The sequence below is a fragment of the Siniperca chuatsi genome, linkage group LG17, assembly GCF_020085105.1.
Source record: "Siniperca chuatsi isolate FFG_IHB_CAS linkage group LG17, ASM2008510v1, whole genome shotgun sequence".
NCBI lineage: Eukaryota > Metazoa > Chordata > Actinopteri > Centrarchiformes > Sinipercidae > Siniperca > Siniperca chuatsi.
Genome location: NC_058058.1, coordinates 13,342,753 through 13,628,833, shown reverse-complemented (window position 1 = coordinate 13,628,833; position 286,081 = coordinate 13,342,753). Strand labels below are relative to the sequence as shown.

The following is a 286,081-nucleotide window of genomic DNA, read 5'->3' as shown; positions in this document are numbered from 1 at the left end:
ATGCTAACGTTAGCTAAACTGTGAAAATCAGGCTAATGTTGGTGCTACACTGAGTGACTAGCAAACATCGCTAACGGTTATCTAAGACACTGAGTTGATTATCAAAATGGTCAAAAACACTATATACAAAAACAAAGGGTAAATACTATAACAATATGTACAAAGCTAACTGTGAAATGTCAACTAACTTAAAGATGAAAAAGCACTGTAAGGTGATCACTAAGGTTGGAGGCAAAGGTAATGTTAGAGTTGACAGGATATCAGATATACGTCACACTGCTCACACTACATTGTGCAAGTGGAGAATAATGGATTTACTTAAGAGTGAACAGGAGGCAACATGGTAGGGAACCTGTGTGAATTAATAAGTGTCAAACAACTAGTTATTTAGTTATGAGCAAGACCTCACTTTATAATGGGGAACATATTCTGAGTTAGAAAGACTTAATTTAGTTATTTGGACACTAATAACACTTGTAGTTTTGTGTTGTGTTACATAACAATAGACCATAGTTATTATGTGTTATTAAGGGAAAACATTAAGTAATTCATGTACAACAACTTCCATACTTACTATCAAAAAGAAGTAATTAGGAGGTTATTGAGGGAAAACTCTTAGTTAATAGCCTAGTAGTTGTAGAATATGGTAATGCAGAATAAGGCATTAATAAGTGCTTTATAATGACTAATAAAGAGCCAATATGCTAGTAATATGCATGCTAATAAGCAACTAATTAATGGTGAATGTGTGTACCTTAATATGAAGTCTTACCATATGTTCTATTCTATTGATAAATTGACAATTCACTGAAAATTAAAAGATATAAAACAACTATAAAAAAAGTGAGAGACCAGAAATATAACAAGTTTGTCTTCAGAAAGTTAGAAGTACCCTGATGAGACCTAGTGCAAAGCAGATGGCCATAGTATATCATCTGCTTGTTGTCCCAAGGAGCAAGTGCTGGCAAGATCATTGTTCTACTTACTTAAAACACCTCCTGATTATTAAAAGGAGATACAAAAAGACCTTGTCTGTGTTCTGCCAAGTACGTCCACATTTTTGATTAACAGTTATAGAATGAAGATGATTACAGTTTAAAGGAGCAAAAAAGAAAGCAGGTAACAAAAGCAGGTAACAAAATCATGACCATGAGATATCACAAACTGATTTCTAATTCTGGAGGATATTTAAACTTAGTTGCAGTAACCTCTCCCTTGGTTGACAGGTAATTTTTCATTGTGGGGATTAAAACATTTCCATACAGATTTGTTAGTGTTGCTTGCATTCAAATCAGGGCCATATTCTAATTACACTCTTGAGAGAAAAATCACTGTATTTCCTAATGATCCTCTAATCTATTCCCCACTTTCCAAACTTGCAAATGACACTTTGCCTGCAAACTTTTGTAGATGTTGTATCATTACTCACACGCTAGTGTGACTTTCCAACATTTAGCACTCAGGAGGAAGTCTGAGGAGTGTTTATACATCTGCTATGGCTATCATAGCAGCCTGATGGCCAACAGGCTTTTTGAAAACTGCCTTTGTTTTTAGGACTCCCTCGACATGCCACTCACTGATACATAAACTGAGGGAAAGTGTTGTGCTAGACATGACTGAAATACATACAATGACAGTCACATACACAAATATGTCCTTTTATGCACATACATACAAACACATTTTGTTTGATGCGCCCTGTGAGTTTCATCATATGATATGATATCATAAAATATCATTGTTCTAAGGAATTAATTTTGATGAGGTTGAATTTCTATGACTGACTGATATATATATGTGTCTGTGTGTGTGTGTGTGTGTGTATAGACTATGAATTATGGCCTAGACATTATGGCCCACTGTACTACTGAACTATAAACGCTCATGCTCACTCACACACAAATACACACACATCACATACAAACCCTCACACACATCCACATTGGAGCCTTTCACAGCAGCGTGCATGAGACAGAAGCCTGAGAGTTGGCGGATTTTCCCAGCATGCACTGAGAGAAGAGGCAGAGTAGACTCTGATGGAGCAAACAGATGCTTCAAACCTATCAATCTATCTATGGCTAATCTGACATATTATCCATTTTATTTGGTTCGTACATAAGTGATGACCATAATAATAAATTCAATTTTAAGCGCCTTTTATGTCACCCAAGGACATTTTAAGGAATTACAATTTAAAGTTCAGTAATTACATTACAGTTACTAATCCCAGTAACTCTGTTATGCCATCTTACTGGTAGTTTGATGAAGTTGATATCAGTTTGTCAGTCTGTGCGCTCAGTGAACAGACTGGTCTGGTAGCTAGCGTGGTGCGGGGGCTGGAGGTGTGGGGATGCAGTTAGCTGCCACCAACCAAAAGAGGAGAAATGCGCTTCCCGGTAACTGTAAAATTGTCTTATTTACATGTTGTGTTTTCATAGCTGATTTGCTAACGTTACCCACTGGTGATGCTACATTTAGGACTAACCTGGTTTAGTTCACAGTTGGACGGAGAGGGACAGGCCTTCATGCAGTCACTGGGGCTAACGTTAAGCTAGCTGTTGATGGTCAGTAAATACCTCCAAACCATTGGCTGGCTGCTTTTTAAACCACAACATCTCATTTTCTAATTCTACATATGTTAAATACAGATGATGTAACATTTGGGTGTGAAGGCGTTAAAGTTGTTGCACCTTTGATGGAGCTGGGCTGAGTAATGGAAGTAAAGTAATGAGTAATGTAAATTTTTTAATGAGTAGCCTAATATGTAATGTGTAAATCATTACATTTTTCAAGTAACTTGCCTAACACAGGTCTCAATATAAGAAGACATTGCACTACTACTGTCAGAGAAAGGATCTTCCGTATTTTAGAGAAATTGAATGATGGACCTAAAATTAATATTACAGAACTTTATGCTTCACATTAGAGGCATTTATCAAGACACAAGCTGAAATAGTCAGCAGTCAGGTTGTTTTAACGTATCTGTATGTAATATTATAGCCACTCTTATGTTTATTTTATGCTCTATGTACGCTTTTTGATTTGTTCACTTCAGAAGCTTCAATAAATAATTTGACCTTTTGCATTCAAGGAGTTTGTTTTTACTGTATATTGGACAATGTGCTTATTGTAAATACCTTAACTAAGGGAGGAATATGTGAGGAGCAGGTAGGCTATGAGTAAAGTAACAAATGTTGTGAGGTCTATTTTAATTAAAATAACCTGGATTTAATTAACAATGTCCTAGATCTTGATCTCTCCAATTAGACACCTGCAGCAAACAACATACAGAATATTTGTCTTACAACTGATGTCAACTGTGTTTGTGTTTGACCTTTCCAGTACACCTGTCTTTAATGAGGCGCTAATTAAGAGTCCCATTAGGATCAGAGAGCTTGCAATTAATAGGTCCTTAAATACAAAGATTTAGGTCTCTGGTGGAACACCAAAACACTCAGCAGTTGTCGTTGAAGGCAAAATGTCAGCTCATAATAACAGAGAAAAGGCTCTGCCTACCAGAGAAATTGGAATGAAGACTATATCAGTATCTTTGAGCAATTTTTCACAGTAGACACTTGATTTGTCATATTAGGAAAAGCACAGGTTACTAATAACGGTAATAATGTCTATTTTAGTTTTACAGCATGCACAATACCGCAATCCTGAAACTGAAGCTGCTAAATGGAATTCAGTCATCATTAATTTTAGTATCTACATCTGTGCTTTTACCATTGTGACACCTGAGAAGAGCCCATATGTTAAAAAATGTAGACTGTGGTTGAATATATAATTTCATCTACAGGGTCTTGTGATCAAGATCTAAGCTATTTCCATTTAAATTTAGGCCTAAAACCTCCTTAAACCTACAATTACTGATTTTTTTTTTTTTTTTTGGCCACAAGTTGTGCAACCCAACATTGACACATCATCACCTTTTAAGTTGATATGTTGAACTTGTTAGCAAACAGCTGCATATTTACACATCCAGCAGTTATAGAGCAACATTACCAGTCATTTGAGTTGTGTTTCTGGCCACCTAGTAAATGTAAGTCCAATATTCACTCTTTTAGCTCTGTTTTTGGTCTCTTCCAACCCCTGAGGGAAATATCTGGCTCTTTAGCTGCTAAATGCTCAACTATGTTCTCCAGCTACAAACTGTGTCTGTCTGCCATTTGGTGCTGAGTAGGTAGTGTACAGTGGGTTTCTAGAGCTTTTTCGCTGAAAAGAGCTGCCTGCTGAAAACATTACTATGAGAGTGATCCAAAACAGCAGAGGGGAGCAGCAGATTCGGATGAAAGTTCTCTGTAGGTGCATCACCACGAGCAACTTCTTTCGCTGCTTTAAAAGTAGGATGTTTAAAAGTTGTGACCATTTCTTTGAAATTGTTGTTCAGTTAAAACTGGGATAAAGACAAAGATCAAGTCAAATATATACATGAGGGATAAAGAGGAATTTGGTGTAGTGATGGGAATAAAAAGCCTCATGTCACCATGCTGTTCTGTCTGGAGTGCTGATACCATGTGATAACTTTAACATCATTAAGGGTGTAAACTTTATGTAGTGGTCTAAATAGTTGAGATGGTAAAAGTAAGGGGGAGGAAGAGGAAGTGTGCTTGGAGGGGTTTGTGTGTGTATATGAACAGTTATGTGTTTGTGTGTATTGTGTCTGCACTAGCATGTTTCCTTAAGCCTGAATGCCTGAATACATCTCCGTATCTGATATTGACTTTTCTTGGGCTCACTGACCTCTGCCTGGATAAGCCACGGTATCCTTCCACCCAAACATTGGGTCAAACATTGACATTTTCTTCTTATGCATGAAAAATCTGCACAGAAAAGTCCTCCCAGCCATACCAGTCGAAAACAGAATAAGTTTTGTTCTCCCCCAAATCATTAGCAGATAAAGCCCCTCTTTCTTGCCATTTAATCAAACAGGCAATGGCTTGACATGGCTGGTTAGCTCCTCGATAGAGTGCTCATTGTGCCTGCGCTTATGAGCTATAGAGGGCTCGTCTATGAGCAAATCATGGGATCACATGGGATCATTCCTCCTTCCCTCCCCCATCCCTGCCTCTCTCTCCATCTCTCATCCCCTTTGAAAATCCTCATGTTGAAGAGTCGCATATTTATTGCTAATTTGCGTTCAGGTACAGGCTAAGTGAGAACAAACATTGCTAAAAACAGGCAAGTTGAAAGAAAAGGTTTATGATTGTGGACATTCTTTTGAGACTAACCCAGTTTGTACACCTTCACAAAGGTCAAACAAGTCTGATTTGCCTCCTTTAAAGGTAATGTGCCCCCATAAAAACTTTCGTCTTTCAGCCTCAGGTACATGGCAAGGCTGCCCTATTCTCTCCACACACTATTTCCCCCAAACAGGGTCGAGAACAATAGGTTTCAAGGCGATGCTCCTTCGTGCTTGCTGTCTAGTTTGTGATGAACCCTCAGGGGCCGCTGCTCATGAGAATTGTACTTTGTCGTTTTTTCCCCTGTTTTTTAAGGCTGCTCCTGAGGCAGATGTGCTCAGCTCAATTCAGACGCAGCTGCAGATGAAGAGGAAGAATATCGGGGGGGCATAGCCTGGTGAGATGGAGGGAAGAATGAGAACCTAAGGGGAGGAAAGACAGCTTGTGAAGGAAATAAAAAAAGCAGACAAGAGAAACAATGAAAACAAAGCTAGTGAGAGACAAAAATAACAAAGATGTGAGATACAGAACATATAGAGTCAAGTGAGGGAGTGTTTAAAGGTGAGAGAACAAAAGAGGTGGAATGTGTGAGAAGGAAAAAGACAAACAGAGAGGGAGGGACTGAGGCAGACAGAGATAAAGAGTGCTGTGATGGATCGAACTGCACACTTCTTTCCATGTTGCATGTGAGAGAACAAGAGACGGTTGAGAAACTAGACATTGTGGTTTCCCTGATCTAAATATAAGTCTGTGGTTGGACCCACTAACTGCTGTGTGTCTCTATCAAGTGTGTTTTTTTCTGTGTCTCAAAAGTAGCCAAAATGCCACATTTACTTACAAACCATGAAAATTTAGTACAACTGTTTTTCTACCTGCCAATATCTACTCCTAAATTCTGTCTAATATTATGGCTTAATACTATGGATGAACTCAGATGTTTGTTTAAAATTCTTTGTTCATTAATCTTGGCATGGGCAAAGATAAAATAATGACTTGTTTTCAAAGAGCAAAGAATTATATTCCAAATATAAGCGTGCAACAAATTTGAATTCATTATGTGGATAAAAAACTCAAAGGATTTCTAGTGAGGGCAAAAACAAACATTTACATATTCTCATCTCCAGGATATCCTGCTCTGCTTCCTTATTAATCGTCATTTGTATGTTTTGTTGATTAAATTATCCTGCTCATAAATTCTTCATTGTTCTCTGTAAACAACATAGCAATAAAGCTAATGATGTATTATCTATTTTTGGCTGATGTTTTAAGAGTGCTCTAAATGTCCTTGATGTCATTTGCAATACTTTTTGTGAAATCCCATTATTTTACCATAAAACGTGACAATAAGAGCCACATTTTTATACAGACTAGGCTATGACAGTGGATTAAAAAGTCTTGGGCATGTGAGCATCTGTGCGTTTTTCCCCTAAACCCATAAATAGAAGGGGGCAGAAACACAACTTCCTCGCAGGCGTTTTATCAATTTGTTGTAAGGCCTCATCCGCCCCAGTCTTCACTCTCTGCAACAGTACAGCAAGTGTTTCCCCTCATAAACATCACAAATCTCATACTTACTGTGATACTTTGAAGTAAGTGAACAGTTCTCAAGTGAACAGTTTCAGATTGCTATCTCTCTCAGGCAGTGAAAAACAAGTTTTGAAGTAGAAGTGGATATCCGGCTGTAACTGTCCCAACCCACATGCCAGACAAACAAGAGCATTTTGGAATATGTGCAGGTTCATCATACTGGCATGAATATGGAGTTTATCATCTCATCACTCCCTTTATCTCTCTCTACCTGTATTTCTCCCTCGGTTTCTTCCGACCTTTCGATCTGTAAGTCACGTAGGGGAAACGTTCAAAAGCTCAGTGTGTGTGTGTGTGTGTAATGGTTAAGAGGTTAATTGTTGTCTTATCAAAAGGCAACAATTAACCCCTAACCATTACACATGCAGTTTCAGTGCAACCACTGATATCATCATTTCCAGATGGATCGTCTCTGGATGTAGACAAAAAAGAGAGGAAAGAATTGGTTGGCAGAATTTCTGTTACTTGTCATAACAGCAAGAACACTTACACACAGGAGCAACAACAGCACACACATACACAGTGCCATTCACCTAGAAAGCCACAAGACTCTGAAAGGAAGTTATTAGCCAACATTCCTCACGTGTTTTTTAATAAAATGTGTAGTTAGGAAAGGAAAGGAGTGGAAGTGGCAACCCAAGCTTATTTAAGGGCAACCCCATTTAACAGAAAACATCTGCCACTGTTTCTGCAAGTCATTTGTGCGGCTTTTAGTCATGAAGTTCAAGGGGGACTACATTTTGGAAAAATCATCTCAAACAGCAAGAAGTTAACTACGACTAAATTCATTGATTTCCTTTGTTTAAGATTATTTGATTTATTCTTATTAACCACCTGGGAGATTAATGGTTTTTTCTTAGTTAGTAGTTTTCTTAGTTAGTGATTTGTCAAAAGTTTTACACAAACATGTAAGCAATGAACTAACACCATACTTTTTTTTGGCATATGAATAAATGGCACAATTTCATCTGCAGGCTACAGCCTATGATGCACATGCACTTTGCTCAGTCAAGTTGATTGAGAGTTTCTACAGTTCAAACTGCACTCCTGTTATTTTTTCCCAATTGAAAAGAAAACACGATAAAGCGCATCCTATAAAATGAGATTTATGAATAAGTGAATACATGCTGTGTATACATAACAGCTGTTGCTGTCAAGCTGTGCTGATTATTTAATTGTTATGTACACTGTGGCAAAGATAACGCAACGACAAGGTAATTGAAATGTTATCCCAATCTTATCTGAGATGATTACTTAAACACTACATTTCTAATGCATGTTGAATTAGGCAATTACATGCATTTAACGAGAGCTGGTGAGTGAGAGAGAGAGAGAGTGAGGGGGGAGAAGAATTAGCAGACAATGGAATGGGAATATTAAGTGTTTCAGCCAGTGAGTGTGGGGTCAAAGATCACAGAGCGCTTATAGGCATATTAGCCACTTGGTTATGATAAATTATGACTATGTTGCTATGGCGACCAGTACACTCATACCCTGCATCCAGCAGGGGAAAAAACAGGGCCTTAATGAAGCAGGGCAGAGAGACTAATGCAATAGTCTAATGTCAGTTATGTTCTTGAATTAGGTTAAAAATGAATAAACTATATTTAATAATGTTTTATTTCAGACACTCACACAAGACCCAGTTACCCAGAAGCCTTGTAGAAGCATGAAGATAGTGATTGTCCACTGTGATATAATTGTAAAAAGATGCTCTGTATCCAAATTGGCTGTAGTTTTAACTTGCACTCATTTTGTAGAAAAAATGTTCTTATAGCTTTATCTGATGATAAAATTTGATTTACTGGAAACAAGGACTTTTGTCTTTTTTTTAAGAGAGTGTGTGTGTGTGTGTGTGTTTCTGTGTGAGTGCCTGTAAAAATCTGGATTCCCCACTGTCTGCCATATTACTATGATTTGCCACTTACTTGACAATTAGACGCTAGCAGCTGGATGTTGATTTTTTGGGAAGCGGTGGGCGCTTGTCGCCATAGTCAAGTCACATCCCCGGTGAGCTCATTAAGGATGTGTGGAACGCCTGGCTGATTGGCTTAAAATACTGGAGATGGACAGCCAGTTCTGTGCTGAAGAGGAAAGCAGAGAGACAGACAGAGAACGAGGGGGAGGTAGACATACAAGTAGAGAGAAAAAAGGGATTGGTGGATGGATATACAGTGAAAGCAGTGAGGAGAGAGGGAGAGCAGACGTGACATTCAGCACTGCCCCTAAAGCAATTTTTTTTAGCCACTATCATGTTACCTCTGAACCTTTTTATGTTTACATGCAGGTGTGTACACGTCTAAGCATACATGTGTATACCAACATGTCTGCATATGTAATGTTTGCTTATATCCTCCCATCTGTGTGCATTTGTGTAAACATATACACACATACACGCGCACACACACATATGTCACATGCTTTATAATTAGCTGATTGAGCTCTAACTTCATTACCATGGGCGAGTCTTCTGCACACTAATCAATTTCCACCATCTAGTAACGGCTTAGCGCGCAGCACTGGCTGTCAATGGCAGAATTAACCACAATGCTGTGGGGACGAAGCACGTGGCCAGCCTGCTGTGGGAGAGAGGGAGTGTAAAGTCTGATTAGAAAGTGTGATGCGTCGGCCCATTTGCATGCAATCTGCGTTTTCAGTGTGTATTGGTACATGTGTGTGGGTGTGTGTTCTGCTTTGCATGTGTGTACCTGGCTGTTCTCTTTTAATAGCTACACATCCTGCTGCTGCCTGTTAAGACTGGCATTTTTACAATCTCGTTTGACTCTAACACTCCCTAATACAAGCAGGCCAACATACGCCCAGCCATTTCCTCTGTCTGGCTCCCCAGAGCCCCACCCTTTGTAGTCGACATTTATGTTTCACGTATTTTTTAGTCATGCTAGTGGCCTGGCTCTAGGGAAGGCATTGTGTGTCTGTCGGTCCACCACTTGGGTCCAGATTAAAGTATTTCAACAACTATTGCCATGAGATTTTGTACCCACAATTATAGTTCCCTAAGGATGAGTCCTACAGACTTTGGTGATTCCTTGACCTTTCCTGTAGATCAGCAGATTGACATTTATTTTTTTAGTAAAATGTGTCTACAACCACTGGACGGATTGCCATGAAATTTGGTACAGGTATCCCAATCCAAAGCGTTGGTATTTGACAAACTGGGAATGAGAACGGGTTGGGTATCCATATTCCCCAGAGGATGAATCCTAATGATATTGGATTCATCCTCAGAGGATGAATCCTAATGACATTGTTGGTCCCCTGACTTTACTTCTGACACCATCAACAGGTCAAAGTTTTCATTTATGCAAAAAAATAGACATGGACTGACATGTGTGCACACATTCATAGTTCTCCGATGATGAATCCTAACCTCTCAATAACTTTTGGATAGATTGCCATTAAATTTGGTACAGACATTCATGTCCCCCTCAGGATGAATTGCAATAACTTTGGTGATCCCATAACTTTTCATCTAGCACCATCATCAGGTTAAAATTTAAATTTGCTGAGCTATTTGTGTTTAGCTCTAATTACCTAATGCTATCATGTTAACACGCTAAAATAAGATAGTGAATGTGGTAAATATTATATCTATAATATTCTCTATTATATGCTGATAACATCAGTATATTAGCATTGTCATTGTGAGCATGTTAGAACACTGACGTTAGCAGTACAGCCTCAAAGCTAGCATGGATGTAGACTTCCTGTTTTCTTTGCATTACCCGGATCAATATGATTCTGCTGAGGGCTGCAACAAGAGACTGTTACTGAGTTGTATAGTATGTAGTCATTTCAGTACGATGCCATGGTGTCATTACCATTGTCTAATGTTCATTACAGACTCCATTTAAGCTTCTAGTGTAAGATTATGTCAAATTCACTTTTTACCAGGAGCTGTTTTTCAGAGAATTAAAGTCCCTGTTTCACTTAGTCATGTTTGGCAGGTTTAACCCTGAGTAGAAACACAGCAGGAAGCCCTGTGAGTGGATGGTCACCCTTGTAGCCCTCAGGCTATTATGTCACACAAATACACATACAAACTTGATGCACACCAGGGAACCTGTAGAGACTAGAGATGGTGAATGGAACAGAAGCAGAGTAATGATTGGACATCCATTTGATTTGTTTTAACATAGTACATTACAGTCAGTAAGGAGGTGTTTCACTTGCAGGTAGAGTTTTGTTGTAAGTGTGTAAGAGGGGTAACTAGGCTACATCCACACTACTACGTTTTTGTTTTAAAACGCATACATTTTGCTACGTTTACACCTAGCGTCCACACTACTCAGGCGTTTTGGAGCCCCTAAAATGTTTGGATATGTTTGGAAACGCTGTTGGCCCCGTTTTCATTTGATAACTTCGGGGTTGCGTTTTAGTCTGGACGGGCAAAAACGGAGGCTTTTGGAAACGATGACACAGACACCCATGTTTGCTTCTTGAATGGGTCTCATCAGTAACGACTTGTCCAACCAAAACTAGCACATGTGTATGTATTTACAAAGGTATCTTCCCATTGACTATCCCAACAAGTTGTTTCAGTCATCATCCGACAAGTCTGTAAGACCATCACAATCTTCCTGGGTCCAGACTACATCAAAACACCAAGTACAGAGCCCAAAGTAAAGGATCTTGTCATCAACTCCTAGCAAACACACTGTAAAGTCATGCCACAATGTTAATCCACAGACTACATCAACAGAAATGGGAAACAATCTTGCGTTGTGACTACAACGTGTAACGTTATGTAGGTTATAAGCATCATTGGCTAATGTGAACTCGGAGTATGTGTTGCAATATTGTGGAGTATTTCAGTTTGTACATTGACAGAATGGATATTATATTTTCTATATTTAGAAAGACACAAAAAGACTTTGAAAATACAATGATCGAAAAGAGACAAACAAAATGCTATTGACATTGTTTAGTAAAAGCAGCATTATCACGTTAGTCACGTTTCACTGCCTTATTATTTTTGTCCTGTTCCTGTTTACACCGGCACGCGCATGCTCAATGTACGTCAATGGTCATGTGATATGCATTTTCAGGCGTGTTAGTATGGACGGAGATTAGTTCTGAAACGGAGCTGAAACGCTTGTCTGGACAGAGATCATTTTCATTTTAAAACACCGTTTTAAGCGAACACATAGTAGTGGATGTAGTGTAAAGAGGGAAGTGGGAACCCCTACATAAACAAGGGAGGGGGGGGGTTGGAACATGGGAGTAGGTAAAGCCCGAGAGGAAGAGGGAACAGCACATGGGTTTATTGACAGATGTTACGACTGGCAGGCCTCAAGATGAAAAGAGCATGTTCCTCAAGTGTTGATTGCACATTTGAAGGAGGTGAGGGCAGTACTAGGAAGCATCCTCCAGCCATTTTATAGCACAGTCCAGCAACTGGGCCCCAACACCACCACCACTACCTCCATCCCCTTGCCCCAAATCCCCCTTCACTGACGAGCTCCTCTGCCACTGGACAAAAGCTGCTGCAAGTCAAGCATGAAAGCAGGGGAGGGGGAGCAGAAAAGAAATTAGGGGTGTGTTGGAGAGAAAATAGCAGGGGGCATGAACTGCCAGCTGTTGTGTTCAACACTGAACTTCTCCAGGAATAAAGAGTGCTAAAAAATTCATCTTGGACTGGATCACAAGCCCGAGATTTACTTCAAGTGTTGTTCATAAATGATGCATTAACACTGACACCTGACCATGTTCTTGTTTGTGCATATCTATCACAATAAAACTGAATTTCAACATGTTTTCATGAGCTTCACTGATAGTAAATTGATGCCCCGAAGAGAAATTTTGCCCTTTAGTTCCGATTGAGGGAGATCAGAGTAAAGAGCAGTGACCCTGGAGCCAGCTGGGATTTATTGTCACTTTCAAGGACACATCAGCAGGGTGGAGGCATTTTGTCACTGTTGTTTGAACCCAAGCCTTAAGAGAAAGTAAAGTGTTCCTCGAAAGCAGCCTTCAGTATTACACTGAAAGTAATCAGCTTTTTGTTGTTGGACCTGTAGCACTATACTGGCAAGTATTCTGTTTACTTGAAAAGAAGCTTTATTAAGTCAACACAAAGTCCTTGGCATCTTAAAAATGTTGCTTACCATGTTGCTTTGAGCAGGGGCGGGTCCTAAAAACTCATCAACTCTGTTGTTTAGGCCTGCCCTCTTTCTCACACTACTGACTTTTGTTGTTTGCTTTCCCTGCATGAAAATTACTCCTGGTGTATAACGCTATCTGTCGATTTCAGCTCTCCAGATAGTCCTCTGAAACAGTTTCAACAAGTTTGTTGGCTCATTGGGATGCATTTTGGAATCAAATCTAAACCCCTTCCCCTCAAAAGTTCTGACTCTACTTATTATGTTTATGTATGATTATGTTTCATTGGGTTATTTTTCTTTTCTCCACAATGACAGCATGTCTGATTACAACATGAGAAGGAGTGAAAAAGCAACAAACCAAATCAGCCCCCTGAAGTGATATGTATTGGCTGGGGAGATGTATTTTTCCATCGTTCTCTTGTGCTGTAATCAAAGGGAGTGGCGTTCTGACTGCGTCTCCCATCACCAGAGGCTAATGGCTAATCAAATAGGAGGGCTGCCAACCCTCAATGGCTTTCTGTAGCTGTCCTGCACTCTCTCATTTTCTCTTCTTTATTTATTCAAGAGATTTAAGCTTTACAATTAACATGCATGCTATTTCCAAATTGGGTATGTTTTAATTGTCCCTACCAATTAGCAATATGCTCCCCTCAAAGTACAAATGTCAGAGTCATAACTTTATCTTTCTGACCTTATAACACTGCAGAACTCTAGATTGCTAACTTTCTACCTCTTTTAGTTATTTTTTTCCTCAAATGTCTCCACAAATGTCAGATTTCTTGTATTCCACGATGCACATGCTGTGCAGCTCAGGAGGTGCAACTTTTGCTCACCCGCTTTGTCTCCAGCCTTTGTGAAGAGCCACAGTTCAAGGGTCAAAGTTCAAAGGCTTTGTGACCCACAGACCTTTTGAAACGCCACATCCCATCAGTTCTCTGGAGCATTCTGCAGAGGATTTATATGATTAATCAAAAGGCTCTTCCCCCTCCCAGTGTCCCAAACTAGGCACTGTCCCACCGTGAGCCCTTACCAAGGCACAGAGTCAACACAGCAAATCAACTTCATGCCGCCATGACACTTGTGGATAAATTTGTGGCATTATTTGGAATTGTAATAATGTAGGTAGTGAAAGAGACACAATTACAGGAATCACAATCGATGACCTGTGTTGCGCACAAACCTTTTTCCTATGGACAGACAGTAGCATTTACATGTGCTGCTGTTATTGGGTGATAATAGTACTTTCTATATGTATTTTGAATAGTATAATATCACTAGAAATAATTGGAAATAAACAGATTTTTCTTCTTGTGGTTATTTTTTCCCTACAGGCTGGTGGGGATTCATTTTAGCACACAAAAAATAATAGAGGGTCTTAGTGTACGGTTTTCTTAAACTACTGCTGCTTACCAAATACACCCAAAAACCTAGCAATGTTGATTGTAACAGCATCACTAATGAGTTATATTGCTGTTAAAGTAAGTCCATAGCAAGTACATTCAGCATGATAGAAGGAAAAAAATAATTCAAGAAGTGATAATCACACTTGAACAAATTATACTAACAGAAAGCCTGCTAAAAATGACAAAAGCTCTTTAAAAGACTCATGATACTACATGCAGTATGTGCTGCTTATATGACATTTATCAAAATCTAACCAAAGTGTTCACAGTCTGGCTAATCTCAAACTAACTTCTTGGAGTTATAGGTTAATAATTAGGGAGTGTTCTGCTGCTGGAACTCTGGATTCAAGTTAAATTGGCTCTTTTACTTTCAAGTTGTTTGTATTTAATGCCTTCCACCTAACAGATGCTTCTGTTGCAATATATTTTAATGGTCTAGCCTTGCTCCAGGCCATGGACATTGTATGAAATTGGAGAGAGTCTGGTGAAGACTAGAGTTACATTTAATGAGAGGGGGGAAAGTATTTTCTGAGAGTTTTATCCGTTACAAATCTACAAAACCAAAAAACTAATTGATATGGTTGCAAATTATCAAATATCAAAAACAAAGCTCATCATTTAACATGTTTCTGTGCCACCATATGACATTTTGTACAGATAAAGAACATTGATCCATGTAGTGTGTCACTGGAATTGTTTTCTTTAATTCAGGTTTTTGACCGAGTAGAAGTCTCTCTCTCTCTCTGTCTCTTAATATCCCAAACACACACACATAACACACCCTGACACACTCAGTGGCCCCAGGCATGGCATGTGGGGCACAGTAATGTGGTGAACAAGTTTCAGGACACTCCCCGCTGGTCTCAGTCTGCAGTGCCGACCGCCTGTCGGCCAACCTCTGGCCACCATCTGTATCCCATTAGAGCCACAAGAGGGCCGCGGTGCAGAACGCATGAAAAAAAAATCCACTGTGTTCCCCTCAAAGTCATCCTGCATTATTTAATTACTGAGCACACTCCATAAACTTCATGTTATTAACACAGTGGGAGCACATAAAAGTATATTGGATAAAGCGACACAGAGGCTCAATCAGTTATTGGCTGGTGCAAACAGGGAATTCAGGCCAATGATGGTCGATCGTTGTCTGTAAATTCTCATTGGTTTGTTTGGGTAATTAGTGCATCTTTTCCATCTCAAAATGTATGCCTTACAAAATGCATGTAAGGTATGTTTATTTATGCTATAACATAAGGATGTGTAGAATAGTAATCTGCCGTTTCTTTGCATCATTTTGTTGCTGTATAGATAACCCATAAGTCAACGTGTGTTACTTTGATTCTTGTGAGTATGAAATGTTTTTTGCTATTCAAAGTGCATTTACTGAAACAGTCAGATGTTTCACAATGGAAATGAACTATTTCCCTGAAGATTTTCTTTCTATGGTCTTTATGGACAGTGAAAATAAATGTCACGCTACATCTTTATCCAATAAAGAAAAACATCAAAATTACTTGGTTATTTGCATTGTCAAAAGACTTATCGCCTGTGCATGGAAACTCTATGTCAGCAGCCAGATGAGAGACCCTGTTTACACGTAGCATTAACATGCGTCTTGGATGATCCGATCACAAGTGGACAGTTCTAAGTACAGGTGTGAATACACCCAAGACGTATTGAGGATGACATTTGAAGGTGGTCTGGGCTGCATAGGGCCACATTCTTTTAGCAGTGTGTACGCAAATGTGTCCTGGGCAAGCCATACCTCCAGGGCTGAAAAATGAAGCCAACGCAGAAGTTCCTAAAACTGCAGTTCATCAAATGGCTACTTGAGGCTGGCTCCAAAAGCGAGTCAATCCCCATGGAGCCCCATGTACAGATGTCCTGATGTACAGATAGCTTTACTTGTTGCTAAAGTAACCATTAACTGCTACTAACTGTAGCTCAGTTAGCTGTGCAGCTAGTGCTCCTATTAATGCTAGCTGACTCGGAGCACCGGGGGAATGTTGGCGTTTACACTGCTAGCACAGGAGCTTTGGACCGCCGGGAGGAGGAGGTTTAATAAAGCTAATAAAGCTTTATTTCAGTTTGAAAGCTAATAGGACCACCAATCTGATCACAAGCATGTTAATGCTATGTGTAAACCGGGCCAGAGAGGGGATGCAGAGGGGATTAGGGGTCACAGGTTTTGAGGCCACACTGCATGACCTCAATCAGCGCTAAAGGGAACGTTCCTAAATAGCTAAAACTATCCAGACGATGACCTTTGACCTCAGCTCTGCACCCAGCAATCTCTGAGTGACTGGACGTTGCCTCTGGCTTTGGAAGACCAAACACCTCTATTATGGCCTGAGATTGGAGCGAGGATTAGACTTGGGGACCAACCACAAACACAGTCTATTTTCATCTCTCAGTCTCTCACTTATTTCACCCCCCACCCCCTTCCTAACAAGCAATAAAGCTTTTGTGGTTCTCTGACTCCTGCAGGCTGCTCAATTGGGGAAGTTGCCTGTCTCCAACACTTTATGTTGTTTAGATTTGCAAAAAATAAAACATAACCTGCCACCTGGCTGCTCATACTCTGAGAAGCGAGCCAAACAACAATTAGCCAGCACAGAACTGCTATAAAACGCCATTATGGTGTGTCTGTGAGTGTGTGTTAGGGAGACAGAGAAAATACCACACACTATATATATATATATATATATATATATATATATATATATATATATATATATATATATATATATATATATATATATAAGCACATTTCCTCTCCAAATGAATTCGTAGCATGTGGGAAAACACGATAGCCTGACCTGAATAAAATATTGGACGGGCTGTGTTCCTGTCCAAAAATGGAAATCAGACGATTGATTTCAGGATAGTAGCATGCATATATTCAGAAATGGCTTTCATCACTGTCACTGAAAGTCATATAAGGAAATCTAATGTCTCTGTAATGTAAATATAATGCCGCTAATCCGAAGGTGTAAGGCAGCTTGAAATCTCCTCAAGCAGGCGTGCAGGGACTCCTAAATATGTAATACCGTTAAATCAAATTAGAATACCACTCTCTGACCAGAACAGAAACCAATGTGCACCTCACATTGGAAGATAATTCAACAAGCACAGTGAGAGGAAAGCAGATTAATTTGCACCAAAATTATCTAGTAGATTGTTTCGGCGAACATTTCCATTTTTCAGTGAATTATTCTCTTACTGCAAGCTTGGCAGCAGAGCGGCGCAGAGTGTGTCACACCTCTTTTGTCAAACTAAATGCATTTTTGTCATTTGCCTTGGCAGAGGAGGCCTTGTATACATGACATTTCAACATCGATGCCAACCCCTGCAGCAGGCAATACAGTGGCTTCTTATTTTAACCCAAACCATGATGGTTCCCTAAACCTAATCAATCCTTAACCATAGCATTGTCACATCATAAAACTACTAATAACTATGTTATTTTATAACAGTGATTTGTAACAGTTTTGGCACAGACAAATGATGTCGTGCTGCTGATAAGGGCGTCAGATCAGAAAACACTTCTATGTGTCGTATTAGACGGCATGGATAAACAATGCATTTTGTCATTTATTTTGAAGGACAAAATTACCAGCATGCCACAATTTACAGCAACATTATGTGGCTGCAGTAATAAGCAATTCAAAATAAATCAAGCTACTCAAGATTCAAATATAATTCAACCCTACTGCAGACAAGAACGTCAATATTGGATAATTCTTCAAAACCCCAGATTACATTCAATGATATTTTTTTTACGTCCAATGCCAACGTTTTTAAATTCTTGCTATCTGCATTATCTTGGCAGGCAACTACTATATATAAACTATATTTAAGGTGTTGTTAAGGTTAAGCAACTAAAATACTCGTTAAAGGTAAGGAAGTGACTGTGGTTACCGTTAAAAGGCAATCATTGACGCAAAGTGAAATCCAGTCTCCTGCAAGAAAGTCAGAAGTGCTTTCTTCCACCCTGCTACATATGTATAGAGCACATTACTTCCTGCATTGGTACTGAACTTTTGAGCTGGATGTAAATTGTGAGGTGTGGAATTGTAAAATCTGAAGGTAATTCATAGGATACTGGATGGACAAAATTACTGATCACTCACAACGAATCACAACAACAAAGAAAAGAAATACAAAAGGAAACAGGAGTTTATAGAATATTTCGTAGGGTGTCCATGGAAAATTAAATATTTTTTTAGGAGACAACAAAATTGACAAATGTTCTCAGACGATACAATAACAAAAAGCTGACCTCCCCCAGGGCACAAATTCTGTCCAGAGCATTACTACACATGTAAAACTGATTTTAGGTCTAATCTTAGAAAAAAAACATGCTAAATTATTTTAAGCTACATCAAATTTGCTTTGTATTTTTTGAGGACAGTAGTTTGCCTTGGTACCACAGGTGCTAAACTGGTTTAAAATCAATTTTCAGTCCACACTGAACACGTGGTAAATGACATTATTATTCTATTCACCATTAATTGATTTCCAGAAGTACACTGTGATGCATATTTTTTTGTGTTGTCCAGCTTTGCAGCCTGTTTTGCTGCTCATCTTTTTTGGCTGCAGAGGTTTAAAAGCAGTAGCTAAAAAGTTTTGTACAAATTGATGTGAAACACCAGACAGGTGCACACAAACACACACACACACACACACACACACACACACACACACACACACACACATACTTCCTCAGGGCTGGTCACATGCTTTGTGCTCTCTGTTCAATTGAATGTCTTTTGTGGTGAACTGGCTGCTTCACCATCACTGGCCACGCACACTCCCACACACATACAGTCATTCACACATATGCATAAAGCCGCACATACTCACTTCAAGTGCACATGCAAATACATTCACAAATAGTCTGTCGTGACTGCATGTCTGATGCATCCTTTTTGTGAGTGTTTGTGTGGAACAGATGGGAGTTAATGGTGCTGCCAAGCTGAATCATCCAGAGAAATTTGTCAGATTAAAATGTCACTTCAGAGCAGCTTCTAAACCACCAATGTGCAGCTGTGACAAGTGCTGTTCTCACATTCAGCAGATGTGTCATAAGAAACATAAATATGGGTCTGAACTGCTGACCTAACACAGTGGACAATTGCTAACCAATATCAGTGACAATAGAGTCTCTTATCATGATGTTAAAGTAAAAAAAAAAAAGCTTAATTTTGCTGAGACTGAGAGAAACTTTCTGCAAGGACTTTAAGCTGAATAACTGTGATCGACAACTGTAAACCATCTGTCCAGCAGACATTTTATGTAACTTGTTGGTCTGTTTCTGTGCCATCAAATCATTCAAACTGTCATTTTTACATTTGCATTTTTGCATGGATCAAAAAAGATGTGACGTGTTAATTTGCGAGCTTTAGAGGTGCTAATAATCGAAATTTGTTACCTTCAGACAGGTTAGTTTTATCCCACTGTTTTCAGTCTTTATGCAAAGCTAAGCTAACTGGCTGCTGTCTGTACCTTTATATTTAGCAAACAGAAAACTAAACTTCCTTTAACACGAGATCTGCTTACTGGCTTTTTCCGCAGCTCTCATCCATATCTTGTGGTCTTCATCAGTGGATGTAGTTTGCTCAGTTGTCATCACGTGACCTAAGTATACCATGTATACTTGTTGACAGGTAAGCTAACTGGTAGGCTGTGGTGTGGTGAATTTCAGTGCCTGATCCGTTCTGCCCATGTGCCAAATAGTTCCTGGCAGTCAAAGAAGGTTTCTGCAAAAGTGCCTGTTCAAAATTACTCATGATGTAAAACAATCCTACTCACACTCAAGATAACAAAATGGTTTTTAATCATTGGAAATATAATAGTTCGGTCCATGTATCATCAGATAATCTGTACTTAATTTGTAATTAAAACAAAAAAATTCATTCAATACAATTCATTCAATATATGAAAAATACATGTTCCAGATAGTATGTCATTATGAACGTTGTTGTAAAAGATTTAGTTTTAGTATTTTGAACAGCCACATTTGTGGTACCTTCTTTGACTTCCAGGACCTATATACTGTATTATATATTAGATTATTAGAATAGAATAGATTAGCCAAAATCATTTGTATTATTATTATTATAATTTATGTTTAAATGGGCCCTGGCCCGTTACAAGAATGAACTGAAGTAGAAAAGGTAGAGAACACCTGGTTTAGGGTCCTTTGCTCCACAGCTGCCGGCTCTTTTATCTGTGCTGGGTGGTCACACACAGCTGGCAGTCAGCTGAGGTGTCACCACAGTGTCCTCATGTGCACTCAATGCTAAAGATATAATATAGGAGAAACCATGTCATCTTTGCCAATATACAGTAGTAGGTACTTTTGATACTTTTACAACATTTCCATGACTCTGGTGTATCATGTTGTCAATCAGAAGCTGTTCCATTATGAAACTATACTATACTTTGTCAATGCTTGTAGGCCACCAAATAGTCAGGACCAGATTCAGGTTTATGCAGGATATACAACACTTTTGGTGTATGTCTTGTGTGCCCTAACACGTGTGCCCTCTCCACAGGCATGATTGTCTATAAATGCTCTCAAAAGTCTTTCCCTCACTTTCTTCACTGTGGGCAGGAGCCGGCGTCTCTGATATTTTTATGACATATAGGGGTGGAGTGTGGAAGGGAGTGGGGGTGTTTCCGGGGATTCAGTCAGCCCTTGTTTTTCAAAGCATAGTGTTAAACCGCAGGAATGCTCAGGCAGATTCTTTGCAGCACTTGACAGCCGCCATCAGCCGCTCGGCCCTTTGAAGGAAGTTCTCATCTGAATTCCACGATTCTCGATCTACTGTGTGTGTGTGGGTGGGTGTCTGACTATGTTTTCAAGACTGACCTGCATATATGGTAACTGTACTTTCCAACTGTTTAAGCACGTTGTTGATGTATAGTAAATTTGATATGTATTGTGATGACATCAATGCCTTTACCTTGATACTAAAGCTAGGGTAGGTATAATCTCTATAAACAGATATCTGAATAAGAATGCAGAATCTGTAGGCAAGGGACAATATTTTGGAATCGGAAGCATTCTGGTTTTTGTTTGTAGTCCGAGTAGTATTGACCAATCACGTTTGAGCGGGCTTAGGTTGCATGCAGGCAAACAGTCTTGCAATCTTGGAGCCCATCAGCTATTTTTTCAGTTGATCGATTAATCATTTAGTCTACAAAATGTAAGAAAATAGGGAAAAATACCCTCAGAGTACAAGGTGATGTCTTCAAATTGCTTGCTTTGTTCCACAACAGTTCAAAACATGAAGATGTTTTTAATTATAAGAAAAAAGCAGAACATTCTCACATTTGAGAAGCTGAAACCAGTGAATGTCATTTTTTGCTTGATAAAAAACTTTTTTACATTGATTAACCTAACTGTTGCCGATTCTATCGACAAATTGATTAATCAAACAATCGTTTCACCTCTAATTTTATTTTACTTTTTGTATTGTGAAGTATTTTTTTCTCTCTCTCTTTCATTTTATCTATTTATTTCATGGGATGGACTGAAGCTGTAATAACGGTCTGGCAGCAGGTGAGTATTTCAAAATTCTGATTTGTTTTAAAATATCCTGATTTTCTGCTGTAGTTTTGCTCTTCACACTTACAAACCTCACTGAACAGTCCAAAATTCCAACAAACAAATAAGTATAATTCAAAACAACTGTTGAAATACATTTTGTTTGTACTTTAAGTTATTTATATGCGCAATTTTATTAGCTATTTAACATTAAATAAAGTTTAAATTCTAAATTCTAGGTTTATCCTGTGCTGCAAAAAATCCATTGCATGCATGCAGCTCTACAGGTTAAAACAGTTTTCCATAATTCTACACACACATCTGCAACATGAAATCCAATTCCCTCCCTCTAGCCCCTGAATTCCAAGTTAGTACATCATTAATACCAACATAAACATTCGTAATTACATGCATTTGTGGTTCTACAGGCTCCCACCTGTGTCAATAGACTGTCCGTTTATTTAGCTTTAGCTTTGGGCTAAAGGTTTAGCTGTTTCCATGTCTGCAACAAAGCTGTACGTCTCGAGGGTGCAAGTTGAATAAAGATTACATGTGTCATTATATCAAGTAGCAGCAGCTCTTGTTCTGCACACGGTAATATAGGGTGACATACATTTTACATGAGTTCTACTGACTGGCTACTGCTCCAAGGTTGTTCACTTCATTTAAAGCACGGACAGAATTAATTAGGTAAATGTCTCAGAGGTTAATCATTTTCCCCCTTCTCTTTTTTCAGGAACGTTTTTTTTTCTTTTCTCCGTGCTGTGCTCACAGGCTTTTTCTCAACATACTTGTATATGTGCTGATTCTTTTCCTCTCCTAATTTGTCCTGTGTTTAATCATTTCTTTCTTGCGCTTTCACTTAAATTACATTTATCTATTTAAAAGTCAAACTAGGTATTTGTTTGATTTCTTACAGTATTACATGTGCATACTCTAACACACACTCTCTCTCTCACACACACACACACACACACACACCGATTAGAGGGTGGTCTGTAAAGCCCGAGGTTAAGTTGATTAATTAACATCGATATAATTAATTAGCTGTAGCGACACTTTGATCTATGAAATCACCTCCATATGTGTAGCCAGCTATGTATTTAGCACTGGGGTGGTTGGTATATGTAGGCAGGCGACTGCATGTTGGATTTTGGCTGCATTCATGTGGTTGAATATGGGCCTCCCAAACTCTTTTGACCCAGCATTAAGAAAGACAAAGCGGAGGAATAAACAAATAAAAAGTTGATGTATAGATGATGGCAAGGATCTGAAGGCATATTGCATATTGGTTTGAGCATGCTAATGTGCATTTAATTTGATGTAATTGACTGTGAATTGTGTGTGATTTGACATAAAAAAAACTGCAAAATAATTTACAGAAGAGAACTGTTGTTAAATCTATGTATGGTTTTGAAATGTAAAGAAAAGAATCAAATCATGAGTTAACTGACCAGTTCTATATATTAAAAAAAAGACTTAATAAGCGTTAACAAACAAATTTTCTAAATAAATGACTTCTTCTAGAAAACACAACTGTAACAGCTGAGAACAGAAGGCGGCATCGCAGTGACTCAGGCAGCTAATGCATATGCTTTATATTTAAGACTGGATGGACTCAAATTCCAGATGTCGTCATACTGCCCCTGTTGCTGATCTCTGTATGTTCATGTATGTAACTTGAATAACTGTGCCATGAGAAGTCTTATTTTACTGGAAATATTCACCTTACATGAAATTAACAAAAAGTACTAGAGGAGAACTTTCTTTTCTTCCTCAGAAAACAAAAAAGTTTTGCTGTGAAAAAATCTAGGAAAAAAGCACTTCTAAATAATAATAATAATAAAGCACCAGATGGAGGAAAAGTGACCCAGCTCCATTCCTCTTGACTTCCTTCCTTCCATCGCTCTCTCCATCTCCACAGCAGAGAGGGTCTTCCACTGGCTGACATCATTAAAAATCAATATGGCTGCTTATTTAAAGTTTGAACTGTGTGTGAATTGGAGAGGGGGAACTCTGACAATTCCCTGGTGCTAAGCCCTCCAAGTCACATGCGGTTTGTCAAGCTTTGTCAGAGGACAAAAAGGGAGAGCGAGGCAGGGAGGGAAGGTGTGTGTGTGTGTGTGTGTGTGTGTGTGTGTGTGTGTGTCTCCCTCCCTGCCTTGCCTGTGTGTGTGTGTGTGTGTGTGTGTGTGTGTGTGTGTGTGTGTGTGTGTGTGTGTGTGTACACAGTATAAGGGTGAGAGAGCTGAGGATGAGTGGGGAGGCATAGCTGCCGTGGTCTCCATGGCAATGATGCTAGTTAGCTAGCTAGCGCTCGGGGGCCCTGGAGAAAAGTGACAATACAAGGGACTTAGCAGCAGCCGCAGCTCAGCAGCCGCACTGCATTAATGAGATTTTTCACACTTATTATACACACACTCCCAGCTAACAGCATAGCAGGAGCGGTCGAGTGGTGTGTGCTCATTGTGCGCACAGGCAGGCACCGTTTCCATGAGCGTGTGTGTTTGACAACAACATTAGGAGCGGCCCGTGATTGTTTACGAGCAGTCACACAAATAAACACATACAAACACATATGATGTTTTCTCTCTCAGTCAATGTCTCTATCAAACACTGCTCCCCATTCACAAACGCACACATAATCTACAACACGGAAGTAAACAAACAAGCAAAGGCAAAAATTATAGAGCTACACTCCAGGCTGTTATTGCAAACCATTATGCTCCTTTATTATATTGTATTGCTTCATCTCCAGTGTAATGTTGCTTGGAAAAATGCTCCTGTCATTCTCCTCCTTCTGTATCTCTGAGTTTTCTTTTCCAAGTGATAGAAAAGGAGATGTGCAGTGGCAATGCTTCAGTAGATATAAAAACCTCTCTCATGGTCAAATACTGAAGGATATTTTACAAATATGTGCAGAAACAGATAGACATGTTTGTGTTCATTACAAAAGAAGCATAAATTTGCCTCTCTACAAAGGCAATTAAACATAATAACTCATGTTAACTTTTATTAGAAGACTTTTTTTTATCAAAGCTCTTTTATGTTTTCTTTTGTTGTACATTTTACCTATATTTCTTTTGTGCAAGTCTGTTTTATCAGTTGTTATTTTATGCTTTCTGTGACTGTTCCTTATTGCTTGTCTTTTAATATCTGATTTTATCGCTTTGTTGTAAAATACAATGACTTTGAAAAATGCAACATGAAGTCGTTATATAAGAAGAGGAGGAATGTGCTCAAGTTGCATGTGGAAAGCAAAATAAATACAAAAAAATGTTTGATGATGCTATTTGGAATAGTAAAAAATATAAATACACATATCAGAAGCTGTGGTGAACCAAGTTGTTATTATTTATTGTGCTATCTGTCATTTGAAATGACAGATAGCAATACATTTAAATGATCTGTTTCGCTTGTATTTATATGGTTGTGGAATTGTCTGTGAGTTTTCAGTGGTGAGGGATAGAGATATAATATTGACATGTTCCTGTTGTTATTTTTAAGAATGAAACATCTGGACTTTGTTTTGCTGTATGTTGTCTAGTTTGGATTATTATGTATTTTGATACTGAGAGGATCTCAAAGTTCTGCTCAACTCCTGGCATTATGTTTGATTGTGTTTGGCACTGAATCAATCTAAGTGGGTAAAGCAAAATTATAATAATGTTTCATAACCATGATGAATGATCGTGTACATGTTGTACAGAATTTCTTTCTTACATGAAAGCACTTTTTCTGAATGACAATGTCTTTCCTAGTGGAATTACTTAAAGTAAATGTAAATGCTTGCGTTTCTTGTGATTTATGTTAAAAGTGCCTACAGTATGAGCTGTAAGTAGAAAGAGTTTATATATGAAGCCCTGCCCTGCTTGACAGAAAGACGATGAGAGGAACACACCAAGAGGAAAAACAATTGCGTGCAAAGGAAATGAGAATCTCATTCTACAAAGTGTTCCTCTGCTGCCTGGCTGCTGGCTCACAGATTAAAGCAGCTGTCAATTGATCAAATATTTGCATTTTCCTTCTCTTTTTTTATTGTGTGCATTTGCAATCCTGTGTGAAAAGGATGCATACACACATAGACACCTACATTCACACAAGCACACACACACACACATTCAAACACAAACACTCTCAACACCATCATTTTCATCGGGGGATCTCTCTTGACGCTGTGAGCGCGGGGGGGGGGGCTTTTTTACAGCACTGATGGCACATGCCCCTTCAAGGGTAGCAAAGGGCAGGGGCCAGAGTGCAAAGGGCGTGCCCTTGTCTCCGTGGTAACATCATTCTCAGGGGGAACATTCCCACCAGTGTGAGGTTACTAAATCCAACTAGTGATGTGTTTTCACTTATGAAGTTACATTTCAAAAATGTGTACAGCAAGTCGCGCCTGCTCAATGCAATGAGAATACTGAATGCACGTCCTCCATTTGCCTGTTTCATTGAGTCATTTTGCAGCCAGCCCTCTCAAAATTTTATAATGATTTTCTATAAGTCCATCAATGTCTTTTAAAGTCATGTAGTGAGTTCTTTTCTTGATATCTGTCGTCAATTTTCTGTCTTTTGTCTTTAATTTATGCTGTGTGGTGATGCCAATTCCATGTTTCCACTTTGGAGACAATAAAGTTTCAAACTAAGTAACTAATCAAAAGGAAAATGTGAAAATTAAATAACTTCCTATGAACTGTCAGAGATTTATGTTAGTGGGTATGTTCGGGCTCTCCAGACATCCATCCCATGGTGTTTAAAGGATGGTACTGAAGTATTTCATCCTTGTTAATTACTAATTAGCCAGCCAAGAAATGGACTGAGAAGCTTAAATGAAAAAGATGTTGACGTTTGCTGATTTCAGATATTTGTGGGCACCAACTGCCACTGAGTTTAGTTTATGTAAGCAAACAAAAGAAAAAAACAGATGTTTTAGTCATCATATGGCATCATCCGTTATGAGTAACATTATAGATCGAACTCCATGTGTATATGCCAAAACTTTAAAAACAGGAATAATTGTGTTAAAACATTCAGTTTTTACAAAATATTATAGTATATTATAGACTATTATATAAAATAACTGTCAAAAACTATATTAGATTCTAAACTGATGAAAGATGAAAACTGACATGTGTTGTTACTGACAGTGAAATTTCAAGAGGACAGAATGGACTGAAAATTTATTATAATCATTTTTATATTGACAATGTAATGCTGATTGCTGGATTATTACTGTAGCCTCTTTGTGTGTGTGCGTGCGTGCCAGCAGAGAGTACGTGTTTACAGCCCATGTAAGTGTTTGCGTGCCTGCGACTGCATGTCTCACCTTCCCCTCACCCTGCTCCGCTGAGAGATGAACAGATGGACACAGTGGGGGGGGGGTCTGGAGCACACAGAGTCTAGCGAGGCGCAGAGAAACAAAAGGAAGGAGGAAGGAGTTTTCTATCTCGTCTCCTCCTTTCCACAGTAACACAAGACACCAAGCTGTGCCACAGACGTGTCAGACTAACAGGTGATACAAAGGTGTCTTTCGAGGGAGCATTTGGGTGACAGTGGGACGATGCGGATAGCAACCTTGGTGACAAAGGTGACATTGTGTTAGAGAAATTACATTGGAAATGCGTACAGGTGGCACTAACGTGATTTGCAAGGTGCTCGGAACTGACACTACAAGGAGGCAACAAAGAGATATAAATAAGGAAAATATAGCTGAAAGAAATTACATGTTTACATTACAGTATATGCTATGTTTATGAGTAATTAAATTTACCTTGTTACGCATGCATCGCTGTGCTGCACTTTATGTTCAGGTTGTAAATGCAGCTCTTGCTTGAATTTAGTAACAAGTGAACTTTTGATGTCAAAACTATAAATATATAATATAAATATAAATATATAGATATCGGCCGGTTGAAAAAACTCTAGATACACTAGGTGACATGTAGAAAAGACTCCATACATGTGATAAAACTTCTACAGCAAATGACTTAAAAGTGAAAGATCAGAGAGCAATGCATACGATAGGGCAGGCTGACACACAGCAAAGATAAAGCCTGCAGAATGATAAACAGATATGTTGCTAGGACACTTTAAGGTGAATCAACTCCTCTTTTTTCTTGGAAATGTTAGCAAAAGCTTGCCAAAAAACATACCTGAGAAAAAAGGTCCTGACTATTCCAAGTAGTAGGCGATTTGAGGCAATTTGTGTATGTACCTCACTCACGGACTCGACTCGCAGGCTGCAAAACCAGTGCTGTAAAGGCTAGAAAAGCTGCGCCAGTTAAAATAGAAACACTCCGTCAAAATGTAATGATTCTCAACAATTTATCTATATTCTCTACAGCAGATGGTGGGAAAGACGCTCCCATTGAGACGTCCCCCCTGTTAAAATTTGACAAATCACCTTCTAATTCCAAGTGAAACTTTGAGTTGTTTGTTTGAAGTGAGAATGCTGCCTTCATGAAAAGCAGGAAAATTACTTGCACATCATTTTGGGATAATTTTGCTTGACAGTTCCCATATTATCCATTATCCCTGGTTAAATTTAAATTACAGTAGTGTCCTTTTACTTTGGTTTGATTGGACTGAATCAGTGTTTATAAAACTGACTTACATGACCACATGGCTTTGCAAATGAAATATGTTTTACTGGCCGACTGGCAACATGAAACTTAACCAAGCCAACGAAAAACTGAAAAAAAGCAGCCACTTAAGTTAAGATCAAACCAAACTGAACAAACCAAAACAGGGTAAGAGCATGTGTTCAAGCCTGCGGACAACTTTGTATGGTCTAAGAAAACCAACAGAAGACTGGAAATGTAAAAACATGTCAGACAGGATTTTTTGTCTTGTCTTCTTATTGCTGATTATATGGGAAACCCAAACACATCTGTCACAGGTCTATCCATCTATACCCAGGGATATCAGTAAGCTGTGTGTTTACATTCAAATGTTCTTGTCCATGAGTGTACAGTTTCTAACAAATGGATGCTTTTTTTTTTTTTTTTTACAAGTATCAGCATGAGTTGAATCACTACAAAATAGTGTTGCAACACAGTGGAGGTACCTTTATATTCTCGGATTAACATACAACTACAGTTTCTGTAACACCTTGTGTAAACACTTAGACTGGTCTTTCACATGAATGTGCCAATGGAAGACATTGTGTCTTTTATGCATTTTCGCTGCATTAAGTCCAAGTTATTTTGCGTGAAAGCATGGTGAATCTGTTACATGGTCTCCTTGTAGCTGTTAGTTTCATTTTGTATTTTGTTGAACAAAATCTTTGTCAAACAATCCTTTAAAAAGGATGAAATGTGCAGACCTCACAGAGGCCCACTGGAGCAGAGCAGGGGTTTTTTTTGGGGGGGGGTTATAGGCATAGATTAACAAATCAGCCACAACAAAGAGTGCAGACCCAGGAAAAAGGACAATCCCAATAATATAGAATCAATAATAATACAAAGGAAGTAATGGGCAGAATATAACATCACTATCAGAGGGGTCATAACTCTGAGTGGCCCTGTTTCCTGGCCTGAATCATTAAAGTCTCCGAGCACCGGCAGCGGCAGATGGCTGCCCACCCTGAGTCTGGTTCTGCCCGAGGTTTCTGCCTCTTAAAAAGTTTTTCCTTGCCATTTTCGCCAAGTGTTTGCTCATGGTGGGATTTGTTGGGTCTCTGTAAATAATATTATAAAGATTATGGTCTAGACCTGCTCTATAGGAAAAGCGCAATGAGATAACTTCTGTTATGAATTGGCACTATGTAAATAAAAATAAAATTGAATTGAGCATTACAGAGTCAGGAAGAAAAAAATAAATACAGACAAAGCACAAGAAATCAAAACATCTTCCCCCCTCTCCCCAAAAAATAATTAATCCCACACGAGTGCGACAGAGTCAGCTACTCCAACTACATAACAATAACACTAAATAGTTAGGTCTTTCTAAAGCCGTTTGATGTAATAATTTAATAGATGTATTAACTTAATTGGAGCTGGGCCGTTGACTGCTTTTTGTAAACCAGACGAGGGCAATAACAATTATACAATTTGATTATTTAGGTCAAAATTTAGAAACTTGTTGTTTATTGACTGCAAACCCAAATACTCCCTAACGCTCTTTCCTTCTCTTTCTTTCTCTCTCTCTCAAGGGCAGAGTAGTGGAGGAGTGTCAGATTCAGCTGTGCTCTCCAGGTCTTTTGCGCAGCAGTGCTCTGCAGACCAAGCAAATTGAATAATTGCATGGAGCATGTGCCATCAGGGACGGTAATATTTTCCTGTAATTGACAGTTTGTGTGTGTGTGTGTGTGTGTGTGTGTGTGTGTGTGTGTGTGTGTGTGTGTGTGTGTCTTTTAAATCTGTGCAGCATTAGATTTCAAACCGTTTTATGATGGGGATACTTGTATCTTCCATGTTGAACCTCTGCAATTTGTTTCAAAATTCTTATTTAATGTTGCAGATTGAAAAATTTCATGTCAAACAAAGAATTTGTATCAGTAAAGATTTTCTGACGAATAAAAGTATTTAAAAGTCTGCTATGTTTGCTAAAACATACAAGCTGATGTAGCTTTATGTGTCTGTATAAACTTGTTTACATGCTTGTTTAAATGCCTGTTTGGCTTGTGTGGTTGTCTGTCAGCTTTGTTAAATGGACAGACATATCCGGCGTGCTCTTTTTCTGCCTGGAAGTGGATCTGATGGGTTTTCCCTGTGACTGTGTCAGCTCCGATTTGCTCTGACAATCTCCTCAATTTGAGCAGGAATTAGATTTACTTCCAACCGCGAGGGTCGGCCTTTCATCAACAAATACAGGGCAGCGAGATCACATTTGACAAGTGCAGCATAGGTAATGTATGACCAGATCCATCATTTTAAACTTTTTATGTCTGGCAATGACAAGGCATAAATCCTGAGGAAACAGCAAGTGTTGGAAGGATGTCAGTAAGCTGGGAGATGTCTGAGGGACACTGAAGGACGAGAGCAGTAAGTAACAGCAGTAAACTGTTCCTTCCTCACCCTCCAGAGTTTGGAAAGAATAAAGTTATTTCAGCACTAGCACTTTTAAATATTGTCTATGTGTGTAGGAATAAATGTTACGACAATGAATTATAGTAAGAAGCATAAGTATAGTATAAGTGTAAGTATAGTAAGAAGTATAAGTAATGAGCAAGTTGTTGGTTGAATTTCTTACTGAAATTATACTGATGGTTTGCTTTATATGATTTACAAGCTATAATAGCAGAATTTAAGAGAAAAGAAGGCATTTTGAGCAATGCCCTGCAAAAAAGCTTTTTTTTATATAGTGTCAGATGATATTACATAAGCTAGTTGGGTGTCTGTGCAGTTGTCATACAATCAGTATTGTTTCACTACTTTTAGTTTGCATTACAGTGTTTTTTTAAAGGTGCTGCTGAAATTCCAGACAGGTCAGGACATCAAGTTGATCCTTGATTACTTTTGCTAGTATTAGACAATCACTAGGTCTTGTACTACTTGATATGCAACAACAAACTTAACAACATTGTGAAGTGAAACAACACAGCATTAGCTAACGCTGGTCACTCACCAAGCACCTTTCCAGCTCTCCGCTGGTTCTCCTCAACCACAACTTAAAGGTTATATTGATAACATTTTTATGTGACTTTTTTTTTTTAATATTACAATTGTGAATTAATCATTGTAAAAAAAAATTATAAACCAATGGCCCGGGGCCAGTACAAGTTTATGTAGGGCAACTTGATTGTGGCGGTCTGGTCCGCTTATGAAAAGATGGTCGCTCTTCTTTAAGAACGGAATGGACGTGGGATCCCAATATATTACCAATGTGTCATGTTGAAGGTAAATTAAAGTTCAGAACTACTGTAAATCTGCTCATTATTCTGTTAGGACCCAAAACGTGACTATTATTGAGGGTGTCATCTCATATAGCAGTCTAACGTTAGCCCTATTATGAGACACTAGCTGAAGTACTTGTGGCTAGCTAGCCTTGTAGCCAGCCGCTTTGAGCTCAACAGCTACGGTACTCACGTTAATATAAACATCTGAAAATACTTATATGATCATACAGTCGTCCTTTCTCCCTGTAGCCATTGTTGCTGGTACTCAGCTGTTTTTTCTAATCTAATGAGATTAGTTTTCAGCAAGAAAACACTTCAACTAATGTTAGGTCAACACTACTCTAACACTAGCTAACGTCAACTTTTACTGTAGCTGTCTGTCTAATGTCAAGCGCTGTGGGATTTAATAGCATCCCTACAATGTACTGTACTCTTTGATTGGATTAAAATATAAATATTTACCTAATGTCTTATAGTGTAATGATGATTGAAATGTCATTTTACGGTAAGTGTTGCAATATAGGCCCCTATTATTATTAAATGATGGGGGGGAAAGGGTTACCTAAAGTTAGCTAGCCATATTCTAAGATTACCATAGATAATGTTACATGAAACACCACCGCACAAAGAAACTGAAATCTATAGCTAATGTGTAGCTATATGTTGCAAAATTAATTCATTACTAATCACGAAAAATTCATCACTTGATATAACTGAGTCACACACACTCCACTTGACCATGAGATAGGCAGGTTGTGCAACAAACTGGCAACCACTGCAATGCAATGGGATGGGGGAGGGGGAGTACGTCATCTAGTGGCTGGATGTTATCAATGTTATCAATAGCACCTATAATTTGTTGTTACTGGTCATTATTTCTCCTCATTCTTGCCTGTTCCTGGTTCCTCTGACACCTAGCAGGCTCAGAATAATAGGACTGTGGACCATCATGTGCATGTAAATATGTAATTTCAACCTCATCAGTGTCAAATCTACAGACCGTCCTCGCCAAAAATACAGCCGTATAGGTCGTCTGTGCAAGCAGCCTATTACAACCCATATTTATGTTTATTGTTAAGTGGCGACCTCTAGTGACCGTAGTAATTATGACAGGAGCAAAGGAGGAAGTCAGTGGCATGTTCAGTCTGAAAAAGGTGTGCACCATTTTGCCACGGTTTCCAGGTTTAATGACATGTTTCCTCGAAACGGAAACGCGAAACAGTGTGCAACAGGCTTTGAGGTACATTTTCTCTCGTTTAGTGGGTGTGTCCCAGGTGTTACCCAATCAGCAGCAACGATTATATAAACCCAAAAACCAAAAGTCAACGTTGACTTATTTTTTAGTTACTTACGTATTAAGTTGTGTCACGTGACTTACTGTGACTTATTAATGTAACTTACTTATTTTAACCCAAACCATGATCTTTTCCTAAACCTAACCTAACCTGTTTCACAATGTTAACCGCGTGTTTATTGTTAACGTGACGCCTGTCGCTGGTACTCTCCAACAGTCATATATGTCATTTTGGGAGTCATTGGCAACTGACCTATTCTGTCGTTTAGGTATGAGGACGTGTTGCATATCTAGCAATGAGATCCATATTTTCGACTGTTAAACTCTGCCTTATGTGACATCATGTCCACTTTGTCTGTTGTGAGGTGGACATAAAAACTGCATTATAAAAAAGAGATGTTACTCCAGTGTATATATATTTGTATATTTTTGGCTAGCCAGCCGAGAAGTTGCTCTTTAAGGTCAGCTGAAATTTCAACATTTTAATATTTTGTTATCATACCTCTCTCTTAAAGGTGAGGTATGCGATTCTAATCCAATACATGTCTTTTTGTCAAATTTAGCAAATATCGCCTCACAGTCCGCAAGGTGTCTGTTCAGTGTGTGCGCTGAAAAAAAATCTGGTGTTTGTACTCAACCCTGGCTCTGTAAATGTAAACCAAACATAGTGGCTCGGACCGAGCTACACAACACTATTCCAGCCATGATTTGTGTGTAATGTTTAATGACTTGCCCACGGACATTCAGCTTATTTTCTAATTTGCCAAGATATGCTGTTGTTGTGATGTTAGCTATGGTAGCAGGAGAGTTGTGAGTATCGCTGTCTGGAGCTGCTGTGCTGGCTCTGGGAAACCGACTCGTCCTCTCTGGCTGTTAGCTTAGCAGCAGCAACTGCAGGGACTCTTTGCTAACCCACAACCTAGCTAAGCTAGTTACATTAATGGCTGTGTCGCTGTTCGCTCTATATCATGGTATTTGTCACAGTATGGGATTTCTCCAGAATCTCATACCCCGCCTTTACGTGATCATAAAAAAAGTATTGAAGCATCCCCACCGAGCTGTAAAACAATTACCTTTTGTTATTTGGACATAGCACAAAAAGCTACAGGAGATCAGTGCCTTGATAAGAATAATTTGAAATGCAGATGTACATTTAAACGCACTACCGGTCCTGTCTTAGAAACAAAGATGTATCATTTGATTTCCTCACCATACAATATCCCAGCAAGTTTTGCTTATCTGGGGTAATGCAAAAGAACAAATTATGTGAAAGTGAGTCATTTTATAGGAAGCTGAGAGGGAATTTATTATATGTAATTCCTTATGTCATACAAACAGCTCAGAGCAATATGGGTATCATGTGTAAAGTGGATGTGTTTTGCTCCTGTGATGGTGAAGACATCCTTCTGGGTTGAAAACTGCTCTTCAGGGTCCATGCAGGTGGTTTTACTGACTCACAATTCTTTCGGTTCTGGCAAATTCATGACACCTTAGGAATCTTCTTCTCTCCTGACCACATCCTTATGTTTGTGATGGTGATCTTTTCCATACATCCTTCCTGCTATCCTCTTACCAAATTACATTAAACACAAGCTGATTCAACACTATAACTGCACTGCTCGCTGCATCAGCCTCCACAAGGCCTTATCCTGATCTTGTATTGAAGTACGAGTGCTGAATTGTTTAGCTCAGCCTCTGCAGATAGCCATCATCTCTGACGCTATTTGCTTGCAGCACTGCACGGGAGGCAAGATGGATGCATTAGCAGCATCTTTTCATTGATGAACGAAATAAAACCTTACGCTTGACAGTCTGTCCCAAAATGGATTCCTTTGCTACCTGCAGGTATATCTGAGGTACGCTCATAATCCATCTGATGCCGTTCAAGCATGGGACAGCATGGCAGGTTTGCCTCTGGTGGTGAATTCCCTCTGTGCCCATATATGTGTGTGTCTGTGCCTGTGTGTGTGTGAGTGTGTGTGATATTTATGTCTGTACGCAACAATGTCTTCACCTGTGTGGGTAACATGCAGAAGAAAACAAGATCCTCAGATTAGGTACATCTGTCCTTTGCTTCAAAACATGACTCACCTTCAAAACATGTTTTTCATTTTTGAGCATTTGCAAACTGTCTTTATTTTAAAGTGGATTTCATGTGCAAGACAACTACACTGGCTTGTTTACACTAAGTTGAATCAAGATAAAATCAAGTACAATATCTTATTTTACTGTCTCAAATAACACCTAAATGAATATACAGTAAGCAACATAATTAGGTAGGAGTGATTTGAGTGGCATGACGTATTGATTATACAGTGTGAATTTCCTGGAAACAAAATGTATGGGAAATGTATACCGTTCTAAATCAGGCTAAATTGATATCGGAAACAGAAACCACTGAGCTGATTTACAAGAGTGAGACACTCACCTTCACATTTGCTCTTCCGGTCTTGCTCTCTTCTATGTGCGTGTGTGTGTGTGTGCATGCTTGAGAATATGTGCTACAACATTTCATTACACTAAGATGGAGATTATACTGTACTGTACTTACTGTGCCCACAGGCAATCATCGATTGATCACAGTTTCCTTACCGCTATTTTGTTTAGTGTGTCATAGACTGCACGCACGCACACACACACACACACACAGTTGTGTTTCCATCACTTTCAGGGACATTACATTGACTTAATTTCATTCCCTGGGGACTTACCCTAACCCTAACCACTACTTGCCTAAACCTAACCTTTATACCCTAACCTTAACCTATAAACTTGCCCTAACCTTAAACCAATTCGTCACCCTAAAATGTAATGATGTACTTTATGAGGGCTTTCCCACACAGATATATGTACAGGCTTGTAGGAGCATGAAAAATCACCAGCAGAGACATGCAGAAATGTTCAGCATCAACACACAAACCCACATCTAGACACACACTGTGAGGATGATAAATTGCAGTGGATGCTGGTTTTCAAACAAATAGGCATGAAGCATTACACTGATCATCATTTAGCAATGCACAGGTTTTCAGGACATGGTTCTCATTTGTTTTGGCTTGTAAGATCCAGACAACAGTACAACATGCAGGGAACAAACTAGAGTCAGTGTTTTGGCAAGAAGAAGAGCTGCTTGTATCTTTATAGCTACTTATTTTCTGCTTGGCATTTAAAAGGAGTGTTTTGCCTTGTTGAACGCTGAGGCCTCATCATCGTGCTGCCGGTGGTGGGGCTTGTTTTGCATGCTGCTTACATGGCTGCATAATTGTTGTGTGTTTGTGAACAAGCGTGTGTGCTTGTGCATTTGCAAAGAAACGTGTGTTTAAGGTGTGGGTGAAACACCGCAGTGGTTTGACATATATTCTCCTCTGTGATCACACACACACATACACACACAGGACAGGATGTAAGGTGCAGTGGGTGTAAGATAAAGGTGTTTAAGCAGTATACACATTTGTAATGCATTGAAATGATGTATATGACATAAATGGTGTATATAATCTGTGAACAAAGGGAAACACTATATACATTCTTAATCTGACATGAGAACCCAGCTTGCTTTAGGTGTACATAGGCATAGAATAAGACTTCTTTACAAATTAATAAATTATTCGCAGTGGTGAAATAATATGCATATTCTTTACGTAAGTAAAAGTATTATTACTATAATGTAGAAATTCTCTGTCACAAGTAAAAGTCTTGAACTAAAAATGTTATATAAAATTGGTAAAACGTTTTTTTTAGCCACTTGGAGACAAGTCGTGAATGCAACATTGACATATCATCACCTTTTAAGTTATTATGACAAACTTGTTAACAGTTTCTTATTTACAGATTCAGCAGTTAAGGAGCAACATTATCATTCATTTGGTAATATACTTGATATATGCAAGTCCAATATTCACTCTCTTTTGCACTGTTTTGGTGTCTACCAACTTCTGAGGGAAATATCTGGCTTTTTAGCTGCCAAATGCTCCACTATGTTCACCTCTAACTGTGTCTGTCTTTGGTGCTGAGCAGGTAGTGAACAGTGGGTTTTAGAGCTTTTTCACTGCAAACAGCTGTCTGCTGCGGCCGAAAACATCACTGTGAGAGAGGTGAGAGTGAACCAACAGCTAAACAATGAGCTGGAACTCACTATAAAGCTCTGTAAAGCAGAGGAGATCTGTAGATTCAGGTGAAAATTCTCTGTAGGTTCATCATTACGAGCAACCCCTTGAACATTGTCACATTGTTTTCACATTGTCATTTGACAGTTGATATTATTATCAAAATATCAATTATAGCCACTTTAAGTAGAGGTCCAGAAGTATTATCTGCTCAATGTACTCAAGTATCCAAAGTAAAAGTACTCCTGAACAGTCCCATTTTATTACTAATGCATTAACATGCAAGCAGCATTTTTATGTTGTAGCTGGTCGAGGTGGAGCTAATATTAGTAACTTAATATGCTGTTGGTTATTTAAATTTTATGTATTTAATCTTATATTTAAACAGGTAATCTCAATTAGATCAAGATCTCTTTTTCCTGTGCAAAAGAATAAACATATACATCATAAGCATAGGCAAAACACAGAAATTTACAACAACACACAATTTGATTACACAATACAGTGGTTCCACATTTACAGTGCTCTGCTATATCTTTAAAGGAAATGAGAGATTTTACTTTCAAAACTTTTTGTAACTCATCAGTTGTAAGGAGCATAGTAATTACAACTTTTTCCAAGCCTGGTTTAAACATTTGTTACAGAATTAAATGTCCTGTGACCTGTTATTATAATTTCTGTATTTAGATGTGATCAGAGAGCAGAGACAGTTTGGCAGTTTTTTCAGTAGAGTGTAATGCATCATATTTTGTCACAGCATATTGGTATATGTTTAATGTGTTTTTATGTAAGGTGTAAACAATGACCCTTTCTGGTGCTAGAAATCCTTGAAATGTTTGAGAGTAGAGATAGAAGAGCTGTGTTTTCATTCTGACTAAAACTAAAGTTTTTAGTTTAAAATAGGATTTCCTTGGGATATTATGGTTTAAAGAGAACTTTACTTTTTCCAGGAACCCCTTAAAGAACTTTTTTTTTGTTGAGCTGCTCCAAAATTTGCATCTCAATCTGTCCTGGATAAGCTGTGACTCTTTGTCTGAATGGTCTTCCCCTTAAAGCCACATCATAACTGCTCAATTTCACCACATTTAGTCGGACCACCTTGACCCCCTTATCATATAGATTTACTGAGGATAGCCAATAAAATCCTATATTACTTTTCAAACTGTTATCACACACCAGTTGAAATAGTCATTTAATGGGATGTATTAAACGGCCAATTGAAGTGTAATGTGCTAAGGTTTTATTTCCGTTGTAAGTGATGGTGACACGTGAGAGCATAAACCCACAGACCATTAAATTAGCTCAATGAATTAATTTTATGCAGGCACGTGTGTGTGCAGATGTGTGAGTGTCTCTAAATGATGAAATCTTTGGAGGACTGTGCATATTTAAGCAGCATAGAAGTTGTTTGTTTTGAATGTGTGTTTTTGTTCATGTATGTGCTCCTTTGCATGTGTTTCACAGTCTGCTAGAGTTCGAAAACAGCACCATCCCAGAGCCCGTCGCTGCCTCCCCCTCATCAACCCGCTAATCACTGTGATTAGTGACTCATTTCATCATTACAGGTTTCATACCACTGAAACCACTGCTTACCTCTGTATACAGCCATTCCTGGAGAAAACTTCACACACACACATACAGAAACACACAGAGGCCTGGCTGTTGATCACACACTCCTCCACCTTCACCCCTGCAGTCTGCCATCCATCACTGTGCCACTGGGGAGAGAGAGAGAGAAAGGATGGGAGGAAAAGATGGGACGGGGTGAGAGAGAAAGAACAGAAAAGAGAGAGACAAAGGAAGGAGTGACCATGTCTGTCTTTTTACCTTGAGCTGGGCCTCTCTTAAGCCCCGCCGTGCACGCACACACACACACAAATATGCAAACGGAACAAGATATGTGAAACCAGAAAGCCTAAAAGGCAACCACTTCCTCGAGGGGCAGCTCAACTCCTATGTATGGTGTATGCATGTATATGTGTGGTGAGATGCACCAGAAGCTATACGAAGCTGAGGTCAGGTACGTGTGAAGATGCAGGCACATGCAAACATGCACAGAAACACAGAAACACACGCATCTAAAAGCACTTTAAATCAAACATAGACAGAACAACAGCAAGTTTCAAAATCATAGAGTGATAATATAGCCTGATAACTAATTTATTTTCTTGGTATTGTTAGCTACAGTACTTATTAATCATAATAATAATAGCTTTATTTATGTTGCATTTACAACTTAGGATAAGAGGATACATATTAAAATAAGGAAATTTAACAAGAAAAGCAATAAGAAATTATAGCACATTTAAAAAGGAGACATTTACAGGTAGAACCTGATTTGGCTAACCTCACTGAGAGTGGCAGATTGCCTTCACCAAAAAAGCTTGACTTCCCTTTTAAAGTATTTAGGTTAGCAAACAGTTTCTTATTTACACATACAGCAGTTATGGAGAATGTTTCTGGTCACCCGGTGAATGTACATCCAATTCACTCTCTTTTAGCTCTGTTTTTGGTCTCTACCAACTCCTGGGAGAAATATCTGGCTCTTTAGCTGCCAGCTAGCCGCTAACAGTGTCTGTCTGATAAGGTTTTTAGAGCTTTTTCACTGAAAACAGCTGCCTGCTGTCACAAATGACGCTATGAGAGCGGTGAGAGTGAACCAAAACAGTAAAGTTAGCAGGGCAGCTAAACAATGAGTTGAAATTCACTATAAAGCTCTGTAAATTCGAAGGGAGCTGCAAATAATTCTCTATAGGTTCAGGACCCATTTTATATTGTTACATAGTTTTCACATTGTCCTTTGAAACATTGTTATTATAAAAATATCTATTATAACCCCTTTTTTAAACCAATACACATAGGGTTTTTTTTCCAATCTGAGTACCAGCTGCAAAACCCCCAAATTATTCTGGCACAAGTTTGAACAAAGGCAACCCTAATGCAAACCACTCTACATCTATGTGCCTATGTGTACAGATGACACAATACTGCGGTCTGCTCTGAACTTTAGAAGAACTTCCTCCAGTAAACACCTTCATAACAAAAGTGGAGTCAGTCACAACAATGCGATTTGCAAAGTCAAGAAAACGGTTTGTCTGTGTGATTGTGAGCATGTACACATTCTGTATATACACATTTGCGCTGTATGCATGTGCAAAAGCATCAAACTGTCTTTATACATATTTCCTTTGTTTCATTTCCACCGCTCATGTGGTGTGTCACAAGCTGAGCCAAAACACCTAGTTTCCTTTCTGCGATAGCTGATCCCACATCTGCGTTTCGATGGCACCTTGTCCAACCTGCTCTGAATGATCCACCCAGGCAGGCCGTATACTGAGCTGAATCCTCCCCATGTGCCAAGAGACTGTCAAAATATTAATCCCATCCCGGGTCAGAGTACATTAACAGTCTCTTTTATGAGGTAGCGTACCCCCAGAGCCTTTCAGGGGAGAAACCTTTAGAACAATGGAGATTGTTTCCTGGAGGCTCTGAAGCAAATAAATTCAGCCTGTAGGGACCTTTGAAGGGCACATGGCGTTCTCACCGAGCTCCTGTAACTTCTCAGCAGCAGATAAGTGTTAAATTCTAATGCTCTGAATCCCTGCTGTGTATCTGCTGCCACAAAAATCCACACATAAAAGAAAAATGGGGGTTCAAAGGAAATGTAATAGCCAAGTATTGAGAGAGCTACTGTACAAATCAGTGCTGGAACAGGTGTTGACGAAAGATACTAAGACATGGAAGCCAAGTCCAGACTGTTGGGACAAGGCTATAGGGTTGTGGTGAATTAATCCTAACCAGACCTGCTTCATCTGTCTTCAACCAGCGACACCTCGTAACACTGAAGTGTATGTGCGTTTAAATGTGTGTGTAGGAGGAGGTATAGGGACTGGTCTGCATCATGTTACAAGTGTTAAAAAAGGAGGAGACATTTTCTGCAGAGTCTGCAGCCTATCCCCTTCACTAACACAGTGTGTGCATGCATGTGCACACATGTTAATGTGTGTGCGTGTGTGTGTGCGTGTGTGGGTTGTCAAAACCTCCCACCATATGGGCTGTTTTACCAGGTGACCCAGCGGACTGCATTACTGGGTGACAGAGATGCACAACGAAGCCTCATCCATCTCCACATCTGCAATGAAGATGGGGGGGAGATGCAAATTGGTGTGAAGCTTGTATGCAGATGCTATGTATGCTTGTTTCCTTTCTTGGAGAAGTAGTTGAGCACATGACATCAGCTCAAAACGCCTTTTTTCACATGTGGCACTTCTTTGAGCAGCTAGAAATATAAATGGTACAAACAATTCTTGAGATTTGTACTATATTCTGATCAGTGTTTTGCCTTTTTCACTTGCATTGTAGTAGTACAACTGAATTTCTTTTCCTTTTCTATTTCTTGGAATGAGCATTAATTGTGCTGCAGGGAGGGAAACAACACACACACTTACACACAAACATAGCCCCAACAGCAGTTCTCCTTCCTCTTCACTCGTCTCTCCCACGCTTACCTTTCACTCCTACACAGTCTCTACTCCAAAACCGCATGAACACACTGTAAACATGTCGGCTATTTAAAAAAATGAACACGTCTTGGCATTCACGGTCTCTCGAGTAAGAATAGCCGGAGTGAATGTTTTTTTCAAGAATGAAATAATGCAAGTTGTTTCAAGAAACAATTTTGTGATTTTGTGAACAGGTAACGTTTACTGTTGTAACATTAAATGTAATAGTGTAATAGTAACTAGTCTGTCAGCTGTTATTTTCAGTTCTCATTTTATGTTGTCCAGCTTTGTGTACATTCTTCCTGCGTCTCCCTTTGTTTTGTGCCTTAAAATGTGGTGACTGGGAGCTGCAAGTAAACTTTCCACTTGCTAGGTGGTGTAGCAGCCATTAGCCAAATGACTTCTAGTTGTAAATATATAGCATGCGCAGATGTTCCCCTAACCTTACAAATTCATCTTAATCATAGGCTTGCCCTTTTTTCTGCAGCATCTTCAAAGTGTGCCCTGAGTTTGAGGCCTTGTAACGCCAAACAAAAAGTCCAGAAAGCAGCCCAGTGGCAAACAAATAGAGAAAGAGGGGAGGAGGAGGAGTGAGGTGAGGGCTGTGGGAGCTGAGTGGAGTGAAGGGAATGGGGGCATGTTTACCTCTGTTCTCTTGGGGCACTGCTTTAGGGATTTGGGGGTGGGGGTTGGTCCTAGGGATGGGGAGTTTTGGGGAGGACTTTAGGAGGGGGTGGAGGGGGTCAAAATTAGATATTTGGGGGAAGCGAAGGTTGTATAGTCCTCCACTGCCCTCTTTTAGCAAGGCTTGTTTTCATTTGTCAGAGGGCCCAATAAAGCATGAGAAAAAATGCTCACTATCTAACCCAGACAACCTTATCAACTGCTAACCATCCTGTGTGTGTTAATCACTTCCTCAGATGATCACATTCACTCTTTTTTTTAAACTCTCACAAACTTTACATGACTTTCACACGTACATGTCCAGGGGTACTGCACATGAAACGTTGGCAGCACGGTGGCCCTATACCACTAAAAAAAAAAGAGTCAGCCATAGATGACGGACTGTTAAAAATATCAACCTCTGGAAACTCATGCGTTTGTTTGTTACATTCTACTTGTTAATTTTACTCTATCCAGAACAAATTCATGCATATAAATACCAGAGCAAAATAAAACCACCAACCCACATTAACCCCCCTCACACTCCCTGCAACTCTTCACCCCTTAAACTCTCTCTCTCACACACACACACACACGCACACACACCAAAGGCCCATGCTAACAAAGAGAGGAGGCAGCAGAGGAGCGAGAGAGGCAAAGAAAGGGAGAAGAAGGAAAATGCACGCTTGACTAATTCTTGTATTTAGAGTAGGTAGTCCCTTACCCTCCCTCTCCTCAAGCCGTGTGTGTGTGTGTGTGTGAGAGAGAGAGAGAGAGAGAGAGAGAGAGAGAGAGAGAGAGAGAGAGAGAACTGGCACACTCTAACCTTGACATTTTAGCATCATGGGGGCGATGAATGAAAATGACCACAATACACTTGGGAAGCATAGAGGGAGCGCAGAGGAGGGACCGGAGGAGAAGATGATAAGGGGCGAGCAAGGTTTAAATGGTGAAGGAGAGAGAAAGATCTGTTTATCTATATATTCATATATGTGTGTGTGGAGGCGAAAATAGTGTGTGTTTGTGTACAGTTTTGTGTCCAAAGTCAGCAGCAGCAGGGAGGGAATGGGATCTCTGCTCTAAACAGCCTGGCGGTTATTTAAAGGCCTTGGAGCCTGTGCTAGATTGATGTTGTTTTCTTTCAATCAAGGAGCCGTGTGGGACGTGCTCACGCTGCAGCCTGCTCGCATAAACACTCTTTACTGCTAGTGTAGGGAGGAAGACAGGCCTAGACACTGTGTCTGCATCGGACTGTCCCTGTCTCCATGTCTATGTCCATCCCTGTGTCTCTCTATGAAGGCCTGATGGGAACTTTTCACAAACTTACTGAAACCTTCATGTAGCAAACATGTTTATTTTTCAAAATGCTGATAAAAGCTGCCATATGGGCATGTTTTTGATTAAATGCACCTCTATATATGGTGAATTTTATCATCCCAAATACTGTAAAATGTAAAAGTTACAGCATCCAGACTAATATTCTACTCATTTAGGACTCATCCTAGAATTCATCCCGGATTTCTCACCAGCATGTTGTCATCCAAAGCATACTACCTGTGTTTTACCTTTTACAACACTTGAACATAGTTAGACACTGTACATCTTAGACTTTCATGTTACGACTGTTTTACTGATATTCTGCTTTTTTGATTATTATTTTATTCCTGTATTTTCACTTCATTTTGTTATAATTAATAGAATTTCTGTCATTCTGTTATTTTCTGTTTTATGCAAAGCAGTTTGAAATGGTTGTTGGTTTTGACAAATGCTATGCAAGTTAACTTTATTCTTAGTATTTACATATTTTATCATAATGTATTACTTTGATGTGTATTCACTGGCAGAAAGAAAATGCAGCTCAGCAAATAAAGCTAAAATGCTTTAATTTATTCAAAATAACCCTAAAATATAATTTCGTGTCAGTATCATTTGGGATATTTGAGGTTAAATCAGGTCAGAATAGTTAAATTGGCTGCCCAGTCCCTTGAGACTCTCCAGTTGATCCAGAATGCTTCGGCACGTGTACTGACAAGAACTAGGATCATATTTCTCCAATATTAGCTTCTCTGCACTGGCTCCCTGTAAAATCCAGACTAGAATTTAAAATCCTTCTCCTCACCAACAAAGCTCGTAATGATCAGGTACAATCGTATCTTAAAGATCTCATAATACCATATTACCCGACTAGAACACTGCACTCCCTGGATGCAGAGTTACTTGTGGTTCCTAGAGTGTCCAAAAGTAGAATGGGAGCCAGAGCCTTCAGTTATCAAGCTCCTCTCCGGTGGAATCAGGTCCCAGTTTGGGTTCGGGAGGCAGACACCATCGCCATGTTCAAGTGTAGGCTGAAGACTTTCCTCTTTGATAAAGCTTATAGTTAGGGCTGGCTTGAGTGAGTCCTGAACCAGCCCTTAGTTATGCTGCTATAGACCTAGACCGCCGGGAGATTTCCCATGATGCACTTCTTTCCTCTCTCCTTCTCTCCCTCTCCATCTGTATGCATTTTTATCCCATTACTGCATGTTACTAACTCGACATCTTCTCTCTTCACAAGTTTTGTCCTTTCTCATTTCTCTCCTCTCTCCTTCTGTCGCTTTCAGCTGGTATTTCAATGTTACATAGTAGTAGTAGTAATGTTGATGGTTACACCAGTAATACTGAGACAACTACATGAGTGCATTTGTGTTTAGGTGAACACACACAGAATTATTGTTTTCTGGATAACGCCAGACAATTTGTGTATGTGCCTATGCACACACACACACACAAACACAATCAGAGACTATAAGAAGTTTGTCTACAGGTATAAATCATTCACCAGACTAGACTGTGTCCTCAAGGCTTATATACAGTAAAAACAAAAGAAAGTGAGGTTATGAAATGTCTTGAAGTCTGTCAGAAAAAAGCATTTTAATTTTCCCACCAGTAGATATTCTGTGAATACATTGTGAATTATGTCTTTAATTTCCCCAGGTTGTCCCAGCAAATCAGAATCTAAGACATATCCAGCCTTCAAGGCAAGGAAGAAGAAGAAATTCTCCCTAGTTTTTCGCATGAATGAAAGATTCATGTTTGCACTTTTAAAAGATAAATAATCAATACACTACATATCACACACTCACGCAAATGCTCCAACCCAGCCACTCACTGATATTTTATACCAAAAGATACCGAAGGGACATTGGAGGCAAAACATTAAACATTGGAGAGTCCAGCTCTCTCCGGATAGTGCTCTGACTCACTGCTTTTCAGGAGACAAACAATTTCGACTCCTGTGGGCAGAGAAGTGTCCAAATCTACGACCTGAATTTCAAAAAGTGTATTTGCACAGAAGATCTGTATAAAGAAAAGTAAACCTTTAAATATATAAAGAGCAATGTGTTTAGCCTGTTAGTATATAGGACCTAAAAAGAGAGCTGAAATCCAGTGGTCCGTGTCTATCAAACAACAATCACAATTGCTGAAAATCTGAGTAAATTTTGATGTTCCTTTAGTGGACATTAGAAAACTCAAAATGTACTGAAGTAAACGGAAATGCCCAATTTTATGTGACTTGATGGTAATTTTGACTAGTTTCATTAGGAAGATATTAAGGCTAATAAGGCTAATTGCTGCTTGCTTGCCCAACCTCACCCCTTTATCCAGATTTAGATTTTATGACTTCAGTCACTGCCAAAAAACCTGTGGGTGGCATCTTAGACACAAAATCTTTTTTTTCCTAAAGTCTATAGTGTATATTGTTACTGTCCCAGGAAAACCACATATCTCCAAATTAGGTGATTTTTAATTTTTCAAATAAAGTGAAGGATTAAGTGTAAGATTGTCACAGATTGTTTTAAGGACCAAGAACAACCAAAGTAGGTATTCTGGACTGTAGACCTGTTGAACCACTGTATACTGTATGTGTTACAGAATTAACTGTACCGTATGTAGAATGATTTCTATTTCATTTATGTTAGTTTTCCATTACTGTAACATGTAATGTATGTAGGGACCCTCTGCTGTACATATACAGTATTACGATTAAACTGCTCTGTGGTTGGGGACAGAGACTAAAGAGATCACACCCAAAGGTTACTGGTATGGTGCGAGGGGTTAGCTTTCTGCTGAGGACATGGGTATTCCATTATTCCCACCATCTTTTGTATCTCCATGGCAACTACACCAACACACACACAGAGAGACACACATAATAGTCTCTAAAGAGCATAAAAGGAAGTGAGTGTAACTCAGTTTACTTGTGAGCTCTCTGTACTTGACTACACTGCTGAGTCTCACAGTTGGCCCATTGTGATTTCCAACTAATTAGGTAGCTATGATACAGAGGCCAAATGAGACCTGTTACTATTATCTAACAGCTTGCCTTTAGATAGACCTGCATGTTATAGTTACTGCCAGAGGAAATTATTTCGGACATGGTGGAAAATAACTGGAACAAATTATGGGATGTGTTGGATGAAATGGGTTGGGTGGAAGAAAAGGTTGGTGAACATGCAGGCACACACACTCACACCTCCGTCACAGCAGTAGCCTCTGTGCCTTTTTCATTCTCATCGACCAGAGCTATTGATGTACTGAATGTTGGAAGGCTGAGTCAATAAACAAGCGGAAAAGCTTTTTGAGGAGAGAGTATCCACACTCAGTCCATCTTTCTGTGCATTTGTGTACCTGTGCATGTGTGTGTGCGCATGCATTCATGTGTCTACCTGCACATTGCTCTCTGCTCTCTCTGAAGTGACTTTGTCCGTGCGCTGTCTCTTTGTCTCTACTCACATCTCCTGTCCTCTTGTCTACCCTCTCTCCAGACTCACAGAGCTGACTCGTTAATGTTTAATGCTCACTCAGGAAGCAGACACGCTCAGCAAGGCTCGCACAAACACACGTGCGCGCACACACACACACACACACACACACCCCTCCTACATCCCCCTAGCGACGCCATCCTCATTACCAGCCTGAGATTTGACCTTTCACCCCTGGACCAGATGGCTGATGTTTTCATTCTGGAGGGAGAAGAAATGAACCAGGAGTGGCTCCACATCGCACAGCGTCACAAAAGGGAAGGCGGACGAGTGTGTTGGGGTTGTTTGTCTATCAGCAGGGGGATCAGATAGAACTATTGCTGAATCAGGGAGGACCATTGTGCATTTATATTCTTTGTGAAGAAATCTGGGTTGTCAGGAGGCCAAACTGATATAGTTACTGTATATCATAATCTGAAGAAAAAGTGTGATACTGAGAAGAGAAAACTGCTTGTTCACCAGTGTAGTAGATTTTCTGACTAGCTTGTACAGGTGTAAAAAAAGATTCATATTACCACATTTTTAGGTGAATTGCTCCTGGATTTGGACTAAACTGCCAATGTAAAAGCGCCCTTACACGCTCTCATTTCTTCCACTGGCCTGTAGACTTTGCTGACTCCACAAACTGTGACAAAGTCCAGATCAGACTGCAGGTCTTTGCCACTTTACACATAAAAAGATTCCACAAATCACACAGCGTGAACGAGAGGCAACGTCCATACGGTATTGAAACTAAGCAGGCGGCAATGTGTGAGAGGTGGCATTGTGTGAAAGTCTCTGTGTGTGTGTGTGTGTTGAAAGAAAGAGATCTGGAGAATGAGTGAAAGCAGCAATTTCACAGGTGTATCTATGTGCCCAAGCACATGTTCGTGTGTAGCTACAGTTATGCCAATGGCACCCTCGGGTGGTGGTCCATGATGTGGGAATGTGCATGTTTGTGTTTGTATGTGTGGTTGTGTGTGTGTGTGTGTGTGTGCATCTCATGCCAAGCCAAGTCAAAAATAAGTGTACATTTCAATATCACTTATAATCTCTCAATGGGAATGGTTCCAGACTAATAGAAACAAAAACACACCAAAAAACCTTAGCACATAGGGAAGAAATGACAGAAACAAAGACAAGAAAATGGCCAGACAAGAGGTAATAATGAATAAAACATGAGATAAAATGCACTAATACTCATTCAAAGTGTAAAATAAAATAATCACCTGAAAGACAGCGGCTGATGGCAAGCTGGATGTTGTACACATATTAAAACGCTTGTCTGGAGTCTTTTTATGTCTTTTGATTTGAAAGTTGACAGAAATACCGAGCCTGAGTTCTTTTGACAAGGCATCCCAAACCAGGGGAGCTTTGACAGCAAACACTCTGTCACCTCCTTTTGCTAGCCTGGATCAAGGAACAGCCTTACCACAGAAACTCAGGTTGGGATCAGGCTCATAAGAGGTTAGAGATTCACAAATGCAGTTTTGGGCCAGACCTAAAGTATAGTTTTGCCTTGAATGTAATCACTAAAAATGTTTAATTGATTTTAAAATTAACCAGTGAAGGTAGACTAGGATGGGGATAATGTGGTCACGGTTCCTTGAATTGGTCAACATCCTTGCTGCGGCATTTTGGACCAATTGCAGCAGGGAAGGAGAACTCTGGCTAAAGTAGGAAGATATGGAATTGGATTGTTCCTAAGAGGAAGTATGTATAGGAAAAACATAGTGGACCTAAAATGGAGCCTTGAGGCACACCACAAGTGAGATTGGCAATAAAGGGAAAAAGCCTTTTCTATAAAGTTGCAACAGACAATGTTCTATGGTCAAGGAAGGATTTAAGCCACAGTGGGGAAGTATAAGAAATGTTGACCCACTTTTTTTTACATTTTACATTTACATTTTTTTCATTTAGGTGACACTTTTGAAGGTGAGGTACAAAGAGGTACAACCAAAGCCAGAGTAGATCAAGGAGAAGTTATTGAGAATAGTGTCACAATGTTCAAATTCCACCTGGCACAAGTGCTACAAAGTTGCAGATGCTTGAAGTAAGACATGAGTACATTGACAATTAGATGTGAATGAGAGATTGACAAGGCATGTTAGGTGAGACGGTAATCTCGGGAAGAGGTAACCCTTCAAGCGACTTTGAAGACAGAGAGTAATTCTGCTGACCAAATCAAGTCTTGAGATTCAAGACAGGCAAAATGCTATGTGAGGCCGGCCCACTGTGTCAACTGCTGCATTGACTGTATATTCTTTTTTTATCCAGTGGCAGCAGATGTGTGGTCAGCACTACTTAGCCAAGTCGCCCCCGTAACAGAGGTGACAGCCTTCTAGAGAGCTTCTGCCAACAACACTGCATGTGTTCACTTCACTGTCTGTCTTTCTACCTCCTCCACAGACTCTCTCGGTACCTTCTGTACCGCTCTTTTTCCACCTCCTCTCTCTCCGTCTCATGCACAGACATATACCTTGAGAACTACGCAGCGGGAGAGAAAGACAGAGTGATGGAAACAGCAAAAGATTACTTTTCCATTTTGCAACTCGCACTGCGCCTGCGTTTTGTCCACCGAGGAGACGACTGGAGAGTCTGATGGTGGTGTCATGACTCAGTGTGATCAGGAGGAGAGGCTGTGGCTCTTCTTATGTTGAAACACAACCACAATGTCTGTTCAATATGACCTGAATGCTGACATCACCCGGAGATGTATATGAAGGCAGTGTTTGTGTGTGTGTGTGTATGCCCTCCTTTCTCTTTAATCAGAGAGTGAGTGGAGCAGAACAGAGCGGAGGGTTGAATCAGGGGCCTTTCTGCCGGTCTGGCTGACTTTAGGTTGGCACTGCTGCCGTCTAAATACCGTCCTATAACCAGCTCCGCATGTTTCTCTGTCTCTACACAGCGGATGGATTACAGCGAGTATCTTTTCATCTCACTGTAATCTTCTCCTCTCACATTACCACCAGAGGACCACCTGAATTTAGACATATGGAGCTGGATTAAAACCACACACTGCAATGAGTTCTGAGTATAAAGTGACTGCCTGCCATGCTCCTCATTACACACAGCATCTTATGAGGAGTGGAGAAGGAGAGTTGCCGTCTGAATGCAATGATTAACTCAGCCTCCCTGATTTTTTTCCATTTTACCTTTCTTTTGTCTTCCTCCTTTATTCAATCATTCATTCTTTCTTTTTTTCATCCTTTACTATTCCATTAGTTTCATTTTCTCTCTTCCCCATTTTTACCATCCATCTTGCCCTTCTTTATCTAACACTTTCTTTGCCTTTTTTTCCCTCGTCTCTGTCTTTCAATGCAGCACAACAATATCAGTGAAAACTCTTTGATTCACTCCTTCATATATACCCACTGATACTGAATCAGGCAATCAATTATTTAAAAGCTTATTCACCAAGCTTCAGTGGGCCCCACACTGCAAAAGTTTAACAATAACTTGTTGTTCCAGATCGTGATTGTTTTTGAAGTCCCAGTATACATTCATATAGTTTTTTTTAGAATCATTTGTTTAGCCTAATTGCTAGTCACCAAAAATGACTATGAGTTATATTTGCCTATGTATGAAATTAAAAAAAATTGCTTTTTTGTTTTGTTTTTCCCCTCTATCTTCTCTCCTGAGTTCTAAAACTCAGCCTCCTTCTGTCTCATCTCACATCTTCACCGTCAGTCTTGGTTCTCCCATCTCTTTTCTCCAAACCATCTGTGTCCCAGGACCAGAGAAAAACAGCTTTTTCTCAGAGTGATTTCTCTTTTGCATGTTTCATTAATTGCCACGTCTGGTTTTGGGTCCCCATGTTCTATTTCTGCTGTGGGAAAAAACTATTTAGGTGTGTATGCATGTTGTAATGCCAACATCTTAAATGCTGTGATACATGATTCAGACACATTTAGGTTGGAAGTGCAGAAACATGCTTTGTAATTGTTGTGTCAGCGCTCTCAGTGACTGACAAAGCCTTCTGCTCCTAGACCTAAAAAAATACCTTTTGTATGTGCTTTATGTGGGTATGTGCTGACCTCTGCTGGTTATATGTGGGATTATTACATTAGGGAGGAGAAAAATGACAGTTGATATTAAAAATGCAAGGCACTCATTCATTTACTCTCACACATGCAACATTATGAAACCCTGGCTGCACCTACTTTAATAAACTAATTTAAAAACACACCAATACTCCTATATGTGTAATTCTGTGGCAATTTTGTTCGTATTTCCTTTGAAAAAAAGCCAGTAGATGAACTTATTAGACAGGTAAGTGTTCCTAATATAAGTGTGCCATTTAAGCTCTATATTGTGTTTAATTGTCCTCCTCGCTGGCTGACTAAGTCCTAAATGTCACTAAAGGACTTTCAAGCAAAGCTGAAAATATGTTTTTAAGTGTGCATGTCCAACTCCAGTCTACCTTTGTATAGACCAGAAATGCATTTAAATGGCCTTTAAACATGATGAAATCTGGAAGATGCTCCCCATCTACATGCATTGCACAGGCACTTCCGGCATCAAAAAGTTTGTAATATCCTTGATTTATAATGAATGAGGGCTTGCCTAGGCTGTTTAGCTAAGGTGTAATTATATACCACTAGCTTTTGATTTGATTTAATTTGACTCATGTATGTATTTAAATTTGAAATCACCTTTGACATGATATCATTCATGAATGTTGTATTTTTGTTGACTGCATGATTAAATTTGTATTTGTTTGCCCTGCAATACCCGTTGACCATGAAGGCTCACAGGAAGGTTGTCCAGGCTGAAAACAAATTCCTATGTGTATATTTGACTAGGATGATTTTTTTTTTTCATTTGAGATTCCACTGAGATCTTTGATCAGATTTTCCTGGCTCAAAGGCAGAATTATTTCCATTTTGAACAGTAATCATACTAGTAGCTACAACCTCAATGGGACATCTGAGCATACAAGAAGTTATTATAATTATTTCTCAATTCATTTTCAATGACACAAAAGGCTTAATGTTTTATTAAAGGTGATCTATAAAGCTTTCTCCACCTTTCAAATGTTGCAACAATGTCCTTTCTATTAGAAAAACAAAACCAATGATGGATTAGGTTCCACAGAAAATGCTTGCTTCTGGATGTTGTCTTCCCAAGAATTGCAGGAGAATCTCCGAAATTAAGATAATTTTGTAGAACAAGAATTAAGTGGAAAAACTCAAAGTGTCCACTCTACACTACTATAAGAAGTGAAGCCTGAGTGGGAAATGTGCAATAACTGATACTGGCCTTAAGTGGGCGCCATAAGCTTGACTACCAAATTTCTCTGCTTTAGAGTTCACATCAAGTTACATTAAATATAACTTTACTATACACAATTTCATCAGTTATCATTTCTTCATCTCAAATCACCTCACATCCAAAATGTTGCATCTCATACTGTTTGATGTAGCAACAATATAATTTGAATAATTAAACATTCTGATTTTTCATACCAGTGAGCTGACTTTAACAGATGAAACCCATGGAAAGTGTAGTCGTTGTATTTTGATTATAGTCATGAGAAGATTGAAAAAAAATATGATCATAATCATCTGATCTTGTCACATAGTCATTGTCAACAATTTTAAGATTAAAAAACAATATATTTGAGTCCAGTTTCACTAGAAAACAATATGAGCTCTGCAACCATTACTGGAACCAAAACATGGATATTGATATTCCAAAACTAAAAGTACTAGAGAGTACCACCACTACTGTACATAAAACCACATAGGAAACACTGGTATACCTTCAGTGTGTAGCTATAGTGAAAGTAGCATCTGACAGTGTACTTAGTGGGTTTGTAACTGGTCAACACATTCCTGTAGTGAGTAAACAAGCAATAGCTGCAGCTACTGGGGCATTGCAAACTGCAGCTGTTGTACACAGGCGGCTTCAGGGGCCCAGGAATGTTGTAAAGCAGGACAGCAGTCAGGGATATTCATCAACTGGTGTTTCCCAAAGCTTCTTAAATTGTGGGTGTTGGTTACAGTTCAGGGTAGCTGGGGAAACAAGAAATACCAGGATGCCTGAGGGGAAATGACGCTTACCTGCACAACATGTATCCGTCATGTTCCAGCGACAATTAGGCAAGTGTACTTTTTGCATTGTGAAGCGCTCTGCTGGCAAAAGTATTGTTCCGATTTATATCCACCTGGCCTGTCTGACAAGTTGAGCAGGTAGTGATAGGTAATAAGTGATAATAGATAATGATAATGAGCTGTTACCATCACATCATAGGGATTCATGTTTGTATTTACATGGCAGACCATGTTTGGGTACTGGATAGAACAAATAAGATATGGGAGTATGATATGTTTTTTGTTCCTTGTGAATAAAAAGTGAGGACACACTGAGGGGAAATGAGGCTTAGGGCCTTCATATTCCACAGATCACTTTACTTGCCTTGTTTGAATAGCAGTGAGCTCAACTGCATGAGCTGTAATGAAGGAAAAAGAACCAGTTACAGAGATAACGATAGTGGTATGTGTCCTACCTGTGTTGCTCTGTCTCTCTCTCAATCCTGTAACATTCAATAATAGGGGGAAAATGTTCCTGCACAGGTTTTTGTTGTAATGCTCAACTAAAATTAACTGTAAAAAAGATTTATGTAGGGATTTGTGTTTTACTTAATTCCAATTTACACAATCTTCCATTATGATCACCTCCCTTTAACTAGAAGCTTTGAAAACATTTGTGTTGAGAAATGCGTCCTCTGGCGCACTGGAGGACCAGTGTGCGCGGTGCTGCCTTCAGGCAATGTCGGAAATATTAGACCTATTAGTCAGGTGTCATGAACGGCCAAACACAAATTATGGATGGAAACTGGGGAGGTTTAAGTCTGGTTATTATTGATTAATAGGCTTGCCTTGGAAATGTAAGCCATTTTACATATTGTGCTCCACATTTATCAAAGATGCTTGGTGAAACATGGCTGATTTGCTTAATTTATTTTCTTTAATACTGTACCTTAGCTGCCAAAGTGTGATGGGGGAGAGGAAGAGAGTTCGACAATTAAAGAAAATATTTTATTTTATTGAGATAAATTATTTGTAAAATACATTGATATGAATAATTAAGATTGTTATGTTAATAAGTATATAAAATATGTACCTGTAATATGTATTATTAATGGTAGGCCTAGTTTTAGTCAACTCTTACCTGCGACAATTAGGCTACCACGAAGTCCTGACTGAGAAAGTTGTCGATTACGAGCGGTAAGTGAAGGCCTCAAAGGATCCCATTTTTTAGGAGGGCTGATGTCATTTCAAAACTTAACTCAGACTCCCAAGTCAACGCGGCTACTTGCTCACCTCCTATTCTCCCGTAAAGTCTTCTCACGTCTGGCGGAGCACTTTTTTTTTTTTTTAAAAACCCCAGGAGGTGAAATAAACTAAAGAAAACACAAACTTCTCCACCAGAGACGAAGCAGAAAGGATTTACACCAGAAACCCCGGGACCAGAGCCCCTCTTTCTGCGGGCAAAGGCGGCTCAACTTTTTTTTTTTTTTTTTTTTTTTTTTTTTTTTTTAAACTGCAACCACAAAATAAAAAAAAAATGAATCGGAGCTTTAATAAGTCGCAACCTCTGCGAGCTGCGGATTGTAACGCCGTGGAAGTGAAAAGCAAGGTGAGTGTTGAGGGTTTGTGATTTGTAGGCACTAAATGGGGATTTGGGGAGAAAATAAAGAGTTCACATGGTCGTCCCGTTACGGTGCTGGAGTTCGGACAAACGGTCTGTAACTAACAACACACGTTTTCTCCTTTCAGTGACAAAGCTCTCATCTAGTTGAAACAGGAGCCGAACGCACCCGTTTCTGCATGTTTCTGTAATTTACAGTGATTATTTTCTTCTTACTTCCGACCATGCAGATTGTGCTGATTTGGCTCTTTCCCTCTATGACACGAAGCTGATGGGGGGAAAAACTGGTTTGACATTGCTTCTCGACAACCTAGCTCTTAGTGTTTGTTACAATAAGAAGGTTTTAGCTGTTGAATCGGATGTTTTTGCAACTTTAGTTGCTGTCACTGCGGGTTTATGTGCTACATAGTTTCAGCCTACTCATTGTTTTGAGTAGTTTGTTAGAGGCTGCTGAAAGTAATAGCTGTATAAATGAAGTAAATCACCACACTTATCTACCAATCTTAGGCTTACTTATGTAATGGAGACCTCCAATTAATACAAAATGTGAACAGACATCACATGAAATTTTGTCCAGCATTTTCTATGTCAAACCTCATCAAATACATTGGAACTAAATAAGACCTTGGATATCTATGATAAGAGTTTAGCTAATTGTCTGCAGTCTAAGAAAAGTTTGTTTTTAGTAGTTTGGTACAGAAATGACAACTGTTCATAGAGCAAGTGGGCATAGTGAAAATCATCCCAGATAAACACATGGCGCTGTGTCCAATCTTGACCACAAAGTGAGTAAACAGTGAACTATTTATAACTTTGCCACAGCCTCTCAAGGACTGTAACCAACATTTTTCTCTAAATTCCATTAAAGTGATGACAATCTAGAGTAGTATTCATACGTATGTGTTGACACATGCCAGAGTGAGTGCACATGTATGAAGGATGAGCTCCTGAGTCACAGCTGACATGCCAAATTAAGATGGGCAAGAGGTGACTGATTCAGTCCAGGGGTCTTTTCTCTTGTAGTTGTCCAGGGCTGTCCAGTTTCAGCGAGGTGGTGGGGCAGAGACCTGGGAGATACACTGATGGTGTGCGACATGAAAGAAGGGGCACATCTATTCCAGGATGCTCGTACAGCATCATCAGAGAGCTCGTGTTTTTGTTTTGAGGTAGAGTGGGTTTCATGTTTGTTCCACAGAGACAGGAGTGGTCACTTTGTGGCTACCAGAGATTGTTTGTGGGTGGGACCGACAAGCCAGGAGCTGCGTGGCTGGAACAGGCAGGTTTAACAGCGTCATGGCATTATCACTGCAGAGCTGACTCACTGTCATACGTCACGTTTCCCTTTTTGGATCAGATGTAACTCATCCCTCTTACTACGTCATTTTGTTCTATTGTTTTGTTATGAGCAGTCTGTTGTGTCTTGGAGAGCGTGGAGTTTCGCATCACATCCCTCTCAACGACAAATCTATTGGTAGCAACCAAATCTAGAACATTTGGTTAAGTTTCACCTGATTACACCAGAATGACAGCTGAGCACATTTGAATACTTGTAATAAATTTTTTTTTTTTTTTTTTAAAGTCTTATCAAAAAGGTAGCTCCACTACTGTTGATTCTATTTTTGAACGTGTATAAGCAGCAATTAGGAATTTCCTGAACACATCTAGTTCCACTGCATGTGTTGTTGTGTTGCAAGCTAAAAGGGCATAAATAACGAGGGGTTCATCTCAAGCAGTAACCAGAAATGCCACTCTAAATGTGCAAAATGAATCCTTCTTCCGTGTACATTTTAAAAAGTAGGACTTGCTGATGGAAAACTAAAGGACTTTTTCAGATTCTACTGCAAATTCTAATTGTTCATCTTACTTCCAGCTGTTAAAATGCAGATGTAAATAATCTACAGCCTTACATGACCAGTTAACGTTCGAGAAATCATCCCTGAATTTTGTAAAAATGTTTCAGTCCTAAAGAAAAGTTTACCAAACAATAGTTGAAGTTAAGCATTCAGATTCACTAGATTGCCAAGGAGTGATATTGGTGTGTTTGTTGTCTGTGTAGTTTGTGTGGTGCATTTTATGTGCCCTGGTTCTCACTGGTTAGCGTTTGGTTTTCTCAGGGGAAACCGTTCCAATGATAAGCTTATCAGGGATAACACTGGAGGTGTCTGGCTGCCTGTCGCAGAGACTCGGCCAGGAGCTGGTTTCACTCACTTAAAGCTCTTATCAGAGATGGAGAGAGAGTGTAGGGATACAGGGGGTTGGGTGGGATTTTTGTTTGCCTTACTCCCTCTGCCCTTACTTTCATTTGTCCAGATTTTGTAAACATTTTATATTCAACAACATCATCAGCATATTCTCAGTTTGAGGCCTGATCCATTCCACCATGAGTCATTTTGCTGATCATGTTGCATATTTATCTTCTGAAATTCCAAGAACCTGTAGGCGATTTTCTCAGGTGAGTTGTCCCGGACTTACAGAGTATTAGGTGTGGACAAAGCCAGTGTTGGCGAAAGACAGGAGTCAGTTATCTTCCATTTGTGTGTTAGAGTTATGTGTCTCCAGACATGTTTCAACCTGCTGACATCATTTTGCCCTGATACGCCAGAAGGACAGGTGATGTCATGTTTGTAGTGATGTATTCTTAGGTTTGGGTTTAGTGTTGAGGCCCGTGATTAATCATATCTTGTTCAGACTTGCACGTACCAGAGGGCCAAGTTCTCCTCGTGAAAGCAAGATTGTTCAGACTGATTACGAAGCGCATTGCCAAGGGAACATTCCGATTCAGAGCAATGACGGGAGCTTATTGATATGCAGAAGTGCAATTTTTATTTGGTAAGTCAAGTGTAACGTGTTGAAGTCTTGCAGTGTTAATCACAGTTAATTCATGTGTAGGTTTCTTTTTCCCAAATGTTAAGTACACCTACTGAATACTGACAAACCTGTTTAACGTCTTGTACCTACCTCGTGTGTAGGTTGGGTTTAATAAGCTACGTTTTCAAAATGCAGGTTCACATGTGTGCCTCTGATGCCTTCAGTGAATCTGGCAACAAACTACACACCTGCCTGGCACCCCCACACACACACACACACACACACACACACACCCCCAGTTCTATAACATGCCTCCTCTTAAATTGATATGTCGTCTTCTAATTACAGAGCTGGTTCGTGTATCCCCTGCTCTTCTTCTCTCCTCCAAGTCAGAATACTGCTACTCTCTTCTGCTACTCTATCAGCAGTTTGCCTCTTCCTCCCTCCCTCCCTCCTCCTCCATGATCATCTCTCCACTCTTCTCCTCTGTTGTCAGCTTCCCTCTGCTGTGAGCTAATGATTACAGTAACAAAAAGCACCTTAGTCTACAAATTACCACTGATCCAGACACCAGTGCTACCACAGTTGTCTGTTGTTGTGGTTTATTGAGCTGTGCTTCAGTTGTATCTCTCCTCCTCAAGTCCATTCTTGTCTATGAGTCACATGATGACCCCACTGTGACCCTCAGCTGTGCTCTCATTGGCTGTTTGGTGGCCTAGCCGGGAAAGCCGTATCACAATTGTTGTCTGTGCTCTTGTGTGTAAACTGTGGGTGGGAGGTGGGGCTGCCTGCCACTGTCATTTATATATGCTGAGATAGCTTACTCATCTACCTGTATTGTTCTATTGTACAGCAACCCCCTTCCCTTTTCCTGCTGTTTTCTTGGTCAAAGTCACATGTGATGTGCAACTGACAATTGTTTTTGTAATGATCCTGGCGTGCAGTGTAACACAAAGCTGCAGGGTTTCCACAAGGAAATTGTTTAGCTGAGTGGTTAGCCACCCAGATCCTAATGCATCTCATCATGTGTTAAATTTAGTTAGTGGATGACAGCCTAAACAACAGTCACAGGCAGTAAAGGAATAGTTCTCCTTTTGGGAAATGCTGAGAAATTAGATGAGAAGATTGATACCTCTCTCATGTCTTTACGCCAAATATAAAGCTACAGCCAGCAGCCAGTTAGCATAAATAATGAAAACAGGGGGAAACGGCTAGCGTGGCTCTATCCAAAGGTAACAAAAAACCTCTAAAGCTCACTAATTAACTCATGAACTAGCATTAGAAGAGAAGATTGATACCACTGTTATATCATTTCAGCAGCTGTTTCATTTCATAAAAGCGTATAGAGTTTTATGATGTTAGCAGAGGTATTTTTAGGCAAGGTGGCCCACCTCAGCTATAAAACACTGCAGGAAACACTGATTTAAGTCTTTCATATACAGAGGAACTCATTTTAAATTGATTTATTTAGGTACATGTTGTTGAATAGTGGTGATCCGCTATGCTATCAATCATTTTAGCTGTATTTTTCTGTAAATGTACATTGCTTAGAAACTGCTTCCCCTGTGCCATATTTTACATAAGGTCATGACCACAACTGTGACAGAGCTCAGCAGACGTCCACCCTGTTAGTTTTATGTGTGCCAGTCAGATGGTGCATGATGTCGGACATCTCGGTTTCCTCTTCCTGTTTGGTTGTCTTAGTGACTGTCCCTTTCAATGGCCATTCTCTTTTGATCTTCCTTTCTCTACAGTATGGGGCAGAATTTCGCCGGTTCTCGGTGGACCGGGTCAAGCCCGGCAAGTTTGAGGAGTTTTACAAGCTCATCCTGCACATTCACCGCATCGCCAATATGGAGGTGATGATCGGCTATGCTGATATCCATGGTGATTTGCTGCCGATCAACAACGACGACAACTTCTGCAAGGCGGTGTCAACAGCTCATCCACTGCTCAGGATCTTCATACAGAGACAAGGTAGGTTGTCTGAAAAGTTTTTAAGACAGCAATGCTTCCTCTGGTGTTTTTTTTGTTTTGTTTTTTTTCATTTATTATAGTCCTTTTCTCCAACATCAGAATCCTAAACATTGTCTCTTAAAACTGGTTGTTAGTTTAAATAAACATTGGATGGATACTGGTAGGTTGTCAAATATCCTGCAACTGGTAAATCTATAAAACAATCGTCTATTGCAATAATTTCGTTTTGGGCTGCAATTATTGTGCTGACTCAAACCAAGCTCACCACAGAATATTTCCTCATCCAATTATGTCTTTCTTCCCCGCTATGGGAACTCGAGGCCTTTTTGTTTACTTTATGCAAGGCTTTCTGTGTGTGTCCGTATGTGTGTTTTTTTGTTTCCTGCCCTCTTATTGGCTGGATCTGTCTCAGTCTGTGTCTGTCTGCCTGGCTAAGTCCTGTGTCTTATCCAGAGGAAGGGCTCGCAGGCAGATGATCACACACACAAACACACACACACATGCGCACGCACACATACACACAGGCCGGTGCCTCGGTAGCCCCATAGAAATCAGGTCATTGAGCAAATCCTGTATCCCGGCATACCAGACATTACTGAGAGACAAAAGATCTGCATGAAAAGAGAGACTCCTTACTGAGCTCCCTCCGTTTCTGTGTGCGTGCATAAGAGAGTGTATTTGTTCACAACACCACGGTACCCTGAATGGGAACTATTCCTAGTCTCTCTCATCTCTCTCACGTTGATCCCATCTCTGGAGTGGGTCTTGACTGCCAGCCAGCCAGCCAGCCAGCGAGCATACAAATGAATCTATCACCATTCACATCCATTCATACCCGCAATCCTTCTTGGAATGTGCCTCGCTCGGTTGTGTAATGAACATGTATACTCCAGGGTATTGTTTTAATTGTCGTCCAGTGGTTCAAATACAAAAGCTACCCACAGTGCGGTGAATTATCTTGTCACAGATTTCCAGCAAGAAAAATATTCGGATAAGAGAGGCCCCACCAGACTCCTCCATTGTGTGATTAACTGTCTTGAGAGCTCATATGTCTGGAGCTGAATTAACTTATTGTGTATTGGCTGACGAGACATCTGCAAAGATGTAAGATGTAAAAAAAAAAAAAAAAACAAAGAAAAGAAAGGAAAAATTGTATTCTTCACTAATTAGCTTTTTTAGGATAGGGTAACTTTTTTTTATTATCTGTGAACTTCTGAAACACAAATTAATATTTGTATCTTTTAGATAGCGTCTTTCTGTACAAAGACAGCAGGCCTTTTAAAGTTCCTTAAAGGTTTTTACTGCACTTTGAAAACCTCTCATAAAATCAGCCATTTGCTTGTAGCAATCAGTTCAACAAAAAAGTCATGTGTGCTTTCATTGTGTACCAGAAAACACTGTTTTTAGAAAATTATCCTTGACTGAAGAACGCTAATCTTCAAGATCTTACCCCTCTCCTCCTCATTTTCTTAAAAAAAAGGGGGATATCTTAACATTTATTTTTTAGGCATGGTAGCTTTGACTGTGCACCCTTTACTTACTTTATGTTGCTTGCAGGGTTTTCCCAAGAAAATGGTTTAGCAGAGGTGGTAACCCACCAAGATTGTGACCCATCTCATCTCGTGATCTCTTCTCTTTGTACACGATGGCTTAAAAAAGTAGCCACAGTTATTAAATGTTTGGCATTTTCTCTGTGAAATACAAACTCTGCTCTTTCTCCCTGATTGTTAATGTTTTATTTCATAAAATCCTAATGATTTTTTTATATTAGCAGAGGTTTAGAGATTATTTTAAGCAAGCTGGCACTTCTCCGCCATAAAACATTGCAGGAAACCTTGAGCTGGTAATGTTTGCAAACTACAAATTTAGGCATATGTAGGCATTATTTCACACATTGTTGAGTCATGTTAAATAATGTCATAATTCATTCCTGAAACGTGGTTCCCATAGATGCAAGGATTCTTCCTGGCTTATATCCATCCATATCTTATACATCCAGCTGGGGTATCCTTGTTCCATGAGACGGGTTGTATACCACACATGTGTTTGTTTTTACCTTTTGTTACATGCCTTTTTTGTCCCAGTTTCCGTTCCATTCTCCAGAATATCTAATACAGAAATGCCAAAAAGCACTAGAGGAACTGACCCTTGTTGGAGGACAGATGTGGTGGCTCTTATGAAGGGGCTTATGTTGTGTTGTGTTGTGGTGTAAACATGACATGGTGATGTCCTGTAGGGGAATGTGCACTGTTGTGACTGATGCTGAAGCAGTCTGAGCATCTTAAGCCTCACTGCAGTCTATTGTTAGTCGCTAGACAAAGAGGTGTGTGTATGACTGTGTGAGTACCTCATGTCTCAGAAGAGCTGCCCTGCACTCGGTATGGTACATCCCCAAGAAAGTATGTGTGTGTCTGTGATGATGACTGTATCAGTCAGTACCAGCCTGTTAGTACAGGTCACCATGTATCTACTCCGTCCCGGTCAGCAGACCACCCCAGATGAAAGGCTTCACAGACGTATAAAGACACTGTGACTCACCCCTCAGTCACACTAGGGACATTCTGTTAAACTGGACTGGTCTTTCATATGGATATGGCTGCAAAAAGGGAAAAAAACACATTTAACTGGACTCCCCTGACAGCTCAGCCCACAAAGCTTTTACATCTCCTTTTCTGTCTCCTTTTTAAAGGCAAGAAAATTAAAAGAAAATGGGAGAAAAAAGGTGTTGCAATGTGTGAAACATGCATTTGTTTCAACATAAGCTGCCACATAAAACAAGATGTCCAAAAACCCCCAAGTTCATGGATACATTGTACAATAAGGGGTTTTAAAGGCTTTCATAAGAGTTAAAGATGAAACACAATGAAAGAAGGGAGGGGAAAGGGAGGAAATAAAAGAGAGGAGGGGTCTCCAAGTTTAAACAAGAGTGGGTGAAAGTTGGAGAGGAAGAGAGAGAATGCACTGAAAAAAGTCCAGTGATGCATCACAGTGTGCACTGTTTTGCTCTACTGGGCTGCTTTTCGAATACCTTAGATCTTTGTATTTAATTTCTCAGTAAAATAGACCCTCCTCTCCACCCCGAGATCAGACAAGAGACAAGTTTCTGTGACTGGCCTTGTGTGTGTGTTTGTGTGTGTGTGTGTGTATGTGTCCATGTAACAATAGGTAATATAGCGTGTGTGTGTGTGTGTGTGTGTGTGTCTCTACCTGACACCCCCCTTCCGGGATTAGATTGCCATTGTTGGTAACTGACTTGAGCACGTGCAGCAGTTGTTTGGCGATATAGCAATAATCCTGCTGATGATACTTGTTACTCCCCTGCGGGGAATGATGGCAGTGTGTTTAATCATGACTTCACCTACAGAATAGAGGCTTACACTCTGTGGTTTATTCCCAACAATACACAATAGCCTTTCTGCGTAGATGATTGCACAGTACTCGTGTTCAGTCAGAGCAAGGGGAGGTTAAAGGATAACACCTGTGTTGTTTTGTATTTTGAACCAGGAGATCCACTGATATTTGAAATATATTAGTCACTCCAAAATTGGACAAAGGCATTTTTGCAGTTTCAAGTTTTCAGTTATGGTTAAACTAAAACTTAAAGATTGAAACCACAAAAATGCCTCTGGCCGTTTTGGAGTAACTCACTCTTATTTTTAAGAAACCTATGTTGCTCCTCGTCTCGCCTTCACTCCTGGTTGTGTCCGCACACAGGTTTAGTTGGAGATACTCTGTCAGGGCTCATTTTGCTACTTAACAAGAGGTTGTTTGCTTTCATTAAATGTTGAACTTTATTAACAACTTCCACAGAGCTGAAAGCTTCCCAATTTAGATAATTTATCACAGTACACGTGGAGCAATAATTTCTTTTCCATTTGTTTTTTTTTTTTTTTAGAATAATTTTAATATGTCAAAGAGCAATATCCTCTTAAGAGATGATCCTCTAAAGGGGCGCTTTTTGCAGCTACATAGCAAGTATTACTTTGTCAGCAGTGCAAAACTGTTAGTAGGTGCATTGAGCTGTAACATTTTTCAATTTGGAGATATTTCACTTTAGCTGCATTATTAGAATGCAAATTGATTAATTGTTGTGTTCGAAAACAGAAAATGTCATGAATCTGGTTGTGCCCACGGTAGAAAGGGGCCTTTCTGTTAAATCGTTTCCATAATAACTGAAACCACAGGCAGTCTATTTGTAATGTAATGATTAACACAAAACAATGGGATGGAGAGAAAACATATATTGGACCACTGAGCTGTGCAGGAATGTTTAAACTTGTAAAAAGGATAAATAATAATGTTTGTTATTGAGTGACTGCTATGTAAATAACAACAGGGCACTGGCACGTGCAGTGTAGAGTGTTTTAGAATGTGCAGGTCAGTTCCTGGTTGAACTTCTTACTTTTAGAGAGCGATTTTAAGGTAGAACCAAAAGTGGGTAGAGAGAAAGATGTCCCAGTACTCCCAATAGATAGTAAAATGTATGAAATGGGATGTCATTTGTGACTTTTTCACAGGTCGAACAGCAAAATGAAAACCACATAATACCAAACCATGGGTGTGAAGGGTCATCCTTTTTCTTTTTCTACTTGTGTTGTTTAACAACAGATCAAATCCAGTTTAATGTTACATTACTTCTGCAACCTCTACTGCTTTATTTTAAGCTTTACAAAAGGTGTTCTGGGTTGCCAACAATGTCAAAACTTGTGGTAAAAAAATACAAGTTTGTAGACAGAGGGGGGAGGGTAGTCGCTTCACAGAGGGAGGTTTTGTACTGGGACACTTCTACATTTCTCATGCAGACACAATCAGATGGGGGTGGGGAGGGGCGAGCAAGTGATGGGAAGAAATGGGACGCATCAAAAGATTTGCGAGCAAAGAGGAGTTGAGTGAACCGGCTCTGTATGTGGAGGTGGACTCCTTGTCTGGTCAAATGTGTGGGTGTGTAATTGTAGTGGTTCAGTCATGTGTGGTCAACTGATGATTGATGTTAGATTGGGGTCACATGCACATTTCCGTGCTCGAAATTGCTGTGTGAGTTTCTACGTGTTCGCACAGAGGAAAAAATAGGACATTATAACTCCAGTACCGTCATGTTGACTCAGTTTTTAGTTTCCTGTTTAATGCATTTGGTTCCAAATTTGTATTCAGTGATTGGTCTTGCTGTACCTGACACGTTGTGATCAGAGGCATGTTGAATATACTCAGCTAGACATTTTGTCAAAGGTTTATGGTATGTTGTATCTAGGGAAACTACTGGAAGTACTAACTGTTCATTTACATCCTGACTCATTTGCAAAATGATGCAAATTAAGACATAGATAAAGGTGAGAGAACACTGCCGACATAGTTATTGTAGGCAAAGTTAATTGATTTCTGCATTTCACCAGCGTCTTTTACTGTTATAAGATGAAAGACCATAATGTAAACAATCCTTGTTAGTAGTGAAAAACTTTGGACTGAGTATATTTTATCTATTCCCACAAATCCATTTTTGGAGTAGAGTGTGACCCGTGAATGGAGGCTGTTAATGTGCTGAAAGGCTTTTAGAGCTGGCAAACTGGCACAATCTAGCAGGCGTTGGTGCATAGCTACTAATTTCCCACACTGCAGTAATGACTGTAGAAATCTTGATGATAGTCTTTTATGATAGTCTATGCACAGTGGAGCACAAGTAGGGTTCAAATAAGGATATATGTATTAAATTTGATTTAAATTTTACCTGTAATTACATTAATGGTAGACCAAGGGAAAAAGAAAACGTTCTTGAGCCAAATAAAACACAGGTCTGTTTTTGAAAGCTCAATCTTGGGGGGAAAATGGAGTTGTTTTTGTAGACAGTGCCAGTGGCCTGCACACAGACTAAACTTTCAACAAAGAGAAGAGACCCCTGTTTGGCAAAGGGCTAAAAGTTTAAATAAATAGAACAGACGAGGTAGGCCAAGGTCGAGTCTGTGTGGCTTCATATCTAACATGCTGAGCACCGGGGTATTACAGCTCCTGCAACCCGACTGCTCTACACACACCTGTGAAAACTAGAGGGCCAGATATCAACATCAGCCAAACTAAAGAGAGATGTGGCACCACAGCACAAATAAAAGAAAAACAAAAAAAAACGCCAGAATGTAAGCAGCTGTGCCAGTTAAAGCTGACATCCAGACCAGTGCTGTTTCTCAACAGCTTGGACTGCACAGTTGTTTGGAGATCAAAGAAATACTAGCAATATTATATTTCTATGGCTGCCCCGACTGTCTGCACTTTGCTGACTTTCCACATTTGGCTCTTTTTGCATCAGTTAAATAAAAAAAATGTTGTTTACAGAACAAAGTTTGGCAGGCTGTGAAAAGAGAGGTGTCATTTACACTCAGAACTATTAAGAGAGTACAACAGGAAAACTAATGCAGCATGTTGAAACTGCTTGAGCGAAAAGTTCATTAATTGTTTCAGTGTATTAGTCATCAACTTAAGAAGGTGTTTCACTGGAAACTGTTGACATCCAGACATGACTTTTCCTTTCTACTAAAGGAAAGAAAAACATGCAGAAGATTAAAATGGTTACTTTCTTTCATTCCAGAATAAGGGTTTTGAAATTCATCACAGACAATGTATTTTGGGATATGAGGTGTGTATAGAGATATTAGAGGATGTGGATGATAGACTTGACCTTAACCAGACCTGACCTGACCCGACCTTTCCTATATTAACTAGGGAGTCACACTGGCTAGGAGCAGGAGCTCTGGTCAACCATCAACCAGACTCAACCCACCTATAAATTAATCTGCTTTGCTCTTTTGCATGGAATGTGGTTTTTAATGACTTAAGATTAGAAATAATCAAAGAGATAACATAAGACCTAATATTACCGAAACATTAAGTCATGAAAGTCTGTGAAACAGAATCTTTGCTGCCATGGCCATAGTCTAATGCCTGAAATGGTTATAGTCCAAATGTTGAAATGGAGAGGACGTTCGGTGGACTAGTTTGTTGTTTTTGTCTGGTTTTGCTTAAATTTTCACAACATCTTATTTCCTCTCATAAAAGAATAAGATTGCAAGCAGACATCTAATTTCTTCAATTCTCATGTTGTACTCTAAAAGCTTGAATTCTTAAGGCTTTATTTTCAGATACTCTTGTTTCAATTGCATGTGCCAGGCTTTATCATCTCATCCGAACAATGTTCTTTTTTTTTTTTTCATTTATTCATTGTATTCTTATTAGGGATGCACCAGTTCAATCTTTTTTTTCTCCTGATACCGATTCTGTGCTGATTTGATACCAGTGCTGTCTTTATCCAAATTTTAAAATCTGTATATCTTACTTGGGATAATTTTTATGTAAGGTTACATTGGGCCAGGAATTTTTGTGGCACTAAAAACAGAGTGGGGGGCCCGCTGTGGCTGAATGAATGTAACTGATAGCAGAAACACTGAATTTTATAATGACAAAGAAACTGGATTGGTCGCATCATGGCCCGATACCCGATCTGCCTAATGAAGTCAGTACCCGCGCCAATACTGATCCAGTGTATCAGATCGGTGTATCCATAATCCTTATTACATATTTTATTTATTACATTACATACATTTTTTTTCTCAGTCTCACAATCACATAGATGTAATGTAAAATGTCTCCTATATAAATCCATAAAGCAGCTATTATATATTTTAGAAGCACAGTCTCTGTTGTGTTCCTCTCTGTCTGTGTACTGTTGTAGTGACCGACTGCAGGGACCCTGTCAGCACATCTGGCCACTCTCACACTATCGTCAAAAGGCTTCTGAGAACGTGTGTGTGTACTTTTGTCCACATGCCCTGTTCACTAGACATATCAACATGCCAGTCCTCAGTCATGGTAGCTGTAGGTTAAAGCTTTGACCCCACAGCATTTGATCCATGTCGACAAGAGAAAGAGCCACCTCAGTAATTAGCTTTGGCTCTTTATCCCAGTCAGACCTCACAAAGCTGATTTAGTCCTCAGACACTGGATTAGAATAGATCTCTTCATTAGGATAGATAATTCAGAATTGATTCATGCCAATGTTCAGCTTTTTCTGACCCCCCACCCCCTCGTTGCTCATTTGCATTTTGTGTGCTGTTTGGAAGATTATAAACTTGCATGCCAGCCACACAATCAAATGCCATGATAAGCAGAAAGCATCCTTTTCCACATTCCAGCAGATCTATTTTGGTCATGTAAAGGCCCTGCCTTATTGCAGTGCCTTAGTGTGCTTTGGTTGACTCCCTTTACTGAACATCAGCGTTATTAAGAGTGAGTTTGAGTGTAGTCTGTTATGCTAGGGCTTCCCGTACCTCTAGTCTTTTGTGCTTGGTACCAGAGAGCGGCCTCAGGCTGTGCAACGAAGGAGCTGGTTGAGTGAAAGGGATCGCTATGAAACAACAGGCCTGCATACTGCCTACTTTTCTTTGAAGGAAAAGAAGACCGCAGCTGTCAGTTATGGCCCATCTCTCCTTTATTTCCCTCTCTTTCGTGCTTTTGTTTTCTTTGTTACATCTCCACCCTGCTAAGATTTCCCTTTTCCTGAGCACAGTGGTGAAAGTGTGCAATTCCTGTCAGACGGACGGCAACAAAACCGTGCAACTCGTCCATCTGATCATCTTGGACCACGTTCAGGAATGCTGTTTTAGATAGCTGCTCAGACCGAGCTCAGGCATGACTCAATTGTCAAGGGCAAAGGGGGAGAAAACCACGGCAGACAGTGGGGAGTCAGCCTGACAGTAAGAAAGACAGACAGGCGGATGGAGGACTGGGCAGGTTGGGTCCACCTCCATCCTGTGGTCTGGCTGTTATTCTCTTGTTGCAATCTGAGCCAACAGAAATCAGGAATTTTCTGGGGAAGAGGGGAAGCCCGTGCAGGCAGAGGTGGCACAAGCAAATGTCATGTACGGTATTATAACAAAAAGCCTGTTATTAGAGCTTTTTGTAAGCTTTAGACAGACACTTTGATGACACATCTGGGTCACATTCAGAGGGCAGCAGCATGGGAAAATATGCCGCCTTTGAAAATGCCTCATATCAGGCAAGTGAGGTGTTTAAGGCTCATCACTGTCGGAAATTCTTCCCGCTTGCTGTGTGTGTGTGTCACCGTGCATCTCTGCGCCATACCAAATAAATCCCCCTCTCTACAGGGAAAGGTTTCTGTGCTGTAAAACCTTTTAGGTAGTGTGTCTGGGTTTCTCAATAAAACCTGTGTGTGGCCTTTTCTCTGCACGTCTTCAGACAATGCCAGCCATAGTTAAAGTGTGATGGAGACGCCTGGTGCCTGCCAGGAGCAGGACAGAACAGCAACAGCCATGTCCGATGGGGAGCTGCCGCTCTTTGTGGCTCAGACTGCAAACCAGCTTGGATGGTGCTGTAAATCACGTCAGCTGGCACAAAAAAGGGACAAACATGTGCATGAGTGCACACAAACGCAAATCCACACCCATACTATACATGCAGCCAGACGAGCATGCATTGCACACACATTACATCTAATTTGTACTTGTGTTATGTGAACTGAGCCATTTTAGGATAATTGCACCACAGAAGTCTTTTGCTTTAACTGTAACAAAGCCTTGCAGAAGATGCACACATGATTGCTTTTGGATTACCCACATGCACGTGTTCATATGCATCACGAATCCCAGCTGACACACAGATTCGACCTTTCTCTCTGTTGTTGAGGCGTAGGAGGGGAGGTCCTTTGTTTTAATTAAACTTGTAAGGGCTGTTGTGTTTGGCAAAACTATATTGGTGTTTGTGTTTCCTAAGTCCCTGCTTTCATTTTGGTTTACGACCCCGCTTTGAACTGTTCCCCCACAATGAAGTTTCCAGACATTGTGGGACAGGAGTGTCTGTGGCAGGGCACTCCTCCTATCATCCGTTTGTCACTTTTGATGAGCATTTCATGGATTTATTTTCATATTTTTCAAACCCAGAGTCAACAATGGTCCCCTTTTTTGGTTTTGCTTGATCATGACTTGTCAAAAGAAAAATAGTTGGGTTCGTAGAAAATTCATCCTTCTAACAAAACCGCTCAAATGTTTTCCCCAGTGTTTGACGTGCAAATTTCCTGAAGGATGCAGTTGATTTGCAGTTCTTCATATTGGTAAAAATGAACTATAAACACAGCTGCTCTCAATTCAGGAATGCTATCACACCTCAACAGTCTTTCTGTTATGTCTACTCTGATTCTCAAAAACTCAGTGGCTGAGTTGAAATTGACCTTATCCTGCATCTAAATAAGCTCAGAGTCGCAGGCTCTGGAAATTGAATGCTGTATGTGATGGATATAGCCAGTCCTTCAGGGACAAACAAACAACTTCCTAAGCCGCCGCCACCACCATAGCCACTCCTCAGCAGCATGAACCTTCAAAAGAGAGAAAACAAGCTTGCAATACTTCCGTGCCTTCTTTCTTTCCCTTGGTTTATGGCTTGAAAGTGGAACGAGATCCTGGGACATGTGTGACTTTGAATTTCCAACTGTGTGGGTTTTTGTTCGTTTATGTGGTTGTTTGTATGTTGTCATAAGAATAAGGGGCAGGGTTTGTATCGGGATTTCCCGGGTCTTAACTTGATAGATTCAACTAGTAATTCTATCTATACAATAGGATTTTACTTCATTTTGAGCTATTCTATTTTTTATTTTACATTAGATTCCTTTAGTAAATTACTATTTAACAGAAAAATCCATTCTAAAACACTTTTACTTTTAAAAACTTTTTTTGGTACCATATTTTTCATGATTTACAATAAATTATTCTTATTTATAACTGACAAGTCAAATGCTTCATCGTAAAACCTCAACTTTCTTCTTCAAATGTGTTTTTTTTATGTTTAATGACTAGCTTGTAGGCATTAAACAAACGAGATATAAAGTGGTAATAAGTGAGCTTTAGAATAGTTGCTAGGTGGATTTTGTTACCTGCGGACAGAGCCAGGCTAGCTGTTTTTCATAGATAGTCATCCTAATTGAGTTTAATGTTCACGTACATCTCCAGTATATCTGTTGATTAGCTGTTGGAGTGGTTGAATCTAATTCTGGAAAACTGTATGTCATTAACTTTACATGACAGGTTTAGGGTTCAACAAACACATTTAATCAGAAAATACCTCCTGTAATGCATTAAACATCACAGGTAAATGATATATAACAATGTAGGGATGGATTTTCCTTCAAACGGGTCACATTCAATACTGAGACTGGTCGAATAAGAGTACGCAGTGGAAAATTCCCAGGCCAAGTTTAGAACCGAGCCATGAGCAAAGTGAGGGAAGAGGGTGAAGATTTGGGGTTAGGGAGAGCGGGGAATGTGGACGCTGGGTGGATGTTGGTGGGTTTTTGAGGGAGGAGTTGCTGGTTTGTGCAGAGACAGCTCGCTGTGAGACTACTCACTGCAGTTCCTCCTTAATTACAGCTCTACTGGAGGACAAGGCCAGGCATGCTCTGTGTGTGCATCTGTGTGTAGCACTGGAAAACTCACACAAATTCACACATACAAATGTAGTCAACACAAGTGCAAGCTTGAGCAAAGGATTTGTGTCCTTTGAGGAAATACTAGTTTAACTCACATTATCAAAGCATGTAGGTCGGCTTGAAAAGAGCGTGATTGTCACTGATGCACATATCAAATATCAAATTGGACTTGTTTTCAGTCTGGTTTTCTGTCATCTTTCACAAATTCACCATATCTGAGTGTTGTTGTTTTGGATGTTTTGGCGTCTGTTGTGCAAGGAGTCACTATCTCTACCTGGGATACAGTTTGAAATCTTTTAGAAACTTTTGGATCTTTTTCCCCTTGAATTTTCACTGCAAGTTACACTTTAAGGATCATTCAAAAACTGTTCATTGGAATCCTCATAATCTTCTAATCAACAGCGCTGCATCTTTAACATATAGCTTTCTGGCCTAAGCAAGTTGAGAAGTGCTTGGTAGCTAGCACAACATCAGCCTAGTATTGCCTCTGCAAAGGGTTATTTTGGGAGTCCATAATTACAAAGGAGGGACTGACTTTGCTTCTTGACAGCTCACCCGCAGCAAACACACTCACCACTGGCAAGGTTGGCTTCAGAGCCACCCCGCTAACTTTAGGTTAATGGTGTCTTGGCTACAAAAACAGACTTGTGCTAGCTGCTAGTAGCAAGCCTAAGGTTTAGTTAACAAACAAAAAGTACATTTATCACCCTTATTTTGTAATTCAAGTGAAGTTCTCGAATTGCCACTTTGCTTTGAAATGAGTGGAGTTTGCTCTGCATACTGCTGCTGATGCACACGGTAGGCACATATGCTATAAATACTGTCTATTGCAAACACACACACACACTCACTCATGTGTTTTACATTCACAAACATGATTATATGCAATGCTGCATGTTCAAGCTAAACAGACAATCATGCCCTTTGCATGAAAAAAGCATGTTTATGTGACACATTTAGTGGATGTTGCAGTGTGTTTTCCTTGAAATAGTCTGATCCGGTCTGCTGAGAGGGAGTTGACTGTTTCTTTAGGGTTGTTTACTCCTCTGGTATCCCCTTGTGGCCAAGCCACGCTGACGAAATAAGAAGCCATTTTGTTGTTGTGTTTTTTTTTTAGGGAAGATAGGGGGTTGGATTTTAGAGTTATTTATCACTTTTGATGGCAGTTGGCATTGAAAATGATTAAATTTAACCATTGCCATTTCAGAATATTTTATTTATATTTTGCTTATGCTTGTGCATTGTGGCATTTTTCATTTTGTGTGGACTTGTGCAACAGTATCGTGTGTGTGTGTGTGTGCTCAAGGAATTAAAGGAACAATTACAATTGCAGCCGGCTAAAAAACAGATTATAGCCATATATAGGTCATGAGGCTAAAACAATGAGACAAGCTGTCATGCCCCTCACCAGTCTGACAGTTATTCAGCCATAACATACACTGGAGTGATTTGATTGGCTAGAATGGAGCCAGAAGTATATATGATTGGCTATCACAAATCACCAGAGCTGACAATGAGCTTTGCAGCTATTGCAAACTTCATTTGATATCAAAGCAAATCGCAAAGAGGATCTAAAGTATGCGTCTTATCTACGGTTTGCCCATGGTGTAACTGAGTTTCTGCAATTACCATTCAGTCACTGAATATTTGGTTGTAATGATTTGCTTTGCTTTACTGTAGCCAGTCTCTAAGTGATCAGCTGAATTATACAAAACCACACATTTTTGCAGCTGCATTTTATCTAACGTCTCTCAATATAAGTGCGACACCCCCTGTTGTATACTTTTTTTAGACATAGCCATATAAAGGTGGACTTGTCTGGCTGACTGTTTTTCAGTGAGCCCATTTTGGATGAATGTAGCATTGGTGCAGTTGGTGTTTGAATCAGGCCAACTCAGCAGTTCAGGATGGGAGAGGAAGGAAAAGAATGGAGGAGGGGAGGAATGAGCCCTGACTCTTATCCTGATATGAATTGTGTCCTAGAGACTCCCTGAAACAATGGGCACTGACAGCTCATGTGGAAATACTCCCACAGACGGTTTTGACATGGTGTGTGTGTGTGCGTGCGTTCGTGTGTGTGAGAGAGAGAAGAGAAGAGAGAGAAGTGATTTGGCTGCAGAGACTAAATGAAGCAAAAACAACTAATTTAGTCAGTGGAGCAAAGCAGGAGCAGGAAGAACCAAGGACATGTGTCACCACGCACAGGAAGTGTTCTGTTATGTTGTGTGGTTGTGTAAGAGAGGGTGTTGGTGTTTCAGGTGCAAAGGAGGATGGCACTGAGGCCTGTCCATGCTTGCAGAGGATTTACCCACTCACACCCAGGGAATGGGGGCCCTCACCTGGAGGCCAGGAAGGGGCTTTTCACTGACCCTTGCTCATGACTGAATAGAGGTCAATAAGGGTGCTTGCGTTAATGGCAGGGTCCAACACATACCAGTGAAAATCTCATGCTGGATCCCCTTCAAAGGATTAAGAATGGTGACATCCAGCTGGATCAACAACAAAAGTGTACAACCATATTCAGCCAAAACTATCATATTGATTTGTTGCAAAACAAGGCACAATTGACTGCCAGAGCTTCTCAATAGACAAGGTGTGTGTGTGTGTGTGTGTGTGTGTGTGTGTGTGTGTGTGTGTATTTGTCTGCTTAGATAAGGATAGAAAATGATCTCATTCAGCTTTGGAGATAACATTTTCTCTGGCCACTTGTGAATCGACTTGTAACATGATGTTGATTATTTTTCTTGCCCACGGTGTGAATGAGATGAATGTCTCCAGAGGCTGCTTCATAACAAAGGATCGCTTTTCCTGTGGATTGATGTAAGACCTTCTCAGCAAGGCGTCTTCTGTGAGACAGACAATCTTGCCATTTCTCAGTCTCTCTCTGTTTTCATTTAAGCCGGCAGTTTACCACAAACGAAATCAAAATCGTCTCCGAGGCAGTGTGATGGGTTGTCACTCTTTCCACTTGTTTACAGAAGGAAATTTGTCAGTTTTCAAGTCTGCATGTTTGTTTACTTGCACGGTTGTCTCATTTCCTTACCTGTCTGCTTGACTGTCACATCCTCCAGCATTTCTTGGCCTGTCTGCACTGTGTGTGTGTGTGTGTGTGTGTGTGTGTGTGTGTGTGTGTGTGTGTGTGTGTGTGTGTAACAGTGAGAGAGCCAGAAAGACCGTAATCCTCCCAGTCTGCTTGTTGTCTGTCACCTGCAGCCAATAAAAGATTAGAAAGTGACTTTAGCTCCGATCAGTGCCAAAAGGTTGAGGAGGATGAAGGCGGAGGTTACATATTAGGACCGTAGGTGCTGCAGGTTTCGGGTCTGTGTGTCAATATGTCTGATACCAGAGTAGATCTGAATGGATCAGAGCATAATCAGTGTCAGTTCTGATCACGTGGTACGCAATACGCAAACACATGCAAACCAGAAAGCCCCAAAAAAGTCAACCGATGTGTCCTTGTAAGTTTATTACTAATGTATGATAATGTGTTAGAACTACAGATTTCAGTCAGTCATACAGATGTCAGTACCTGTATTTGGCTTCTAGATATTGAGAACCCATGTTAGCTAAATACAGACCAAGACAAGATATATGTTATTGCAAGTCTCAGTGGTTTAGTTCAATTCAGTTGGTTTATACAATATAATAAATGTTTCAGTTCAACCACTCCTCCGCAGCAACCGCTGCATTCACTTTATATGTGGGTTTCTTATTTTTAGCTTTCCCTGCCAGTATGGCGGCTTTTTATGGTGATTCCCTAAACCTGTTTACCACTATTTAAATAACATGAATAATTTTTTTAACACAACTGCAACACTGGACGAGTTTATTCATTTTCTTGACTGTAAAAGTATGTCAACAAGCTGTTGCAAATGAACCATATTCCCTTTTTCCCACTCCTGAAGTGAGCCCACATGAATAATATTCACACAGGACTCATAAACATTGTTCTCTTCATTAAGCAGTGTGAAGCAAATCCAATTGAGAGCAAATCTTTTTCAGCCTGGGGCTTATTAAACATTATTTGATGCTCAAAGACGCTGAAGGCTGCTAAGCTTGTGTTTTGGTTTGTGAGTGTGGGAGAGGAATTAAGGGTTATACAGCAATCGTTATGTTATTGTCATAGTATCTCTTTTGAATGTCTGTCTTGTAGTAGAGTTTTGGCTGTGTATAAAAGAAGAGGACTATAGAAAGATTAGATATCAGGAAACAATATCCTATGTTTCCTCATAGTTTAGAGTGATTCTGTTGTCTGTGTTATCCTTAAGTCTGTCCCTCTCTCTCACACACACCCACTTAATCACTCATGTGGACTCTCACACAAACAGAAGGCCAGACAGGTGGCAAGGACAGAAGTCCAAGTCTGCTGCTGTGGCTTGTGTCACCAGAGCACTGCCAAAATCTGTTTCCCCTGATACCTTCTTTGCCAAAATGCCTGTAAAATACATTACTTGTCATATGGTTGCAGGACTTGAGTGTGTTTTAATGTTTACGCTTGAGTCTGGCTCGTCATTGTTCTCTTTTCTTAAGTAAAAGGTCCAAGATTTCCGTTAACTTTGTATTCCACAGTGACATGTATTTATACCTATATCTTCACATGGGTAGTAAGCAGTGAAGACAGCCCAGGTAGCTGTGGACCAGATGGCAGTGGAGACTTTGTTGAGCTTAAATCAGCAGCATGTGTTTTCTTGGTTGGAAACATGCATGTGATCAGCAGAGAGGCTGCTGGATTAAAACCAGAAGCAGTAGTTAGTTATATTCAAGACAAAGGAGGAGGGAGGAGGCAGGAAGGTTATTGAACCCCCAACAGCACTTTTTTTTTTTTTTTTTTTTTTCTGAAGATGGAGGGGGGGGATCTTGATGGAGTGGAGATTGTTCCTTTTAAAAGTTTGGAGGAATGCAAGACCTGTCTACTCCATCAGCTCTCCTCTACCTCCCTCTTTGATGTACCTCCCTCCCCTCCCCTGCTATACGTCAGCCCCCCCACACATACACAAACACAGGTTAATCACCTTATGTACGCACACACACTATCCCGCTCCCTTCTTCTCTTGGTCTTAACCTCTGTTCCCCATGTGACTTGGTCCAACATCTGCATGCATATTAATAAAGTTGCTGTTGGTGTTTTGGATCGTGTGTGTGTGTGTGTGTGTGTGTGATGGGGGTGGGTGATACCTGCAGTGAATCTTAAACCTGTGACTCCCCCCCACCACCATAAAGGCCAGGCCAGAACGGAGCAGACAAGGCAGCTCCATTTAACTTGTCCCAGATGTGCAGCCCGGCCCCTGTGTGCCGCGGTAACTGCTAGTGAAATGAGTGCAGGAATGGAGGCGGTGCATGCAAAGTGCTACCCAGAACCAGCCTTGTCTTGTTTTATCAGGAGGAAAAAACTCCCGTTTTACCTTATTCTCTTGCAGACCATTTCACCTGAGTGTCACTGGATTCTTGTTCATTTTTTCTAATCCCAGGCTCTACGGGAAGCATGAAGCAATACAAATGCACGCTCTTTGAAGTCTGTTAATAACTTAACATGACATTCCAGACTCAAGGCTCTTTTTTGCTATCGTCTCTTTTTGAACCAAGTAGCTTAGGATTTACATAAAAGTGATTGCAGTCATCCTTGTGTGTATGTGCGCACTAGTGTGTGCACTCTCCTGTATGCAGTGAGCTATTTAGATCCTTTACTTAAGTAAAAGTAGTAATACCGCAATGTAAAACTACTCTGTTACAGGTAAAACTAATCAAGCATTTCAAGCAAAATGAATGTATCAGAAGGAAAAGTGGTCATGATGCAGAATGGCTCCTTTTTTAAGTTTCGTATTTTTATGGGGTTTTTTTTTATTATTGATGCACTAACTTGTAAGCACCATTTTAATGTTTCAATGCATAGATATGTTACCTATTTTATATAACATCGACAGCTGTAATCTATAACAATGCATCATATTACACTGATGTGTTTTGTTTGTAAACTTTTACTTTGTGAGGTAACTAGTATACAGCTGTCAATAGATGTCAGATAAATGCAGTGAAGTAGAAGTATAAAGTAGCATAAAGTGGAAATGTTCAAGTAAGTACCTCCAAAGATGTACTCAATTACAGTACTTCAGTAAATGTACTTAGTTACTTTCATTCTTTTCTATGCACCTAGCATAACACAGGATGCACAAGATCACAGAAACTTCCAGTAAGTTCTACCCAAACCTTCAGTGCAGCTGTCGATTATAACCACATAGGTTTATCAAGCTTCTCCAAATTTCCACCCAGGCCCTGCCTCAACCACCCCTGCAAGAATGTGAAATATGTTTGCATGTTTAAAAAAAAAAAAATCTTCTTTATTCTGTCTGGATTCTTTTTCCATGTTAGTGTTAGCTGAACGTCTTGGCAGCAGGTAGCCCCAAAAACACACAGATAGACTTCCCGGCCGTCTCCAATGGGGAAGAGACGAGACGTCCAAGAATACTGATTGTTGTGGTTCATTCCTTACATTTAAATGTTTACGTCCCATTGAAAGGGGCTCCACATGCACTTTACAATGACGGAGGTGAAAACTTGACCTGGCGACTCAAACATTAAAGAAGAAAATGCCTGTTTTAGTATTTGCTGTAGCTTATTTACATGGGAGAGGAATGTAGAAATTTGCTTTTCAGCTCATTTTGCTGTATTTGGATGCACTGTATGAAACCACTGGAGAGTCATGAAAACCAGCTATTTCTGACCCCCACGCTATGAGGAGAATGCAACACAAAGCCCTCTGCATTTCATTAAATCATGTCTTTTGTAATGCAAACAGGACAAAAAATGCAACTGTGATTAAAGGAAAAATAGTTCAGTGGACACATACGCTTACTGTACTGCATTGTACTGGGCAGTCTCGTTTTGTCCTGTGTGGCTGTGCTCTGCCATGTGCTGTTTCATCCTGTTCTACTTTATGCCATGTTCATGGTGGGTTTTGAAAGTGAGGAGCTTCCAGCTGCGTGAGCGTGTGTGTCTGTCTGTCTGTCTGTGGGGCCCAGGAATGAAGCCCACTGCCACAGCATCCAGTGACCTAATGCAAAAGGCAGCAGGGTCTAGCACTATTCACTATTCTCTCTGTGCCTCGTCTCTCCCTCTCTCCAGTTATTATGGTCTCTCCTGTCACTAAGCACTTTGTCACGCTTGGACGAAAACCATGATGGGGGCTGGGGGGTTGTTGGGGTTCAGGAATGTCACTTGCATAGATAGTTTGTAGCTGGATATGCTTTAGACAGAGCAACAGGCCGTAGGTCACCGGCTGTAGTGTTAGCATACAGTAGTAAACTAATGAATATATGCCTTGGTTTCAAAATGGCAACTTTTCATGAGCTAAGCAAAACAGTCCTGTTTTTAGCTTTGTGACAATGCCTTTTTCCCCCCCAGATAATCCAATGTGTTTTTAAATGGTTTATTTAGCTTAAGATGTAGGAGAATTTTCTCGAACTATAAAGGAATACTTAATACGTAATAAGGAATAGTTTGACATTTTGGGAAATACGCTTATTCACTTTCCTGCCGAGACTTGGATGCGATGATTGCTATCACTCTCATGCCTGCACAGTAAATATGAAGCTACAGCCAGAAGGCTGGAAGCAGGGGGGGAAACAGCTAGCTTGGCTTTGTCTATAGGTAACAAAATATGCCTACCAGCACCTCCTAAAGATAAAAAATTAACATGCTATATCTTGTTTGTTTAATCTGTACAAAAACAAGTAGAAAATCAACAATTTGCTGTTTTTACAGGGGGTTTTGTGCCAGTTTTGTTCCAGTTTCTTGGAATAGAACAGTTGCCAGGCGACCAACAAAGTTACTGCTCCTGGGAAAACATGCGGCACATAACACCCATAAAATGGCAAATTGTCATTTTTATACTTTGGTTTTTGTATGGATTAAACAAATAAGATATAATGTGTTAATTACTGTAGTAGGACAGAGCCAGGCTATCTGATTTTCCCGTTTCCAGTCTTTATGCTAAGCTAAGCTAACCAGCTGCTGGTTGTAGCTTCATAAAATGTACTGTACATACAAGAGAGAGGTATCAATGTTCATTTAACTCTCTGCAAGAAAACTGATATATTTCCCAAAATTTCTAACTAGTCCTTTAAGTCTGTCAGAAAAATTAAAAATCACCAAATTTGGAGATGGTTTTCATTGGACATCGACAATAAGGTGATCAGTACTCAAGATGCTAAAAAAGCATGTAGCTTTTAGACGGTGTAGTCCCTCATTCGTCCAGGAGTGTTCTATCGTAGAAAAGGTTTCAGTCGTAGTCATCTGGACACTGTTTTCAGAATCAAGGCGTTTGGCTCCCATCCGGAAGTCATTCTCAATTGGGAATGACTTCCGGATGGGAGCCGAAACGTCTTGATTCTGAAAACAGTGTCCAGATGACTACGACTGAAACCTTTTCTACCATGTAGCTTTTAATTAGAATTTCATACATGCTTCATATATCTCAATACCCAACTGTAATGTGTTCTTTGCATGGTCTTGTGTTACCACAGTAGTTGGCTATATTGCTTCTGTGAAGCAGTCTGAAGGGTTGTGTGTTTGTATGTTTCTCAGATGGGCTGCTAGCGTCTGGGTCATATCACTGGGTAGAAATATCATTACCAGGGGTCACACCCCTGAGGGGCCACCACTAAAGCTGTTAGCAAGGTGTTGATGTTGTCGTATCTACCCCAAGTCTCACATGCATATAATAACAAGGCTGTTATGTTTTAAAATCAGAAATAATTAAGTCAGTCTTCTTATAAACAATATAGTTCTTGAATTATAACAAAACAAAGTGTGTTTTTTAGGTACATTTTCTTACAGCTGCTTTGACAGTGACTAAAGATGGATACAGTATGTTCCTCCATTTACTGCCCACCAAGCACAAAGATTTCCATTCATACAGACTAACAGTGCCTCTGTAACACCACATGTGTGGTGTTACAGATGCATGTATGTGCATTCATACATGCTAACACTGTGCACACAACACTGACACATCATGAAAAATCATTATAAATTCTGGCTCTGGTTCCAGCAGCTAGTTGTGTCTTCGTAATGTTCTCTTTGCCAACACAGGTATACCAAAAGTTCTTAACATAGAGAGCCAATTTTCACAAAGCCCTGTGTGAAATATCACACATGAAGCTGGCCCCAAACACCTCTTCAAACATTATTAGTCTGAACTTCAGCTTAGTGATTGTGGTGCCGCTGAGGGGAACCAAAAGCATACCAGTCGTGTTGTGACTGTGGTGTCGCATATTCACTTGCGTAAAGCCAGGAGCTAATGTTAGCATTTCTAATAGTCCGCCTTTTCACACCAATGCTTACAGAGTGGCGTACACAAACACAGATTCCTCCTACCAATTGTGTATTACTCACATTCCATCACACCTAAAGTAAATCAAAGCATAAGAAGGATTGGAAACACTTTGTCAAAAATAGAAGTGTGTTTTTGTTTTGGTTGATTTCCATCGTCTCTTCGGTCTTTGTTTACAGTTGTGTCGAGTCAGTAGGGAATGTTAGAAGACCTGCCAGGAACAAGTGTGCACAGAGGCCCTAATGGTTGATCATAAAACTCTTTAGATTCCTGTCTTTTATGGGAGATGGTGGAAAAGCAGTAGGACTTTAAAGGGCCTTCTCTTCATAGCTTTGGTTAACTAGAGGTGGGCTTCAGTGGAACAAAGACTATTTTTCTTCTTTTTCCTTTGCTTTGGAAGTACAAGAACAGCATGAAGCATTCAATAGCAACTGAAAACCAGATAGAAACTAGTTAGCTGGCTTCTAAATGCTTCTGTTTTTTTCTCCCCAGTGCAGCAATATTACAACAAAACACATTTCATGATTCATTTATATGATTGTCAGGTAGTTTTCATTTTAAGTTAGCACTGAGTATGGCTGTGAAAAAGATTAGTAATATGCCAGTGATTGATCACATTACTTAAACCGTATCTTGGCAAGCTTATAATAGCCAGTTGTTTTGCTTCAAAGCAGCCCATGTCTGTCTCGAGAAGTTACGCAGGTTTACCACCACATTCCTCGAGTGTCGTGCACACACATGCCGACTCATGCATACAGCCACACACATCAGCAGAGAGCAGAATGTAAAAGTCCCCCAGAAGCCATCTTTCCACCTCTGACCTCTTTCACCTGACCTTCTGTGGGTTATGGGTTGGAGCCACATTAGGTGGTGTAGTCTGGCATCATGGGATTTTAGCTCCAGTATTCCTAAATGAAACACCTTTACATGATTACTTTATGACAGAATTGCAATGCAGAATTTAGGTTTACAATGCTGGAAAACATGGCAATGTGGAAATCTGAATCTTTCTTTATCCACCAAGATGTGTGGGAGCTCTCATATTACCCTTACTGATACTCTTTACCACAGATGTTTAATGCTATTTAAGTGAATGAATGCTTTTACCATCCCTTACAGCATTTAGGCCCGCTATTAGTATTTCTAGTGGAATTCCCTGACCTTAAGTTTGGAACAAACTGAAGTTTAGGGTAAATACAAACAGCTGGTATGTGCACACATGCTTGGCGTGTTCTTAGATTGTGTATCACCTATATTGTCATTTTATATTCCATACTGTGATCAGAAAATTACATTTGATAGTAAATAACATTGTGGAAATATCGAGTAAGAGGTAATTGAAACACCAAGCTTTTCTAATAGGCTTTGATCTGAGGTGCTGTTTAGCCTGCAAATGCCTGGCAGTGACCCAACAGTCTTTGATCAACGGGTTCACATAGGCTTACCCATCATGCTTCAGTGTAGCAGGGATTAGGTTTGTCAGGAGTTGTTACGATAACCTTTGTGTGATCGGCTGGAACATGCTCACTTAGTTTAGCTCTGCGCCAGAATCCCTCTGTATGTATGTGTGTCTCCCACACTTGGCAGGATTGAGTAAGAACTAGAACGCAGTGACATCTGGTAGTTCATAATTACTTAGCGTCTTTGAAGTAATCAGTGACCTTTTTATGAGGTTGGACTGGTTTAGAAAAGTCTTTTTTGATCTGTAATTTAAAGAGAAAAGTCATTTTCTTGCATTATCCTAGACTGTAGTCACAATTTCTACTATGGAGTGTTTTCAGCAGAGTTTTTTTTCTCACACAGTAGCTGCGAGCATAATGTTTATCTTTGCAATGGAAAAACCCTTGTCAGTTTGAACGCACTGATCCTAAATATAATACCTCAGGTCTGCAGACAGACAGAGACAGACAGGGTTTTGCTACCACAGTCTGGTTCTATGACTCGACATTTTAATTTGTTTGGCATCTCCAAATACTGTAATCCTTATGACGCTCCAGTGGTTTTACTAACCAAGGGGAATATGCTGTAGCTTCTTCTGGTGCACTTAGAGGTTATATGCAGTAGGCAATTTGAAGGGACATTCCATCCCCCTTGTTAGCAAAATTATCAAAATGCATCCCCCTTGTTAACTTGCCATCCCCCCTCTCCATCCCCTAGTAGCAGAGAGAGTGCAGGGGCAGAGGGGTTGTTTAGTTGAATATGTTAGTGTAGTCTGCCTGGCTCATTGATCCTTTATCTGACTGAGGTTTGTGCAAGTTAGAATCTATGGCCTCTGAAATATCAGTAGTGTGCTGTGATTGATAAATCTATGGCGCTGTCTGTGGTGCTGAAGCAGCAGACAGGTTTATAATATTCTCTAAACTATATAGCTACGGGGGGGTCATGAGTCGGTTCGCTAGTCGCGATTGAACAAAATATGTGTAGTATTTCTGTTTTCCTGAAACATAAAATAACTTCAGGGTTTGCTGAATGTGAGTGACAACTCATTCTGCTTCACCTGTAGCTGTTTTCGTTGTTGTCTAATGCCTTCTTTCTTACTTACTTGGCTCACATCGTCAGCCATCAACAGCCATCGTCAAAGTCAGTACCTGTGTGATTGTGTCTGTTGGTTTGCACTGGGCTTGTGCTAGTTTTCTGCTCACTACCTTTCCCTTTTGAGTTGCTAGTTTTACTTTTAGAAAGAGAAATGGAAGGGGGAGATGTGTATGTTGATTTGTTATTGTTGTTAGTTACATTGCTGAACAATATGAGGACAAAGGACATCGTGAGACACAATTTAGACATAGACCCTTTTAAAATGTAGAGCTCCCAGTGAATTTTGATCAGTGTAATCAGCACAAGGTGTCCCAAACCCAGATTTAACCACTGCTCGGCTTAACTTTAATCTTCCCTCTTCAGCTATTGCCCTAGGACATATCAAACACACCCCATGTCTTTGTATTTGTAGGTTTCTTTAAACAAATTACACCAACATGGGCTTCTTATGGGATTTTGCAGAACAGCTGTGAGACATTAGAAATAGAAAGCATAATTATAGTTGTACATGTAGGATTTCTGACTGAAAGATCATCTTCCTGACTAAATACACTAGTGATGTGGTATACCGTTAGTTTCAGACTGAGGTGAGGGTGTGGAAGGAGGAGGGTGTTGCACCATAGACCTGTAATGAGACTCTGCAGCATTCCCCTCCAACATGGTTCCCATCAGGGAGACTTGCACTTGTGGCAGAAATTCCAGCCCTGTAGCAAATGCCTTGTCTGGATTCAATCAAAATCAGCTTCTGCCACAACATGGACAGAAAACTAAGAATACCATGCACTTTAAGTTTGATGATATTCAGAAGCTTTTGCTTTTAAAAATGTCATTTTTAAAGAGATTCATTTAAAGCAGCAAAAGCTGATAAGAGGCATTTTCCAGGCTATTTCTTTATCTGGTATAACGCACTTGGCACAGCAGCTTGGCTTGAGTCTGTGAGCACTTGACAACATTATTTCATGCTATGCCAAAAGACGTCAATCTTCTGTTTCACTAACACTCATTTATCATTCTTATTTTTCCCCAATTTTGTCATCGCCAATTCGTCATGTGTACTGTGGTCGGTGTCACTGCTGACACCCACAAAAGCTGCTTCTTTTCTCCTGACAGTGGGGGCTTGCATCAAGTTTCACTCTATTTCCCCCCACAGACCCTTCATTTCTGAAGCTGTAGTAAAACATTCTGCTTAGTCAACACTCTGCTCAGGAGGAGCAAGTGGAGGCGGAGGAGGAAGAAAACGTATATTAATGATGAGTCAGCATTGCATAGGGAGTCGTATGGCAGATGTCCACACTCCTCTAAGGCTGGAGGGACAACTGGCCAGCTGGCTCTGCTCAGAGAGACTCCATATTTGTTTGTGTTCTCTCCTTCCACAGTGTACTTTTGAAGACGGGGCCCAAAATTATAGTGTGCTCACCCACAATAATTTCATAAAGCAGGTGTCCCAAACAGTAGGGCAAAGATGACTCATTGCCGTTGCCATGGAAGTGCAGGAGCTGATGCTCCCGCCTGGGGACCTTCACTTCCTGTCACATCAGGCTTTGCTGTGTCCAGATTTCCTGTCTTCCTGAGAAGGGAAGATTAGAGAGCTATCAAGTTTTTGTTTTTTCTCTCACTATCTAACACTGTGTCTTTGTCAGAACCACAACTCAATGAATGTATTTTTTTCTTAAGTGTGACACCCCAGAGTATATTTTTCATTCCACTCTTGAAAAACCTCAATCCTCCCTCCCTAATTTTTTTTTTAATTTAAGCCAGTACATGAGCATGTTTGGCAGTGGCTATGTTGTTCTGAAGAAGCAACTCTTTCATTGCGAGGGTGATCTAGTCCTCTATGAAGGTTTTCATTGTTTTATTGATTGCTCTAAATCTCTGGTTGGAAACATCATGCATTAACTGAGATTACCACACTGATCTTCCCTCACAACTCATTCTTTCCACATTATACTATATCCTTTGCGGTCTCTTACTAGTTCAGCTAGTGGTGAACCTTTAACTGTTGTAAAGCACAATGAGTATTTTTATATCTTTTGAGTTCCATGTTTGTACTGAGGATAGTACATATACCTGGCTGCAGAAATGCACAGGACAGGCAGGAATGTTCTGCTCACTCAGCATTTCATACAAACGTGCACACACACACAGAGTCTCAGTATTACCAGCATGTGAATCCAGTTGCTCACATGTCGTTTTTCATATATAAGTTGGACTCATTGTAAAAACGTTGGCTTCATACTTAACTCAGTCATAGCGTAAACCAGCAAGCACTCTGGCCTTGTTTATGGCTTCAGTAATAAGAACTATGTTGTGTCACATATAGAGTCAAATCTGTATAAATGATTAGCAGGTCTGTGGCAGGAAAATTTCTTTCAAGCACATCTGCGCATAGTTTGAAAAAATGTTGTTGAGTTTGTAAGGCAGGTGGCTTGATTTAAAGATGTAGGCAAGGACTGGAGTGTTCATGTACAGGTTTTGAAGTTCCAGGATGGAAACTCTTTCTGTTGTCAGTTTGTTTAAACTTTCCAAATCCTCCTTTCTCAATCTTTTTTGTGCCTTTTAGGTATTTTAGTTTTTCCTTGTTTCCTGTTGCCTTTAACATTTGTGGACAATGATGAAACCTGAGCACTAAACATCACATTTCTAACACTTTATTTTTCTCTGTCTCCTTTTATTTCTTTGCAGAAGAGGTTGACTATGCTAACTTTGGCACCAACACAATAACTCGCAGGAAGAAGGCGGTGGTCGCGCTGCGCAATAATGACGTCAACCGCAAGAGGCCACACATCCGCATCGGCATGCCCCAGGACTTCCGGCCTGTCTCCTCCATCATTGATGTGGACATCCTACCTGAATCTCACCGCCGTGTCCGACTGTATCGTCACGGCTCGGACAAACCCCTGGGCTTTTACATCCGAGATGGAACCAGCGTGCGGGTGACACCACACGGGCTCGAGAAAGTTCCCGGCATCTTCATATCTCGGCTGGTGCCTGGAGGGTTAGCGGAGAGCACCGGGCTGCTGGCGGTTAATGATGAGGTGCTGGAGGTGAACGGCATTGAAGTGACTGGAAAGTCCTTAGATCAGGTAACAGATATGATGATCGCCAACAGCCACAACCTGATTGTGACAGTCAAGCCAGTGAACCAGCGCAATAATGTGGTCCGCAGCAGCAGGATCTCGGGGAGCTCAGGCCAGTCGTCTGACAGCAGCGGGTCAACTGGTTACCCAACTTTGTCGGTGGCCTCAGTGGGGGTGACATCCTCTGGAGCACACGGGTACCAAGACGACCTGGAGAGTGACGAAGAGACAGATATTGTCATTGAGAGCAGCCTCAAGCGGCCGTCTCAGAGGTCCAATGCTTCCCTAGCGTCCAGTGTGTCTCGCACACAGCTGCAGATACCAACAACGGCTTCAGGCCCAGCAGCACCCCCAAGCCCACCCACACGTCCTTTATCGGTGGTCTCCACTGCCTCTTTCCACTCCCAGCCGAGCCTCAACGGAGGGTCCCATCATCACCACCACCACCACCACCAACACAGCAGCCTCAGCTACCAGCTCCACAGAGACCTGAACCTTCAGCACAACCCACACCAACAGTCCCAGCACCGCCATCCCCACGTACAGCCTCCACATCACAGCAGCAACCCAGCCCTCCGCCACAGCAACGGCAGCCTGCACAAAATCCTCAGCTCCATGAAAACAGACCCACGACACAGTCTTGCACTGCCCAGGGGAGGGGTGGAAGAGGATGGCACCGTCATTACCCTATAATAATTATACACAAACACACACACACACACACACACACACACACACACACACACACACACACACACACAAACATCCCAACTGCTCAGAGACTAAAACTGGAACACTAGGCCGGATAAATATGAGCATGAGTGTGTTTTGTCAGATACTAATTTTGTAACTTCTGTTTGTTTTTACAAGATAATTGATAATGGGAAGTTACAAGCCAGGAAACAAGGAACATGTATATATTTCCTGTATTTTTAAAATTGTCTTTGTCTTACGTCAAAAGATTTGTACGTTTGTATGAAATAAGCATCAGAACAAATAACTGTTTTTAGGCAACTCCACTGTATCCTAGAGTTCTGAATGTGCCTACAGCCTAATATCTTTTTTGACTTTTGTGACCACTTTTATTAAGATCATTTTTGTTCTTATTACTGGGACCAACTTGGGGTTGCTTATGGATGTTTTTAAAGAGTAAATCTATATTTCTTATATTCTGATAAATGCTGTGTAGAGTATGATTTTTTTTTAAATAGTTATTTTATGCATTGATGATTGTGATCAAATCCTTGTATCTGTTCCAATAAATTATTCTAAGTTTCACAATTTGTCAAACTAGAAATGTGATGTTTGGTTCAGCAGTTACATTTATGGATAAATGCAGACATCCAAAAGATTTAGATTGTGTCATTTAAAAGTTCCTGATTCCTCATTTGTATAATTGTATCTGTGTTGCAGCTGTCTCATTTGAATAGCTATTACTATTGCAGTTGTGAGGATGTGGATAATAGCCTTCAGAAATGCTATGGATAGTTTTTTTTAGTTAGTTAGTTTTTTTACCACTAATGGGCAAAAACTGACTGAAAATAGTCAGTGATATATAATGACCTGTAAAGAAAGAAAAAGCCAATAACAAGAGGACACGAGTCAAAAGGTTTAAAAGTTAACAGAAATGTTTCACTGACAGATGAAAGTTTGTGATTCAATTTGACTTAGATAAACCTCATTTTAAATCCTCAATTTCATCACTTAGTCACTTAGTTGTGTGTGCATAGATTAGCTATAATTTAATTTGTTTCACCAAATTTTTGTAGCAAAGAAAAGCTTTGTCTACTAAACATACAGTAAACAAAGACAATGTGACATCCCAAGATATTTCCAGGTCAGCTCGAGTGGGTTTTAGGGGGGAAAACTATATAAAACAACACAAAACGTCAAGTTTTGGTTACAGCCCCTCAGGAATACAAGTCAGGAGCTCTTGACTGCTGACAGTCAACAAAGCAAATAATCATGGCAGAGGCTGACATCACAATTTCTTCACCAACGGCAGCATCTGTAGACAAGGAATGCCTAACCACAAAACATGTTGTAAGTGCTGTGACTTTTTCAGGAAATTACTTGTGGTGTTAATTACCATTCTGCAGCTACAGTAAAAACCGTGAAGATGTTTTAACCTCAGTACCTATATCAAAGAAGGTAAAACCACACTGATTACTTGTAATATGACTATTCACAGATGATGAACAATTGAGAGCACTTCATTGTCACTTTAACCTCACTCCAGTCAAGTAAATCTGCAGTTAAATGCAGCAAAACCATGCTTGTTGGAGGCAGTAGTCAGGTGGAGGGGAAGTGGGTAGCACACACAGGTCAAGTTTCATCGCAAGATAATTTACTCTAGACGTCACGTGGTGAAGACGGAATATCTGAAGGTTGAATTCCGTTTTTCAGACACAACCGGTCTTTATCATCCTCTGGCTGCTAGCTACAGCCAATATATTCAACATGGACATGCAGCAGGAATGCAGCTGTGTGCTGGGTCAGAGGCCCTCCAGCAGCAGCAAACTCCTTTCACCTCTCTGCTAATGAATGTTTGTCTGCTGTGTTTACTAAAGATGCCACACTGCTCAAACAGATCATAGATCATTGACACCCAACTGATCTGCCTTGACTACAGCCTGCACCACCAATCAGCAGATTTTAGTGTATTGGCAGATCCACAATCCTGGATGTCACACAAATACATCTTGGCTATCAGTGCCTTTAACACTGACTTTCAATCATGGGCAACCTGCATATGAATTATAAAAGTTAATATCAGCAGAAGACATGCACATGCAGTAGGTCCTTGTAATCTGAAATTGTTTTAGCACTAATGTCTGAAAGAACTATGTTCCTCACATGTAACACAGATGCTCAGCTGGAAAATTTGACATTCAAACGTAGACTGATAAAGCTGACAGTCTTGTTAAAGATTACATTTTAAAAAACATCTAAAATAAGGAAAGTCAAATTTTGATGTGCAAAAAATCCTCAGAGGAGATCACTTTAATGCCACCCATGTGATTCTTTTACCTGACCATGTCCAAATGTATATTTTATATTGAGGAATCCATTGCTGCATCTTCTCTTCAAACTGATTTGACAGCTAATCCATTCTATTAGATATTTTGTATGTTGGTGTGATAAACCTTTTAAACCAATGCGATAGTTTATGCCTCTGCGTCAGACCTGTGCAAACCACTGAAGTCCATTGCCATGCAGTAAATCTGGTTGCCATCTGCTGGCCGAGATTGCAATGACATAGTATGTCATGAACTGTACAATACATGCAATGAACATCAGTGTCACAAAATACTGACATTAGCATTTTATAATTGATAGGACAATAATTTCTCACGAAGAGTCGTTAATGGGGTTTTTTTTTGTTGTTGAAAGAGTAAGCCTACAATTTTAAATCATGACATGAAATTACTTTTTTAAAACTATCAGACACATCACCATAATTTTGTGCCTTTCCCGTTTCTAAAGTAATTTGCAAATTATTTGTCTGACATCTCTTTTGACTCATTATCATGAACGACTACCCTGTCCGTCTATTCACTACAAGCTCTGCTTCAAGACAATTTTTGATGAGTATATCACAGTGTTTGTGATTATCTTTCTGTGTTTATTTGCTTTAGGGTTTGGAAATATGTACTTCAATGAGGCCTATACATGTACTGAACATTTACAGCATATTAAAGTGGGCTAAAAAGTAAAGGGTGACGTTTTCAACGCTTTATTGTGCGCTACACTGTTTTGACCCCAATGAGCCACCATCGGCTGCACAACACACGTAATCCAGTCAGTTGACAAGACAAACCCACATTTTATATGGGCAAAACACGGCAGTAGATCAGAAAGACGGGTGTCATGGACCATCATCGAGTAGATAGAGTGGGCCTACTGTCTCCCCTGGAGGAGTCCAGCGCCGAGATAAGCAGAGACAGCGGCATTGTCTCCCAAAGCGCGAGCAGTTTGTCCATGGTGAGCGAAATCCTCAGCAGCGGTACTGTGTCGCAGAGCCCCAGTTTTGGCGCAGCAGCTAACGTTATCACTCGAAGCCCGAGCCTCAACGAAGCAGCAGAGCCCGCGACAACCGACCAGCACTACCCTGAGCAGGACGACGAAGTCCTGAGACACACCGCCCTCAGCTACTCCTCCTATATCAGGGCGACAGCAGGAGAAGAGGTTTGTGCTGATGGCTTTTACACAAGAGAGCCACCAAGTCATGTAAAGCACTGTGTACAAACTACCTAAGTAAACGTTAGCTCTTTATTTATGGATTAGCTCAAGCGTAGCACATACTTGTAGCACTGCAATATACTTGGCTAATAAATCGTTTCTATTAACGAGCAATGCAGTTCTTGACCAACGGCTAAGTGGTTGCTAAGCGACACTGAGGTAATGACATGATTGGTTTGCCGTCACTGGTTCGGGTTCACCATGACAGCAACTAACATTGTGCTGATTTACTCGGATGTGGAGATATGTTATGGCAGAGATGGGACAAAGTCATTGTTTTGCAAGTTACAAAGAAGTGTCAAGTCTTGGCTATGAAGTCACGAGTCAAGTCCCTAATCAAAACTGGAAAGTTCCAAGTCTAGTCCAAGTCCTAAAGTTTGTATTTTCGAGTCCTAAAGAAGTCATTATCCACCCTTCCACAATGTAATACCATTTTTTAAATTTGAAGCACCGTAACAGTAACTAGAGGAACATTTACAAAATAAAACATGCTTTTAAAGGGGTAACTCCATGAAGTCCAGTTTATTACTCCTGAGGAGTCCACAGCTCTGTTTTCTGTCACAACTGTAAGCCCTACATTCAAATAAAACTAATTTAGACATACTATCATAAACATAAATGGCTGACCTGACAGAGTCAGTTAATAACAATGTCAACACTGAAAGGGTCATCTGTCTTCAGCTTAGGGAGACAGTTGTCTATATTTGTAAGAACTGTCTATATTTCTTAAGCTTTACTTGTGATGCTGTCATTCCTGAGTGGACATTAACTGGATCTGCGTGATACTAGGCAATTTATAAAGAAGCTGAGCTAGCTAGTTGGCTCTGTATGAAAACAAAGGCCCCTGTGTTTTGGCCCTGTGGTCCCTGCTGACACAATTTAAAAGCATTTTATTGAAGCAGTAACTGGCGTGTGGGACTGAATTTGAAGTGCAAAGAAACACATAAAAGTCCTAGGCTGGCTCCGTTCATTTGATGAACTTGATGTAGCTTTGGTTTCAAATTAGTTTGGGTATGTGTAACATTTTCACAGCTTTTTCTTTTAATTATTTCTCCCCTAGATCCTGTGTTTGGAGAAGAGCTTGGAAGAAATGCTGACGAGAGTAGATGAGTTTGTTGGAATGCTAGATATGGTAAGGGAAGTCGGGCTACGACACCGTAAAAGATAATGAATGCACTGTGTCTCATTTTTATTGAATTACAGTACATGTCATATTTGTCTCTCGCATCCTTTTGTGTTTTTCCTCTAGATCCGTAATGATACCTCCCAGATAGTGAATGAAAACCTACCTCAAATCCAGCAGAAGTCTGATGAAATGAGACAAATATACAGAAGAATTGATAAGTTAGAGGTAAGTGATCATTTTAACTTTGCAAGGTTGAGAGGGTTAATACTACTTTTATACAAAATATTTATTTGGTGTTTTTGTAATACACGCTATCCAGTGAAATAAATCTTGTGACCAAAGCAGACTTCACTAATAATTCTGAAATGACATGAAACCTATGATGTAACGTGACGTAAACAGTGTGCAGTTTTTATTGATAATTAACTAAGCAAAATATCTTCACAAGAGGAGAAACTCTGAGAGATATTGTGAAAAGGGTAATCTTCATTGGCTGACCATTTTCACTTCCAGTAATGGAAGTAAACACTGGTATAGGAGTGCAGTATGTTCCTGTTTTCAAATCCTAATAATGCTTCACACCCACCGAGTAACTAATGATGGTACAATCCAAAACATAAGAATTGTAAGTTATGAAAGCTATTGCTTTCATACAGAGTTGGTTTTCAGCAATGTAATATTTCTCTAATCATTATATTATTACGTTTTATTATTGAGTTCTCCTTAACATTTTTCAGTTCAGTTATTTCAAACATCTTTTTCGAGTTCACTCATCTGCCTCCTTTTATTTATTTATTTTTTATTTTTTAAAGAAATCAAATTAAAGTTAAAACCTTTTTATTAAAGATTGTGAATAAGCAAATGCCTGCATGGGCTTTTGAAACCTCTAGTTTTATATTAGTGTGATGTTGAACTGTCTTGAATGAATTTTCTCTAAAGTAAAGAATCTCAGTTTTATCAGCTGTTTGCTATGTTATTCTTGTGTGCCTGCAGGCCTTTGTAAAAATGGTGGGAGCCAATGTCAACGCGATGGAGGAGCAGGTCACGCAGGCAGAGGGAGAACTAGGAACACTACCGGGTGCTTTCAAGAAGATCCTCCGCACAATGAGTGTCCCAGGCTTCTTAAATGTGAGAGCTCCTTCACGTGCTTGTGAAGTTGTAGTTTTACATTTGCTTGCTCACTACCTATGATTTTTACGTGTTCTCTTATTAATAATCATCAAATAACCAGTGAATTATGGTGCAAAGCTGTGTTTTGTGCCACTGAGTCAAAAAGAGACCCCTTTTCCAGTAAGCATTTAAAATCCTGCACAGCAGTTGTTGTAATTCTACTCCAGGCAATGCTATTGGATAATTAGGATTCATTTTGTGTCCGTTCACTCACAGAAACCGGCCAGCCCAAGAAGACCAGCACCACATCAGCGTCAAGAGATCCCCAGCGTGTTCCAGACAGATGATTATTTCACATCACAGCCAGAGCAGTGATGCGCTAACATTTAACACATAACTTGGTTCTAACCTCAGAGGCCTGTTGGGTGAAACTGTAGAGACAACTTGTACTGCCATCCATTGCAAGAGGATCTATTGGTGCAGTGGCCTCAACAAAGCAATAGTAGCCTTTCTGAACAAGTCACTGGTCAAGTGCAAGACATTCTGCATTTTTGAGTGTCATTTTCCTGGCAGCAACAAGCACTGAACTGTAGCAAAATGATTTTAAAAGTGCCTAAATGGGTCTTATTTCTGTCAGTCTTGTTTTCACTAGTTAGAAAACAATGTCAGATGTTGGATTTGTGCCAAGTCAGGAGGACAAAGTCATCCCACTTGCCAATAGGACACTGTAAAGAAGGAACAATAGGAGGAGCTGTAGAGATCTTAAGATGTATTAACCCATCTTTTTTTATAATTACATTCTTGTTACTGGTGTTTGTAACGACCTGCACGCTGTTATGAATTAATCTGTATTTCTATTGTCTCATCACTCTACCCAAGCAATATTGATCTCCTCCGGTTAAGCATTTAATGTCTTCCATTTAAAAATATTAACTTTATTGCTAGCCTGATGTTACTGTCTATGGATGACAGTTGCCTCACTGATATGGGGCTACATCTTTGATGGCACCTTTTCAATAAAAGCACATTGTAGATGAGTTGCTGTGTCAGACTATCTGATGAATCAAAGTTTGAGCCAGGGATGGAGCTGTGATTGAAATTTGTAACAATAACGGGAGGAACCTTGGATCTTGTCCTTGGGAGACAACTGTACCTTAGAGATGTGATGTGGCCCTTACAAATCCAACAAGATTTAATCAACAATGGTCACAGCTATGATTCATTATTTGCCAAAATAGTTAGAAATAAAGATGTTTTATTTTCTGGTAAATTTTGGTTTACGTTTTTAAAATAACCATTAAAGATTAATTTGAGACAAGTTTATTGTTGCATGTCCCATTCTTAGTTTTTTACTTTCAGTTTACCTCCCTAAAAAATATTTGTGACTAATAGCCCTGAGTTTAGTTTGTCAGGCAGCACTTCCTTTTAGTCTGCATACAAATCCCGCCTCTTTTACTGGGATTGACAGGCCTAAAGTCCAACCACTATCTGTATCGCGGTATCGCTCTTGTTGGAGGCATGGATGTGGTTGGAGGTTGGGTGGTACATAGGGAGAAAGAATTCCCGACAGGCTGAACTCTGGGCTAAATTTTAGGCCTTAGTTTGCCTTCATTGGTCAGTTTTCATGCGACGTCATAACTTTGTCACGACTCGGACGAAGCGGGAACCTCATCAGCCTCGGTTTGACTGGATTTGACTCCACGCTGTCTTGCCGCTGATTGAAAAAGTAAGCTAAAACTTACGGACACGGTAAAGTACTGTTTTTGAGTTAAGTGCCTCTCAACAATAGCTTGGCCAGTTGTAGTAACACGGTTTTGTTGAGACGAATATGAGGGAGATACATTAGAGATAACTATTATTGAAGCGTTTCCGGGATGCTAACGGTAGCCATAAGTTAGGTTATTGGATAACTTATGGCGGCTCCCTACGTTGAACAGTGGACACGGTTTGGGGTTAGTTGTCTGTTTAACACTGGCTGAAGTAGCTAACCCCCACAAGCCCCAGACTTCATCGGTTGTAACTTCTGATGGACCGCATTCTGTTTCTAATCTCCATCGAGACTCCGTTAACATTAACATGAATGTTACTTTGGCCAGACGTTTAATAACGTCACAGAAAACAACGTTAACGTTACTTTTCGAGATGTCCCGACCATGGTCCTGACAACTCATTGCACGACTAGCTAGTTTCATAAAACAAATTCAGTCATTGCTGTAATCTTTCTTATCGTTGCAACCGATGGAGAACTCGGACATTAGCAGAAATAAAACACTAACTTACATAAAGGAGGTGATAAGTTCTTCTATCTTTTAATTCACGGTTACATCCCCAAACTGTCTTTTTGTTAAAGTTGTGGGTGGTCTGAATAAATCTTAAATCAGAGGACCACATTCACAGAACTCAAATCTCTCCTAGTGTTTCCCATATACACACAAAGGATATTTAGGGAGAGTTTCCATAGTTTTGTATTAATTTCCTCCTTTTCTAATGTCTGTGAAAACACAATTGAAAGTGTCCACAGACTGTTAAGTTGCAAAAATGATACATTCATATTGAGTTGTATTGGTCTTATATTTTAATCCAGAAATCAACACACTGTCCTACCTGCCTGCCTTGTAATAATTAACTTTTTAGTAGAGTGCTAAATGTAGGGTCAGAAGAGACTATTAGGGTTGGTGGATTCGCATTAACCTGCAGCAGAATAGACTTGTAAGTAGCTTTCAGTTAAGATATTGTTTTTGTGACTTCATCTACACTAATTAATATTTTTCTTTTTATTAATGGATTCGACTTGTGTGCTTTTCTCTTATATCAGTGAAGTTGTTATAATTGTGTAACTAATACAATGATTCCTAACTAGAGTACAAGCGTTCCTTTTTGGTACCTTTTTACTTAATAAAAGCATTGACCTCCTTACATTTATCCATTTACAGTATTTATTTTATGACCATTCCTGAGTTGCTTTATTTTTTTACATATGTGGTGTGTTTAAATTAGTGGAGTGACCAGAAAAACGTTATTTTAGAGAATGTGTTTATAAAGTGTCAACATGAGTTCAGTGAACAGCCTGCAGTCTACTGCAACTTTGACTGACTGCTAATGACAAGACTCTCTCTCTCTCTCTCTCTCTCTCTTTCTTTTACAGATCCAAAGCTTCACGCATGGCTTGCGAGAAAGAAATATGGCAAAAGATTGGAGAGGGCTTTGTCCAAGAATATTACAACCAGTTTGACAACACCAACAGGACGGGACTGGGTAACCTCTATGTAAGTTTGTTCAGTGTCCATTTAATTATTGCCTGTTTTGATCAAGTTAAAATACACAACATCAGCATTTGGTGTCAACACTGACAAACCAAATTCCATTACACTGGCGGTTGAATTTACTGTTTTAAGTGCTATGATGCATGGTAAAATAAATATATATTTATTGTGTGCATGTTATTTGATATAAACATACTTTTTTTTCTTAGTCTGCTGATGCTTGTTTGACGTGGGAAGGATCACCCTTTCAAGGGAGAGAAGCCATTGCTGGCAAATTAGCAGTAAGTATCTTCTTATTCTTACTCGGTTTGTATTAATCATAATCCAACATTTTTTTAACATTTTGTGTTTGTTATTGTACATTCCATTAATACTATTGTTTCCTATCGGCAGAATTTGCCTTTCAAGCGTATTAAGCACATTATCACAGAACAAGACTTCCAACCCACGATAGATAGTTGTATCCTCATCATGGTGTTTGGACAGTTACAGGTAAGCTGGGGAATTTTTGTTGATAACCTTGGGTCTGCACCTGGGGCCAGTATCACAAAGCGAGTTCAGCTAATTAACACTGTCAGGAATCCTGTCAGGATGAAAGAAACCTTGTGCAATTAAAATGCAGCTATAATCTTCATTGTGTAATTAGTGTGGTGAACTATCCTTCAGTTTGTTAGAAGCTCTGTTTTAAAACCAGAGGGGACACGGAAAGCCTTGAACAGCTTATAGGTCTACTGACTTATAAAAAATGTATTGATCTTTATTACTTGTCACCTTAATGTAAAGTCAGTCCTCTTTTCCAGTAATCTGATTGGTCAGTGGTTGGGCTGTTGACGGGTTTTGAGCTGATCCTCTGAAGTTAACCTTTTCCGAGCAGGTTAGCTGTGCAGCATAGGGTGATCTAACCTGGTTAAAAGTTAGCCTGTTTCATGATACAGGAAAACCCAAAAGTTGAACCCAAAGATAGCTGGCTAACCCACTAATCTCGCTTTGTGGAATGGGCCCCAGATAAACAACCTGCAATACAATTTTTTTTAATGTGGGCAAACCTGGCTTGGTCTTTTCATTTTATCAATTTTTTTCCTTTTGCCCCGCTATTTATTAAACGTCTTGTACACCTGCTCCATCTGATTGTCATTTCTAAGTTTTTCTTATACATCAAACTCCAATGTCTTCCTTAACTGTCTGATTGTTTTTGTTTTATCATGAGTATTGCATGTATAGTAAAAAAAAAACAAAAAAAAAAAAACCTGTGCGAATCCTTAGTTAACATTGCAGTTTGTTTTTTCATTATTGTGCTCACAAACACTTCCAAAACTTTTTTTTCTGCAACAGGTAGATGATGATCCACCAATGGCCTTTCATCAAGTGTTTATGCTAAAGTCCCAAAACTGCGCATGGGCTTGCACAAATGATGTGTTCCGGTTGGGAATACACAACATCCCTGTGTAGCGATCTGGATTTGTTGGCTCACACACATTGACATCCAGCTCTGAATTCATACTATGGTCATGCTGTCATTGAAAACACAAGAGATTATATTACAAAGTTCCTCCATGTTTACAATACATCTATAAGCATGCTATTTGTATTAAAAATGATGCTGATCCAATAAATGTATTAGTCTGAACTACTGTACCTGTGTTCCCTTTCTTTGCCAAATGGCTGTATTTTCTTGTTTTTACATTTTTTCCCCCATGAGGACGACTGTAGTATGGTGAGTAATACTGAGTGAAGTGAGTGTGTTTCAGAAGTGAGTGAGAGTGTAGTCATAGTCATTTCCAGGAATTCTGTATTTTACTATGACGATAATTCAATTTTATTTATATAATTCATAACAGAGGTTATCTCATTGCACTTTTTCTGTAGAGCAGGTCTAGACCACACTTATATTATTTTTTACAGAGACCCATCAAATCCCAGCGTGGTTGTATCATATAGCACGTGTTGTGTATGAGCACTAGGGGCGTTTGAGTCCGTTTAAAGGGTTTAACCAACAAAGCTACAGCTACATCAACACAAGGTAATGGCACAGAGCACCAGCTAGAAGAACCAAACTCACCGACGGTGGAAAAAAAGATCAGAAAATGGATCTAATGAATATAAATCGGCAATCTGATCTTAAAGAATCGGTAAGCAGTTTCAATACAGCTAATGTGTGAATTGTATCTAGGTTACGAGGGATGCTAACCAATGTGCATTATTGTCAGTGTGTCAACCTCACCCGAGAGACCGTGTACGCGGAGGGTGTTACAGCTTCGCTTTGTAAAGTCAAACCCTTGGATAAATATTATTGTAAATCAGGGGTTTCGGCTGTGTTTAAAAACTGGCCTTGTCTGCTCGTGTAAGCTAATTTGGTGACGGTGTAGGAGGTTGCCGGATACAACACAACCGTCGAGAAAATGTAGTTAAAATGTTTAAAACTGTTGGAAACAGTGACAAGATAATTTCTAGGGATGAAGAGATCTTATATAAATAACTAAAAAGCCTTAAATTAGACATTTAAATGATATTGATTATATATTTCCTGTTTACTTAATGCGCAAGTGCAGTGGCCTATTGATCATTAAAGGCACAGTTGAGTAACTTACTGTAGTCCAAAACCGTAGCAGGGATCCTACTGATATTTGCCGAACCCAAATTTAGCTATTTTAAAAACAAACCAGATAAAATATCATACTAAATGTGAGGTGAAACTATGTTCACTTACTTACTGGGTTCTTTGTAGATTGGATTCAAAGATAAAGACCCAGACTGCCAACATGGTTCAGAGACAGAGGACGAACCTTTGCTCCGGGAAAACCCCAGACGATTTGTCATCTTCCCCATTCAGTACCCCGACATCTGGAAGATGTACAAGCAGGCACAGGCCTCTTTCTGGACGGTGGAGGAGGTTGGTATCAGTTTTACTTTACGAGTAAATGATTGTAATTTAAGTGTCTCACCAGCTGGCTTAAGGGGAAAAAAAACACAATCACTTCAAAGATGTACAGAGTGTTTACAAAATGAAGTTTTACTGACCATATGTATTTTGATGAGAACACAAACTTTACACTGTTAGTCTATTTGTCAATTAAATACTACTGAAGTAATACAAATTGCACAAATGCCACACATTAAAAAAGTGATACTGATTGCTTTTCAATATGTATTTTTGATTCCCACAAAGTCATACTGTATATGTGGCTGCCCTTCACAAAAACACCAATAAAACTAAAAGAAACACTCTACAGACAGGTGTATTGTTGGTGTTGTGTCTTTCAGGTTGATCTATCCAAAGACTTGGTACACTGGGACCGTTTGAAACCTGAGGAGAAACACTTCATCTCCCATGTCCTAGCCTTCTTTGCCGCAAGTGATGGTATCGTCAACGAGAACCTGGTGAGAGGGTCCAGAGGGACGCCAGATGTTTTGTAGCTTGTAAGCCTCTAAAGAGACGTAACTTTTTTTTGTAACATCAACCTACCACAGGCACTAACGGATGTATTGGCAGCCAAATTATATTGGACTGACTGAGCACAGGTTGATTATCTTTCAGTCACTTTCAAAACTGGCAACCTCTCTAGCCACTGCAAAAATGTATTGCTTTTAAAATAACCTAACTGAACATCATACTCAATGTGTTTGATAGCATACATAAATGGTAGCCTCACTTTGAATCAGAATCAGCTTTATTGCCAAGTAGGTCTACACATACAAGGAATTAGGTTTGGTATTTTGGTGCAAAACAATAAGCATAGTACAAAAATCTTTACTTAAACTGAAACTTCAGTCCTAGCTTTACCCTGTGTGAGTCTATTGATTCATGTGAAAGTCAGATTTAGTTTCAATTTTGACCCTGTGATAGCTGAAGATGATACAGCTATATAAAATAATGTAAAGGTAAAGGTAAAGGTTTTTTGTATTTGTGTTTCTGTCTTATCTAACAGGTGCAGAGGTTCTGCCAGGAGGTGCAGGTTCCTGAAGCACGCTCCTTCTACAGTTTCCAGATCCTCATCGAGACCGTTCATTCAGAGATGTATAGCATGCTCATCAACACTTACATCAGGGACCTGAAGCAGAGGTTAGTCTTTTTGTTTGTCTTTTTTTTTTCTTCTTTTTTTTGGTCAAGTCCTCACTTCTGATGCTCAGTGGTTCTGACTGCAACTTACTGCAAACTGCAAGCAGGTCACTGGCGAAAGGCGAATTTTGTAAATGTATCGCAATTTAGATGAGCTCAGTTTGATGTATGAAAGGAGCATGAGTTTGAGACACCAAATTGCTTCAAAACAAACTGTAAGGCTTACACCTGTTCATCACAGGCTAAGTCTACACCACTTTGTGGGTATTTCTGTTGCATTCCCAGCTGCAGCAGCTTTGATGTACCAACAGACTAGGAAAACAACTATTTCACGGCCTCCGCATCAAGAAGCTATTCACAAAAAGAACTCCGTGTTTTATTGTTTTACCATTTGTATTTTGCTGGATTCATTTTGTTCTCTACCTTCACAAGCCTTCCACTATTTTGTGTCTTATGTTTGTTAATAGGATTACAAAGTTGGTACTTGTCGTTTTTTAAAAAGCGTAGTATCATCTGCCAGTTGGGAAATTTTTAATTCCCTACAAAAATCAAAATACCTTTTTAAAATTTCTGTCATTTACAATATTAGTACTTTAGAATTAACTGCATCTGCATATTCCAACAAATCGTAAGATGAGTCTTATATTACAACTAATATGTCGGTTTTTCATGAATCCTGTTTGAAATTCAGCGACAATAGGATCTAGTCCTTTCCCTAATCTGTTTGCATATACTAAGGCCAAGATTTTATAATCTATTGTTAAAAGAGTGATAGGATGCAACTTGTCTATCTAATAATAAAGAATGAATTCTAATGGCACTGCAGTTTGACACACCAAATTGCTACATATTTTGTGGCTCAATGAATGAGTATTACAGTTTAACTCAAAACCCCAATATAAAATCAAGTCTGATACATCAAAATTGTTGCATCCAATTAGTATAAATAATTGCTACGGATTGTAATAGCGTTATGCACCCAAGCCTCAGTGCCTTTGGAGCAAGCGCTTAACCATACAGACAGATTCTCCCCAGATATCTAATCTTCTGAAGACTCAAAACAAACTGTAAGGCTTACACCTGTTCATCACAGGCTAAGTCTACACCACTTTGTGGGGATTTCTGTTGCATTCCCAGCCGCAGCAGCTGTGATGTACCAACAGACTAAGAAGACAACAATTTCACGGCCTCTGCATCAAGAGGCTATTCACAAAAAGAATTTGAACTTCAACTCACAAATCTAATTCTACAAAGATTATTTTCTTACATGCTATGAACTTTAACATCAAACACGTGTCACAAAATCCTCAACACTACAATTATATTAAGGTTATAAACTTTGTCTTTGCTCTGAAAGATGTTGGATTGTCAAGGTGATTAACTGCTCAAGGACATGATTTTAACAGATTGAAGTTTTATTTTTATACCATTTATATTTTTGCTGCGTTAATTTTACTCTCTAATTTGACAAGCCTTACACTATTTTGTGTCTTATGTCTGTACTTAATTTAGATAGATTTGTTGAGAAACTTCTTTATCCTGTTGATATGCAAAAAAAACTACAAGTTCAATTCATTGTTGGGTCTGTGCAAGGGAGTGAATACTTTTCATAGGTACTGTATTTATTATGCTGAGGTTATATGTTTAGAGCTAGTAATGTAAGTTATTTTTTATTGATTGTGTGTTTCAGGGACTACTTATTTAACGCCACTCAGACCATGCCTTGTGTGAGACGAAAAGCAGACTGGGCCCTCCGGTGGATAAATGACAGCAAGTCCACATTTGGTAAGGAAGATACAACATTCAAAACATCATATTGTAAATTATATAATGATGAGAAACTCTTACTCCGAGGAGCTTTCCATTTATCTGGGGTTAATAGTAGTTTTGACACTTTTTTCCCTCAGGGGAGCGAATTGTGGCTTTTGCAGCAGTGGAGGGCATCTTCTTCTCCGGCTCATTCGCTGCCATCTTTTGGCTCAAGAAGAGAGGACTAATGCCTGGCCTTACCTACTCCAACGAGCTGATTAGCAGGGATGAGGTGAGATGAATTCACAAACAAAAAGACATGTAGTTTAATCTGTCAAAAGGACCTCAAAGGACCTGTATTATAGTGTATTATATTTTTTGCTTAGTACTTCTGTGTGCACTGACGTGATAGTGAGCTGCTGTAGCAAAAGAGTTTCCCCTCGGGGATCAATAAAGTATTTCTGATTCTGAAACTGCAGCCAGAATAAAATACAACAGTGTACAAAATGGGGAAGCGGACTTATGTTTGACCTCAGGCTACAAATTAGAAATCAGAGCCAGTGCAGGTGTGAAGTTTAGGTTAATTGTACTTGAATTGATAACTTTCCATGACATCTTGCAGCACATGAAATAATACAACATAGAAATCTTAGTCATTGCTCTTGCATAATACTAGGAGGAAGTTTTTATCTTGAATGATTTTGCTTGACAAACCTGCATTTCAGGCCATTCAGCTAACTCTGAGGCTACTCTATTATATTACTGTCTGCTGTTGCCAATCCTCTGATGTGACTGCTGGCTTCCATCCCCAACTTGCTGTTTAAAAATGGTCAGAGTAGCTATGGTGCTTTTTGGTCAGTTTGGGCAGTAAATGTGGTCACAGTTTGCATAAGAACACAGTCAATGACTGATCTTCTCTGTTTCTATCAAGTCTTCTGACATGTATATTGATGTGTTTCTTAGGGCCTGCACTGTAACTTTGCCTGCCTGCTGTACAGCTACCTGGTGAAGAAGCCATCAGAGGACCGTGTGAAGGACATCATCACCAAAGCTGTTAGCATTGAGCAGGTCAGTTAGTGTTGGAGGGAATATACTCAACCCAGACTACACATTATAAATAGTTTTAACATACATTATATCTGCTTGTTTTTTCCGGTTTACTTTGTCTATACTGACTCCCATTGCAATAAATCAATAGTAGCTTGACAGCCTGTTCTCTTTTGAAAGACCAAAATCTTGATAGGCCGTACCAGTTCTGTAAATAAATAAACATATCATGTTTGGTGTTGCAGGAGTTTCTGACAGAGGCCTTGCCAGTGAATCTCATTGGAATCAACGCTTGTCTGATGAAGCAGTACATTGAGTTTGTGGCCGACCGGCTTCTCGCTGACCTTGGACTGGCCAAGGTAATTCTATTTAAATTATAATAAAATAGATCTAATGAAAGCCACATGGTCATTACTCATTGAACCCCTTTATACTGTGGTAGCTGTTGTTTTGAAGCAGAGGACCCCTCAGTTGAGAATTGAAGTCTCTCTATAAAAGTCACAGTCCTTGCAAAAATGACCATAATGACATATGCTATACACATTATTTGACTAAAGAAATTTAATTTAATGACAGCAAGATGTGTTAATGAATTTTTTGTTTTTGTCTGCTGTTTGTAATAGTGTGAAACTTTTTTTTCACTTCTTTAATCCGAGGTATACCAAGCTGAGAATCCATTTGACTTCATGGAGTCCATTTCATTAGAGGGGAAAACCAACTTCTTTGAGAAACGAGTAGCGGAGTATCAGAGATTTGGAGTTATGTCAAGCGTGATGGACTGTGAATTCACTCTGGATGCAGACTTCTGAAACTGAGATGACATTATGTTATATATGACCTATTTATTTATTTTGTTTAAACCGCTACTGACAAAAAACAGTCTAAAGTTCTGTTACAATGGTATTGCGGTATTATAAAGGACACATGAATGGTTGACAGGTTAAAGCTGCATTCTTCCAGCAGATATATAATAATAATATACAACTTTTGGTTAATAGGGATTGAGAATTACACCTTGAGTTACTTAGCAGCCAATATACTATAGTTTGCAAAGTGGAATAGCAAATGAACCGTTCAAGCCATGCTCATGGCAATTTGTTTTTTTTTTACCTCAACATTCTACAAGACACGCATATGAACTAAGAGATGTCTGCCTTTTTTGAATATAATGGGACTATACTGGCACTTGGCTTGTGGTGCTCAAAAAGCCCAAAAAATACATTTTAAAAAGCTCAACAGCAATGTGTTGTGAACAGTTTCATGTAAGAAATTTAATAGTTCACAACAACATAGTAGCTAAACTGCTCACAACAAATCTGTGGATTATCTTGAGTAAGCGGGTCATGATTTCCGGAAAGAGACATTCCTGTTAAGTTTTTCATGTGTATATGTATTCCATTATATTCAAAAAAGGTAGACATCTCTACTGCAGATATCTCCAAAATTTGGCAACTCACACCAAAACAATCTAGATGGATAAATAGCACTAGATAAGAGGGAAAATATGTATAGGATATATTTTATTGAGTCTGCAGTTCTGGCTGCTGGCTTCTATGGTGACTTGTTTTAACACTTTATAATGTTTTAATGTACAATAAAAAAATTTGTAAAATGAAAATAATTTCTTTATTGTAATTAAATAGTATTTGTGTTGATCTGTTCATAAAGCCATCAGAGAGCCAACTTCACTCAGCAGCCTTGATTTCAAATGGTAACTAGTTATAGATATGGTTTAACTACATGATTTAAGTATGGCCAAATCCCTGAATCTAGCTAATATTGTTGACATTCAAACGGTCAGTATAAAGCAGTGTTTATATACTGCGAATTGTAGTTTTGAGATTTCTCCCAACGGTCAGATTAGATTAGCCACTCCTCCGTTAGCATACGGATGCTGGCAATGGTAGTTAACAGTTAGCTAGCTAACGTTAGTGTTTAGCGATTTGGAAAGATGGCTGGGGACTTTCAAGGTTTTGCGCTGGAGAAAGCCGAACTGCTTTCCAGCCGTTTGAAGGAGGCTCTGTCTTCGGGACAAGAATATGTTCAGGCTCAGTTTGGGGTGGATTTGGGTCTGAAGCCCGAGCTGTACCCGACGTGGGTCATCCTGTCCACGGCCGCGGTGGGTCTGCTGCTGCTACTCGGTCTGTCCTGGGCCGCCGTCTGTGGCAGTCTGCTCGTTGGGAAAAAGCGGGGATCCCCGGCTACCCAGGGCAGCAGTGAGCCTGACAAGGCCAATTTTGCTAAAACTGCCAAACCAGAAGAACAGAAGAAGCGGAATAAAAAGAAAACGCTTGAAAAGGTACCGTATGCAGCGTGAACAAGCTGTTGAATCACGGTGGGTTAATCAATAAAAGCGCTGGTGTGTCTAGAAACAATTAATGCTAAACAAAACTGTTTCCTCAGTTAGCGTTTTCTAGCTTTATACGTGTATCCCTATTGTAAATTTATCAACAAAATCCGCAAGTTTAACGTTAGTTAGCTAACTTAGCCGTTTCATACAGCGCTGCAGCCCTCTCTTTCTCCTTTAGAAAATTATGCTAACTAGCTAGCTGTGTGTGAAGCCAACTGACAAGCCATTAATGATAGTTAATGGTAGCTAATTAAAATATTATCCTTAGCCAACACTTATACGACAACTCCTGGAGCATACTGCTTGCCTTCACTTGTCTGATTAATAAACTGTACTTAAAACGTGAAAATGTCAGTTTTCACACATCTGCAAACAAGGTTTGCTGCTGTCAAGCTGTTACTCAGTCAGTAACGTTAATGGTAAGAAACATAAATTCAGGACTACGTTAGTTATTCTATCCACAGCCAAAAGTCTTTGTAGTCAGGTGTAACCAACCATGTAAACACACCAACCACCAAATGGATCCTGTTTTTTCTTAGTTTTAGAATGTTAGTTGATGTTTACTTTAAAAAAAAACTTAATGTTCATGTTGCAGTTTGATTGTACATTTGTGAAGTATGCTGGAAATTCAGATATATTGTAGAGATTCATCTTGAAATCAAAAGTTATAACGTTATTATTCTGAAAGCAAAAAAAATTTGTGAGCACACATCAGGTAAGTTTAATGTTTGCTACTGGATCATCAACATCATGTTTATCTGATGTCTGTCTTTCTCCTCCAGAAGACTCAATCCAATGGACAACCAGTGGCCGTAGCTCAGGAGGAAGTTAAAGTGACTGAGGCAGTTTCCAAGCTAGCCCAGCAGATCAAAACCGAGAAGGTATCTTTGAGCAGCTGCTGCCCAAATTAAGGGGACCTGAAACTGTTGTTGGTGGGCAGGGCAGCCACAATTTTTAATTGAGTCTCTGCTCAGTTGTGTTATTGGTGAAATATTGCTGTAACCCCCCATGTCAAGTTTTGCCAGTGTGGCATGGCTTCAAAGGACAACAAAGTTACATGATTTCCATTAGTATAACTTTTTTTTTTTTACCCCATACTTTATTATAGCTTTTATTTCTCTCTATCCACAGGTGCATGAGGTACAGGCCCCAGTGCAGGTGAAAAAGAACAAGAAGAAAACCAAGACGGATGTGAAACCAGTCCAGCATGTGTCTACAAATGATGGGAAGGAACCAGATGATGGTAAGATTCAACTGTGGAAGGGAAAATTTCTAAATAACTTCTCATTTTCAAACTGACTGTTGAGTTTTACCCAGCACATGCCATCAGTATTTATAACCTACTTGACTTCTCCAGTTTTGGTTGGCTTCACTTACTACATTAAACTCTTTCAGTTTTCCTGTTGTAGGCAGCCTCTTGGTTAAATGATCAACCCAATTTAATCTGCAATCAATCATCTAAAATACTTATTTATCATTGCCTTGCACACACCGAGTCACCTAAACATTTGTTTTTTTGTTCCCACCAGGTGCATGGGAGACCAAAGTCAGTAACCGTGAGAAGAAGCAGCAGCGCAGGAAGGACAAGGGCCCTGAGGACTCTGGTAGCCCAGGAGGGGTGGAGGCTCTGAAGACCAATGTGGAGGCACCTGTAGCCACAGCTCCTACTAACACCAAGAAGAACAGAGCAAAACATGGTATTCATCTAGCAAATGTTAGAATGTAGGGATTTGATGTGACACTCAAAGACAGAGAAGTAATCTAAGGCTTGGACCTGAACATTTATTTAACATACAGTGTTGACAGGGCTAAGCATATATGTAGCACATTGATGTGAACACTTCACTCATGCTTAAACAAGAATTATCCAGTAATATTGCATGTTACTCAGGTATATTTTTTCCCACATTGTTTCAGAGTCCCTGCATTCAAGAACCACTGGAAAGGGAGATGCAACCAGTGGAGCTGGTAAAGACAAAGCTAAATCATTATTTTGTGTGACTGAGATGGGAAAACTATTTTAATAGCTCGCTTTGTCTTTATTTCATTTTCTTTATTTTCCAGAGTAAAGCTTAGTCTAATATCAAGATAAGATGGAGGATATACATAAATGTCTGCCTGGATGTAGTAACTGAACAAGCCTGTAAACGATGGCTTTAAAATCGCTGATTTTGGTCTTAACTCTAAAATACAGAATTGGCTAGACTGAACGTTGTCACTGGTTGACAAAACTGCCAGTCTGACTCCGGTCTTCCCCGATATCTATCTCCTCAGTGTCCTCCAGCTCGAGAGAGGAGCCTTCAGTCAATGGTGGTGGTTGGACTGACATGTCTTTGAAGATCCCATGTCAGATGGGAACCAAGTGGAGTGACATTACCACGGCTCCACATTACAGGGCCCCACCTAAGCGTCAGACCTGGGCACAGGACACGCAAGGTACCACCTTGACCTGCGTAGAGCTTTTTACTCCACAAATATAAATATTGATAGTGGAGTGTAACATGCAGGATCTACAACGCAATCTGTAAACAGTAGGACAGTGACGTATTTTATTGTTTTGACTCCTTCATTAGATTTCAAATGAAACAATGACTTGAGGTTAAAGTGCTGACTTTCAGCTATAAAGGTGTTTGGGATCCTTGTGGGACTGAACAGTCCCAGTTACAACTGTATTTAGATTAGCAGTGTGATCAGAGCTTTCATCACAAATATCATTTGTGTGTATACAGCGGCTATTTCAGCATTTTTCACACTGCTGTAAAGTCACAGTAACAATAAAACACTGCCATTTTGACTGCTAAAATAAAAAAAAAATCACAAAAAGATTATTCTTGGGTTTCATTTCACTGAAATTATAACAATAAGACTGTCCAGCTGGGCCATCTGCTGGACAAAAAGTGGCATTACAAGAACATTTAAGAATGCGTAAAATGGAGTGACATTGTTAAAACTTAAGCTAACATTTGTTAAGTGGCTATGTTAGCAGGTGGTGAAATCATTGAAAGTCTAAATTTACATCAACTGCTGGCTCAACAAAGACACCCAAAATAAAATAAAATTAATTTTATAAGGCAACACACCCTCAGAGGTTGTTTCTGACAAAGACCCTTGTCCTCTTTGTGGCTGTCAGGTGATTGACTGTAAACAGAGCAAAACACAATGCAGCTGATGAAAGCACTGAAATTGGGCACAGTGAAATTATAATCATTTGTGATTTTAAGTGATTAAATAATAATGTTTTTATACTGTAATTGAATCTGGAAGATATCTTCATTGACACTGTGAGTGAGTGTAGACTCCAGCAGAACTTGTTCGATGTTGCCAAATCTGGGCTACACTGTTTGTTTGCCAGAACAGCATTCCAGCCATATAATCTGTGTTTCTGTGTGCTCTCGCCAGCAGCATGGAGTGGCATTGATGACCGGATAAAGACTGACCTCAACCCTGTGTCTTTCTCCATGCTGGGACGAAACCCCACAGGTTGGTATTGTGATTAACTGCCAGCTTTATCACCCAGTCACAAACCAGACTCTACTTTCAGGATGTGTAATCCAAAGAATGTCTGATGTAGTTTTTCCACTTTACCTCAACAGCTTCCAGCACTAATGACATTTTTTTTCCCCCTCCCTCTCTCACCTTCTGTCTTTCTTAGACCCAATATCAAATTCAATTGAGATGCGGTGGGCGAGCCACCCTGATGTTGATGATGAATGGTCTGGATTCAGTGAGTATTTCAGGAACCCATTACATCTAACACACCCTTCTAAGTAACTGCAGGTCAAATGTAAAATCTGCCAATGATTTTGTGAGATGAAGCCTAATCCCAATCTTAAAATTAAATACATTTTGAAGGATGCAAAAGTATCCATTCCTAGACATGCATATACGTATGAATTTGTAAAAACGTGTCTAACTGCCATCCTGTCGATCTGAATATTTTTAGATGGGATGGCAGCAGTGGACCCCGGCTCCGACTGGAATGCCCCAGTAGAGCACTGGGGAAACTACGAAGAGCCTCCTGTGTTGGTGACACCAGCGCCACCACCGAAGGAACAGCCCATCCCCAACAAGGTTTCACTGACACTCCAATTGGCTAATTACAGCAATACCTTTGCAAGGCCTAGACGTACCTCCTGATTTCTTTCAGCCTAATTTTCAAATAACCTGAATGTCTGTGTTTGTTATGGCAGGTATCAGAGGATGAGAAGGACACTGAGGATCCCTCCGGTGGAGCAGCCATATCCAAGAAAAAGAGGAAAAAGAAGAAGAAAACAGAAGAGGAGGCTGCATCTGAGGCTCAGGCAAGAAAAAAACCCATCAACCTGTCAGATTAATATCTTGCACAAAAGTATAAAACTGTTCTATGTATTTGTACATATTCAAGTCAAATGATTGTAGGCATTTTCCCTGTTTTGGTAATGTCATTGCATTTGTTTGATTGTAGATTGCGAGCACAGCGCTCCTGGTCAACACAGTACTCAAACCCCAAGAGCCTCCTGAACTGGCCTCCAAAAAGCAGAATCCTAGCATATCCTCCCCTCAGAGTAGGTTTCAACAGCTCAGACTCTGAAGTTGTATTCACTCACAGCAAATGAGCAAATAAATGTTCATACAGTATAGTAATAATTACTTAAAACTGTTTATTCAGTCCTGCTACTTGTCCATAAATTGCTTTAAAGCACATACTGTATTTTATGTCTATATGTTCAAAAAGGTTTAAACGGAGATGGTTCTAAATACAGCGTTCTCATTTTTCCTTTTCCATTTTTAATCTATTTGCAGAGAAGTCTGAGCAGATTGTGGAGCCTCCGAAGCCCTCCCAGAAGAAAAAGGTCCGAAGGGAAACATGAAGTCACATCACAGGTCCATACACAGCATATGCAAATGATTGTTAAATGTGTCACATGCAATAATTACCAGGTACAGAGTTTCTTTCTGAGATCCATCAATGGTTAATCAGTTACAAAAAGAAAACAAGCAGTGGATATCACCTGCTTGGCTAACTATAGTGATGAAATGTGGTCCTATGGACTGAAATCTCTCCAATTTGCACTATTTGCTACACTGCAGTGAAGTTTCAGGGGAGGTAGACTTGCAGTGGAGGTACATTTTTATTTTAATTATTTTTTTATGGCATCAAAAGTGTTTTTTTTCTTCCCCCCTCCGAGAGTGTATGTTTATAATTGTTACCCCAAAATACAAAACAGATTGTAGTTTTACTTTTTGTTTAAATGAAAATTTGAGTAACAAAAAAAGCATACATGTTTGCTCCCCCGAATATTGCACTTTGTTTTGTTTGCAGCAAGCTGCATGTGAGGGCTGGTCTCAGATCAGGATAGGTTCAGATTTTTTTCAAGTCTATCTCGGTGCAACACACACATGCCCATAAGTACATTGGAAGAGTTAAGGGTTTCTATAATCATCCTGCCTCTCCATACTGGCCATGAAGTGATACCCTCATAGAGAAACTACAGTGTAAGAAATGGGGGACAAAAAGCCATGCTCCTCATTTTGTGCAAAAATGCATTCTGAAGTTCAGCTAAAGCTAATATGAGGCTTTAGCTAAGTTAGTTTTAGTGAAATCGATTTTCCCAAGTAATGTCCTTTTTAGTAAAAACTTCCCTCTTTGTGTTTCCCCGGGCAGTGTTTTCTTGCTGAGGTGTGAGGGATACGTCCTGGCAGTCGCACATACCCACTTGATTTGGCTATTCTCAGACTGCTAAAGCCTCATATTAGTTTTGGCTGAAGTTAAGACTGCACTTTTGCACAGTAAAAAGGCATTTTGTACCCCATTTCTTCAGTGTCGTCGCTCTATGAAGGTATTACAGGTATTATAAAAGCTCCTTTATGAAGACTGGCAGCTGTAGTCGCAGGCAGGTTGAATTCCACGTCAGTTACAGTGGTAGGAAGTTTCTCAGCAAAAAAAAAAAGGTCTTGGTCTTAGAAACTTCTCCACAACCACTCCTGCAGCGTAATCCTCCTCTTCACTGTCTATCCGTGTGATAGTATGTTCCAAACATTCATAATTTTGTTGAAACTATTATGACAGTTTGGAGCAGCTGAAAAGTCACTAATTCATCATTTATGGATTTTTTCAAAGATGATGCTAAATTTGAAATGTGGACGTTGTGACCTGATTCTGGATTCGCACTTGGGACTGTTGGTAACTGTTATGCAGAGAGGACAGTAACTGATACGAACCACCAGGAGGAACTGTAATGTGAAGTAAAGGAGAAGTGAGATTATCCCGTAAAGCAGTAGCACTATAAGTGTCCTCACTCTACTTTGATCATTCTGACTGTCTCTCTCTTTATCTGACTAGACTGTGCATTGATTTTTCTAGAGACTTAATTGTCCCTCTGCACTCTATATGATTTTTAAAAACATTTTTCTTCCAGTTTTTGTGCTAGAAAAAGCCGTGCCATATGTACAGATTGTAAGGGCTTTTTCCAGTTCTGTGACTGCGCTGTGCAAAAGGCTGTATTGAGATCCTTTTTGATGTCGATGAATTGTTTTTTACTACCTTTTTTGCGGAATGTGAAATGTGTAACTTTCTTGGTTTGCACCTGACTTCCAGGATTTATGATGGGGTTTTTTGTTTTTGTTTTTTTGACAAATTGAGAATGAAGATACATAGAGATATGATACGGAGCAGCTTTAATTCCACGTCTAAGTTGGTTTTAAACAAGACACACACACACACACACACACACACAATTACACATATATAAAAGGAATTTAATTCCATTGCCTTAACCTGTATTTGTATAGAAAGTGCATTGGCATCCTGTTTTATAGTTTGCATCCAATTCCAGGTTTTGATGTCAGAAATTAATTTCATCTTGCATGACTTTGATAATAGTACTTGTGTACATGAAATTAAATGAACGATCTCTTGCTTTAACTGTTAGTACTTGGTCCTGGCTTTTGAATAGCTTTTTTTAATGAGACAAGTTGCAGCTGTTCTGTGGGCATCCAGTTTAGCGGACATTAACAGTGGTCTGTTGTTGGTAGGCAAAGAGCCTTAGAGCATCAAGGTGTTGATCAGCTGATGTTGGCACAGAGTTGTTGGTAGACCTGATAGAACAAAATGATATGTCGCTGTGGCTTCAGGTGCCCTTTAATTGTTTAATTTTTACTGATGATTAAAATGGATTCAATCAATGTATTTATATACTTGTCTCTAGCAAATGGTAATGTGAATGACTTTGTTTATTGAGGAGATACAAATGACATTTCTATGTTTGTTTGGTAAAAATTTCAAATAAATGAGAATTGCTTGATATCACATTGTCATAGAAATTATTTTTTTGTCTCTAAGGATAACTTACTGAAACTATGGTTGGCATAGTTTTGTTTGTGCTTTTTGCTTCTTTTTAGGCTTGAAGCTTAAAAGCAAGGTCTCTTACTTTGCCTTGAAGACAACTGTGGAGCCATTCTACCCATAGAAAACTGTAAAAACATTGTGACTGTATCCAGAGTGATTTTTTTTTTTAATTTTTATGAGGTATGTGGATGAAAATAACTAAAAGACAAATATTATAGTAGGGCTTAATGATAAAATGTTTTTAAAGATGGCATTGACATTATACATAGGTTTGTGTTCCAAGATGCTTTGAAGCTACAGTGTTTATAGAACTTATTCTGTACAGACATGCTGTCCTCTGACTGATTTACTAACTAACTAAGCAACTACATGACTAAATAACTAACTAATTAACTAAATAAATTACTATGTAACTAGTAATATTTTTAGTAATAAATAAATAGATACAAGTATGTAAATAAATAAAAAAGCTGCACAATTACTATATTCTATATCTGACTATCTATAAAATAGTAGTTTTTGGTAACTAACCAATTTGTCTATGGTTTGCGAAAGAACAATTTGTGCTTGTCGAAAATAAAATATTGGAAAGGCATCTCTTATTGCTAGTGTTTTGTTAAATTAGGATGATGACACATCAAGAAGGATCACCAGGATCATCTGGGAATCGAAAACCGCACTTTCTCTAAACTGTTCAAAAATGTACTGTTTTGTACACATTATACTTAACAACCAGAGCTCCTCAGGCAAGTTTTATATTTAATTAAATCAGTTGTTATCCTGAAGTACTGATGATTTTACCACTTTTGCATGTTTTCATGCCAAAGTAACCTTAAAGTATGAATTAGAGACATATTTTTTTCAGCAGAATTATACACAAGCAATACTCGTAGTAAATGATGCTTTCTCCCTGTCCACTGGCATCTTGTTTTCATGTTTTCTGTCAAACTAATCCCAAATCTGTGATTAATAAAATGAGGATTCAATGTTTGCCATGGTGCAAATCTGTGTCAGCAGCCAGGCCTGTGATAGGCCCTGGTTCCAGTGACCCTCCTGAGGCCAAACTGCTGCCCTAGTCAATGTGGTGAAGCAGTCGCTTGGCACGCTTACAGAGCCTGACCTCCTTCGCTACATCAGTCTCTCCATCCTTTATCTCTCAGTTCATTTAGGATTTAGCAGCTTTTAATCTCTCACAAGCTCTGGCTCTCCATCCATTCACCTTCACTTCAGAGGGGTATCACGTTTTGTTTTGGTTTTTTTTCATTCTTCCCCGCCAAAGGATTGTTGTACTTATTTTTGTTTTACTGTGTGTATGAAAGGCAGATATATTAATAGTGAAGGTCACTCTCTAATGGATGGTACTGCAGTTGCTCAAAGCCCTGCTATGAAAATCACTCGCTAATGCTGTTTTTAAAAAAAGATCCATCCCAAGTTCCTGTGTCTGAAACCCAGAGGCTTCACATAGTGCTATCCTGAAACAAGTCAGTCAGAGTGTGGCAACATTATACGACCAAACTAACAAATTATTTCACCCAAACACTGGCTTTGGGATTGTATTGTTCTCCAGCAGGTCTGAGAAAAAAGGATTATAAGGCTTTGTATTTCCGGTTATTCAGAGCTCTCTCTGCACGTACGTGATTACTTCTGTTTAATATTTCAAACAGTCTCGGTGGTTGTTTTATGGAAAATCTAGGGGAAAAAACGGCCGTCAGTTTGAGATTTCCTCTTCAAATTGCGTTCCAGCATTTAAAGAGGTGGCAGTCTGGTCAGTATTAAGTCATGGCAGGAGAGGAAAATCCCCTAATGTGACGATGATGCGGTCCACCCACCAGGGCTTAGAGCTGTGGTCACTGGCCCATCTGTCGGGCTTGATCCAGGATGTTTGCACAGATGGAGAGACAAACTGACATGAAATGAAGACTTGTTGCTTGTTCCAACACTGCAATAAAACACATCAATCTTTCATTTTATTAATTTATTATAAGAATAGATAAATCCATATTAACTTGATACTAATAGGGCAACCTGCCAAATTATGAGGATGTCACATGCTTCATAAAAAGTGTTCAAACAGCTGCATTGGAGCACAGCCACATTAACCTGAGCAAAAATGAGCTGCTGAGCCCCTATTAACCCCCCATTACTTGAGTACAGTATTACTATGTTGGAACAATATATGGCTCTAAAAGCTCTTTGATTATTAATTTAGGAGTATGCATCATGTTAGCACAATATCAGCTCAAATAATGAAGGTCCTAAAACTAGATTTTTTTACATAGGGCCCCTTTTTAAGACTTGAAGACCCCTCCCATCATGTTAGTTGATATTGCATGTGAGTAGCACATATTCCCAAACAAAACAAAGTTACACTTGATCACAGCCCTGCATTGGAGACAGGTAAAACGACTGCTTCCACTTGCAGAGTTCTTAATGTGTTAAGTGCTGTGTGTTTAAGCGCCATAGTGACATGGGGCTTTTACTTTAAAAATCAAGCGATATCTATCTCTAAGCCTGAACAAGAGCTGTGAGCACTTCAACCAAAAAGTGATTTTGTTCTTTCAGTTTGTTTGATTTAAAGGAGCTTTAGAGACCCAGAGAGGTGAAATTATCCAGCATTTCAGCAAGTTCTTCCATTTTAATTATATATTTTATTTTTAAATCTTTTTATTTCCAACATATGAATTTAGTCACATCAAAACACTACACAAATCACAACACACCATATCTTAAATAGAATTTACCCAATGCACAAATGAGCACACAAACACCTTAAAACTACCAAATACACTGAGGGTGGGAAAGGGTGTTCAGGGATAACATTTTTTGTTCAAATCCATTATATTGTGAGTTTTATCTCGGGTTACCCCGGTCCTGACCCCCGAGGTTTGGAGCCACTGCTCTGGGCAAATAGAAAAAGTCTTCCACAAATAATTTTAAATGTACATGTTCAGCTCGTACAGTATGAAGGCTATCTGCGTCTATCAGAATCAGTGACGTAAACTTAATCATTCAATGTCTCCAGTAAGAAAGTATATGAGTAAAAGGGTCTGAAAGAAAGCATCTGAAATATTTTGTTTGATTAAAAAAAGCATTTTGCATCCAACCCTCGGATCTTGGTCAAAAAGCCTCCCCTGCTCACGTGACCCCGGGATGAGCCAGATTAACGGTTCGCTGTTTGCCAGGAGTCCACTTGCGGAAACAGGCACATCGTTTCAAACGTACGCTGGCGGTCCTGGCACCAAGGACGCCAACTAGTCACATATACTATCTTTGTTAGGACATTGTAGCCTTGAATAATTCATTGTCGGCAGCATTCATGAAATAGCTTGAAATTCATAGCAGGATAAATAATGATTTCGCCGTGGGACAGGTGGTACTCGACGAGCTGCTGCCTTTGCTGCCACGTACGGACGGGCACCATTATTCTGGGAATATGGTATATGGTAAGTCAGATTTTCATTCGATGTCAGGCCCAAATGTCTACAAATATGGCTAAATATGTGGAATATTAGCTGATAAGTGCCATTGAGTTTTTACAGCAATAGCAAGTTAGCTAGCTACTGCTGTTTTTCGTTTGTTTTTCTGCACTCATTTTTGATTTGCCATTTTGAGGATGTCCTCGGTTTATAGAACAATGTAACACATTTAAACTACGATGTTAGCTAATTAATCGCCACCATTTGCATCCAAGGCTTCTATTTTGGCTATATTTACATATTTTAATCAAATACAAGTATATAACAATATATTTTCGCACAGCTTGTAACCGTGCATGGATATTCCTTCTAAACTAATTTTTGTTGTGCTGAAATGATAACCTTACCAGCGCATCCCATTTGATTTGTCCTACATGTGTACCGGTTAAATATAGAGTTTGCTTCTGTTTTTACCCACGGGATAACCTGAAGTTTTAAACATAGTTCAGTAAGCCTGGTAAATCCCTGCTGACCTTTAGTACGCGTTACAGAGAGGCTGTTTGACCCTACTACAATGTGTCGTCAAAACACGTCAAGCTGAGCCAAGGCCAGAAAAAGCAACCAATTATTTATGTTTCCCTACATAAGGTGTTTTGATGTAAGGTGAAAACAGTGACATACAGGACTCATAAGGTCATGTTTTCTAATCATGCTGGTTGGACAGATGCTGTACTGAACCTGTGCTGACACAATTTTGATAATAAAGTGTTTTTTTGAGTCACTTCCAGCATCTCAAATGTGAGGATTTGTTGCTTTTCTCCATTTTTTTTTATTGTGAATTAAATATCTTTGGATTTTGGACTGTTAGTTGGATAAAACAAGCTATTTGAAGACGTCACTTAGGCTCTATGAACTTGTGGTTGGTATTTTTGACTATTTTCTGGCATTTTATAGATGATTATTTTGCTAAATAATCAATGGAGTATTTAATAATAAATAAATGAATTAATAATAGAACCCATTGGGAGTTTTGTCCAGTAGATCTATCCACACTCAGCAGTTGTATCTTAAAGAATAACTCAATTCAAAAACCTTATCTAACAAGTTATCTAATCCTTTACCTCACCTGTAGTTACTTTTCCATTTTAATTACTTTTTTCCCAAACCAAGAAAAAGCCCTGATCCATCTGATCAATGAATTCTGAAGGTTAACCCAAGAATGTAAAAATGGAAAACTCCACAATGAAATGTAATATTAATATTGATCTTCATTTCCCCCACAGCTCATCAATGCGGTGGTCTTACTCATCTTGTTGTCGGCTCTCAATGACCCGGTTCAATACCGCTACCACCTTACCAGCTCTGAGCTGGGAACCGACATTGATGTCATGGACGATGCCAGTGAGTGCAACTAATCCCCTCAGTGTTACATATCTGATTTGGTATATATTGGATTAGATGTCCTCAATGACACGTGCCTTTTATTCTACATAAAAAGTGCAAGTTCAAAATGTGTCAATGTGATTTGAGTGAATGTGATCTCATGTAGAAGGTGGATACACAGAACAGTTTTTAAATTATTTTTAAACACTAACGGCTCATAGTCAATATTCCAGTTACAGGAAATCAAATTTTACTCCCCTCTGTGTTGTTAATAACGTAATTATTCTTGTTGTCAACCATGCAGAACATTCAGTTTTATTTGAACAGAGTTTAACAGAAAAAATTGACATAAAAAAACAGAAATAGTGAATAGATGACATTGAAGATATATTAAAATATTATATTTTAAAATAATATCAAGTTTCATGGCTCAGTAACAATATTATTAGGATGTATCTCCCAGCTCTGTCAGAGCGTGCCCATTAAAATCATCAGCATGTCCATATGTGTTTCTGCAGCTCTAAAATCGCCTCTCCTTTCTGCCCACCACTTCTTTTCCCAGAATGCTGCTCTCAGCACAGACATAGCTGAGTAGGCTCAGCTCCATAGAGAACAAATCAGAGTGCATGCATATTTTCAGTGCTTCCCCTCCAGCAGCTATCATCATCACAGTCGCCTCTGGAACACCACAGACCCTGTCACTGGCTATTCTGATTTAAAAACGGCTGCTCTAATTCTCCATCAGATTAGAACGGCCATCTTGACTGTCTCCCCCTTGGATAGCGTTGTTGCAGCATCAGTCAAAGATTGTGAAACAGTGGCAAAAGGATGGAGACAAGCTGGTGTCATGGTTTTGAAATAGTCAGGTGTCAATAGGACCAACGTCACTGATCATATGCAGAGAAATCATGAAATGAAAAGATGGGTGGATGATGTGGGGTGAGGGGTGCCAGTGCATTTATGTATGCATGTGTATATATAGTATGTGTGAAGATGTGTGTCTGTGTCTTGTGTGTGGCAAGGGATTAAGATGGAAGGGTATCATCATTTCCTGGGTCTTAACACAATATCAGTACTGTAATAATCACTGTTGCTGAGTGTAAGGGCACCCCAACAGCCATGATGATATACAGAAGTTGCATTCATTCTTTCGTGAGTTTATATTTTGTAAAGTCATTGAAATTCTTATGTTTTCATGCCAACAATGCTGACTTCCAGGGATGCATTGATTTCACTGTTTCACAAAATATGAAATACCAAGTTCAATATCTGCCAATACTGCTTAGTGATCTGGAATCCTTTTTTTACCAAACTGCACATGTGCAGAGATCCTCCTGTCTTAACTTGATGTCACTGGATCACTGTTAGTTACTACGCTACACTGACAAGTGTCTCATCAGTCGGTTTTCACAGGGGTAATTTTTGTCAAATTTAGCTCCTCTTGCATAACAATTACCCACATGCTGATCATGTTTTGTCAAAGGCAGATTGGGTGTTAAAAATAGTGAGGTTACTTAAGATGCTTTGTTTTGTAAAATCCATGTCCCCATAAAGACTTTTGGATTACTTCAGTGGATTCAAGAGATCCAGTGACATTACGTGTTTGCTGCTGTTCTTCGCTGGTAATGTAGATAATCTATTCTCACATTGTTCTATCTGTTTGTGGGGGTTTTTTTCTGCAGATATGTGCATAGCCACTGCAATATCCCTACTCATGATTCTTATATGTGGCATGGCAACATATGGTGCTTACAAGGTAAATAAACAAACAAAACAAATGAGATTCAAACAGACATCTGAACTTGAGAAACATCCTGCCTTTTGTTCTGTCTGAGTTTCTTCCTCTGTTCTCTCCCTCATAGCAACATGCTGCTTGGATCATTCCATTCTTCTGCTACCAAATCTTCGACTTTGCCCTTAACACACTGGTAGCCATTAGTGTGGTGGTTTATCCCAACACGGTGCAGGACTACCTCCAGCAGCTGGTGAGAACCATTTCCCTCCAACCCAGACACCTACTTTAATGACTTCTTTTTTAACTGCTTTGTTCTTGAAATATTGTCAAAAGCTACAATACAAAACATTTGAAATCAAGGAATAGTCTGCTGCTTTTTAAAAGTGTGTGATAACTGCTTAACAACAAGGCAGATTCAGAGGTTAGTGCTTCATCTGTTGAGTAACACTCCTAAAGAAGAGGCATTCTGTGAAAACAGGTCTTAGTTATGTTGATTAGGTGTCCGTTTTAGATTCCTTGGGTGTTTAGGACTGAAAGGTCAAGTTTTGTCAGATGTTGGTTTGTGAAAACACACATTCTCACTTTCTGTATTGCGTTTCTCTCCATTGATTTTTGTTTCACTCTCTCTACCTCTCTCCCTCCCTTCCAGCCGGGGACATTCCCGTACAAAGAGGACATCATGTCCACTAACAACATGTGCCTAGTTTTCGCAGTCCTCCTCTTCATTGGCTGCATCCTCTCCTTCAAGGTAAGCCCACAGTCTCTGTATCACTGTAGATTCTCGCAATCTGCCTAGCTTTGGCCTTTTTTGGCTTTGGTGATTGAATCTCCAACATCCATCTGAATGATGTTTAAAACTACAGATACATACAAAAGGGTATATGTCTAAAATATAATGATAAATGCAACACATTGCTACAGATTATACACACTCACTGAACATTTGTTCCCTGTGGAACTGCCTTTTTATAGATATTGCAGTGATTAATGCAATTAAGTCTCAAACTGTGCAGTATGAACCATATGGCATGTATAATGAATCTGCCAGTGTGAACATTCCCATTATCAATGTTTTTCATGAGATTATCACACACGTCAGAGAGCAGCGGGTCAGGGACAACAGGAAACCAACTCCTGTCAAGCTAATTTCCCCTTAATGCATGGATGATTCTCCAGGCGCAGCTATGCTCTGGGGCTCTGGGACGAGATGGGACATGAAGTTGCAGTCATCTGTACAATCAAATCAAGTTGTTTCTCCTCTAAGCTCAGAATGGAAATGTTCGTGGCAGATATCCAAAGCTAGAGCCAGGGTTTTATGATAGGAAGCAGCCACTGGAAGATACACTGCTGGACTAACAGATAGAAGAGTTATAAATGTCATGTCTCAGGCAGAGAGCTTATATTGTATATGGGTAGTTATATAGTATATGGGTAGGTAACTTCTTATTGCTTTAAATTTCAGCATTTAAGATCAAATATAGATGTGTGCTTTCTCAAAACATAAATAGAATCTTGACATTTGCAAAGCAAAAGTTAATAGAACCCCATTTTTATTGATGGCTGCACGTACAGTATATATTGGCTACTGTACTGACGATAGTTGATTGAGTTCCCTGTGAAAGAGCCAGATCTGAAACCTCAAGGACGCATTCAGCTCTCAGCACAGAGGCAACACCTGCTAAAGTTCCTGCTGAAGCCAACATCCTCCACTTGACTGCACTTGGCATAAATGACAGATACAGACAGGCAGGGAAAAAAGAGACCTGGAGAGGGAAGGAGAAGAGAAACGGGTGCGGCAGATGGATGCAGATGGTTGGATGAGTAAAGAGACGGAGACATTATGACATAGAAAGTATATGGGCAAGATGGTAAAACTCAGACTTTGCTGTAGCAATGCTTACTGCGAGCCTAGCACATTAGCATTGTGATTCAAAATGTTATTTTCCCAACAAACGAAATGGGTATTTTGAAGTCGAGGACAGAACAAACCTTAACAAGAAAAAACAAAATGCACTATTTTGTATGATCAAAATAAGGAGTTGAAATGGTTCTGTATTACTGTTAGTTGCATTATCATCATTACTAGCGTCTTGTTTTAAAGGTACAATTGTGCATACAATACTGTGGTGCATAGCTCAGTTTAGAGTTCGTATCACAATGATGAGGTCAACTCAGCTGATGGTAAAGTGATTGGCTAGCAGGCAGCCTGGTTTCCCTGTTGGTCGGTTGTGCTTACTGCTGGCAGGGGTACCGACTCAGCAGGCTACTCACACATATACACAATGAACCTACTGTTCTTCTGCCAAGTCAGACAAACCTAAACCCCAGTGCTACCGTAGCCTTACGGTGGGTCAGAGATGCCGGAAGAGTTGCCTTGGCTAAAATGACAGTGGAAGACCAAGAAGGGCAACATTGTTCAAAATGTCCAAACATAAAAGTATCTTATATTTGTACAACTGAATTGAATTACCGTGTATCCTGACTTGTCTCATTGCAAAGGTAGATGCTGATATATCTGTCTGCATCAAGTAAAGATATGATGCATCTCTGATGTCATCATCCCTAACCTTGATGAATGGATGAGATCATAGCCAGCAGCATCAATAATGATGATAAGTGGAGACAATGTTGCTAAAGTTCACTGTGTGTTCTTTGTGTTCGGACAGGCCTACCTGATTGGCTGTGTGTGGAACTGCTACAGATATGTAAGCGGCAGGGGCACCACGGAGGTCCTGGTTTATGTCACCACCAATGACACCACGGTGAGTCCTCACATCCACCCTCAAGGACATACTGAAAATCCCCCTCACTGAAGTCATAATATAATTGCATTCGTGCAGCTTTGATTTTTTTGTTTTTGTTTTTATGTTTACTGTTTTGGCTTACAAGCTTTCGGTTCGTTATATAAGGTGAAGATAATTCCGATAAAGGCTTTGAAAACTTGTTTCCATTACTATGCTTAGCACATTAACTTGAATACAGTGTATCAAATGCTAGGCTCAACATCTGTGAGGTTTTACTAAAATATAGATTATATTTACTTTTGTATGTTATTGCAGTTCTATGAGTTGATACCTCTAAATGCACAAGGTAAGGATTATAGACATTAGTTGTAATGTATGCATGAGTATTATTATATAGCTTGAATTGTGCTTAGAGCAGCAATTTAGAGCCTGAAAAATAAACCATAATTAATTTTTAAAACTAGTAAATGCAAAATTCAAAAAAACCTCATTAACCTCAACCTCAGACTTGAGAAGTTAAATGAATCAATGTAACACAGGATGACAGGGATGATTTTCTGTTCAGTGTGGAAAATAATTTCTCCAGTAAGAATATCTCATTAACTGGACTGTTTTCTGCAATCATAGATGCCACATTACTAAGGAGGGAAAAGTACCACATTCATCTCACAGATGATTTGATACAGTTTTATTGTTTCAATTTAAGAAAAGAAAAAGATCAGAGCATATCTATAACTTATCATCTATGGGAATTTTTTTAATTTACATACTGTATATAAAAGAAAAATGAAATGGAAAAAAGTCAAATAACTCTTCCATCTCCAAGAGGTTCAGGTTAGTGAGGTCCATAACTTATGAAGTAATAGAATAGCTGTCATGTCACAGTCCCCACATACATGTACAGGTGAAGATGCTATGTGTAGTATTTTAACCATTCATTAATTATTGCCAAATTAGAAATGACACGAGAATGAGAGAAATGACAACCTCCAGTTAGTAATGTACAGGATTTGCTTAATATTAAAATAAGCAAGAAATTAAGGTTTTTTAAGGTGATTAAATGCATACAAATATGTTAATTGTTGACTCGTATTAAAATCCTACACATATCACTTTAGGAGTTATTGTTGAACAGAACAGTGAAGTAAATTATAGTAATTCATAGAAGCCCTAAATGTTTCTTCTTAATAGTTTACAGTATATCATGCACAGTACAGTGAAAATGTTCAGGGTCCAGATTCTGTGTTGTCACTGTGCAGTTTATAGTATTTGGGTTGTCTGACAGTCAGTGAAGTGTCATTGTTGCTGTAGGTCATCCTGAGGTATGATTGGCTGGCTGTCCAGAGCACTGTCCTCCTCAGTGTTGACTCAGGGGGTTTCTGAGAGGCTTTAGCATAGTCACGGTTTCCATTTGTCTGTCTATCTGTAATCCTCCACACTGATACATAAGACATTAATCTGCCTCACACCCGCTGTCGTCTCAACACGTAGCACTTCATCTGTCTGTCACTTCGTCCTTGTTGTTGTTGCTGTGGCCCTGGTTCACACCGCTGACGTTTTTCACCTTATGAAACAGACTCTACATGCAGGAGCTAATCCATTAGGGTCTGATATCAAACTGTATCATTTTGCCGTTTAGCAAGCATTGGATACGTGACAGTTAATTTTGTCCACTGCAGATATGATGGAGGCAAGATGTGGAGAGAAAGAAATAGTTATTGTTTTTTTCCTCAACCAAATTTTGAGAAAAAACACTGAATGCAGTTAGCATGAAAATATTATGAGTTTAGAAAATATTTTGTTTAGAAATACTTGAAAATTGATTTGCTTGTAAAGCATGCAAAGAACAAAAATAACTCATACTAATTTGTTTGGGTTAGCTGGTAATGAACTTGAATTTGTTTATTTTGTGTGTTAATAAAAATCCATGGCTGGTGTTATTCTATTTTTTTTTTTTTTTTAATTTCCAACAGATCCCATGAAAACACCAAAATCAGCAATGCGTTAGTCCATCTCTCAATACTGTCTGACTTCCCTACCTTGTCTGTGGCTCTGAGCCCAGAGCCAATTCATTCCTTTTGAAGACATAAATCTTCAAAAACAGGTCACAAATGTGAAGTAAATAACTGAGGCAACTAGGTCAAAGTGAAGGCCACAGCACAAGCTGTTTGAATTTAAATTAGAGAAGTATCAGGGAACAAATAGTATTTAAAAGCAACAAATATCTGTGGCACGTGGTTTACACAGGTTAAAAGCCTGAATAGTGACGACATGGTTTTATCGCGGCATTTCCCTCTTACCACACACAGTGCAGAATGAATAGAGCGCTCCATCTATTTTTACTATTAGAAAGCCGACAGTGTGTCTGAATGGCTTTTTACTGCCTCGAACATCAAGTACCCAGCTGCTTATCTGCCCTTTTTTATAGAAATACCATTACAATGCACGACCCTTCTGCAGGCGGCGCCCCCCCCCCCCAATATATCTCTGTCCGTCGTCCTCTCTTCTTCTGGACATGTTACATAATTGTCTGCTTGTCCGCTTCATTTCAAATCCTCCCTGTGATGTGTTCGCCGGGCCTCCCTGGCTGTTTCACAATTTTATCCCCCTCAAAGCACATCTCTCTCTCTCTCTCTCTCTCTCTCTCTCTCTCTCTCTCTCTCACTCACTGAATTAGCAGAAGAGCTGGTTTTATAACACCATTTACAAAGAAAGACCTCTGATGGAGAGAGAAGGCAAGCTGGCCTCTAGAGCACAGGGATGTGTGTGGATGTTATCCTTGCAGCTAGTAATGCCTTCTATAGGGATGGAATAAAGAGTATGAAAGATGGAGAAGAGACCTGCAACAATTACTAAGGCTGTGTCTGAAATCACTTCCTATTTACTATATAATGTACTATGTTAACTGTCCGCCATTGTATTTAAGTTTGAGTTAATTCAGAGTGAGTAAATCTCTGCACTATACAGATTCCTCCAAAAATTAAATGAAAAAAGCAGTGACCATGGCATTTTATAAATGCGAAATGACAGTCGTGCAACACTACTAGAGAGTAAACGACTGTGTTTATTATATAGGGAGTAGTTAATAACTAAACAGTTAGTAAACAGGCAGTTATTTCAGAAACAGCTTTAAATGAGACTATGCAACTTTTACTTAACAGCAGCCTCTGTGGCCATAAATAACAATTACAGAATAATAATAATAATAATAATAACTAAAACATCTTGTAACAGTAGCATAGGTAGATAAGAGTTATGAAGTCAGGATAATGACTCGATAATGTTTGCAATTTGTATCTGAAGTTTGCTAAAATTGGCTAACTTTAGCCACCGTAAGCGACTGGTCAATAGTATCTCATAGAATTCTTCAGCAAATGGAGCTGGCTCAGGTGTCACATGACCTGTAAGTGTGGAACAACCACTTGTTATCACGTGACCATCACATCATGACATTTGAACATTTGAAAAGGTTAACTACAGTTAATAGGAAACTGACCCACATAACTCTAATAAGATCATCTCATAAGATCATCATCATCATCATCATCATCAGAACGGTTAAAGATATATCTGAGGCATGCATTGGGACTGAGCTGCCTTTTGGTTTTCCGTTACATTTCAGGTTCTGCTGCCACCGTACGAGGAGGCCATGGCCATACCACCGAAGGAGCCCCCTCCCCAGTATATGGAGGCATGAGATACGTCCTCCCTGCTGGATCCTATACCCCAAACAACCCCCAATACCTACTACATCCCCCTCCAACAGTAGGACCCCAACGCTGGCTGGAACATGTTGAAAAACAAGACAAAACAATGTCTTAGAGGCTGGTTGCAGCTTGGATTCCTGCCAACCGTAGATTAGATTAGGCCGACCAGTATTGTCATTAACTCTTCCCCCCAACACCACCCCCTGGTTGTTGTGACGTATTTTGCTCCCCTCTCTCGTCTCCTCTGTCCTCCCCCAAGGACAGTATCGCAGCAACTTCATCCGCTCCCAACCACGACCTCCACCAACCCTCCCTCTTGGCAGCTGCTGTCCCCTGGCAGCATCTAAACTCTTGCACGCCCTGAACACTCTGTCCCAACGTAATTTGCACTTTTCTCTGAGTGAAACGTGCACCGGTCTGGCCACCAACTGTTAACCCCCAATACTGTGAATCTCCCTTGTGGTCTTTGTCTAGAAACAAACTACCTGAAGAGAGATAGCGACAGAGTGAGTGAGAAGGAAAGCGACATACACGATCAGTTTTGCAAGAGCACTTTTTTTCAGAAATTGACAAATTCCTTCATTGAATGTAATGTTGAGGTATTTTTGTATGACTTTTTTGTATAACAGTGAAAACTGAGAGAAAATGAAGTGAATAGTGAAAGGCTGTCCTGTTGTGATATAATATCATCTGTGTACTGATGTAGCTTGTCCTGCAGGAAATCGTATTGAAAAAGGTTCCTTGACCAATAACAACTACGTCCTCCTTTTGTATCCATGTAACACACTGTGTGCAAACCTGTAATCCATTGACTGCCAGTGAAAACAGTATTTCAGTTTGCCTTCCTGTCCATTGTCCTGTCTGTTCTGAGATTGCAAAAGTTAAGAAAGACTGGCATTAATGTAAAGGCAATACACATACTTTAAAATCTAATGTTTTCCCGTCGAGTGTCAGCTGCAACAGCATCGTCTGTATAGTAGTGTTTTTTTGTTTTTTTTTTACATGGATCATGGTGTATAATCTGATCTTTTTAGTTGAGCTGACTTAGCTGGACTGAGGGCATTTTCCTATAAAGACGGCGTGACATGCTGCTGTACATGCAGAGACTGTGTGTGTGTGTGTTTGCCTGAGCATTATGATGTAACTCCTTGGTCCTTTCTATGTAGTAACATTTCTTTTGCACATGCAGTGATATCATGTTGAGATATTTCCTGTGCTGGTGACCTTTTTTGAAATTAACGATGGATGGGAATCTAAAGCATTGATTTAGCTTAGCATAGTCGCACAAAATCAATATACAGTATATGAAGCTAGAGAAACCAGATGCTTGTCTTTTGCCTGGAACATTTTAGGCAATAAAAGACATAATAATGGAACAAACAATATTAGATATACCTAATCCCATTTTTTTCCCAATAATTCCTAAATAGTATGTACTTTCAACAGAAAAACATTAAATCAGAGTTACATTTTATCATTCAGACTATGCAACAGTGCATTCAACAACTTGTAAGACCTGGAAATACATGTACCATGAAGTAGTTTTCCATTTGATACTAATACTGTAGTTGATAATGTAGTCATTTGTTGGCCCCTTCATCATTGTCCCTGTGTGAATTGTGGCCACTGCTTTTGCAAATCCAACAAAGCTAAAAATGAAATTGCACTTTAAAGTCAGCGTGAGCTCACTGATGTGTTTGTGTTTTATTCATCTTTATCACAGTATGCTGTAACTAAGGGGTTCTGTTATGAGCAGCCACTGCTGGATGATACAAGTTTCTAAAACATGGCATAAACAAATCAATATTTGCGTTCTGGATTCTAATGTGATCGAAGGAGGATTTCAGCTGAGTCGTGCAGGGTTTAGAGAAAAGGCTTGCACAGTATCTGGACCAGTGGATGGCTGAAGCTTCATTTTATTAGAATCACTTCAAGACTTTTCACCATGGCTTCCCATTCACACACATCCTCTTGTTGGATCTGCATGAGCTCATGTCTTCAATTCTGAATAATAAAAAGCAAAATCTATCAATGTTTGCTGCTGGATTTATTTACTGTGTACAATGGTTTGTTTTTCTTTTTTTATACTTGGGCTTTTTATCATCTTAAAAGGAACACATTTTAAAAAACTGACCTTAACTTAGCCAGCTACTTGGAGAAAGCCTGGGGGGGATGAGGGTAAAAGCCCTTTATCAAGGATACACTTTGGGCATTAAGCTCTTTTCTGTGTACAATTTATTTTACATTTTTCACACAAGTATTTAAAAATCTATAGAAGTACATATAATTTTGATTTTATTTTTTATGTTTGATGAGCAGTGTCTTTAAATCACATGTGGGACGGTCCAAATGTTTGTTATGAAATAAATGAAAATTAGCTAATATACAAGTAGATGACATTTTATTTAATAAAGCACAGGCAAAACAAAATATAAACAGCAGACAACAATGGTAAGGTCCACCTCTTCAAACATGATCATTTTACCTATTTCACACACATTTCACATCACATTTTTCATAATGAAACCAATTTCTTCCATCTTTGTGTTTCTGTGAAGTTCTACAAACTACATCCATAATAAGGGGCGCTCTAATAATCTACAACATGGACCATTTTGACACAGGTGTTATTAATAACATTAACAATGGCTCCAGCATGCACAATACCAGGACCCTACAACTGAAGCAGCTAAATGGAATTCAGTCATCATTCATTTCCAATGGCAAAATGTCTTCTGTGAAAAAGGCCTATTTGGAGGCATGGGTGTGAGGAAAAACCCATGTTTGCTGTTAGTGTGAATAGGTCAACATTCGTTATCTAAACCAGGATTTAGAATAGTCCTATAAATAGTTTTGGGGGGTATTTTGAACGGACTGAAGCTAACATACTCATCATATTCAAATTACAGGTGTCTGTCTTGTGATAGTGGTGTTGGCATCTTGGGAAGCAAAAATGTAATGTATCATAGGCTGAAATTGAGTACATATGACCATAAAGTTGTGAGAATATGACTATTCAAAAGAATGGGTGTCATGCTGATGTGCGTGCGTCCTGCTGCCTTCAGAGAATCAGCATCCCTCAGTGGGGACATACAAGCTGGCAGATCAGCAAGGATTTACCCGCCTGCCTCAAAATGGAGGCTGGCATTACCCTGTGTCTGACAGTAGGGGCTACCAGGCAGACACGCTCACCTACTTTCTGCCACTGGGACTGGACGGGACGGGCAAACAAGTGGGTCACATTGTGTCTCTTTTCTTGCTGAAATGCTTGTTGAATGCAGATAGAGGGTTGTACAATGACATCAGCTTCAAAAAAGGAAAAAAGGGAAGACATTTGTATAAGAGCCAAAGGGTGGTTTTGCAAAGTCTGACCTGGATAGCATTGAAATACTCTTCTAAAATTTTCCAGTAAAAACATTTTACCCTAAAGCAGACTGTCAAAACTATATCAAGTAGGATATGAATAAAGATTGCAGATACTTTACAGCTATTACCCAGTAATACACCTACTAAACAGGTTCCATGCACTTTCCTGTCTGTTATGACATTGCCCCGAGACAATGAGAGAAGTTTATGATCAATAATGTTGTGTGTGAGAATATAAAGCACACAGAACCCAGTAAATGTCCACTGAGGTCACATACCATTTAGTTTATGTCCCGATGGTGAGAAATGTTCAATACTGAATTTACTCTAGTGGCCGACATGGCCTGACAATCTGTTCCCTTGTGCTTGGGATTTTTGATTGATTTGCATTCAAAGGACTTTGTTCTACATAACTGGAAATAAATGAGTTACTAAGCAAACAATTTCATTTGAGATCAGCTAAAATGTAACAAAAATAGTCAAGAAATAACCCTAACAGCCACCCACAAATGTGAAGTGCTGGAGGATGCTGTATGGCCCCTAACAGGCTTGTTAAACCTCTGCAACCTCTTTAGATATTGTCCTCATTTGGTGCGGGGCAATCTGATGCACGTGAACAGATCATCTGGGATGATTTCATTCGATTTAATTGGGAAAATGGCTTAGGGAAGCAGTGAGTGGAAAAACTAGGCCAAACACTGGATGGATGATGAACGGCTTATATCTCTGTCTCTGGGCGGATGTTTTAGGCCAAAAACAATGACATCTATCTTGACATCTATGCGATTAAATTACAGCATAATATCACATCTTGCCAGTTCTTGATTCTTACCAGTGGCTGCAGAAGGCATCTGCCTGCTGTTGGTATTCAGGTATTGCTGTTCCTCCCAATCATGGCATTTATTGCAATATTAACATTTATATTTGACAACATGTTGATCTTTCGATGCTAAAGAAACATACAAAAAGACAGGATCTGATTTAGTACTGAACTCCTATGAGTTTGGGGGACTTGCAAGAGACAAATTAAAAAGATGCTTGAAATTGAAGCAGCAGAGGCCGAGATGTCCTGATTTTTAATCCTTAGTGTGTCAAGCTACAAAACACTGGATCCTACATTTCCCATAATGTAATGTGTAATGCAGCTTGATAAAGTCTTTTCATTAGATCCTCCCTGCCTGGTAAACACCCATGTCTTTTAAACTCCACACCTCCAGTTTGTAACAGAGGCTTTCTGTTTGCAGGCCCAGGCTGATGACATCATCAGGGTTATTTTCTCAGACTTGAAAAACTTTCTCCAGAGCTGCATAAGACATCTTACAACGTTTCTCCACCTGAGCAGTACTATTCACGAGACATACACTGATGTTGATGTGTAAAATCGGTGGAGTGCCACTTTAATACGACCCATGCACATCTAATTTGTTTTCAAAAAGAGGGGGCAATTTTGTTGCCAGTTTATTCTCAACCTTGGAAACAGCAGTTGACAAAACAATCTCTACTCAAGAGCCACTTACTCACTTGTTCTGGACCAAATCACATAGTCCTAATCAGCAGATTACTTTTTGTCTTGGGACTGTAGGTATTAAATCCTTCCGTTATTCTGAGTACTATCAGGTCTTCTTGTCCCTTAAAGTTGACCTTAATATGGTCAAAAGCTCCAGAACAAGCGATTGAGTTGACCTTGAGTGGAAATTGTGTCAGCAATGTGTTCAGATGGGTGTCAGTAGTATTCTTGCAAAAACATCTACATCTTTAAGTTATTTAACATGATTTATTTAATTAACACGATTGCTTTATTAAACTGATTGGCAGCCATTATTTGGGAGTACAGCTCTTACAAATTTGGGTCATTACATTTTTCTTAACAAAAAAAACTAAAACCTAAATCCAACAAAAACTGTTTATGAGCTGGGGTTTTTGCTGTTTTACAGACCATGATTACTTTGATCCACCATTAGGAATTTGAAAACATGAGATTACACAATTTAAATGAAAGACCACTGCTCAAAAGCAGATAATACACTTGTTTCACCAGCTCCACTGTACAGTGACTACATGAGCATTTGATTTAAGTAATGGGTTGGGACAACTTGAGGCAGTCTGTTTTTGATGGCTTCAAATGCGAACTAAACTTTTTAATGAGCCCTTTTCTTTGATCTACGGCTGAAAAAAAATGTACCCAGTGAACCACTTTTTTTCTTAGCCTTAGTATTTGTCAATATAGTCACACACGCACGTCAGAGGACATCAACGGTATGTATGACAGACCGTTTAAAGCCTTTAATACCTCTGAAAGGGGAGCGTCCTTACAGTCAACAGGCTGCAGTTAATACAGCAGACGGTCATCCCCAAGGTTTATGTAAGTGAGAAAAAAAAAGAAAAAAAAAACCATCCTCAAAGATCAGCAGTTGCATAATTTTAGCTATAGGCAGTTGGGTGGATTGTCATTTACACAGAAACAGATAATCCTGTTGTCATGCTTCGTTAGACAAGTCTCTGGAGAAAGATCAGCTGTTTTCATGATTATTTCCATGATGTTTCTGCTGACAGTCTCATATTGTAAACAGCTCTGCAGCGACACCAGGAAATCCCTTACAGACATTGAACATGTTAATGGGGGGTAACCTCATCTGAGAAAACCAAAGAGGACACTGGTGCTCTCTGGTGGACACTTGCAGCATCGACACCTTGTCTGGACAGGTAGGTTATATTGACCAGAAATGAAAGGACAGCGGCATGTACTGTTAACACCGATTTTATTTATAACAACGGGGTGGGGGAACAGCTCTACTGAGGTGGCTGCTGCTGATCTGGCATGCTCCTGATGATATCAGAATCGCCTGAAGAGGAAAATAACAAAAAGTCAGTTGACCAAAATAAAAATTGCCACAAAGACATACATACAAAGTTGACATTAACGGCTTTCATCTAGCGAAGCACTAGTCCTGAATTGGACCACTTTGATGAGCAGGTCCAACAGGTGTAAACATTTGCACAGAGGAAACCGAGTGGTAGGAGGTAAAAATATACTATCAAAGCGTTTTAACAAACCTCAGTCTAAGCAGAGATCTCAAATATTTTAACAATTAAGGTCAATAGGGACATTTCTGAACTCTCATTTGTTGAGTTGCATTGACTTTATTTGGAAGATTGGCATAAAGTTTTGCTGCTCTCCAGTAGTAATACTGATGCAAGTTGTTATCTCAGGGTACATTACATCACAGATCTGGCTACTAGTCCCAGCAGTTTGACAAACAAAAAAGAAAGAAAGTGCACGAAACAGGACCACATTAGAAGCCACAACAATATTCTTTGTTTGTTATTTAAAAACAAACAAACACATAGAATAAATCTCATGTTTCCAACACATTACTTTCTACTCTGTGCCTAGATTTTATGTGTTGGATGCCAGTGTATTAGTACTAGATTACTAATATACTTCTAGATGAACAGGTTAATTGGATGGATATACATACACTATCATGGATCATTGAAATGTTGTGTTGTGTTCGGTGTTAGAGGGGCCTATATGCTGTTGTTCAGTTCTGTCAAACAGCCTCACTGGGACCATTTCCCCTGAGGCTAATGTCCCTGCATCAATTTTGTTACCAGACAGTGCCTGGCACAAGCTTTAAATATTCTAGCATGCGTAAACGCCATCCTGAAATCTTAATTAGCGCTAAAGAGACAAAGAACAAGCTCAATGTTTGTGGCAGTGGAGGAAAAGCTTGGGAATCAATTGCACCATACTGTAGCTGGTGTCCAATACAAAGGTAGGTACTCACCAGGGTCGATAATCGCCAGTGTGCACACCCTGTAGTATTTTCCGCAGGCTGTGCCGAGCTCAATGTTGTTTCCACTGTAGTGGTGGACACCAGTCTTGGCCAGCATGGCATAGTACTCAATCTCAGATTTCCTGGACAGGTCAGAGACAAAGGAAGAATGTTGAGTTAAAGCAGCAGATGCAACTACTGTAAATTAGACAAGGGATCCAAATAAACAAGACATGATCAGTTTGAACATTAAATATAATTTTGCATTAGCACCTGATGACCTGATCACCCTGTGAATGCAGTGCTAATATAAGGTTGTTGAAAAATACAGTTTTAAGTTGTTAAAAATATATAGATTATTTTCTCAGAATACCCACAGTATGAGGCCAGTCAGCTGAATATGCAGTTGCAAGCATATATCAAAACCTTTACAGCATTAATATTATTGGAATCTTACTTTGATGACCTGCAAGAGTAATTGATGCCATATTCTCTATGTTTCACTCCTATTACTGTGGCTACCTCATGGCCCTGTTAACAGCACTGTCAACCATATCGGCTCATCTGTCTACAAGTTGTTGTTGTTACACACCAGCTTTAAAACAACATGTACATAAAACCCCGATTTAACTACTTGCTTACAACAACTTAGATGAAAAGTAACTATTCTTTTATAGAACAAGTATGAATGTATCCATTATCTTCATGTACCTGAGGGCAGGGCAGTTGTTGGCCAGGATGACCAGCTTGGCTTTCCCCTGACGGATCATCTTCTGGGACTGTTTGTAGCCCAGGACGTATTTTCCACTCTTCATCACCAGCTGGAGACGGGAGTTGATGGACTCCATGGACTTTTTCTGAACAAACAGACATACTCAAGTTGGTGACAGCACACAAGCTACGTAGCTAACGTTACACGACTCGTCTATCGTTGTGCTTACGCAAAACCCAAAACAACATAGTGGGAATAATAACATACCTTTTAACAAAAAGGAAACAAGGAGGTCAACACATATGTTGTTAACCTACATTGGTAGGAATTGTTGTCACGTTACTGACATTTTTCTGTTGTCAGATTTACGTTAGCAAACTAGCATTAGCCACACTGCCGGTGTTAACGTTACTCCAGCTGCAAATATTATCCGACAAACAGATGGATGAACGGCAATAAATCGACGGACAGTCGACACATTTAAAATATATACAACCGCAATAATTCAACGCAAAACTATACTTGTTGAGTGCATATGTTTAAACAGAGCTACAGTGCTAGCTAGCAGGCCCTGACAGAAACACGTCTCCACGTGAAGCAGCAGCCTGGCCCTGGAGTAGCGCGTGCACTCCGGGCCGAGCCAACGCCACTCACCGTCTTCTTTGCGGCCACCATTTTTGCGGTTTAGTCCGTACCGGCCAACCTGCGGGCGAGAGGAGGGGAGAACGAGACTGTCGTTAAGGTCTGGATAGTAACAAAATGTTAAAATGAACACATTTCGGAGATTTTTTTATCAGAAAACTCAGAGCTCATCTTACTGTGAGTTAACTCCAATATGGCCTCGGCGAGAAAGGAAGTCCCATGGTGCACTGCGCTGCTATCTCTTGGTGGGCCTGCGCAAACGAGTACTGCGCAGAATACTAACTGCTGATGGTTTTAGAGATCTTTAAATCAACAGACTACATGAAAATATAAAATTACAGCAAACGATCTGAGGTCTACAGCGAGCATTAAAGAGACAAAACACAAAATAGATAGGCAAGACAATTTTGTTTATGTAACACATTTCAAGTAAACTCATTAAAATGCACACAACATGTAACATTTACAGAATAAATGCAATAAAAACAACAACAAAAACAAATCCACAGACACAGACATGCACAGACACACGCATACAGCGATTCTGCGAATAATAGGCTATCAATTGCACTAAATATGCAACAAAAACATATCAAGGCCCGTCTAAATGATCGTATTCATTACATTTCTGTAATAAAAAGCTTTTTTTCTATTTATCTATTTTACCATTTTAAACACAAAACATACTTAGAAAATATAATGCATTGTTATAGATGAAACTACCCATGGGTATATTAGGCTTTTTAAAACTAGTTTCATCCAAACCAGCTACAACATTAAAATGCTGCCTAGGTTGTGCATTAATCCATCAAAAATAGCAATCCAAGAAAAAACTCTGGTAGGCGTCCTCTGATGCCTAATGAGTACTTCTACTTTTGACACATTTTGGTGTTAATACTTTTGCACTTGTTTATTCATATTTTTTTTTTGTACTTTTGTAAATGATTTTATGAATGCAGGACTTTTACTTCTAATAGAGTATTTCCATAGTGTGGTATTGGGGCATTTTAGATCTCAATACTTCTTCCACTGAACAGATGGGTAGTTTGTTACACATTTTGTCACACTTTCACTGGACATTACGCTGCTCCAGCAGATTGACCCAGAATTTAGATGTTTGCTCAAGGGCACATTGGCAGTGAGCCTGGTTCACTTTCCCCGCCCCAAGAGGTGGCCGCTGTAAACTGACTGAATAATGTATTTTTGCCCCTGCGCCAGCCTCCAGGAAACAGCCTATGTTACAGTACACAACAAAAGCCCACATTTCACCTGGGTGCCCGACTGTTTAGAGGCTTGTATCAACAACAGAAATAGATGAACGCGTTTTTGGAGGAAGAACCATGATGCGCAATTACGCACGGGACTAAAGGAATTTGACGACTGGCCTGTCTTTTTGTTTCTCCTCCAGGGGATTCGCTGTCCATACTTTTGAGTCCTCTCCATTTACGAGACGATATCTATGCACGACGTCATCAGTGCAGCTACAGCCTCTCCTCACCTTTTTAACTCTGAAGTTAACCATCCAGTCCTCTATGTGCACAGGGCAGGATGGGATGCTCCACCAGTTCCCAAACTTCAGCGGTAGATACGACTCGACCCAGTGCTAAGCCCGAGGAGAGCAACGGAGCCAGCACAACAGGTGATGCACAAAGCTTTACACTTATATGTAGTGTAATAAATGTGTTTATGAGATATGTGGAAAATACAAATAACATATGTTGTATATGCAGCTAAGTAGCATTCACTGCAAGCTTATTTTACGTGGCCAAACACAGAATATTAATTGTACTATTAACTGAAAATAATGCTGTCAAGATAATGCTATGTTGTCAACAGTGCATTGAAAGCAACGATTTCCTATCCAAAAATAATTTTGACATAGCTTACTGTAGTTTCATAATTTACATATCAAATAACAGTAATATGTTTTTTGCATAGTGTGAAATTATCTATCTCTAAGCTTTCAAGCAGTAAAAAACTGACCAAGCATCCCTGGCTTCACTTCACAGAGATGTTAATGGCTGTAACATATCTGTTAATATCAATTTGCTATAATAATACCACTCAGATAATGTCTATAAATGATAATTGAATTCAAATGTATTAATCAAAGTACTTTTAATAGTATAATTAGCCTTGTAACATCATAACAGTTCCCTGCCAATAGTTGCATCATCCGTTTAATTATACTGTAGTGAACACTGCTCTGATAAGGAGGACCCAGTCTACATGCAAATGATCATCTTTGTATTTCTGTGGCTACAGTATCTGATGTCTTTAGTTTTAGTGAGCCAGAGCGCCACAGTGACAGGATGGGAAAGTTTATTGGGATTATTTAACAGTGGTTTCTGGCTCTGTCCTCCCTGAAAGAGACAGTGGCTTGAAAGGAGATATGGTGACAGTCTACGGTTTCAATAGGAAATGGAGAAGCCACTGTGGACACTTCTTTGTTGTAGTGGGTCAGAGATGGCCCGGCTGTGGTGCAAACTAGCAGAAGTTTCAAGGTAAAACACCAACACCGGATCCTGTGTTTGCATTTAGCAGTGTTAAGGAAGAGCAGGAACTTGTAAATATGTGCAGGACAAATGTAATTTATCTTCAGAGGCTGTCAGATGTTTATTTTCACCAAATCTGTATTTGTACGATAAAAATAAATGTGACTTTGTTTGCAGTTTTGTCAGCTTAAGCATTATTTGACAGAACTCAAAGAATAAGTAGGTGAAAAGCTGGTAAAAGATTCACTAAGTGGGACCACCTCTGAGCAAGTGTCTCTCGCTCTTTGCATTCCTTAAAGGGATATTACAGGCCCATTAGTGCAATGAAAGCATGGGGACACATGCAGCTGAGAAACTGCCACTGACCCTGCTGAAGTGTGTTTAAGCTCATGTCACCTAAGCTCACCTCCAAAGCAAAAAGAGAGTTTCCCCCTACGACTCCCAATAAAGTATCTCACGATTGAGAGTCACTCTCCAGGTTTACCAGCTGAATGACATTGACCAGCGAGGTGTTCCTGTTGTAATCGTCTGATGGAAATTTGTCAGGATGTTTTCTTAGTTTTGCATGTGGCCCCTCCCCCTTGCCCGATGCAACTTGTTACTCCCAAGAGAGAAGGATGACATTTATAAACCCGAGGTTCAATCACTTCTTATAACTTGTTGGTTTAAAACTACAAGAGTGTCACTCTTAAGTCAGCATCCTTCATCTGACAAATGGGATGGGATACAACACAAAACGTATCTATATAAGATAAGATTGAAGAGTTGAATCTTATCTAGATACTTTTTGTATTGTATCCCATCCCGTACTATTGTAGAAACTATTGGCAGGTTTAAGAACAGTGTTTACCAAGAAACATGAATGACAAGAATGCAATCTTTTTATCATGCAAAAATGTTCCCATTCTGGGAAAGACATCTCATTTATACAAACATAGAAGGTCAATGATTAAGACTTCTCTGATCCATGCAAATACCTGCGATGCAAATCCTTCAGAAAAAAAGGTCTACAAGGAAGTGATACACAAAATCACTAAACATATGGCAACCTGTTCATAGAGCTGAGAACTGTGTATGAGGCTGTTAATGTTTATTAACAACACTCCACATAATCATTAACCCTTTGTGCTTCCAATGATATGTAAGTGGAGGTCTCGCTGCTATTTTTTTTTACTTCCTACCCAATGATCTGTGGCGTGCATCAGGGGCATATGTTTGATTCCCCCCAGTTATTTCAAGAAGGAACAGTTGAAGTATAATTCTGTTTCTAGAGAAGTGCACACACTCTTGTTGCTCTTTTTTGTTTGGGTGAAACTGGGAGATTGCATGGTCCAGGCAGTCAGAGACTGGAGTTTAATCCTCAGATGTTTGGAGTCATTTTGCCTGCATTATTTTAACATATAAGCTCCATTCTCAAAGTATGAAACATGATGCCTTTAATTACAAGATAAAAACACCTGTATGATTTTCAATTTTTTGTCTATTCCCCTCCAAACTTATGGAAGATAATTCCATTTTTTGCCACAGATACTGTACGTCCTCACCGGCTGCTCCAGTCATACTGTCTCAAATGAAGTCTGCAGAGTTTTAAAAGGTGCCTGAATAGTGTACAGCAAATTGTTTTCAGTAGTGTATGGCACCCATAATGATATTTGTTACTTGTTAACTCTCTGGCTTTTGGATTAAGCCACAGGGGGCACCCCGTGAAGTGGGAGACTTTAACATAATGTAAGATACATGTGAGGAAAGTTTATACCCAAAGCCGACAAAACGATATCATAAGAGGCACATATTTACCACAGGTAACCCCAGTGAAAACAAATACTATCATGATCCTGGTGTCATACTGTGTGCCACTGTGTTATAAAAGTCCTGTGCTTCACATGATAAATTGTCTTATATAAATGTGATAATGTTTCTCACCTTTATTACTTTCAAAGATTTTGCCTTCTCGATCTTAACACTATGAACAGCAACAATATGGTACATAACTCATGCAGTTTTATTCAGATATACTGTGACATATTAAAACAGGTATACTTGATTTAACAGTCTTTAGTGAAACTCATCAATCAAATTGTCAAGAAAAAGACATGAGTGAGTGATTCATGAATTCTGTAGATTTTACTGAAATCTTAGTAGGTCTACAGTAAATTTGAACTAGTTTTACATTTTATATATTAGTTTTATATTATCTTTAAGTTGTCTTTTTGGATGTTTGGATCACGTGCTGTGTTAATACTTGTGTTCCTGACAGGGGCAGCCAATGAGAACGGTAAAGTAGCTGAGGACAGTGAATCTATTCTGGACCAGACACCTGCTGAGGGCGGCGATGCTAAGCCTGCAGATGAACCAGCTGCAGCTGCAACATCTGCAGACAGCACCGCTGCAGCTCCACCTGCAGGGGAGGAGCCTCAGCCTGCTGCAGCCAGTCCGCCCGCAGAGACAGCAGCTCTTGAGCAAGGTAGGTTGGAGTCAGCACAGCACTGTGACAGGTCAATGACAATTGTTTCATTTCTTTAAGAGCAAGTTTGGGACTTTGTAAAATGTTTGTCCATTAATAGAAATTAATTCACAAACTAGAGTTTAGAACCCGAGACGGCTGATTCTACTTACATTCTTAGGACTCTCCAATATTTTGGTAGAATGTAAGCTGCAGACAAACATACATACATTCTGAAGGTTAAAATGCCTCTAAAATGTTTCAGAAGAATTAAAGGAAAACTGAATCCAAAGTTGATTCAGTTTTCCTTTAATTCTTCTGAAACATTTTAGAGGCATTTTAACCTTCAGAACATCCAAAGACATATATCTTCAACCGCTTTCTATGTTCAAGGATTAAAGTACTGAGATTAGGGGATTTTTCTGTTACATTACAATAGGTAGAAAACAATAGTCACAATATTTATGTGTCCCATTGAAGGAAGGGGAACTTATTAGGGACAAAAAGTACAATTGTTTCCATTGACCAGCAGAAACTTGAGCACTGCTCCGCCTCCTGCATAGTGACCCATTGAACACAGGCAGCCACAGCGCCCAGGTACATAATGTCCCTTCCGTCTTTCCCTAGACCCTCCACAGTCCAACTGAAATGGCGGTAACCAGGCGGTATCCAACAACACACAGACATGACTTTGGCCTTTAATGAACACACTGGGGTGGCCACAGGGATGTGTTTATAAGTCACTCATCTGATTATTTAGTTACCATTAATTAATGAATTATTTCCATTGTTTTATGACTTATATTAATATTATTTTCATTTTATCCAGGTTTGGACTCACAGAAGAGTCTTTTCATTGAGCTGCAGTCTTGAAGAAACTGTTTAAAAATGGATTTAGAACATGTTCTTCCACCTGGCAGTGTACATGTGTATACTCATGCCTGAACAGTCTGTTGATCTGTAACAATTGTCTGTTGAGGTTGTAACTATTGTTAAGGGCTACAGAACAAAAATCTACCTTGACGTTATAGTTTTGCTGAAGTAACAAACTACATTTTAGATTGCCAGCAGCCGTGATTAATTTTTTTTTAGTTGGCCCAGGATCAGCTCCTGATTTGTGTAAGACTTTTTAAAGTCTTTGTTGCTAAGCTTTTTTAATTTGTTTGATAGTGCACAAAATGGTTGGAGGCCATTACATGATACAATTTGTTTAGCCAAGACAGCTCTGTTGTTAGGAGACAGCATGAACATTTCCTCCCACATTAAACACATAATGTAGCCAGGATACTTGTAAGTTTAACTTTGTTGTCTCTGGAGAAAATACTGAACCTGTTACCTCTCCCAGTGCTCTGGTAACAGGGGGATATGCTAAATTACAAATTAGTGAGTGCAACATAACGATCCTGTCTCTAAATTCCAAGAGAGCACTTGAGAGCGACTGCGGGTCTGCACAGTGATAATCTGTCTGCACGCTTGACTCTAAATGATTGTCTGTACGTAGAAGTTCTCCACAGTGAGCTGCATGACAGTGCAGCTTTACATTTACTGCTATCACTTCACTTATTGCTTCATGATATAAATGACAAGCAGCCAACGGGTTCATGAGGTCAGCTCTTCATTTTCTTCTTTGTCTAATGCAAAGTGTCTACCAAAAGGCCATTAAAGAAAGGCGGACACAGTAGCAAAGCCAATACACTGTGCACTTATGCAATGGGAGAAATACAGTACTTGGCATCCTTAGATTACTGCATATTGCCTCCAAAGATTATGTTTTTCTATTGTTCTGGTTTACCCATACATTCAATGAGACTGGAAGCTGTGATACTGAGACATAGTGATTCTCCTGCCTGAATCATTTAATTCTCACGCTTAATGAGAAGCATTACAGGTGCCATCCCTTCTTTAGTGCCTACATACATAAACCTAAAGCTATGTTAATACTGCCAAGTTCAAAACTCTTCTGCATTTTATTTTAGGTGCTTCATGCAAATAAACCCCTATATTTAGTTTCATCCAACAGTTTGAGTGTCGGGCTGTTGTTTCGGAGACTAGCTGGTTACGATCTACCGCAGCAAAGTCATTTTTAACTCCTGCTTAAAGTAAGCAGTACATATGAGATAATATGAGAGAATTTAAAGACAGAAAAGCACAACAAGCTGTTTATTTGACAGTTTGACACTGATTACGTCTACTAAATAGAAATTAAAAATACAGATTTGTAGAATATTCACCTAATTTTGTCAAAACATAGTCAGTACTCTCCTTGACCTTTGTCTTAACTTGATCTTGACCCTCTTTGGTGTCCAACTTGACTTGCCCTCTGTTCAAGCTTGACCACAGCTCTGTTTGGACAGCCCAGTATGTAGTGTGTGTTGCAACACTTTGTTGTCACCGTGGTCTCATTAAGGTGCAATCTGAGTCCACAGAGAAACTAGAGCATGCCAACTCATATAGGGCTTCCACTGGCCACAAAGCCACGAGCCTCCCTGCCTCCGTTTCACAGCCAATGGAGAGAGAGAGGATCGAGTGTCACATTAGCAGAGCGGACATGGCAGCTCACCCACTTCTGGATCTGTTAGGTGGTCAGGGTTAAGATTGGTTTGGTGGAAATCATCTGCAATCACAAGTCTTTGATAGAAAAGTCATGAGAAATGTGACTGAATGTAAATGTGTGTTTCTCCTTGTCAGTGATGTGATTTCACACCTTTGGATTAAAAGGTATTATAGGCTCAATAAGTATCATTTGGATTTTCAGTGCCAAATCTGCAGCACTGGTCTTACAGGGTCGGTTCACCCAAATTACAAATAAACATTATTACTCACTTACCTCTAGCTGTATCTAGCCATGTAGGTAGTTTCTGGTTTAATTTGTCCAGGTTTTGAGATATTGTTCCAAGATTTCTGCTGCAACCCCATTACAATGGAGGTGAATACATTTTCATTTGTGCTGCTCACAGCATAACATTTACAAACTCAACAGTAAAATGTCTTTGCAGAAACAATGTCTCTTAATCGGGATAATCCACAGACTTTGCTGTGAGCAGTATTCATTGGAAGTACTTTCCACTAAAGAAATAGTCCCAATGAAAACTGCTCAGCATGTTCTGTGGATTATCAAGAGTAACAAGGACACGGTTTCTGAAAAAAAGATGCTGCTGTTGAATGTCTTACATGTCATTTTGGGTGACAGGGTGCCTTTAAAGGTGATTATGTTTGTTGCTCACACATGTACAAATCCTTCTGTTTTTCTTTCTAAACAGAAAAAGCAGAGGCCACAGCGACTGATCCAGAGCCCAAAACAGAGGAGGCACCAGGTGAGTGGCATTGCAACGTCAACACAATGTCACATAATCCATATAAAAATGTCTAATCCACCCTAACATGTTCCCCTCTTTTTGTTTTCAGCTCCCAGTGAGTGAGGTGCAACACGAATGACCACACAGATGAGTTTGTTGGAAGTGTCCTACATTGTTTGTATGCATGAGTGAAAGTATGTGCAGGTGTGTGTGTTTGTGTGTGAAAGACATCGCCTTGTTGCCAAGATGCAGACCCTGTGATGACCACTTTCAGTCAGGGTTCCTCAGTCATCACCGTGCCTTCTTCTCCTCATGATGGTGTACGGCTGCAATTTCCGCTTGAAACTTGAACTTGAAATTTCTATTTATTATAGAATAGTATAGAAATTTATAATAGCAGATTTTCTGAAAAATCATGTCTTTAACTTGAACCTAAGAGTCCATTATGTACTTTTCTACTAAATTAGAATTCTAAGAAAACCAAAGCCAAAATATATTTGATTTATGAAATGATATTCTTTTTGGGTAGCTGGCTTTGATTTTACGACCATGTTTATAATGAATATGAAGAGCTGATACTTTAGCTGATTTTAAACATTAAGAGCATGAATGAGATAAAAGTACACGTGAGACCTTTTTTGTTTGTTTGTTTCTGATGTGTCATGATTTCTCTCTGGGAAGATGACCTGAAATCTGTAATAAGCTATGAACTGTCAAAAAATTAAAAAGGCCACCTTAAAAATGACATCTAACGCATGCACTTTCTTTGCTATCTTAATACAGGATGAATACATATGTTGGATGCAACATTTTAGGGTGAATAACTATTCTAGGATCAGAGGTTTTACTATTTTTTTTTTTTTATTAGTGAGAGCTGCACTTTTGAACAAAACAGAAGATGAGATACCAAACCGGAAACAGCACCAAGAGGAAGTTGATTTGACCCTGAATCTGGCCACTGTGACCAGGGAATGTTAGACTGGTTGTATAGATACAATCCCACTTCATCATTACGTTTTGTAAAGTATGTCAGGTGTGAAATTACCATTTGCCACACATTCTGGTGAATTAGGTGCTGCTCTGTTGTTAAAGGTTTTAATCTACTGAAACTAGTTCAACCAGCTACAGTGGCCAGAGGAGAAGCTAATTTTTGCTAAAACCTGACTATATGGAAAAAGAAAGTCAACAAGATCCTAGTTTGGTCTTTCATGTGTCATCTGGAAATGTAATAAGGCTTCCACTGTACATCTATAAAGGTCACTTGATGGTTAAACTACAACTTGTTTGTGACGTGGACGGCTAGTCAGGAGTCTGAGAGAGGACCAAGAACAGCAATCGCCTCAATTTCCACCAGGCCACCCTGAAAAGACAGAGAAGGAGACAGAGACATTGAGGACACAGGAAAGGAAGCCATGTGGGTAACAAAAATACTACAATACTATATCGTCCAACGAGACTGGGAGTCTTTGCAGCCATTAGAAGTTAGCCCGAGAGTGAGAGAGGCCGCGGTGTATCTGAGGGGGAAAAAGTTCCTCTCTGTGAAGCACAAGTCCCACAACACAATAATAAACCCAAATAATTAATAAACCCCAGATTTGCTGTCTGTGTTGCGGACAAAATCTTTTTATTAGTTGCTTTATGATTTTTAAACACTGAAAATCCTGTCTATGTGTAATGATGATTTATCATTGTTACATCCTGTTGCCACATTTTGTTATTCACTTCAATAATTAGAGAGGTTGTGTCCTGTATATGGGAATGCATCCATGCGTACAATAATACCACTACTGTCTGTACAAAATTTCAAGGTTCAGTCTATCTAATAGTTGTTGATATATTTCAGTTTGACCAAAGTGGTGGACGGACCAACAGAGCGACATTGCCATCCCTCAATATGAACACATCCAGGTATGTGTAGTTTACTAGTGTACTTTATTACTAACTGGACAGCATTGCTTTCAGCATTTCTGTTTCCTTACAGCATAACAACAATATTCAATAGTACCATTTTACACCCCACTCGTAGTGAAAACAGCTGCACATGGGTGAATGAGCATGCACCTGGCTACCATAAATCTCCACCACCCCGTGTGGATCGATGTGCATGTACTATATGTACCACAGGGTACTGCAGTATTCTGTTATATACTCTATACTGTATTGGTGTAAAGCTTTTGCTTGTACTTACTCTGGGGAGAGCAGCGACTTGGTAGGCAGCTCTGGCAGGGAAGTTACTGCTGAAAACTGGAGGGAAAACATTTATGTTATATTTATATATCATATTATTATATTATAACAAAAGCATATTGGAAAACCACCAGGTTAATCTACTGTCTGACTATCTATAACAGATTTCTGGGTACCACCTACTAATGATGCATACTTAAAAAAAAAAAAAAAGAGTTTATAAAGTTTAACTAAAGGCTTTATTGATGGTTAACATTATGCTGGAGGAGGATAAACACAAGCTAAACAGACTTTTCACAACCTGGCAACCCAAAAGTTAAGCCCCCTCACATTTAATAAATGTTTAACATGCTATAATGTAGCTGTACACAGATATAAGAACTTTTTAGTGTTTATTAACGTACAGTATTTGTCAACAATCATAACATCTATGAACCTGTTCATAAACAAGCACTTATATTATGTACCACTCATAGGTGCCCACAGGAGGAGTTACAGTTGTTGATGAATTAATTACTAAACACTTATATCTGCTTACAACTACATTATAGTGTTTATTTATTAACTGTTTATATGCTGTTTATAAATGCTAAATGCGGGGGAGGGGGCAGGTAAAGTATAAAGGGGTAACCAAATTATGCAGTTTTAAGGGTAATGTGTAAAGCGTCTGGTGGTGCATTGGAAAATAAAGGATTTTTGGGGGGGGGTATTTTACACTAGACAAAAACTGTTTTATAATAGAGACAAATCTCTAAACGCAAATATAAGTAATCACTTTCATCAGCAACGGAGAAAACTTTGGCCGCTGGCTGAAATTGACTTTAAAGTGAGAGTCTAACCAGCAGGCTGGAAAGTCAAAATTCACATGACTTTGGATCACATGTCCTCTCCTTCCTCTTATCAGGGTCAGTGAAAGTGGTTTATGGTTTAATAAGCGTCAGGTGGGAGGTGGAAGTTCGGGCCTACACCCGAGTCTGGAAGGGTTGAGTTACATCTGTGTGCCTGCACAGCAGTGTCCATTTCCAACTCACTGGGCACTGCGGCTTCCATTACACCCGTCTGCTGTGATCCAGGAGGAAATGCCCAGGCCGAGCAGCCTGTGAGAGGAGGCTGCATTCATACAGCAGAGGAAGAGCTGAGTGAACCTGTCTGTCAGGTGACTGCTACACCTGTCAGCAGTCATTTTCTGAGGGATGTCAGTGAAAAACGAGGCACCGCATCCCCTCATAATACCGCATGTATGGATCCTGGAGTGTGCCACTGGAATAATTGCAGACTTTTTTTTAAACTTAATTTTATTTTTAAATTAAAATATTAATTCATTTAAAAGACAGAATAAGGAAATACAATTATTAATTGCCAAATCTAAAGATGTTTTTTTTTTATTTTACACTGAGTTTTATAATACATCCTTTAAATTTAATAAATCAAGTTATAGTAGCTTTTTTAAATTGATCAATGTAATATTTTATTATAATTAAACACAGTAAAATCTATAATTATTCTGGTGGCCCCTCCAGGCTCCATATACTATACAAGAGCATGTAAACAATAAAGACATATGAGATTGTTTAGATTATATTTACTCTAAAACTCAAGTGATGACCTTAAAGAAAAATGTGTGTTTTGGCTTTCTCCCTCCACAAAATAAACCACTTTGTCAAGGACAGATCAGTAACTGTTGGAGTTGGTAGACAATCAGTGCTTTTCTCAAGGTCACTTCAGCAGACTACACACTTCCTGACATGCAGGCTTGAATCCACTTCCTCCACTTAAAGAGCAGCCTCCTTAATCATAACCCCAATTCCAAATTAAAACCCTCCACACACGGCAGAAGGTGATGAGAAGGAAACTAGCCACTGATTTAAAGGCTTGATAAAATGAACTCAGTCACATGACAAAAAGTGACTCAGATGTTTGTGTAGGAAAAACGCTTATATAAAAAGTAAAGAAATGGGGCTGTTTGTGTAGGTGACTGGCCTGGCCATTGATATGGCAGCAGCTCTGACACTCTTGGTTAAATGCTGCCCCCGTGTGGCTGCTTTTATATATTTAGAAGAATAAAAATATGAGAGAATACAGTAAACTATATCAGTTCCATTACAAGACCCAATAAATTGCACATCTATTATTTTAAATTATAATCAGCTTTTTATCGTGACATTCAAGGCCCTGAGCATGGAAATGAATAAAGTATTGTCCTACATGTTTTGTAGACCTCATTGACGCTGTTAAAGTCATTTATATCGGCGAGCAGCACGGTCGTCTTCACCACTGAAATCAAAGAGTTTGCACTGTTAGAGAGTTTGTTATGTTTGAACATTCAAATCGTATAAAACATGACCAGCAGCTGAGTTACTGAACAGCCTGATAGTACTGAGATCTCACCATTGGTGTAGTCACAGCCAGCAGCTTTAAGGATCTCCCCCATATTGATGAGAGCCTGAGGGATGAGAGACATTGTGATGCACAGTCAATCCATTTTTAATATCACCTATCAAACTGTATTTTCTTTATATATGTGGTTCAGATTTTTAGATTGATAGCTATTCAGATGACACCTGGGAAGCATCCTCTTATTTTGATTCATCACTGTCAGCGTATTGATTTTGGCTTTGTCTGATTAAGGTTCTGTTTTTTGGACTGGAGTAGTTTTTTTGTCTTTGGTGATCTCTGTGACTTCCTGTTTTCCTTGGTTGTAAACAACCTTTAGGTTGTAACTTATCAGAAGCATTAAAAAAAAGGGAAAACAATGAATATTGTGCTGCAAGCATAATCCATAATGCTAGGACTATTAAATGGTTCTTGACACTTGAAATCTAAAAAAAGGCAACTTGTGTTTTTGTCATTTCAAGAAGCAAGGTTACTGAACATTTTGAACATTGTTTATATATAATAATATTAAAGACGCATTGCGCTATAATAAGTAGCACTACTCCACAGTCTGTGCCTATATATTACAACAGACGTTCACTGAGGGATTCACTTATCTGTGGCACAAAACGGTGCTTCTTGATTAATGTAAATTAGTTGTGGAAATAGTGTTGGGAAAAAATGCCACACTGATCACTGCAATGGAGTAAAGCTGAGGCACAGTGGGTCTGTTTTAGACTAACAGCCCTCTCAGCCAATAGAAATAACCGGCAATGTTACAGAACGTGTCATCTGGTGTGCAAACATCATCACTTGTCCCTGTGAGCCTCACCTGCTTGGCCTGGGCCTGCACCCCTCCATCTACCAGCTGACCAGAGGCCACGTCCAGCCCCAGCTGACCCGAGATGTACATTGTTCGGTCCACAACCACCGACTGGCTGTGGATGAGACAGAGGACACACACACACACACACACACACACACACACACACACACACACACACTACTTTAATTTCATGTAAGAGAAACACTTCATGATCAAAAACTGAGAGAAAAACTAAAACAAATTGCAAAAAACTGATTGTAAAGGAATAACTGTCTCGCTCATAATCTGCTTTATATATTATTAATCAATTCATGATCTCTTATTTTTCTCACTTATGAATGAACGTTCAGCATGTAGAAGTGAATGTAGTAATGAAGATGTAAAATGATTTCTCTCTATATGACATTACAAAAAAAAAAAAGGTGAGTCTTGTGATCCTGAACCCTGAATTTCATAATGTACCACCAAAACCCCACAGCCGTTCTGTGCAACACGTTGTTGTGGGAGATTATCGAGTCAAATGTTATAAGAAATGGAAGATAAGAAAAATGTACCACCAGACACCAAAATGGCAACAAAAAGCCAACTTCAACAATGTCTGAAGAACCTTGTTGAAGTGAATTAAGGTGGATGTTTCCAAATAAGATAAATCAGAGGCCATTCACACAGTCTGAAGAAACTCCACACACTGACAGCCAATTGGCCAGAGCAGGAACACCCCTCAACTTGTGAAACTGCACAGATTTAATTAAACAAGAAAACATACAAGGCTACTGTATTTATGTCAGGTCATTTCATTATTTCTGATCACTTATGTGAATTTTAATCAAGTCATCAGCAAAACAAAACTGTGTCTTCTTTTTGTAATTTCTGAAGATTTAGGCCTATCTGTAGTCCAGATACAGAACACAGGACTTGAATCCTTACCTGTATATTCCCTGTCTGACAGGGGCTTTTGGTGTGTAGGGGATTTGTCGACGAATAGTTGCCATTGCAAGTCTGCTGTCTGTCTGTTGGAGATTTCTACTCTGCGGTTGCTTCTTCTGCTCTCTGCTAAATGATCAACTTCGGCACTTTTTTATGGGGTCAAGTCAAGCAGGTGAGTTCATTGGACACAAAGACCCGCCCCTGATCAGATATTGGACTGTCCTTTGAATGAATGTGCCCCATTCATTCAAACACTTTACGCACCGGCTTGTGCACCCCACGTGTCGCTATAAATAGCAAATGGTGCATATTTCTGTTTTTCCAAGTTTCCTTACCTGTACGGACCGATGGCAGCCGGGGCTGATGTAGTGTTGACGATCCTCCTGTTGAGTGCAGACATGTTCCTGATTTTCCCCCAACCTTTCTGCACCGCAGAGTGAAGCAAACTGTTGTGCAACAATTTGCCGTAAAGTGTACCGTAATGTCTGTCAAAAAACGCACGCTGCATTTTTGGAGGAAATAGCATGCAAACGGAAAACACTGGAAGAATTACGATGGAATTAATGATGGTTTCTACTGCAATAGAGTCCATCTCAGAGGTTCAGGTCTCCTTTTATAAAGTCAGAGATAAGATTAAAAAAAAAATTCCACTGCAGTTACGGTTAACTATAAGTCAGTTTTATTATTTCTTGCACCTTTTCAAACCTTTATAAAGTATTACAAACCAAAGATAATAAATTAAGTGGTTCAAACATAAATGCTTACATTTCACTCTACACCCTCAAGTCATGATATAGCGGATATAACAGTGAAATAAATGACAACAAAATCATATAGCTATATATCAAAAGGTCAGATTCATATTTTAGATAACTGTACATATTATGGCAGATTCTCCACAATGTCATATTTCAAACAGGGCTTTTTAAAATTGTACAGAGCAAATTGATTTTGTTAAAGCTGAAAATCCAGCTCACATATTAACAGTTCTGTGCAGCTAATACAATAGCATTCCACTAAATAGCAAACATAATTATTAACATGCATAGTCTAAAACACGCTGAAATCAAGCCACATATATTTGACAAAGGGCAAAAATATTAACAGCCAAATGAGCTACCATATTTAAACCAGTGTCATCAAAAGGAAACGTTTTAAACACATTTAATAAATAAAGTGTGAATGCTTGTGTGTAAGATGCCAATGCACTGCAGACTTCATTTATGAAAACAATTCATGGCAAGAATGTTTTCTGTGACAGAACAGGTTCACCTGCATGCAGAAAAAATAAAGACAAACAAAAAACCACAAACAAACATGATCCTTCAAAAGATCGTACTGATTTAAATTTGGATTCAGGTAATTACAGTATTATTAAAATGACTGACTAACATGCAGTAAGTATGGGCTGAACCACACCATCAAGACTGCACATTAACATTCATATGTAACAGCAACCTGCAGACATGTTGCACATGTATTTAAAGATTTATTCAAATGGTCATTATTAGCACGTGTGTAAAATCAATATGTCATAACTAAACAACAACCAGACAGAGCAGTTTGTTTCCTTCATGAAGAGACCAAATATGTGTGTTAGTGAGTTTTCAATTAAACATTCAAAATTGTGAAATTGGATTTTTGAGGCCGACACATATCAATATTTGAGAGCTAAGAATCTGATAACAGCCAATATTTATATTTTTAGGATAAATGTGAAACATTAACAACCATTTCTGATAAGGTTCCTTAAATCTGTTTAAGGAACCACACAATCGATCACTGCACTGAACAGTTTTGTGTAAATACAATTTTTAGCTATTAAAAACTCACAGCATGAACTGACCGTATATCTTCATTCCTTCATTAATAACATCACACCTACATTTCAGAAAACTGTCAAAAACCAGCACATTCTCACGCATAATTGCTGAAACATTAGATATGAGCTGCAGGGAAGTTTGCTTAAAAAAATCTTAATGCAATTACAAAAATTAAGTCTGAAATTCAGACATTAGATGTGCGGCTGATGCCACGGCTCTGTTTTTCTTAAGTATACAGTATCAGTGAGTCACTTGAGTCTTTTATCTCAGCATGATGTGTTTTTTTTTCTTGGACTACAGCCATAAAACTGTTTATATGACTAGTTGTGCTATTTGGTCTTCTTCACTGAGCACTTAACTGCTATCGTCTTCTTCCCTGCTTTACATATAAGATTGCTCCACATCTGGTTTAAATGTTTTTGACAGTTATGCTGTAATCTGAAGTTAATCAATCAATCATAGTGTGGAACAATTACAGAAAACATAATTATTAGAACCTTAAAATAAGTCTACAGGGTTTTTTAAGACTCCGCAGACATTAAAAGTCGCACAGTATTTTGGAATGCTTTTGCTTGTATGGAAATCGTATATATATTTTGTCTAACTCAGGAATGAATTTTGGTGCTAACTCGACGTAGAACTGGGACAGGTGTGTTGTGAGGCACTAGGATGCATGGAGTCTGTCAATAAAGACAGAGCACTGGATGTCTAAAGAAGCGCATCATACTCGAAAACAACAAAATTGTTAAATAAATGATTAAGACGAAATAAGTTGAGAATTTTCTGATCCGCCAACAACTGAAAACATGCACAATCCGTTCACCATCCACATGATTTTTGTCACTTCTGCCCATTCTTGCAGCTTTCCACAGTCCACTTCCAGCTCATCTCCAAGTGAGGAAATGGATTTAACCATCTGACGACTTGGTTGTTTTATTACATTGCTTATTCTGAAAACCAGGTTTCAAATATTTTAAGGCATTCTCAACTTAATCAACATAATCTCGATTGTCTTTGGTCATGGACAAGCCTCCACAGCTTTTTGTTGCAGGTATTTCCAAACTAGGTTCTATATTATATTTACACTGAAATTGAAAGGTCTGAGGAAAATAAAAAGACCACTTGTCATAGACCTGGTGATTATACTGGTGCCGCTGCCAGAGGATAGGCCTCCTTAATTGTTGATGGTGATTCCCCAAGGGTGACATGAAATGTAATTTCATTTGGAAAAGGGGACATTTTGTGACTTTTAAGACGTATAATCGCCAAAACTTCTCTCTTTGGTCGCAGTCCTAAGCATCATTCACGGGAAAGCAACTTTACAGGAGCCGTAGAAACAAATACAAGATGTAAAATGGAGGAACAGCATCTAGATATAGTGTAGAAACAAGGCAGACGAGTGTAGATTCCAGGAGCCAAAATGGATGTTACCCAGTAAAAGAAGCCTTTAACTTCATTTAGACGCCACTTAGCAGTCAGTCAGAACAGCAGTGGGCTTCCAGCAAAGACATCTTAGTTCCTCTGAATCAATGGGACATAAGTTGTGGTGATGGTGGCTTTGGGAAACCGAGACCAGAGGGAAAAGACGACAGGGAAGAGCAATTAGAAGTTCTGTTGTCGTCTCTTCTTGGCGTCCATGGCATCCAGGATGGGCTGCCTTTTGGCGGTGTAGCGCTGCCTGAGCTCCTCAATCTCCCGCTCCATCATGGGATCCAAGGCACTCAGGCGCATCTGCAGCTCCTCAAAGTCCAGGTTCTTCAGCTGGGTGACAGCCCACAAATAGAAATACAGAGGAGAAGGGATGAGTCACATTTAGTGTCTTGTTGTGGATAATATTGTAAGAACTGCTTCCGTTTTGCTATTTTTACCACTGAAGTGCTGGTGTATATTAATTTAGGTCGACGTTCAACAATTTCCACTATCAATAACCCCATTAATTACAGCAGTACCACCACATGCTGATGGAAGATGTTACTCACGAAGTCAAAGTCTCCATCCTGAGGCACCTTCCAGTTGTCAGGGAAGACGTTCTTGGACTGGATGTGGTAGCCGGGCTGCTCCTGCGGCTGGTTGTGGTTGTAGTTCTCCTGCTGCTGGGCTGCCTTGTTGGAGTCCTGCTTGTCAAAATAGTCCATGAAGGAAGGACGCATCGGCTGCTGGGGGGTGGCGTGCCCTGTGGAGGAGGAAGAGGGCTGTGTTTCAACTCTTGAAGGAAACACCTATCAAAGTATTTTAATGACATGCATTTGATAAATACTGAGAGAAGCAAAAAAAATAATAATAATAATCCCAACATTACTTAAACAGAATTCTTTTGGAGACTCAAGTAATTTTTTGCAGTTTTATCCCTTTTCTCCCCATAACTGATTTAACATTGTGTGTGCTCACTCCTCATAGATCCCTGGTCTTCCTCCTCCTCTTCATCATCATCACTGTTGATGACCATAGTGCCCAGGTCTGACTCGAGCATGGTGCTGCCGTGTTCAATCATGGTCTGCGCCCCATCACTCATGGTGCTGGTGGCCCGCATGGTTCCTGCACCCTCTGAGCCCGACTTCACCATAGTGTGAGAGTCCACCTCCGTCTCCTCCTCCTGGACAGGACGAGACATTTAGTCATGTAGCCTCAACATACAGCTGTCTAATCAAGTCAAGTCAAATCTAGTGGTTGCTTTAACACAAACTTTATTGTTGATATGACAGCATACGCACAGAGTTGTCGTCCTCCTCCTCCAGCTCTCTCTGCTGCTCCTGCTGCCTCTTGGCTTTCATCTCCATGGCCTCAGTTATCAGGTCTCTCAGGATTGTGACCGGCTTGGCCTGGCTGATAAATGGGTGCTGGACATTCACAAGAGCAAAAAAAAGAAAGAAAGAAAAAAGTGTGTTTTGTGGTAACATTTAGTGCCTCAATGGCTCTCTGACACAGTGTCAACACAAATAGAGCATCTGTGTTATTTTGTTCACCTCTTGCGTGTACTTAGTTAAAGTATTCCTACGTCAGAGTTTCTCTGAGTGCGTACACCCAGGTGTTCATGTTCTGCTCTTATAAGTTTATATCTGTGTGTGTGTGTGTGTGTGTGTGTGTGTGTGTGTGTGTGTGTGTGTCCTTCCTTCCTCCAACCTGTAGGAGCTGTGTGGCGGTCGCTCTCTGCTCTGGATTCTTGACCAGACACTTCTTGACAAAGTCTGTGAAGTCGTCTGACCAAAGCTCCGGCTTCCTGAATGTTGGAGGAGGGTTGGTGGGGATCATGAAGATGGCCTGGAGGAACACAAAGAGGTTTCAAAAAGTCAGGTGGGATAACAAAGACAGAAAAAAACAAAACACAAGACATCATGTCAGTTGTTTGTTCTTTAGGCACCTCAAATCCAAACTTTCTACCAACCCCTGCTTCAGAGCTAAGTGGTTGGGTCTGAGCATCCACAAACCCAAAATGTTTACACTCACTCTCATGGGATGGATGTCAGCGTAGGGAGGTTTGCCCTCTGCCATCTCTATGGATGTGATGCCCAGGGACCAGATGTCAGCCACACAGTTGTAGCCGATCTCCTGGATCACCTCTGGGGCCATCCAGAACGGAGTGCCTATCACAGTGTTTCTCTTTGCCATGGTGTCCTTCAGAGGAAAAACAATGCTGGTCTCATCATTATGAACTTGACGTCTTCAAATCAGATCATATGGATTCATAAAATCAGCGAAAGGCTTTACATTCCAAGTGGAAGTTTGATGAGAACATTCACTTTGCCGTCACTAGTACAAACCCTCAAACAACTGCTATAATAATAATACCGTTAGTTGTCCAGCAACTCCAAAGTCTGCCAGTTTGGCGTGTCCCTCTGTGTTGAGGAGGATGTTTCCTGCCTTGATGTCGCGATGGATCTTCCTCATGAAGTGAAGGTATTCAAGACCCTTCAGTGTCGACTTCAGGATAGTGGCAATCTCATCCTCTGTCAACTGATGTGAGAAGGAAAAAGAAAACACAGGGATGAAGTAAGATCCAAGAGTAAATGAAGAAATTAGCCTGTGTGACGCAGGTATGTAACACAAGTATGACTTATTGTTTATTTTTTGTAGTCAGTAATTTTGCCAGTTAAATCACAGACACAGTCAACCAGGACATTTTCCCCCTACTGCACAGCTAAATGAGCTTTGCAAATTATTACATTTGTTTTGTCAGTGTCTTCAGTGAAGGACCTACTCAGCAATCCATCCTTTCAGCTTTTTATGCCCACTACTGTTAAAAAAAAAAGAGAGAGCATCGGCAGAGTTTGGTAGGAATTGTATAAAAGCAGGGTGATGACTATCACTGAGGCTTTATCACCATCATAGGTATTAAAAAGCAATGTCTTGTTTATGTCAATGTCTTGGTCAAACACTGCAATGCTGTATGTTAGGTATGTATTATCAGTCTAGGATATACATTATAAACAATCTGCTCTGAATAAAATATATCACAGAAATATAAACTCTGATCACACACCCATGTTTGTTTCACTATCTCTGTGGGGACAGTCATTGACATAATGCTTTCCCTAGCCCCTTCCCTAACCTTAACCATCACAACTAAATGCCTAACCTTAACCCTTACCCTAACCTAATTGTAACCTGTACCCTAAAACCAAGTCTTAACCCTCAAAAAGCAGTCTCTGCCCGTGGGGACCTCGATTTTTGTCCCCACAAGTCCCCATGGGTTAGTGTGCATTCAGGTTAAAGTCCCCATTGGGATATAAGAACATGAAAACACACACACACACACACACACACACACACACACACACACACACACAGTCCAACTGTAATTCTCTGCAAGCACCCACCGTCTTGTTGCGCAGTCTGATGATGTCAGAGACGGAGCCGGCTCCACAGTACTCCATGACAATCCACAGGTCTGTGTTCTTGAAGTAGCTGCCATAGTACTTCACTACGTAAGGGCTAGGAGGAAATGCAAAACAGAGTGGTTATCAAAAGAGAAGACAAAGTTTCCATTACAACAAAAACAGCAGAAGTGAGAAAACTCTCGTAGGTCAAGGCATCAGGGAGCTGCTGCAGCTAGTGGTAACATTGCTGTTAAATCAAACATTTAACTTAAAGCAAAGTGAACTATGGGAGCAAATATGATGCTTTGAGGGCAATGTTTTAAGTTTAAGTTTAAGAAGTTTTGGGAAAGCTGTGTTCTCTTCTAACCTGTCACACTGCTGCATGATGGAAATCTCCTTGATGATCTCCTGCAGATCAGACTCCACAGGAACCTGCTTGATGGCCACCACCTGGCCTGACTCCTTATGGATGGCTTTGAACACACTGCCATAGGAACTAAACACACACACACACAAAAGTTAAGTCACAATATGTCCATATATATATGATCCGATATGTGCATTTTAGAACTGACTAGTATTAAAAAATGAATGCATTACACAACAAAAGAGGTGCATCTTAAAAAGTACAGACTGCTGTGTCTGATTGACTTTCAGTCAATGGCACACAAGTGGAAATGGTGGTTAGTCGTGACAAAAACATCTTACCCTTCACCGAGTTTCTCTAGAACATCAAACACTTCCTCTGGTTGTTTGGTCAAACTGTCTTCACTCAGCTTTTTCAGCTTGCTGTAAAAATGGAACAGTGTAGTGTCGCTAAAAACAAGTAGTGAATCCATCTAAAACACTATACCATAGGAGCATCTGAAGTCAAAATTACAGTGGTTTCCAGCACCTAGTATTAACTTATACACATAAATTAATGAAAAGTTGGGAATGATGTACTCAGAGAAACAAAATAAGGTGTTATTTACCTTATTTTTATATATTCTAACTTGGAATATATATAAATGATAAATAACTTAGAATATATATGAATAATATATAAATTACATAAAATTGAACACATTTGGGTTTTGGACTGTTAATCGGACAAAACAAGCACACCTTGCTCTGGCTCTGGGAAATTGTGATAGGTAATTTTTTTTAACCACTTTCTACCATTTGGTAGGCTTAGCAATCTATTAATGGGAAAAATAATTATAAAACACAATGAGAAATAATCTTTAGCTGCAGCCCTAATCTTACACCTTATAGTGAACTGTAATGCGTCAGAGTTAGGTGATCTTACACCTTATACCTAACTAACTGTACAGTTAGGTATAAGGTGTAAAATTAACTTTAAGATATATCATGTCATTGGTAACATATCGCCCAGCTCTTTCTCCCTCTCAGGCCTAAGATGCTCCTCAAAGAAATCAGCTCCTGTGGTGATTAATTGGCAAGACAACCAGTGTACACGTGAATCACCATAGCACTAATTAATTAAATGGTTGCCAATGATACTCATTTGTTTTACAGGGAGGTGTGAGATCACACACAATTCATTCATTTGTATTTCATGTCCAAAGAATAACGTAGATCAAAATGCTCCCTAAAAGGCACTAACGAAATTAGTATTAACTGTTACCCAACAACAAAACAGGCTAGAGAACCATTAGAAGCTTTAACACAGGGCTCGTGATTTTGGTCAAGAGTGACCTCTAAAACCATTAACTCATCTTAACTGAGTAGAAAGTTTGACAGAAACCCAGCAACGCTAACTAAGTTAGCATCAGCTTGCTGAGCGACAGCTACCGCCTACGTTAGCCTTTTAGCTAGCTAGTTAATAGCTTTCAAGCACGCTTTAAACCAATGGGATGTACACAAACCTTTTGGGCGCAGTCGGCTCCATGATGTATAACTTCAAAAAATAAAAAGGCAACGGTCTAATAGTAAGTTATGGCAGTTTGGGGGGATTGGTCAAGATGTGAACATTGTCGACAGAGTCGTTGTTGTCAAAAACTAGTGGAGGGCCAGCTGAGTGTTGGTCAGATGATGTACAGTTTGGGGATAGACTTTTCCACAGCGCCTCCTGTTGGGTCGGAGTGCAAACAAAACATAGCAACGTCTGTCCTTAGAAACCATGAACAACCTGCAAAGAATAAACCACAGACACTACTGCAAACATTGGGATATGTCATTTATTCATATTTATTAGCGTTGTCTGGCAAAAAGGACACATATGCCAAATGTGACCGGAGGATCTTCTGACCAATCACAAACCACTTTGCTGTGAGGTGGACGACGGTTGTACGCATGTGCGCAGGCGGCTGTGTGTGATGTGAAAAGAGAGGTAAACAGCTAACAGTTAGCGTGTTAAAACTGTGAAATGTCTTATTTTTGTATCTTTTCCTTTTGTGTATTCCACATTCACTATATTCATACTGAGTTTGAGATTTCTTAAAGACCTTTGTTGTTCGCTACGCCTACCGGTTGTGACGGTTTAGGCTAATCCTGTCGGTACCACCATGCTGTTTCTGTGTTAGCATGCTGTAACGACACAAATGTGATTGTGTCAACATTGCTTCTCCTGTCTTATATAGAAACAGAAATGGATCCACAAAAAGAAGTGCAACCGCCCAAACAGCAACCTATGATCTACATATGTGGAGGTACATTGCAGCTTTTGCTTGTGTTTATAGTTAGTTACAGTCAACTACTACTGCTAACGATGCTACCAGAACTAACGTTACTTTGTGCTCGAATGCAACTCTTGATGCTTTCACGCCGATTACTGCTAGTGCTACCACAACTACTTCTGTTTTTGGTGTGTAGTACAATTATAACTACATCGATGTTGTGTCTTCCTGTTACCTTTTTACTACAATATAATTATACACAGTTCTAGTAGAACTGACTGAACCGCAGTGACATACTGTTAGCACTTTACTGATGGCCAAATTGCTGCTGTTTTTGGAAAACATTATTATGTATTCTTCAGTTCCTAAGGGCAAATAGACCAAGTAGCATAGTTAAATTAATGAATGAACGAAGTTTTTATTTATTGTGTCATGCATACTGTTCTGACCTTCATGTCAACAACAAACTAAGAAATCACTGATAGAACTGATACTGTATAAATATAACCAAAACATTAAAATAGAGATTAATCAACTAGTCCTTCTTGCCTTCTTTTTCACACTTTTAAGACAAAATTAGCACACACAAAAGTTAAACAACTATTGCGCATTTTGAACATCTGTACACCAGAATTTCAGTTTTGTTTTTTTTTGCCATTTCGTGACAAATTGACACACTGAAATTACCATAGCAGATTACACAGCTCACACAATGTTTTCCCCTTTAAGATTTGTGAATCTGCCAATGTAAGTAGCAAGAGGAAGAATAGCAATTCCTAACTGCGCAAATATAAATAATTGACTTCTAGATAAGTGAAATGTAATATATGATTCAAAGCCATATGTTTTTGTTTTTAAATATGTATTATTCATTTCATTTTTTCCATCCATTGGATTCTATTGTGCATATACATTAACAACCAATACAAAAAAAGCTTCAGCATAAAATGAAAAAGGATAAAGTTATGTTGTAAACTGTGATCAGTCTTTATTTAAGGGTATTTTCTGTATTATTCTCTCTGTCTTTACTTGCAGAATGTCACACTGAAAATGAAATTAAGGCCCGTGATCCAATCCGATGCAGAGAGTGCGGTTACAGGATCATGTACAAGAAGAGAACAAAGAGATGTATCCTATAATGTAGTTTTGTGTGTGTGTGTTTGTGTTAGAAAGATTGTGTAATGGGTAACTACATGAAACTTTTTAACATTTGAGGTATATTCATAATTAGGCATTACATTTATTTCTCAGTTTATTATGCCTGAAAATACTGTTTTACTCCAATATTTACAAACATTACTAATGGGGAAAAAAACTCCTGAAAACATTGAGAACTAACGATTACTAGTTGATATTAAATACTAGTCCTCGTATTGATAAATGGTCAAATATTATGTGATGGGAAAAGGCTTTTTATTATAAGTCATATGTATGAATTGCGTACTATAATACCTGTACATGTCCTTGACTCTTTGATTTCAGTGGTTGTTTTTGATGCCCGATGAAGAAGAGGAGAGCAGCAGCTTTGATTATTATTGTTTTGTACTATTTTTGTAGTATATGACCATGTAAATAAATGGACCTCCAGGCCTGGCTCCAGATTTGTGAATTATACTTAAAACTCACCATTTTCATGTCGACATATTGCTGTTTTTTCCCCGCAAGAGTGATGGATGGAAATTGTGGTTTATTAAAAACTTGATTTTCACTGATCTTGACTGTTTTCACTCTTTTTTCTTATTCATTATCATCTTTGTATGGTAACGTCTAGGATGAACACAGGAACATGAATTGTGAAATTTTGTTGTTTAAAGCCAATTTCTCTTGTACATATTCCTTTTTCAATAAGCTTTCTTATTGTGGGGAGAAAATTAACCACTATTTATCTAACGGTTGCTGTAAGATGTTCATGGTTCCTTTTTGGCTTGTGACCCCTTAAATTAATGTCTCTTTTTCTTTGTTTGAATAATAAAAGGCCTGAAATAACTTGAATTATCCAGTGATTTGCAAGGAAAAAACACAAAGATGAGAGCAAAGTGCTGCTTTCCTATCCCTTTAACAACAGTCGTTACCACAGCAACCCATGCAGCTAGGTTGGGGAACAGCAACTGTTTATGGTCTGGACACACAAATCCGATCTGATCACTTGCAAATAACAGTGCGGTCAGTCTGAAGAAAGATGTTATTGAACATTAAAAAGGTGAGCTAGTTTTAGGGTCCTGGTATGTGCATGTTGGCTGAACTGAGCCATCGCTAATGAAATTTGTATTACCTGTACTTTTCCTGCTATGACATACCAAAATATCTGCTGTGAAAATGGTCTATTAGTGAGATTTAGAGGTGCTGGTAGTTGGATTTTGTTATTTTATTTGGACAGAGCCAGGCTAGCTGTTTCCAGTTTTTATGCTCAGCTAAGCTAACAGGCTGCTGGCTCCAACTACGTATTTACCATACAGACATGAAAATAGTATCAATCTTCTCATCTAATGCTCGGCAAGATAGCAAATAAGCGTACATTTCCCAAAATGTCGCACTATACCTTTAAGTGACAAACAGGAGTGCATTTAATTATTACTTTAATTATTGGGTAATTATTTTTTGACTAATCTAAAAAATCTATAGTGTTAAAAACTAAAGACAAATGCTCTTCACAAGAACGAGTCCAAAGTAGTTTCCTCACATTGCTTACTGATTCTGTCTGAAATGTCTTCAGTGAAACCCCCCCCCAAATATTCAGTTTATAATGAAATTAAAAATAGAAAAGAAGCATCTCTTAATGTTTGTAAGGGTGTAATGAGCAAATGTTTGGTAATTTCACTTGATAAATAACAATAAACGAGCATAAAACAAGATATCATCAAATTGTAATTGGTTGTTTTCCTGTTATATGATTAATTCAAGCATTGTTGTTTCTCTCAGTCCGCATTAAAGTGCCTTGTATCTGGCCCTCAGAGCCCTTTGCTCTGAAGTCTAATCTGAGGCTCTCCCCTCAGAGCTGTCCCACTGCAGCACTGCATCGCAGCTGCACTTCCCCCCTCAGTGACGTCACACCGGACAGCTCATTCAGGGGGCGTGTCCAGCAGAAATCCCACAGCCAGGCTCAGATGTAGCTGCAGCTCTGCGAGAGGGAGAGGCAGGGAGGAAGGAAGAGTTTGAGCACATTGCAGAAGGAGTGCAGCTATGGGGAACGCACAGGACAAACCCCCGGGCAGCGGAGGAGGGGGAGGTCGATCGGATCAGGCCACAGCGGGGAGCGGGACGAGAAGCCGGGGTGGAGGCAGCGTGGAAAAGCCCCAGACTCGCAGAGCGCCACAGAAGGGGGTGGTCAATGGCACTCAGAGAGAAAACAGCCCTGCTGGTGGACAAGTGGAGCGGGGCACCCCTGCAGTGGACACAAGTTACCTGGACGCCCCTGCTGGGGCCCTTCCTCCTCACCTGGCCCGGCTCAAGAATGAAGGGAACCACCTTTTCAAACACGGCCAGTTTGGGGATGCCGTGGAGAAGTACACACAGGCCATTGATGGATGTGCTGAAGCAGGTGGGGAAGATATGAACAGTTTGTGTAATTTCTTAGAGAATTCGCCTTATGGTCAGTATTTCATCTGAGAAAACACCTCTGGTGATTAGACAAATTTAGGTTGCAAACATATTTTCCTCTCAGATATCTCTTGGGTTTGTAGAGGCCATTCTGAGTTGTTAAACTTGACATACACAATATACAGTTGCATACCACATGAGAGCTTATGTCAAAGTGAATTACAGTAAGGAGTAGGGCTTATTTTCCTCGAGTAATCTTTTAATTGTTTGGTCTTTAAAATGTCAGGAAATAGTGAAAATGCCGCTTACAATTTCCTAAAGCACAAGTCGACACATTCAAACAGCTTCTTTTGTCTGACCAACAGTCCAGCACCCAAAGATATTCAGTTTACAATTGTAGAAATTGCACAAATTCACATTTGTGAAGATGTAATCTGTGAATTTCTGGCGTTTTTGCTTAAAAAAAATGACAAAAAAATCTAAGACTAATCATTTCAACTTTAGTAAGGAGGCACACAGTCAAAACTTGAATGGTAATGAGACTGCATACTTTACCTTATACTTCATTTATACCTGTTTTGAAACAGTTAACAGTATAAATACATCACTCTGCTGTGTCTTCAAAATCAACTTCTGATGGCCAGTAAGTCACAAATGGAGAAACAACAACAGATCGGTGGCACGGAGACATCTGTGTACTCGCCCTCCTAAGGGTATCAGATACAAGTTGACTCAGAGTGACATTTGGCTCCACAATCCACAGTATCCCATATCAATTTTGAATGCACTATGCTTATCCTCTATTTACCACATCACCATCACCCAGGATGAGTACAGGTAGCTTTTCAGATCTGTCACCTGTGTGGATTAGTGAACTGGTAATCACAAGTTTTTAGTCTAGCATCCAAAAACTGCAGCTGAGACATGAGGCGTCATTGGTGATTTGTGAATGCAGTGGAGTGTTGGCACAAGACAACACCACTGACCATAGATAGGAGTCGTGTGCTAGTGCATGGGGCTTTTAGGTGAGATTGAATGTCACGCTGCACCTTTAAGAGCACTCAGCCAACTTTTACTCTCGTAGCTGCCAAGACGGATAGCTTTATTCTGCGACACTGGAGACAGGCTTCAAAAGATTAGACTTAATATCATAGCAGACTTAACAGAGAGACTCTCAAAGGAAAGCACTGAAAACAATGTGTGTTCATGCCTTTTTTTGATATTGTAAAATCACGAATGTAGGGGAGTATCAGCACCGTTGACATCAGTTTTTGGGCACTGAAGCAGCGTATAATGACGGATGCTCTGCTGGCGGTTGTGAAACTGCAGTGGAGGCTCAGAGGAGAAAGGACAGAGTAGAAAATGACTCTACCAGAGGGACTGATAGCCCAATCATTTATCTGTCTACAATTCACCCCCTCAGCATCTCTGGACAGTCTGCACATTAAATTGAGCTGTCGTCCTATTTTCTCTTTGGTCTGGACCTCTCCCAATTAAGGCTACAAAGTAAGCCTAAGTACAAAAGTTAAAAAGAGCTGTTCGTAATATGAAGTCTGTCCGTACACCTGTGTGTTATAGTGAGATCAAAGATGACTGGAGTGTTCTTTCAGCGTCTGGTTTTTCAGATAAGTGTGTTGTGGTTTGTTCCCCTGCAGGCATCGATAGTCCGGAAGACCTGTGTATTCTCTTCTCCAACAGAGCAGCCTGTTACCTGAAGGATGGAAACAGCACAGAATGCATACAGGACTGCACCAAGTACGTGACCAGTGTCAGCTCTGTGCATGTGTGTTTCTGGCTGGCTGTGTGTGATCATTTGCAGATGTTCTTTGTGCTTGTGTATGTGTCCATTTCAATGTAGTTTCTGTCAGATCTAAAAGAGCACTCCACCGATTTTAGCATTGCACTCCTATAACATTGTTGGGCTCACAATGGGCAGTTTAAGAAAGACAGAACCAGATCGTAATTTTTATTCCACGCATTCTTCTTCCTTGTCAAAACCTGGCGCCTACATTACCCACAATGCAAATACAGATTGGTGGGAGATTTTGGTGTGTTATGCTATTATCAGCTAATGTAGCCTCGACCTGCTAGCCTCAAACAGATATGAGGAGCGGGCTACAGAGGTCTGCACAAGTGAGCTTAGCACAAGTGATGTCACTTGACATCAAGTGATGTCAAGTGATGTCACTTGACATCAAGTGATGTCAAGTGACATCACTTGAGGCAATTTATCAGATTTCGTGCAGCTCTCTCTGCAGCCACTAAAGTCTTTTATATGCAGTAGTACTTTCTAGTACTTGTAAACAGACTTTGATGTGTAAAATCAGTTGCCCTTCAAGATGGTGTTTGCTTGTATTGCGTTTTCCTTTGTCTCAAAATGAAATTTCAGCTTTTGTAGTTAGGTTGCATTTGTGAGATTTCAACAGTTGAGCTTATATAAGGTAAATTAAACAGACAGTAATTGTTCTGTTCACACCGAGAACTGACAGAAAACTGTGTTTGGAGAGGCGTAATCTGGATCAGTACATTAGTAGTTGATCTCGGTTCATTACTGCATGACTTTCCTCACATGCTTATTGAAATAATCTAAAGACTTATTTGAAAATCATCTTTAAAAAGCTCAGTCTAAATCTTGTTTTGCTACGTTTGGTGGCAGACATTATCATTTTATGTCAGCTTTCCCATAAAGCTTGTAGTTTTTTCATATAATCTCTTCATGATTTTTTTATTCATCATAAAGTTTTACTTCTAGTTGACCCTTTTAAACTGTAAGCACACTACGTGATTGTTTGTGGTGTCAGGAGGCTGCAGGAATCTCTCTGTCTAAAGCAAATACTCACTTACATGTTTATGAATGGAGAGCTACAGATCAGCCCAGTTAAACCTGTGACACAGTGTGCAGGTGTAGACAGTTTGATCCTCTGTCTCTGCGTCTCTCTGATCCTCTTAGGGCTTTGGAGCTGCAGCCCTACTCCTTGAAGCCCCTGTTGCGCAGAGCTATGGCCTATGAGTCACTGGAACGCTACAGAAAGGCCTACGTGGATTATAAGACCGTCCTGCAGATAGACACCGGGGTGCAGGCAGCTCACGACAGCGTCCACAGGTCAGCTGAAAACAGCCAAACATAAGGTTTCACTGACTAGCTCCTCTTGGAATCAGCTGCTGTAGTATTTGGTTGGGACGACAGGTTATGTTAGAGAACCACTGGTCCATATGACAGACTGAAAGCTGACAGGTTTGAAGGCCAGGTGTAACTGACCTACTGCAGGTGAAGGCAACACATTCAGCGCCACGGAGGGTTCCCATTAAGTGACTGTTGAATGGAGACAAGGAGAGTTTCCCAAATCCATACTATATACTAACTGTGTACAGTATGCAATCTTTATAGTGTACTGTTTTTCCAGTTAGTATACAAGAAATCAGCATACTTACCCTTTTTATTCAAATTCTTCTGAATGTTTTTCCAAAATGTATTTATTTGGATTTTTTTCCTGTGGTGTTCCTGGAGCTGTTTCACCACAATCCAATTTGAATACACTGGAGACTCAAAATATGCTTAGTGAGTAGTTCATTCGTTAATGTTATTAGACATTAAACACCTGTGCTTTTCCTATAATGAGAAGTCAAAATGTCTGCTGTGGAAAAGGCTTATTGACATCTAATTGAATCTCCTGTTAGTTTTGTTGTGTTGTTAGGGCAAGACAACTGTGGATTTTGATGACCTCCGCAAACTCTCAACAAAGCTTTTCAACCTGTAATGAGGTCTAATCAGTCACAGACATTGACTTACTTTCCTTCAGTGTGGTTTAAAACACTGTCTGACTGAATGGCACAGGTGAATAGGATGCATTATGTTTTGAAAAAAAATAAAAACGTCTGACAGGATTTTCTGACTGTAATTAGCTTACCCTTCGTAGACTTGTCACTTTTCACATTGGCATTAAATGCTCCAAGTGTTAGTTCCTCTAAGGTTTAGTCTCCGCTTTGCACCACAGTGGAGCCCACAAACCCTGTAGCATTAATCTAGCTAATTTAAAAATTTCACTTACAAAACCCTTCTTATACTGCATGTTGTACTCTCTGCGTCTCCTGCCAGGATCACCAAGATGCTTATTGAGCAGGACGGACCTGGGTGGAGGGAGAACCTTCCAGAGATTCCCACCGTCCCTCTGTCTGTCCAGCAGCAACACAGAGAGAAACCGATCAGCGTCGAAGTGGCTCAAGCCCGAGCCGCCAGGGTTGTACAGGAGGAAGGTCAGTGACATCACTTCCTCTTAGCTCAGTGAGGGCGTTATGTTAACTACAGAATTGTACATTTTAAATACAAACATGTGCTAAGGGTATATAACCTCCTTTTTTCCTCCTTTTTTCTTCCTACGTTGACAGAATTGTTTATTGTCTTTTCAAATATTGCTTAATGACTTGTGGGTGCTAAAATTTGAAATGAAACCCTTGAATTATGGAATCGTAAGGCAGCAGCAGAAGTCGGACAGTGAGAATCAGTGTGTAAATGCTGAGCTGTGGTGAAGGCGCTCCTGCTGAGAGAGAGTGTGTGTGTGTGTGTGTCTGGGTGGATCATCAATAATGCAGAGATGAAGGCGATCCACAGAGTGTAGTGCTGCTGTAATGGAACAATCCAGGTCAGGTTTCCTGTAGGCTGCTTCTGCTCCCACAGACCAGAAGGCTCCACATGTATCATATATTCAAATATATTTAAGTACATGTAGTGTAGTAAATCTGCTATAAAAACACACACATTAGCAAATAAATTGCTTTATTTGTATGCACTACATTTCCATACACAGGATTTAAATCATACACTGATGAAGCCCACGACCTACACACACACACACACACACACACACACATACATAAACACTTAATGACTATAGCACATAGACAGAACGGAGCTAATCTCAGAATAGCACACTGCTGTTGCTGGGGAAACAGATGGGAAGTGGTTCATCTTGTTGCCAGTGTTTAACACCTCATATAAACCCTTTGTCACAGCAAATATGCAACATTTTATGCTTTTAAAGGATAAAATACAATAAGATACCAATTCCTGCAGTTCTGACCACAGGCTCTAAGCTTGATAATCAGCCATTTTGTTTCACTTTACTGGGGGGAAAAAAAACCCTATGGGCAGTGATTTAGTCTAGAACCAGGAACCAATAAGACACACAAACGATTGCATTTCCTCAGTGGAGAGACTCTTACGGTTTCATTCAGTATCATTTTCACCATCACTTTCTCCATCTGTGCAGATAAGTCTAAGTCGTCTAAATACAGTCAAGTCATGCCAGTTCACAAGGGGATATTGACAATCATTCTGGAAAAGTGGGAACAGCCAAAAAAGTATATTCATCACTAAATGAGTCCTGGAATGTGTTGAACACAGAATAATGACATTATAAGATTAGACGACTGGTATGTTATTTTCTCTGCTCTCCTTAATAAACTATTAGATACTATTTCTAATATATTCCGTATTTTATAACCTAACTGTCAGATTTAACACACAATTGTGTCATTATGACAATTTAAAACAACCAGGTAGATGTTAACGTAAAGCAGTGTCCATTTCTATACAACAGTAGTTCTGGTCATCTCACTTTCAATTTTCTTCTCTTTAGAAGATAATGGGTTTCTAAAAAATGTAAACGAGATATGTAAACTTTTTTCTATGCTTTGTAAAACTTACTGAACTTACTAGATGTGTGCATTTATTAACACAACATTTAAGCTTGAAATTACAAGCTTGAGCTCTTTGTTTTGTGATTCCCTCCTGAGCAATACAAAATAAAATATTTAATTAAATAATAAATGGACAATCTAAAGACAAATCTAATCCCAGTCAGATGACTCTGAGTGGCTCCTAAAAGTCAAAATGCTTTGTGAGTGGCTGTTTATAGAATGACACCAAAGGAAGGACCTGAGTTTGTTTGCTGTATCCCTCTCTCTTGTGCAAAGCTAATGTGAGAGAGCACAGTGCTCTCCTGAGGGCGCTGTGCTCTCTCACATTAGCCACAGGGCAAATTAATTAAGTACTGCACTGTGGTTGAGCTGATGTTGATATTAAAAATTCTCTTACTCTCCTGACGCTTGCAAATATTCTTCTTCTCACACTAACTCATGGGGACTTGTGTCATAAATCCCCACGGGTAGAGACTGCTTTTTGAGAGTTAAGACTTATCGTTAAGGTTAGGCATTTAGTTGTGATGGTTAAGGTTAGGGTAAGGGGCTAGGGAAAGCACTATGTCAATGACTGTCCCCCATGGGGATAGTGAAACAAACGTGTGTGTGTTTCCCCAAGTCATTCGATATAGTGGCTTTCTCAGCACAGCAGAGAGCTCAGTAAGCAAGAGTCTGGTCCATTCAGACTGCTGCTGACAGGTTGATGGATTTATTGAGCGCTCCTGAAAAAGTTTGTGCCCTGAACTGATGGGAAAAGCTTCTTGAAAGACAAACAATATTCAATACGGTCTGCCGCGACATGTGTAACATATCCATAACCTCCACTGACACTGAAGTCAGAAAGTTCAGCGAGTTCTAAGGTCATTTGTTTTCTTGGCGACATTTACATTGTACATATAACTGTTTTTCACCTGTTCCAGTTTAAAGTATAACTTTTTTAAAATTGCATATTTCTGTCAATAGTCAGAAGAAAAGAGGCCCGCTTTACTTTACTGAAACGGGAAGGCAACAATCTGGTCAAGAAAGGCCTCTTCCAGGAGGCTCTGGAGAAGTACACTGAATGTCTCATCCTTAAACCTGACGAATGTGCTCTCTACACGAACAGGTACGCATGAAACAACCCTAGCGAGAAACTTGGAGCCTTTCTTGCACACACACAGAAGGACTGATTGATCTTTGCAAGAGTGAGAATTTCCACACGCTGAATCATCTCTGAATTAAACTCTGAAAGAAACTCTGTGTGCTTTAGAGACACACAGACACTGTAGTAGGTACAACATAGGGAAAAAATGGTCTAATTTAGGCTACAATATTTGCTGTGAACATCTTGAGTTCCAGATTCGATATTTTAGTGACATTATATGTTTAGATCATATTTATCTGGTTATAAAAAAAAACACTTATTTGATGTTGCAGACACAGGGGCTGTCCTAGAGCTTAAGATGTAACAAAATGCTGATTCTAAAATTGGCTGATGATCTCCTTTTAAGGACAGTACAATGGGGAAAAACAGTAGAGGGCACCACATGATCATCCGCATGCCAACTGCATCTGTTATTATTCTCTGTAACATCAAATATAATCTTCCTTGTGAGAAGAGCAATATATCATTGGCTGACTAACGGGCTGTATTCAATAGGGAGTGGAAACCAGTTTAACCCTCTGCAAATGTTTTTTATTTATTTGTAAGGGACCATGTCAATGGTCAATATTATTGTCAATATTAAACATACATGTTGCCATTTGATGTACTGTACTAGAGTTAGCTTCATGCTAATTTTCTTTTGCAGTCCCTGCAAATAAAGAGAAGCTGATTTGCAGTTTGGAGCATAAATAACCATAAAACCCTAAAAAAAAAAAAAGCATCAAATACAGATGAGACAGGTAGATAAGATGCCCTGATACTGGTAGCCATTTTTAAAAGGCCAATCTCCAATCCACAACTTTCATTACCAGTATCTTCTGAATGGCAGAAATGGACATGCTGCTTTCTCTGACTCCTGTCCTCTTTTCTACTCTTCTTTTAGAGCCATTTGCCTCCTGAAACTGAATCGCTTTGAAGAGGCCAAACAGGACTGTGACTCTGCACTGCAGCTGGAGCCGGGCAACAAGAAAGCCTTCTACAGGCGAGCCCTGGCTTACAAGGGTTTACAGGTGCCATAAACACGCACATTCGTTCTTTTAAAGCAGTTGGATTAGTCGGGTTTGTGCATCTATTTATTGATAATATTTTTCTCCCACTCTCTTCTTTTTCTGTGTGTGTGAATATCTGTGTATGACCCCCAAATGTAGGACTACCTGTCGGCCAGCAGCGACCTCCAGGAAGTCCTCCAGCTGGACCTGAACGTTCGGGAGGCCGAGCAGGAGCTTGAGGTGGTGACGAACTTGCTGAGACAGAGCCTGATGGACAACACTGCACACACGCCAAGGGTAAAAGACTGTTTATATGCACAACAAATCTCTTCGAGAAGTAATTCAGTGGTTCTTGAGAAGAGGGACAAAATTGGTTTTCCATGATTCCTTGATTTCTTTCAAAAACTAAATGTATACTTTTGAAAAGCTCTTTTGGCTATCAAACCATGTTTTGAAACAACCCCCCAGTTAATATATTTTTAGCAAATGTGAATTTTTCAGATCAGTATTAGGTTTTTTGTCACCGTCAGACACCAAAGATTGTGTGCTATTTTCATAATTTAGTTCAGCAGAGATGTTATTCACCTAAACCACCTTTCATATTTATTTGTCTTTAAAATAAATGAAAAATGAACAAATCATTTTGTCATTTTTCTTAAACTTTGAATGGTTTCCATTTAGATTTTTGTAGATAATCCTCATTTGCATTTAATGTGCAAAGAGATAAGATATTACTAGTTTAAATAAAAGTCATAGATTCCATAGAACATCTGCTGAAGAACCAGGATCAACCACGTTTTGACTGTGTTGACATTACATACAAGAAACAGGAAAAAATCCAATTTTAATTATTTAAAATTATCATTGAACATGTCCAGTTTTTAAAACGATGTGATACAAGAAACATTTATTAATGATTTAGCATATAAATGGAGAAAATGCTAAATCGCTGAAAGCACAAACTTACTGATTCACTTATCAACTTGTTCATGTGTTGTTTGAAAATCAAACGCTATAGTAATAAAGAAAAGAAAAAAGGTATATTGTGCCTTTAAAGGTTGCACTTACACAAAAACAAAACCACCAAGAGGCTGACTTTTGCTAATTTCCTCCAGGTTTGATGTTTGTTTGGGGAGCAATATGGAGGCCGAGGAATGAAACAGGTGTGGACACAAACTGTACTGTAGCAGTTATGGAGGAAAAGGACTTTTAAAGCCATCAACTGTTGTAAGTAAGACCTGTAAAAATAGAAATGACTGGCGTTGACTCCTGGGACGGGCTCCTTGGACGATCAGCTCTCTTTCAGCTCTGCACCATCCGCAATGTGAGCAAACTACACCATAACTCCTGAGTACACAACCTTACATAATGGGCAGCTTTATTTAAAAAGGCTAATGTCAAGGTACTCATGACCTGCTTGCACTATAAATCATTCACATTATGATGTAATGTACTGTATATACAGATTTGTGTAACAGGCCGCAGAGCGCTGTTATGTGGTGGAGTAACACGGGGAAAGTAAGAGTGTATTATGTGTGCCTTATCGAGATTTCTACCACAGTTCGGATGAAATACGCCAAGATTAAAAGCTTTATTTTGATTTGTTTTAAAGAGGTTGTGTTTGGTTCCAAACTGAACTCATTACAAAAGCACTGACAGGGAAACAGATTCAACTCAACGGAATGTATCCAGGCTATTCCAACACTCATTGTTTACATGTAATATCATTACAGCTGCTACTTATTAAAAACAGATAAGCCAACAACTTAATATAAAACATTTCTACAGCTAAAGAGCCTCTAAAGTGAGGTGTTATGACCTAACTAAAATTTAAGATGGTAAAATGATTTAAAAATCCCCCAAAATCCTGAGCTCAGTGCTGAAGTCATTGCTAATTACAAAATGTCACCTCATTGGTTTAGTAAACATCCAGCTACTTGTTAGCATTACAGGTCACTTAATCATGTACTGTAAGACTTATTGTAGGTCTCAGGTTCAATCTTGAATGTAACCAAGATGACTGTGTGTGTCTTTGTGTGTGAATAGGTGTACAGTATTTACATTTGGAAAGTCTCATCAAAATACTAAACTGTTTAATGCGTCCTTGGTGACCCTTCCAGCTCCAACAAGGAACTAGGCGAGGATGTCCGTTTTCACTCTTTCACTCTTGTTCATAGAAACCTCTCACAGCCTCCATTCAACAAAAATCATATATACACTTGGTATTAAACAGACAGTCAGAGCACAAGAAAAGTAATCAGCAGGGCGACAGTTGATTTGACCCCAGGCAGCACAGGCTGATGTACTAATACAGCTTGGTGTCTGGTTTCATCATCAACTGGTTCAACATTAACAAAAACATACGTGGGATGCTGCAGGTTGGGAACCTTCACCTTAAGAAAATAGCCACCAACATTAAGTATTTCCGAGTTCAGTCTGAATAAACTTTATACACGTAACTTTTACCCACTTGTTCTGACAGTCAAAGAAAACTGGAACGGTTAAACAAACTCCTCATTTGGTGGAAATATTAGCGGTCAAGATGAAAATTGTCTATTAAGGTTAACTAGCTTTTTTTCTGTCAGTCTACCCACCCTCAGACTGGATTAAGAAAATAAACAACTCCATGAGATCTTTAAGTGTATATGCAGACTTTTAGCCCACATTTTAAAGCCCTACAGCCACAGTCCACTTACACAGGTGTTTTCACTTCATTTGCCTAATTAGAGCTCCCCACAGGTCTGTGTGGATGTGTACAGACAGTGCTTGATTGACAGCTATCTGACTGGGAGGGACAAATTAGACTAGCAGAGGTCTAATTTACCAAAATAACTGAAAACACATGTGAGGGTGTACAAGGCCTTTTAAATCTGTCTCTTACCCATACCTATGCTTTTTAAATATACCATGTCAGCCCTATAACACACAAAAAAAGTAAGTCTTTGTATAGCACAATGTGCCACAACTTTTATTTCTTTCCTACCTAGAGGTATTAATGTATTAATACACTTTGTCCAATCTTATTTAACCTATCACCCATTATTTCCCTCTTGTATGTCATAAAATCTCAACTAAATGAAAACACTTGATAGGCTTTAAGTGTTGCTTCATGGAATGTAAGAGCATGTACTGTATGTAAATAATAAACTACTATGTGGATGCTTTAATGAGCCTTTCTGTTTCTGCATAAACTTGATTACAAGGATAAACTGAATGTGTAGCCAGAAGGAAACACAGCAACAAAATTGGTAATCCAAAACTGGATTATTAAAATTGGAATGTCGATTTGCTGATGTCCGGTCACTTGGCATGTTATAATAAACTTAACCCACACCTGTTACAGCAAAGTGTAAATGGCTGCACTACAGAAAACCATCATTTTCAGGTCAAAATATAGAGACAACAAGCTTGATAGAGAATTTTATTATTTAAGGATATGCATTTACATGCACATTATGAAGCAAATAAGTTGGGAATATATACTTTTTCAAATAGCATAAGCTTCTTTTGACCAAGTTAGAAAATAGACCTGGCACTAGTCTTCAAATAATAATATAAAACTCACAGGAATTTAACAGGCATTTTTAACAGAAGGAACATAAACAGGGTGGGAATATCCTGCAGTTGGAGGCTTTTGAGGTGCACAAAAACTTTTTAGTTGACACCACAGTTTCTCTGATGACTAACTCTTTACTCCCAGACGGCTCATGCTGAATTTGGCTGGTTGACATCCCAGCAGAGCAATCTGTGGTCAGGCTGATTCACAACAGCTGCTAAACACAACATCTGATACTCAAAATGCTGATCGCTTTGGATAAAGACGGTTTTATTGCCAACAGGAGCTGACCGACAACACAGGTAAACTGACTTTGGCTACTTTAGGGAAATGTTTTTAAAATATAATTCCTAAAAATGACTTAAACCCCTCCAAAAAACCCATTTTAGTCTTGAGATTTAAAGTACTGCCGCCAAATCAGGATTAATCCAATGTTGTATTGTCATGGCTTTTCTGATCTGCAGACGCCATTTTTCGACCTTATGGACTGAACTATTAAAGTAGATTTCTACAAGGAAATCATTCAGGTACCTCAAACTACATTAATGGTTCTGTCAAGTGTAGTCTAAATTGTAGTGGCCTGAGAGCAGTCTTTGGTAGGCTAAACAAGCTAGTGTGAAAGCTAGCATTAGCACTCAGGGGAGGGTGAGTATTTAGCAACAGGTTTCATGTGTTTTATGAGGCAAATATAATAAATTCTGATTTTTATGTTATCATTTGAAGACATACAGAATGAGGAAATTAAAATAAAAACACTATAAAGGATTTTTCCCCAAAAGGCACTGTGGGTCCAACAAATATAAAATTATTTGCATTAATTGTTTGCAAGGATTTAAGAAAACTTAAAACACATTGTAGTTAAAATACACCCAAAGCTCTGAATCAAAAATTATATTTTGTGGAAATTACGGAGGGGGAATCCAAAATGTAACCCTATTATCATTATACATTCACTACTGAATCACTGAAAATCACTGAAGGATGTGTGTGCTCAAATACACAAGAGGAGTATATCAGAGCCTTTTTTTGCTGATTTTGTTCAACCACAAACAAACTATTTTCTACCAGTGCAGACGGGCTTGTGAAGATTAATTAATTCAAGATGGCAGCTGTCTTAAATGCACAATATTTAAAAAAGGAATAAGGGCTATGGTTTGAGTCGCTGTCAACACATTACCCACCCGATTATACTAAAAACATGGACCCAACACAGGGCTTCAACATTAAAACCAACTTTCCCAAAATGGAAAATAAAAATAAGTAAAAACAAAGCACAAAAACAAAACAAAACACGGGAGTCACATTTTAAACAAACTTATAGATGATTATGGAAAAATATAATTTGCTACAGTATGGACTGGTCCCTCTTAGGTTCAACAATCCTTTAGCTGTGGTGTTTCTCATGCCATTTTAAGAAGTCACAGAATTAAGTGGTGGCACAGCGGTGGACCACAGTGATGACATATCCATCCCTGATTCATGCAAACCCAGAAGAGAACCAGATTTTTGCAGATGTCAGAAGGAGAATAGGTTCAGGCTTTGAAATAGCAGCTCAACTTACTATTGAAAAGAATCAGACATTTTACTTACGCCTATCCAGCTTCATCAGTTCTGCTTTTTATAAGCATCAGGAATAAGGGTAAGAACTACCTCGAGCTCGGATTCAGAAAATCATTCAGGGCCTTTGCAGATCATCATAATAGCTGGATGGGGCTTCTGCAGTATCTCACCACCCTGATAACATACTTTATACCTGTCCATATACATTCATCTCTACCTACTACAGGCCTCGCTGCTCCCCGCTTCAACAACAGGCTGTAACTTCTGGTTCACATGGGTCTGCTTGTTCTGTCACTGAACAACAGAACCCACCATCTTCTCTGACTTTACTGTGCTCCTGTTTACTTTATTCACAAATCTCTCTCCAACTTGAACCTCGACCCTCTCTGTAACTGTATAGACTGACATTCACATAATATTCCTGCCTCCACAGCAGATAAAAATATAATTAAACTTAAACTTGACCACCAGCTTCCCAAGATGTATGAGGGGGGGCTTCACTCAAGAGTGAAATTAGGTGATAAGGCTAAGTGATCTAGCAGTGGTAACACCCAGAAAACAGGAGAGTTTCATTTAGATGTCTGTTTGTATACAGCGATTCCCTGTTGGGCTTACAGGCTGTGCGGCAGTGTTTTTGGTGGTCTCTTTTATTTTCTCGCCTTTCTCCGTGTCTACGAGGTCGCCTCCACTCTCCTCGTTGATGTATAGAAACGTCCCACTGCTGCCCTCTTTTGGCGAAGCAGGTGGAGATGACGATAGTAGGCGGTGGGTGAAGGCTGCGTGGCTACTCTGAGGTGGATAATGCTCCAGGCGGTCGTTCTCCACCTCGGGCATGGGTGCAATGGTGACATCGCTGAAGGTGGCGGCGGAATGATGGGGGTGGGGGTCCACTGGTGCAGAGCAGGATGGATAAGCTGGTCGAGAGGTTTCAGGGTCTGAGCAGCTCAGCTCTGAGGAGAAGTGGCTACAGTGTGAGTCGGCCACTGAGGGCAGGCTGCCGCTCAGAGATGGTGAATCAAACTCAGAGGAGTTAGTGCTGCGCTGCTCCAGGAGCTGAGCATCCATATCGCCCCGTGTCTCGTTAATTTTTGTTTCTCCTTTGCTGCTGCTGCAGCTGCTGGCTCTTTTCCAAAGCTTTCCTTTGCTCTTCTTGCCCCCTGAAGTGGAGGATTCCTTTGACCAGGGGGACGAGGGGCAGCAGTGGTTGTCGTGCTGCGCACAGCAGCAGGTGGAGGAGCATGTACCACCACTAGCACCTTTAAGGCCGCCAGTGCTACTGCTACAGCTGGCTTCATCCAGGCTGCTGCTGGCGCTGTAGTGTCTCACCTTCTCCTGTTTGGACTCCATGTCTGCCTGAACTTCCAGACTATTGTCCCTGCAAAACAAAATCTCAGTAAATAACAAAAACAGTAAAAGAAAAAAAAAACATCTTTAGCATCTATCATGCATATTCACTTGCATGTTTATTGAGAATCAACTACTCTTACTTTTGACTACAGAGCAAACAATAAATAACTCAAGTATCCAAATGACAAATTATTACAACAAATTAGTTTTTATGTGCTTCCAGCATTATTGTCTACTATAGCAGAGAGCATGCAGTACAGTAAATACTGATAAAAACACGACTTTCCTTCAAACAATTTGACCACAGGGCGTCTGGCAAAAGGTACGAGAAAAACTAGGGCATGTTTTTTTTTTTTTTTTTTAAAGAAATGTTCTGTTGCAACAAGGAGGATGAGTATGCTCAGACTACTGACCTTTCCAGAGGCATATAGGCATTGAGGATGGATCCTGCCATGGCTTTTGTGCTGGCGTTGTCACTGATTGTCCCGAGACTGACAGTGGCTGACTCTCCACTCAGACTGCAGCGTTCCTTCTGGACATCAGCCTGCACTTCCATCCTGGATACAACAATTGACACAAAATACAAAATAACTAACATCTCGATGAGTCGCTGCATGTTTGCTTTATCCAGCATAGAAGAACACAATGGCAGACACTAAGATGTTTTTTTTCCAAAGACAATACCATGAAATGTATCCATTAAGGCTTATTGAATATTAATATCTCAAAATAATCAACATGCACCATCACTTTTTTCCTCGTAAATAAAAATGTATATATGAAGTGTGCAAATTAAGAAACACACCTGCATGAAATGTGCACTCTTTGCTGGTCAAATAGTATAATAATAATAATAATAATAATAATAATAATAAAATATTAATGGCCGTGTTTATGCTTCATTCAGTACCATTCTTTGGCCACAATTTTCTCAAAAAACAAAACAAAACCCCCCAAAAAACAAACATTTATAGCAATGGAGAGATCATCCAGGTCCAGTCTATTACCTGTTGTAGCAGCTGCCAGAGAGGCTGCCAGTGATGCTGGTCCCAGCGAGGGCTGTGGTGCTGGCATTGTCGCTCATGTTGTCCCGCTGAGTGGAGCTCATGCCGCAGCGCTCCATGTGGCTCCCACTGACGCTGAGGCTCAGGCCCGTCAGGCCGCCGACACTAGCACCATCTCCAAGGCTGGGATTGTTGAGCCGAGTCTCTGCCACCGAGGTTGTGTCTAAGGAGAAACAAGAAATGTCATTTTCTCAATTTACAGAAGGTTTAATGGACAAAGAAGAGCTAGGCATATCATTTCTTTGAACTATTTAGTTTGGAGAAACCAAAAAAAAAAAAAAGGAGGGGCGATTGTGAAAGAAAAAAATAGGTTAAAAGGATGAGGAGGGAAATACAGATTGAGCCATGAAGAAGAACTTGGGCAGGCGACCCCAGATAACAAGAGCAAACAAAAGAGAAATTGAGGTCAGGACCCTAAGTTTATTCAATACCAAGTTTAATCAGTGACTTTTATAGGCTTTAAATTCATCCTGGAACAACAGATTGATGAATTCTTAGGTGTGAATACTTGTCACCAAGTCGCAACTTTTGTTCCTGGAAAGGTCAAAGTCCCTGCTGCCATTTGGATTCATAATTATCATTCACAGTGTTGACAGAAGCTGTGAGAAATACAATCCCGTCTCCATAAACACCTCCTGGGAGAGCAAGATGAGCTCGACCTCACGCGGCCGTCAGTTCGACAGTAACAAACACGCACTGACAGGAAAAACCACTGACACTGTGCCAGTCATTTCACACCATCACACCTCAAACACTTATTTCTTATTAACTGTTTTGGCACTTCATGGGCTATGAATAATCTAGATGCACACACAAAGGCACTGACAAATATAGGTGTACTTATGCAAGCCAAATGTACCAGTACACACATCTACCACAACCCCTTGTGTTATGGTCACTAAAAAGCTGCTGCTTTCCAAATATTCAGGTACTGTGCTGATTGTGCCAATAATAATAATGACCCATTATTCAGTCTACAGCAAATGTATGACAGGAGAATAAATGTTATGTATATGTTATATATAAGCAAATTTGGGTCATTCTGACAAGAATAACTTGTGAATAAGCTTACGATGCACTGAGTGACAAAAGCTAATAAGAATGCAAAAGTGGTAGAAAGCAAAGCAGCACGAGACTGGAACACGAGCAGCAAAAGTTCAAAATGAGATAGAAATGCAACAGGTTTATTGATATTCCTGTGTTTTGTCTTTTAATCTGACATGTTTCATGGTGTGTTGAGCTTCTTTGGAAGATGGCTGGATGTACTCTGGGTTTTATGTTGTGCTGTCACTTGATGTACATTGTTTCATGTGCGTTTGTGTGGTGGGTTTTACATATTTTTATTCATGATTTATGTATTTTTAGTCTGTTCTGTGTTTCACCTGACTGCAGGAGAAATTTCCACTTGGGGACAATAAAATGAAGTTAAGTTGAAGCTTAAGTGTATATTGTACTTCTGCCTCTTGTTGTATATTCTGAATACTCCTGGGATCACGTAGGAGATCAGTGGCATTGCTTTCCTGTGTTGTTCATCCTTCTTTCCATCTGTTAGAGACACTCACCTGTGGCTGCTGCCCCGCTGCCTATGTTGTCATTTTCGTCATCAAACTCGATTCGCACCCCTTTACCATTGCCAGTAGACACTCCACAGCCTCCGCCCCGGCACAGTGAGATCGGGACGACTCCGTAGACGTAAGCCAGCATGATGGGGACACCGATGCCTGCGCAACACAATGTAAACACACACTTAACACAGTGGAAGTTTTATCGAGGTTCAGTGGCAAACTGCAAATATATAGCATATTCCTTACGAAACAGTGTAAAAAAAAAAATCCCAGCATATCCACTTTTTTTAGACAGTTCAAAGCAAGAAAGACAAGAATGGCTTGTGACAAATGTTTTGGACCAATTTCCAAACCCCGGTTGATGCTTTTATACGGTACTCATTTTATACTTGCGACCCACCAAAGGAAACCCTTTTAAATAATTGAAATGAGAAACAGATGGTGAAGGAGAGAAAGTCCAGAGGGAAAAAGAGAGAAAAACCCTTCTTTCTTACCAACAGTGACAGCTGCAACCACAGGCGACACGATCACCGACAACGTCACACCACCAGCTATTACCAAGTTCCTCTTGTGTTTAGAGATGTCCTTGCCCTCATAGCGATTATGGATCTGAGGATTCACATAATTGATAATTACCTTATAAAACTCTCTGGAACTACAGCTGTACCACTGCTAGCTGTCTTTTGTCTCACTCTATGCTTTCCATCTATCAGAATAAACTGTTGGTTTTGACCACTATTGTTCCACATAATTTGTCAGCTGTCTGGCGTGAGCTCTCACCTTTCTGCCCACATAAACTGGGATGCCAATGATCATTGCAGGGATGGCAATACCAGCTATGAGGGCGATGCCCACGGGTGCGCCCACCAACGTGCCGAGCTGCCAGAGGATCTTCTTCTTTCTGCTCCAGGGCTTCTTCCCCCAGAAGGTGCAGCCTGACGGACTGAGAGGATTGGAGGGAGAGAGGAAATGAGTTCTCAGTGTGTGTATCATGGTTACCATAACTACTAAAACTAGGGCTACAACATGAGTAAAGAGCTAAGTACTCATGTAAAAGAATGACTGAAAAACCCCCCAGTTGAAACAATGATCTTTTCTTCTGAAAATAACTTAATTTAAATATAATCATACAATTTCAGTTCATTGACTATTTCCAGACTATCAGTGCACAGAAGAAACAATCAACTACTAAACATGCATCACAAATCAACAATGAATACTCACACATACTCAGATTTTGGTTAAGGTAAAGAATGAACTTTCACGCTCAAACAAAACTGAAATTCAATGCACTGTGCACTAGAGTTATGGTTCGATTCTGGCTGGGGACCTTTCTTGCACCCCTCTCTCCCCATGTTTCCTGTCTCTCTACACTGTTAGCTCTCAAACAAAGGCAAAATTAAAAAAAAAAAAAAAAGCAGGAAAGAAACAACTGTAGAAACTGCTGAGTGCAGATGACCAGTTTTTTTATCTGCTGTACGTTTGTCTCACCTTAAATAGTGCAGGTCAGAGATCTCCTTCATGCAGAGCCAGCAAAACTCGCAGCCACAGACAGCACAGGTCATGTGATTACAGCTCCCATCATTCATCTTGATGATGTAGGCAGCACAACGAGGGCATGGCTTGATATCATCACCTACTGAGGGCAGGTTGATTGAGAGAAAGCAAGAGAGGCATTTTGCATGCAGTATTTTTGGTGAATATTTATAGTGCGTATACTGTTAATTCATCTGTGCACGAGTATGAGTGCTTAAGGTACAGACGTGTGTGAGGTATTTATTTGTATGTTACCTGCGGCTCCGCTCTCTTGGCTGTAGCTGAGGGAGGAGGATCTGAAATTCCTCAGCCGGAGAGTTTGGGCCCTTTGTTGCCGTGCTGTGTCACATGTCTGGTTGGGATGCCACAGCTGTTTGCAGTGGTAGCAGAACTCTGTCCCACAGCCCTCACGCCCACAGGTGATCTTTGGGCAGCTGGCACAGCCAAACGCAATGACTGCGTAACTGAGAGAGAAAAAAAAAATTCAGCCAAAATGGTGGTTAGTATTTGCTTTTAGGAGAGCATGGATGTAGTAGTTTAGCACAACACTAGGGGTCAGCAGGGCTAAAAAGACAAGTGTAGGGGCAGAGCAGGAGAATAAAACTAGGGTGGGTAAAACCAAGAAGCCACTTCTATAAAATCCAATACACTTTCACAATATACACTGCTGCTATTTACATCTTCAGAAATCCAACACTTTCAGACGTGTTTGTTACATAAACACAGGAAATTAGCTGGCTTTCCATAATGATTTCACCAGTGAGCTCTGTTATAAATACAATACAAATGGTTTTTATTATTTGTGAATGATGGGAGCAACTGTTTCCCCTTGCTTGCTGACTCACACACCTACTTGCGTCCCTGTGGTATGGATAAGACATTAATAATTATTTTCTTGAAAGGAACACCTCAGTTAAGGAGTGCAGAGCACCTGGTCTATTAATAAAGTAAGTACATGTATGAGAGCCGCAGTTAAATCCTGAGATTGTTGCTGCCATTCAGCATCCCGTATTATGGTTATCATGGGAACATTAGAAACAGACGATATGGAAAAACAAACACTCTGACGTATAAACTGGACATTGTGTAACAGCTGAATATCACTGTGTGCAAAAGCATAAAGGTCCAGTGTAAATGATTAAAATAAGAGTCTGCAGCTTGCATGAAAACCTCAAACCTGATCAACTCTGACACACTGTGAACCTGCAGCATAATATCTTTATTTAGGAATGTAATTCTGTGAAGCAAAGCCTGCAGCACAACAAAGCTGCTTATTAAGTTCAGCACAAATTCCCTAAAAAATAATTTTATATTTATATTATTAAGCTCAGTAAGCGGTTGTGGCATCAGCTGATATACACACCAGCGCTGTTTGTTGATTATACACAGCTGTTAACTTAGTCAAGATCTTGGTTAAAATTAGATAAGTATTTAATCCAATAGACATGCTAACATTAGCTGATACCAGAGAAGCAACAGTGGCGACAGTTGTGAAGAAAGTGGTAGTTATGTAAAAGAAGTCTTTTACTCAAAGTCAGCAGTAAGCAGAGGAGAAATAACATTTCGTGTTAGTAAAGGTGAATTAGAATTCCTTTATTTCTGGCTAAAAATAAACAAGAGTAATTCTGGTGAAGCAAACCATAGCCCTTGTACTATGCATTATTTTTTTATAAACACAGACATCTAATAATAACTAAATTACTTAGAAATTCTTGAGAGTAAAGTTGCAACGATTTGTCGATTAATCGGCCACCATTTTGATAATCAATTAAAAGTCAAAATGCCAAACGTTTGATGGGGCTTCCCAAATGAGAGAGTTTTCTGCTTTTCCTTGTTTTGCATTATAGTAAATTGAATAGATTTGGGCTTGGACTGTGTAGACATCACCTTGGGCACTGACGAGTGTGGAAGATAGAAAAAGGGGATGAAATGGACAGAAAAAGAAAAAGAAACTTTAGGCAATCTAGCTTACAGTAGAGCAGGGAGATGAGGTTTATTAAAAGCCTTTCTTTGCATGATTACAGTTAAAAACTGATTTTACCCTCACACGGTTATTAAAAAGATAAAAGTTAAAAATGAGAGTAGTGATGGACTATGATCATAGATACTGTAGAATTTCCATAATATTTTAAATATTTTATAGTGGTTTTCTGTGCTATGGTGTCACATGAAGGAAACAAAAACAAATGTACCAATAAATGACATCATGACATCATATTACAATGTTTTTTTAAATGTTTCCCCAGAAACTGACACACTTTGCAGTAGTAGTAGTGTGTGTCGGTGCACCATATACCTACAGAGCATTCAGTCTAGACAGTTTCCAGACAGTCTCCACTAACACCTCAGTGAGGCAAACTGATGGCAAATGGTGTAAAAGTCATAAAGAGGATGGGAGAACTTCCAAATGGACCTTTTGGTATTATTACTATCCTGTGTTTTCCCACATCCATTTCAACGTATAATCATAATCTATCAGTGAGACATCTACATTCCTGTTTAGACTCATGTTTTTATACTGATAACTAGTGGTCCCCTTTTAAAACACAACTTCATTTGCACAAAGTACAAAAACAGAGCTGATCAAGGTTTAGACATACCAACCCCAAACCACAACAAGTGTGTTGAACTATGTATGACACCACTGTAAAGCCAAGACTCTACTTCGCATAAGGATGAATGATTTATCTCTTTTTACGTCAATGTTCATGTAGAGGATTCTTAACTTTGACGAACCTAACTGCTGAGCTGACCAACACAGCTTAATAACTAAGCGAGCGTAATTATACAACAATGAAGAGCGACAGCATTAAACAGTGGAGAGTGTGACAGTGAGCCAGAGCTTAACTGATTAGATGACGAGAGCAAGAAGAGCTGAAAAAAGCTCATGAAAGAGCCATTATTCCAACAGACAGGGTCTGCAGTGTTGATGCAACAAAGCCAAGAGAGAGAGTGAAGGGTGAAGCCTTTACTGAATATGATAACTGAATATGATAACTGAATGCAGGGAATTTGGGCTAGTAAGTGCTTTAAAACTACGTAAACCACTATGCATGAATAGTTTTCTTTAAAACACTCCTGCCAGCATCTGCATCAGCAAAAAAAACATTAAAAAACAGACTGTCGCAAATGCAGATGAGCAGTTTTGATTATGCTGTGTGCACGGCGGTAGTCATGGCCTAAAGGTGCATTAAACAACAGGTAAAGCAGGGTGACCTGGTGAGCACGGAGAGCATAATGTTAGCCTCCGTTCAGGCCCATGTGAGCAAACTGTTGAGTCCATACCAGCTCCAAACATACAAGACCCTGACCTACACTGTCACTTCCTTGTGAAAGAGGGAAACCAGAAAAATAGTTTGGGAGAATCAACAGAGTTTCAATAACATCTTGTTTTGAGCAGTGGCTGAAGGAATGGACTGGGTCTGAGTCCCTTTTTACTGTTTAATATGCTCCTATATTTAGGGATGTATATATATTGATGTCCCTCTACAGTGTATGACCATTATGTGGTTAGAAAAGTGACAGGTACAGTCTGATAACAATAGGCATCACCATCACTTGCTGTTCACATCACGACTCATCAGGCTGACAAAATAAATAGGTCTATTACTGCTATGAGATATTTATAACTCAGGCATCAACACAGAAGCTGGGGTGAACTTCAAAAGGCCAGATTACAGCCTTGAAGTTTCCTTGATGTAGCTCCTTACTATGTTATTTTGGGACTCATGTTTTTTTCTATCAGGTGTACAAAACATCAAGCACATCTCAGGTAACCGAAATAGAGATTTTAAAATATTAAATAAAAGTTGTAGTCTATGTGGAAATAATCTTACATACTTGAAACTTTTATGGCTAACTGACTAAATTAGACCCTGTAAATCTGAGTATGCTTTGTTGCCATAAATGTTAAGTGGATAACACTTAATATGAAAAATATTTTAAATTTGTTCCCACCCTTGAGTTACACCTGACTGCGCAATCTTCATAGTCTTTTAGATAATCTTCATTTGTCTAAAAGACTAAAACCCTTTTTAAACCATCATGTCACCCAAATCAAATAAGCTCTGACCTCGATTCAGCTGGTGAGTCATAATTTATGTAAAGAGTATGTTGTCCTAATATGTTATTCCTATATAAAGCTCTCGTTCTTACCCACAGTCAGGGGCAGGGCACCAGCGGCAGTCAGGTTCAGACACCAGCCACCTCCTCAGCATGAACTCCTCGTACTTCTCCATGAGGGCTCGGTCCCCCAGGATAATCTGGATGTCATGGGGATTGAAGCGCTCTGAGCACTCAGGGCAGCAGATGTTGACACGAGACTCCGAAATCTCAATGCGCAGGTACTGTCGCAAGCAGTCTGCACAGGAGCGGTGGTGACAGGTCATGATGTCTGGGAAGTGCTCGCGTGCATGGCGCAGTAGGCACAGAGGGCACTCCAGCAGCTCTGATAAAGAACCCGACACTGATGAAGTCGATGCTGCGCCCAGTGCAGAATGGTCAGAAGTTTTATCATGGAAAGTCTCTGCCTGGACACTTTCGGTGCTGACAATGGAGTCCACTCCAGCCTGCAGAGGCCTGGACTTGCGCTTGGGGTCGCGGTCAGGCCGACGTCGTCGACTGAAGAGTGAGTGGAGGGACAGGCGGCGCTTCTTGGGGGTCTTTCTAATTGAAGGGAGGCTAACAGAAGAGGCAGCAGAGTGAAGGTCTCGCTCAGAGCCTGTGCTGCCATGATGCTGCTGGTGCAGGCTGCTCATCACGCCAGAAGGGGTGCCGCTGGTGCTACGACCAGAAATCACCACATCAGGAAAGGAGAAGAGGGACGGGGAGAGGGAGGAAGATGGAGAGAGGGACTGGGATTTAAGGGACAGGATGGTCAATGGAGGGGGCTGAGCCACTGTTAGCTAGGACATAGTGGCTGGAGGCTGGTATAGGAGGTCTGGAAGTCTGTGGTGTGGTTTGTCCCTGGTTTAAATCACAGTGATGAGATATAGATGTTCAGATGTAGGACACCAGCCTGAGAGATAGAAAAGAAAACAGAAAATCAGGTACAGAACCAAAGCTGACTGCATTAACTTTTAAATGTTCGACGGCAAAAACAGAAGCATTTGGAAGCGCAATGTAGTGGTGTGTTTCTCAGGATGCATAACAATCAACTGGAGATATGACATTAAAAATTGTGACAAAATCAAGACAAGACAACTATCATTGAGGTATTTCACTAATCTCTGTGTTAAGGAAAGACCATCCCTTTGATAATTAGGAGTTTTCTGGCATGCTTCAGGCATTTTTTCAGGCGTGTCTTCTGTGTATGTGTGTTTGTGCACATGAGACTGCTTACATAAAAAGACTGCAGGCTTTCCCTAGAGTCCATATTAGTCATGTGTAGACAAAACAAGACAAAATCCTGTGTTTTTCCCATCTTAGATCTCAGATGTAGCCACAGCTGTGTCAATGTGCCTCTAGAGCAGCCACATGCTCTTATTTGACACAATATGAACAACTAAAGCATAACTCATCTGCGAGAGCAGTGTTTAAATGCACTTGTAGTGGATTTGAAGGGCAGCTGTTTGAAGGTGATGCTACACAGAACAAGACAAGTATAAGCAGTTAAAAGTTATTCTGTCCTGCTGACTATACACTAACACAAATGACATACTAGAGACCTTCAAGTAATGACAAGCACATTTTGTGCTAAAAAAAACCCCAACACAGTTTGTGGGTGTGGTGCTATGCAGGCTTCCACAGAGTTGACAGATCCCAACTCAGTTAATGAATTTACATGTTTTGGACAAACATCTCTGCCTTGGACTGATTCCCAAAGAGACCAACTAGTGGAAGGAGTAGAATAAAATGAGTACTAATATGTCACTATTTGCATTTCAGCAAGGGATCCTTCAACATTGGCACCTGATTCTGTGCTGCATCCCCCTTTCAGCAACAATAACACCCAGATTCCAGTTACAGCCAACATAAAAAATGCTGGACAAATGACAGCTTTAACTGGTCAGAGACTCAGTTGGGAATTAAGGTGACTTAATTCAAGGTGACTGGTGAACTCGACAGATCTTTAAGACAAATAACCATGGCCAAATCAGACTATGATATGGCTTTAAAATCATGTGGCTTGTTCTCAACTTAAGTGAAGAAACTGCATGTTTTATTTATGTTCTCAAATTTGTCCAACTCGTCTCTCATTTGGAATAGAACAAAACACAGCACTGCAGACAAACGACTGACATCAGCAAGAAGTGCTGCAGCTAGGGGCTATGCAATGTTATTAAAAACACTTAAATCTCCTTGGAATAAACACGTTGGTTTATTAGTTCATTTCAACACAATGTTACCGCTATTCCAACAAACACATTTTGTGCCCTGGTTAAGAGAGTTTATTTTAATTTCTCACAAGGTTTAAACCACAGGAATTTGAACTAGGGCTGTCCCCAAATCAGGATTCTCAAAGTCGACACTTCAAACCGACAAAACTACAAATATGAGAAATATTTCACGCCCCTGTGCAGTTCAGTGCACCTGCAGAGCAGCCGCCCCACACTCCTAAATCAGCCTATATTACTCTCATGCTTTACCTGTAAGACTCACGTTTTAATGCCTTTGTTCATCGTCTGTGATGTGAAACCATCAGATTTCCACACAGTCAGAAAGTGTGCATCCTTGTCATAGTTCAGTTATTAAATCCTAGCGCACCACAGAGCGTCACTCCTGCCGGGCTGCTGACAGCTCTGTCAGTCGAAGACTCAGTCACACAGGACGGCAGTAGTGGAGGTTGTACCAGCATCTGGTTCAAAAGTAGTTTAGCTGACTTCACTGACAGTCAGCACTGGAGCTGCCAACAGACACGAGTCACACTGTACTGCTTCTTGTGGTCCGGCGTCATGCTGCCCTCTGTTTCCATTACCCTTCTCTACTTCCATCAGTTAGCTTTGTGGTTTGGTCATTTTGAGACATGACTCGGTTTGTAAAGTTTACCATGCCATGATGATGCTACTGCATAGCTTTGTGTTCAGTGACGCAGCTAAAAAATAAAAAGTGCAATCGACTCGGGGTCTACTCGACTGGTGACTCGAGTAATCGACTTTTAGGGGGCAGCCCCAACTTGAACAACTTTCTGTATCTGTGTGACACTTTGAGACTTTGCCTTTACTGGTCCTGACATGTCCTCAAAACTATAGTTGCAGATTCAACTTCTAAAGCATAATACCAAATGGGCAAAATGGAGGACACAGAATGATTTCCCTTGCTTCAGTATGCACTTGTGTTTGTGTGTGTGTGTCATTAGGGACTAATTTCAGGGAAATTCCAGTGAGAGCCAAAAAGGTGACTAATTAACAAGCCCACTGCAAATCTCAACTGGGACAGCAAGCCTGCAAGTGCAAACACTCACCCTAATAACCTTGAAACCTTGGTCTGACTGGCTGCAGTTTTTCTTCCCTCATGATGACATGCAGGCAGAAGTTAAGTTTTACTAAAGCTACTTTAGTATTAGAGGAGAGTTTTAAAAGACTGAAGCAAGATTCAGTCTGGTGCCTAGACTGCACGTGTCTCCTTCCTCCTTCATATCAACCAAATATTATAAGATGAATTAATTCTGAATGAACAACTAGCACTGAAGGTTGTCTGGGATGTGTGCCCAACCTCCAACCTGGATTGGACTGGTGTTGTGTAGTGTAAACGTAAATTAAATCTAAAGCTCCTAAACACAGTAGATTTTTCCAAACAACTCTGACAAGGTTTCAAAGCTGAGGTACCAATTTGCTACTTCAGATCATCTCAAACTGTATATTAACAGGTGCAAATGTGTGTTTTACCTGTTTAGCAACAGTCAGTTTCCCACACAAAAATGTCAAGTGGAAAGCAGAATGTCACTACAAGTAGCCACTCGATGTGCACTTGAGAGGCTTTTTGATGCCGGGAGTAAACTGCAATCCATCTTCACACACATTTTGAGATATGAGGTCTAAACCTGGCCTACACGCTGCAGGGGAGGTCTCACCATCCACTACCCCACCTTTCTGATCACATTTTGCTAGGAGGGGAATATACTGTGACACAGATGTAAATATGAGATGGAAGATGTATGATGCTTACTGAATGAAGCAACACTTCCAATGTAAACCAGCAGTTATTTCACTGACAAGACTTAGGTCCACGTAGGTATGCAGACTGGACAAAGGGAACTAGCTGTCAGAAAACAATCAACACCTTGAGCCTAAAGATGAACTCTGTGGAAAGGCCTGAACTATTTATGAACTGGTTACATACAGTAAAAGCTGGACAACAAAAGCACATGTAGAAGGCTGAACTGGATAAAATGATTTAGCCCCCTTTGGCTGTTTGATGCTTTGAAAATTCAGATCAAATTACTAATAGCCAGAACTTGCTCATAACGGTTCTTTCCCTTAAGTGTTTACATTAGGTTTACTCCACACACCTTGATCATAATACAACAATAAGAGCACTATAAAATATGGGCAGTGTAAACATCTAGCCCTTTTACCTCTTTAAAGGTCACATTTAGAGTACCAACACTGTGATTGCTTTGATATCAAGGTGATAACAGGGCTGTTAAGACCAAGAGCAAGCGACACTTGAAGTAGCAGAGCCGCTCTTGATTCTCAGACAGCAGCATGTCACAAGAAAAACATAACTGCAGTTTGAGTGGCAGGTGGGACATGATGCTCACAAGACGACATCTGATGGGGGGGATGGTAGAAGAAGCCGCTACTAACATACCGCACAGACACTGTTTGAAGCAATACACACTGGCTTAAAGCAAACACTGTGGGGTTGTAACCCTCACCTCCAAATGGTATTATTTCATAAAAGTATACAAAGTTCTCACGTTAGCGGAGGTGGTCATTAACTCAGAAGGCGGCCCACCTCCATTATAAATGGAAGATTCAATCAAGTATCTCTGAGGTACTATATCAATCATCTAACAGGCAGTAACGCTTGAAATTTAAGTGTTTCACAAATACACTTTGCTGAAAAACAAACTATATAAAACAAACACAGGGTGTGGACGACTAGATGTTTAGCAGCCATATTTAGCTGACTACAAGGTCTAAGTAAATTTAATGAAACCTATATGTTAAACTGTGAACTAAAGATAAATGAGATTTTAAAAAGTCTAAACCATAATTGCACCTCATCAAGCCATTAGCACTGCAGCCAAGTTGTAAAGAATAATGTGTTTTAATTGGTGGTTCTGAAAGTTTAAGAGTCACATTTAAAACCCAAAGCCTGCATAAGACATCTGACATTTAAGCAACACAAAACACCAGCGGGTAACGCGACATGAGATGATGTGAGGTGACGTGAGACAACACATCTGACAGTTTGTTGGAAACAATGATGCCACGGACTCAAAGACAGACCATGCTGAATTTGGAGACATGGCACAATACTGTAGCCTGTAAACCGGTCCAGAATAAAAACTGCAAAACCTTTTGTGAAATAGGAGCTTCACTTTTTCAGGTAATATATGTACACTTGCAAATTTAAAAATACTCAAGTCAATCAAGCAGAATGATCTCTTAATCGCAACTAATGAAAACTTTATTTAGCAGGATATTTCCAGAGCCACCCGTGAGTATCCAGGCGAAAGTGATGTCTTAACACTATAATTCCACATCATCACAAAGCTTGATGATGTATTGGGTCAACCAGCCAAATCACGTGAGCAAGAGGAAACTTTAACAAGACAGACGAGCAATTTCAAGCAACCCGCAAGTCAATGTGAAATTACACTCCCAAGGCGTAATTAAACTGGAAAAGCCTGCTTCGGCACTGTACTGAGAGTGAGTGGGACTTTCCATGTGACTGCGGTCAGTGTGTGTGTGTGTGTGTGTGTGTGTGTGTGTGTGTGCATTTGCACGTACATGTATGTATTCAAGTTCTGTGGCTGAAGGCAATCACATGCAACCGCGGTTCACACACTGGGATGGTGTCCCAGTTCCTGAGACAATCCCGGGGCAGGAAGCCTACTGCGGCAGAATAAATGGTTTGCATCAGCTGATGCTACATCATGATTACCATTTTAATATGATTTAAAGTTGTGGTTTTCTACTGGAGAGACAGGTCACTGCAAGCTTATTGAAATTTTTTGGGAGTTGCACTATAATTTGTGTGTCAAGATGGATGGGAAAAAAATAGAAACAAAATGTGTCATTCGGGGCTGCAGTGGTAATGGTTTTAACAAGTATGGCCCCAGACCACGAAGCAATAACATGTTGGCTCCTGCAGGTTTCCATTGCCTGTAATTTTGCAAAGAGACAATTAGGTGCATAACCAAATTGCAATGGAGCATTTTATGATACAGGTCTGCGAATGCACACTGGCACGTCCAACCCTGTTTCATAAATACGTTTTGTTATTTTTTAAGCTATAAGCAAAGTGTTCTTCTCTTCTACAAAGTGTTTCATCAAGTACGCTAATTTCTGATGAAATTAAAGCCGGACGACAGACTTCCTGATCATGACAATGCATTCAGTTATTATGGAGGAAACAGGAGGAACAGCCCAGAGACTGGATGACAAACTCCATAGAAAAGCTACTTTTTCCACATAGCCTGCCACATTGAGAGGAAATATTTCAGCTTTTTGAATCTGCCACTGCTGTCTACAGCATGAGACATCCCTCCGAAGGAAAAAAGTTATTGTTACACTGGATAGCATTCATCAGGTGTCGGCCAACTTTCTGTCAGCTGGACATTGAAATAACCCTGTAGCTTAATGAATCTCAATTTAGCCTATTATCTGCCAGCCAAAGTATAATAATAATAATAATGTCTGACGTTCAACAGAGAGTGGGGACAGGAGGCACTGGTGAATGCCTCTAAGGCTGCTTTCAGCACTATTTACTAAAACACTATAATGAGGCAACAGCTTCATTTGAATGCGAGTGTCATTAAAACTAAAGATGCAACTAGGGATGCAATGACTAGGTAGTGAAATTCTCTACAGTATAAAAAACCAATTCATCATGTCAAAAAGCAATTTAAAACATGGGGTTGTATTTTTTTTTGCCATTTCTCCATTCAGCACCATGGAGACAGCAAATAAAGATGGCTTGTGTTTGCCCCAGCTACAGAAGGGGAGATGCCATTTGCCTACTACATAGAGGGACATCTATGCCGCCCAGTGGGGTTCTGACAAGGACCATAAAGGAGAAGAGCCACATCATGGATGTATTCTATGGGTCTAAACATTGCTGCCCATTCATTTCAATGACAGCTCTCCCACGTCTGCATACACTTCCTGCTTTCAGGATCGCAGTAGCAAGCAGTAATAAATGAATGGATGAATGGACAGACAGACAGACCTACAAATTAATGTCTGGGATGCTCAGGAAATGCGCCGTTACTTTTACAATGGCTGTGAACAGCAAAGTATTTCTGGGTCTCCGTGCATCACATAAACTACAATCTCGACTGTGGCCTCAACACAAACATTGCCACGCAATGGCCTTGAGCTACAATAGGAGCCACATGTGCAGCTATGGGCCCTTACCACCAGGTTCCTTTAAAAAGGTTCCCTGTGGAGTTTTCTTGTAAACAAACAAAAGTTATGTTTACAGATAGTGTTACTCACCAAAACACACTGCGTGTGTCCTTGAGGTCTAACAAACGTGATCAATGTATTTCCTTGCTCATAAAATCTTTGCAAAGCTGATTTTTATTAAAAGGTTTGAAACCTGCATTGTTTACATCCATTATGTTTCATGCTAGCAGTCTCCTCCTTCCCTGTCTTTGCTGACGCATTACTGCATATCTTGGCAAATTACTGTCACCTGTCGGTCAGTGGAATAGTGTGAAGCCATTGGCAGGAACGTGTATCGTGTCATCCGCATGCATGTGCATGTGTGTCCTTGTGCATATGCATGAGAAACTAAATGGGGACCCGCTCATTAAAAAAACTGCTCCACAGGCAGGTCCAAAGGTCCACGGGGTGCCTTTAACAAGACGGACATTTCCTGACCAAACCCAGACGCACCCTCCATGCTGGCTGGAGTGTTTTAGGCAATGACCCCTCTGACTTCTTCTCGTCCTTTCCCTATGCTAAACGACTTGACAAAAGACATGAGGCTGTTTGTGGATCTGTGCCCCTGCCTCTGCATTAGCACAGAGAATCTCAGCTCCCCTCTAAACCATGCAGGCTAACAGCTATCTTAGTAAAGAAGACATGACATGTTAAATAATGTCTGCTTGCTGCAAGCCTACCAATCTGAACTCCTGCAGGAACTAAAGGGGGAATGCAACACCTGAGGCGTATGTGGTGCCTTATTATGGTGAAGGGAGTTACCAAGACTGCAGATTGTTATGGGTTTTTTTTAAGTCATCACTCAGTACCATCTGTGGCTGAAACCAAATGTTGGATTAAATTCAATTTCACATAGGGACAGAATGGGTGGTATTTGGTGAATCCACTCATCAACCCTCTACATACCATGACAGTCTCCTCACTGTCTGCCCTTTCTGCTTATAAGTCTTTTCCCTCCAAACGGGGGGGGGGTAGCAGCCGACGGGTGGTCCTTCATGGTGCTATCTTGAAGGACAAAAGAGACAGCTATTCACAATTTACCAGCAGTGCCTGGACTCACTGTTTAATCAAAGCCACGGATGCACTGATTTGACTCTTTGAAATCTATTTAGCTGGAAAATATGAGAGATATGTGAGAAATCGTGAATACAAGTCCACATATAGAAAACATAGCAAGTACAGTTGCATAAATCCTAAATTCTTTGGATTCACCCCTAGATTTACAGGACTATCAAGATAACCACAGGCTGTGATCATACTTCTTATTGGTCCCACATAGAAAAACCCCCACAAAGACCAATTGAAACTAGAAAAGCCATCCCTTGCAGTCAACAATTATGTTAACGTGTTTGCTATCTGTCCCTGGGGCACAAATGTTTGCTAGCTCATTCATCAAGCCAAAGGAAAAGTCAAGATAAGCCAATGTTTGTGGATAGGAGGCTTTATTGGAAAAAAGCAAACGTTTGCTTCCATCCACAGCTCGTGGGTCGTGTGTGTCTCTGTCACAGGCTGCTGTATGGCTGTCAGTCAGTGTCACAGTGACACCAGTGAAAGAGGGGTGATGATCACTGGATTATACAAATATGGCTTAAAATAAAATGCTGTGATTGGCTATATGCAAAGAACTTCAAAATGAATAAAAACTGCGTATCTACTGGTAAATACACCGACAGGGGGCTCTTTCATAGGCACAACAAGCATAACACGTGAATTCCTCCCATTTAAATATTGATTTTTTTCTGTCACATAACAGATCTAAAACACTGTTAATGGGTTAATGTAAAAAAAAAAAAAAAAAAAAAAAATTCAACCTAAACTTTCATCATAATGTTGTCCCCTGCACAACTGGCCAGCAAATGTAGGTCAGTTAATCTTAACCCTGTTCAGACTGGAGACTTTTTGTCCTACTTTAGATTTGTTACAAATAAGTGGTGGGGGTGATGATGCAAGTGTTGTGTGTCAATAAATGACAAGAAAAGGTAGCTTGCTTCATCACAGGTTTACTCACATGGAAAAAAATTGTTATGTAAAATGGCTTTAAGACATGGCCTAATCCTTGGTTTAAATTATATGAAATAATGGAATATGCCTTTATATAACCTTACACGTAAATATTTGCTTATAAAGCAAAGAACAATACATTGTTTGAGAACTGTACTGTCTGTCACTAAAATTCGAAACACATCACTTGGATGGGTGGTGAGAAATGCCACTGACATTTCAAGAAACACATGGGACCTAAAATGTTACCAAATTTAAGAGGATAAACAGTTTCATTCAGTTTACATTCAGCAAGTCTGAGACTGAAACTGAAGTTAAACAGTAACAGGCCATTAGGAGAAAGCAAAGCACTTTGATTCACTGACAGAAAACGCCAGTGAGGATGGTTTGGATTAATTTAGCATGCATGCTATAAAAGTCACACAGTACATAAGGAAGGACTTTGCCCAGCAATTGACCTGTTATCTATTCAGTTAAAGTGTTGACTGTGCTTTAAAGTGATGGCAGAAAAACATTGTAGGAGAGCATTTCCATTTACTGAAGCATGCTTGTGTTTAGTAACAAGTCACCAGTGGTGTAGTATTCAGAACTTTTACTTACGTAAAAGTAGCAATACCACAAGTTAAAAATACTCTGTTAGAAGTAAAAGTCCTGCATTACAAACCTTACTTACTAAAAGTACGTATTATCAGCAAAATGCTGTAAGCAGCATTTAAATATTGTAGCTGACTGAGGCAGAGCTAATTGTACTCATTTTATATACTATCAGGTGGCTTAATTTACTGTATAACAAAGCATTATATTTATAAGACTAGTAGGTACAGCTGTCAGATAAATGTAGTGGAGTAAAAAGTACAATATTTACCTCTGAAATAGTAGCATAAAGTTAAAATACTCATACCTTAGAATTGTACTACACACTCAGACAGCTGAACTCGAACTTTACATGAAGATAAGTTACGGTAAAAATGTGAACCAAAAATAATTTAATGCCCAAAATACGGCACCAAATGACCCATGCGTGGACTGCATTAGTAGGGCCAATTATCAGTGTATATAACATATTAAACTTTTTAATTTAAATCTTGACATTATGAAGCATGACTTTACTGTACTGTAACTGTTTTATCTTTAGTATTTCTTGTTAGGAAATTGTATTCTCTTTTTCTTTTAGGATATTTTAAAAATATTCATGTAAATTGTGGCAACTATAGCCGTTTTTAATCTCAATGTTAGGTGGGTTTCTTCTACAAGCCCTTAGGGGTTGTTGTTGTTTTTTAATCCCACCTGTGCATCTTCTTATGTTGTTGTACACTTTTCTCTCTTGTTCTATTTTATTATATGCACAAATAAAGAATAATAACAGAAAACGAAACAAACCAGCCTCTGCTGTAACGTTAGACCAATCAGTCTAAATGGTTTATGAGTTATGAATGTAACATAAATGTAGAGTAGCCAAGAACTGAGTTGTCTGCTCCTGTTCAAGTGATTTATAGTGAGTAAGTTCTGCTATTTCAGCTAAAACACGTCTTTTAGAGCCCTAAACCGTGAGTGCAAACAAGTACCGAAATGACAACATTGAGGATAACGTTATTTCGCATCCAAAAGAAACACACCAACCCACGTATGTTTAATAGAAATGGCTTCTTTTACAAAAAGTGGCAATATTAAAATAACTCACAAGAAAAGGAAAAGGCACCTCATGTGTCAACTGACGCTCGGCACAGGAAGGACCAAATTCTGTTTACACTTTGCACCTGGCTAACCAGTGTTAGCCTGCTAGCTAACGAAATCAGATTTGGCTAGCAGGAAGCTAGCTCCTAACTTTAATCGCCGAAAGAGTTGATGGCTAGCTCAGCTATAGTGTTTGCTCACTCGCTAGACAGTTAAATCGGCAATATGGTTTATCTAACTATTTAACCTTGACGGTCATAAAACTTTATCTGGTGCCAGCAGAGGCTTTTATGCCGACCTGGAGTTTTAACGAGCAGAATTTACAAGCTAACAAAGCTAAAAAAGTGCTAGCTTCTCGTCAGCCTAGAAGAGGAGGAAGTTCTGATCTGTGTGATATTAACCAAACGTTGGCTAGTTCTGGCTGTAAAGATCATTCTTATACACACTCACCGTTAAATTGCCACCGGCCTCCTTTTACTTCACAACAGAAGTGTATGCCGCTGTCTCCATGTCTCAGTCAGCCGTAGTTTTAAAGTGTTGCAGAAAACTTCGCAGGACAGCCAGGGTACATTCCCCGAGTGAGTCTGACTAGTGTTGTCAAGCTACAGAACAAGATAGCTACAAAAACATGCACACTTCCGGTCGGAAGTGCTCTCTTTTCACAATAAAATACATTCATCAGGGTTCAAGAGATGGTAATAACACTGTAATGACACTGTAAAATACTCCATTACTAGTAAAACTAACTCCTTTAAAATTTGATTTCAGTAAAAGTAAAAGGTATTAACAACAAACTATACTTAAAGTAAAAGTAAAAGCATGCAGGCCCCTTTTAAGTGTTATATTACTGTTTACATTATAGTAAAGTTACAGTAGTACTGTATCATTTAATTTATACCAATGATATTTCATAAACTGATCCTATGTTTTGAATTACAATATCTGCAAAGTAAATAGTAGCCTAAGTATAGCTATAAAATAAATGCACAATATTTACAGTACTTGAGTAAATGTACAATAGTTACTCTCCACCACTGGAAATGAAGACTGTGTTTTGAAGGCAAACTGTCAGAAACTAGATAGTTGTGATATGTTTTTAAAATGTTCTAATAGGCATGTGTGAAATAACATACTCTCAAAATCAACACAAACCAACATCGGGCAATTCTACCATTTCTTTTTTACTGTTAATTTCCCATTGAAGCTCAGCAAACTTTCAGAATTGTGTAGTGAAATGAAGCAAAACCACCTGCCATGTACAAGTACTTAAAATAATGTCCTGCAAAATACTGAAAATAAATAAAAACAAAAACACACATTAAACTATTTATATCAGTTTCCCCTTAAGATAATATGATTTGTCTGCTGTGCGCTTTTATTTGCAAGCCACATTGCTCAATCGGAACATTTCTTCCTGATAGCAGCTGTTGACTTGACACGTTGCCCAGCCAGTGATCATCTAGCAGAGGAAATACTGCCTCCCTGTGGTTCACCGGAGAATAGTTTTGTCATGTTATCATTTCCTTGCCATAAGAACACCATAGTTATAGTACATTATATTATATATTATAGTACACATACACACATGCTACATTAAATCCCTGGAGATTCACCAAACTTTATCTGTAAACATTCCTAACTCCAACGCTAATCCTAACCTTAACTCAATCCTGACTGTAACCATAACCAACAACTGAGTCTTAGCCATAAAATGTAATGGTTTACCTTGTGGGGGAGCAGCCATTCGTCCCCAAATGGAGGCGTGTTCCCAACTTGACTAATACAAGATTAGATCATGAGCCAAAAGTGGCCACAGGTACACACACACACACACACACACACACACACACACACACACACACACACACACACACACACACTGCTCTCTGTAGTCTCACACTGCTCGCCTGCTGACTCCTCACAGGTCATTTCTTAACATATGCTTCGAGAAAAGACACACGATAAAGTAAAACTCCATCCTTCAGATTATGATGCTCGTGTGTTTTTAAATGTATGTCAGATTTTCCTCGAGGCTTCTTGATATTTATCAGTAAATAAGTTTATTATAATTATAAGAGAACATTGTGTTCAACTCTGTTTTTCTATCTTGTCTATCAGTTCTCATAGCATACTGCATCTGATGATAAAGACCTCAATGTTCAAAATTCCCCCTGAAATCCCCCCAGAGAAACTTTGAAATCTCATGAGGCTTTTTATCATCTCTGTTTCTTAGTAACCTGGCTAAAAAAAGGAAGTAAATTGAGGAAAGATAAAAGATCTGTGACATTAAGGCAGACCTCTCCTAGGTGAAAAGGGAAATGTGCAGCAGCGCTGTAACATTAGAAATGCTGCTTTTGACCTCTCTGTTGACCTGTAACCAGTCAGATCAGATTACTGAAGTGCTCTTTAATGAGCATCACATTTCTCAGTCTGATGGTGTTGTTTAACAAAGGGTGTGTTACTGTGAAGTTACACAGATCATGTCATTGAGGGTTTTTCTGTTAAAAAAAAAGGTTAATTCTAAAAATGAATTGAGTAGTGAAACGTTGTTGTAATAGCTATTACCAAATACATCATGAATATATAATGCCAGTAATGCAGTACATCTTTCTTAAAAGTTTGAATACAATTATTTTTCAATTCAATTAAATATTAATTCAAGGATGCTAATGTGGCCTCTTTGAGAACTACATTAAAAGGTTCACACATTGTTTTGAATTGGTTTCATGAGTAATTGTTCAAATGTCGCACTCGCCTACCATTTTGAAATTTTAATAACATCAATTTCAGAACTGAAACGATTAGTCGATTAATCGATTGACAGATAATTAACAACTATTTTGATTGCTGATAAATCATTTAACTAATTTCTGTAATCATTACATTTCAAAATTCACTGGGTCCAGCTTCACAAATGTGAATATTTGCAGGTTTTGTTTCTAGTTCTCTATGATATTAAACTGAATATCTTGGATTTTTGATTGTTGGTCGGACAAAACAGTCAATTTGAATATGTCACCTTGGGCTCTGCAAAATTGTGATGGGCATTTTTTTAAATGATTATTATTTCTGACATTGACACTAATTGATTTGACTTATAATTTATGAACAACTACACCTAAATGTTGCTTAGTTGTAGAACTTTCTCCAAATAAAAAAACATTTATAAATGGCTGTAAAACAGATATGTACTTGTAATACAACAAAAGGCATGTACAGACTTATTAGGTAAAATTATATACATTTATTCTCAAAATAGGTGCTTAATATTGAGTGATCTAGTTGTCTGACATCTCGTTGGTTCACTGAAAATCTTTGCTGCGTTTGATTTGACAGCTACTGGAGGACCTTTATCGGCGCATGCGCACATGTCACTTTTCCCAGATGTCAACTGCACCAGAGCGATCAGAGAGAGAAATCGGACAAACACTTAGCGAGAGCTCGTTAGCGTAGGGAAGTAATACTTCTTTGACCTAAAGCTTCTCTAGCCTGAATAAAGTAATGAAGTAGATAGTCGGACAACTAATTACATTAATTAGAAAAATAGACTGGCATTGCCACAGTGAAAATGGACCAGGAGTTTGAAGACATAGACTCAGCGGGCCGGTGGCAAAAACTGTACCTAGTAAGTCTGTTAGCATAGTTAGCATAAAGCTAACATAAATAGTCAGTACTTCAAGCGCGCATTTAATATAGCAAGCTAACAGTTCGGCTAGCTCATCAAGTATCCGTTATCTAGTCTGTTATTCATCGCTAATTTATTTAATATTTTTGGTTTGGTTTGTTCTGAGTTTTTTTTCAGTTTGTCTATAAAACTGCAACACTTTAATATGCTAACGTAAGTGTTACCGTAAGCTTAGTCGGTGTCATAAGCTTGTGCATGTGGTTGAAGCTCACTGTGATTAGCTACATTATATAGCTATGCACTTGTTTGACTTTTATACTCCGCTCTACAAGTTTATTCTCCACAGTACGATCATACTGTGATAAGTTGTGTAATGTTCAGGGCTGAAAGTAACTGTGTTTGTACAATGATTATTGGATGAACACGTTTCAGATAGGATGTCCTGCTTGATATGCTCAGTAGTGTGTGTCTGGTGATTTCTTGTCCCTAAACAATCTTGCCATTGTCTTCAGGAAATCAGGAATCAGTCCCACGAGTGCTCCTACAAAGTGGCAAAGTATCCAGAGAATCGCAACCGAAACAGATACAGAGATGTCAGTCCATGTAGGTAAACATTTGTGGAAAGTCCAACCTGCTTACAGTGTCACGTTTCTTTAAAGCTCTAATAATAATAATAATAATAATAATTTGATCTCTCACTGCTGCCTACAGTTGATCACAGTCGGGTGAAGCTGGAGAACACAGAAAATGACTACATCAATGCAAGTCTGGTGGTCATGGAGGAAGCCCAGAGAAGTTACATATTGACTCAGGCAAGTCCAAGGCTTTTTATTCCAGTAATAACAATCATGCCTATCTGCTTATTATCTTTTGGATTCATTGACTAATCGTGTGATTTATAAAATGTCTTAAACTTTAATACAATAGTATAATAATAGTAATCAGTTAACAAAATACTTGCAGATTAATTTTCTGTCAACTGAGTAATCAATTAATTCACAAATCATTTAGGCTCTAAAACAGGTCACTCCTAAACATAAAAGTAAGTACTGTAATATAATGTACTAACAGCACTTGAATTCTTATTTGTGAACATTCTTGCCATGCCCTTATCATAAACAGCAGTTCACTTCCCCTAATAGAAATCAATTAGTTAGTGTTATCAGATAAAAAAGTTAGAGCAGATTGGCAATTTTGTTTCAGACTGCATGTTGATCTATGTGTGTATATGTTATGTCCCTGAGTGTGTTTGATGATAAGGAGTGCTTGTTTGTTTGACCTAAATCATTTAGTGATGAGGGAAGTCTCTGCATCACTGTATAATGTTAACTGTAGGAGTGTGCGTGGTTTTGAGACAACTTGTGTGGGTTTATGTGGCCGTGTAGCTACAAAGACAAGTAGAGCTAGTTTATATACAGTTTATACATATGCTCTTTCTGATGCTATATCTTTGTTTAGTAGTTAGTGAGTAGGAGCCTATTTCAATTTCAAAACGGTAAATAAGGATCTTTCATAATGTTCTAATATTCATCAAGAATGATTATTAATCATTTTTATATGTATACAAGCACAGAAAATAATGAATTAATGTTATTTCTTTATTTGATAGAAATATTTATGTAGAGGCCATACAGTATTGTACCTAAGCTGTTTTTCATTTTTATAATTATTTACTACATTATTCTATATATAGTTATATTCACTTGTAACTTGTAAAAAGTTTGAGAAAATGGAGAATGTATTGTTACTTTAGACAGTTAGACTGGCTCCATTTTATATCCTTTGTTTCTGCATATAAAATAGACAAAAACTAAAAGCTTTGACCTTTATCAAGGTGATAGATAATTGAGTGATAGTTTCTTATTTGAAAACTAAGATTAATCAACATTAATTGTGTGTCATATGCTTTGTCCTTGCCTATAGACAATGTTGTTTGTGTGTAGCCATGCACATAACAGAACAAACTGTAGCATAGAGATAAGTTTTAACACACATTGCAGGGAGTAAAGCTATTAAAATGTGTAAGAGGTCACTAAACTGGTCGCTAATGGCAAATAAATAAACCTCCAGGGGAGAATCTGTCTCAGGACTTGTTGGGTAGTTTTTCCCATTTAGCTGGTTATCCCATGACCGAAAGGAGAACCCAAGTCTCAGGCTGATCCCAGTCAGCTGCTTGGTATTGACGTTCGCTTGTGGGGATCATACATGTTTTGACAGTACTCAACATTATTTGAAAGATTCAAGATAAAAATCCAGACACAAATATTCTGGCTTTTCATGGGCGTTGCTGTGTGAAATTTTCTCAACTCTCTATTGTTACTAGCTATGATTACTGAGGGCCAAAAATATGTCAACCTTTTGTGAAATACTTTGTTGGACGCTCAGTAACGTGCTGAATTTGTGTTTGTGTGCATTGGTTCTTTTGAGATGAGGAAAAGCTTGATTGTCACATGATATTGAACAAGGTGTTACCGTACATGATGTTATTTTTCTTATTCCTGTTAGTGACACATTTTACTGTGTTTGCACATGACAATAAAGCAAGCAAAGACTTGTTGACGGTATCTCAGCATTGTGGATGTTATCTATTCTGTATTATTTAAGAGACATTTGACATTTAAAGATATTGCACCTTGCAAAGTGCAGTTTTCTCAACTCAACCACACCATAACCTTTAGTGGTCTTGCCCTTTAAGTAAACGTTTGTTATCATTCTGCAAATCTCGTTTACACAGTTATCACATTGATAAAGACCATCCTCAGCCAGTTTCTTAGCTAATGTATTCAGTGGATCTACAATAATGTTATTGTTCATGCCTGAAAGATAACACACATTCCATTGTAAATGACTTCCCACTGTCCCACTGGACTCCTGCCATGTGTGTGTGTGTGTGTGTGTGTGTGTGTGTGTGTGTGTGTGTGTGTGTGTGTGTGTTTGCTGTCCACAGGGCCCCCTCAGGAATACCTGTGGCCACTTTTGGCTCATGATCTGGGAGCAGAAGACCAAAGCGGTCATCATGCTCAACAGGGTCATTGAGAAAGGCTCAGTAAGTACACAATAATGAAAAGACATCATATTGTCTGGTTTGTCATTTGTCTGGTGTGTACACACCCACGCATGCAGAAATACTTATTAGACCACAGACAGACAACAATACACACACTTTAAGTTTGCAGCCTGCTGACAGTGTGAAATGATTAATGCAACTTGTTTAATTAGGCTGCCGGACCCTCTTGGAATTGCCAATGTTTTATTATAATATTATTATTATTATTATCATTATTATCATTATTATTATTCCAAGGAAATCGGCCTTCCCATGCATGAAAATAAACAAAATTTTGCACATAGGTCCAGTCCTATGCCAAATGTCCTCAGCAGGCATTGTGGGCCAATAGTACTGATGGTGGCGCTACAGCCACCGTCTAAAGTTTAAAACTTTGAAAATTCATAACAAATCAGTCATATGGGCTACCACTTTGCAACTTTCACCAAAATGTATGGTGTGATGCACAATTAACATCTTATATCAGTAGCTGTCAACCCTGCTCCTGAAGAGCTACTGCCATGCATGTTTTAGGTATCTCCCCACTCTAACACACCTAATTGTAATTATTAACTCATTATCCAGCCCTTGACAAGCTTCAGCTGCTTCCTCCACATTTTTTGCTCAATTGACACCAAACTAACAAATAGTTTCTTGCTTAGCTCAGCAAGATCATGACTTGCCCTTAGTGTCTTAGTGTCTTGTGAGTTCGATCCCTGGATGATGCAGAATAAACATGCTAATGTCTATTTAGGCATTGTGCTGGATAGATTAGAGACACGTGACTTTAAGGTTTGATAACTTTGGTCGAGGATGTTCTGCTGATGAACTGCATTTTTCATCTTCCTCCTCTTCCTCTTTTTCCTGAAAATGCCCGGCCCCGACTCACAGCTGCGCTGCAGCTATAATTAATCTTGATTTCTGTTTGAATGGTCCACTGTGAAGCTTCACTCTCGGCAGGATAACTGGAGTTCAGTGTTTTGACAGCGTTCTTCACAGATGTATGTGAGGAACTGGGATGCAATCCAACCTCTCTACTCTTTTAAATCCAGTGATCCTGCAATGTGCTGATTAAACACACACACACTAACACTCTCTCACGCAGAGCAGCTGTGATCTCTCTCTCTCTTTCTCAGTAAAGCAGCTGGAAGTGGATCTCACTCAGTCAGTTATGAGATTCACTCACTGACTGTTTTCTTGGAAACAGAAGATAAAGAGCACCTAGTCCACAGATATTAACCTTACAAAGATCTTTTATGTAGGCCAGCTCTCCAATTTGCAGAGGGAAGGTTGCATAATAGACTTATCCTCAACAGTTCTGGCCATTGTCTGTTTACTAAGAGAATACTGTATGATGAGATGTTGGTTGTAGACATAACTTAAGTATTTATCACAGTATTTGACTGAAGTACTGATGGATGACTTGCTGTTCCCTGAAAAATATTGTTAAACTTATAGTGCTTTAAGTGGAATTATTTTGGAATTGAGCCAGGCCTCTCATCTTAACTTTGTCTGAACTAGATTTTATTGTTTTCACTACAGGTTTATAATAATAATAATAAACTTTTATTTAGTTTATTCTATTCTATTTATTTTATTTATATAGCACCTTTCATACAAGAAATGCACATAAAAGTGCTTTACAAAACAAAACAAAAAAAAGTTAAAATATTAAAATGCTTTTAAAAAGAGGAGGGAAATAAAATAATAAAGATTTAAAAAAGTATAGTTATGTATGTATGTGTGTATGTATATTTTAGGATTGAACCTGTTACTTTGTTCGAAATTAATTCCTTTAATTTTTTGGGGGGATTTTTAATGTAGTGGTGCAGTTAAGTAACTGTGTGGTGTGAGGACTGTAGTCACAAATTGGAAAATACCCAGAAGTACTACATGAGAAAAACTGTAAAAACAAGATGCAGGCAAAAAAAAAAAACAAGACAAGGGTGCAAAAAAGTATACAGACAACAGGGCTGTGAAACAATATGTTTGGCGTCACAAAACAGAGGTTGGATTTGGTGCAGATGTATAGCTGTTTAAGTTAATGAGAGAGCAACATTTTGACGTTTTGTATTTGTATATGTTTCTGTGTATGTGTGAAGGTTTATTATGGAATTGTAACATGTACTGTATGTGTGAGTGTGATTGTAAATTTGCAGGTATGTGTGGGGTGAGAGAAGACCAAGACATTTGATTGAGAGGATTTTTGTCCTCAGCATTATTTAGTTTATTATCCAGCTTTCCTCTTAGTGCCGGGGATCAAACTGTCTTCCTGTTAGTCGTCAGCTGCTTTACCTCAAGGCCAACTTGGCTGCTCAGCTAGCATCTGCTTTTCATCAGGTGTATTTATTTGTCAGATGTTTAACATATTTGGTATCTCTTACCAGGTTTATCTCCTTTCTCGTTCTGTGACAGGAAAAGTGTGCCCAATACTGGCCCACAGCTGAGGAGAGGGAGATGGCCTTCAGAGACACACGTTTCTTGGTCACGCTGTTGTCAGAAGACACCAAGTCTTACTACACCACCAGAGTGTTGGAGCTGCAGAATATTAGCGTAGGCCAGAGTATTACTTACACAAGGAGAATTCCCAGTAAAAGGTGGCAAAGGAGAACAGAAATGGTTCAGGGGTGTCACACCAAGACGCATCACGTGGACCTGTGTTGTCCAAGGCTTCTTAGAACTGAAAACATCCTTGTTCATTACTGAGGCTCATTGTTGTCTGGAAACAGACAACAATGAGCTTTAGTAATGAACAATGTTTCAGATTTTCAGACAGATTAAACAGAATTTACTTTATGTTTTATGTTCCCACATATCCAAAGTTTGGGTAGCATGTAGGTGTGGAGAAAATGCAAATGAGCTGCAGATTGTGCAGCAGAGCAATTTAAGTATTTAAAATACACAACACATGCTTAAAATACAATGCTTCTGCTGCAAATTGTATTTTTGAAATCTGATTTTCGTCCAAACTTTAACGTTAAGAATTTCTGTAATCCATCTTTCCCCTGTTTTTGATCATTTGAAAATGAACACACATTTTCTTTTTAAACTAAATGAGAAATTAACTGCTAAAGTGATCACAAGAAAAATAGCCATATGAAATAAGTACATACATGCCTGGATTTGCTGTTTAGGTGTGTCAAGTTTTCAGAACCTGGTTTATTGCATGAATTGAAACTGAAACTTTTGGAAATGTTTGCTTGGTTTAGCTGTTAAACACTACTGAAATAACCTTAAGTCACGTCAAACAGAACTAATTAATATCAGTACTGACAGGCTCACTGAAAATAAATAGTATAATAATAATAATAAATAATAAAAAGTTTTGCACTGCTAATGAGGCCTCTGTTTGTCTGCTCTCACAGACAGGGGAGAAGAGAGAGATCTACCACTTTCATTACACCACGTGGCCTGATTTTGGTGTCCCAGAGTCCCCGGCATCCTTCCTAAACTTCCTCTTCAAAGTACGGGAGTCGGGAGCGTTGGGGGTGGAGCACGGGCCGGCTGTGGTGCACTGCAGCGCTGGAATCGGACGCTCAGGGACGTTTTCATTAGTCGACACATGTGTGGTCCTGGTAAGTCCTGCCTCTTTGTTCTATATGAGTGTTTTTACAAAATTTTCAGCATCCAGATGAATTTGGTTTTTTAGGTTTTCTAGATTAGTCAAATTTTGTATGATCACAAAAATGGTCTTTAAAAATTTTTTTTGAACACCAAATGGTCATTTGGTATTAAGACTATAGCAAAATACTTATGTAGTAAGAGACATTTGTCTCTTGTAGGCTGTCTTATCAAGTTATCGAGTTATCTGTTTAAAATGAAATTTGGCAAATCAAGATAAGGGTTCATTCACTAAATCTTATTTTTTTTATTAAAAGTCACTTTTAAATTTGAAATCAGTGTTTCTATATTCTGACTAAGTAAAAAAGATGTGCCTTTTTGTTCTTTGCTATATTTTGCTCATTTGATTTGTTATTTAGACATTTGTGTGTGTTAGTGCCAACACAGACCCATTTTATTCTGTGTTGCCACGTTTACCGGGGAGCACATATACATTCTTCAGTGTATATATTCACAACAAAGAAATAGTCCACCAGTATATTTTTTGACATCTTTACAAGTACAAGGTAGAAGGTAATATATTTATCATTTTACAACACAAGGTTGTATAATGAAATGAAAGTTTGTAGTCCTTTCATGCTACACACTTAGAACACAACAGATAATTAAATTCATATTACAATATGGTAACATAAAATAAAATAAAACAATTTATACAGTTATTCACATACATAGCCTACATGTATAAACCCAGGAAATAATTCTGCAGGACATCTGTTGAATTTGCATCTGGTGGAATGTAAACAGCATACAGAGATAGTGATGATAATATGGTTTCCATCTTCACATAAAAAGTTCGACATTTGTGAGACAGTGTCTGTCCACTTTGCCAAGCATCATCGATGTAAACACAGAGTCCTCTTCCTTTCATCTTGCTGGAGTCTTGCTATCTGTCAGCTCGCAACACGGTCCGCACGTCGAGTGCTTGATCCGGGATGTTGATGGAGCAGGTCTCTGTAAAGGCGTGGGCACAACAGTCTCTGATTCCCGTTGCTTGGTCCCATTTCGTCCAGACCGGACATTATCCTGGAGCAGCCTTAGGAGCATGGCTCCTATCCCGCCGATCACAGCAGCCGTCGTGGTACCTGCCTGGTCCGGTTGATCTGGCTCAAGGTCCGCTGCTCTTTAATCCATACCGTGGCTACCTTTTCCGATGACAACGATGATGTATTACTTTCATAGGTAATAGGTTGTTTCAGCATTAAAGCTGATAAAAAAAAAAAACAGATTAAAACAAAAATGTAGTAAATTTTGAAGGAGCTACCGGCAGCTGCATCTACTGTACATGTGCAGCCGTTTCCATAGCATTTCATCGTATATTTATTTATATACATATATTGCACCAAAATTACATTTTGCCTTACGAAACAAAAAAAAATGATGAAACAGTTATTTACCTTCTTTTTTTCAGAATCAGAAAAAAAAGAAGGTAAATAACTGTTTTCCTGTGCTGAAATGCTCAGTAGCCTAGTTACTTTGTCTCATCAGCACTTATCTGTGAATAAATATATCAGTTTTCTATTTTTGTGCCAGTCAGTTTCCTGATTGAAGCCTCTGATTGAAATGAAAAATAATTTGAGGGGTGATTTTAAATATATTTTAAATAAAAGTTTAAATAAACCTATTTTCTGATTGATACCTGGTTCACAATGTAGTTAAAAGAGAAAAAGTACTGAAGAAAAATACCTCCAACACCTAAAACATAAACTAACTTTTATGTGATCATGTACAACGCGCAGCTGAAATGCAACATTGTTCTCTTGGCATGCTGGGAAATGCATGAAAACATGATAATAATAATAATAATAAACTTTATTTGTACAGCAAAAACAAAGTTACAAAGTGCTTTACATGGTGGAACCAAGAATCAAACATTTCAGGACTGCAATGAGGCAAATAAAATCAGACAATTAAAATAATACAAAAATAAAATGGAATAAAATACCCAACAATAATATAAGATATAGACAATAAAAATAATACTAAAACAGATAAGACATGTTGGAAATGAAACAGTATGCTAGCATTAAAAAAAGTTTTTAAAAAAAGATTAGGTAGGTTGATGCAGAGGTAGATAAGCCAGATCAAAGATAAATAGGGTACTAAAAAAGGTCAATTACAGCTGCACTATACTCACTGTCACAGACTGGCGTTGTGTAACAGTGTAAGAATATGTCAGGCCTAAATTTTCCTTCAAAACACAACAAACAAATGAGTCATCAGGTATCGAGAAAACAGGATTCATCCTGGTTAGCTGAGCTAATTTACACTGCTGTCCTGTCCAGATGGATAAGAGGAAAGACCCCTCATCAGTGGACATCAAAAGCATCCTGTTGGACATGAGGAAGTATCGCATGGGCCTGATCCAGACCCCTGACCAGCTGCGCTTCTCCTACATGGCTGTCCTTGAAGGAGCCAAGTCCATCATGGGAGACTCCTCTGTACAGGTACCTGCACCACGCACACCATGACCAATTCTATCACTCACTCTGACACACTCTCTCCCTCAGTGATAAACAATATAAGTACTTTTCCTGTCCATTTTATCTTTGCCTGTCTGGAATGTTTCTAATGAATGTTTTTCCAGTGGAAGTTGTTTCTTGTGAAAAAGATTAAGATTTAGTAAAGGGATAAATGGTGTTGTCTTTCAGTGGATTCCATTGTGTATGACAGCCTAAATGTATCATGCAAGGAGAGAGATGATAAACACTTGAAGACACTTAAGATGCAAAGCTCTCTGTGTTTGGGGAACATAAGGCTAAAGGGCTGTCTGTGCCAAGAGCAACTTTTAAACATCTATCGGCTATTCACAGGTTTTGTGAAACTGCAAAACTGTTACAGGATAGTGGTGTAATAAGTTTATTGTCCAACTAGAATAGTTAATATACCATAAATATTATAGTTTCTCTCTTATTACCCTTTATTTATATGGTTCAAACACAGACTGCACTATGTCAGTTTGTGCGTTTCTCTAGGCCTCTGTTCAATTGGGAATTTGGCTTTAGAGAACAACACAAAAGTATGGCAGTGGGTCGGCCTGGTGATTGATATTTGTTTATCATATACTCCACATTTATTCAGTCTGTGCGTGCTGAATAAATGTTTGTCAGCAAGAGAGCCACAGAGTGAACAATGTAGATTTAAAAATATATTCCAGCCTAAAGGATTATTTACATGATAGCATCATGTGGAGTTTCCATGGAACGTATTTCCTTGAGGTTAATTAGCATCAGAAAATACATTTGATCCATCACATTAATTCACTGGCAGGAGGTAGATGAAACAAGGCTACTGTAGATCTCCCAACTTATCATCACCAGACCCTTCTTAATGATAAAGTGGCTGTATGTTAATCATAGGTTAAAGAACCAAACACTTCCAAGTATCACAATACAAGAAATGTTGCTTAGCCCTGCCTGTGATTGCTCACAAATCTTGCTTGATATGAGACGGGAAACGATATAAGAGAATACATTTATACATTGCATCCTGCTTGAACCTTGACATTTTTCTGTGAGTCACACAAATAGAAACTGCTGTCTAATTGATGCAGTCCAAGAGGTTAAGAACTAATGTCAAAATATAATGTTCCCTTTAAATGCAGTGCCAGGCACTGTTTTATACTATAGCCTTGACAATGGTTGACATTCAGGTTAATTTTAGCTGGAAAACCATTGGCTGAGAAATGTGAATATTTTGATGCTACTTTTATTTATTTTTTTAAATTTACCTTAGCTCAGTTCTGTTTCACCCACTTGTCTCTATAAACAGCAGTCATATGTTACGAGGTTCTTAACGGTTTAACACATCCTGATCCAATCACAATCACTGTTCTCACCAGCTTTGAGACTGAAACTGAAAGTCTTTTTCTCAGCCTCGCTCTTCCTTTGGGGCTGCACTCATAGGAGAATGATTTTTCTTGGCTTATTGACTTTTGTCAAGAATGTCAGAAATCAATAACTAAATATCAAACTATAGTATTTTGTTGAAGCCGATGTCCTGAATACTTACAAAACAGTAATTTGTGTCCATCAAGCTGCAGTGTGTATGTGTTCTTAGTATGGGGCCTCTTGATCTTGCATAATTAGGTTAATAGTTCTTATTAGCAGCTCCATTTCTTGTCGCACACAGGAAATGTTTAACAAGAACATCACTCTGTCATGATTTTACAAACAAATTGACCAATTATAGCCTTTTTAAAAGTATTTGATGTATCCCTCTCAAATTCTTTTGTATTTGTTTATTGCATCAGTAGGAAAAACAACTTGAAAGTAAACTATCTTCCATTTCTCTGTGTGGTTGCTGTTCTTCTTCCCATTTAGAACCGGTGGCGGGAGTTGTCCAGGGAAGATCAGAAGCCAACATCGGAGTCTCCCCCCTCAACTCAGCCTCAGGCCAGGTATTCGACAGAGCGATGCAACGGCAGCCAACGGGGAGGTCAGCTGGAGGAGGGAGGAGACTATAGACACGATGGCAAAGTACCCACACAGTCTCCCTGCAAAGAACAGGAGCTGGATGGCAGCACAACACAGTCAGTACACTCAGTCTGATTAAATAAACATGCACCAATTGTTGGCCATTGGTCATAATCAGTTGATAAATGATCTGAATAGGTTATTGGTGGTTGGCTAATCGCTTTTTCAAACAACTTGAGAAAGGTAAAAAGAGTGCCACAAAAAGCAAAGCCAATTTGCGAAGAACATTACTGTACTGAGCATGTCATTTGAAAGGGACAGTTCGTTTTTGACAGACAGCCGGACAGCCGTTACCCATTTTCCTCCTTTTTACACAGCAAACGACGCAGAGAAGACAGTATCTCCAAATCAGGCACAGCCAAGACACCCCAAAGCAAGCCCAGGACAAATGACTCGGAGAAGAAGAGAAAAAGGTGATTACATCTTTTGGTTGAAACCACCTCTTTATTTTTCATACACAAAGCTAACAAAGTTGTTGTTACCTTCCAGGATGATTTGCCATGCACCATCACAGAGCCACATTTGTATTCATTACTTGCTGTAATTTATACTGAAGAAGTGTGTGCCAAGTATTTGATAAGAAAAGAGCTGGTGTTTGTGAAATTTCTATATAATGTTCAGATGAAAAGCAGAAAATCTGCAGTCTGACATCATTCTGCATGCTTGTTAGTTTTCTAGTTTCCTTTCGACAGAAAGGAAAGGCAGCATTTTTTCTCTACAACTCTTGTGACGTAAAAGAGATGTCAAAAAAGAAAAGATATGAGTGTTCAGCGTCATTTCTTTTAACCCCACAAAGTGAATCCAGGCAGGCTTTCCCAGTGCATGACTCAACCTCTAATAATAGAGGTTTGACTTCATGCAGAGCTGAGGCTTTATTTTTCTCTCTTATTTCAAATTTTCTCTTTACCCTTTCTCTCTCTCTCTCTCTCTCTCTCTCTCTCAATATTCTGTCATTTAGTGTGAAGCTACCACTCTAGCTGACATCTACTTCATGTTCTCAGGCGGGACAGTTAGACCTGAACAAGCACTTATTTCTGATGACTGTGCACCTCCAAAAAACGGCTCACTAAGTCATTTCTGAGAAGCCTTCCTTTGTTGTGTGACATGTCAGTGTTGTTCCAGTAATTCAGCCCAAACTGCACCATTTCTGACGAGGTTTTGCTCTGCTGTTGTGGTTCTTCTCGGACAGTTTGGGCTGCATTTGCTGCACATGACAAGAGCTGGCCTGTCCAGTGGGGGGCAGTGTATCTTTACCCCCCTCTGTGACAGCAACAACAACCACGAAGAGCACATTTAGAGGACGAAGTTTACCCACAGCTTTTAAAAAGAACGCCCGCTCTTGTATATGGAGGTGTGTGTGTGTACTTGGTGTCTGCTGTGTTTTTGTTTCTATTGAGTTTTTGTTCTTGTTTTTGTGATTTGCTTGGCTCCTGTGGTTTTGACTTAATTTTAATTTTGGTTGCACTCTAGCATGGTGTGTGTGTGTGTGTGTGTGTGTGTGTGTGCGTGTGTGTGTACATTTGTGGTTTATGACTGTTGAAGCTCTGAAATGTCAGGTTGAGTTGGAATAATGCAAGATGCTAATTTAAACTGTGCATCATAGATTCAAATTTGGTGGCATCTTTTTATCTGTTCAATCCTGTGAAATGTTATTTAGCAAGTCAATGAAAACACAGTTATAATCAACACCCACTGAAGTTTAAAAGAGCTACTATTTCAATAAGGTGGCTAGGACAGAATGTAGAATCATTGATGGTCCCTTGACAGTCACACAAAGGAAGTATTTAAGTAATTCACCAATAAAGAGTAAATTCTAATCCTGGTTGAAGCTGTCCGTCAGTCCATTACACCAAATGAGTTTGGGCTCCTTAATGTTTGTTGCATGTTGCTATGGTTTTGCTGCTCCTCCAAACTTTTAGAGTTCTTTCATGAGTTCTTTACATTTCTTCAGGACCTTAGCATGGCAACGTTCCTCATCGGTTTGTAGGTTTTAAACTGCATCAGTTGTGTTTTGGATTTGTTTGAATGTTTGAGCTTCATCAGGAGATTTATAACAATTAATCAGTTTGAGCTGTAGAATGTCAGGAAATAGCAAAGTGCTGTAGCAAAAGGTGTCTAATGTCTTAACTGCAAAACCAAAAAATAATCAGTTTACTATCACGTAAGACAAAGAAATGCAGCAAATCCTCAAAATGAATCTGAAACAAGGGAATGTTGGGTATTTTTGCTTTGAATTACTTTAACTTAGTAAATCTTTAAATTACTTAATCTATTTAAATATCAGAAGAGTTGCCGATGGATTTTCTGTCAATTAACTGATCGTTTCTCCTCTACAGATATTCATCCTGTAAAAAAAATCTGTTCTTTTTACAAGTTACATTTAATATTTATGCTGATGTGAGTAGGTTTTAGCAGTAAAAGGCTCAGGACAATATAAATACTACATCTAGAGCCAAACAGCTGGGCAGCATCAGCCACACTGGATTTAGCATATTTACTTGTCTACATAGCCTCTTTTCCCTCGCTGATTTTGAACATGGCAGCACTGTAGGCCAAAGTGCTCATCTCAAGTTCCCAGAGCCCAAGATTGCATCTTTGAAAGTCTTTCTTTGTCCGACCAACAGACCAAAACAGAAAAAAAAGAGCTAGAGAGTATTTGGCATTTTGCTTGATAATTGACATAAATGATTAATCAGTGATCAAAGTTGTTGCTGATTCATTTTCTATTCATCAACTAATCTATTAATCGACTAATTGTTTCAGCTCTACTCTTATCTTCAAAACCCTTCTACATCATACAGGGATGACTTAGTTGAGCTCACAGATAATCAGGTGTAATTGTGTGTTTGAATGCTCTGCAATAACAAAACAAATGTTCTTGAAAATGATTTATAGCTAAGAACATCTGAAGGCAGTGTGACATGTTGCTTATTAAACATGGTGGCTGCTTTGCATTGATAATCTAATGTTGGTATGATCAAAGTGATCCAAGACACTGTATCGTGCCACAGCTCCTGCTAACAGCTGTGCAAACCTTCCTTTAGATGTCCCCTTCCGTGGTTTAGTTTAATCTTGTAAACTTAACTGGGCTGAAGACACTAACTTGATTTTGTGGCACAAGTTCCTTTGATCACTCTTGAGCTTCACTGACACTCTGGTAGTTTGTTGAGTTCAACCTCTTGAAATACTTTGTCTCTTTGTGACAGGGCGAAAACCAGCGACTGCTAACCACCTCCTCCTGCGGCCATGCGCCAGCAGCTCTGGCAGCAAAGCCAACATCGGCAGGGAACTCCAGCTCTCTCCCAACCTCTGTGTGCTTCTTCCTCAACTCCAAACCACTCTTCCTCACCTCTACATCAACAGCCAGTTCTCCTCTGTTCATCGCTTTTATTTATTTTATTTTTTTTGTCCCAACCCAGTGGCATTCTTTAGCCACCTCACCTCCCTCTTCTTCCTCCGGTTAGCAGCACGTCACCCCCACATCCTCCACCTCACAGCTTTCCCATTTCTCCTCATCCTCTCTAAACTGTTTACAGCAGACACTTCGACATTCTTTGAAGAGAAACACACCAGCGCTTCATCCCCTGGTTACACCTCAACCACAGCCTGCGCTACTTCTGGATTCAGAAAATCAGTTTTTTGCTTTATTACTATTATTTGCAGCTTTGTCATTCTATTATGCTTCTTTGTTTATGAAATTAAGACTGATAATAGGGGCTATGCATTGCCAATTTGTAATGCTGTTAATATGTGTATTTTTAGAAAACCTTTTTTCAGAGGGGAAAATAAAAATGTTCTATTTTTTATAAGAGATTACTTGAAGTTTTTCAAGGGGGAGCACTGCCTCCTCCCACATGAGAAATTCAGTGGCATGTAATGTTTCTATGATGTACATAGTGTTCTTTTTAAAAAAGATGTGTAAAAAGACATATTTTTGCTTGTAAAAAAAAAACACCAAGAAGACAATGTTACAGATTTGAATACTGTAGAAAAGCTGATTTGATGACTTGTTCTCCTTTTGTCTTAAGTTTCTCTTAGAGTGTAGCTTAATCTACAAATAAAACTGGCATTATCTAACGTAGTTTACATAACAACCTGTCTTTGCTCTTCTCTGGTTACTTCACCACAAACCTGGTAGTTGATTTGTCATAAGCAGCACCGTTATTGCACTCAAAGGATGTAACTTAAAGCAAGACATTTTGAGAAAGTTGGATGAGAAGACTGATCCTACTCTGTCCGTTCAATATGAAGCTAAAGCCTGCAGCTGGTTAGCTTAGTTGATCATAAAGACTGGAACCATGTAGCCTGGCTCTGTCCAAACAAAATCTAAAGCACCTCTAAAGCTCACTAATTAACACGTTACATTTCGTTTGTTAAATCCGCACAGAAACCAGGGTGTAAAAACGACACGTTGCACTTTTATGGATGGTTATGACTATTTTTTGGCTCTTAGCAGTCAACACATCCGTAAAACCGCAACGTGTCGTTTTTACACCCTGGTTTTTGAACGGATTTAACAAACGAGATATAACGTGAGCTTTTGAAGCAAGCAGATTTAGTAGGCTAGCTGTTTTCCCATTTCAAGTTTTTATGCTAAGCTACGCTAACGGTCTGCTGGTTATAGTGGCCTTATATGTTGCCTAGCAACACAAACGGCATGAATACTGAGGTCCATGGACATGTACTTTTATTAGATATTTAAACTATAAAAGCGAGGTTAAAGATAAGTTAAATTATATCGTCAACTATTTTTAAGCAAACATTTGTTAATGGCATTATTAATATTAATACTATTTTGAATTCACTTTTAGGGCCAGCGGTATTTTCAAAATGATGGATGACTTTTTCCGAGCCAAACCTTTTTATGGTTTCTCATAAGTTTTCTCTTGAACAAAATACTATCGGGACATTCCTTTCCCACAACCAGTGTACTCAGAAACCACCCAAAACAATGACGCAGACAGAAAAAGAGACCATAAACTTGGCAAAACAGCGTGACACGGTCACGGTATGAATCAGTGCTGCCTGTTGTTACCACTATGTAAGGTGTTGTTACTTGTAGAAAGGAGTCAAATTACAGAGAGGCGGGTCTGCCAGGAATACAATATGGCACCAGGCCAACCACTTTCAGTTCCAGGCAGGGTCCAACAGAGTTACACAATCAAAGTCTTTATCATTTTAGATAAATTCACACTGGATTCTTAACAACAATCTAGTAACAATCTTTTATTGGAAAAAACAGTCAACATTCAGATGCTACAATACTAGGAAATAGTGGTCCATAAGTGCATGTTTGGGTCCTGTACATGATGTTATGTTTGTACATTTTAAGATTATTATCAAATTAAAAGGAAACTGCAATACATTTCCAGGAGTGGGAGGGTTCTTGTGTGGTCAGTTTACAACCATGTTTTATGTTCAGGCAAGGTAAATTCAACATACTACATTGTTTAATAGCTGAAAGTGGCCTTCAGTATTATCAGTTTAGGACACAAAAAGCCATCCTCTTAATTAACCAGATTTTACCCCACTGAAGAGTTCACAACGGTCTGAAAAATGCAAAGGTGTCATGGCACAGACATCAAAGAAATCATTTGTGAGTTTTCCGGGTCTTGAATTTGCTGCATTCCCCAGAAGCTAATTATGAGCTATAAATAGCAAAATCTAAATATGTATGTGTGTGTGTGTGTGTGTGTGTATCAGAACAGTGCTGGAGGGATGCCGCTGCCAAACAGAAGACTCCAAGAAGTTGGGATCTTCCATTTGTTGGGCTCTTGGCTCTGAAACGGGAATCAGACAAAACCGTGATTGGACATTTATAATCTTGAGTCCCACATTGTACAGTAGTATACAGTGATTTGTACTGAATCAAACAAAGCATGTTGTTCACTATGACAGAATACTTTTCAAGTCCCTGCAAGTTTATTTTCTTACTGCACTCAAAAGTATTTGAAGCTCTGTAACCTAACTGCAGGAAGGCTGTCTGCTCAAGTTTGTCACTTACAGGATTGTCCAGCAGATGGAGCCAGGCGTTGAGGTGGTTGACAAGCGTGAAGGCGTCTGGGATGTTGTCGCCCTCTGAACAGAAGAGCAGCAGCACAGCCAGCGGGAGATCCTCCGCACAGCTGAACACAACATCCAGCACACATTGTCAGAAACATAAAAAAATAAAGCCCCTGTACTAAGTTGTTCCGGTGCAATGAATTAAAAATATATATTGTAGTAGACAAAGTGTGTGTTGTTATTAACAGGTTATTCTGCAGGTTTTCCAGCCACATTTAAGAAGACAGCTAGTAGTAAATACACACAATACTATGTAACATGACATAAAAGGTAAAAATAAATAATTTAAATTAACGTTTTTTTTTGTTAGATTTGTACAGAAGGGCAATGCATTCACCAAAGAACAAACTGAATTTTTTCAGAATTATGACTTAGCATCTTGTAATTATGAGGATAAATATAGACATTTCAAAATTATGATAAAGATTTTGTATTATAAAAAAAAAACGTGGTTCACAGTCATCACGTTTACATGTCACATGCTGCTTGCCACCTACCCACACACACACACAGACACACACGGTGCACTATTATGGCTGTATTTAATGAGTGAATTAAACCAGAATACTACATAACCAGCTCAAGGTGCATAGTTGGTTGCTGTAATTGATTGATTATACAGAACCACAACTCATGTCGCATGGACAGACGGCAGTTACAACTCTATTTTTTACTTTTCAAATTTAGGTATATAAAAATGATTGATTTGAACCTCTAAAAAATAGCCTCAGTCACCTTTTAACTTAAAAAAAATAAAAAAAATAAAACATGCATACAAATAATCCAGTTGAAAGTTTTCCCTGTGCTCTTTCAGATCAATCAGGACTTGAGGTCTCTATGAAGTTGCCAGCAGGCTGACACAGCTCGCTCTCTCTCTGTACCTGTCTGTGAAGAGTCCTTGGGTTATGCCTCCTCCAGGGATGTAGAGGCGCGGCTCTGTGTTGGCGTCGGTCAGTCCTGGGAAGGCCGCCACTCGCTCCATCTCCTTCCAGCCTAGCTCTTTCAACGCGTCCGCACTCACCTTCAGCAGGGACGGAGTGACCAGGTACCTCAAAGGAGTGCTAACACGGACACATATTTGTTAGCAAAGGCAAAGAAATGCAGTGATGTGAAGTGTGTGGTTAAGTACCCTTGCAGCTGTTGGTCGTCCCTCTGGTAGGCGTGGCTGCTGGACAGAACTACGGTCCTGGAGAACCCGCTGGCTTTGATCCAAGACACGAGCAGCTGACGGAACTTTTTGGATTTTGTCTGCAATTAAAACAAAAGTTAGAGCTATAAATACAATAATGCCAATTCCATTCTAGGTCCACAGAAAGATAAAGATGTAGTTCATGCTCTCTTAAAATGTACCTCAGCTAAAAAACTAGATTATACAATTAAAAAGGTAGGCCTTAAACTCAAAAAACACTCCTTTGGGTGGTTGCTGATTAATAAAATAAGTAAAGCAGTATACTTCATGTCACCTTCTTTCATGTCAAAACACTTAGGATCATAAAAAAATGTAATTTAATTAAAATAAAAAAAGGTATCAACTCATGCTGATGCAACAGACTGTGGTTTTACCTGAATAATTGGCGCCCTGATTTGAAGAACTGCTAACTTCAGTTCTGCTGCTGTGTAAACTGTTGATAAGAAAAGGTTGACAGATTATTTGAGGATTAGATTTTTGAATATGTTGGATTTCTTTTCACTTCACAGCGGCTACAAAACGATGACCTGTCTCACATTTATTCACACCCACTGAGACTCTGTTTTGGTCTACTTGATAAAGAAACATCATTCAGTCTTTTCTTTTAATCCTTGACAACAAATTACTTGGAGAAAATGTAGATCCCTAGTTGGGCAACACAATAAGACAGCTGGACCCAAAGCAACGGACAGGAGACGTGGCCTTTTTATCAAATATCACAACTAATTTAACTTTCAGTACAGAGCAGTGTTTTTTTTGTTTTTTTTTTTACACATGCAGGTTAGCAAACCATACTTAAAATACAGTTAGTAATAGTTATATTAGCAGAATTTAACAGTTTACAAAGTAACTTAAATAGGCCCTCAGTGCTGGTCTAATAAAGAACATACTTCAGAGGGGACATTTGCACCTTTACTCCTCTACAGCAGTCAAACATTTAAGACCCAAAGAGGTCATGAAATCCATGTCAGCAGTGATCAGATGGTACCTTCTGCAGGGGTGTGCAGCTCCTCCGCTTCCTCTTTACAGGTGGCGTACGGGTTGTTCCCAGCCATGGGGATGAGACAGTCTGTGTGTATGTGGCCCGCTCTGCTCATGTTGAGGGTGGACACCACGAGGTCCACAGCCAGCTGGCCTACATTACCAACAGCCACTGCCGGCTAAGGGGGAGAACAAGCAAGAATGAAGAGCAATCGGCAACTATTTTGGAAACACATAAATAGTTTCAGTCTTTTTTTCCCCCATGCCAATATGCAGGTGCATTTCATGTGATGATTTGCTGCTTTTCCTTATCTTAAATTACAGTTTGTGTCTGGACTATTGGTGGGACAGAACAAGCACTTTGAAGACATCACCTTAGGTGATCCATAATGAAAATAATAATTAATTACAGCCCTATATAAAACAGTTAAGGATTAGCGTCACCTCAAGCAGTAAGCACCCCAGTAAAATCCTCCTTACACATTAATGCATACATGAGTAATAATTATCTAATGGTATAATATTCAGTAGTATAACAGTCACAGGTGCCATTTTTCTGTATTGAGTACTTTTACTTTAACAATGCAGGACTCTCGAGTATTTTAACAGTGTGGTATTGGTACTTTTACTTTTAAAGGATCTGAATACCTCCTCCACCTGCAAATCTGTGATTCTGGGCTATGTACATACATTTGACATGACTCTGTTCCCATTAAATAACAACGGTACCATCTTTTCAGACATGAGGAGCTGTATTTTTATAGCATAATAATCGTGTGGAGTTTTCAGTTTTACGTTTTCTATAACGTAACTATCAAAATATGTCCCACCTCCATCCAATAAACTGGGTTTAGCAAACTGCTACTGATACAAGACCTCGCAGGACTTTTGTCCGGTAAGGCCTTGAGTCTAACATGAAACTGAAGCACGGACTCATTGGTATTAACATACATTAACATTATACAAGGCAGCCATGCAATTAACTAACTGTTGCAGGGGAGTGTAACTTAGTAGTGTTAAAGTGAAACCACAAACTCCAGATGTGTCACTCACCATGACGAGGGTGAAACCCTTGAAGGAGGGCGGCAAGTTTTGTGAAGAGATAAACATGGTGCTGTTTAGCTAGCAAAAAACGCAGAGTCAAACAGGTACTGAGAAAGATATTTAAATGTAATTATAAATATTAAACTATAGTTTCCCGGTACTTCTATTTTCATGCCTGGTGTTGTGGACCTTCTGGGCTCGAACTCGGCGTCGATTGTTGATGATTGGACGGCTTTAGTAGCCGCTGTAAATGCCTGAATTAAAAGTGTAAGGGAAGCTTTATTTTGGAGAAGATATTTAGTGAAGGTCTGTGCCGACGGTCACAATCTGTGTTTATCTGTCTATATGTCTCAATATAGGCTATGTATTTGAAATAGCGTTTAATAGGAGTTTCTATTGCAATCAGGCATATTAACGGTCAACCTACAGCTCCGCAAAGATTCCCAGTGTAGTAGGGATCTGCAACTCCTTTTTCAAAACAGTGGAATCTGAAACACAACAACATTTACAGTACTACTACTACTACTACTAATAATAATAATAAATACATACAAAATAAATGTATCTTACAGCAACGTCTCAGTTATATTTAGCCATAAAAAATAGATGAAATTAAAATAACTAACTGGCTAAAATGTACGGTTTGAAATGAAAGTCATAGTAAAAATAAAAATGTGACTGAAAAAGAAAACAATTATGTAAATAGACATGCCATAATAATAACACATGCATTGCCCATGCAAATTATCAAAAAAGGATTATGAAACACTGTTGAAACATATTCGTATTTTGTATAAAATGTGCATCCAGTGTGATTTGAATTTAGCAAATCAGCTTGCAGTGGGAATGCACAGAAATTAAAATTATGACAACAAACAATAGCCTATGGATGCATTTTAATATATTAGATAAAAAAAGAATGCATGTGGCACTAAAATATTCTTAATGACTGCAAAATTTCTTTTCACTCTATATTAGTTTTACAAGGAAGACTTCAACTTGAGCTTAAGTTTTAGCCTTGCTGTTTCCTCAGACTGATCGGAGGAGTCTTTGACCAGTGTTACATTGTCATTTTTCCTTGTTGAAGTTAGAGGTTAAACATGGAAAACTAATGTGAAAACAGCAGGGAGGGCTGTCTTCGCCCTGTAGCATAGAGAGGACGTGTGGGGAAAAATGCTGCAATCGGTTTATTATTCACAAAAAGTAAATAATTTATTAGAGGAATTTCAACTCTGCGAGCTGAACTCTCTAACCTTTAGGCTCCAACTGCCCACACATGTATCGTCAGTTGTTAATAATAGTGAGAACTTGACAAGACAGTGATATTGTTGGACAGAAAATCCTTAAGAGATTGTATTGTACCATTGTATAATCAAGTCAAAGGATCATGGAAGGAATGAAGGTCAAGTGTGCAAGGTGCAAAGTTTGAGGTAGCTTTTTAAAAATCTTTTTGAAATGTATTCTAGGTGGTACAGCATGTACATAAACATTGTATTTTAATGTAACAGTCAGTCGGTCAAAACACAGTCGTAAGGCTACACTTAAGTGTTAAAATCATCATGTAATTTCCTATCCAACATTTGCTAATTGATACATTAGTTATCTTAATGTAACACAAAAACCATGTTTATCACAGGGATTATGGCAACCAAACCAACCAAAACTAATTTATGAAAAAGTTAAAGCACTTCATCTTGCAGTAGGAAAACACTTCTCACTACAGGCAGATGAGGTACCATCAGTGAAGTCATTTTGGTTTGACTTCATTTGGAATAGATTGGCCTTTCACTGCAGCCACAGCATTTTCTACCATCCTCTGTACCATCCTCCTTATTGTAGCGTAAGTGTTGGTGCCAACGTGGGGGGTGATCAGCACATTAGGAAGGCCAAGGAGAGGATGATCCCTGCACAATAAGAAGAGGAAGAGTTGTTAGGAGCCAGCAAGGAGTTGGCTAAGTGTTGGTGAATGTTAAATTCTTTGTAATATAGTGTTTTTTTTGTGTGTGATTTTTTCATTTTCAAGTTGTTGTGTTTAAACTGTATGGCAAATCTGGTCAAGAGGTTGAAAAATGTCCAGGGCTTAACTGACGTTAAAGTTTCATTAAGTGATTTTTTGGGCCACTTGGGGGCAGTGGAACAAGCTGTAAACACAACACTGACATATTATCACCTTAAACTTTTTTATGGCAGTTAGCAAACACATCCAGCAGACATTCAGCAACATTAACATAATTTAAAGTTGTGTTTCTGACCACCAGTCCGACATTCACTTTCCTTTTCGCTGTTTTGGTCTCCACCACCTCCTGAAGGAAACGTGTGGCTCTTTAGCTGCTAAATGCTCCACTATGTTCACCAGCTGGTAGCTAACTGTGTCTGTCTGCCGTTTGGTGCTGGGCAGCTAGCGTACAATGGGCTTTTAGAGCTTTTTCTCTGCGAACTGCTGCCTGCTACGGCACGGACTGGCAGGCCGGAAAACCAAAACAATGAGCTAAAAGACGCTAAAAACCCCCGTAGACCTGTATACAGCTGCAGGGTGATTATTCTCTGCAGGTTCATAATATGAGTGACACCTTTCACATTACACATTTGATCCATTGTTAATAAAAAATACTGACTAGTGCAGCTTTAAAGAAAATATATAATACAATATATGTGTAGTAGAAATACATAAAACAGAGTCTTGACCCCAAAATGAAAATGTATAAATAATACTGACTTTGATCTATGTTAAGCATAATTGTACTGTCCTGCGTGTAAGGTGCTGAGGTCCCTTGTGTCAGTACATACTGTGTTCCTCTGTAATCTATTGATGTGACAATGTTCATTTTTGTACAGTTAAAGTGAGTTTATGTAACTTTTGCGGGGCAGTGGCCATCGCTGAAAGGTAGTGTAGCAGAAGTCCGACAGAGTCAAGAGTGTGTTTTATTGCTCATGTATGTACTTTTCAATTCAAAGGAGGAATGTGGTATTTTTTCTTTCAAAAGTTACATAAGTCTCACTTTAATGAAAAATGATGGTGACTCTGAAGAGTGTGGGTGTTTTCAGACCTTGGTAAAGGTTCAGGGTGAGTCACATCTAATGCTGCCGCACGAATCGTTCCAGACTGCAGAGCTTTGACTAAAGCATCCTGGTCCACAACCTGACCTGAGACATTAAAAGAAATTAAGACCGAAGATCAGTGTTGCAGAATAACTTAACAGGAACCTTTGCTACTCTTTAACCAAGATTTGTAAAGTCTAGGAAACATGTTATCCTCACCTCTGCTGATGTTGACCAGTGTTGCTGTGGGCTTCATGAGGGACAGCTCTCTGTGGCTGATCAGGCCCCTGGTCTCAGGGCTCAGGTTGACCGCCAGCATGACAAAGTCTGACTCTCTCAGCAGGTCATCCATGTTCTCACAGTAACTCGCCCCGACTGCCTGCTCATCTTCAACACTCCTGAACAGCACAGAGAAAAGATGAAGGTGACCATTAACATTGTCTTGTTGATTCATTGCTTTAAAATGTTCAAGTTCTTTGGATATCTGGTTACAGTAGTGATATATCTACAAGTCGGCAAGGCTTTTTTGGATTGGATTTTGACATACTATACCATCCCAAAATTGTCTAACATAATTTCTTAACAGGTATAGTTTCAGGAATTATGCCTGTATTTGATATAAATTAGTCTGAAACTGTAATGTATTGATTAACTGCTAATATTTACATAAATCTTTATCTCTATTTATTTCTGGACGCTGAGTGGTAGGCAGCCTGTTGCAGCAGCTCTCTCGCTACCATTCCTTGTTTTTGGACTTTACACTTTTGTGATTCTGGATTACTTTATGTAAGCTTGTTTGCACTACTGCAACTTTTTAGTTGTGATGTTACTGGTGGAGGGTATTGAGTTTTCGGGAAGTGTTTTTCTTGTACAAGTTACCTGGAGACAATGGTCCTATAATATATAGTATATACTGGCTGTGGTTACTGCTTGCCTTGTAATTTTGAGTTTAATTGCTCTTGTATAGTTTCTATCTTTATTTCTATTCTTATTTTTATTTTATATACTTTGAATTATTTATTTTTTTACCTTTCTCTTTTTATCTGTACTTATTTCTGTCCTTGTGCTCCTGCAACACCTGAATTTCCCCTCTGGGGATCAATAAAGGCTTATCTCGTCTTCTGTTATCTTATAATAATCTTATAATGTTGAACTTATTCTTAAGTAGGACTGTTTTGGTCTTAAGATTAGAGGTATCATGGAAGTAATTTCAATTCAAAGGCAGCAACACACATCATCAAGATATTTTATATATGTTAGTATCCAGTGAAAACTGGACATGATGTCTTTTCCTCTTGTGCAGCTGAATGCAGTGGATCACGTGTTTCTCTTTATTGTTTGAAATTTCTAAAGGAACCAAATTAACTATTTCATCATCAAACCTTTACCTCCTGCTCCTGTTGTGATACAGGATCTTCATATCAAATCCTTTGCCTCTTTGAGCGATTTTGCAGCCGATGTGTCCCATTCCAATAATCCCCAGAGTCGACCCTGTGACTTCAACTCCCATCAGGTTTTGTGGTATATGGGTGGTCTTTGGGTCCACAGCTATTTGGTGACCTATGGAAAAACAGGACAAAAAAACCCTTCAATCGACAATGTTTTTTATCAAAGCCTGTACTGCTGCTACTACATTATTCATTATTTCCAGATGTGTACTGGACATGAAGGGTGTTTTTAGCATTTAATAATTAATTCATGGATTGATTTGCATATTTATCTACCTGTCATTACATTTACAGTTTTGTCGTCTAGTCTTCTTTAAATTAAAGAGTGGATGAAACCAAAAGTGTAAACAGAAAAGCAGGAGACAAATTAATTGTGAAACGAAATATGATAGGAAGAATCATTAGTTAATGGACTTACAGGGAAATTTAAAGGCCTAAATCATTTTACAAATTCATAAATCTATCCTTCATTTAAGAGCAGAGGATTAGGATAGAATAATAGAAGTATTAATTGGCACATTTCAAGATAATTTTTTTTAACCAACACTGTTTTGAATTACATTATTTAAAGCTAGCCTATGTAGCAAGAGGAGAAGAGTCAGTGAATTGACTCAATAATGTCGGTTTTACAGCAATATCCATCTTAAGTTTGCTAACCTACACAAACATTTGCCACCACAAGCCATAACTGGCCATACCAGACCGAGTAAAGCTGTAAAAGGAAAAGTCCTGAGTGTATTAAATTGAGCAAGATGTTGTTTTATTGTTTCAGGAATTACAAAATCCTTCAAAAGTGACACAGTCTCGCACTAACTGCAGTTGAATTGTTTTATAAAATACGTGACAGTCTGTAATACTACTACTTTTTTATGTTTATTTGAGACCATTGCATATGTTAACCATTGAATTTTCTACCATTATGTACAAAAAAACAGAGTTTCTTTTCATGATACTGACATATCCACAGACAATCTAGAGGTTTTTTATGACATATACCACACTGAGTCTTCTTTTTGAATGCATCTTACTGTCTCTTGTTTGGCCTTCTGCTACAAACACTTTATGTTTTAGTTTTTCTCAGACTTGCTCTCAAAGCTGTATAAGTGGAAAAAGTAGTAGGCCCTAAGTCTTGCTTTTGTATTTGTAGGGATTCAGTTAACCTTTGCCCTCGAGAGTCTCAGGATACATGGTGTCATAGAGATTCTGAAACCCTTTAAAGGTAAATTTATGATTTATGATTTTGGGCTATTTAAATAAAACTGACTTGAGTTGACTCACCCTCAACGATCTTCCGTGCCGATGCCAGAAGCAGACCCATTGCGAGATCTGCAGTGGCAACGCTCACCACACCAGGAGTGTTGGTCACCTTCACTCCGAGACTGCTGATGTACGGCACATCCAGGTGATCGATGCCCACTCCGCCGTTGGCGACCACCTTCAGCGAGGGGAGCAAACTGAGCAGCGAAGGCTCGGCTGCAGGGCAGGCGTTCCACAAGAACATGACCTGGATTTTAGGGCCGTGCAGCCGGGGGTTTTGAAGGAAGTCTTTGTGGCAGATGATTTGAAAGTGTTGTTTCATTATGTCAGTGACTTCTTCAAGGTAACCTTGTTCGCCCACCTCTGAGATCAGAGCCCATGGCTTGTTGTCCTCCATCACCTGGAGGGATGAAAGATAAAACACAGTAGGACAAACACTCATACCACTTTGGCTCATCTCCTGGAGTGGGCAAGGATGGAGTATGTGGTTTGGAATTCAATATGGCTTTTAAAGAAACAATAATGTTATGTTCTACAATGTCGTCTGTAACTATCCTGCTCCCCCACACCCTCAGGGGGCTCAAATGCTCCAGTTTCACCATGTGGAAACTAGTTTGTGGCACTGTATGCCCTAAAACACATTATCAACGGATTAAATAGGCGCCTTAAAGCAAACGTTCATGTCTGTACAGTAAATATAAAGCTACAGCCGTCAGCCTGTTAGCTTAGCATAAAGACTGGAAACAGGGGGAGACAGCTAGCCCGGCTCTGTCCAAAGGTAACAAAACCTGCCTGTCAACACTCTAAAGCTCACTAACTAACACGTTATGTATTGTTTGTTTAATCCAAAACCGAAGTGTAAAAACACCATATTGCCATTATATGGGATGTGTGTCAGACTATTGGCTTTGAGCAGTTGCCAGACTCCAGGAAGTTACTGCTCCCTTTGAAAAGAGCCAGGCTAGCTGTTTCCCCCTGTCTCCAGTCTTTATGCTTAAACTAAGCTAACCGGCTGTAGCTTCATATTTACCTGACAGACGTAAAGAATAAAGAGTGGTATCTTCTCATCTTACTCTCTGTCAGAAAGCAAATAAGAGTATTTCCCAAAATGTCGTTTGACTCCTTTAAGGCTACACCTGCATTATTACCTAATCTTTTGGCCTCAGCTTGCAGAGCAGCCCTAAAAATCTAAATCTAGTTTTATGTCCTTTATTATTTCCTACATATATTGTGCTTAAATGGTGCATTATAGTAAATGAATGTGTGATTAATCAAGTTAGTTACTTATTATTAATAATAATGCACAAAGAGTGGGAATGAGGGGTGTATAGGGGTGGGGGTGGGGTGGGGGTGGTGCTATGACACAATACATATGATGTCACTATTTTTGCATTACTGATAGTCACTGGTGTCAAACTCAGGATCTTGATGGTTACTCCAATCACTTCTCATTAATTACACATATATTAATAAATTGTTATCAATAATAACCAGTAACACAACTAAAAGGTCACATATGAATATGAGAAATGAACTAGGAACTTAACTTAAAAATTGGGAATGGACCGGACAGCACTCACAAGAGTTTCTTGTTCTGGGTTCCCTCTGCTCTTGAACCAGGAAGAACTACTTAGGGAACGTGAAGGATTTCAAAATAAGAGCTTAAAAAAATACTAAAATACTACTACTGCTCCTCCTCCTCCTCCTACTGCTAGTGCTACCTATAATAATAATAATAATAATAATAATAATAATAATAATAATAATAATAATGATAATAATAATAATAATAAACATAATTTGTATTGTCAGTATTTTTCAGTGTTTCAAACTAATCCAGGCCATAGATGTTTTTCTAATTTTAAGGTTATATCAGTGAGATTTACTTATTTATATATAGGGGACTGTCCTCTCTCCCTTCCTCTTCACCATCTACACCACAGACTTCAGCTACCACACAGAGTCCTGCCACCTTCAGAAGTTTTCTGATGACTCTGAGGCTGTGGTGGGATGTATCAGCGGTGGTGATGAGACGGAGTACAGGGCTGTGGTGGGGAACTTTGTCTCACGGTGTGAGCAGAACCATCTGCAGCTCAATGCGACAAAATCTAAGGAGCTGGTTGTGGATCTACGACGGGCCAAGGAACCAGTGACCCCGGTTTCCATCCAGGGAGTCAGTGTGGATATTGTAGAGGATTACAAGTACCTGGGAGTACACATGGACAATAAACTGGACTGGGCTAAGAACACTCAAGCGCTTTACAGGAAGACCCAGAGCCGCCTCTATTTCCTGAGGGGGCTGAGGTCCTTCAACATCTGCCGGCCAATGCTGAGGATGTTCTATGAGTCTGTGGTGGCCAGTGCTATCCTGTATGCAGTTGCATGCTGGGGCAGCAGGCTGAGGGTAGTGGACGCCATCAGACTCAACAAACTGATCCGTAAGGCCAGTGACATTGTGGGGGTGGAGCTGGACTCTCTGGCGGTGGTGTCAGAGAGGAGGATGCTAGCCAAACTACATGCCATCTTGGACAGTGTCTTCCACCTGCTCCATGACGTGCTGGTCAAACAAAGGAGTACCTTCAGCCGAAGACTCATCCCACCAAAAAGCACCACAGAGCGCCACAGGAAGTCATTCCTGCCTGTGGCCATCAAACTCTTTAACTCCTCCCTCTAAGTGTTAGTCTGTATGACCCTAGGTCACTAAACTGGACATTGATCATTACATCTCTTCCATACTTGAAATAATTGCGCAATATTCTGTGTAATACTCCTGTGCAATATTTAGTTTTTCCTATTTATTGATGTTGATATTATTCATACCTCCATTACTGCTGTGCAATATCCACCGTCTCATAATAATCTCAATAAGCTACACTTAACTCGACAGTACATGCACTACCATTTATTACTTATATTATTACATTGTATTATTATACCGTATTATCATTATCAACCGGTAAACCCACTTGGTAGTTCACACTTATTTTATTTTATACTAATACCCACCTGGTACTTAATTTATTTTCTGACCTGTTTTATAATGTATTGTATTATATTTTTTACTAGTACTTTTTCCTGTGTGCACTGACGTAAAGGCGAGCTGCTTTAGCAAAGAGTTTCCCTTTGGGGATCAATAAAGTATTTCTGATTCTGATTCTGATATATGCCACAGGACTCCTTTTAAAATAAGTTTAATTAATTATCTTAAAATAAGTAAACTTCGGTTTGATTATTGAAGAACATATCAATTAATACAAACTGGAGTGCAAATTCAGAATGTCAATATTGTGGACGGCTAGTATTTTCACTCAGAATAATTCATCAAGCCGATAATTTAGTTCATCACTGTATTTTATTAGCTTCCCAGAGCAGAGCTTCAGCCTGACATAAAACTTAATTAGCACTCACATCTGAAGGTGGGCCACCAAACCTACAACATATTTTCTCCTAATACTGACTGAAATAACAACAGATGAACCAGGGACAGTGAGAACACGATAAAACAAAATGTCAAACACAATGATACTAGTTGCAGAAACATACAGAAACAGAGGCTGATGCCTGAAACCCTGTTGCCCCTGTGCATGCTGGGAGGCTTTCACTACACCTACGCTCTCAGGATGCCGCAACATGTGGGTTGGGATGGTTAGCAACACCATTCTGTTAAATGTCTAACCTGAGTTTGACAATTATGGTCAAACCAAACAGAAGATTGGAAAATTTTAGAGTGTTGGACTTTGACCTTTCATTTTAGAAATCTTGCATTGCATCTATATTATAAACAATAATAATAAGAAAAAGGCCACTGTTAAGATTAATTTGAACATAAAAGTCCTTGATGTACTCGTCCCTCCACTTATTTGAACAAAAGGAGATTCAGCCTCGTACATGTGTGCCAATAAATAAACATAACCTTGGACCCTCTAAACATGAATCTAGTCTTAATTTTCTCAGGAAGAGCAATGGCGCCTGTTTAAATTAAAGTGCAGCAAGGGAGGGCTCGCACACAGAACAAAAGGAGATTCAGACTGGAGTCCTGAATATAAATATTTCTTATTCAATACTTCACAGGGCTTTATAGACAATGAAAAAATGTGCAAAAGTGCAAACATTTCAGTCCATGTTGGACTCTTTTGTCTTTCTAAACCAGTGGGTCCCATCCCTAGTGTACAAGCTAACATCTGTTTGTATATATATCATTATGTGTATGAGAATGTGTCACTGTTATGGACTAATATTATTCTGATGTGTTTGCAATGACTTGACCTACTCGCAATTGGCTTCATGTGTGGTCAATCAAGCCCTAGAGATCATTGACTAGGTGCACCTGTAGAGTAACCCATATATAGAGCTTCATTTTGCATTGAGGAAAGTCCAATGTGGATTGAGATGTTTGCACTTTTGCACATTTTGTCATTGTCTTTGCGGCCCTGTGAAGTATTGAATAAGAAATATTTATATCCAGGACTCCAGTCTGAATCTCCTTTTGTCTAGAGGGTCTAAGGTTATGTTTATTTATTGGCACACATGTACGAGGCTAAGACAGGCTCTGGACAAGACAACAAGGGTTTCTGCTGCTCAAGGAGGGAAACCGCAGATCTTTATACAGTTAAAACATATGAAATACCACTGCAGTATATTCTGTTGTGCGAGCAGATATAATTTGACACAGTAATCATAAAATACATACGTCTCTTGTGATGTAGCAAAAACAAGGTAAAAAATGTAAACTTGAGGTAGGTGTTTTTGTTGAAGATGCCAATAAACTATTGATTTAAATCATAAAAATGTTATTGATGGATCATACAGTGGGTATAGCGAATAGGTCACAAGTCATTATGATCATTCTATACTGTATGTTAATGCTAAGATTGAGTTCAGTGTTGAGCCACTTCTTGAGATTACATCAATTCATTGTTTGTACATCAGTGTAGAACACGAGGTTACAGTTGGATAGAGTAAAGTAATGCTGTAATAGAGTTATTGTAAAATTATATTAGTATTCAGAAACTCTCGATCCTACATTTCCCATAATGCAACTTGTTTTTGTTAGACCCTTCTTGTCTGGTTAATGTCCACCTCTTAAAACTCCACAAAGTCTGTAACGAAGATTTCCTGTTAAAATTTTGAAGTCTCTTATCCTGATGACATCATTATGACGTCATCAGGATTATTTTCTCTGACTTTAGAAAGCTCCATTCAGGGCCACAGAGGACATTAAACAACTGTTTTCACAGGTTAAGTAGTACTACTCCTGACAAGTAAACTGATCTTCATGGTCATGATCGGTGGAGTGTCCCTTTAAATTGTCTTCGGTTGCACTCAACTGATCCAAGTTGCATTAAGTAATTAAAATAACTGTCAGTCTGTGTTTCAATACAGAATGTATGTGTAATTTAATTTTAACTATAAGCACAGACCCTTATACCTCTAGATCATAATTCAGGCCTAAAATCTGACCTGCACTAAATTATCCATCATATCTCCCTTCCTTCCCATAACTCTATGACATCACACTCTTAATTCCTCTGCACCCCAACGATGATTTGATCACACTTAAGTAAAATAAATTTAAAAAAGCTGTCCTCATTCTCCTCCAGGTAGACCTTGACTCCCGACCTTAAGCGCTGCACCCAACCCTGTCTTCTTACACCAACCAAAGTTTGTATCCTGCATATCCACAAAAATACTTTACAAACCCCTCGACAGTACCTTTTTGTGTTGCATTTGGCGTACAGATCTCTGCATGTTTGTCGCTTTATGTTTGCTGGGATGTTTGTGCTGGGCTCCACAGTCTCCTCATATACTGGACATAGCAGAGATTTCTCATTCTGGCTGGCAAATTAATGATATTGTCAATATAGAGTTTTATGGTGTTACACAAAAAATCTAAGCCCAGCAGTAATGATTATCTCTAAAGCTGGGTGAAAATTATTCAAGAGGCGATCCATAATTGCTGCTGATTCGATGTGCAAATAATTCTCAAGAGATTCAACATAAAACCGAAGGAATCAAAGTGTCTACAAATCTATATATGTCATACATGTAAACAATGTGCATGCAGTGAAAGTCCACAGGTCAAACTGCTATGACTAAATGATCAACATGAAACTTGTGCGTCAACTAAACAATCCCAAAAATAATGCATCAAATGATCCAAAAACATTTGATGTAGTGAAATATTTTAAACTGCATCAGAATTTAATTTAACTTAGAGTTAGCTGAGTTCTCACCTTTTCAGCTGGAATTTGAGGAGTTTTTCTCAACCCTGCTGTTTCCTGACTCTCAGTTATGAGGAGTATAAACTGAGGGTTAAGAGGGAGGAGGTAGAGGAAGACATTCAGATGGTCTTTGATAATATCTGACCTCCCATTTGCATTAGGTGAAGAGTAAACGGGTAAAACTTGAGAAGTTGCAGAGGGTCGTTTACACCCAGTGGCACAGAGAGGAGAGGAGGGGAGGAATTCATTACGCACAGGCAGAAGCTTCGGGCTGGTGATTGCACAAGACTGAGCACAGCGACCAATGGTCAGAAATGTCCCCACCACTCATAAAGAGACAGTACATGGGGGGAGAACCCCAACAGTTCGAGGTTCTTAGAAGTTTAGCTTGTTGATCATTTTTGGTTCACTTTCTTTTTCCAATCAACTCTCTAACTATTGTATCTGCTTGTTAGTGTCATCATGTCCGCCCCAGTTCAGAGGGAAATTCTGATTTGATTTCAGGGAACTAATTATCTTCAAAGGGGAGGTTAAGCAACTGTAGCAGCAAATAATAATTGGAATTAGAGGAGCATGTAATTGGAAGTGCATGCAAACTGGCAGTTGACCAACCAAATTTATGACCAAGCACGTGCGCAAAGTAGGGATTCTAGCATCAATGCAATGTGGAAAAGGTATAAGATAATGTAAGATTTGTACATTATGAAAAATTAAAATCTGTTAATCACATGATACATATGCAAAGTATAACTATAAGAGAATTGTGTGACTATTAGAAATGATAATAAGATACAGATGAGTGAAATGTGCTTAAATTCACATTAACAAGTTCCATAAGCAGCCATAAAAGTAAATTTTTTGTTGACAATTTTTTTTTGCATCAAAGACACAACTGTCAACTTTCCTTTAGCAATGTCATCCAGGTCACCAAGTCACAGTGCAGCAAACATTTGCTCAACCACAAATAAGAAAGTAAGTAAACTTTCTTTATACAGCATTTTTTAAAACAGTAGTTACTAAGTGCTTGACAGAAGGAGAGAAAGGAAAGACATACTCATGCTACATAAACCACATAATAAAGTTATGTTAAGAAACAAAGTAAGCAGGTATGGTTTAAGAATGTTTGTGTGTGTAGATTTGGCCTCTTTGCAGGAGGCTCTTTCAAAGTACAGTGCAGTAAAACTGAATGTGTCAATCTGCCAGCTCAGGCCAGGAGCTGATCTCCCAAGACTCTGCAGGTGGGATCCGACTCTGCTGAGCAGGTGTATGATGGCAGCATCCAGTATGTGGGGCTGGTGTGCAAACTGTAGGTGTGCAGGCTGCTGCTGGATGAGGTTTTGATACAATTTCAGTGATTACAAAACTCTTTATCACCTACTTTGAACCTGAAGTATTCTAACCTTAGGACACAAATGTCATTTGAACATGTAACCACTAGGTGACAGTAATACATTAACCTGTGTCTGTTTGTGTGGCAGCACAATGACTTCACATGCGTTTGAATGTCAGTGCTGAAAGTCTTGAAAGCTGCTGCCCAGGCTGCTTCCAGCTTTGTGCTGGTGTGTCCACACAGCCCACACAACCTGTCTGCACTTGAGCTGCTTCGTTTGTGTGGGATGGATGACCCCAACTACCTTGAGTTTTTCTGTTTGCAACAAAAGAATCAGCAAACATTTGGACAACATGGAGTCCAACCTTTTTGCCGCGTGATCTACTTCTTGTTTGACCCATTAAAAGGAATGATTATGTGCAGGGTATGGCCTTAGTGTGGACATGAGAGTGAGTGTTAGTTCATATAATGTTTCAGATCAGAAGGAGTTATTTTATGTTTTACTATCTATCATTCTGGCTTAAAATATATTTATATTGTGAGATTTAAAACACATTTTTAACAGAAATGTACTGAATCGCTGTATTTGAGTATAATGCCTTTTTTGATGTTCTTGTTGTTAAAATTGTGGAAACAATCATTCTTAAATCATAAATCATAAATTTAGAGCCTTTAAACTTTTACTAAAACACCGGTGTATTTCTCTGACCTGACTCACTGATGCTCAGTGACACATTGAGGGTAATTTGTTTAGAGAAGTTTTCACTCAAAACACTCAAAACACACTCAAATTATACGTAAATACAAGCACATGAGCCACTCTGCACAGTCACAAGGTCGCCTATCAAACTTGGAGTTGGCTGTAATGTGATTGTCTATGTGTGTGTGTGTGCACGTGTGTTTCTGTAGCAAGCCAGAGCATCAAGGAGGCCATGTGTGCAAGGCAGCTGCAGATCAGCAGCTTACCTGCTTTTCACTGTTGCATAATCTCACCACTTAACTTAAAGTATCTGCTCCTCCTCTCCTCCCTTCAGCTTCTCATCCCTCCCTCGCCTCCTCCACACCTGTGTCTGTGTCGCTTCACCTCCTCCCATCTCTCCGGTCATCTTACCTCTTCACCCATCTGTCACATGGCCACTCCCCCGAACTTTCAGCTCTACACTTTTTCTCATCCACCTCCTCCCATCATCCCCTCCAGTGCCTGCTCTTTGTCTGTCCTCCATGTATCTTTCCTCCCTCTATCTATACTGTGGCCAGGAGTCCATCAGGCTTTCATTAAGCCAGTTCAGATCTCCAGCCAAGCTCCAGTTCCATCTGCCGCCACATCCGACAGCAGGAGGCCTTTTAGCAAAGTGCTGACTCACGTGGTAGACACAGCAATTATATCTCTGCTTCGTCACACAGCATTTTGGATATTGTTGACAATGCTGTTCTCTGCTCAACAAAAACGAACATGGAAGTACGATCCATGTCACATCAGCAGGTCAAAGGGGAGGTTGTTTTTGTATTTTAAGAAAACTGCATCACACATTTCATCGAGACATTTGTTCAAAGCAACAACACCACCCCTCCTAATAAACACTTTACATCATAGCTCAATACGACAGAATTTATTGTGTTGCATGTTATGGTCTCATGTTTGCAGACAGGTGAGGACTTATACCTGACCTGTGGTGTCACAGTTTTCACGGTCAAGCACAGTGGGGACACTGAGTGAAAAAGTCCTTAAGTAAACTCCACCTCTCTATAATACATTGCTGACGTGAGTCCACGGTCTCATCCTGACTCAGCTTATCGGCGCCACAAAGCTCTTTGAAGTCAAGGTGTAGTTGCTTTTCACTCTGCCTCCTCTGAGCAGATAAAAATAAAACTCCAGAACAATGCAGATGACTTTGCTGTGGGATTTATAAATGGTGTTAGTGTTGTGGTGTCATTTCTACTTTCTTGTATTTTCTGCCAGAAGTAAACTGCAGTGAAACAAGACAGGGAAAAATTCAATTTATTCTAGATTCTATCTCTCTCTATAAATTTTTCTACTGTCACATCCAGAGGCAAAATAATAAAAGTGATGTATAAAGAATCAGTAATGATGTGGTGCCTTGTTCGGGATGCTTGCATTTATCATTTTAGAAATGTAATTTAAGTTTCATTTAATTTCCTTTTCTATTAAGACTTGCTTTGTGGGGGCATTTTTTATTTACAATTCTGCACAGTGCTGTGTCTTTTTAAAACTGTAATCAATAGCTGGCAGTTCTCCAAGCATTAAACATATTTCCAGACCCTGGTACAACTATACAGTGGTGGAAGAAGTATTGAGATATTTTATTAAGTAAAAGTAGCAATGCAACAGTGTGAACTAGTGGTACAAGCAAAAGTCCTGTATTCAAAATCTTACTTAAGAAATAAGAAGTATTATAAGAAAAATGAGCTTAAAGTATCCAAAGTAAAAACATTCATTATGCAGAAAAAGGGCCCCTGAGAGTTTTATATTGTTGCATTATTTGATTATTATTATGGCTGCATTAATGTCTGAACATCATTTTAATGTTGTAGTTGAGGCGAAGCTCATTTTAAACTGTTTTATTCATTGCTGGGTAGTTTAATCTATACTGATCATACATATTGTGTGTAAAATCTTGATCTAAAAAGTAACTAGTAACTATAGTGGTCAGAGAAATGTAGTAGAGTAAAAAGTACAATAATTCCCTCTGAAATGTAGTGGAATAAAAATAAAAATGGTACCTCAAAATTATACTCACAGTACAGTACAGAGTAAATTGACTGATTTTAATAATTAGGAAGGATGTTAGCATGGATATTGTATGATAAAACTGCAGGATAAATCTAGTCTAATGAAGACATAATCATCTAATTTGATCCTTTTCGTAGGTGTGTAAGAAACATAGTGGATTCGCATATGTGTATAATTGGGTTTGCGTCTGTTTAACTCGCCAGACATCAGCCTTTTCTCTTAGTGTTTGCATTAAAAATACAATGTGAATGGTTGTGCTGTCTTGTGAGAAAAGTGCCTCCCCAATGAGCAGTTTTAGTTGATTATATGTCTAAAAGAAGTTTAAATGGTACATAGCCGTCTAGTCTAAAATGTGATTAAAATTGGTTCAAAAGTGAGTCAGTGGGTCCATTTCCATTACCATGTTTTTGCCACTGTTTTTGTGTTGGTGCTAACATCTTGTGTCCAACTCCTTCAACATGTGGAGACTCAGCCTGCTGAACTTGTTAGGGGACATCTGCAGGACAAGCGCATGTCTTCAGAGACTCAGGCTTCCCCCCAAGAGTTTTGTCCCTTGGCTGTCCCCGGACACGTTCAGAGGCTTTTAACCTCCTGCAGGTGCTGTTGTCTTGCAGGAGACCAAACACACGGTTCACACCTGTGTCTCTCTAATGGTTCTGAAGAAGCTCAACACGCAACTCTCAGCATGTCCTGGTTGAGAATAAATTCACCTGGGTAATCCAGGTGAGCCTGGACTAATGCTCAGCCTGAGCATTAGTCTGCTGCTCATGACGCACAGTGATGTGCGGTGAAGTCACAGGTCGACTCAGTGAGCCAGCCTTGTTCAGACTGGAGGATCACCTGATCCTCTCTGGTGTCCAGTGACCCACGCTTTGTCTTTTGGTACAGTGGAAACCTTCAGCATACACTAGACATCTATGACCACTCTTACACTGGATCATAACATCACATATTGTTCAGTAATTTGGCAGTCAGTAGAAACTTGTGATAAAATGAGGACAGTAATAAAGGCATTATGATATACTCACTTTTAAGATTATTTTTTGGGCTTTTTTGAATGTGTGACTTTCAGAGGTCTTTTCTCAATAAGATCACAGTCCTCGGCCAGGGAATGGCTGCCAGAGAGCTTAACTCACCTCGAAACTTTGGCCACACTCCCCAGCCGGGTCAGAGCAGCATTAGCTCCTTCTGGTTAGGTAACAGATAATCAGTGAGGAGAGGCTGTTGGTCCTCTACTGTGCAGCTCGGTGGCTCCTCCATCCAGCACTCGTCTTTAAAGCCGCTGTTACCTAATGACAGAGCCCGTGTAGAGCCATGGGCTGGCTGATTTAGAAGGTGGCTCTCCAGTTCAAAGCCTCCAGGAGTTTGAGCTGTGGCAGACCAGGCCTCACTGTGTGTGTGTGTGTGTGTGTGTGTGTGTGTGTGTGGATGAGTGCAGAGTTGGGGATTGCTATTCAGCCAGTCAGATCAATGTTATGCAAAGCTATTAGTCAGAGGTTGCAGTGCTAGCTCCACAGTAGTCAGGGACTTTCCCTCAGGGTCAAACTCACTGATGAGCTCTCACTTCTGTTAAGAATGAATAGCAATGTTGTCAGCTGGCTGAAGTCAACGACGTCAGCATTGCAATGTCAAACAATGCTACCATACCATATGAATTACACACCCAGAAACTGCATTGGTACAGGCATCAGAGACTCATGATCTTTGTTCAATCATTACAAATTGATTTATTGATGTTTCATTAGCTTTTGCATCTGTTTATTGTAAGTTTGCATTATTGTTTCAAACCTGCAAGTTCTCTATTTGTAATTTTAATTAGTACACAAATAAATGAGACTCTCCCTCACCCTCTGTATTTATTTAATTATATAGCGCCAATTCATAACAGAAGTTATCTCATTGCACTTTTCCTATAGAGCAGGTCTAGACCGTACTCTATTATATTAATTGCAGAGACCCAACAAATCCCGCCATGAGCGGACCATCTGTGGACACTTCTAAGGCTAAACTCAAAACCCACTTATTTTCTCGGGCCTTTGAGTACCATTAATGGTTTTATACCTCACTTTTACTCCTCTGTGTTTAAATTTTTTCCTTTACCTATTTATTTTGTGTATGGGACAGTATTGTTATGTTGGTTACAATGTTATGTTATTTAATTATATCTATGTTAATTTACTGTACAGCTCTTTAGTCAGCTGTGTTTTTTTTTAAATGTGATTTATAAATAAGCTTGATATGATTTGATTTGATACATGAAACAAAATTTACAGACAACAAGACAAAACCAGTATTTGTAAATTTAAGGTTTTATGAAATTTTTGTATGATTCTGATTCTGATCACAGATTGCATGGCACTCTCTGTACAGTATTAATTTTGATGTTTACGTTTTCTCTCAATGTATGATCATGTTTTTTGGGAGTGTCCATGTAATTTAGGGGATAAGATGCCAACCATGAACCACAATGTCCCCGGTTTGAGTCTGGTCGGGGACCTTTGTTGCATCTCTTGCCCCCTCATTTCCTCTTATCTCTCTACTGTCAGTAATGAAGGCATAAAATGACATAAGATTAAGAATAGATGAGGTTGTTTTTCATATTGTTGGAGCATGACCTGCTGACCTTAGTTTGATGTTGCATGTGTCACCATTGCTGTATGCATTCATGCATGCATCTCAGTTCACTCAACCTCCTGGTATAGCAATGTCAGGGTTTATATAAGATAATTTACCACCAAACTTTCAAGGGACATTGGTCCTGAAAGCATCTCTGCTGAGATATTACCCTTATATACATTTCTTTTATAGCTATTTTAATATCTTTAGCCATTCATTTGGGCTATTGCTACATTGCAAAAAGAAGTGCAACATGAAATTTTATCTCACAGAAGCTGATGCCTGCATTCATGTGTTATTAATGTTTTTCAGATATTTAAAACTTGTCTTTTATGTTTAGTTTTTGAATGCAGTGTATCGTTCTATCTGTCAGTGTGGTCAGAACTTGCTGACTCAATGGGAGGGAGTGGTTCTCAGTATACTTTATTAGGCCATTAAGAAAATACTCCCTGGAACACTGGCTGAATAAGCCCCGTGGCTTTGACGTCCACTAATCATCTTAGGCAAAACATGGCTCCCAATGTGCCTGCATGGGAACACCTGTACTCTGCCACAACAAATGCATGGTGGTTATCATCACCATAATCTTTCTTATCATCATCATGCAATACTCAGAAATAAGTAGGTTTATTATGTTGTCGCTCCAACAGAACATATCAACTGGAGGCGATGTCAGGGAATGCAAAGAAAGTGCAGAAAGTAAAGAATTTAAAATTAAGTCTACATCTGTTCATCTTTATCATTTGAATCCTGCAAAGGACTAGATTGCAAATACCCTTCATTAGGGGAAAAACAGCAAGGAATACAAGACACACATAATGCATGCAAAACTATGGTTAGAAAATTTATTTGCATGAAACTACATTTGCATTAAACTGCATTATTGAAGACAAGAATGTGTGCAGGTGTAAGCTAAAGACACTGCATGGCTGCACAAACAGCTAAGTTTATTACTCTAATTTAAGCTTTTGAAATATTTGAAATGCTGCTTTAATGTTTTTTTTTCCTATAAGCAACAAATGTTACAACCTCTAACCTGATAAATTCTTATTACCAAAAATATAGCTACAAGTAAACGCTATTTTCTGAGGAAGACAGTGAGGAAAAAGCTAGTGCACTTGAAGTTAAGATTATTTTTGTAAAATATAAAATATTATACAAATAAGAAAAAGATAAGATAACACTTTATTGATCCTCAGGGCACAATAAGGATCAAAAACAGAGCAAATTAAATATACAAATTAGTAGATGTAAACCATAAATCAAAATTAAATTAAAGCTATGAAGATATATAAAATAAATACAGGCACGTTTACAATAAATAGAAATAGGAAAGCTTTATATAATGTATTTTATGTGCAGCAGCCTAATGTAGCTGGTATGTACCACAACATATTCCTGAGATATTTAGAAACTATTTTAAAGCACGCCAAATTTACTACACTGCCACTCAGAACTACTAGTACTTATGTTCATATTATATCCATGTTTTCATGAATTTATTAGTCAGAAAACCGCTAACTTCTGCATAAACGTTTACCTGCTAATCACCGTCCAGGTGCCGGGTGCTTGTTGCCAGGACAACGCGGCTTCCCATTGGCCGTCGCCGCCGCACCACGTGACGCGCAGTCTTGACGTCACGATGAGAGGCTGCGGGGCTCAGCAGAGTCTGTGCAGCGGCTCAGGAAAAAGACTGGCAGAGTTTGGACTGAGAGCAGCCGGGAAACTCCAGCTCCTGTGTGGCTCCTGCAACCTTGCCCCGCTGTTGTCTCTGAACAATTATAGCGTTCGCACCGGTGACGCGAGGTAATGGACTATTAGAGAGACTTTTAACAGGACCTCCACAGCAACTTAAAAGCGAGGTAAGTTGTCGCCAGTGTTGTGTCGGTCCCTCCCTCGTAGTTTGTCCGCTTCCTGTTACTTTGTTTTTTTTTTTTTTTTTTTTTGCTTCCAGCTCAGGTGAGAGTTTACAGATTGAAGGAGTTACCTTACACCTAGAAACTCTTGGTAACCCTCTTATTCGTCTGTTTAATATAACTGGAATAAAAGTATTTACACATTTTCTTCCTTAACTTTGCAGTGCAGCAGCATTGCAGCGGATAAAGCTTTACCTAGGTTTCTAATCGGATGAGGCTGCTTCTTCTATCCCTAAAAGAACCATCAGAGCAGCCGGAGAGGTGCTTGTTGCCTTTACACAGTTATATTTAATTGTAGCATGAGTGAGGACAGGAAGTGAAAAAGGAGTCCTGCCACCATACAAGGCTGAGTGAGGCAGGGTATCTAATTTCAGCAAATACACATCAGTCAGTCAGTGGATTAAAGCAGGAGAGAGGAGGTAGCATTATTGGACTGGTGCTGCTTTACCTTGACAAGTGAGTTGATGAATGATGATGATGATGAAAAGATCAAATAGTTGACAGAAAATGAATCGTCAATGATTTTGATAATCTACTAAACATTAAAGTAATTTTCAAGCAAAAATGTCAAACGTTTGCAGGTTCCAGCCTCTTAAATGGGAGGATTTATAGCTTTTCCTTGTTTTTAGGGCTGTAACTAAAAGTTATTGTCATTATCAGTTAATCTGTCAATAGTAAAAAAAAAAAAAAATAGTAAAAAAATAACCATTCTATTGCAGTATTTCCTTGAGCCCAAGTTGAGGTCTTCAGATTGCATGTGCTACAACAACAGATCATATTTAATGTGACATGTGACTAGAGCATAAAACAACAGTTTATTTAATTATCTCCAGTCAATCTGACTTTCATTTCTTTTAGATAAATCTATTGTTTAGTCTAAAAAATGGGTGAAAAAGTCCATCGCTATTTCCCCGAGCCCAAGGTGAGGTCTTCAGACTGCTTGTTTTATATGACCACAGTCCCAAATCCAAACATATTCAATTTACATATAACATAAAACAAGTGAAGCAATTAGTCGACCAATTGATTAGTCCATCAACAGAAAATGTAGGGACAACAATTTTGATTGTATATCATAATTCAGTAAAAACATTCACTTGTTCCAGCTTCTCAATAGGATGGTTTATTGCTTTACTTAGACTAAATAATTAAACAAAGAAATAATTGACAAATTAATCAATAATGAATATAGTCATTAGTTGCAACCATACATTGAATTGTTTTATCAGTGGACCATATTGGTTTCAGGTATCCACCAAACAATCAAGCAGCTAAAGTAGGACTGAGGATTAAAGGTGGGGTATGTGATTCTAATCCAATACACGTCTCTTTGTCAAATTCAGCGACTATCTCCTCACAGTCCGCTAGCTGTCTGTTTTGTGTGTGCGCTGAAAAAAAACTCTGGTGTTTGTACACAGCTCTGGCTCTGTAAATGGGAAATAAACAAAGTGGCTTGGACAGAGCAGCACAACACTGTTCCAGCCATGATTTGTTTGTCAGGTAATGTTAAATGACTTGCCCATGGACATTAAGCTTATTTTCTAGTTTGCCAAGATATGCTGTTGTTGTGATGTTAGCTATAGCAGCAGGAGAGTTGTGAGTATCGCTGTCTGGAGCTGCTGTGCTGGCTCTGGGAAACCGTCTCGTCCTCTCTGGCTGTTAGCTTCGCAGCAGCAACTGTAGGGACAGTCTGCTAATCCACAACCTAGCTAACGTTAGTTATATTACTTGCTATGTTATTGTTTGTGCTATATTATGGTATTTGTCATGGTATTGGATTTCTCCAGAATCGCACACCCCACCTTTTAAACAGACAGAAAACAAGATTGCTGCCTGTCAAAGTGGCTTGTAGAATTAAGAGGCCTCACTTTGCCCTGTGCAAATTTACTTTTTTTGGCTGGTGGTTTGTGGTAATTGAATGCCATTGGTTTGGTTTTGATGTGGCATGTAAACAAGAACTTGTCATGGCTGAATTTCCTCTGTGAAGTATTCACGAAGACTGGGTGAGGATGTGAAAAGACATGAGTGGACACAGAAGGAGAAAAATAAATGTAACAGTGAGAAGCTTAAGTTCATTTGGATCAAATGAAAAATGTAGATGCAGGAAATGAGAGGAAAGAAGTTCACTCTCACAGAGAAAACACTAAACTCTGAAATGAGATCTAGCTTTTGCTATCTTTGAAGCTCTGTGGCTTCCAAATGTTTTTAGGAAATTTGTCCAAAATTGAAGTGAAATTTGCTGTCCAGCTCCTGCTCTCACTTCAGGCAGCCAACACAACATAGCAAGAAAATTTAAAGACCATTTGAGGTGCTGACACGAGGGTGGAGTCGAGATAATAGCCCCCTTGGTGTCAAAAGCATCCCTCCAAACATTTCAAGATGCTGAACTCTTACAAATGTACGCTAAAATTGAACAGATGCTCTATTTTCGTCTGTGTGGGTGTCTTGCGGGTTTGTTTTGGGCCAAACTGACCACATTGGCAGCATCCTCTGTAGTTATGCTCGTCTGGGCAGCAGTCGGTGCTCTTTTAGAATTGAATTAGACCTTTTTAGAGGAAGCGGACGGGGAGAGTGATTGGGAGAAAGCAAGGATGAGTGGAAGATTAAACTCAAGGGAGAAGGAGCTTCGAATGGCGAGATAAAGGATGAGACCGAAAGAAAGAGATTCTGGCCTGTCACAGATAATATTTTGGATAGAAAGCTGCCTTTCACACATGCTGGGCAGCAGATATCACTGGCAGAGAGGGGTGGGAGTTGTAGTCATTGGACAGATTGACATTTCCATCTCTGCAGCCTTTGTCTTTACAACAGGCTGTTTCAAAGAGGAGCACTTTTAGATATTCAGTGCAAAGTAAACAGCACCCTCCTCATGCAATCAGTGACAATTTGCTGCGAGTGTGTGAGTGGTGGCACGTGTGTGTGTTTGTCCAATCTGGAGTCTGTTTTGCAGCTCTGCCTGCCTTCTTGCAGCTGTTGTCAGTGACACTTTTTTTATCTTGTTCTCATTCCCTCCCTCATAATGGCTTCTCTGTCATGATTGTGGTTTTCTGCAGCGCCTTGACACACAAAGCTCTCCGGCTGACAATGGGGAGCTCATGTGTGCTGCATTATGATGAAGTGGCTGCCTCAGGTTTCTCAAAGGCAGGATGGATGGATGGGGTTTTGAGTAACAAGTTAAGAAATGGTTTAAGATATTTTCAAGGAAACATTTTAAAAACAAAACCTTGTCAATTATACCGATATTTGAGTGCCAGTTGTGTTGAAGCATTTACCACTATTCAGATTCCACTGAACTTTGAGTCTCATTTTTACTTGAATCTTACTGAAGCCTTACTAATACTTTTAGACTTAGTTGCAGTTGTAAATTACTATAACCTTCTTTTACTGATGGCCCAGGATTCTCGTTTTCCTGACCGTCAACAGAACAAACCTTCTGCTGAAGATGTTAGTCTCCCCAGACTCTGGTACAGGTTGGGACCAACAGCAGACCAGTTCTGACCTTACACTAAATAACACAGGAGATAGAGTTGCAGTCAGATATTCAAGGAGCCACTAAAGCACGCTACACTGAACTGCGCTCGTCACGATACTTGTAACGTGAGCACGAGGTGCTCCCAAAGCTACGCCATGCTGCAGCAGCGTTTGATGGGTTGAAATGAGCTGCTGATCAGACATGTGATTGCAAATGGGCTGTAGCCAGAAGACATTTAAAGATGATTTTAAATAGATGTGTATGGTATGTCGAGATGTTGAGAGCTGCAGGTCATCATTTTTAGATCTTGTAAAATTTCATTCAAAATGCCACAAGTGAGAAACCAACAACCTCTTAGTTCATACAGACTGATAGCTAACCCTTTTCTTTTCTTATTCTATTAATTTGTTTCAGTTTTTACAGAGCTGTTTTTCTAACACATACTGTACAAGCTTTCTGTTTGCAGCTGCCTACAACACTAAAGGCTAGTTTCACTTGGTTCTGACGTGACTTTGATGTGCTGATGTTCAACATACTGTAGGTGGAGCTTTCATTTGCTCACAAACAGCAGTGGATGATGGTCTTGGGTTGAGTCTTTGATATGCTGTTGGATCTCATTAGTGTTAGTACAAAGTTTGCTACCATGTCAGTTTTTGTCATCTGGCACTGTACTTAACTTACTGTTTGGTTTGACGGTACATTTTCATGCACCAAGTTCAGCCCATCCCAGTGAGGATTTAAATGCTTTGAAAGGAACTGAAAGGATATGAAACAAGTTTGCAGTAACACTGGAGGCCAGCCAGCTACTGTCCCTTATTGATAAGTTATGCGCTTAAATAGCAGAACAGAAAGAGAGTGGTTATGAATGTTGCTATCCTCAAAATGACGTGTCAGTGTGTGGTGTAGCCTGAAATCAAAGTCACATTCAACTTTGACTTGAGCTGCAATCCAATTTGTCCTTGACTGAACCTGTCTAATCTGAGATGAGTTTTTAATATTTTATCACAGCTGAGATGACATACAAACATAATTATCAAATTTTCACCTGTGTGTGAATATCAGATTGCAGATAATTGCTTGCCTGTTAAGTAGAGAATGAATGCCCTAAGCTCTGCAGCCTGGTCACAGATGTATCATATTGCATTATAAATGGATAATTCATAAACTTGCTATCTGTGATTTGGTCTCTTTCATTCACTCTGGGTCTCTGTCGTGACCCCCGCTCTCTCTTGCTCTCTCTTGCTCTCTCTTGCTCTCTCTGTTCTTGGATTATCTGTGGGACTCTTGGGTTAAGATTTACCTGCAGGACATAAATGGAGACTTCTGCCTGTTACGTAAGTGGGCAACAAGATGTTCTAGGATGAATGCTGTGTGGAGGACCTTTGATTCAAGCAGCAAGAATGAGTCAACCCGTTCAGCTGCTGCACTGCAGAATTTTGTTAAAAGTGCAAAACTATTGGTTATACAGTTGTGTGGGATTTTATCTTCTCTTCTTTCATATCTGTAGTAATGAAGTAAAAATTATTTATCTTCAAAGCAAGGCTGGGTATCAAACCTCATTATTTTTTGAGTACTGACTGAAATGTGGCTGTAGCATTGAATATCAAAGTGTCAAGTACTGAGAGTTGGTATCAAATACTTGGTCAGATTCTGAGGCTTGTTTACATGCAACTAACGATTATTTTCATGAGCACTTAATCTGCTCAATTGTGTTCTTGGTTAATTAATTAATTAATTAATTAGGCTATTTAGTCCATAAAATTTCATCACAATTTCCCGGAGTCCAAGTTGACTGACCTGTTTTTCAACAGTCCAAAACACAACTAGATTCATTTTACTCTCATAGAAGATTAAGAAAATAAGAAACTATTCACGTTTTTGAAGCTCGAACCAGTTTATGGTAAAATGGCTTCAGTGAATAATCACTTGTTTAGATAGTTTCCAGAGAAATTCTCTGTCAGTTGACTAACTAATAGTTTCAGCTTTATTTCAAATACTTACCAATTTAAACCAGGAAACATTTCAAACAAATTTATTTTATTTAGGCACATTTGAGCAGTTTTGTATGTTAATTGAAAAAGGGTTAGAACATGTTTATTTTTAAACGTTACCTAGTCCCGAATGCTTGCTTTAATGCTTTTGTCTTTGTTTAACATTCGTTTTTAACAAATATCAGAAATTATTTGTTCGGTAAACAGAAAATAAATCTGCAACTATTTTGTTAACTGACTAATGATTTTTTCAGCATTCACTGGTTCCAGCTCAGATGTGAAGATTTGCTGCTTTTTTCTTTTTTTTTAAATATATGGTAGTAAATTGAATGTCTTTTGGTTTTTGGACTGTTTGGTTGGAGAAAAATTCTTACTATTTTCTGTCATGCTATAGACCATGCAATATATCAAGAAAATAATCTGCAGATGAATCAATAATGTGTTTGTTGCAGTCTTACATATTTTGTAGAATGAAAAAAAAAAGGTTGAAACATGTTCATATTCACCCAAACTAAGGTATCGACAAAATATCCACCAATACCCAGCTCTGCTTGCTTTATTGCAATTGTCTTCGATCGGATACCATTTATATTTCACGGAAATGAAAACAAGATGTTTTTTGATGTGTGGCTTTCAGTAGTTGTTGTATAAGAAGATATTTGCCTCTATAAGCTTCTGTCAGTGTCATAAGAAACTGAAAACAACAGCCTGTTCTCTGCTGGCTAATACCTGTGCAGGCTGAGGACACAGACTCTATCTCAGGCCTGGTGCTTATTTGCTTGTCTTGACCCGAGGAGATGGTCGAGGTAGAAACATGTCTCAAACATGTGACCTGTCTGCTTGTCAAAGCCTCACTTATATAACAGTGCCATCAAAGGTGTGCCAGCAGCAGCAGGTAAGAGTTTTAACGGTTAATTGTAGGCAGTGATCTCTGAGAGCCAGAATTAGCCGAGTACTTATGGTCGCTAGTTGAGAGGATGTTCAGTGGAGGTCTGAGCTCTCATCGCATCATTTTGGTCTTTTAAAATACGCAGAAACCTTCAGCCACGAGAGAGAAGGATGGGTTGCAGTGATAGCATTAGACGTCACATTACATTCATTTAGCAGACACAAAACAACTTACGTTTTTACACTTTATTTTAACCCCCCATTTAGCATTTACAAGCAGTACATAAACATTTAATAAATGGTTTATTACACACTGTAGTTGTAAGTACTTAATGTATAAGTGTTTATTAATGTATTTTTCAACAACTATAACTCAAATAATGAATGACAATATAGTAAAACACAGTTGTAATAATAAACTGTCTTCATAGGAGAAGTTATAGCTGTTGACAAATTCTATACGTTAATAAACACTTAAAAATATCCTTATCTGCTCACAACTACATTATAGTGTGTTATAAACCATATATTAAATGTTTATATACTGCACTGCTTATAGACGCTAAATAGGGGAGGTTAAAGTAAAGTGAAGTGTTGTGTAACAGGCCTCCAGTTATTGAAAAGACTTATCAACAATGAAAATTTACCTCACCTGCATGTCTGTGGACTGTGGGAGGAAACTAAAACCCACAGGGAGTAACTAGCAAACTCCACACAGAAACTACACCCAGACGTGTGTATCAAAACGTTTTTTAAATAAGTAAAATACTTGGCTTGTAGTAATTACAGAGCATCCAGTGTGATTAATTTTCTGGCAGTCAGCTAATAGATTGATTGACTAATCCTTTCAGTTCTGTAACAGTACTTACAAAGACAAGTAGAAAGTAAGGAAACACAATTTTTTTGGGGATGCTGAGTCTTACACAGCTGTGAGTTAAAATGTATCATAATTAACTAATTTTTAGATAGTAATACAGTTAATCAATGTAGATTTGTGCTTGTTTTCTGTATGTAAAGTGTTCTTGTGTTATGTCAATTCATTTGTTTTGTTATTATTGTTAATATGGAGTTTAAAGTGGCACTGAAATTTATAGTTATCGTTTAGTCAATAGACATAAAACTAACTGACAACTATTTTGGTTTAAGTAATTTATCAAGCAAAAATGTCATACACTAGTTCTTTTTAAAATATGAGGATTTGCTTCTTTTCTTTGTGTTAAGTCATTGTAAATTTAATATCTTTAGATTTGAAAGTGTTATCTTGTGCTCTGGGAACTTAAACAATCAATTAATCAGATAAAATCATCATCAGATCGATAATGAAAATAATCTTTACTATACAAACACATGTCCAACGTGTTTTGACTAAATATATCATGTAACTCATGTCACGTTGTTGCTGTTGTTGTAAAACACTAATTAACCTTCCCTCCCTCATTTAGAGGAATGGGGAGAAGCATTTTAGTCGGCTCTGTTCCTCAACATTAATGTGTAAAAGTCTGGCTGAAAGGAGTCTGTGTGATTAGGGCTGCAGCTAAAAGCAAACAATTAAACAAGCTGCCAGTCTGTGTAGAAAGTGTAATTAAATGCTATTGTGAATCAAAGGCATTAAGCATAGTGATTTGTTTTGGGGTTTTTTTGCCCACTCGCTGCCAAAAACAACATGATCGTGCTTTCAGTCGTCATGACAACGTTGCCTCAATAATCATGGAAATGCTTAACAATCCATTAAAGGGATAGATTGGGTTTTTTGAAGTGGGGTTGTATGAAGTACTTATCGATAGTCAGTTTATTACCTACAGTAGATGGGGGTCAGCGCGCAGTCAAACACTGCAGTTTGACACTACAATCAAACTTTTCTAAATATTTCAAAGATGCTGCGTGTTTGTGTTTTTCCAGGCTGTTCTAACAAACAAGTGTCTAGGACACCATATGTATTTCACTTTTTTCCCTTGTATGATATTGGCCTTCCTAGTTGCACTGAATATAGACATCAACACTCCTCTGGTACGAAGAGGATTATGTTCAATCACGGCCACATAGACAAATGCTGAAGAGCACTGCTGTACCCATCCATAAGGTAAGACCACACTGAATACCACAGTATACTAATGGCTGTAAATAAAATGTAGTGAGAACAAAAATTTTCTTTGAAGACAAACTGTCATTAGGCCCTTCTGGTCTGGGACGTTTTTTTTTTTTACAATTTATCTTTGGGAAAATTGAAGGTCCGCAAGACACCAGCAGTCAATAAGGCAAGTAACTCTGGATGGTTGGTGATGCAGACTGTGTGTGAGGCGCTGGCATCTTCGGATTCAGAAACATCCTCAAGTTGTATTGTAACCAAGTCCCATTCATGGCAGCAGTAGCTCTCCGGGTCCGTGGGCTCACAGTTTATACATCTGCACCACCAGGTAGCTTGGGCTCTCTCTCTGCCTTCAGCTCGGCCTCTAGATTCCACAGATGTTTCCTGTCTCTCTCTCTCTTTCAGCCCGTTCAGTCTCCATCTCCAGAAGTTCTTCTTCTGTATGCTCCGGTTCATAAAGGGTATCCTCTTGTCTCCACAGTGAGCGGCATTTCTTTGTTGCTGTCATAATCACTCATTTTTATTTTCTTGTATTTGTTGTCTCATCAATAAACCGCTTGAACTGCACGCTGACCTCCATCTACTGTAGGTAATACACTGACTATCAATAAGTACCTCACACAACCCCATTTCAAAAAACCCGAACTATCCCTTTAAGCAATTAAAATGCTGATTGCACAGTGTGATGGCGGCTGCTGTCACTGCATCAGACAACGAATGAGTTTATGAATGAAATGAATGGAGGTATTCAGGACAACTGGTTGATTAGCTGAATGACGGAGTCTACTCTGTGTGTGTGTTGAGGGTAAATTGACTGAACTGGCTTTGAGTGCTGAGACACTCTGTACAAGACTGGTGTGACTTGATAGTTACACATCAGACATGATTTATTTATGGAGGTGAGGAAAGTTTCCAACTTTGGTAACACACGCACACAGAGTAAGTGGAAAAACGATGGTTATGTTTGGTATGTACTTAGTTTCTACGGTGAAGTCACATGCGGATCCATGGCCGGAAACGACCTCTTACACCACCCTGATGAAAGCAAGATAGTTGAAAATGTTTAGTCAATAAAGCATGGTCTACTGCAGAAGAGTTGTGTAACATTGAACTGAAATCAAACAGCATTTTTTTGGTCTGCTACAGCATACATATCTGCTCTGTAAATCACTTGTCCTGTGTTCTCCTTTGAGAAAAAAGCAGAAACCAAAAGGGAGAAATTTATATTTTTTGGTTTCACATTGGCGCCCACTAGTTTTGCATAAATTTTGATGGATTCATCTACGTAGATGGAGACCTTATACCGATACAATCAAATTTTGCATTAAGCAGTAACGTTAGCATTCTGTCATCATCATCAGCAGCAGCAGACGGTCCTACACACCTACACCTAAACTTTGTTTTACAGCAGACATTTTGACATGTCACTGTGGGAAAAGCACAGGTGTAAATAATATAATAACGATGCAGTCCATTTAGGTGCTTCAGGGCCAGGGTTCTGGTATTGTGCATGCTGGCTCACTGGAATGGCTTACTGGGACACTTCAATGGAACAAAGCCACAATTAATATTATTTTTTTTAGACCTGTTCTTTTTGACAAGTCAAAATGTCTGCTGTGAAAAAGACCTATTAAGCACTTTCTGCACACACTGACACAGTCCCAGAGGAGGTCTAGTCAGGTAAAATAATTGAAAACACTTGTGTGGGTGTACCATGGGTGTGTTCATGGGCCTTCATGTTGGTTGAAGGCCTTCATGGATGTTGGCAATATTTCAACGGTAAATTTATCAGGCTGCAATTAACAATTATTTTGTGATTAGTGATTAATGTCTTGTTTTCTCAATTAATCTTTTCGTCTATTAAACATCAGAAAACAGTGAAAAATGCACATCACTATATCCTAGAGCACAAGGTGACATCATTAAATGTCTGGTTTTGTCCAACTAACTGTCCCAAACACAGAATTATTTAATTTACTATAATGAAAGACCAAGAAAAGCAGGAAATTCTCACATTTGAGAACCTAGAACTGTCAAATGTTTATCATTTTTGCTTGAAAAATGGCTTAAGCGATTAATCTGTTATCAAAATAGTTGCAGATAAATTGTTATTCGATTGACTAATCCATTTGGTTTATCGTTTGCAGCTTTAAAATGTATGCATGGTGTCCCTGCATCAGTTTATTATGTCTGCATATGTCTGCAATAACGTATTATTAGCTGATACCTTAGGTTTTAATGATGTATTGTAAACAGTCCCCATGTTGCCCCTCTCAGGTCTAGGCTGTTTCGTTCTGTCTAATCTAAAGGCAGACACACTTCCAGTCTGTATATTTGACCCCCGCTGACTAGCTGCTGCTGTTTTGTGTTCCAGGAGTGATGAGCGTGAAAACAGGTGTTAATCTCCTTGTCACATTGCTCCAGCATTCAGCCTGGCATTGAAGTAAACTATAGGTAACAGCAGGGAACTCGTTAGAGGTGGCTGTCACATTGCTAGAGCCCGTTGTTTACTCTTGAGTTAATTAAAGGATTATAGCTGGCTGTTTATGGAACATGTGAGAGTGAAATAAGGGGAGACAAAGACTGTGTCCTTGCATTAGCAGTTAACAAAACTAATGAAAATGCAGAGTATTTAATTCAAACGGAAACCACTTCCTCACAAATCTAACTATTCACACAGTTTCACGTAAAATGGTATAATTGCTAAATTAATTAGTGTCGAGTAGTCTTGTCCATGTATTTGTTGCATGTTGGTTTGCTCTGCTTTGTTGTAAGTGTTTCCTGTTGAGTTTGTCACTGTAGCAGCACTTTTCATTAACGCTAAGTTCATTGTTATTGGCAAGAAGAGCATATTCCCGCTGAAGCACCCATTTTCCAGGAAAGTAAACATGAAGGCAGCTCAATCAGTCTTGATTAATTAATGTATCAGCTGAAAGAGCGAACATTAGACAAATCAAATGGGATCTTAAAAAGTCTACATTTGCTTACAGTGACGTTGGTTAGACAAATTTAAGGGTGTTCCTGTGCGAGTGTTGTAAGGGTCAGTAAATAGATAATTGATCCTGAAATGCTTTACACAAGGGCTTAGGGTAAATTTAGTTGGTGGTTCTCATAAGGTGATAACATATATGTTTGTTTTCTTTTGCTTTATGAACTCTCCCTTTTCATATATTAGCTTTTTAAACAAAGAAAGAGAGGCTGCAAACATTGGGTGGAAACACAGACAGATCTTTACTTCCTTTCCTGAACATGCTATCTGTACAGTAATTTGCTTTGGCCTGACCTGACCGTCATTATCCTCAGCTAAGCTTAGAACAGCTTCTCTCTTGTCTTTAACCTGTAGAGCTCAGCAGCAGCTAGCGGTCTGACAGGTGGAGATGCTATGCACTTTAGCTGCAGGGTTAGATGATGAACCGCATCCTCTGTTGAGTGTTAAGGCTCTGTGTTTGCTTTCTGCAACTACTCATTCATTACAGAGGAGTGTGGTTTTTGTCAGATGCACCAGGTTGGATCAGCTCGGTGACTAGTATGCATGTAGGCTCACTCAGCTGTGTTTTCATTATACGCTTGGAAAGCACAAAACAACACAATTTGGACTCAAGGTTTACTACTATAAAGTCTGTCTTTTTCTGCAGGTTTTATTTCAAAAGCCTCATCAAAACTCAAAATAGGCCAATAAACTATCTCTTCTTCTACTACTACTACTACTACTACTACTACTACTACTACTACTACTACTATTAATACAGAGGGTGTGTATGTGTGTGTCGAGGCATCAGCATCATAGTTCCTGCAGGAAATGGAAGGTGTTTCTGCAGTGATGCATGCACAGACATATTGGCATGCGTTTGGTGTTATCAACAGCGTGTGTGCCACATTGTAAGTGTGGGTGTTGTGCACCATGAAAACATTTGGTGGTCTCGTGTTGCAGGTGCATGGGAGACTGAACTTGGCTGTGTATGTGACCACATACTCCACTTTATCTCCCTGCTTTTCTTTTTATCTAGTGTACTGCTTTTATGATAACGTTTATTAGCATTTTGTCATGAAACAGCAACAAACATAATTAAAAAGATAACTGCGGTTAGATAAAAAGAATCTTGAAGCTTACACCGAACTGTCAACTAAATTATCACCTTTTTAAAAAGACAAAATGAAAGCAAAAACTACAAATTTAGTGATAGTGACTCACGTTTCCACTGTCATCTGCGTGCAACAACTCACCTCTCACGATATTTCAGAGCGAGACTTCTGTTTTTGGTTAAACAAAAAGGGTCTTAACTCTGCTCTAATCAATCAAAACTATTTTTATATTAACAATGGATCAAATGACTGTGTAAAGTGAAAGGGGTCGCTCATAGTGACAAACCCTCAGAGGATTCTCATCCACCTCTGCAGCTCCGTGGTGCGTTTTAGCGTCTCTCAGCTCACTCTTCTGGTTTTCCAGCCCGCAACTTTTAATGTGTTTTTTGGTTTAGTCACTTCTCTCATCAACCTCGTTTTTAGCAGTTTAAGAGGCAGATATTTCCATCAGGGGCTGGTAGAGACAAAAAACAGAGCTGAAAGGAGAGTGAACATTGACGATAGATGATGTGTTGTGTTGACAGCTTGTTCCACTGCCCCCCAAGTGGTCAGTTATTGCAGGTTTAAACTGTATTTTTTTGTCTCATGAGTGGATTTATTATTTGTATTTTAAGAAAAGCAAAAGAAGCAACTAATTAATGTGTAAAAGTGCATTAGGACAGTAAGTTTTTCCATCACTGTCCTTCCTCCCTGTCTTCCCTCCCTTGATTGTATCAAAAAGGCTCATGGTCATTTAAGATTATTTCTAACAACCTTTTTCTGTCTCTCTCTTTCCTCCTCACTGTCAGCAGTCTAATTCGCCGCTGCTCTCACATCACACACAGCCTCTACAGAAGCAGCGACCATGGGCAAACAGAACAGCAAGCTCCGTCCCGATGTCATGCAGGACCTGATGGAGAACACGGACTTCACCGAGCACGAGATCACCGAGTGGTACAAGGGCTTCTTGCGGGACTGCCCCAGCGGCGCGCTCTCCATGGAGGAGTTCAAGAAGATCTATGCCAACTTCTTCCCTTACGGAGACGCCTCCAAGTTCGCCGAACACGTCTTCCGCACATTTGACGCCAATGGAGATGGGACTATAGACTTCAGGGAGTTCATCATTGCCCTGAGTGTGACCTCACGTGGCCGACTGGACCAGAAGCTGAAGTGGGCGTTCAGTATGTACGACCTGGACGGGAACGGATACATTAGCAAGGCAGAGATGCTGGAGATTGTAACGGTGGGTTTACTGTTATGGTCTGGAGTGTTTTGTTTTTGGTCTGTGTCTGTTTTGGTTCTATCTTTAATTCCCTCTATCCTTTGTTCTCTCGGCCATTCAGGCGTTCTGCTTCTCTAGTTTTATATAGCCCTCAATCTTTCAGTGGCCATTGCATGCCTTCATGGTAACGGCATATTGCCTGATCCTAAAAGTACTCCTGCAGTGAAGCAACATTTTGCTCAGCCATCCACACCAGCTGCTACATCATATATCCTTCTGCTTCTGTGTTCTGCACCATATGACTGCCCACAGCAAGAAAACCAGCCGCTGTATAATTTTAGAAACCAGCAGTTCCTCTCAGGCCCTCAGACATCTCTAAATAAGACTTGGCTGTGGTGTGTTTCTAGAAGGGAGCAGCCCTCCTCTGATCCTCATATTGACTCAGCACTGCATCCAAAAGCAACTGCGCGGTTCTGGGAAGTCGCAACCCCCCCTTTACAACAAACAGTCTCACACAGGATCTCATCTTATTGGATAAATGCTTCAGACTTCTGTCAGAGCTTCAGACACACTCATCACACACACCAGCAATCCCTTACACATGTTGTTACATCACAGATCATCGTGCCAAATTGAGCAGAGTGCTAAAGAATGTGTAATCCCATTCTCCAAGTCAGTGTTCCTTGTTTTTAGTGTGTAAAAGTGAGTTTTTTTTTTTTTTTTGTGGGTTTGTTTATGTGTAGGGATGCCTTTTATACATTCGCAAAATATCCACCAGTCCACAATAGTGCTACATCTAATGATTAATATCATTATCGATTCATATATTTATTGTTTTTTCATTGTCTGTAAAATATCCAAAAGCAGCAGGGATGCTGGAAGTCAGTCAGATAATGTCATACTAAATGCTGCACAACATTCGTGGCTTTTGCATTAATTTGAATGGCCAGGATCATTTCTATCTAATTGTTATTTACATACTGTATGTCAAAGCAGCAACAGCAACTGCACAGGCAAGAACACTGAAGTCAAGCATGAACGCGGATACCGATGTACCGATCGTTGGCAGTAATTACAGTTAACTCACATACTCTAGCTGTAGCTGACTGGATTGAACTCACTCCAGGGGTCTGTCTGACACGGTGATCAAGGCCTCGATGTCTTTTGATTACTTTGATTCACTTGGAAAACTCTAAACTTTCCGCTCAATGTGTTTGTGAGCAACTAAAACCACAAATACCGGTGTACTACACCTATATTTCCCTGTAAAAAAAGGGGAAAAACTTTGCTTGATTTTAGGGGGTTAGTAAAAAATGTCCATCACAATTACCCAGAATCCAAGGTGACGTCTTCAAATTTCTTGTTTTGTCTGACTAATAGTCCAAAACCCAAATATATTCAATATACAGTATATAAAAAGCAAAAGCAAAATCCTCAAATGCAAGAAGCTGTAACATTTTTGCTTGGTAAATTACTTAATGATTAATTGATTAATTTTCCGTCAATTGATTTAATCTACTAATTGTTTCAGCTGTAGTGCAATATTATTTTTACTGCAAATATTTTGCTGATTGTTGACTTTACATTTCTGTGACATTTTCATCATCCTCAATACAGCTGTCAAATTAGCAAAATAATAATAATAATAATAATAATAATAATAATAATAACTAACAACATGGCCTTAAGATAATCATGATTGTATCTGCCCCCCCAATAAAAACCATACTCATGCTTTCCCTATTAATGCCAATTACTAATTACTTAAAATTAATTAGTTTATCAACAGAAATTGTATTTATTATAATTAACTGCTCATTTATCTACTATAAATGCCAAACATTTGCAGATACCCCTTCGCTTATCATTATATTTAATTAAATACTTTAGATTTTGTAGCTGCTGGTCAGACTTCATTCATTTTATAGATTAAGCGATTGATCAATTAATTAAAAAAAATCAATACACTAACTAACTAACTAACTAACTAACTAACTAACTAACTAACTAACTATTATGAAAATAATTGATACCTGCAGCCCTGATCACTATCTGGGTGATGCGTGTGTGATGGAGGCAGATGTTCACAGCTGCTCTGATGCATTGCTGTTTGGATAGATGATTCAACAAACTCTTCGTCTTTGAGGAATATTTCACACATTCTAAGGTTAAAGTGTCAAATAGAAAGATTGTAGGAATGAAAGGAGACAAATGAAGACCGTGAGGAATCATGGTGCAGGCGTGACAGGTTGCAGCAATATTAATAAATACTAACAGCTCCTGCTCTCAGAAAACCTGAACAGTCAGGCAAACACATTTGCTTTTCTTGATTTATCATTTATTTAAAAACCTGAACTACGTCTTTTAGACATGAATACTTCCTGTTTGTTTCTGTGCAGTCAAATCAGGCCCCAAAGCTAAACATAAATGAAAGTAATCCTTTATCTCTCTTCCTCCCAGAAGAGATAAGTTGATTGATGAGTCGTATATATATTTCACTGCCCCCCCCCCTGCACTTTGCAACAATCCAGCTGATGCAACTTTGCTTGATACAACCTTGCAGTCGTGCTTCTGGCCAGAGTAACTGATAAGAAATGTGATCAGACTTTAAACTAGTATTATATGTGGCTCAGTGAAACTGTAAAAGTTTTTTTACTGTCTATCTACTGTTTGAAATCTATTACACCCACTTTTACAAAGTGAAATGAGGTTACTTTAGGAGACAGTGTTATTTAAGTGACTTAACTCACCAAAACAACTGTTTCTACAAATGCAGTCAGAAACACAAAAGCTCTAATTTGCCAGTTCTAGTAAGAGTCCATACTAAAATTTCTGTCATTAATTTCTCCCCCTCTGTTCTCTCTGTCTTCAGGCTATTTACAAGATGGTTTCCTCTGTGATGAAGATGCCTGAGGATGAGTCCACACCTGAGAAACGCACAGACAAGATCTTCAGGCAGATGGACACAAATCGAGATGGTAAGCATTCCTCAGAGGGCCTTTCACTCTGCTGCAGTGTTTTCTGTTGAAACAGTCATTTCTTTATATCCTATATAACTGAATGTAATTAAAAAATTGATCTGTTCTATGAAAACTGACCCATGGTTCTACAGTTTTCGATCAGCTTAATCAGATTCAGTGTTGCCAGGTTAGACTGACACAGAATCAGTGCCTCGAACCAGCCCAGTTTGCCTCTGGTCTCTGTGGATAACGTTACATTAAATGTTATAACGCCTTCACTTATTAAAAAAAAAAAAAAAGTACTGCTAAGAATACTATTTAAAAGACCTGCTAAAATAACTGCCACATCACCTCGGGGAAGATGTCTCCTCTTTGTCATTTGATCTATTTTTGATCAGCTTAGATCTGCTGCAACAAATAAACAAGACAATTAACCAATAAGCTCTAATCTGTCTCTCTCTCTCTCTCTCTCTCTCTCTCTCTCAGGTAAACTGTCCCTTGAGGAGTTTGTTGAGGGAGCGAAGAACGATCCCTCCATTGTCCGGCTGCTTCAGTGCGATCCCAGCAGTGCTGGGCAGTAGAAAACTGGACTTTTCCCATCACAGTTTTATTAATTTAACACATTTTCAAAATCTCTCCCAGCTGACTCACCTGACATTGTTCACATCACTTGAGCTCTAGAGGCACACACGCACACGCACACACAGCCAACATGCGACTGTACATACTACAAATACCAAAGCCAGATGCATATATAAATGCCCACATGCACATACTGTACATGTGCCTCTATGCCTGGTCAAAAGCTACAGACAACACGGTACAAATATAACCCAAAAAACTGAAATCCCTTCAAAGACTTGTTAAACACTGAATCAAAGCTGTGCTATCTCAGTCTGAGAATGGGGATAATCCAAGAGATTTGTGAGGTACATTGAGCTGAATCCAAGTTCGCTGTTTCTTTTTATTCTTTTATTTGTTGTTTTTAAAAGCATTCTTCCTTATTTAAAAGGAAACTGTGCTCATTTTGTTCTCTTTAACTGACTCGGGTTGTTGTGTGATGATGGACAAAGTATTGCAGTCTAACTCCATGTTAACACTGGATTAAATGAAGTATGTGAGACTGGGACTACAGCTGTTCACAGCTTACAGTATGGCTTTTATAGACAGAAGATCTGGGAAATGTTGTTTTTAACCATAGAAGAATTTTAGAAAGGATGAAAGATGTTTGTGTTTTTTTTTTTTTTTTTTTAGATGTATATTTTGGAGGAATGTTACATCAAACCAAGACTGACTCAGATTTCTAAATGAAGGGGAATATTTTGACTACAGATGACAACCATCTGTTCATTTGAAAGTGACTTTTTATGCCAAGTTCTGTGTCCACACACATGCACACGAATCTACACACACACTTAAACACACACATTAATTTTACTGATGAATACATGAACTTGACATATGCATATAAACCGAGCTGTGATTCTCTTTATTCAACTTTTGTTCAACAAGTATCATCAACAACAAAAAAAAGTTAGATGTTATATGAATATATAGTATGTACTTATATATTCTTTTACTCTGTGATAACATTGTGGCGATTTGCTGCAATGGAAGAAATTCACTTAAAAATTTTGACGTATAAATTATTGGAATGTGATGATAAACATTTTCTTTTCTTTTACTTGACGAATATGATATGAAAGAAAGTTGTACAGTATATTCACTCATATTTATGCTAGAGAGGTTAAAAAGGAGAGGACCACACATATTGCTATGCATTCAGCTTTGCATATCCACTGCTACATTGAGAGACTGACATATTTACCAAGAAGCGAGTAAACATTGGCAGTCATTAAGTTTTTCCTGTACTGAGCGTAAACAGTGTGTAAACAGCCTACTAATGGTGTAACAGTAACATCTGAAAAGTTTTTGTGCAAATGTGACTTTACATCACTTGAATGTGCACTTTGTTCCTCATCTACACCAAATTTCAAATACAACTGTAATTGTAAGACAGTTTGATTGCTACTGTGACGATGGAGATTACAAATATTTTTATGATTATGACACACAGTAACAGACACTTAACTAACAGAACGAAGCACTGACGTTGGTAGCGAGTAATGGCAGCATCCACCAAGCCTTACTGTGTTTTTGCAGGATTTACTGATAGCTCTTTACTGCTTCAATTCTGTTTAGTTTACACCTGCCTGTCCCTGCTGGTCTGAAAACACCATGAGATACAGTAGTCTTCACAGGCACATGAATGATGACTTTGGGGGGAAAAAAACAGTTGTAAATTCTCTGGGCTTCTGCACATTTCAAGTAGGTGATCAGGTACTTCAGTCCCACATTTCACTTCAACATCTTGTGGTCAAGTGCCAAATATAGATGAATTAAATAAAAGAAAAAACTCAGTATTGTATCCATTTATACTGTACAGTTGTTACCTATCGAACAAAAAAAACTGTCGCTATCATTTTGTAGATTTTGTATTGTTAACTTGCATTTGGTGTTCTGTGTAGGATGTCCATTTTGTTATTCAAATAAAGACAAAATGGGAAAATGGCTGATATCTATCTATCTATCTATCTATCTATCTATCTATCTATCTATCTATCATTAGATTTTAGATATATATATAATAGACATAATGTAGCACGTAACAAAGACATAATTAGCCATGCTAGTATCGTGGCTCAAGGGATGTTGATGTTGGTTGATTGGTTCCACTCTGTCTAGACTGAAATACCTTCACTATTGGATGGATTGCCATTAAATGTCATGGTTCCCAGAGGATAAGTCCTGATGACTTTTGTGATTCCATAACTTTTCCTCTAGCACCACCATTCGGTTCATATTTATGGTTTTGAGTGAAATGTTATAGGATGGATTACCATGAAATTTGGAACACACCTTCATGTTTCACATAGGATTTATTGTAATAAATTTGGTGATACCCTGGTTTCTCCTCTAGCACCATCATCAGGTAAAAAAAAATGTATTTGTCCAATATTTCATGACCAAATACCTGCTAAACTAATGACATTCCCATCATCCTCAGCTGTACTATATTTAGTGATAATTGGCAAATGTTAGCATGCTAACACGCTAAACTAAGATGGTGAACATGCTAACATAATACTTGCTAGACATCAGCATGTTAGCATTATCATTGTGAGGATGTTAGCATGCTGATGTGAGCATGTTTGGCCGCACTGCGCCACAATCAGGTCAAAATGTTAATTTGTCCAATACTTTGATTTATAAGCAAATACCAGCAAAAGTAATGGCATTCCCACATTTCTCAGCTCCAACTGTGTTTAGTGCTAATTAGCAAATGTTAACATGCAAGCATGAGATGTTGAACATAGTAAACTATATTGCCCAACATTAATGTTAAATACATATTTGGTCAAAATTGAGTTCAGACCAGGATCTGGATAAAACTGCATAAAACTAAACCACAGCTCTGCCACAGAAAGACAACTAGACAGCTAAAACAGAGAGCTAACGCTATATCAAGTGAGAGCTAGCTGGGGAGATAACCATACTAGCCCTAGCTAAAGCATTCTTTCCCCCTGTTTTTCCTGAGCTCTCTTTCTTATTAAGAAATATCAAATTTGATAAATAGACATCTTGGTAATTCAGTTTGATAACCGCCTGCTTATCATCATTAGGCCTATGTTAGCATAATCATTGTGAGCATGTATGTTAGCATTTAGCGCAAATAAACCTGTGCCTTAGGTGGCTGAAGACTCTTAGTCTTGTTCTACCAAAAATGACATATCTATGTTCATATCTTTATTAATTTTTCAACACAAGCATGAGACCTACACAACAACCAAGTGCCATTTGTCATCCCTCAGAAGTTGTTTACAGTGGGGTTTTTTAAGTCATCATCACATGTAAGGTCCTACAAATAAACACTATTTGTTGACAGATAGACAGTATAGATAATTGCCATTTAAAAACTCCTTGAGTACCTTTAAAGAGGGTGTCTATGAAAAAAGTCACTGAAATGTAAAGTACTTGAAATTCTTGGATAAATTGCTAAAGATATACAAAACATTGTCGTTAAAAGCATTAATAAATAATAACACAACTAACAAAACCAAAGGCTGGCATGCAAAGAAGCTGCTAAGTTAACTAATTCAAGCTGTGGCTACATACAGTACATTTCAGGCATTTCATGAGGCTACTCCTGATGTGTTATTTGCCAAAAAACACAAGACTGTACAGGATGAGAATAAAAGTACAAATTCTTTTATACAATATATTCAGCAAAAGTGGAGGACACGGATCTGTACTCAATCATTTCACCTCACAACGTAGAGGATGAGTACAATACAAGTAAATATAACCAGTTCATTAGAATTTCTATAATGTGCTCTTTTTTATTTGTGTCGTTGTCCTCCTCCTGCTCAGAAAATAGGACTTGCTTCATAGTCTAACAGTGTCAGAGAGGGATCAGGTGTGTCGTCGTTGACCACCAATGGACTGTCTCCAATACAGTCAGTCAGCTTATCAGCCAATCAATAGCAGCCTCGTAGATTTCAGCCAACCAGCAGTCACAGCATCTCTTTCGTCTCTACCTGCTGTCCTTCAGGTCGGCTGAGGAGCTGTCAGATCTCTGTCAGCGTGATCTTGTAGGTGTCTGCGTAGCTCTCCATGTTGAGGATGAAGGTGTCTTCGTTGGAGTAATGCTCGATGATGTTATCGTCCATGTTCACCAGGATCCTGAAACAAAAGACACTCAAAGTTTCATTTAATCTGCGTAACATGAGGCTCCAAACAGGCATAAAACTGCAATCTGTTTCCTCACTCACCCTTTTTTACTTTTCTTGTACACTTTGGCTATCCTCTCTGTGGGCACGCCGTACTTCTCTGATATCTACGAATGAGAAATGAAAGGAGTTTGTACACAGGTGCTCTGCTGTAAACAAATGCCTTTGACATCACTCTGTACTCAGAAAGGCACCACTCACAGCATCCATCAGGCCTCTGAGTGTGGGAGACTTCAGCATCAGAGCGTCAAACACCTCATCCGTCTCCTTTCTGACGTACAACAGCACTGCAGAGAGAGGAGGAAGAATAAACCTTCAACTGTTAGCTACAGTATTGGTTTATATCATTTATTTGGAGCATATATAGTGCTACACTTAAAGAGAGATGTGAATATTAGACTCTAGGTTCACACAGACTGTCAGGCTTTTTTTTGGGTGTTTGTCACATTCACTACTACTGTTATTCTGCAACACTGGTTACTTAAAAATGTATTTTCATTATCAAGTGATTTTTTTGATCACCTTTTCTGTTAATCAATTAGTTATTAAACCTATATACGGCCATAACTAATGACAAATGCCATCATAAATGACCAGATTACAAAGTGATGTCTTAAAATTTGTACTGTATAATCACCAAAAATAAATTAAAAACAGCTTACAGTACAGCTCAACCAAATAGTCAATCCATAAATTTACAGATCTATTATGAAAATGTAATACTTTTTTATTCCAGGCATCTCAAATGTGAGGATTTGCTACATTCCCTTTGGTTTAGATCATTGTAAATTTAGTTTTTTTAAAATTTTGAGTTTGAGTTTGGCTGTGGGCAATTGTAATGGCTTTAGGCTTTAGTCTGGTTTGTGTTCCCTTACTTCTAATCAGATTTAAGCAGATGTTTCTCAGGTCCATGTCCTGCACTGATGAGTTCTTCAAGTCAGTTAAAAAAAGATAGAGAAGAAAGAACGACACACAGAGAGGAGGAAGCAGACTATCTTGTACCTTTCTTGTGCGTCTCCTCCTTGATCTGTTTGTGAGGTGACGGACACAGATCTTCATCTGATGGCCTGAACATCCTCTTCACCAGCACACTCCTGAATACACACAAATGTGTGTCATGTGCCGTACACATGTGCAATGTGCATTTGTGGCGACATGCATTTCCCTCTGTATGTGTTTGGCTGGTATTTGTACCTGCTTTCATTTGCATGCTCTACATATTATGAGACCTGATGTAAATGAAAAGGCTCATTTCCTGTTGATGAACACACTCACCCTTCTCTCTCGATCTCCTCTGTGTTGAAGGTAAAAACCTGGAAATGAAGTATTTAGTATTAATGTACGTTTTAAGCTGTATGCACTAATAACAGTACTCAGATCTTTTACTTAAGTAAAAGTACCAACACAACAATGTAAAAATACTAATACTAATAGTAAGTAAATCACACACTGCTTATGTGTAAGAGGTCACAAGCCAAATATGTTGGGATCCTAATGTGCAAAGTAATTTGTAACTATATCTGTCAAATGAATGTAGTGGAGTAAAAAGTACAATATTTCCCTCCGAAATGTAGTTAAGTAGAAAGTAGCAGAAAATGGAAGTGAAGTACAAGTAGCTTCAAATTGTACTTGAGTAAACATACTTTTCCACCACTGCAGAAAGGTGGTTAAAATGAGAAAAACATGTTAAATGTTTTAATGTGGGGCTGAAATGCAGCCATCACGTCATTATGAAACTAAGCTGTGGCTCCATTTTCACCTGATAGGAAACAAGTTCTTTCCCTTTTGTTTACAGAGAGGAATGTGTGTGTAGGTGACCTACCTGTCCGGCCCTCTGCAGGTTGCCAAAGTGAACATCGGGGATAAAGAGTACGGGCTGAGCCTCCAGGTCGGTCATGGTCTTGAAATAGGTGGTGTCGGACTTCTTGGGAACGGCTATCACGCCTACACCTCCATCTTTCCCTGAACACCAGTGGAAGAAGAAGATTTAGAAAAGAACACATAGATTTCTCCAGCAAAAAGAAACATGCAAATTAATACCTTGTAGTCACAATTATTTACACGCAGGAGAGGGAGATGTATTCAGTGTGATTTCATGTAAGCAAGAGAGCATTTTATACCTCTCCAGTCCTCATATCGAACCCTGGATCTATAATCTGATTTTGATGCATTTACAAACAAAAAGATTTTTTCATGCAACTCAAACCTTTTGACTTCTTGCGGAACAGTTTTCTCTCCTCGTCCCTTATTTTCCTCTCCGCTCCCTGAGAAAAACAGCAGACAAAAACATATTGAACACATCAGTTTGTGGAAACGCTACAAGCCTCCTTTAAACGTCTCCCCTGACAAAATGAGTAATCACTACATAATTTCTATTGGACAGAAAAATCAAACGGGAGCCGCCTTTTTCACTATATGGTGTGTATATTATGTAAAGATGCATCTGGAGGCTCACTGTGCAGGTGAGGCCACTAGAGGGAGGACTGATGTCATGACTTAACTCCCTCACGCCACCTGAATACTACGCAGTCCAACACACAGTCTGTACCACATTTACAATACATACTGCAGCATTTTCACTTTATGATAAAAAGCCCAATAGCTCAACACATCTACTCTCCAGAAAACATTTCAAACCACAAAAAATGATATACTCATAATGACAACAGGGAGCTCCCTGGTTGGTTAATTGCTGACAGAAAATTGTTTGACAATCCTTTGGATTATCGATTTATTTTTCAAGCAAAAATGCAAATAATTTTCTGGTTCCCGCTTCTCACCTGTGAGAAATTGCTGCTTTTCTTTGTCATATACGTTAGTAAACTGAATATCTTTGAGTTTTGGACCGATGGTCGAATAAAACAAGCAATTTCAATACACCGCCTTGGGCTGTGGGGTAATTATAACAAGCATTTTTCACTATTATTCTGGCATTTTATATAAATAAAACGATCGATTAATCGAGAAAATAATTGGCAGATTAATCGATAATGAAAATTATCATTAGAAACTAAGCAATATTCCTCCTTGTCACATTTGAATCGACTTAAAATATTGTTTCATAATGACAACAGGGAGCAAAAACCCTCATCACAATAAACTCCAAAAATGTTTACTAGCATACAAATGGTACCCTTTAATGGACATTAACTTATTGACAAAATGATGAAACCGGGTCCTTATAACTGATGTAGAGGAAGGGATTTCTCACCTTGTCACAGAAGACCTTGATCTGTGAGTAGGCTCTGTGCAGCGGCTTGTTGCTGCGGTTGTTGTAGCTGTACGTGTCAATCTGGATCATCAGAGGAAGACCCTTGACCCCCTTCTGAGAGGAGAAGTCTGTACTCAGACAGTTGACTGTGATGAAGATCTGCCGGGGGCAAGAGAGGTTTACATACTTCACTTTAAACTGTAATTATGAATTTGGTGTTACATTAATTAAAATTAATTATTTTTCTTCAGCTATTTTCTTTAGAGGATGTTTTTTTCATTATTTTGTACACAATTTAACCCCTGAAAAAACATCCACAACAACTCAAAATATTGACAAGTGCAAATAGAAGCAGGTCCTTGAACACAGGACCTGAACATAAAATGAAAAACTTGCATGTATTTGGATATTTTTCTATGTATTTGTTGTTGAAGAACAATTTTCATTTTTAAAACACAAGTGGCTACTCCCGCTCAGAGACACATGCTGCATCTTTTAAAGTCTGTTTTTCAAATGCTTACTTTTGCCAAAGACATGGATCAATTTGAAATTGTCTGCATGTATTATCCAGAGTGGGAGATTGTCTCTGCAGAGATACATGATTGCTGAGAGTTTCTAATGTTTTTATTTTTTCTGAGAAACACAAACAAAATTCCTTTCACCTCTGTTGCATGTGGTTGGAGGCAGAAGTCCCGGTAGATAGAAATCAAAACTACATGTAACTGCATGGTTCCACACTACTAGGGACTAGTGAGTTTCTTTTTTCTTTTCTTTTGGTTATTTGGGCAAAATGACTCTTTAATGAACAAGCAAGCTCTGCTAACAGCGTTGTATTTCTGCATTTATGTCTGTATTAGCTACAGTTTTCTATGTATTTAGACCTTGAGCTACAATTGTGAATTTCTGATATATACTGTATTTGCATTATAAATCACAGATGTGGTCTATCTGATGCCATTATGAGCTCTGGGATTCCCTTTTTACAAATATGTGCCCTGATGAAGAAGTCTGGTGACTGAAAGCTGAGTGTACTGAGTACTGAGTGTAAGTCTTTTTTCGCCCTATTTGACTTTTATGGCCTTCTTGAACTTTAACATTGTGTCATGGGTGGCGTCATGATCTCAAAAAGTGTCTCCTCAGCAAAGACACATATCACTTCCAGTAGTTACGACTCATTTAACTCAGTTGACCCAAGCCCTTTAACTCATGTCAAGAACATGTGGGAAGATGATCTGGGCACAAAAATCACAGATGATGAATGAGAACATATGTTTAGCTTAGTGCACTCTTCTTCCATCTGCGCATGACACGCTCTACTCCAATACTGAATTCTATTTAGAGTCTATTATACCAACGTTGTGACCATGTAATCACAACTTCTTGGGTTTGAGTCTGACCAACCTTTGTTGCTCTCCTCATTTTCTGACACCTCTCCACTGTCTGCTATGAAATAAAGTCAAAAATAACTGTAATATGAGCTTCTTCCTCAAAATATACATGAAGTACAGAACTTGTACTGTAGATTCTGAGCTCTGGCATAGTTGAGGTGTTTCTTCTTTGTTTATAGTCATCCCTGAAAACCTGTTACTCTTATTTACTTTACAGATCTAGATAACTTCTCAAAGAAGTTGTCTTACTTTCCCTGAGACACTAAATAGGCACTCACAAGTTTTTATTAGGTCAAAAAACATAAAATTCCCCCCAAATAAACTTGATCTGTCTCTTTCAGGTACCTTATTTATTTTGAGACTTTGCCAACTTCTAATCTTCCTTTATAGAAATTGATGAAGACATTTTGAATAATTCCTTCACTTCCTTTTTAGACCTACAACAGGAGAAGCGTGTACGATAAACTACCTGAGCATTACACCTGTTCCTGCACTGCAGCAGATATATTTAGGCTCAATAGTCACACAGATTAAGAGAGAAAGAGAGGGATAGATGTGGAGAGAGAAAGAATCAATATTGGCCAAGAGAAGTGTGCTTGGATTTCCTCCAGCAACATCTTTGTCCCCAGGCTGCTATTACAATGACAGGGCCACATAACACACACAAACAGAGACTGACTCACATACACATAGTCAGTCGCATTCACACAGAAATGAGGGCAAACAAACAACAGAGGGTGGTGACGGGGATTGGTGTGTGTTGGCCCTTGGGGGCCTCTGGAGTTCAAACAGTGACGCAGCTCTGTTTAAGGAGTGGCCACAAAGGAGTGGGCTTCACAAAGACAGAGAGGACAAACAGGGAAAAAGTACACAACACTGCCCATCAGTTCTATGGCGGAGTGTCGAAAACATACCAATCGACGTGAAAGGGGCTGCTTTAGGCATTTTATAACAAAATGTTGGTGATTTAATTCACCATTTTTATGTGAGCTCTTGAGTGTTGGTGATGTTGAAAGGTTAGGTGCTTGCGTCACAGTCAAAACCGGTTAATTTGTCAAGCGAGTGCCTTTGTTTGCCAACACTTGAATCAGCACAAAAAACCTGTCCCACAGCTTACTTTACATTTACAACACGCCTCCAGTGAGTGTAAATTTAGTAGACGGGTTTCTGGGAAAATTACACTGACATTTATATCCTGCCACAAAAAAAGGACTGTAATATTTGTGTTTTGTACCTTGGCCTCTTCATTCACGTCCCAGGTGAAGGAGATGGCGTTGTAGGCGATTTCTTCGATGTTACCGATTGTATTGAAGCTCTCCTTGTAATCAGCTGTTAGGACAAACAGAGGGATGGTTTGTTTCTGCAATCCCAACAACCTTTCAAATATAACTTCTGCTACAAAACCACACACAAAAGGTGTCCCGGGATGAGTATTTTGAGTCTACGTATAACCAAGTTTTACTTAAATTTTCTGATATCTGCTGTTTAAAAAACCTAACCAAACATCATATCTCCCCCTCTCAAAAAAACCTCCATACACAGTCAAAATTGGTCAATAAATGGCATAAGCAGGTAGCTATTGTTTGTTAAGCTAAACAATCAAATGGCACACTTCATTTCATAAGATAAAACCTTATCTGCTTGGGCAAACAAACTCTCACAGGCTTCAAAGGCAGCGGGAGGAAACACAGGAGGCGATCTGGTTCTGAGAACCATATTAAAAACCAGTCAGGTGAGCGCATTGGCTGGCTATTGTTGACCTGTGTGACAACAAACTGGAGGGACTTTAAATGTAAGGCATTGAGTACACTGGTATGCTGTGCAAAAAGGCTCATGTGTACCTTGAAATTTTATTTAAATAAAAATAAATCCAGTGGCGAGCAACAAGTGACTGTGATCTGAGAGAGTTACAATCACCCCAAGAATATATTGTAACTACAGGCGTGAACTGTAGTGCTGGTGATGAAGTGGAAAGCAGGACTGTTTTTCTCATTTCCTGAAGAAGTAAGATTTTGGAGATAAGTAGTTCTCAGGATGTCAAAAGCCATGTTTAAGTAACAGCAGTGTTTGCTCATGGGAGCGGAACGTTACAGAGCTGATTTAGTTCAGTGGTCTCAAAATCACAACCTTAGTTTTTAAGTTGGTTTAAATAATAGGGCTGATAGTATTCTACATTCTTATCATTAACAAAATCTCATTAAAAAAAATAACACAACAATGAACTGATCCAACTAACAAGTATTGCCTGTGTAGCCTAAGCCTTATTCCTCTGTGCCATAGAACTCTATTATTGTCCAAAAACTATTAAAAACACATCAGTGAGCCACACAGTTGCACTTCATTACAATGTTCCTTCATTACAATGAACATGGGCACTGTAGTTCAATTTGAGTCAGTCCCACATGCTTCTGTAATACAAGAGCTCTAAATGTGTATCAGTCCGCGTCTGAATATAGTCCCCAACAAATACACTTTATACTCCTGTTTTGAGTAACGTTTGATAAAAACTACAGTGCCCAGCTGTTTTAGGAAATTACTTAGCCTTAAAAAAAGAAACTATATATGTGTGACCTGTTTCACATAAAGATTTATGTCTTCAGTAGGAACAAACAGGCTTGGACAAAGAGTGGGCAAAGAGAAGGACTAGTGCATCGTTGGTTTTAGTCTTTTCATGGGATTTGTTGACAATAAGAAAAACATAGACTGATGTCAGCCTTAGGGTCCAGTTATGCTCAAACAGAACTAGTTCGTACGACGTGTTGTCCGACCACATTGTAAATTAAAAGTGTTTATAGTTGGGTGGAGTGAAAAGCAAGCCATCATAGAGAGGGGGGATCCGCAATATCATTTAAATACGGGGATAATGGGTCAAATTTTCAGACAGTTTTTCCTGGAAGGCATCCATAGCGTTGCACTCGGTTGTTCACATGAAAAGTTACAGAAAAAGTTAAGAATGAAAAAAGAGAGCTAGACAGAGAGTTACAGAAATAGTTGGACACAGCCGACGTTGGAAAGCAGTTCTGAAGAGGCATACTGGCAGCTTTAGTTTGCTCGAATAAAAAAGTCTGTCTGTATAAGAGATGCTGATAGGATGAGACACAGACAGGCTTTGGGCTGGATGTCTTTGGAGAAGCAACTCATCCTACAACAGTTCTGCTGGTCACATCTCAGAGCATCCCCCTCTCCTTCAGTGACCTCTGACCTCCTCCATCATCCTAACCTGCCGTTACAGCGACACTTCCTGGTTCTTTAGCAGGTGCATAAAGCAGCAAGGCAGGCAGCAACATGCCTATCTGCCAGTATCCCCCGTTGAACAACCCCATTGAAATGATCCCTTCTGTGACGTGGCCCAGGGGCATGATGACCCCCCTCCCAACAAACCCTCCACCGCTATTCAAATCAGCTATCCGGACAGCTTCAGGTTACAGGCTGAATCCAGCAGGGTGGAGCGGTCTGTCGTTTGACCCACAGAGCTGTTTGGTGGCACAGTCATGCACTCACATATATATGTATAAAATAATTAATCTATTAGTCAACTGACAGAAAAGTAATTGGCAACAATTTTGATAGTCATTATGTATTTTTAAGTCATTTTTAAAGAAGAAATTATCTGATTCCACCTCCTCAAATGTGAATATTTGCTGGTTTCCTTAGTCTTTAATGGTATTAAACTAAATACTTCTGCGTTTTGGACTCTTTGTCGGACAAAACAAGTAATTTGAATATGTCAACTTGTGCTTTGGGCAATTGTGATGGACATTTGTCACTGACATTTTATTGACCAAACTGATTATTTGATAAACTGAGAAAACAATTAACAGATTAATCAACAATGAAAATAGCCATAAGTTACAGCCCTAAAATAAATGATGAATAGATAAACAGGTAGACAACTATCAGGATGAAATAAGTGATTTGTTCATTCCTAGTTACTGGACTCCTTTAGTATTTTAAGCTTGTTAAGCGGTTTGTTAAGCATCCTTGCTTGCAATCCGTCTTAGGGAACTATGTTTGTACATGCTGAAAGAGTGTGTGCATATCTACTGTATGAGCAGATAACTATCTGTGTGTACATGTGCATGTGTCAGTGTGATGGAAAAATATTTCAGCCCTGTGGATCAAGCTGTAGATGCACACTATCTATCTTTGACTCATACGTACAAACAAACACAGACTCATTACACTAGCAAATGCCAAACAGGATGCCAAAGGGAATCATGCTGAAAAAAGATAAAAAAGATAACACACTTCCTCTTAACAGGATCTAATTAACACGTTATATCTAGTTTGTTTAATCCGTACTAAACAAAAGTGTAAAAGTGTTAGTTTGTGATTATATGAGGGATTATGTGTCTGACTACTTCTTGTAAATGTGTTAATTAGTGAGTGTTAGAGGTGCTGGTAGGCCTTTGGACAGAGCCAGGCTAGCTGTTTCCCCCTGTTTCCATTCTTTATGCTAAGCTAAGCTAACAATCTCCTTGCTGTAGCTTCATATTTAACAGAGAAACATGAGACTGGTGTCAATCTTCTCATCTAACTCTCAAGCAAGAAAGCAAATAAGCATTTTTCTCAAAATATCAAACTATTCCTGTCCTGCAAAGCGATGTATATTTGCGACCCTTGTCAAAGGGTGCATGCCAGAAAAAGTTTTACAGGCATGAAGCGACAAAACTATACAGTATTTCAAAATAAAAAAAGGAAAGATTTGCAAAACTAAACTTACTTTTGAGCAGCTGAATTTTGTATTTTTCTTATTTCCTACCACAGTAACCATCTCACGAGTGCTTGAATTTATCTCACGACGCCCAAGTTGGGAACATCTGTTGTAGCAGATATAAAGATGTGGGCTGATTTGTCTTGGTTCATGTAAATATAGGAATTAAGATGAAGATCTAAATTGGGCAAGAATTACTTTCAACACACCAAAGCCAGCCAAGGTAACAGTGCTGCTAGCATTCCTCTCCCTGTCCCAACAAGCTGTGTATGTGTGTGTGTGTGTGTCTCCCATCCACCCCAAGTCTCCCACATACCTCTGAATCTCTGCCTGGTTAGCAGGCCCAAGCTTGTCTAACGCAAACTGCCTACAAGGTTCTCACACACACTCATTCAACAAAGTGTAGGAAAGCTCAAATTCAAATCCAACAACCGAAAAACACCGGCATACAAAAGGTCAAAGTTTTAAGATATGAGGCTTCAGATCGACAGCATACATCTGTGTGAAATGTTGCCAGAGGGAGAAAGTTTGTCATGTTGTTTTGGATGATCAAGTTTTTTCTCACATCATTGTTTTGCCCAACCTCCCAAGCAATGTCGAGGAGATTAAAGTATTTATGTTGTGTGTCCCAGCAACACCTAGACATTATGAGATTCAGGTGTGTGTGTCTGATGGTGGGCAGCTGAACAGCCTCAGGCAGGCAGTTGGGTGGGGGCTTTGTTTGCTCTCAGTTTGGTCATGCCTTGTTTATTAGCTAAGTGCATTCCAGCATTTGCAATAACATAAATCTGTCATTGTCTTTTGGTTCATGTGTTTTGATTCATTCATTTGGCCATTGAGCAATTTGCTGTTGTTCATATACAAACATGGAGAAAATCTTGCTAGTAAAGTCTTACCAATGTCTAAGACTCTCTGTTTGGCTGTGTGCTGCCGAGAGTGCCAGTACTTCCAGTATTTAAGCTGCTCGTCCCGGTTTTTATCTTCACTGAACACCACCATGACCACGCTCTGAGAAGACAAGACAGGAAAGGAGGGAAATATGAATCTCGACCAAATCATGTTCAAGTTTTAGATCAAGATGATTCAACTGAACCAGCGCCTGTGTTTGAGAATGAGCTTTTAGGATTGTAACTTTACACTTACTTCATGCTTTACAGGATAGCATAAAATCCCATCAGATTCTTGTCTCCTGTGACTTCCGTAAAGAATAATTAATAATGACAAGTGTGACAAGGCAAGAAACATGAACAGTCGTGTAAGTTTTAAAGCCAAATTTATTTGGAAGAGAAAATGAGGTCAAATGGTAAAACTGTGATCCAAACTATCAGTTGAAAACATAAATCACAGTTTACAGACTGACTGTGAACTGCTGTTCTTGCTGTAGTTATCCACACACAGTTTTCCTGTGTAATGAAGGATTATTAGCACCATTTCGGGCGCACTAACTTTTAGTTTAACCTCCAAATAAAGTGATTTACTGTTGATCATCTGACCTCTTGTCATTCTTGCCCTGTAGGACTTCTAGTAGCGATGGGGCTGTTCCCAGATCTCAGCAGTTAGTGAGTAAATGTCATCATAATAAGCATTAGAAATAATGGCCAAAACTACAAAAATAAGATCCAAGTTGTAATAAACCAGAATTATCTTCTAATCTGTTGTCCTGTCAGCTACTTCATTTGGAGTAGTGTACAGTGGGTTTGTCAGAGCTTTTTCACTGAAAACATCTGCATCTGGAAACTACACCAACGAGAGCAGTGAGATTGAATCAAAACAGTACAGTTGCGGGACGTAAATCCGAAAAAATGAGCTGAATAATGAGATTCTCTGTGGGTTTTCCGCTATGAGCGACACCTTTCATGTTACACATAGGCTTTTAATCCATTGTTATTATGAAAAAATAGATTAGAGCAACTTTGAAAAACACTCAGTCTTAAGGTTTGGTCACAGGTAGACTTAAATTAAAACATTCAAAAAGAAATATATCTTGGTATTTTCCGTGGGTAATATACTAACTACGGCTAAATCAAAATAAGACTAACTGGGGTCATGAAATAGCATGAAAAAATAAATCTGATCAAACTAAGGCCAAGTCAAGTCAAAAATAAAATGAAGATAAAGTCATGATACTAGATTGATCAGCTCACCCGGACTTTGCTGATGGGGTGACGGAGGCGTTTATTGGCACTGAGCTCGTTGAGCGTCACGGCGTAGAACTGGCCTTTGTTCAGGTATGTCATCGGTCCCTCGCCCTGCTTGTGACGTAGTGAGCGAGTGGCATCTAGCGTGTACTGGAAGCTGTCACTATACACACACACACACACACACACACACACACAGAGAATGATATGTGATTAGACATAACAAGGTGGGATGGGGGGTACAACAACACATTTGATTTCAAAGTGACACATATTTGAACAATCTGAAACATATTCGGAAAATTGTGCCGTAATAACGAGCAGACTAAGTGATTGTATTCTGAGTGACTTACACTCCCTCCTGAAGAAATAATAAGTCATTTGTAGCCAGAGCGGAAGGTGTGTGGTACTTCTGTTGAAAACGCAGAAAACACAAAGAAAGAGGAAATTATTTGGGCACAATGACAAGTTAATTTAGCCAGACAGGAACTGGTTAAACAATGCTGCAAATGACAAAAAACCCACCAACAGTTCAGCAACAGTATTGTCATAAATAAACATCAGAGTGACGACATGGACATCTCTGGCAAACAGGGAAGAACTTCAACAATTACTTGTAGATTTCTGTTCAGGTAATGCACCTTTGGACTCTCAGTTAATCATATTTAAACATCTGTCTTCACCTACCATTACACAACAACTCCACCCTTGCGAGTACTGTTAATCACTACAGTACTGTCATCAGCATGTGAAATTCAGTATTCTAATGCTGTAATTTCCCTTTTTGATGTTACCATAATCTGTCTTACATCTGTCTACATTTCCCATAGTGCCTTTCAACAACCCCTTAGAGTGTGCCTGATCATTCATTCAGCTGTGGGTTGTACTGTACGGCTTGTGTGTTTGATTGTGAAGAACTGACTAAACTAAATATATCTACTTGTGCTCTTACGTTTTCTACATTTTGACTACATTTAGACCCAGAAATGCAAGGAACAATACCAATTTTCAACACTAATAGTGTGTTTTAGGGCAGTGGTACCCAACTTTTTAGGCTTGTGTCCCCTTAAAATAAAGCATTGTCTACTTATGATCCCTTGTGATAGGTTTAATATGTCTACGAGTCATGATCAGTTAAGTGAGTCTCTAAATTGCTTCATCTGAATAATTTTTTAAAGCCCTGAAAGGGTAAAACTGTCCAGTCTTCGACAAGAAAAGTGGAATTATTAGAGATAAGTCCGAAAAAGAAACATGATTTTGTGTAGATGAAATATGTTTTTCATTCCCTCTTATCAATTTAATTATCTCATTGCCTCCCCCAGGCTCGGAACCACCGTTTAAGGGTGTATTTTTCCTTTCCTGTAATAACACAGTATCTGTTCTCTCACCCCGTCTCGCTCCTCTTCATACGGGCTGTCAGGTGGACTCTGCTGGTCTTCTTTCCCATACGAGCTGTGACTGACGGTGGTCACCTCATATGGACTCTGTTCATAGATCACCCTGCCCGACTCTTCTCCTTCCACCCTGTAGTGAAGCCCCGTTCCTGCCATGAAGAGGGGTGTGTACATCTCGGCCTTCACCACGGCCACAGCTGGCGAGCCTCCATCCCCTGACGCCGCCCCCACCCCTGTCAAGCTGCTGAACTGCTCCCGTTTGGTCTCCTGGTGCTCCGTGTTCAGTGACAGGTTGACGGGAACAGATTTGAGGACCTGTACACGGTTGTCCACTGTCTCCACCTCGCTTTGGCTGCTAGGGTTGCTCGGCAACGTAGACCTGAACAAAAACATGAATGAAACAGGAGTTGGGGTGTATTTCTGATAGTTTGGTGAACTCCATCTGGAGGTAAATCATCAAAGCTATCAAAGCTTTCTCTCCTTCCTCAACATAAAAATGATTAACTAACTAACACTGACGTATGAGTTGTTAAATAAAAGCATATGTAAAACAGGTTACACTTTTTGGACATACTGATCTTAAGGAAATTAATTAATAATTTTTTTTTTAAAAAGACCATGATTCTTTAATGCTGATGTTGAATTTGATCACTCAAATTATGACAGACAACCATACCTCAAAGGATTTGTTTAATTTGTATGATCGACCCCACATTTTATATACAGATAGAAACAGAGTCAGGAAGGCTGTAAAAAGCCAACTAAAACTTAATACACTTAATACAACTGTTAAGCAAACAACACAATGGAATCAGATCCCAGTTTGGGTTCGGGAGGCAGACACCATCTCCACATTTAAGTGTAGGCTTAAGACTTTCCTCTTTGATAAAGCTTATAGTTAGGGTTGGCTTGGGTGAGTCCTGAACCATCCCTTAGTTATGCTGCTATAGACCTAGACCGCTAGGAGACTTCCCATGATGCACCTCTTTCCTCTCTCCTTCTCTCCCTCTCCATCTGTATGCATTTTTATCCCATTACTGCATGTTACTAACTCGACATCTTCTCTCTCCCCTAGTTTTGTGCTTTCTCGTTTCTCTCTTCTCTCCTTCTGTCGCTTTCAGATTCAAATTCTAGGTGGTATTTGCATTAGTTTAGTTACATGAAAAGTTCACAGGGAATTTACACTAAGATTCACACTAAAATGCATATCAGTGGTGGTGTTGGCTACTATGGTTGAGGAAATGCTGGCAACAACATGGTAAACAGGTAAAAGAAATGTAACAATGCATCCTTACTCTTCCATTCAGAAAAACATTTCTCCAATTTCAACCTGAATGCGTGGCAATTTTTCCCTGATCACGAATAAGTTACCTTTTTTTGTAGATAAAAGGTTTTTGTTCAAAAAGCAGAGACACATTATATTGTGAAATCTTTTGTATTTTCTCTTTTTTTCTGCAGGGATCATGAGGCGTTTACTGGCCTCAGTCCAGCCTGTGTTGCTTTCATTCAGTATCAGTGCTTCAAGCAAAACAAGACTCACTCATCTGTGATATTTGCACACATGAATAGACGTTCTTGTCGCATATAACTATTACACAGGTAGGTACACAGTTATTTCTTATGTTATGGAAAATTGCGTTTTAGTTCTTAGAAAAACTGAAAGCATTTCATATTAAACAGTTTGATATGTAATCTTATTAACCACAGGTGCAACATGTCAAATACTACAGTTACTGAGCTCCAGGATTTAATTCCACACATTGCTGGGAAAGGTCTGCTAGCAAGTACATGTTTTGCATTTTTTCTACATCTTTCTGTCTGTACATGTGCAACCATAAACGAGACATTGAGAGACCCAAATTCACTGACCTCTTCTCCTGTTCCTCTGTCATTTCAGCCACTTTGGGAACTGGCAGAAGCCTCTTTTCTTTAGGCACCTGAAAGGAAAAAAGGAGGATGTGTCATGTTGGTCGGCATCATTCAAAACTTTTTATTCCTGAAGACTTTATAGGAAGTCAGAATGTGTTGTGACTTGTATCTCCATCATATATCATGTTTGATGAAACAAATAGCTGTTGCCTTCAGTCCTCTGCATGATGTATTTTTAGCATTGTTGCTGCTAGAAATGTGGTGAAATAACAATCTTAACTAATAACTTGCAATGACCAATATAATGCTGTGAGCTTATTAACTTTTAGACAGTCAGTTTCATTGGTAAATGTCTAGAATTCTAAATTTATATGCTATTAAATGATAAATGAATAAGGTATTAAAACATTAATTGCATTTCTTTTTCTCTGAAGGCCTCTAAAGAAACAGAAAACTTTGCTGAATAAATATAATTGTAAAGACTTATTTGATTTTTTTGTTGAAGATGCAGTTTATGTCTGAAGTAATTCAGCTCTGGCACTGCGCAATGAACTATCAACATTCAAATATTTTAAGCATCCAAGTTGAACTTTTTTCAGCCCTTACTTAAAAGTCAAGTAAATCTCAGAACATGCTTCACTTAATCTTCTTTGAATTAAAAATGAAGCTGTAAAAATATTGCTTCGTTATGCTTTGTAAGTCACTGAAAACCATACACTCTTCATTCATAGCAAGGGCATCTAATGATTATTTTCAGTATCGATTCATCTGCAGATTTAATTTCTCGATTCATCTATGAATCATTTTGTCTGTAAGTCAGAAAATAGTGAAAAATGTCTGTTATAATTTCCCTGAGCCCATGGAGACACCTTGAGATGTCTTGTTTTGTCTGACCACCAGTCCGACACCCAAAGAAAAGCATCAAATCCTCACATTTGAGAAGCTAGAACCAGCAAATGCATCGTCTTCTTCAGTGACATCTCCATTTAAGTTATATATTTATAAGTTGAGATTGGACTATTTTCCCAGACCTTGTAGTAGTCGTAGAGCAGGCCCAGGGCGTTGGCGCTGTCCTCGTCCCCGTTGATGCTCATCATGGCCTTGGTGGCGGCTGTGAGCGGATTCTCTAAGTACGACCTCCATGCCTCGTCCTCGCTGGTGTAGGCCCGCCGCACTGCAGGGAAGGAGGTCTCGTTGGGGACCACCACCACCAGACGCTTACTGACAGACACACATAAACATTTGAATTCAAAAGATTAGATAAATGAATCTGCTGGTTTTAGCTTCACAAATGCTCAAATTTGCTTGCCTCCCTCTGCTTTCTGCTATTTAAAATTAGTTTATTTTTGCTTGCTGACTAAATCAGTAAGAATTCTCAAGTCAAAACTTCTGAAAACATCTGGTTATTTGTCATTATTCTGGACATTTTTTATATCAAATAAGTGATCAAAAATAAATCAAAGATTAACTGATAATTGATAAAAATTGACACTATAGTCCTTTTCTTGCCTATCTTGTGTGTGTGCGCGTGGGTTTGTCCCTCTACTCTTTAGGCCCACATAAGTCGAGATCACAGATGTCACAACATCTCTTTGAACTCAGCCAATCACAAGAGAGGCTCTGAATGTGTCAACTTGCACTTAGAAAATGTTGTGTAGTTTGTAGTTGCAACAAAGTGCGTGAGTCAAACTGACATTGTTTAATCGACAGGAAATATTAATCAGGAATATTCTCAGCTGTGAAATCTACTGTATGCTTTGGAAAATCAAATAATAGATTTTCAACATGAGAGAACTAATCTGAATTACTATTGTGGTTTCTCTAATTGGCATTAACGTCTGTCTGCCAGGTCTACCTGCCAAATAAAACAAATCCATTTGTCCCGCCTCTAATCTGTAATGTCATACTGATGCAAACCTTTATAGAAAAAGATGTAATGGTAGAGAAGAGGCAGTAACAAACTGTTTAACTATCTCTACCTTATAGATGTTTTTTTAATGGTTATCATATCATACATTTCCATCTACGCTTATCCCGGTCACTATAGCTGCAAATCAAACTGTTTTTCTTTTATTGATCTTCCATTCATTACAAATTCTAGTCAGCTTCTCCATGGCAACCACACCTGCAGGTAGAGAGCTGACATGCAGGTATAAAAGACATCAACATTATAGGAGATTTTTATGATTTGAACAGCAGAGTGACTGGAAAATCAGCTACAAGCAACCACGTTTAGACACTTAGAGATATGTAGCTGTTTTAAATACACAATACGCACAATAATAATAACAATAACAATAATAGATCACAATCATCATGTTAGGAACAAGTGCCCTATTTCAATAATAATCCAGGTAGCTGGTATCAGTCATGTAGATTATTATTAAAACTGTAAGAGTAGACTATTAAAATATTAAAAGCAAAATTATGGATGGGATATGGTCAAACTGATAATATAACAGATCCTCTGTAACATTTTGAGATTTCTGTCAGCCACTCTGCTATTTGTGATATTTAAGCAGGTATTAAAAATTAAGCAGAGTAGAAATATTTTTCAAAAGCACAATCCCTCTTTATAAAAAAAAGTTAGTAAAAATGCTTTTCTGATTGTCCTAGAAGTAGCTTTGACTACAGTACTGGGGTTATAATTTCTTCTTCAATATAAATAAAGGAGTTTCTGGTGTTACAAAACAACACAGGAGGCCGACAGGCTACACAAACTGTCCTCATTCACAGGCAGGTCCATCGCGCACTGAAGGGCCTAAACTATGAAACATGTAATGCAATGCAAAAGTAGAGTTAAAAACTCTATTTTCATTCAAAGACATGAAAGTGTATATAAAATCCACTCCTTGCATTTTGAAGGCTTTTCCATCAGTCAAAAATGGCGAATTCAGCTCTAACGAAATCCACGGCGCCAAACTTGTCAACTTTTCCTCCAGGAAAATACTTTAATATTTGTCCTAAATTTCCAAAAGTAACATAACCAGAAATTACATTCCTTTTTATCCTCTCATACAGCCTAATTCCGTATTTAGAATAGAGGGTTGTTTGTTTGTTTTTTAAAAATTAGCGAGTAAAAAGAGTAAACACTTCAAGTTGAAAGCATCAAAGATCCTCTCCGCTGCCTCGATCACTTACTTGTCTGTCTCCTGTGACATATTTTGCTTCCTCTACGATTCTTCCTTGTGAAACTGGACTTTCAAGTCGGAGCAGGTAGTAATAGAGTAATAGAGTGAGTGAGTTGCCAGAAGTTGGGCTACAGGTAAGTCGACTTTTCTCTCCCCGCTTCTTTTCTGCCTGCCCCTCTCTCTCTCTGACTGTCTCTCCTCCACCTGGCAGGTGAAGCCGCTTTTGTCCCCAGCAGGCAATCACTCCGCTTGTCTTGTGTTCAGTTATGACACATATCAACATATCCTGCTGCCATGCATTATAATGTTTGCCTTTGGTTGCTTTAATGGCAGCGGGTCAACTTTGGCTGAAATTCTTTGACTGTAAAAGAATTGTGAGGGTGAGGGCGAGTCTGCCGCTGATTGGCTGACGCAGCGCAGAGCTGGGCTCTGATTGGCTAAAGGGTGAGGCAGGTAGAGGCCCACCTCACCTGCAAGCAAACGAAAAGACGGCATTGAAGGCACCATAATGGCACAGAAAACAGGGAAACAAAGGCAACTGCTAAGGTTTTACGTGTAGAAAACTTCTCTGCCTTTAGATTTAGATTTTATTCTGGAAAATAAGACATTTCTAAAATCAACGAGGGATAAAGGTTGGCGGCTAAATGGCTGAATTGTAGGACTTAAAGCATGACTGCACAGCCTCATAGATGGCCTCAGACTGACACACACATCCACAGGTTATCTTCCTCCCACAGCCACTGATTTAACCTTTTCCCCCTCTGAATTTTCATAATGACTTGTCTGTGTGTGTTTCAGGTAATATCAGAGCAGACAGAAGGCAGGGAGGAGCCCTGTCATTAGCTGACACAATGCCATTGTCCCGTTAATGAAACCATTGTATGAAGAGATCCCGGTGTTTGGGATTACCCTGCCAGAGCAAACAATGTGTGTGTGTCTTGTAAGATGCTGGAGCACTGCTGAGGTGGCATGCAACAATTTGGGACTACTGACCCTAAATACCTTTCCCCCCTCCTTTTTGTTGTTTTAATTATTGTTGTAGACAGATAGCTGGATAAATACAAGACTTTATTAATCCCATTGGGATATTGTACTGTTGCAGCAGTTAAGTCACACATAAATCACAAAGCAAACAACATAAGGACACTTTAAATTGATAAGCAATAACATCAAAAAGAAAACATTTTAAAAAGCACTAAAATCTGAATTACTGAACATAAACTAGCAACTTAATATAAAGTGCATGGTAAATCCTGTACATGATTATAAGTCTAGTAGGTAATGCATAATGTCTCATACTGGTATGGATAGTATGGATGTGATCAATGTTTGTTCAGGAGCTCGCTACACTTGTTCTTCAAGTGTAGTGAATTGTGCAACAATTCAGTTCAATTTAGCACTGTCATGAGGACCAGAAACAGCATTTGAAATACTAGATAAAAACTAAATACAGAGGCATTTTCAATAATGGAAAGTAACTATGTACATTTACTCAAGTACTGTACTTAACTACATATTTTAGGTACTTGTATTTTACTTGAGTATTTCAATTTTGTACTACTTCATACTTCATGCTACTCCACTGCATCTCAGAAGCAAATATTGTACTTTTATTCTACTACATTAGTTTGACCGCTGTAGTCACTTTCCAGATTAAGATCGTACATAAAATACATACGATAAACTTATGAAATACAGTGTACTGTTAAAGATTAAACCAGTTTTCAACCTTTTAAATAAGTGTTCATAAGTGTTCAACACCCAAAGAGATAAAACTCTAATATATCACAAAACAGCAAAGATTAGAGAGAAGTCCAAAAGATGAATACAAATTTGTGCAGCAGAACTTGTTTTTTTCTTCTTTCCTATCCGATTAATCATCTCATGACCCCTGAGATGAATCCTGTGACCCTTTGGAGGGGCCCTACACCTAGGTTGGGGACCAATGGACCAAACTTATCAGTAGTGTTTTTAGCTGATAATACGTCCTACTTAAGTAGGAGTATGAATGCAATACTATAACTTGTAATGAAGTATTTTTACATGTTGGTATTGGTACTTTTACTTCCACTAGTGTTCTACTGCACTACATTTCAGAGGGAAACAATGTACTTTTTTATTCCACTACATTTGCCTGACATCTGTAATAGATCTCATTACTTCTTCCACCGCTGCTGTATTTTACAGAGTTATGTACAAACAAGGCAGAAAAGACAAACTTCCTTGCAGTTGGATTTTCAGAAACAGTTGAGATGTAATTTCCAAACTGGTTTGATGTCTTATGAAGGTGTTTGCATGACAAAATGCAGGCCTTTTGCTTATGAATGCCTTCAGGCGCTCTTGTATGGAAATCTAAAAATTACATTTCACATTCAGTTTAACCGTCAGTGGTGTTGTGTGTGTGTGTGTGTGTGTGTGTGTGTGTGTGTGTGTGAGGAGTGAGCATGTGTTTGCGTGCCGAGTGGATGATCACTACTATCCTCCCTTGTCTAATTTGTTTTACAGAGCACCTGGGCCTTTGCTGAGCTCTCTCTCTGTGTATTTAAATGAAACTGCTAGATAAATACAGGTGGAGTCCTTTTCTTCTAACAACACACAGACAGATGAACATAATGACAAAAGCGTAAGAGGGTAAGTAAGATAGAAAAAAAGATAAGTAAGGGTAAGTAAGATAGAAAAAAAGATAGCTGTATAGATGTATTCCAATATATTTCTATTCAACTTTATTACCACTTTTTCCCATGAACATGGATGGATTACTGAACAGGCCTAACAGGCACAGGCCCCTTGGACCCTCTTTTACAACTCAAAAAAACTAAAAGTAGATGCAAAACAACTCTAAAGAGTCGTAAAACCACCACAAAGAGACACAGAACAACTGCAAAGAGATGCAAAATTACCATAAAGACACTCAAAACAACTACAGAAAGATGCAAAACTACCATTTACAGACACAAAACAACTACAATGAGATGTAAAACAACTACAAAGAGATGCAAAAGAACTACGAGTTGCAAAACAACTACAATGAGATGCAAAACAACCACAAAGAGACGCAAAACTACCCCAAAGAGATGCAAAACATCTACAATGAGATGCAAAACAACTACATTGACATGCAAAACTTCCGCAAAGAGATGTAAAACAACTACAAAGAGATGCAAAGAAACTACAATGAGATGCAAAACTACCACATAGAGACACAAAACAGCTGCGAACAAGGGGTAGGGGCCTTTACATGTCTGTGCCCAGGAGCCGTTGTCTCAAAATCTGTCCATGCCCATGAATAGAAGAGTGAAAAGAAAACAGAGTGAAAAGTATGTTTGGATTGACTTCATCAGAATAATGGTTATGTATAAGCTTTTCTCTTATCTGTACCTTGCATGACTTCTCTCAGCTGGAATGTCTGCCATGTGGTGGTATGACAGATGAATTGGTGTGAAGGCTACCGTACAAGCTGCCACAAGCAGGCATGGGCAAGACTGGAAAGTCAGGGGCCAAGAGCCACAGAATACCTTCCTCTGTATGTGTGTGTGTGTCCAACTCTGTGAGAGAGGTGAAAGATGTATCCTACATACCAGGAGTTTTTTCGCAGGGAGAAGCAGCTTGTCTGGACTTGGCCAGGATTAGGTGTCTTAGTCTACCTGTTTGAGTACTGAAACTCACAGCTGAGACAGAGACAGTGAGGTGTGGGGGGACGTGTTGTCCTCCAGATGGACAGAAGTGAGGAAGACAGGAGGTTAGGATGGAGGAAGAGGAGGAAGGTGAGAGATGAAGTAGAATTGTGGTAACTGTGCAGATTAACAGGCTCATAAATACTCCATTTAAATGGGTAAATAACAGGTAAATATCCATTTCATTAAACAGATGACAAAATAAAGACATGAAATGTCTTAGTAAGGAGTTGGGCCACCAGAACAGCGTCAGTGCTCCTTGCCATTGACTCTATAAAACTCTCAACTCTACTGGAGGGTTGAACACCATTCTTGCAAAATATATTTCTTCATTTTGGCAATTTTTCATTCGCCTGTGTGTGTTTAAATTAATTGACACAATCAAGTACATTTCAGAGCAGTTGTTCCCAACCTGAGAGGTCACTGAATGGTTAATGGGATAAGTAAAAAAAATAAATATTTCTTTTACACAAAATTCTGTTTATTGTTTTCTTTTTTCCCACTTTTTCTTGTGAAATACTACTTTCACTTCTCCACGGCTCTAAAAATCTCAGAATATCAGAGAAGAAAAAACATCCCTTTTTGGTTGATCTGCTCATAACTCAAGAGGGGCCACAATTAACGTGGTTTAATTTTAAAGATATAAATAAAATCTACATGTAAAATGATTAAAAACACATTGCTATTGTCTAATAAATCAGAAATTCCATAACATTTGTGTTGAAGCTGACATTCAAGCCAATGCTGTTGAGTCAGTGAGTGCTGTCACCACCTTCACAATCAGCCTCTGTCTGACCGGCCTATGTTTGCCCGACAACAGACCTCACCTCTCCTTCAGTTGCACTCTGCGTGTATAAGTGTGTGTGTGTGTCGAGGTAAGAAATTAACTTTTTTCCCCCAGAAGGCATGGTTTGCCCTCTTGATGTGATTCCTCTGGCATCTCAGGGTCAGTTTTAATAAAACTATGAATGCATTTGCATTCCATAACAGCAAAAAAAGCACTCAATTTGTACAAATAAGTTTGGTTTTAACTTTTTCTCGCTCAGAGATGCATTGATGTGTGATGTTGGTGGTTTAAATTTAAAATGTATTTAAATTTTCTTTCCCTAAATACACTGTAAAAACACCTGTGTGTGTGTGTGTGTGTGTGTGTGTGTGTGTGCTATATACGTCAATCAAGTCACGTGGTACAAGGCCTCAAAAGGCGGCAGTGAACGTTACCAGCATGTGGATGTGTTGTGACTGTGTCATGGCTTGTGTACAGCTCGACTGGTCTGGCAACATTGTGGCATGTCACGGTGGTGCAGCAGCAGCGGACTGTGGCAAAACCTGTTGGTGTGGAAACAAAATAAGGGAAAGCATGGGGGGGGGGAAGTGGCCAATGGGGAACATGAATTCCAACTTCCTCTTCCCTCAACAGCCTCCAGAGACACAAGGAGGTCACGCTCACCCCTGACAGCCACTGTTTCTCCCTCTCTGTGTGAAGTTTTGTTGCCTGATAAGTTTCAGGTGGTCTCTACCCTGAAATGCATCTTAAAGAATCTTTCTTGACCCTGGTTTAACCTCATGAAAACTAGCTGACCCTGGATATGTGGTCATGCAGTTAGAACATAAACCAGAAACTGCAGTTTGACAGCTAAAAGATAATTTACAACAAAAGGATCCCTCAAAAACAACTTTGCTGAGCCGAACGTGAACCTGAAAGCCTTTGTGGTGGGAGGAGAGGACCCAAATGAGAAAAAAATCTCAGGCTGTCTGCGGCAAACCCCTGCTTATTCATAAGCACAATGGACAGCCAGGTAATATTCTCCTCCACTATAGAATAGCTGACACCTGGAAGATTTCCTTTCACACAGGCCCTAAGGCTGGACAACCTCACCCCAAACCCAAGCTAGCAAGTCCCTGCACAACAACCTCCAGAGTGGGGGAACTTGAGCAATGTGCAGCTTTTGTCATTTTCCCCCCCTTCTTTCTTTTACTTTTTGCCCCCCTTCTGAAAGCATAATCACACCCTTCTCTCTTGAGAGATATTTCCCTCTTTCACAAAAGACTGAAAGGATTGTCTCTCTTTTCTTATGATGAGGAGAAAAAAAGCAGGAAGGTGCAGGGGGACACAATGGCTGGCTGGAGACTTTTCTCACAATGATAAAATTTCTCTTGAGAAAGTCATGACACCTTAACTGTTGGGAAGATCTCCATCAGGAATGAGTGCTGTAATGAATAAAAATAGACACACCAACACACACACTGACTTCTGCACTTCTGTTTACTTATTCTTTCTAATAAAGACACATAAATGAATGCAACTCCAAACTAGATGAATAAAAACTATGATTTCATTATTTTCTTTTTAGACTGATTGATATTTTGGTGCAGCATGTGAGTCTGTGTTTCCATCATGTGATAACTGGAGTTGCACTTCATTTCCATATTAGCTGAATTTAGTCAAATACTGAGCGGAGGTGAACAGCTCCACCCAACAGCAAAACCACAGTCACAGATAGAAAAGATAAATATCTAACGTCCTATGTTATTATCATGTTATGGTGTGTACAGGTCACACTGCAGCAGTGTTTGTATAGCTGTGATTAAAAATAAATGTTACAGTACAGACAGTTAAGTTTTTAATTTGAGATTGTTAATATAATAATATTTGAATGTTGCCATCATTACTGTTTCTTGAAGTATATCAGTATTGTGTTCATGTTGTCGTGGGTACGTTGGAGCTCTCACTGACTCTCTGTGAAGCCCAATAGTGAACATGATGTGGATGCTGATGGCGTAGCAACACTCATAGCATGATTTTACCCTGATGTTTGACTGATATCTTCCATAAAACACATAAACACACTGAAAGATACACCAGCCCTCCATACCTGCCCTCTAGTGTTCCTTTGAGGAAACAGCTCTTTCATCGCTAACATCTCACAGTTGCTGATGGTGCTAAGTGTTGTGTGACTGGAAATATTTAGCTGAAAACCGAAGATGATATAGAATACTGTAAATAGCATAATAATAAATAAATAATAAAAATAAATAATCTGACAGACAGCGCAAACAAAAAGTTAATGGCCAAAATGCCCATTTTTTGGTGTCATTTGGAAAAACACATTTGCAATGTAAGAAAAGAACAGTTACAAATTGCTTCCCAAGGAAGCGAAATTGACACTGAACAAATAATATAGATCTGTAAAATGGAAAGACAAACAGATAGAGCAGTAATAAAATTAAATCCTTAAAAATGCATGTAGTGAATTTTGATAACTTCTCACCACATACACTACAAGGGTGAGTAGTAAATTCTGCTCTTCATCTATTTTTCTTCAGCCTGTGTGTAGATAATTGAAAGCATCTCCAGATATTCTGCATGGCAGTGTCTACGGCTATAACAAGTGTAAGTGTTACAGCTGTAAAAGTGAGAAGTGTATTATTATTATTATTATTTAAAGAAACACAACCATGATCAAATAGAAAATCCAAATAGCCCCACTGCATTTCTTTAAAGCTAAAATACATGTGCGAATACTTACGACACAAAGAATTTGATGGGGAAAGTCTTATCCAGCTTATCATGCAGTAATGAGGATTATGAAAAAAGCAGTGGATAAACAATAACTTCCTACTTGGTTCCATCCTGAAACATTTAATCAAAAACAGCTTATATTTTAAGAAAATTTTATTTACTTTCTTCTCCTAATTGCATATCATTGATATCATTCTTCTTAATGAGTTTCTTTGATGTCCCAGTGTATGCGGATGCGTACTAACCACACTCTGCCACTTAGGGGCAACATTGCT

At 39.3% G+C, this 286,081-nt stretch overlaps 18 protein-coding genes across 39 annotated transcripts; 11 read left to right on the top strand and 7 right to left on the bottom strand.

Annotated features, from left to right (window-relative positions):
* Nucleotides 1-54,297: 54,297 nt before the first annotated feature.
* Nucleotides 54,298-87,163, top strand: pard6gb (par-6 family cell polarity regulator gamma b). Its single transcript, XM_044170683.1, has 3 exons — nucleotides 54,298-54,672; nucleotides 59,247-59,469; nucleotides 85,491-87,163. Exons 1-3 carry the CDS (start codon nucleotides 54,601-54,603, stop codon nucleotides 86,576-86,578), a joined length of 1,383 nt encoding a protein of 460 aa, XP_044026618.1. The 5' UTR covers nucleotides 54,298-54,600; the 3' UTR covers nucleotides 86,579-87,163.
* Nucleotides 87,164-87,195: 32 nt separating this feature from the next.
* Nucleotides 87,196-93,400, top strand: bloc1s4 (biogenesis of lysosomal organelles complex-1, subunit 4, cappuccino). The gene is made up of 5 exons (XM_044170687.1): nucleotides 87,196-90,073; nucleotides 91,188-91,259; nucleotides 91,377-91,478; nucleotides 92,247-92,381; nucleotides 92,640-93,400. Exons 1-5 carry the CDS (start codon nucleotides 89,756-89,758, stop codon nucleotides 92,736-92,738), a joined length of 726 nt encoding a protein of 241 aa, XP_044026622.1. The 5' UTR covers nucleotides 87,196-89,755; the 3' UTR covers nucleotides 92,739-93,400.
* Nucleotides 93,401-93,901: 501 nt separating this feature from the next.
* LOC122863869 (nuclear transport factor 2-like) lies at nucleotides 93,902-97,253 on the top strand. Of its 2 annotated transcripts, none has more exons than XM_044170688.1 (5): nucleotides 93,902-94,089; nucleotides 95,509-95,629; nucleotides 95,836-95,907; nucleotides 96,020-96,118; nucleotides 96,959-97,253. In XM_044170688.1, exons 2-5 carry the CDS (start codon nucleotides 95,525-95,527, stop codon nucleotides 97,073-97,075), a joined length of 393 nt encoding a protein of 130 aa, XP_044026623.1. In that variant the 5' UTR covers nucleotides 93,902-94,089; nucleotides 95,509-95,524; the 3' UTR covers nucleotides 97,076-97,253. The 2 variants fall into 2 exon arrangements, with proteins under 2 accessions (XP_044026623.1, XP_044026625.1); XM_044170690.1 differs by having other exon boundaries at nucleotides 93,979-94,112.
* Nucleotides 97,254-97,457: 204 nt separating this feature from the next.
* rrm2b (ribonucleotide reductase M2 b) lies at nucleotides 97,458-104,097 on the top strand. The gene is made up of 9 exons (XM_044170684.1): nucleotides 97,458-97,755; nucleotides 98,352-98,516; nucleotides 98,888-99,004; nucleotides 99,553-99,686; nucleotides 101,374-101,468; nucleotides 101,591-101,724; nucleotides 102,396-102,500; nucleotides 102,725-102,838; nucleotides 103,136-104,097. Exons 1-9 carry the CDS (start codon nucleotides 97,711-97,713, stop codon nucleotides 103,286-103,288), a joined length of 1,062 nt encoding a protein of 353 aa, XP_044026619.1. The 5' UTR covers nucleotides 97,458-97,710; the 3' UTR covers nucleotides 103,289-104,097.
* A 132-nt stretch (nucleotides 104,098-104,229) lies between these two features.
* Nucleotides 104,230-112,114, top strand: mtdha (metadherin a). 4 transcript variants are annotated; one of them, XM_044170678.1, is made up of 13 exons: nucleotides 104,230-104,778; nucleotides 105,612-105,710; nucleotides 105,961-106,072; nucleotides 106,359-106,526; nucleotides 106,747-106,797; nucleotides 107,104-107,265; nucleotides 108,229-108,309; nucleotides 108,482-108,553; nucleotides 108,773-108,900; nucleotides 109,020-109,130; nucleotides 109,274-109,373; nucleotides 109,612-109,692; nucleotides 110,930-112,114. In XM_044170678.1, the coding sequence occupies exons 1-12, from the start codon at nucleotides 104,431-104,433 to the stop codon at nucleotides 109,677-109,679; spliced, it is 1,500 nt and encodes a 499-aa protein (XP_044026613.1). In that variant the 5' UTR covers nucleotides 104,230-104,430; the 3' UTR covers nucleotides 109,680-109,692; nucleotides 110,930-112,114. The 4 variants fall into 4 exon arrangements, with proteins under 4 accessions (XP_044026613.1, XP_044026617.1, XP_044026616.1 ...); XM_044170682.1 differs by having other exon boundaries at nucleotides 105,615-105,710; nucleotides 108,232-108,309; nucleotides 109,612-112,114; XM_044170681.1 differs by having other exon boundaries at nucleotides 105,615-105,710; nucleotides 109,612-112,114.
* Nucleotides 112,115-115,276: 3,162 nt separating this feature from the next.
* On the top strand, nucleotides 115,277-127,169 carry laptm4b (lysosomal protein transmembrane 4 beta). Of its 2 annotated transcripts, XM_044170685.1 has the most exons (8): nucleotides 115,277-115,599; nucleotides 116,856-116,973; nucleotides 118,638-118,711; nucleotides 118,818-118,940; nucleotides 119,340-119,438; nucleotides 121,357-121,452; nucleotides 121,750-121,780; nucleotides 125,057-127,169. In XM_044170685.1, the coding sequence occupies exons 1-8, from the start codon at nucleotides 115,507-115,509 to the stop codon at nucleotides 125,254-125,256; spliced, it is 834 nt and encodes a 277-aa protein (XP_044026620.1). In that variant the 5' UTR covers nucleotides 115,277-115,506; the 3' UTR covers nucleotides 125,257-127,169. The 2 variants fall into 2 exon arrangements, with proteins under 2 accessions (XP_044026620.1, XP_044026621.1); XM_044170686.1 differs by lacking the exon at nucleotides 121,750-121,780 and having other exon boundaries at nucleotides 115,296-115,599.
* Nucleotides 127,170-131,249: 4,080 nt separating this feature from the next.
* On the bottom strand, nucleotides 131,250-133,924 carry rpl30 (ribosomal protein L30). Its single transcript, XM_044170691.1, has 5 exons — nucleotides 133,814-133,924; nucleotides 133,650-133,698; nucleotides 132,995-133,140; nucleotides 132,296-132,426; nucleotides 131,250-131,350 (listed from the first exon to the last, which is right to left on the bottom strand). Exons 2-5 carry the CDS (start codon nucleotides 133,668-133,670, stop codon nucleotides 131,298-131,300), a joined length of 351 nt encoding a protein of 116 aa, XP_044026626.1. The 5' UTR covers nucleotides 133,671-133,698; nucleotides 133,814-133,924; the 3' UTR covers nucleotides 131,250-131,297.
* Nucleotides 133,925-134,860: 936 nt separating this feature from the next.
* On the top strand, nucleotides 134,861-142,616 carry si:dkey-284p5.3 (uncharacterized protein LOC557830 homolog). Its single transcript, XM_044171259.1, has 4 exons — nucleotides 134,861-135,276; nucleotides 138,390-138,596; nucleotides 141,836-141,889; nucleotides 141,981-142,616. Exons 1-4 carry the CDS (start codon nucleotides 135,186-135,188, stop codon nucleotides 141,992-141,994), a joined length of 366 nt encoding a protein of 121 aa, XP_044027194.1. The 5' UTR covers nucleotides 134,861-135,185; the 3' UTR covers nucleotides 141,995-142,616.
* A 97-nt stretch (nucleotides 142,617-142,713) lies between these two features.
* Nucleotides 142,714-148,676, bottom strand: rida (reactive intermediate imine deaminase A homolog). Of its 3 annotated transcripts, XM_044171257.1 has the most exons (7): nucleotides 148,520-148,676; nucleotides 147,264-147,369; nucleotides 146,447-146,501; nucleotides 146,264-146,332; nucleotides 145,090-145,168; nucleotides 144,060-144,115; nucleotides 142,714-143,231 (listed from the first exon to the last, which is right to left on the bottom strand). In XM_044171257.1, the coding sequence occupies exons 1-6, from the start codon at nucleotides 148,582-148,584 to the stop codon at nucleotides 144,103-144,105; spliced, it is 387 nt and encodes a 128-aa protein (XP_044027192.1). In that variant the 5' UTR covers nucleotides 148,585-148,676; the 3' UTR covers nucleotides 142,714-143,231; nucleotides 144,060-144,102. The 3 variants fall into 3 exon arrangements, with proteins under 3 accessions (XP_044027192.1, XP_044027191.1, XP_044027193.1); XM_044171256.1 differs by lacking the exon at nucleotides 145,090-145,168 and having other exon boundaries at nucleotides 148,520-148,675; XM_044171258.1 differs by lacking the exons at nucleotides 145,090-145,168; nucleotides 148,520-148,676 and adding an exon at nucleotides 148,185-148,343.
* A 164-nt stretch (nucleotides 148,677-148,840) lies between these two features.
* stk3 (serine/threonine kinase 3 (STE20 homolog, yeast)) lies at nucleotides 148,841-156,871 on the bottom strand. Of its 2 annotated transcripts, none has more exons than XM_044171250.1 (11): nucleotides 156,693-156,871; nucleotides 155,530-155,610; nucleotides 155,189-155,317; nucleotides 154,822-154,936; nucleotides 153,794-153,958; nucleotides 153,452-153,619; nucleotides 153,128-153,265; nucleotides 152,719-152,844; nucleotides 152,396-152,600; nucleotides 151,987-152,180; nucleotides 148,841-151,780 (listed from the first exon to the last, which is right to left on the bottom strand). In XM_044171250.1, exons 1-11 carry the CDS (start codon nucleotides 156,713-156,715, stop codon nucleotides 151,610-151,612), a joined length of 1,515 nt encoding a protein of 504 aa, XP_044027185.1. In that variant the 5' UTR covers nucleotides 156,716-156,871; the 3' UTR covers nucleotides 148,841-151,609. The 2 variants fall into 2 exon arrangements, with proteins under 2 accessions (XP_044027185.1, XP_044027186.1); XM_044171251.1 differs by having other exon boundaries at nucleotides 148,841-151,768; nucleotides 156,693-156,869.
* A 129-nt stretch (nucleotides 156,872-157,000) lies between these two features.
* polr2k (RNA polymerase II, I and III subunit K) lies at nucleotides 157,001-159,154 on the top strand. Its single transcript, XM_044171254.1, has 4 exons — nucleotides 157,001-157,156; nucleotides 157,407-157,475; nucleotides 158,478-158,570; nucleotides 158,925-159,154. Exons 2-4 carry the CDS (start codon nucleotides 157,415-157,417, stop codon nucleotides 158,945-158,947), a joined length of 177 nt encoding a protein of 58 aa, XP_044027189.1. The 5' UTR covers nucleotides 157,001-157,156; nucleotides 157,407-157,414; the 3' UTR covers nucleotides 158,948-159,154.
* Nucleotides 159,155-159,553: 399 nt separating this feature from the next.
* spag1a (sperm associated antigen 1a) lies at nucleotides 159,554-171,976 on the top strand. 2 transcript variants are annotated; one of them, XM_044171253.1, is made up of 9 exons: nucleotides 159,554-159,642; nucleotides 160,436-160,980; nucleotides 162,635-162,734; nucleotides 163,930-164,082; nucleotides 165,076-165,233; nucleotides 167,640-167,781; nucleotides 168,704-168,830; nucleotides 168,969-169,106; nucleotides 169,925-171,976. In XM_044171253.1, exons 2-9 carry the CDS (start codon nucleotides 160,623-160,625, stop codon nucleotides 169,928-169,930), a joined length of 1,182 nt encoding a protein of 393 aa, XP_044027188.1. In that variant the 5' UTR covers nucleotides 159,554-159,642; nucleotides 160,436-160,622; the 3' UTR covers nucleotides 169,931-171,976. The 2 variants fall into 2 exon arrangements, with proteins under 2 accessions (XP_044027188.1, XP_044027187.1); XM_044171252.1 differs by lacking the exon at nucleotides 159,554-159,642 and having other exon boundaries at nucleotides 160,396-160,980.
* A 240-nt stretch (nucleotides 171,977-172,216) lies between these two features.
* On the bottom strand, nucleotides 172,217-195,275 carry LOC122864126 (E3 ubiquitin-protein ligase RNF19A-like). 2 transcript variants are annotated; one of them, XM_044171248.1, is made up of 10 exons: nucleotides 195,121-195,275; nucleotides 183,593-184,454; nucleotides 179,693-179,901; nucleotides 179,393-179,540; nucleotides 178,682-178,844; nucleotides 178,396-178,510; nucleotides 177,899-178,057; nucleotides 176,280-176,499; nucleotides 175,686-175,829; nucleotides 172,217-175,300 (listed from the first exon to the last, which is right to left on the bottom strand). In XM_044171248.1, the coding sequence occupies exons 2-10, from the start codon at nucleotides 184,192-184,194 to the stop codon at nucleotides 174,499-174,501; spliced, it is 2,562 nt and encodes an 853-aa protein (XP_044027183.1). In that variant the 5' UTR covers nucleotides 184,195-184,454; nucleotides 195,121-195,275; the 3' UTR covers nucleotides 172,217-174,498. The 2 variants fall into 2 exon arrangements, with proteins under 2 accessions (XP_044027183.1, XP_044027184.1); XM_044171249.1 differs by having other exon boundaries at nucleotides 179,393-179,537.
* Nucleotides 195,276-198,044: 2,769 nt separating this feature from the next.
* Nucleotides 198,045-213,518, top strand: ptpn2b (protein tyrosine phosphatase non-receptor type 2b). 2 transcript variants are annotated; one of them, XR_006375147.1, is made up of 11 exons: nucleotides 198,045-198,295; nucleotides 198,808-198,898; nucleotides 199,007-199,107; nucleotides 201,243-201,341; nucleotides 203,757-203,894; nucleotides 204,707-204,916; nucleotides 207,248-207,409; nucleotides 209,285-209,493; nucleotides 209,755-209,850; nucleotides 210,627-210,788; nucleotides 212,644-212,782. XR_006375147.1 is itself a non-coding variant. In XM_044171240.1 (10 exons), exons 1-10 carry the CDS (start codon nucleotides 198,239-198,241, stop codon nucleotides 212,663-212,665), a joined length of 1,185 nt encoding a protein of 394 aa, XP_044027175.1. In that variant the 5' UTR covers nucleotides 198,047-198,238; the 3' UTR covers nucleotides 212,666-213,518. The 2 variants fall into 2 exon arrangements, 1 of the variants encoding a protein (XP_044027175.1); XM_044171240.1 differs by lacking the exon at nucleotides 210,627-210,788 and having other exon boundaries at nucleotides 198,047-198,295; nucleotides 212,644-213,518.
* Nucleotides 213,519-214,643: 1,125 nt separating this feature from the next.
* Nucleotides 214,644-218,934, bottom strand: psmg2 (proteasome (prosome, macropain) assembly chaperone 2). Its single transcript, XM_044171247.1, has 7 exons — nucleotides 218,724-218,934; nucleotides 217,678-217,849; nucleotides 217,064-217,122; nucleotides 216,630-216,748; nucleotides 216,382-216,561; nucleotides 215,442-215,562; nucleotides 214,644-215,217 (listed from the first exon to the last, which is right to left on the bottom strand). The coding sequence occupies exons 1-7, from the start codon at nucleotides 218,778-218,780 to the stop codon at nucleotides 215,137-215,139; spliced, it is 789 nt and encodes a 262-aa protein (XP_044027182.1). The 5' UTR covers nucleotides 218,781-218,934; the 3' UTR covers nucleotides 214,644-215,136.
* A 948-nt stretch (nucleotides 218,935-219,882) lies between these two features.
* Nucleotides 219,883-230,969, bottom strand: zgc:136493 (uncharacterized protein LOC692276 homolog). Of its 5 annotated transcripts, none has more exons than XM_044171243.1 (7): nucleotides 230,692-230,969; nucleotides 230,171-230,293; nucleotides 224,480-224,858; nucleotides 223,142-223,313; nucleotides 221,973-222,151; nucleotides 221,762-221,858; nucleotides 219,883-220,618 (listed from the first exon to the last, which is right to left on the bottom strand). In XM_044171243.1, the coding sequence occupies exons 2-7, from the start codon at nucleotides 230,204-230,206 to the stop codon at nucleotides 220,462-220,464; spliced, it is 1,020 nt and encodes a 339-aa protein (XP_044027178.1). In that variant the 5' UTR covers nucleotides 230,207-230,293; nucleotides 230,692-230,969; the 3' UTR covers nucleotides 219,883-220,461. The 5 variants fall into 5 exon arrangements, with proteins under 5 accessions (XP_044027178.1, XP_044027176.1, XP_044027180.1 ...); XM_044171241.1 differs by having other exon boundaries at nucleotides 230,171-230,289; nucleotides 230,692-230,941; XM_044171246.1 differs by having other exon boundaries at nucleotides 220,482-220,618; nucleotides 221,762-221,853; nucleotides 230,692-230,944.
* Nucleotides 230,970-238,962: 7,993 nt separating this feature from the next.
* Nucleotides 238,963-258,545, top strand: LOC122864122 (neurocalcin-delta B). Of its 5 annotated transcripts, none has more exons than XM_044171237.1 (5): nucleotides 238,968-239,239; nucleotides 247,620-247,724; nucleotides 252,605-253,035; nucleotides 255,887-255,992; nucleotides 256,461-258,545. In XM_044171237.1, the coding sequence occupies exons 3-5, from the start codon at nucleotides 252,658-252,660 to the stop codon at nucleotides 256,553-256,555; spliced, it is 579 nt and encodes a 192-aa protein (XP_044027172.1). In that variant the 5' UTR covers nucleotides 238,968-239,239; nucleotides 247,620-247,724; nucleotides 252,605-252,657; the 3' UTR covers nucleotides 256,556-258,545. The 5 variants fall into 5 exon arrangements, with proteins under 5 accessions (XP_044027174.1, XP_044027172.1, XP_044027171.1 ...); XM_044171238.1 differs by lacking the exon at nucleotides 238,968-239,239 and adding an exon at nucleotides 239,354-239,749; XM_044171239.1 differs by lacking the exon at nucleotides 247,620-247,724 and having other exon boundaries at nucleotides 238,963-239,239; nucleotides 252,638-253,035.
* A 1,223-nt stretch (nucleotides 258,546-259,768) lies between these two features.
* On the bottom strand, nucleotides 259,769-282,037 carry grhl2b (grainyhead-like transcription factor 2b). Of its 3 annotated transcripts, none has more exons than XM_044171231.1 (16): nucleotides 281,988-282,037; nucleotides 276,510-276,699; nucleotides 275,479-275,546; nucleotides 273,604-273,988; nucleotides 272,569-272,627; nucleotides 272,222-272,378; nucleotides 270,974-271,085; nucleotides 266,598-266,692; nucleotides 263,976-264,134; nucleotides 262,971-263,028; nucleotides 262,587-262,726; nucleotides 262,040-262,077; nucleotides 261,767-261,858; nucleotides 260,966-261,051; nucleotides 260,807-260,871; nucleotides 259,769-260,717 (listed from the first exon to the last, which is right to left on the bottom strand). In XM_044171231.1, exons 1-16 carry the CDS (start codon nucleotides 282,020-282,022, stop codon nucleotides 260,603-260,605), a joined length of 1,854 nt encoding a protein of 617 aa, XP_044027166.1. In that variant the 5' UTR covers nucleotides 282,023-282,037; the 3' UTR covers nucleotides 259,769-260,602. The 3 variants fall into 3 exon arrangements, with proteins under 3 accessions (XP_044027166.1, XP_044027167.1, XP_044027169.1); XM_044171232.1 differs by lacking the exon at nucleotides 281,988-282,037 and adding an exon at nucleotides 278,620-278,954; XM_044171234.1 differs by lacking the exon at nucleotides 281,988-282,037 and adding an exon at nucleotides 278,335-278,563.
* Between the last annotated feature and the right edge of the window lie 4,044 nt (nucleotides 282,038-286,081).

Coding starts and splice junctions, on each gene's coding strand:
- zgc:136493 (XM_044171243.1), bottom strand. CDS start 230,206: ATGCAGAGATCTGTACGCCAAATGCAACACAAAAAG. Junction 224,859..230,170: donor GCCAAATGCAACACAAAAAG/GTACTGTCGAGG, acceptor TCATCCCTCCAG/GTGATGGAGGACAACAAGCC. Junction 221,859..221,972: donor ACTGGTCAACATCAGCAGAG/GTGAGGATAACA, acceptor TTAATGTCTCAG/GTCAGGTTGTGGACCAGGAT.
- si:dkey-284p5.3 (XM_044171259.1), top strand. CDS start 135,186: ATGGGATGCTCCACCAGTTCCCAAACTTCAGCGGTAGATACGACTCGA. Junction 135,277..138,389: donor CAACGGAGCCAGCACAACAG/GTGATGCACAAA, acceptor TGTTCCTGACAG/GGGCAGCCAATGAGAACGGT. Junction 138,597..141,835: donor GACAGCAGCTCTTGAGCAAG/GTAGGTTGGAGT, acceptor CTTTCTAAACAG/AAAAAGCAGAGGCCACAGCG.
- rida (XM_044171256.1), bottom strand. CDS start 148,584: ATGTCTGCACTCAACAGGAGGATCGTCAACACTACATCAGCCCCGGCT. Junction 147,370..148,519: donor GCTGCCATCGGTCCGTACAG/GTAAGGAAACTT, acceptor TCTCATCCACAG/CCAGTCGGTGGTTGTGGACC. Junction 143,232..144,059: donor AAGTCGCTGCTCTCCCCAGA/GTAAGTACAAGC, acceptor CTGTCTTTTCAG/GGTGGCCTGGTGGAAATTGA.
- bloc1s4 (XM_044170687.1), top strand. CDS start 89,756: ATGGACCATCATCGAGTAGATAGAGTGGGCCTACTGTCTCCCCTGGAG. Junction 90,074..91,187: donor GGGCGACAGCAGGAGAAGAG/GTTTGTGCTGAT, acceptor TTTCTCCCCTAG/ATCCTGTGTTTGGAGAAGAG. Junction 91,260..91,376: donor TTGTTGGAATGCTAGATATG/GTAAGGGAAGTC, acceptor TTTTTCCTCTAG/ATCCGTAATGATACCTCCCA.
- LOC122864122 (XM_044171239.1), top strand. CDS start 252,658: ATGGGCAAACAGAACAGCAAGCTCCGTCCCGATGTCATGCAGGACCTG. Junction 253,036..255,886: donor AGATGCTGGAGATTGTAACG/GTGGGTTTACTG, acceptor CTCTGTCTTCAG/GCTATTTACAAGATGGTTTC. Junction 255,993..256,460: donor GATGGACACAAATCGAGATG/GTAAGCATTCCT, acceptor TCTCTCTCTCAG/GTAAACTGTCCCTTGAGGAG.
- stk3 (XM_044171250.1), bottom strand. CDS start 156,715: ATGGAGCCGACTGCGCCCAAAAG. Junction 155,611..156,692: donor GAGCCGACTGCGCCCAAAAG/GTTTGTGTACAT, acceptor CCATTTTTACAG/CAAGCTGAAAAAGCTGAGTG. Junction 152,181..152,395: donor AGACCAGGGATCTATGAGGA/GTGAGCACACAC, acceptor CCTCCTCCACAG/GGCACGCCACCCCCCAGCAG.
- rrm2b (XM_044170684.1), top strand. CDS start 97,711: ATGGATCTAATGAATATAAATCGGCAATCTGATCTTAAAGAATCG. Junction 98,517..98,887: donor CTTTCTGGACGGTGGAGGAG/GTTGGTATCAGT, acceptor TGTGTCTTTCAG/GTTGATCTATCCAAAGACTT. Junction 99,005..99,552: donor GTATCGTCAACGAGAACCTG/GTGAGAGGGTCC, acceptor CTTATCTAACAG/GTGCAGAGGTTCTGCCAGGA.
- ptpn2b (XM_044171240.1), top strand. CDS start 198,239: ATGGACCAGGAGTTTGAAGACATAGACTCAGCGGGCCGGTGGCAAAAA. Junction 198,899..199,006: donor ATACAGAGATGTCAGTCCAT/GTAGGTAAACAT, acceptor TGCTGCCTACAG/TTGATCACAGTCGGGTGAAG. Junction 199,108..201,242: donor GAAGTTACATATTGACTCAG/GCAAGTCCAAGG, acceptor TGCTGTCCACAG/GGCCCCCTCAGGAATACCTG.
- mtdha (XM_044170678.1), top strand. CDS start 104,431: ATGGCTGGGGACTTTCAAGGTTTTGCGCTGGAGAAAGCCGAACTGCTT. Junction 106,073..106,358: donor TGGGAAGGAACCAGATGATG/GTAAGATTCAAC, acceptor TGTTCCCACCAG/GTGCATGGGAGACCAAAGTC. Junction 108,901..109,019: donor AACAGCCCATCCCCAACAAG/GTTTCACTGACA, acceptor TTGTTATGGCAG/GTATCAGAGGATGAGAAGGA.
- LOC122863869 (XM_044170688.1), top strand. CDS start 95,525: ATGGCTTGCGAGAAAGAAATATGGCAAAAGATTGGAGAGGGCTTTGTC. Junction 95,908..96,019: donor CCATTGCTGGCAAATTAGCA/GTAAGTATCTTC, acceptor TCCTATCGGCAG/AATTTGCCTTTCAAGCGTAT. Junction 96,119..96,958: donor TGGTGTTTGGACAGTTACAG/GTAAGCTGGGGA, acceptor TTTCTGCAACAG/GTAGATGATGATCCACCAAT.
- polr2k (XM_044171254.1), top strand. CDS start 157,415: ATGGATCCACAAAAAGAAGTGCAACCGCCCAAACAGCAACCTATGATC. Junction 157,476..158,477: donor TATGATCTACATATGTGGAG/GTACATTGCAGC, acceptor CTTTACTTGCAG/AATGTCACACTGAAAATGAA. Junction 158,571..158,924: donor CAAGAAGAGAACAAAGAGAT/GTATCCTATAAT, acceptor CTTTGATTTCAG/TGGTTGTTTTTGATGCCCGA.
- laptm4b (XM_044170685.1), top strand. CDS start 115,507: ATGATTTCGCCGTGGGACAGGTGGTACTCGACGAGCTGCTGCCTTTGC. Junction 115,600..116,855: donor TTCTGGGAATATGGTATATG/GTAAGTCAGATT, acceptor TTTCCCCCACAG/CTCATCAATGCGGTGGTCTT. Junction 118,941..119,339: donor AGGACTACCTCCAGCAGCTG/GTGAGAACCATT, acceptor CCTCCCTTCCAG/CCGGGGACATTCCCGTACAA.
- pard6gb (XM_044170683.1), top strand. CDS start 54,601: ATGAATCGGAGCTTTAATAAGTCGCAACCTCTGCGAGCTGCGGATTGT. Junction 54,673..59,246: donor CCGTGGAAGTGAAAAGCAAG/GTGAGTGTTGAG, acceptor CTTTCTCTACAG/TATGGGGCAGAATTTCGCCG. Junction 59,470..85,490: donor GATCTTCATACAGAGACAAG/GTAGGTTGTCTG, acceptor ATTTCTTTGCAG/AAGAGGTTGACTATGCTAAC.
- grhl2b (XM_044171231.1), bottom strand. CDS start 282,022: ATGGCAGACATTCCAGCTGAGAGAAGTCATGCAAG. Junction 275,547..276,509: donor TGCTCTACGACTACTACAAG/GTCTGGGAAAAT, acceptor TTTTCCTTTCAG/GTGCCTAAAGAAAAGAGGCT. Junction 260,872..260,965: donor TCAGAGGCCTGATGGATGCT/GTGAGTGGTGCC, acceptor TCTCATTCGTAG/ATATCAGAGAAGTACGGCGT.
- psmg2 (XM_044171247.1), bottom strand. CDS start 218,780: ATGTTTATCTCTTCACAAAACTTGCCGCCCTCCTTCAAGGGTTTCACC. Junction 216,562..216,629: donor GACGACCAACAGCTGCAAGG/GTACTTAACCAC, acceptor TGTCCGTGTTAG/CACTCCTTTGAGGTACCTGG. Junction 215,218..215,441: donor TCCATCTGCTGGACAATCCT/GTAAGTGACAAA, acceptor TTCCCGTTTCAG/AGCCAAGAGCCCAACAAATG.
- LOC122864126 (XM_044171248.1), bottom strand. CDS start 184,194: ATGAGCAGCCTGCACCAGCAGCATCATGGCAGCACAGGCTCTGAGCGA. Junction 178,511..178,681: donor CAGTTTATGTGGGCAGAAAG/GTGAGAGCTCAC, acceptor GTGAATCCTCAG/ATCCATAATCGCTATGAGGG. Junction 178,058..178,395: donor GGTTGCAGCTGTCACTGTTG/GTAAGAAAGAAG, acceptor TGTGTTGCGCAG/GCATCGGTGTCCCCATCATG.
- rpl30 (XM_044170691.1), bottom strand. CDS start 133,670: ATGGTGGCCGCAAAGAAGACG. Junction 132,427..132,994: donor AACAACTGCCCTGCCCTCAG/GTACATGAAGAT, acceptor TGACCTGTCCAG/GAAATCTGAGATTGAGTACT. Junction 131,351..132,295: donor ACTGGCGATTATCGACCCTG/GTGAGTACCTAC, acceptor TTTCCTCTTCAG/GCGATTCTGATATCATCAGG.
- spag1a (XM_044171253.1), top strand. CDS start 160,623: ATGGGGAACGCACAGGACAAACCCCCGGGCAGCGGAGGAGGGGGAGGT. Junction 160,981..162,634: donor TGATGGATGTGCTGAAGCAG/GTGGGGAAGATA, acceptor GTTCCCCTGCAG/GCATCGATAGTCCGGAAGAC. Junction 164,083..165,075: donor GCTCACGACAGCGTCCACAG/GTCAGCTGAAAA, acceptor GTCTCCTGCCAG/GATCACCAAGATGCTTATTG.